Here is a 242,576-nt window from a genome sequence, read left to right on the forward strand (position 1 = left end):
TGCTGCCTCCCACAGACATGAAAGGAACTACAAACTTGATTCATAATTAACAAGGTTGTATATTCTAAAAATGGAATTATGGTCAGGTGTTCACAAGCATGCAAAATCGATTCTCTTCAGGTTATCTATTCTTTATGCCTACTGTTGCCAAACACTACTTTATAATATAGGAACTAATTTTCCTCCCTAATTTTAGTAAGGCATGAAAGGGTGATGACTTATCCTGCTTGCCAAATGCCACTCACCCATGTCCTCTGTCATTGTTTCATTCTGCTCATTTCTAAACACGCTGCTTGCTTTCTAGCTCTGAATTAGATTCCTCTGGCTGGGTGGAGTCTATTATTGTGGCCTGTGTTATGTCACACATCGACAACTATATATAGTTGAGGGAGAGAAAAAAGCTGAAACACATTTTTACACACTACTAATAAATCTTGTTAAGGCAGGCAGACAAGTCGCTATGTCTCCAAACCTCCCCACCCTTCCAACCCCCCTCCTCACCAAATGGCACTTTGAGCTGGCTCATTAGTCCAAAGCAAGCCATTTGCCATAACAGCTTGTATATCTCCATGAAAAAGTGTTCTCAGCAAGTTTAAATACTAAAACTAATGTATTCAGATGGTTCCGCCAATAAAATGGTCACAAATAGGAAAAAAGGTTATGCTTTCCAAAGTATCCATTACACATTAATAAATAATGCTGTTCATTCACATGCCAATTAAAACAAACTCGGGCTGTCAAATGAAGTTAGAAGTAAGGAGCTCAATGCTGTAATTGTTTTTCCAGGAAAGCTCCCAATGTCATCAGATTAAGTGAGACAGGCCGGGTTGCCCCTATTCTCTTTTTAAGCTAGCAGCCAAATTTTCTCCCCTCCAGTCTAGTTCCCTGGATTCTCTTTCCTCTTTGATTCTTTGTTTTTCTTGCAGGTATTCCGGAAGCAGTTGAAAGTAATCGCCCACTGCTCCCTTCTGTTGCCAACAGAATCTCACTTCCCCCTACTGTTTTGATTTTTCTTTCCCTTTCTTTTTAAAGCAGGTGCTGGTACTTTTTCCTCCACTAGTGCTATTTCATTATCTCCTTTCTAATGTTGTTCAGCCCTAGTTGGTTCTTTTGCTTTCCCTGGATATGCCTATCTTCTCAGAAAAACTGTTAATTGACACTCAGAAAGTGTACCACTAAAGATGGGGTGGACCTGCTGCCTGGATGATCTGGAGTGTAAGATAAAGTTGCCAGCATGGAAAAGAGTCTTGGCTGAATATATTACAGTGGTGTAACTTATGCTTGAAGATCTTTCCTGGGCAGAGCCAAAACATGTCCCTCATATCATAGTCTGATGCTTTGCCCTTAGGCAGAACAGCTCCTAACAGCACCCCCACCAAAGTCTGAGCATCATTCTACAAATGCCTTGTCCAGCGGTGAATATTCTATTGCAGCCAAGCAACGTAAGGAGCATTAGTTGCACATTTAGCCATCAAGCAAAGCAACAAAATGATGCCTTGCCACTTTTATGGCCAAACAAACACAAATGATGTAATTGGGAAAAGCTGTCTCCGAATAGGAGGAAAAAAGTAAAGGGCAATCCTTTGAGTTGGAGTGATGACCACCATTCGAGGGTCTGGGATCAAAGCCCCAGCCAGACATCAAAGCCCATTTGGGTCTAATGCCAAAAAAGCCACAGTGAATTAAACTTCATATATAAACTAATTATAGCTTGACCCCACAATCAGGCTTCAGTGAGCACACAGGGAAAAGAAAGCAGACATTGAAACAAAAGATCAAGAAAAAAGAAGCTTGGTAGCAAAACAGGGCAACATCATGGCCCTGAAAATTTTAAACATCTTTTGAGGGCAGAAGGGAATAGGGGAATAGCAGAAGCAGCAGCAAATGTTTGACAATGCCGGTCTTGTTTGAAAGGCGATGAAACAACTCCTTCCATCCTCTCTGGTGCACAACCAAACACTACCAAAGAAACCATCCTAGAAGAAAAGGTTACCTTTTAGCTGTGTTTTAGTGCTGTTAAAGAGGTTTTTGTTGAAGAAGGCCAGGGTGATTCCATGAAGTTTGGTGGTAATTTCTTCAGGAAGCTCCGGCTTCCTTGTGCAGAGCACTGTGGATTCCAAAGATTCTAGAATGTCTGGAAGTGAGTTGCATTCCCCACCGTCGTAATCACTGATTAAGGTGATTAAGGCTCCACCAGCCTCAGACTTTAGTCCCTTAGCTCTGCCGTTTCTACCGGTCATCTTTTTTTTTTTTTTTTTTTTTTGAGACGGAGTCTCGCTCTGTCGCCCAGGCTGGAGTGCAGTGGCCAGATCTCAGCTCACTGCAAGCTCCGCCTCCCGGGTTCCCGCCATTCTCCTGCCTCAGCCTCCCGAGTAGCTGGGACTACAGGCGCCGCCACCTCGCCCGGCTAATTTTTTGTGTTTTTAGTAGAGACGGGGTTTCGCCGTGTTAGCCAGGATGGTCTCGATCTCCTGACCTTGTGATCCGCCCGTCTCGGCCTCCCAAAGTGCTGGGATTACAGGCTTGAGCCACCGCGCCCGGCCTTCTACCGGTCATCTTTACAGATGGAAGGTACAGAGTTCCACGTGTGCAAATACCTAGAGCTACATACTGTGGTACTAACACAATGAAAGGATTTCATTTCAAAGCAAAATTTAAAAGTGTTTCAGAGACAAGTGGCTTTTTTTTCCAGACACGGTTTTACTCTGTCACGTAGGCTGGAGTGCAGTGGCACGGATCTCAGATCACTGCAGCCATGACTTCCCGGGTCCAAGTGATCCTCCTTCCTCAGCCTCTCAAGTTGCTAGGACTACAGGCTAATTTTTATGTTTTTTGTAGAGATGGGATTTTGCCATGTTGGCCAGGCTGGCCTTGAACTCCTGAGCTCAGGCATTCCACCTGCCTTGGCTTCCCAGAGTGCTAGGATTACACAAGTGGCTTCTTTAACCAATTGTATTAGGTGGATTTTGCTCTTACTCTGCTTTATTGGGACTACTTCTCCGATTATTTAAAAATTTTAATTTCAGGCCAGGTGCAGTGGCTCATGTCTGTAATCCCAGCACTTTGGGAGGCTGAGGGGGGCAGATGACTTGAGTCTGGAAGTTCAGGGCCAGGCTGGCCAACATGGCAAAACCCCGACTCTACTAAAAAATACAAAAATTACCCAGGCGTGGTGGTGGGTGCCTGTGATCCCAACTACAGAGGAGGCTGAGGCAGGAGAATTGCTTGAACCCGGGAGGTGGAGGTTGCAATGAGCCGAAATCGTGCCACTGCACTCCAGCCTGGGTGACAAAGTAAGACTCTGTCTCCAAAAAAAAAAAAAAAAAAAAAAAGATTTAATTTCACAAACTGGCAAACAATTGCATATATGATTTCATAATTCATAGAATCTTTTCAATCACATTTTTGTATATAGACATTAGTGCTTTCTTACAACAACGTCTAAATTTATAACCTGAATACTTAATAACTGAAATATTAATTATTTTTAAAAAGACATTTTCCTGGGATAAAAACACATATGTACCATCATAATTACACTGCACCTCTTTGAATATTCACTCACAGATATTTATTGAGTACCTAATATATATAACAGGCACTGGGGATACAGTGGGTGAACAAGTCAGATATAGTCCCTATGTTCACGGAGCTTATGGTCTAGAAAGTAAACTGGCACTAATTATATAACCACATACATAAGTGTGTATGTGTGCATTTACAAATTGTGAAACTATCACAATTTGCAAAATAATATTTTAAAAGCAGATATATTCTATGATTATATCCAAAAAGTCATACTCAAATGAAATCACAAAAATATATTACTGACCTTTATAATCCTTAAGTTTTTTCCGGGGAAGGAGAGCTTATATTTGATTTTGTATTATCTTATTTTAAAAAATACTTCTTAAAGCCACATTTGAAATTTCTTTAGGAAGATACTTGCTGTATAGCAAAACGGTTCAATATTTCATCTAAATATCTTCCACTGAAAGGGAGTCACTAGTACATGTAAATAAGGTTTAAGATAACTTACTACCACACTGATCTAGCACTACCTTTTCCTCAGAATAATCCCAGAAAGGCGAAAGAGAAAGCGTCACTCCAACCCACTGTACTATGAGCAGTTTCCAGTATGGTTTTCTGATCGTTTCTACATAGCATACAGAAATGATCAATAAGGTGACATTTTGTGGAAGAGCCCTAGATTATTAACATGAAATAATCTGATTTAGGATTCTGATTTAGGATATAGATACTTGGTCCCACTTTTCCATCTCCTTTGCTCCTGTGAACCAGCCTCTCTGAGGCCAGGCAAGAACTCTAAACAAGCTCCCATACGGATTTCCTGGCCCGTGTTTGCCTCCAAGACCCGCACAGCCTCTTTAATTAAGACCCCTCCGGGGCTTAGGGATCCCTGTGGAAAAGCCTGGAATGCCATTATCACCCCGGGAGAGGCTGAAAGCGCACGCTGCTGGCCCAGCTCGGGTCGCCTTGCCCCACGGGGCGCCGCCTCCTCTAATCCCGTGGCACCTCTGCAGGGCGCAGTGTGAAGAGCAGCACATCCACTTCAAACAGAAGTCGGGCCCAGAGTGTATGTTTGGGCTAAGGGGAAGGATGGGGGTCGTGAAGAGCCTCAGATTCAAAGAGAAGTCGGCTGGGATGACAGTCAGTGGCTGCGTGCGGCTCAGAGACCTGAAGGGACTGATAGTAAGCCTGTGGGCTCCATTTCCATCTCCCTCTGGCCGCCCCCGCCCAGGGACTTCTCCCTCCTAAGCCGAGATGCTTTGAAGTCCGGGAGGGTGGTTTTGACAACAGATGGGACAATTCGCTTCTGTTCAGTTTGGTTCTATAGAGGAATTTGGTTGACCCACTGTTGGCTTTAATAGAAGCTGTTTTCTTAGGAGAAAGAATCGGATTCTAACATGGCACTTACTGAGGTGGTGGAAAGATAGAGATTTTGGAATTTCGCCAGTTTGGATTAACTCCTGCTGCACCACATTCTGCCACTCCATTATGTTCACCATACACTGGTTTTGCCAACTTCGACCTCTCTCAGTCTTGTTTTTCTCATCAGTAAAATGGTGCCTAAATCACCACCAACCTAAGAGGGAGATGGACCCCAAAGTTCCAAATGTTATACACACACGTGCACAAACACACTCACACATACTATATACAATTAAGGACATTCTTTTTTTTTTTTTTTTTTTTTTTTTTTTGAGACGGAGTCTCACTCTGTCGCCCAGGCTGGAGTGCAGTGGCGTGATCTCCGCTCACTGCAAGCTCCGCCTTCCGGGTTCACGCCATTCTCCTGCCTCAGCCCCTGAGTAGCTGGGACTGCAGGCGTCCGCCACCAAGCCCAGCTAATTTTTTGTATTTTTAGTGGAGACGGGGTTTCACCGTGTTAGCCAGGATGGTCTCGATCTCCTGACCTCGTGATCCGCCTCGGCCTTCCAAAGTGCTGGGATTACAGGCGTGAGCCACTGCGCCCAGCAAGGACATTCTTATGAGATAAAAATTATCATTAGCCACCATAATTGTCTTGACAGTTTTCATGTACATTACATTGTTTAAAAAATAAATAAATAAATAAATAAATAAACCTTTATTTTGAGCTATAAGTAGATCCATCCACTCAAGGGCAGAAATGTGGGTAACTGCATTGCTGCCAGATAAAACACAGGGGTCCTGTTCTTTGAAACCATATTGCCCAGTAGAACAGCAGCAGGGTATATGGGGAAGAATGTAAATTTTGGCCAGGGTTCAACTCTTTGAACAAGTAATTTAACCTGAACCTCAGCTGCCTCATTTGTAAAATGGGCTTGCTCTTAATTCACAGACAGCTATGTGAAGGGTTTGGCACAGAGTAGATCCTGGAATATGGTTTATGAAGTTTAGCCTCTTCCTTTTTGGCATAGCCTGTTATTATGGAAAATTTCAAAACACCAAAGTAGGGAAATTGGTATAATTACTCACCATGAACCCATCACCCAAATTAACAATTACAGATTATAAACAGGCCCCACTTAGAAATGAATATTTTGACAATTTTGGTACTACCAGATATAGCTACAGATTAAAAATGTATTTTCATCATTAATTTAGTACCAGACATATAATAAGCACTCAGTGAATGCTAGATGGCATTATTATCATCATTATCATTTTTTTTCTAGAATTTATCCAAAACCTTTTTATGGACTTAATATAACACACCTTTCATCCAAAGAGCACAAGAAGATTTCCCACAATCCTTGCAATATATCATGGTGTGGGGAGACAAAGATACCCTAAAGTATAAAGCAGTGAAGTGATTCTCTCAGCCACTCAGGACAAGACTCCAGTTACTGCCCCTCTGCTTTTCATTGTTCTGTAGACAGTGAGCTCCTCTTGAGAGCTGGACCCACTGCTAATGCAGCTTTACTGTCCAAGGTGAGTGGCAGGACTGGGTGAATGCTTCATGTCTAAAATCATAGAGTCTGGGCTGGGCGCGGTGACTCATGCCTGTAACCCCAGCACTTTGAAAGGCGGAGGTGGGCAGATTGCTTGAGGCTAGGAGTTCGAGACCAGCCTGGCCAACATGGTGAAACCTCATCTCTACTAAAAATACAAAAATTAGCTGGCATTATGGCCCATGCCTGTAATCCCAGCTACTTGGGAGGCGGAGGCAGGAGAACCGCTTGAACCCAGGAGGTGGATGTTTCGGTGAGCCACTGAGATTGCGCCATTGCACTCCAGCCTGGGCAACAGGGGGAAACTCTGTCTCAAAAAAAATAAAATAAAATAAAAAGTAAAAAATAAAAATAAAAATAAATTGTAAAATGTGGAACAAAGTACTTTGAGGAAAAGAACTCATTAAGCCAAATTAGCTTGCCAATTAGTTAAAGCATCCCTAATGTCTAGATCGGGTTTCCTTTATTTGGGTGTTTCAGAGCCATTTTTCATGAACAACTAAATTTACTATTGTTAAAAGAAAAACTTTGGACAAATTAAATTTAACAGAGTGTGTTTTTTTGTTTGTTTTGTTTTGTGTGTGTGTGTGTTTTTGTTTTTGTTTTTGTTTTTGTTTTTTTGCAGGGGGGAATGGGGATGGAGTCTCGCTCAGCCTCTGGGTAGCTGCGACTATAGACACGTGCCATCATGCTTGGCTAATTTTTGTATTTTAAGTAGAGATGGGGTTTCACCATGTTGGCCAGGCTGGTCTCAAACTCCTGACCTCAGGTGATCCACCCACCTGGGCCTCCCAAAGTGCTAGGATTACAGGCATGAGCGACTGAGCCTGGCATAACAGAGTTTTATTGAGCAAAGAACGATCCTGAATCAGGCAGCACCCCTCCCCACTCCATCAACACTGCCCCAACAAGAATAGGTTTAGAGGAACTCCTGGGGCTGCCACACGGTCAGATAACATTTATGGACAGAAAAAGGAAAGTGCCATACAGAAAAGAGAAGTGAGGTACAGAAACAGGGGGATTGGTTACAGCTTTGCTTTTGCCTTTCTGAACAGGATTTAAACTGTTGGCTGCCTGTGATTGACTAAAACTGATCTGCTATGATTTACAAGTCTGCTTGGACATCCAGTTAGGTTAAGATTCACTATGTAAGGAGAAACCTTTAGGCTGAACGTAAAATATGTAAGGAGGTTAAAACTCTGCTGCTAATCAGAAGTGAGATTGTACCTGTGAGTAGCCACTACACTGCAGCCTAGGCAACATAGTGAGACCCATCTCTATTTATTTAAAAATGCAAGGAGTCGGCTTTAGGCTAAAGGTAATTTAACACTATGTTACATAAATTAAAATTACGGCCATTATGCATAGAAACACTGAAGCCAAGAATGTGACTTCAAAAACTCAGAAGTGAATTCTTAGCTTAATTAATGTGGCCTCTCTTATTCAGTTAAACTCCTCAAGGGCAGGGATACATTCTGTATCATCTCTAACTCTCTCAGAATGAAGCCCAAAACAAAGCAGATACTCAACAAAACCTTATTTAATGTAATCAAGTAGATTGAGATAGAATCCCCTGTGACACACCAGAAGGACTGACCTTGGAAAATTCTAGAAATAGACATTTAGAAACAAACCAAAATGGGTGCTTTTCCTGTCTGCTCCACTTTCAGGCATGTCTCTTGTGAGTTTGTGCCTCATAGGAAAATGTGAGGAAACACGAAAAAGAGAAACAGTTCCATTTCTGAAAAGATAAGAATAAAGTCTGATAAAGACAAAAGGCATTTGGGCTCAGTGGAGTTAAAACAAACTCAGACGGCTCAGCCCCGTTTGAAGTTGAGGAGAAACAGAACGACCCATCAGTCCATTGTGGAGCACAAAGCAGCTTAATCAGCATTTCATCATGGGTAGCCCAGGCAAGGTCTACAGGCGCTGTGCAAAAAGCCCTGCCTATTTTTACCTAGAGGGCATTTCTACCTGAAAATATCTGTGTGTTGCGTGTGCGTGTGAGGATGGGGAGTGACCTTCTTATTGCTCCCAGTAATGGAATTAATTCCTAAGAACATTCTTGAACAACTGGTTCACTTTGGTTTGTCATTAATTCAAGTTTACCTCTTTGTTATAATTCCAAGCACCTCACAGAGTCCTAAGCACCTCCGAGAAGTTTAATAAATGCTTGTTGAATTGGAGGAAGGGGTAGAAATCACTAGCATAATATGAAATAAATACCATGTCCACTAAGGCGAGGGCTTTTCTAACTGTGCAAGCCCACCTGTCTGAGCACAGAAATATTTACATTAAAAAGTGTTCAAACTCCAAGCCCTCCTGTTCTGCTGAACAGGTACCCAGCAGACCCAAATATATTCTGACTGATACTGGGGTCTTCCCAGGATTTTTCCAGGAAGGCTAGATCATACCTTGTCAACTGCCAGCAGCTGCTTCAGTCAGAACAGAGGGAGGAAAACTTGGTTCTGCTGCGCCACGGGGGGTGTGCCTGTATGCATCACGCTGCACCATGCACCTGGAGGATTTCACTGGCTTAGAAAAACCAATGCAGAAAAGGAGGCCCGAGCTTCCATGCACACCTTTTCCTTCCCTTTTTAGCTCATTTCTATGTGAAGGAATTCAGTTTGTTTTTGGATCTTTTTTTTTTTTTTTTTTTTTTTTTTTTTCAGAAGGAGTCTCACTCTGTCACCCAGGCTAGAGTACAGTGGCTCAATCTCGGCTCACTGCAACCTCTGCTTCCCAGGTTCAAGCGATTCTCCTGCCTCAGGCTCCCCAGTAGCTGGGATTACAGGCACGTGCCACCACGCCTGGCTAATTTTTTGTATTTTAGTGGAGATGGGGTTTCACCGTGTTGGCTAGAATGGTCTCGATCTCCTGACCTCATGATCTGCCCGCCTCGGCCTCCCAAAATGCTCAGATTAAAGGAGTGAGCCACCGCGCCCAGCCTCAGTTTCTGTTTTTAATAGAGCTGAGCCCAATTTAGAATTACAGCACATACCACTCTTGTATCTATACCAGTTGTGTCTTCTGACATCCAAACCATATCACCCAACCTGTTCCTCCCTCCTTCCCTTTGGAGTATCCCCCCTCCTTTGAAGACCCCCAATAAGCATCTTGGCGATGGAAGGCAATTGCGAAATGAAAGAGGATCCTTGGCACACCAGCTCCTGTTAAAGAAACACAGAAAACTGAGAGCAGTTTAGCATGTGACCCACGTAAGGACTTTATTTGTGAATAACTCAATCAGGGAAGAATGCGGATACAAACAGTCTTTCTTCCTGTATATCACCAGGTAATTGCCCCAGGTTTCGGTCTTTACCAAAAGTCATCATCCTGTCCAATTTATTTTCTAAAAGAACATAAAATTAGCTCTTTTTTTTGAGACAGAGTTTTGGTCTTGTTGCCCAGGCTGGAGTGCAGTGGTGCCATCTCGGGTCGCTGCAACCTCCGCCTCCTGGGCTCAAGCGATTCTCCTGCCTCAGCCTCCTGGGTAGCCAGGATTACAGGCGCCCGCCACCATGCCCTGCTAATATTTTGTATTTTTAGTAGAGACAGGGTTTCACCGTGTTGATCAGGCTGGTCTTGAACTCCTGACCTGAGGTGATCCACCCGCCTCGGCCTCCCAAAGTACTGGAATTACAGGCGTGAGTCACTGCACCCAGCCTCTAAAATTAATTGTTTTACCTTTCCCCCAGGTTATCAGAAAGAACAAAAGTCCAGAGCTAGGTGATGATGTTTCAGTCTTCTATGTATCCCTTCTACTCTGCATTCAGGCTGGAATCCTGTTAGAAGAATGTGAGTAATGAGGCTACATTTCCTATTGACCCAGCTGTTTATAAACAAAGCTCTTCCTTCTAGGAAAGGCAGTGACATTTAAATTGCTGCAAATTATCAGCCTCGACTCATCTGAATTTCTCTCATCTGAATTTCATCTGAGCACTGTGCTACTCTTTCAGGAAATGGGAACCACAAGAAGTTTCCCTTTTTTTCAAATTGCCTCCAGATGTGGCATACAGAGGAATCTTTATTAAAATATCACACAGTAGCCAGGGCTCCATAATTTCTTCTGTCACCTTGGTCAGAAGATGAATAACAAACCAGTGATTGTAGAAAAAAGCTCTGGGTGTTGTCTGCAAAGGCCTCACCCAGCTCCAGCCACCTTATCTCAACTTGTCTTTTTTCCATAGTGCCTTATTACACTATATGATTTACTTATTTATTATACTGGTTGTTAATTGCCTGTCTCATCTGCTAGAATGCAAACTCCCCAAAGGCAGGGATCTTGTTTCGTTCACTAATATACCTCAAGGGCCTAGAACAGTGCCTCGCACACTTCGCTTGCTCAAATAAGTGTTTATTGAGTGAATGAATTAAAAAGCCAATCTCATTAGAGCAAGATCTCTAGTCCTGACCTCAAAATTGACATGAATGCCACATGTCCTATTCTATATAGGCCCCTAGGTCTCATAGGAGCTCATAGTGTCATAGGATAATCCCAATATTATTTCCAAATATCCTTCACTTTCTCTCACCCCCTATCCTGCTTCTCTTCCCAAAGCACCTATTTTTATCAATGATAACACAATCTGTTAGTCCTTACACTAAAATTCTTGTTCTTTCTGTTCCTTTTACCTCTTTTTTAATGCCCCAGGTCACTAATTTATCAAATTCCTGAAGATGCTTCCTTTCAAATATCTCCAATTTGTCCCTTCCTCTCTATTCTCATTGCCCTTGTCTACACAATTATCACCTCAAATAGACTCTTAATTGGCCTCCTAACTCCTAGTCTCTCCCTCCTACAGGTTCTTTTGCATATCATAAGCATTGTTTTGATCACAGCTGTTCCCTTCCAAAGCCGTCTGTGATCCAGCCCACCTAGCAAACCCTACCTCCCTGAGTGGTCAAATGGTCAGGAGTTAAGTCTTGAAAAAATAGAAGGTGTTGCTTAGGCAAATGAGCTCCTGTGTGTAGGGTGAAGAAAAGGGGCCAGAGACAAGACCATAACTACCAGGCAAAAACATTATTTGAACTCCGTCCTGGGAGACATGAAGGACAAACTGTTGGAAGAGGTCTAGATCAAGGGAACAACGGATGAAAAGGGTGATTTAGGAAGCATAATCTGGTGAATGGGTTAGAGATGCCATTTGAGGGAAGACTGACTGGAGGCAGAATTCATAGATGAATCATCAAAAATCAAAGATATTTGATTATTAATTCAACAGTTACCTACTCAGTGCCCATGATATCTCAGGCAGTGTTCAAGGTCCTGGGGATACAGCAGGGAACAGTAATTTCTTGGGAGTCCAGGAAGAGATACAGACAGCACTGAAGAAGCCACCCACGGCCCTCTCTCCTTGTGCTCGCCTGGCTACTTTTCCTGGTCCCAGACAATCTCTCAGATTTAAAATAAGCTGCTAGCCAGGCTAGTCATCACTACACCAATTCTCTTGCTCAAAGATGTTGCTCTTGAAGAACTGGACCACAGGTTAGCGAGGAAAAATGAAGGAAATGTTTCCTCTCAGTCAAGAGTCAACAAACTTTTTCTGTAAATGGCTAAATAGTAAATATTTTAGGTTTGTGTACCCTACAGTCTTGGTCACAACCACTCAACTCTGTCGTTGTAGCACAAAAGTAGCTACAGACAAGTAACAAGAGAACATGAGTGTGTTCCAATAAAAGTTTATTTATAAAAATAGGTAGAAGGGGCTGGACACGGTGGCTCACACCTGTAATCCTAGCACTTTGGGAGGCCGAGGTGGGCGGATCACTAGGTCAGGAGTTCGAGACCAGCCTGGCCAACATGGTGAAACTCTGTCTCTACTAAAAATACAAAAATTAGCCAGGCGTGGTGGCGTGCACCTATAATCCCAGCTACTCAGGAGGCTGAGGCAGGAGAATCACTTGACCATGGAAGGCGGAGGTTGCAGTGAGCCGAGATTACGCCACTGCCCTCCAGCCTGGGCAACAGAGTCAGACTCCGTCTCAAAAAAAAAAAAATAGGTAGAGGGCAGTTCACTGACCTCTGCCCTAAGATACCATATTTGAATGCTCAGTTATAATTAAGAGAGGCAGCATTTGGTAGGACATAAAAAGAATCAGTTTGGGAGCCCAGAAAGCTGGAATAGAATCCTAACTTTACAACACACTATGTGGCATTAAGAAACTAAACCTGTATCTTAATGACTAAAATGAGAAATAGCATAGCAAAGTGGCCTACACAGAGAACCTGGGTTCAAATTCCAGCTCTGCCACTTTCTACCTTTGTAATACTGGGGTTCAGAAAACAATGCTCCAAAATGAAGGCCTCAGCAGCAGCTTCAGAAGCAAAAGGTTTTTTCTGACCACCTTCTCCCGTTCTCCTGTCTCTTAGTCCCATTCTCCCCCTAGCCCAGCCATAGAAACCAGAATCCCTTTTCCCCAAGGTGGGTCATACAAACCAAAACAGATTTTCCCCAAAACTAGCCATAAAACCTAAAGAGATTTTATGTAAAAACTGGCTGTAAAGAAATTATCTGACCTACTTTGTTTGACTGTAGGTCATAAGACCCCCATTCCAGGGAGGGCCCTACCCACACCCAGAAATCTCGACAGACAGGCCTTGCTGGCTTTCCCTATGCATTTTATTAACATAAGATCATACACTTAATTTTTTTATTTAACTGTTTGTTTATTTTTTGAGACAGGGTCTCACTCTGTAGCCCAGGCTGGAGTGCAGTGGTGTAATTTCAGCTCACTGCAGCCTCGACCTCCTGGGCTCGGGTGATCTTCCCCACTCCACCTCCCAAGTAGGTGGGACTACAGGCATGCACCATCATCCCCAGCTAAATTTTTTTGTATTTGTAGAGATGGGGTTTCTCCATGTTGCCCAGGCTGGTCTCAAACTCCTAAGCTCAAGCAATCCACCTGCCTCAGCCTCCCAAACTGTTGGGACTTACAGATGTGTGCCATCATGCCCAGCTTGTCCGATCATATTAGATATTTCTACACAGCTATCCATACTTCATTGAGCCTAAGCATACAAATGGACAATTTCTTCTATATCTTGTCTTCAGTCTTTCTGTTTGTTTTTGTTTGTCTATTTTTAAGACGGGGTCTTGCTCTGTTGCCTAGTCTGGAGTGCTGTGGTGGTCATAGCTCACTATAGCCTCAAACTCCTGAATTCAAATGACCCTCCCCGTTCAGTCCCCCATGCAGCTGGGGCCACAGGTGCATACCACCATGCCAGGCTAATTTTTCTTCTTTTTAATAAAGGCAAGGTCTTACCGTGTTGCCCAGGCTGGTCTCAAACTCCTTGGCCTCAAATGATCCTCCCACCTCAGCCTCCCAAAATGCTAGCATTGCAGGCATGAGCCACAGTACCTGGCTGGATCTTCATCCTGAAGGCTCCCGTGTAAACACATTAAATAAATTTGTATGTCTTTTCTCCAATTAATCAATCTGCCTCATGTCAGTGATTTCTCAGTGAACCCTTAAGGGGCTAAAGGCCATGTCCCCCACTGTGGTCTTGGGCAGACTTCTTAGTCTCTCTGAGCTCCTCTACTGTTTTTCATGGGCATAAAAGATATCAGCTTCCTCACTGAGAGGATTAAATGAGATTGTGTGTATCAAGTGCCTGGCACAAGGTAAGCACTCAATCACTGTTATCTATCATCAGTATTATATTACCATGAAATTTCCCAAGGAGTGGTTATTGAGGCAATATGTGAAAGTATTCATTTTGTTATTTCAGATATTAAAAACGGAGAGGACTTGCTCTGTTTTTACACTCCTGTACTTCCTAAATATTTTTCATACAACCACAGGAAGCTGAAAAGTCACCTTGTAAGCCAGCCACTGCTTTTTCAGATGATTGCCTTTAAGTGGCTTTCAAATTCTGAAGATTATCATGCATAATGTATTATGCTTATGTCAGGATTAAATTTTTTCCATTGATTTTCTTCCTGCCTCCATCAAGGATTTTGTTGGACAAGACTCTGTCTCAGGAGGAGGCTGCTTTTGCTTCTCCAAATTGTGAGTACAAAGAGTTTCTTTTAGGGTTACTGTCCTTAAATCAATTAAGGTGATTTTTTTTGTCTCCAATTACAGACAAGTTAAAATTCTCCAGTACACCCTAGACTTCCCAAGCATCGCAATCAGTCCAACCGTTTTAGGCGGACACTGAGGACTGGGTTATAGGTAGTTCCTTTTAGCATACCCTGTCCTCCCAGGGAAATGGTGCCAGGTCTCAGGAAAGAAAGCAGGTTCATGACCCTTAGGAAATGCTTCTGTTCTAAGGCACTGTGACCAGTTTAATTTGAATACATGCATAACCTACCCTAAAGCAAAGGCGGTCTTCTTTGAGTGAGAATCTCTAGGACTGTCTTTGTTGTCTGTTGTACTTTATTTACTAAAATGTGTCGCAGAAATCTTCATGGCTATTGACGTAGTGATCTTTTGAGCTGTGGGCATAGACTGTTTCCTCTGGTCAGGTCATCATTAGCCCAGTGTCCTTCTCATTGCCAGCTCAGAGAGTAGCAGGCTGCATTACAGGTTGTCTCCTTCTACCAGACAATCGGAGCCCCTGTATAAGTTGTGCTCTTTGATAGTTATGCTCTTAATCAGCTGCAGGGGCAAAGGCAGTAAACAGTAATTAATATGCAAATTTGCAAGTAACCTGCCTCTCTGTGCTGAGGCTTCTTTGTTTGTTTGTACAGTCTTGGACAAACTGCGGTTTGTCTTATTCGTAATTAGCAGGATAAATATAAAATTATGACATTAATTGTTAGCTAGCTTTTTAAAAATGGTAGTATACCCCTGCTGTGCCTGAGATGCTGCAGCTCAGTAGGGGGTTCCTTCAAAAATGAATTTTAAAATGCCGAAATACCCATTTTAATTAAAAGGCAAACACTGAAATGAGTTTGGCACTTCAGAAATCATAGTTACCGGGCAACAAATCATCGATGCATATATTAACAATTAGTATTTCTACGTGAGTTGACCTTATCTCAGTGCAAAAAGAGAGGATCACTCTTTCTAATAATAATAACGAAGAGTAATATTTATTAAGTGCTCTGCACCAGTTAGTGTGCTAAGTAAGCACTTTTCTTGCATTATTTCAGTGAATCTTCACAACCGCTAAGCTAGGTGGTGCTATTAATACCCACATACAGATGTAGAAGTTGAAGTTTTAGATAGGTTTTCTAAAGATAAGCTTTTCTGGTTCTATTCTCTAATTGTGGTATCCTCATGACTACCTACAGCTCCCATTTCTTTTCTAGTTCTCACTTCTCTGAGAAGTCTACCATTTAGCTATTTTCAGCTAATTCTTCATCAGCAAGCTGATGATGACCCAAACCGTATCTCTAGCTCTGACCTGTCTCTTCAATTCTAGTCCACAAAAGATGGTCACTTCTGCTACTGACTAAAGCCCAGATTTCGTAGCCTGACAGTGAAGACTGTCCACAGTCTGGCCCAGCTACTTTCTAACTTGTATTTCCCATTTTACCCTTTCATTATTCATTTCAGCTCCCAAGGCACTAGATTTGTCCCTGTGGGTGAGGTGAGGTGGCAAAAAGGGGCAAGTGAAATTTTAAAAAGCACTTATTGTCAAGGAGTTTGGTGGTGGGGGGTAAGGGGGGAGAATTTGAAGGAAGCAAAGATCAAATTCCAAACTACAGACTCTTGATTGCCCTGAAGGTAGAAAAGTAGAAATAGGAAACCAAGGCCTCTCTCTTGGTAACACAGCCCAGTGCATTAAATATCGCATAATGCCCACAAAACGCTTGATAAGGGTTTCTTCCAACCCGGTCTATATATCCCTAGAAGCAATTTCTTTCCTTCCAAGAAAGCCTTCCCCTGCTTCTCCAGAGCAGACTCAGGCATCCTTCTGCTCCACTAGTACCCTACAGCCTTCCTTTGCCAAGTTCAGGATGTTATCACACCTTGGTGTAACAATGTGTTTGTCGGGACTGTCTCCCTGCTAGACAACAGTGAGCACTCTGAGGTTAGAAAGAGGGTCATTTCCCCTTGTGTCTCATGCCACAGGGCCTGGCACCCAGTTGGCACTCAGGAACTGCTGCTCTTTGCAAGCAGCCAGTGTCAGACCTGCTAACAAAGTTAAAATGCACCTTCCGAGAGGAAATTAACAATGCAAAGCAGAGGACAGTGAAAAGAGACCTGGGGGAGTAGCTGAGTAAAATCGACTCCTAGACTGGCCTTGAGCAAGTGATCTCTAAAAAACTTAGCTGACTGGTGAGGGCTAGGAATTAGAGTGGTTGCGAGATGAAGTGAAATGACTTCAGAAACCGTTTCACTCCAGGACTCTCAAACAAAAAACCCCAGGCACTGCTCTGGATGCCTAGTCGTTGACTCTGGCCACTTTGGACAGGTTTTTTGGGGGAGAGGAGGAGGTGTGTAATTTACTCTGGTTTTTTAGGAGACAAGGAAATAATGGCTGCACTAGAAAGCAATTTCCCCACTGCTGCCTTAGTAGTCATTAGAAATCTGTGGGACCTTGACTTCAATGCATGCTCAAACGGATACATACCATCAGCCTGAGAGCTGTGAGGTTTCTTTCTGGTATTGTCTGTGGCTCCAAATAGTTTGGTCGAGGTGGGAGGCAGGAGGAAGAAGTATGGGGAGATGCAAAGCATCTCCACGTTTTCTTTCTTTTTTTTTTTTTTGAGACGGAGTCTCGCTCTGTCCCAGACTGGAGTGCAGTGGCGTAATCCCAGTTAACTGCAACCTCTGCCTCCTGGGTTCAAGCTATTCTCCTGCCTCAGCATCCCAAGTAGCTGGGATTACAAGCGTGTGCCACCACGCCCCGCTAATTTTTGTATTTTTAGTAGAGATGGGGTTTCATCACACTGGCCAGGCTGGTCTTGAACTCCTGACCTCGTGATCCACCTGCCTCGGCCTCCCAAAGTGCTGGGATTACAGGCGTGAGCCACCGCGCCCCGCCTTTTTGTTTGTTTTTGTTTTTGTTTGTTGTTGTTTTTTTAAGACAGAGTCTCTCTCTGTCGCCCAGGCTGGAATGCAATGGCGTGATCTCCGCTCACTGCAACCTCCACCTCCTGGGTTCAAGAGATTCTCATTCCTCAGCCTCCTGAGTAGCTGGGACTATAGGTGCGTGCCACCATACCCAGCTAATTTTTGTATTATTAATAGAGATAGGGTTTCACCATGATGGCCAGGCTGATCTCAAACTCCTAACCTCAGGTGATCTGCCTGCCTCAGCCTCCCAAAGTGCTGGGATTACAGGTGTACGCCACCACACCTGGCTGCATCTCCATGCTTTCCATATGCCATCAACCTCCCCCACCTCCCTCCATAAGACCCTCCCCAATTAGCCACAGAAGATTGCCACTGCATCAGTTATCAGTTATCAAAGGGTAGGAGATTGTCCCAAAACACACACTTTGGGGCTATAGCTTGAAAGAGTCCTGGGCCATTCTCCTAGGACTCAGCCCTCCTCCCTAGTGCTGACCTAGCCACTTTGTTCTCTAGTTTTCCAAGCTTCTACCCCAGCTCTTTCTAGAACCTTTGCACAGAGTGCAAGGCACAGTGCAGTGGGGACTGAGGAGGAGACGCCAGAGGGTGTATGGGAGCAAGCGTCTATTGATTCAATTTCTGCCACCTCCAGCAGCTACAGTCTGAATTCTCATTCTTCTGCCCTGTCCCCATACTCTTCATCCAGAGCAGGTCTGCTTTTATTATTTTTATTTTTCGGTGTTCCACATAAAAGTTTATTTTTAAAAAGGAGAGTTCTGTTTAAAAAGAGAGAAGGCAGAAAAAAAAAACAAAAAAAGACAAAAAACTATGACTCTAACATCACTCATGAATCAGCAATCAGGCCAGGCGTCGTGGCTCACGCCTATAATCCCAACACTTTGGAAGGCCAAGGCAGATGGATCACATGAGGTCAGGAGTTTGAGACCAGCATGGGCAACATGGTGAAACCCCATCTCTACAGATATAAAAATTTGCCAGGTGTGGTGGCGTATGACTGCAGTCTCAGCTACTCAGGAGGTTGAGGCACGAGAATTGCTTGAACCCAAAAGGTGGAGGTTGCCATGAGCTGAGATCACATCAGTGCACTCAAGCCTGGGCAACAGAGCAAGACTCTGTCTCTAAATAAATAAATATAAAAAATAAAATAATACAATTAAAATATATATTAAAAAATCAGACAATCACGTGTAGTAGATAAGAGGAGGGATTGAAGGCCAAATAGCCAGCCAGGGCTAGATCCTGGTTTGGTTATTTACTTGCTGCATAGCTTTGTGCAAGTTACTTCATTTTTAGTAACTGTTCCTTAGTTTGTGTATCTGAAAAATGTGGCTAATGATCGTGCCTCCCTCACCGGGTTGCTGTGAAACTTTTACTATCACTAGAACCTGTCCTCCACAAGGGCAAGGATTTTTTTTGTTTGTTTTTCTGTTTTGTTCATTTCTGTATCCCAAGCACCTAAAACAGTCTCTGACACATAGAAAGTACTCAATAAATAATCGTCGAATGGCCTGAATGAAGACATTTTGCAACTCTCATTCCTTGTAGCTTTGGAGGTCACAAAATAATATTACTTCCTTTGTTTCTGCTCCTATCAATTGGTCCCTGATCCTCTGTGTCCTGCAGCCTGTAAAAGTGATGCTTCAATAAAGAACATGACCTGGGAGAAAAGGCTCTGCATGAGAAGGATGAGACACGTTCTGGGACAAGCTTGTCTCTGCTTTATCTGTGGCCTCAGTTTCCCCTCACTATAAAATTCTAGGATTGGGCCAGGCTCAGCGGTTCATGCCTGTAGTCCCAGATTTTGGAAGGCCATGACAGGCGGATCACCTGAAGTCAGGAGTTCGAGACCAGCCTGGCCAACATGGTAAACCCGTCTCTGCTAAAAATATAAAAATTAACCAGGTGTGGTGGCGGGCACCTGTAATCCCAGCTACTCTGGAGGCTGAGGCAGGAGAATCACTTGAACCTGAGAAGTGGAGGTTGCAGTGAGCTGAATTTGTGCCATTTCACTCCAGCCTGGGCGACAGAGCAAGACTCCGTCTCAAAAAATAAATAAATAAATAAATAAATAAATAAATAAATAATAATACAATTCTAGGGTTGGAAGCAGAAGATGCAACTATATAACTCAGCTAGGTGACTGACCATAAAAGATTCCTGATCATAGGCTGGAAGTGAAACTACATGGCTAGGCTGGGCACAGTGGCTCACACCTGTAATCCCAGCACTTTGGAAGGCCCAGGCAGGCGGATCACTTGGGGTCATGAGTTTGAGACCAGACTGGCCAACATGGTAAAACCCTGTTTCTACAAAAAAAAAAAAAAAAAAAAAAAATTAGCCGGGAGTGGTGGTGGGCGCCCTGTAATCTCAGCTACTCGGGAGTCTGAGGCAGGAGAATCACTTGAACCCTGGAGGCAGAGGTTTCAGTGAGCTGAGACTGCGCCACTGCATTCCAGTCTGGGTGAAAGAGTGAGACTGTCTCAAAAAAGAAAAGAAAAAAAGGAAGAAAAGAAAAAGAAACTAGATGGCTAATTTGGTAAAAATAGGTAGGCTCACAGAGTCATGGTCCCAGAAAATAATCATAAACATTTCCCAAAAAGCCATAAAAAATTATTTGAAAATCTGAAATTCTTTTCTCAAATCACAGTATGCTGCTTCTCCATTACAACTGATTAAATGTTTTCATATACTTGTCACTCAAAATTCCAGGAAGGAAAGGGGTACTGACCTGAAGATGTAAGAGCTCTTTTAAGGAAAGCCTCCCTCGCCTCTCTGAGAACCTATTAAACCTGTGGATTCCATATGGGCACAGAGTGAGGATGCCCATGAGCGCTGCCCTCACCTAGGAAAGAAGCTCGTCAATGCAACCACACACTCAAGATTCATTACTGTTAGTTCAGGTGAAATTACATGTATTAGTAATTTCAGATTAGATTGTTTACATAATAATAATTACTATTGAAATATGCCTGTGCAGTTGACACCCATGAATAATGGAGAAGCACACACCATACTTGGTACACGTGATAGCCTTTTATCCAGGCATTCATGAAAAGACTGAGGAATGGTACAAATTATTATTGATAGTAGGGTAAACAATAGTGCCTCATTGGACAATTGCATGTTAGTGAAGCCCAGCAAAGAAGCCAGTCTCCATTCTCCCCTTGCAATAAGCTGTACCTGATATTTAGGAGTAATGATTTACTCCAAAACACCCTCAAATCACTTTTGAAACTTGCACAGCTCTGCTCTGTGGGATACAAAATTTCCTTTTTTTGTTTTGTTTTTGTTTTTGTTTACATCAGGAACTTGGTCTTTCCTTTTAATTATGGTACCTATGCTTAGTGGGCTTCAGCATATTATAGACCTTGTCATCTCTTCATAATAGAAGCAACCTTCTTACCTGCCATAATCGGGCTTACCAATTCCATGGATGTAGGTGTGTTAGCGGCCTGAGGCTTATTCCGAGAATGCAGAGAGATCTTGGCATTTAAGTCTAGTGTAACACTTCTGACCTAGGTTTCTCCCACATTTGGAGGTTTATCAGTCCTTTTTTGTCAGATTTGTGATGTGCCCTAGCTGAAGTGGAAGCTCTCCTGTTGCTTTCTAGCCTCTCTCTCTCTTTCCATGTGCTCTGAACTCTATCTAGCATGTTTTGAGCATTCATTCTTTCATTCTTTAAGCAGTCCTTGAGCACCTACTAGGAGTCAGGCATTGTGCACAGCACTGAAAAATGCAGCCCTTCTGGTGGCCACTGCCTCTGTTACTGCTTCTGCCCTCCCTCCATCGACCTGGACATTAGTAGTCCAACCTTTACTTTATTTCTTCATTATTATTATGATGTTAATAACATATGCTCTTTGCATAACAAATAGGACCTACAGATAGAAAAAAAAGATTTTTGAAATTTGAAATCATTTAATCATCACTTTTTCTCTCCAGGAAAGCAGACATCATAATGCAAGATACAACATAAAAGGGGCAAAGAATTCTTTATCTTCTTTAATTTTTTTTTTTTTTTTTTTTGAGACAGTCTCATGCCATCGCCCAGGCTGGGATGCAATGGTACAATCTCGGCTCACTGTAACCTCTGCCTCCAGGGTTCAAGCGATTCTCCTGTATTTTCACTCTGTATTTTCAGCATCTGCCGTGTCACACCTCATAGTATGTGATATGCATGTGAGGTGAACAGAGTTCTCATGTTAATCCGTGATTAAATGTGACAGACGACTGGTGACACTCTCTTTCTTCTCCTAACCCTTTCCATGTGACACAAAACTAACACTTCTCTCTTAAGGACACGTGCTTGGCACTCACTGACAAAACAAAGCACACTGTGACACAGCAAGTAAGGGCTACTGACTCCCCATTTCAGGTGCTGGCAGGGGAAGTATTTGAAACTGCAGTTCTGCTGGCCACTTGATGTGCCAACTATTTGTGCCATGGCCAGTGCCAGAGCCTGGGAGATGCTGGGGTCAATGAAAAATATAGGATGTATGGACCCCACAGTGTAACATATGTGAGAAAGTCTAGAGATTAAGTTCTTTTTTTTTTTTTTGAGATGGAGTCTCCCTCTTATAGCCCAGGCTGGAGTGCAGTGGCAAGATCTCAGCAACCTCCACCTCCCAGATTCAAGTGATTCTCCTGCCTCAGCCTCCCAAGTAGCTGGGACTACAGGCACAGGCCACTATGCCCAGCTAATTTTTGTGTTTTTAGTAGAGACAGGGTTTCACTATGTTGGCCAGGCTGGTCTTGAACTCCTGACCTCAAGTGATCCACCTGCCTCGGCCTCCCAAAGTGCTGGGATTACAGGCGTGAGCCACCATGCCCAGCCAAGATTAAGTCCTTACACAGTGGTTTTGCCATTTATTGTAAATCTACAGCTATTTATTTTATTGATAATGTGTTTATATGCATTAAATCCTTTGACAGCCATGAGAGCTATAGAACAAAATAGAAATCAATAGAGGTGAAATTTAATGAAAAATTAAGTACTAAACATCCAATTTAAGAAAGTTAATAGTGAACATGTTTCTTGGGCAAAAAGTTGGTTGATATTTGTCATTCTCCATGGGGGTCATAATGATACCATTGCCTACATGAGAATCAAAAGATTAAGTCTGCCAAGGAAGCAAAGGTATCAGTGGTTAATAGTTATTTTTAAGAATGTGCTGGCAGAAAAGTTAACCACTAAAGCTTCAGGAGGTCCGTTTACATATCACTCCGAAGCTTGACTTTTTGTTTCAATCAAACGACTGTTCTTCTAGACATATTTTAATGTATTTTTCCATTTTAAGTTTCCTTGTGTACATAGAAAAAGTAAAACAAGAGATGTTATGTATTGTTTCCATTAACAGAATCACAGTTAATTACCACCAGTTTTATGTCAGCGTCATCATTTAGTTTATTTATTTATTTGTTTTTGTTGTTGAGACAAAGTCTCCCTCTGTCGCCCAGGTTGGAGTGCAGTGACACTATCTCAGTTCACTGCAACCTCTGCCTCTCGGTTTCAGGTGATTCTCGTGCCTCAGCCTCCTGAGTAACCGGGAGTACGGCCATGTGTCACCACACCTAGCTAATTTTTCTATTTTTAGTGGAGGCGGAGTTTCGTCATATTGGCCAGAGTGGTCTCGGACTCCTGACCTTAAGTGATCCACCCGCTTGGCCTCCCAAAGTGCTGGGATTACAGTCATGAACCACCACACCCAGCCTATTTATTTTAAATAGAAAATCTTTTAATGGCAATATTGGTTGGATTTTTTAAAATCTAATTCTTGGAATCGAAGTAGAGTTTATTTTGTCACACTGATATCATTGTGAATGAGTTTGACAATTGTATGTAAAAGTAGGAATTTGAAAATAAATTTACTTTTGTGGTGTTAATAATACAAGTTTTGGTAGAGCAGAAAGTCATGATAAAAACAGTGTTTTTCAATTGTGGAGTAGAAATGTACTAAGAATTGCTATTGTTATCCTATAATTTGTAGTCGTATTCAAACAAGTCGTGATATTCTACCAATCAGTGAAGAAGTTGTAGTTGACAGAGTGAACAAATATGATTAAATACACACAGTGTTATGAACTACAAAGCTGATGTTGAACACTCTTAATTATGCCAGCATGGCACTATGTGCTTTCTCTTTTTTCTGTTATTTGTAGAATTTTAGAAATACTTGAGCCTTTGAAGAACTATTTTATATATTAACCTAAGTACCTAGCAGTGACATTGAACCTTTATATAAAACAGTTTTCTGAATTTGGCCTGCATTTTATTCAAAATTAGTTGGAAATATTAAGTCAAAGTATTTATTAAATAAAATGTGAAATATTTCAGGCTGTTGATGCTTTAATAAATTGCAATTACTGAAAACAAAACTTGCAAATGAAAAATATTGAAATGTATTCTGATAAAAGCAAGAGGAAAGTGAATAAACTAGAAAAGAGAGTTCAAACGATCCAATATTATACTTCAGAGTATATCATCTTGTGGGAAATATCTTTTGATAACATTCCTGTTTTAACTGGATAAATTCTTATTCTGTACCAGAATGGGAAAATTATTGAGAACGTCTTCAGTTTGGGGGCACCTACATTTGGTATAATATTCAAGAAAAGATTCGTAAATAGAGACAACTTTATTCAATGAGTTTTTGTTTATAAAATTATTTGCTGAAATATTTATTTTATTTTTCATTTTTTTAGATGAAGTCTCACTCTGTTGCCCACGCTGGAGTGCAGTGGGATGATCTCGGCTCACTGCAACCTCCACCTCCCAGGTTCAAGTGATTCTCCTGCCTCAGACTCCCAAGTAGCTGGGATTACAGGTGCGTGTCACCACGCCCAGCTAATTTTTGTATTTTTAGTAGAGACCGGGTTTCGCCATGTTGGCCAGGCTGGTCTTGAACTCCTGACCTCAAGTGATCCATCTGCCTCGGCCTCCCAAAGTGCTGGGATTACAGGCGTGAGCCACCGCATCCGGCTTGAAATATTTACTTTAAATAGAGACAAGAATATAGCACTTGTGAAAATATTTGTGGTGAACTATTCAATTTGAAAATTAAATATTTCATTTGTGAAAATTGAAATAAAAAATTAAATTGAAAATGTGGCCGGGCGCGGTGGCTCAAGCCTGTAATCCCAGCACTTTGGGAGGCCGAGACGGGCGGATCACGAGGTCAGATCAGACCATCCTGGCTAACCTGATGAGAAACTCCGTCTCTAAAACTCTAAAAACTTAACGAGCGAGGTGGCTGGCGCCTGTAGTCTAGCCGAGGAGAGCTGAAGGCTGGGCTCGCCTTTCGAGGTGAGCTTACCAGTGAGCTGAGATCCGACCACTCCAGTCTGAAGCTAAGAGCTTGATCTCAAAAAAAGAAAATGTGTATGTTTTTAGCAGAATTCGTTCTGAGTTACCAAGTGCCTCAGCACCTGTACAGAGTTATTTTCTCAGACAAGAACCAATTAAAGGTGATAACAATTTCAAAATGTATTATAACCCTAAAATGCAATCTTTAAAATGAGTTGAGCAATTATATGTAAAAAATTAATTTATAGCCTGGGCAACACAGGAAAACCTTGTCTCTACAAAAAATGCAAAAAGTTAGCCTGGCGTGGTGGCGTCCATCTGTAGTCCCAGCTACTCAGGAGGCTGAGGTGGGAGGATCACTGAGCCTGGGAGGTCAAGGCTTCAGTGACTCAAGATCATGCCACTGCACTCCAGCTTGGGCACCCTGTCTCAAAAAAGAAATTTAATTTAATAAGCCCATATTGAAAAAATTTATGTATCAGGAAAATACCAGTAATACATAATATCAGCACTGTGAAATGGACTAATATACCAGAAGTTCAAGACCAGCTTGGGCAACACAGTAAGACCCCGTCTGTATAAAGAAAGAATAAGAAAAAGAAAAATATCAGTGGCATAATATTAGACAGAATACTATAAAACTGATTAAGGCACATTAATATAGCCAGAATAATTATTCTGATTATATCATTTTGAAAGACCAGATAATCAGTATAACTGATTTTTATCTGAGAAGCTCGGACTGCAAGCATGCACTTGGCTAATTTTTAAAAATTATTTGTAGAGATGCCCGGGTGCAGTGGCTCACACCTGTAATCCCAGCACTTTGGGAGGCCGAGGTGGGTAGATCACAAGATCAAGAGATCGAGACCATCCTGACCAACATGGTGAAACCCCGTCTCTACTAAACATACAAAAATTAGCCGGCTGTGGTGGCGTGCATCTATAGTCCCAGCTACTCTGGAGGCTGAGGCAGGAGAATCACTTGAACCTGGAAAGCGGAGGTTGCAGTGAGCCAAGATCATCCCACTGCACTCCAGCCTGGTGACAGAGTGAGACTCCACCTAAAAAAAAAAATATTTGTAGAGATGAGATCTTACTATATTGCCCAGGCTGGTCTCAAAATCCTGGACTCAAACAATCTGCCTGCCTCGGCCTCCCAAAGTGCTGGGACTGTAGATGTGAGCCACCGTGCCTGACCATTCTACTCTCTACCTTCATGAGATCCACTTTTTAGCCCCCACATGAGTGAAAACAGGTGATATTTGTCTTTCTGTGCCTGGATTACTTCACTTAACATAATGGCCTCCAGTTTCATCCATGTTGCTGCAAATGACAGGATTTCATTCTTTTTTGTGGCTAAGTAGTATTTCATTGTGTATATGTACCACACTTTCTTTATCCATTCATCCATGACGGACACTTAGGTTGATTCCATATCTTGGCTATTGTGAATAGTGCTACAATAAACATGGGAGTGCAGATATCCCTTCTAGCTAGTAGAATACAGCAAAGGTGAAGGGGCATCACTCTCACGAGTATGTTACATTATATTGCAAAGATGAAGGGATTTTCCCTATGTAATTAAGGTCCTTAGTCAGTTGAGTTTAAATTAATCTAAGAGAGATTAGTTTGAGTGGGCCTGACCCCATCTGACAAGCCCTTTGAAAGGAGTCTAAAGTTCAGAGATGCTGGATTTGCAGTAGCAAACGGCCATGAATTCTATAGCTGCAAGAAAATGAATCCTGCCAACCACTACATGAAATTGAAGAGGATCTTGAGCCTCAGGTGATACTCTGGCCCAGCTGACACTGTGATTTTAGCCCTGTGAGACTCTGAGCAGAGAAGCCAGCTAAGCAGTGCCCAGATTTCTGACCCATGGAACTGTGAGATCATAAGTGTATGCTATCTTAAGGCACTGTGTTCTTGGTAATTTGCTACAAGCAATAGAAGACTTAATAAAGAAGGCTTGAAAATTAGGGGTGAGGGCCAAATAGGAACCTACCAACCTACCAAAGATAAGATGAGCTTGATGATAATTAAAGCTAACTGGAAAGGTACAGCTGCTAAGAGCCCCAGCATGGCACTGCCACTTGATGGGGAAACAGAAATGAGAAAAGCAGTACCAGATTCCTTTTCAGATCTGAAATAAAAACTATCACTCATTTGATTATTATCTGAAGCACATCCCTAGTCATAGCTGGTTTGCTATTTAATTCAGACTTCTTTTTGCAAAACAAAGAGAAAAAACTTAATCTTAAGGTTACTGATTATCTTCCGAAGTGTGTACATGCATTAGTCAGCAACTCCGGCTCCTTTGCAATGTCTTTGAAAGATAATAGTATTTACACCCTCTGTACTGCTCCCACCCAACTCTCCAACCAGCTAGAAAATGTGAAGATCTTTCAAATGGTTAAAGAAAGCAGTGTGTTAGCCCTGGGGTCACTGAAAAGCATTACCCAATTACTGATTTTTCTATCATTCTGATACTCCATTTTGAAATAGAATGAAAGGGACGGGGAAAGAATTGGGCTCCACTGATGTGTGGATGCCTTGAAAAATCTCTAGTAATTTTTAGTATTGGAGATCCTAGGTTATAGGAAATATAGGAATATATTTAAAATTTTACTTAAAGCAGGCTGTTTATGTTATGCTTTAGCTCTTAAAGGCTGTGAATAAATTTTGTCATCAATTGAACATCACTTTAAATACATCAGGGAGCTCGGCATTTGAAGAAACTCTGCAGTAAATCAGAGTAACACAAATTAGCTTTTTGGAGTGTATATAATTAGGCAACCTAAAGCTTCTGTTATACTGATATGGATTTTTTAATATCAGGATTTCTTAAAGTGGAGAACTGGTAACCAAAAACTACTTTGGATTCATTTTCACCAAGTGCAGCTGTCTGTAGAAACCTCAGCTGATGTGGGATAGTCCCAGATGAGCCTTGGTGGAAGATAGCAGTATGAACACAGATTGATCTAGGACACCAAAAAAGAGAGGCTGAGGGGCCTCTAGAAAGCTATGTCCACCAGGAGGGCTATAGACCCCGGAGGCTTCTGAATAGGATACAGGCCTACCTTCAAGCCAGGCTGTTAAGGAAAGAGAGCTCAAGGTCTTATGAGATAGTATCTTGCATTTTGCAATCAGACTCTATGGGTTAAAGTTCTGGAACCTTGGCATACTACCTGTGTCCCCCAGGGAAAGCTCTTCACCACTCTGGGCCCACCTCTTCTCTGTAAAATTGGAATAATAAAATCCCAGTTTTGTAGGGTTAGCGTGCAGATTAAATGCAAGACTTTGATAAAGTACCCCCATACTTAGCATGTTTTTAACCGTTGCTAGCTATTACTGTCTAGCACAAGATTGTTGTGGAGGCTCCAATTACAGTTATGTACCGCATTACGATGCTTGCCTCGATGACGGATTGTGCATATACAACAGTGTTCCCATAAGATAGTACCATATTTTTACTGTACCTTTTTCTCTGTTTAGATATGTTTAGACATACAAATACTTTCTACTATGTTACAGCTGCCTACAGTATTCGATACAGTAACATGCTGTACAGGTTTGTAGCCGAGGAGCAAAGGCTATACCACATAGCCTAGGTATGTAGTAGGCTGTACCATTTAGGTCTGTGTAAGTACACTCTCTGATGTTTGCATAAAGACAAAATTCCCTAACAACACATTTCTCAGAATGCATCCCTGTTATTAAGTAATGCATGACTGTATTAGAAAGACTGACTCAACCCGGGAGAAGAAAAAAAAAAGGATTTAAGGAAATAAGCATGTCATAGGGGAAGTGTTAGTTTCTCCAGCAGCAAATGCCTTGGGCATTTTTAGTTCAATGACTGCGTACCATTTCTAATCATTATCTCATTTAGAATTATAATGAAGAATGTTGGGAATAATTAACCCTGTTCTATAGTCCCAGGAGCCTGTCACTGCAGTAGGAAGGATTAGGTACCAGCTCTGCGTGTCCTCAGCTGAGCAGACGCACAGGATTTCTGTCAGTCTTGGGCACACAAGCACATTCCCCCAGTGATACGATGTCAGCCAGACTCTCTTTTCAGGCAGTTGTAATAAATTCCCCACCCAGTGCATAGCAGCAGAAATAATATCTTGCATTCATCTCATGCCTTGACTACACTTTTACTGGCATAGAACAGCACCAGCTCCTAAAAACACCTAGCCCTTTAAAAAGCCTGGAAACTACAACAGCAATGAGTTGAGTGTCCCTTTAGAGCCCGATGTGGTAAATCCTCTCTCTGCTGAGCTGCCAGCTTAGAAGCCCACTCCCTCCTTTGTTAGGAATTCTAGTCACAAAAACCTACAATAAAATGCTGCAGGCACATCAATAAAGGATATAATGAAATCAAATGAGTCTTGTTCTCACATTTACATGCAAAGTATATCAAAGGATCATCCAGTGTGTTCCTGAGAGCCGCACAATGGATTCTTTGGTGTGAGGGGCGAGAAGATATATGAAGCTGAATTAGGAAGCAATTCCAATTAAAAGGGCTGTGTTTAAGGCTGCAAAGACAATGCAGCCTTTGCTAGACAGTTAGCTATTAGCAGTGTCTGGCTGCTGAGGTGGTTTTATGGTAATTGTCCCAGAGCTGTGTGGAAGGAGACGCAGCAACATGACCCCCAGTCCCAGGCTCCGAAGTCACACTGCCTTAGTTCCACTGTACTCCTGTGTGACCTTGGGGATGCTAACAGTACCTGCTAATAGGGTTGTTAGGGGAATGATAAGAGCTAAAATAGATAAATGGCTTTGGGCGGTGCCAAGCACATGTTAAGCACTCTAGCTAGGTATTATCTTTGTGACCTTCTTGACTTGCCCCCACACCAGTGCTGGCACCTTGCAAATGTGCATGGGTCAGAATCACCCAGATGACAAGGAAATGGATTCCTGGAAGCATTTCTGGGAGGCCACCTGCTGTGTGGTGAAGGGAAAGTTGTCCTTGGGCCCAAAGGCCCAATTTAAACAAACAGAAGTTCCGGGGTGAAGGGGCCCTGCCCTGAACTTCCCAGCAGCCGCTCAACGCTGAGTTCACTTTTTGTGTCTCCTGATGTCAATGACAAAGTGAAAGTTGAGTCCAGCTTTCTGTCCTACAGAAATGGAGTTCCTTTTGCCAATTTTGGATACCTGGGACACGTATCACTTGAATGAGCTCTTCTGTTTCCTCCACGCTTCTCACATTGTGTTGCTTGGGAATCAGAGTTGGTAGACTGCACCTCAGAGAGAAGTTCTTCCCGGTGGCAGGTGGCCTGCAATTTTCCTCCGGAGTCTTCGTTTATCTTTTTTTTTTTTTTGAGACAGAGTCTTGCGCTCTTGCTCCGTCTCCCAGGCTGAAGTGCCGTGGTGCGATCTTGGCTCACTGCAAACTCCGCCTCCTGGGTTCAAACGATTCTCCTGCCTCAGCCTCCCAAGTAGCTGGGATTACAGGCACGCACCACCACACCCAACTAATTTTTGTATTTTTATTAGAGACAAGGTTTCACCATGTTGGCAGGGCTGGTCTCAAACTCCTGACCTCAGGTGATCCACCTGCCTCGGCCTCCCAAACTGCTGGGATTACAGGCGTGAGTCACCTCGCCCGGCCATCTTCATTCATCTTAAATGAGATTCACCTTCTTGAAATCGAGCATGAGGGCTGCCTGGTGTCAGCCCAGATCTGTAGCGGAGACACAGCAGCGGGTCTGTGTATGCAGAGAATCACACTTCTCAGGGAGTAAGGAGATGGGGCATTTGGCTGTTTCTCCCTCACCCAGATCACCAAAGGGCCTCTGGAGTTTCCTTTGGCACAGGCATATTGAAAATTCTTGGCTTTGTAACTTTTGTGTCACTCTTCATTTACCTTAGTAGAAATGTAATAATTTGCAGTGGGGAACATGGGTCGGGGGAAGTTTGAAGCGTAAATGGAACACGGATGAAATTATGGAATACATGAGAAATTCAGAACCAAGGAAACCATGAAGGCTCTGACAGACATGAGGTGCCTGAGGACCCCCACAAGACACTGGAAACAAAAAGAAGAGCACAGTCCCACGACAATTAGTCCATTTGTAGGAAGTTGCAGTTGTCACTCTGCAAAGCATAGGCTATGTACCTGGATGCTCATTTCAAAAGTGGCTTTTATGATAGTGGAAATGTAAATGGGCCTAAATCATAATGCCTCAGATGTGAGAAAGCCCTGAGGAATAATGACATGAAGCCATCACTCGTGTGGTGACATCTTAAAACCAGTCATGAGGAAGGGAGAGGAATAGCAAAGGGGAGGCTACAAAAGGGGCTTTATTTCCATCTGTAATATTGGGTTTCGATAAGGAAAGGACCTAAAGCCATTATGGCCAAATGTAAATATTTGTTAAACCTGGGTGGTAAGTCATCGGTATGGGTTATGTTGCTCTCTGCACTTGGCTAAAGGCTTGAAAGAATTTTAAAGTATTTTTTTAACAACTATGTAGATTTTGAAGGAAAAGCAACATAGTTTTTGGCAACATAAAAGGGGGGAAGTCTTGGCTAAGAACAGCACAATTCAGAGCAAATACAATCAGTGTGCAAAGGTTCCCTCGAGGTAAGTTTCAGAATGGCCTGGAAGGTGCCATTCAACTGTTCATGTCAAAACCCTTCCCTCTGATGCAGAAAGATCTGTTTCATTTATTTATTTATTTATTTTTATTTTTTTCCAACAAAAACAAGTTTGGTTTATGTGAATGGTTTCATTAAATAAGTCTACAAAGGTAACAAACTGAAGCACAAAGCACAATCTTACAAGAAGCTCAACACCCAGAGTTAGTGCAAAATGTACAATTAACGGCTGCTGAGAAACCCCCGAAGTTTGAATTTGTATTTTTTTTAAGCAGTGTACATTGTTAAATAATGTAGGGAAAACATTTATAATTCAGAAAGTTTTTAATGTGGAAAAAGATACTCAAAGTGTACTATTAACACAAAAATAACTTAAACAAACAGTTCAGTAGCACGAGTTCATTCCCCTAGGCTTCAGTTATTTCATCCACAGGAGGATGAAATCAACAGTAAACAAAACCAGTTCTGACTTTTTGTGAATGAGTGAAAAGTTGTCACAATTATTAAACCCAAATAACAAATGATAATGTGCTGCATTAGGCTCCCTGCTCCTCTGGTATAAAGTATGAAGTATTGTTTCACTTTTAGGTGGCCCTTTTCTCAGCTACTCGGCGCCTTGTTGGTTCTATCCTTACTCTCTCCACAAGAAATATAAGCAGAGAATAAATAAGTAAATCATTTTAAAGTGGGGGTTGAAGCCCCTGCCCTTTTCCTTTCTACTTTTTAAAAACCTTCAGCTCTCATTTGCATACTTAGGGCCGTAGACCAAGGAAATAAGGGAAGCAGGGCCCTTAAGGAATGAACAGGGTAGGAGAGCCTCCAGCCTCTTTCTGTGGTGGTGGTGGTGATTCCCGGCATATGCCACTGACGTGGGTAAGAAAATTCTGTTTTAATTCAAACAAGCCGATGTTCTGGGATGGAGGGGCACTGTCCCAGAACTTCCCAGTCACTTAACACAGAGTTCACTTCTTGTTTTGCTTAATATCAGTGAAGTAGTGAAATATAATTTTAAATAATCTAACAAATATCCAACAGCAACAAAACAAGGATTGGGTTACGAATTGGTTCGGCCGGAATGGTGATCAAATGAGAGGTAACTTCGAAACTCCTTTTTTCTTACAAATGCAGACCGACATAATCAAGAAAAAGTGCAGAATACAAATTTAAAAATGAATTGTTTTGTTTCTTCATGTGGGAAGAAAATAAAAGACGGCAAAACAAAGAGGAAACACCAGGATGGGGGAATGATTTAACCTGATCACGAGTGCCTCCCAACCCTGGCTTACTTGGCAAACAGTGAGACTGCCTGCTCTCCATCATCCCATCTGAGGCCAGGCTGCAAATGCCTTCCCTGCACACGAGAGGGAAATGAAACCTATGGACCCATACAGTATTGATTGTGGGGAGTGTGTGTTGTTTGAGACCTTTAGTTCATTTACTTGTGATAGAAATCTCAGGGTTAAATGGCAAAATTAAGAACAACATCCTAAATCTTTTTTTTTTTTTTTTTTTTTAAAGAAATGGAGTCTCACTCTATGGCCCAGGCTGGAGTGCAGTGGCGTGATCTCGGGTCACTGTAACCTCCGCCTCCTGGGTTCAAGCGATTCTCCTGCCTCAGTCTCCCAAGTAGTTGGGATTACAGGCGTACGCCACTATACCCAGCTAATTTTTGTATTTTTAGTAGAGACGGGGTTTCACTATGTTGGCCAGGCTAGTCTCAAACTCCCGACCTCAGATGATCCACCCGCCTCAGCCTCCCAAAGTGCTGGGATTACCTGCGTGAGCCACTGCACCTGGCTAACATCCTAAATCACAGTTGTTCACGAAAAAGTCCTTTGACCAGTATTTCTTTGACACGTGAGACCATCAGACCTACCCGCCCCCAAATTGACCATATTAAAAGAAAATCTAGTTAAGTAAAATTTCCTCCAATGCAGAACTGCACACCACGTCAATTTTCGGTGTCCTTTCCAGTCATTGCCCTAATAAGAATTTCAAACTTGTAGGCTGGATGTGGTGGCTCACACCTGTAATCCCAGCACTTTGGGAGTCCGAGGTAGGCAGATTGCTTGAGGCCAGGAGTTCGACACCACCCTGGGCAATATGGTGAAACCCTGTCTCCACAAAAAATACAAAAATTAGTCAGGCATGGTGATGCACGCCTGTAGTCCCAGCTACTCGGGAGGCTGAGGCAGGAGAATCGCTTGAACCCAGGAGATGAAAGTTACAGAGCCAAAAACCCACCAGGGAACCCGAGCCGGGGAAAAAAACAACACCCCCAACAAAAAAAAAAAAAAAAAAAAAAAAGAATTGCAAACTTTGAAAAAGAAAATTGTTGCTATTCAAACCCACAGTTGCATTTTAACCTAATTCTTAACAGACTGTGACTTGAGAAAGACCAGAGAAATTACTGGTGCCAACCCTGATGTACATGTTTTTAGACTTGATAGACTGAATATGACTCAGCCTTCTAAACTTGCCCAAAGGATCCATAAGAAACATTTTTGCTAGGTTTTTTTTTTATGATTATAAATAATTTGAGAGACTATATTAAAACAAACGTGGAGGTTATGTTTGTTAGGGCACTTGGAGTTGCAAAAATCAACTCAAGTTAGTGAATATAGGGGAGGAAAATGTATTGTAAAGACACAGTGGAGTCTCACAGAACTAAAGGGCAAAAATCCATGAGACCCAGGAGGGGCAAACACCAGGCAGTCTTCTCCCTTCCTCTGTCTTATCATGGCGTCTATCTGAGAAGTGGATTCATTCTTCTTGCAAGAAGGGCTTTTTAGTTTTACTACTTATTCCTCATGGTGAATTGAAAATGGTTGTCCATAGCTTCCAAATTCACATTTTAAAGTACCAGTCACTCCAGTTGCTAGCTTGTACTCTCGCTGTGTCCCTCTCTCCCTCTCTCCAAACACATTGTCTCACCCAATTCCGTATGTGCAGTTCAGGGATGCTCCCTGGTCCAGCTTGAATCAGGTGTCTGTGGCCAGTGGGGTAGAGTCACACAGCTGCTGAGAAGGAAGCCAGCAGTCTCCAAGAAGAGGGATGTAGCAGATAACAGGAGGAGGATGCCTTCATTCACTTAGTATTTACTGAACACCTCTGTGCCTGGCACTCTTCTAAGTTCTGGGGAGGTAGTGATGAATAAAAAAACAGAAGCTTCTATTCCATTGGCAGGGGTCAGGGGTGTGGAATAAGCAAATAATTAATAAGCATCAATTGTATCAGATGGTTATAAATGCAGTAAACAATGGTAGTGGTGTGCTGGTATAAATGTCTAACAGCCAGTTTTCTGAGAGGGATTGGAAAATTTCTGTGGTGTAAATAGTTCTACCATGATCAATTTCAAGCTACCAATGCAATGTCATTAGACAGGGTGTTGGGAGAGTACACTAGGGCCTGACTGTAGAGTGTTTCCACCACACAAATACCATAGACATTAATAATCTCAAGAGCATAAGTAAGAGAAATACGTAGTAAAAGAACTAGGAAGTGATGAGCTTTGAGAATTTATTAACTTCGCTTTTAATATAGTTAATTTAATTGGAAGTTAAATCATTCAATTCCTGATGGTGGCTGTATTTAATAACTGGCTCATACAATTCTTGAAAATTTAACTTCCTGTGATCCAGTGTGAGCCAGATCCAAGACAGCACTCCTGGTAAAGAAAGCAAAGCAGGTTGAGGGTTCATGTTCCAGTTATCTAGTGCTGTGTAACAAACCACCTCAAGACCTAGTTATTTGAAACAAGAACTGTTCTATGATATCTCACAATTTTATGGGCCAAGTATTCCAGCAGGCTTCAGTTGGGTGGTCCTTCTACTGAGTGGCATCAACTGGCAGATGGACCTATCTTGAGAGTCCAAAGTGGTTTTGCTCATATATCTGATGCCTTGGTGGAAAGCACCAGAAGGTAGGGCTCAGCTGTAACTGTTGACTGGAGCACCTACACTTGGCCGCTTCAGCATGGTGGTCTCAAGTCATCAAATTCAGGGCTCCTGGAGAAACTGTTCCGAGAGGCAGGAAGTGGGAGCTGCCAATCTCTTAAGGCCTGGACCTGAAAACTGGTCCAGCACCATTGCTGCTATATTCCATTGCTCAAACCACTGAACCTGCCTAGATTTAAGTGGACATAGACCTCCCTCTCAACAGGAAGAATATTAAAGAATTTGTGGCCATCTTTAACGTGCCACAGACAGAGAGTGGTCATGGTGAAGGAGCTGTGCTTTTTGAAATACAGTGGTTGAGGAAGACTTTTCTACTAAGGTCATTTTTTCCCCCCCTGGAAACTAAAGGCAATGAGAAGTGAGTCATCTGAACAAATCAAGGGGTTGTGCAGTTTTTTTAAGTCCAGTTCTTGCCAGGCAATCCAGATTAAACCCTCAGACATCACTCTGTTATGCCATCAGGATATCACAACAGAAAAGTTTGAGAAGCACCAATTAGACCAACTTCATTCCCCAGGTAAAGGAAACTGAAGCCCAAAGAACTGAAGTGCCTATTCCCAGCCACCAAATAAGGCCATGCTAGTGTCATGCAGGACATGGCTTGAGTTTGGCTCTTCTACTCAGATCTCCTACTTAAAAGTCCAGTGCTTTTTCTACACCTCCATATTTTTTCTTATTTTTGCCAAATTCTTTGTAAAGTCAGTGTTATTTCATGATTTAGCATTTAAAACTTTTCCATCTTAAACTACACATATTTTAGATCATCAATAAGAATGTAAATTCCTTGAGGACAGAGAGCTTACTTTACACTTCTTCAAGGTTGCTGTATACAATTGTATAGTTCCTGCACTGCACAAGATATTCAGCCAGGCTGGGGACGCAGTGGGATGGGAACCTGCACTTGGCCTGCCAGGCTATGTGTTGTGGGGTAGGGCTGCATTGTCTCAGGGGAATGAGCATCTTTTTCCATTGCTTACAAAGGAGAGGCTGGGGGTAACTGTACCTCTCTTATAAGTTAGACATTGTGCAATACTTTGCTGGACATGCAGAAAAGTGTTCTGGTGTAGGGGAGGGGAAGTGGGGCATTCTGATTAATAGCCTGCTTGCAGATTCCTCCAAAAGTATCTCTTATGCGCATGCTCCGATTATCTATTGCTGTATAACAAACGACCTCAAACTTACATAAAACAGCCATCTTACTGTGCTCAAAGATTCTGTGGGCCAGGAATTTGGATGTTATAGCAGGGATGAATTGTCTCTGCTCCACAATGTCTGGACCCCTGCTAAAAACTCAGTTGGAGCTGGAACTATCTGGAGGCTTCTTCCCTCATATATCCGGTGTCAAGGCTAAAATGACTGAAAGGCCAGATTCTGCTGAGACTGTTGACAGGAGCACCTGCATTTGGCCCTCCATGTGACGTAGATTTCCCACAGCATGACAGCTGGTCCTATAACAGAGCATCTCAGGAGGGAATGTCTGAAAAGCAAACCTTCCAGGACAGCCAGGAGAAAGCTGCATGGCTTTTTCTAGATTAACCTTGGAAGTCACACCACACCACCTCCACAACATTTTATTGGCTGCAGGTGAGCCATTGAGGCCAGCTGAGATTCAAGGGGCGGGAAATAAGACTGCATCTCAATGGGGGAGGAGAAGTCATATTGTAGATGAGCATGTGGGATGAGAGCTATTTTTGTGGCCATTTTTGGAAAATACAACAAGGCACGTGTCTTCAATAATCTTATATCACAAAAGAGATGAAGTAGTAATTGAGGGATCGAGCCCCCAGACCGCCCCACAGTGCTCACGATAAAGAGCCTCTAGGGCAGAGTTCAGATGTACTGCTCTCTGAGGCCAGCGCCTAAGTCTCCATAAGCCTCTGTCTTTTAAGTCTATGGTCAGGGAATAAGCTCAGCACAGGCAAAGTGCGCAGCAGAAAAAGGCACCAGATGCTTTTTACCCTTTGGCTTCGTGGTTATGCCACCAAGAAACTTTGCAGACGAGCCTGATGACTGGAGGGTTTGCCTCCCTTTCAGTCTGTGGGCCACCAATTAACTGCTAAAGTTGCCAGGGCTAACTCCAGAGCCAGATGTTCTTCACAGATGTGCAAAGGAAGCAGTTTCCTTATTACATCTCTTTAAGTTGTTTGATGCTATAAGATGCCTTTTCTAGTCTAATGGTGGGGGTGGAGGGTAGGGTTTGGACACCCCTGGCAAAACAACTGTGGCCATTTCCTCTATTTCAGTGCACATAAAATAACTAGTCATGATCTCCAACCCCTTTTCTTCTTAACTAATTGGGTGGCCTTCCACAGACAGGCTATGAAAACCAAAGGGAAGTTGCAAATTGAATATGTGCATATATATTTTGTTATTGTTAAGTTCTGAAATGTATTCCGCCTACCCTGCTCCATTTCACTATTCCTCTCATTAATGTAAGACTTACCTATTTGGCATAAGAAAGCAAGTAGGAGAATAACTCACCATCTGTAATTGGAAGTACATTATGTTAACCTCTTTATATGTATTAATCAGGTATCAACTCTCCCTGAACTTTATACCCGAAGGATTTCAGGAAAAGTAGAGTAGAGTTGCCATTTAGCTACACAATATCACCAAACACCACATATTCAGTCTACCCCTTCCTCTCCTTTCTTCTGATCTGGGTTGTCTGCAGTTGTGCTGAAATGAGTTGTCACCACATCAAACCAAGGAGAAGTAGGAGGAAGTTGCACACCCACAAAATAAATGTTCCTGGTGAAAACAGGATTTCTTTCCTCTACAGAGAGAGAGCGAGCTATCCAACTGCATATAAACAAACTGCTTTTGTTATTCAACTTACATAACATTTCCGCATGTGTTAGAGATGTGTTTAGCTACAGTGCTCAGTAACATCTGCTAAAATGAGAAAGTCCTCTCACCCATTCCCATTTCTCCTCCCACCCTCGCCCCCCACCTCCAAAATTACAATGTATAGTCAAGGTGACGAAGACCTAAGCCTGAAATCAGGTACATTTAGGAGAAGAAATACTTATGAAAGCACGTGGAACTATAGTCAAATATTTCTAAGGAATTAGAGCTTTTCCACATAGCATTTGTCGGGGACCCAGCCTGTGCCAAGCACTGTGCTGAGGCAGTTCTACGGGACAGAGCTGACTCAGTCCACAACACAGCTCTACAGTGTGCCCGTGTGCAGGCCTTAGGGGCCATAAGAAATAAAACATGGAACTAACTAGGTTTTGTGACCCTGACACAAGAACTACCTTCCAGGAAACAATGTGGCCCCTGAGTGCCATGCAGGCCCACACCCTCCCTCTACACCTCCAGCCTTAGAAGATGCAAAAGGCAACAACCAGGGCTCTGGGCTCTTCTGACCTGGTGAGTTCCTCCTCTGTATAAGCTGGTGAACCCACTGAACTCATCTCCATTGAATCCATTAGAAACAAACAGCCACCAGGCAGCCAGATCTGCTTGCATCTGTAACCATGTGTGATGGTTAATTTTATGTCAGCTTGGCTAGGCCGTGATACCCAAACACCAGTCTAGATGTTGTTGTGAAGCCATTTTTATTTTATTTTTTATTTGTTTATTTCTTTGAGATGGAGTCTCACTCTGTCACCCAGGCTCAAGTGCAGTGGCACAATCTCAGCTCACTGCAAGCTCCACCTCCCGGGTTCATGCCATTCTCCTGCCTCAGCCTCCCGACTAGCTGGGACTACAGGTGCCCGCAACCACGCCTGGCTAATTTTTTTGTATTTTTAGTAGAGTCGGGGTTTCACCATGTTAGTCTGGATGGTCTTGATCTGCTGACCTCATGAGCTGCCCGCCTTGGCCTCCCAAAGTTCTGGGATTACAGGTGTGAGCCACCACGCCGAGCCTGTGAAGCCATTTTTAAATATGATTAGCATGTAAATCTGTAGACCCAGTTAAGCAGATTACCCTCCATAATATGGGCCTCATCCAATCTGTTGAATGCTTTAAAAGACTGAGATCCCCTGAGGAAGAAGGATTCTGTCTCCAGACTAACTTCAGATTTGAGCTGCAAACATCATTTCTTCCCTGGGTCCCCAGTCTGCCAGCCTGTGCTGCAGATTTTGGACTTGTTGGCCAATCACACGAGCCAATTCCTTAAAATCTCTCTTTCTCTCTCTCTCGATATAGATATATAGATCTCTCTCTCTGTGTGTGTGTATATATTTAGAGAAAGAGATAGATACATAGCAAAGATGTATGTATGTGTGTATATATATGTGTATATATATAAAGAGGGAGAGATAGCTTTGCTATGTTGTATATCTGCATGCAAGATAGATAGATAGATAGATAGATAGATAGATAGATAGATAGATAGAACATAGCAAAGATGTCTATAAACTTTGTACTGCTTATTTGCTGATTCAGTCATGTAGGGGGCACTGCAGTTTGCCTGCTCAGTATCCACTCCTTTCTTCTTTCTTGGCATCAGAATCCTAACCTTATCTGGGGTGGTAATGATCTAGCTAAAAGACTGTATTTCCCAGGCCGCCTTATAGCCAAGAATGGCCATGTGGCTCAGCTCTGTCCAGTGACAGGTGAGTGTACATTGTTACATGGGATTGTTACTCACATAACAGATGGATTCAATAGCTTTGCAGGTGACAGTCCAATGATCATAACCAAGAAGGATTTAACAAGGGGATTGTATTACTTAGAACAAGTAAGGAGGATACCGGGGATAGTCCCACAAAGCAGCGCCTTCCCAAACACCGGTGAAAATAGGGCTTTTATTGGACTGGTTAGCTGAGTTTTTGTATGCAGAGGTAGAGTAAAGTCAACACAGTCACCGATCATGCTTCTACACACATCATGCATATAGAAAATGGTGAATAAGCTCCTCCCTGGGCAGGGTTTTTGATATGGTAATGAGGAGATTTCACTAAAGTTCATCTCCAACTCAGGCATCTCTAGATCCAACCAGTTTTTGTCTTTCTGGGGCTGAGCTTCTTCCTGGAACTTCTTGAAACAACAAGAACTCAAGATGGAACAGTTACAAGCAGGTACTTTTTCACAGTACATACCCAAAAAACCGAGGACCTTGGGTTACAGGATTTGTAAGAAAGCTACTTGAATGGAAGACAGGATCTAGCACGCACTCTTTCTGTCCTTTCTCTTTCTTCAGTTTCCTGTCAAGAACGCTGACATGGTGGCTCAGTAGCCATCCTGAGCCACAGAAACCAGAGACTAAAACTGGTGGAGCAGAAAAATGCCATCTCTGGGCAGCCTACTTCCCTTTCCCTAGAAAAAAAAAATCCTAGAGCTGCACAGTGGTGTGCATGCACCTGTAGTCCCAGCTACTCCAGAGGCTGAAGCAGGAGGGTCGCTGGACCTCAGGAGTTCAAGAGCAGCCTGGACAAAAAAATGAGACTGCATCTCTAAAAACTAAACCAAAACAAACAAAAAACCCCTAAATTAGTTTCTGTAAATTACAACTGACCATGTTCCTGATTCAGGCAATACACAAAAGCTAAAGTAATTTTCTTTCCTTTTTTTTCTTTCTAGAGATGTGTTCTTACTATATTGTCCAAGCTGGTCTGGAACTCCTGACCTCAAGTGATTCTTCCGTCTCAGCCTCCTAAGTAGCTGGAACTACAGGCTCAGGCCACTGCACCCCCAGAGAAAGCTAAAGTAAGTCAAGCCAAATCCAAGTCTTTATTCTCACCAGTCCTCAAACCCAAACCAGCACATGTGGTCTGGTCTCGCTTGCCCTACATATTATTATTCTTCCCATTTTATAGAAGATGAAACTGAGGTAAAAGGAAATTAGTTAAGTAATTTGTCCAAGATCACAGTAAGTAAGTGAGCTGAGATTTCACCTCAGATGTCTGCTGCAGAGCCTGCATCTGAGCCACGGTGTCTCTCACAAGTAAAGTTGAGAATAATGGATAGAAGTTTCAGGATGCTGATTTCACTTCAATATAGGGAAGACCCTTCTAAAGACAGCGCCTGTCTAATAATGGCATCACCTGCATTATGAGGTAGTGAATATCCTGTCACTGGAAGTGTTTAATTAAAGACTAGATAGCCATCTATGAGGGATACTTGTTTATGGTCTATTTACTGTCTACTTCAATCAATCCAAGTTTATAGATATACTTTGACTGAACTAATTACTCCACACTAGAAGTTTTTAAAAAGAAAGAAAAAGGGTAAATGTCCTGCTACTGGTAATTTATTTTATTTTATTTTATTTTTTTTGAGATGGAGTTTCGCTTTTGTTGCCCAGGCTGAAGTGCAATGACTCGATCTTGGCTCAACCTCCGCCTCCCAGGTTCAAGTGATTCCCCTGCCTCACCCTCCCAAGTAGCTGGGATTATAGGCATGCACCACCACACCCGGCTAATTTTGTGTTTTTAGTAGATATGCAGTTTCTCCATGTTGGCCAGGTTGGTGCTGAACTCCTGACCTCAGGTGATCTGCCCATCTTGGCCTCCCAAAGTGCCGGGATTACAGGCATGAGCCACCGTGCCTGGCGTTGCTACTGGTAACTTTCTAGTTCTTAGTTTGGGTCATGGGATTGCAGATGTCTATTTTGTCACTGCACTTTCTCATACGTTCCACATGTCTTTTAGTATATAGTAAATATTACACAATAACTTTGTTTTGTTTTTTTTTGAGACTGTTTCACTCTATCGCCCAGGTTGGAGTGCCGTGGCATGATCTCAGCTCACTGCAACCTCCGCCTCCTGGGTTCAAGTGATTCTCGTGCCTCAGCCTCCCAAGTAGCTGGGATTATAGGCACCCCCCACCACACCCATATAATTTTTGTATCTTTAGGAGAGACGGGGTGTCACCACGTTGGCCAGGCGGGCCTCGAACTCCTGACCTCAGGTGATCCGCCTGTCTTGGCCTCCCAAAGTGGATTACAGGCGTGAGCCACCACGCCTGGCCACAATAACTTTCTTTTGAGCAAAGTTAAGGAGGTAAATTTGTTTGGATGTTGTAAACAGAGGAAGCTGCAGCTGGTGCTCGTTCCCACACCTTTGGACCAAGGGTAGAGACTTTGTGGTCTGGGTGGATATGATGGCACCATATTAGTTTTGACTCCTGGACCACAAGGAACTGAACTGGCCACCTGCGACTCATCTGTTTCTAGCAGAGGTGGGTCTCATGCATATGATGGGGACAGAGGCAGTGCAGCTGTATCCAGAGTGCATGTCTTTTACAGCAGCCATCCCGTCCCCAACCTCTTTGGCACCAGGGACCGGTTTCATGGTAGACCATTTTTCCACAGCTGGGGCTGGGGGGATGGTTTTGGGATGAAACCGTTCTACCTCAGATCACCAGGCATTGGTTAGATTCTCATAGGGAGCATGTAACCTAGATCCCTCACATGTGCAGTTCATAACAGGGTCTGCAGTCCTATGAGAATCTACTGCTGCGCGAATCTGACAGGAGGCACAGCTCAGCAGGAATGCTCACTCATCTGCTGCTCACCTCCTGCTGGGTGGCCCAGTTCCTAACAGGCCACAGACCAGTACGGTTTTGTGGCCCAGGGGCTGGAAACCATTGTTTTATAGCACTCCCTGTCTTCTCTTCTCTCCTGCCATGGCATCATCTTCTGTCCTATTAAACCTGACATTTTAGTCATTTCTTTTTCTCTGGAACCAGGAGACTTATCTCTCATTGATTTTTTTTTTTTTTTTTTTTTTTGTTGAGATGGAGTTTTGCTCTTGTCGCCCAGGCTGGAGTGCAATGGTGTGCTTGGCTCACTGCAACCTCCACCTCCCAGGTTCAAGCGATTCTCCTGTCTCAGTCTCCCGAGTAGCTGGGATTACCAGCATGCACCACCACACCCGGCTAATTGTATTTCTGGTAGAGACAGGGTCTCACCATGCTGGCCAGGCTGGTCTTGAACTCCTGACCTCAAGTGATCTGCCCACCTCAGCCTCCCAAAGTGCTGGGATTACAGGTGTAAGCCACCGCACCCGGCCTTACTGACTTCTTTATATGATTCAGTCAGAGTTTGAGGGGCCCATTACTGATCTTCAGTTGCTGCATCTTATTCTGGAAACATGAACAGAAATTAATAAGTAAGGTGCTTAAATCAAGCCAGATAGTTTTGACCAAAATAAGAGGTTTTAAAATACATTATTAGCCAAAAAATATACTTTCTATTTGAATAACAAAGATGTCAGAATAACTTGTTTTTCTTTTCCAAAGGGCAAAAAATCAACAGTATTAAATAGATAAAATTCCTGTACACCAGCTGACACCTACGCATGCTTCTTCATTCCGGTTCTTTGGTTAGATAACACAAAAAGAACATTAAGAAAGGTCCTATAAAAAGACAAATTCCTTGTCGGGAAGGAAGTTGTGCATGTGACCTTCTCTTGCTAATATTCCAGAAGGCTTTTTGTTAAATGAGTGAGGGTTCTTGGATGCAAACTGCAGAAAGTGACTCCAGAATAAGAACTTGTTGGAAAACTACCAGGTGACTCAAAGAATAATCTGGAGGGCTGGAGAATTAGGCTGGGAAAATGGCCAGAAGTCAAGGATAGACATCAGGAACCACAGCCAAAGACATATCATCTCTGGAGCAGATGGTGAAGACATCCCACTGCCCTGCAGCCTCGGTCTCCAAATGCCACCACCATGAACAAATCCTAAACAGTCTTAGATGTTTACATCACCAGCTCAGGATTCAAAGACTTGAGAAATCATATCTGATTGCTAGGCCTTGACCATGTGTCTGCACCCTAGCCTCCAGGGGACTGGAAGAGGAAAATGTGACCTCTTTTCAGCTACCATACTGGGAAGCAAGACTCAATACAATGGGATGATTTGTCAAACAGTAAGGAGTTTTACATGCTGGATGACCAAAAGAATGATAATTATGCATTCCTATATTGCTGCTTTGCACGAAGGCACTGAAATGAGAAAAGAAAAAAAAAAAACTTTTTGAAAGAGTCATGCCCAATTCTAGGTTGCTCCCCACTAAATTCTCTTCTATCTTTTAAAAATATTTCCAGTTTATCTTACCTGCAATCTTGCGACACTTACTCTGTCTCTAGTCTGCTCCCCTCCATGGCCATACCCAAACATACACGCTTCTGGAACATGTTTAGATTTGACTATGGCAGGGGTGTTTGGAGGGTGGGAGGTGTCCAGGCTATAACATCTTCAGCATGGTTTCTAGATTTCATTCAGATCTGCTCAGATTTAAAATTATTACACACACAGTACTCATCATTTTGCCACACACACCCTCTTCCTATTCTCCAGAACCTTACCCACCTGTGACCACAGCTAAATCTCCAGGCATTGTTCAGCCTTGTCAGGCTCCTTCCAACATCCTGATGTTCTGTTCCCCTTGTCTCCATGCTGATCTGTTCTGAACCTCTGGGCTTGGATTCCTGCTCCTGTCCACTATGCATGCATCATAGACTCTTCATAAGGGAGGTATAGTTACATTCTGATATGAGGTGAATGGAGCCTGCAGGCAGAGCCACACATATGGTTACTGAGGGAATGGGCACATAAAAAGAAGCCACTCTTCAACAATCTTTTTCAAATAGTTCACAGTCTCACCACTGGCAATCCAAAAGCACATTTAGCATTGATGTCTTCAACATCTCTCTATCATGGTCTTAACAAGCATACTGTTGGCCAGGCAGGATAGTTCACACCTGTAATCCCAACACTTTGGGAGACCAAGGTGGGCAGATTGCTTGAGCTCAGGAGTTGGAGACCACCCTGGGCAACATGGAGACATCCCGTCTCCACAAAAAAAAAAAAAAAAAAATTAGTCAGTCATGGTGGACGTGCCTGTAGTCCCAGCTACTTGGGAGGCTGAGGCATGAGAATCGCTTGAACCCAGGAGGCAGAGGTTGCAGTGAGCTGAGATCATGCCACTGCACTGCAGCCTGCATGACAGACCGAGACCCTGTCTCAAAAAAAAAAAAAAAAGCCACAGAAAACAAACAAGTGTACTGTCAACTCACTGTTAAAAACCTGCAAAAAAGTCACCCGAAAAAAGTTTCAGAAAATATGTTTCATCCACCCCTTTCCACCTCTACCAAATTCCATTCTTTTTCTGACTTCCTTCCTTCCTGTTTCCCTGGCCTTTTTATTTCTTATTCTTTTCAAGCCTCTCTAACCTACTGCCCTGGGTGCCATGTCCTGGGACCTCTGCCCAGATTTCACCTCCCTTGACTTACTTTTTTCTTACAACTTTATTGATACACAGTTGAAGTACAATAATCTGCACATATTTGAAGTATGCAATTTGCTCTGTTTTGATGTATGTGTTATATTGATTTTCCATTGCCTTATAACAATTTACCACAGACATTGTGGCTTAAAATAACATTTATTATCTCACCTCACAGTTTTGTGGTCCAGCATCCAGGCATGGCCTGACTGGGGCTTCTGTTCAGAATCTCAGGAGGCAGCAGTCAAGATGTTTGCTGGGCTGCACTCTCATCTGGTGGTTGAGTGAAGAAGAATATGCTTCCAAACTCATTCAAGCTGGCAGAAAGCATTTCCTTGTGAATGTATGATTGAAGGCCTTGACTTCTTTCTTTATTTTTTATTTATTTATTTTTTTTTGAGACGGAGTCTCACTCTGTCACCAGGCTGGAGTGCAGGGGCGCAATCTCGGCTCACTGCAGGCTCCGCCTCCCAGGTTCACGCCATTCTCCTGCCCTAGCCTCCCGAGTAGCTGGGACTACAGGCGCCCGCCACCTCACCCGGCTAATTTTTGTATTTTTAGTAGAGACGAGGTTTCACCGTGTTAGCCAGGATGGCCTCGATCTCCTGACCTCGTGATCCACCCACCTTGGCCTCCCGAAGTGCTGGGATTACAGGCGTGAGCCACTGCACCCAGCCTTGAAGGCCCTGACTTCTTGCTAGCTGTTGGCTGGAGGTCACTCTTAGGTTTTAGAGGCCACGCACAGTTCTTAGAGGCCATCCTACTTACTTTCTGGGTTTTCCAACATGATCACTTCATCAGGCACACAAGGAAAGTCTCTAAATGCAGTCCACTAAGATGGAGTTTTAAATACTGTAATATAATTACAACAGTAACAGTTGATCACTTTTGCTATATTGTATTGGTTAGAAGCCAATCAAGGTTCCCATACACAAAGAGGGGATTACCCAAAGGGGTGAACATCAGGAGGCAGAGATCATTGTGTCATTGTAGATTTTGTCTGCCACATATATACAACATGAAACCATCACTACAAAAAAGATAAAAATTTAAATTACCTCCAAAAGTTTTCTTGTGCCCTTTGGCAATCCACCCTTCCTCTACCCTGTCCCTGATCCATTTTTCTATCCCCATAGATTGTTTTTCATTCTCTAGAATTGTGTATAAATACAGTTATACAGTATGTGCCCTTTTTGTCTGACTTCTTTCACTCAGCATAATTATTCTGAGATTCAGTCATGTTGTTGTGTGTATCAATAGTTCATTCCTTTCTGTTGCTGAGCAGCATTCCATTGTATGAATCTATCACAGTTGTTTACCCGTTCATCTGCTGTTGGACATTGGAGTTGTTTCAACTTTGGGATATTACAAGTCAAGCTGCTATGAATATTTATGTGCAAGTTTTCATATGAACATATGTTTTCATTTCTTTTGAATAAATACCTAGGAGTGAAGTGGCTGGTTCCTCTGGTAGGTCTGTATTTAATTTTTAAGTAAACTGCCAGAGTCTTGCATCATTTTACATTTCCACCAGTAGGGTATGGGAGTTCTATGTTTTTGTCAGCATTGGTATGATCAGCCTTTATAATTTTAACTCATGAAATAAGTCTAAAGTGGTATGTCTTTTTTTTTTTTTTTTTTTTTTTTTTTTGAGACGGCGTCTCGCTCTGTCACCCAGGCTGGAGTGCGGTGGCCGGATCTCTGCTCACTGCAAGCTCTGCCTCCCGGGTTTACGCCATTCTCCTGCCTCAGCCTCCCGAGTAGCTGGGACTACAGGCGCCCGCCACCTCGGCCGGCTAGTTTTTTGTATTTTTTTAGTAGAGACAGGGTTTCACCATGTTAGCCAGGATGGTCTTGATCTCCTGACCTCGTGATCCGCCCGTCTCGGCCTCCCAAAGTGCTGGGATTACAGGCTTGAGCCACCGCGCCCGGCCTAAAGTGGTATGTCTTTGTGGTTTTAATTTGCATTTCTCTGATGACTAATGATGCTGAGCATTTTTTCATGTATTTACTGCCCATTAATATATCTTTTCTGAACTGTCTGTTTAATGCTTTTGTCATTTTAAATTGGATTTTGTCTTATTAATATTGAGCTGTAAGAATTCCTTACACATATTGGGTATAAGTCCTCTGTCTGAAATATGACACAATATCGAAGATGGCTCTTCACAATGTCATAGGTGCAAAGCTGGACCATCCAAGGTTGTTTCTTCATTTACAGGTCTGGAATCCAACCTGAGTGGGCTGGAGGAGCTAAGCCTGGACAGGCATCTCTCTCTTCACAGCTTCTGAATTGCAGCTACCACAGGCTTCCTCACTGCACGGTGATCTAAGAGTACTTGGTCTTTTCACACAGTGGTTGAATTAACTTTGAGCAAGTTTTTCAAGAGACCAAAGCAGAAGCTATAGGCTTTTTATGATCTAGCTTTGAGAGTCCCAGACATCACCGCTGTTTCATTCTATTGGTTAAAAGTCAAGGTGAGCACTGCTGGCAAGACGGCAGAATAGGAACAGCTCCGGTCTGCAGCTCCCAGAGAGATCAATGCAGAAGGCAGGTGATTTCTGCATTTCCAACTGAGGTACTCATCTCATCTCATTGGGACTTGCTAGACAGTGGGTGCAACCTATAGAGGGCGAGCTGAAGCAGGATGGGGTGTCACCTTATCTGGGAAGCCCAAGGGGTCTGGGAACTCCCTCCCCTGTCCAAGGGAAGCCCTGAGCGACTGTGCCTTGAGGAACAGTGAATTCTGGCCCAGATACTACACTTTTCCTAATAGACCTATTAGCGGACCTAATAGACATCTACAGAACTCTCCATCCCAAATCAACAGAATGTACATTGTTCTCAGCACCACACCACGCTTATTCTAAAATCGACCATATAATTGGAAGTAAAACACTCCTCAGCAAATGCAAAAGAACAGAAATTGTAATGAACAGTCTCTCAGACCATAGTACAATCAAATTAGAACTCAGGATTAAGAAACTCACTGAAAACCTCACAACTGCATGGAAACTGTACAACCAGCTCCTGAATGACTACTGGGTAAATAACAAAATCAAGGCAGAAATAAATAAGTTCTTTGAAACCAATGAGAACAAAGACACAATGTACCAGAATCTCTGGGACACAGCTAAAGCAGTGTTTAGAGGGAAATTTATAGCATTCAATGCCCACAGGAGAAAGCAGGAAAGATCTAAATTGATACCCTAACATCACAATGAAAAGAATTAGAGAAGCAAGAGTAAACAAATTCAAAAGCTAGCAGAAGACGAGAAATAACTAAGATCAGAGCAGAACTGGAAGAGATGGAGACATGAAAAACCCTTCAAAAAATTAATGAATCCAGAATCTGGTTTTTTAAAAAAGATCAACAAAATAGATAGACTGCAAACCAGACTAATAAAGAAGAAAAGAGAGAAGAATCAAATAGACACAATAAAAAATGATAAAGGGGATATCACCACTGATTCCACAGAAATACAAACTACCCTCAGAGAATACTACAAACACCTCCACACAAATAAACTAGAAAATCTAGAAGAAATGGATAAATTCCTGGAAACATACACCCTCCCAAGACTAAACCAGGAAGAATTCGAATCCCTGAATAGACCAATAACAAGTTCTGAAATTGAGGCTGTAATTAATAGCCTACCAACCAAAAAAAGCCCAGGAACAGATGGATTCACAGCCGAATTCTACCAGAGGTACAAAGGCACCAGAGGTACCAAGAGGAGCTGGTACCACTCCTTCTGAAACTATTCCAAACAATAGAAAAAGTGGGACTCCTCCCTAACTCATTTTATGAGGCCAGCAGCATCCTGATACCAAAAACTGGCAGAGACACAGCAAAAAAGGAAAATTTCAGGCCGATATCCCTGATGAATATTGATGCAAAAATCCTCAATAAAATACTGAAGCACATCAAAAAGCTTATCCACCAGGATCAAGTCAGCTTCATCCCTGGCATTTAAGGCTGGTTTAATATACACAAATTGATAAACATAATCCATCACATAAACAGAACCAATGACAAAAACAAAACAAAACAAAACAAAAAAACAAAAACAAAAAAAAGTGATCATCTCAATAGATGCAGAAAAGGCTTTAAATAAAATTCAATACCCCTTCATGCTAAAAACTATCAATAAACTAGGTATTGATGGAACGTACCTGAAAATAATAAGAGCTATTTATGACAAACCCACAGCCAATATCATAATGAATGGGCGAAAGCTGGAAGCATTCCCTTTGAAAACTGGCACAAGACAAGGATGCCCTCTCTCACCACTCCTATTCAACATACTTTTGGAAGTTCTGGCCAAGGCAATCAGGCAAGAGAAAGAAATAAAGGGTATTTAAATAGGAAGAGAGAAAGTCAAATTGTCTCTGTTTGCAGATGACATGGTTGTATATTTAGAAAACTCCATAGTCTCAGCCCAAAATCTCCTTAAGCTGATAAGCAACTTCAGAAAAGTCTCAGGATACAAAATCAATATGCAAAAATCACAAGCATTGCTACACACCAATAATAGGCAAACAGAGAGCCAAATTGTGAGTGAACTACCATTCACAGTTGCTACAAAGAGAATAAAATACCTAGGAATAAAACTTACAAGGAATGTGAGGGATTTCTTCAAGGAGAACTACACACCACTGCTCAAGGAAATAAGAGAGGACACAAACAAATGGAAAAACATACCATGCTCATGGATAGGAAGAATCAGTATCATGAAAATGGCCATACTATCCAAAGTAATTTATAGATTCAATGCTATCCCCATCAAGCTACCATTGACTTTCTTCACAGAATTAGAAAAAAACTACTTTAAATTTCATATGGAACCAAAAAAGAGCCTGCATAGCCAAGACAATCCTAAGCAAAAAGAACAAAGCTGGAGGCATCACACTACCTGACCTCAAAGTATACTACAGGAATACAGTAACCAAAACAGCATGGTACTGGTACCAAAACAGATATATAGACCAATGGAACAGAACAGAGACCTCAGAAATAATGCCACACATCTACAACCATCTGATCTTTAATAAACCTGATGAAAACAAGTGATGGGGAAAGGATTTCCTATTTAATAAATGGTATTGGGAAAACTGGCTAGCCATATGCAGAAAGCTGAAACTGGACCCCTTCCTCATAACTTATACAAAAACTAACTCAACATGGATTAAAGACTTAACATAAGACCTAAAACCATAAAAACCCTAGAAGAAAACCAAGGCAATACCATTCAGGACATAGGCATGGGCAAAGACTTCATGACTAAAACACCAAAAGCAATGGCAACAAAAGCCAAAATTTACAAATGGGATCTAATTAAACTAAAGAGCTTCTGCACAGCAAAAGAAACTACCATCAGAGTGAACAGGCAACCTACAGAATGGGAGAAAATTTTTGCAATCTATCCATCTGACAAAGGGCTAATATCCAAAATCTACAAAGAACTTAAACAAATTTACAAGAAAAAAAATCCCATCAAAAAGTGGGCAAAGGATAGGAACAGACACTTCTCTAGAGAAGACATTTATGTGGCCACCAAACATATGAAAAAAGCCTCATTACCACTGGTCATTAGAGAAATGCAAATCAAAACCAAAATCAGATACCATCTCATGCCAGTTAGAATGGCAATCATTAAAAAGTCAGGAAACAACAGATGCTGGAGAGGATGTGGAGAAATAGGAATGCTTTTACATTGTTGTTGGGAGTGTAAATTAGTTCAACCATTGTGAAAGACAGTATGAGGATTCCCCAAGGATCTAGAACTAGAAATACCATTTGACCCAGCAATCCCATTACTGGGTATACACCCAAAGGATTATAAGTCATTCTACTATAAAGACAATGCACATATGTTTATTGCAGCACTATTTACAATAGCAAATACTTGGAACCAGCCCAAATGCCCACCAATGATAGACTGGATAAAGAAAATGTGGCACATATAGTGCTACGGAATAGTATGCAGCCATAAAAAAGGATGAGTTCATGTCCTCTGCAGGGACATGGATGAAGCCGGAAACCATCATTCTCAGCAAACTAACACAAAAACAGAAAATCAAATACCTCATATTCTCACTCATCAGTGCGAGTTGAACAATGAGAACACATGGACACAAGGAGGGGAACATCACAACACTGGGGCCTGTTGGTGGGTGAGGGGCTAGGGGAGAGATAGTATTAGGAGAAATACCTAATGTAGATGACGGGTTGATGGGTGCAGAAAACCACCATGGCACATAACAAACCCACATGTTCTGCACATGTATCCCAGAACTTAAAGTATTTAAAAAAAAAAAAAAAAAAAGTAAAGGTGAAAGGAATTATACATCATCCGTCATCTCTCAATGGGAAGTATAACAAAGAACTTAATGACCATTAAATCTCCTACATCTAGTATAATCAGAGATCTCTACATTCGTGCAAGCTGCCAACTTATTCCGAATTCCTCAAACTCATTGACATATTTAAATGACACTTATTTGCAGAACTGATAGTTTTCAAAGTGCTTGCATGTATTTTATTGTATGTAACTCTCATAGAATGTTTGATTTAGGCAGGCAGATATTAATATCCCCCACCCTAAAGAAGTTGCTGAGGCCCAGTGACACTGGTCATTTGTCCAAGAAAAAACTCTAGAACTCAAGATCTTTTGCTACTAGTGCAGTGCTTTCTCCATGATGTCACGCTGTTTTCACTTTAGTACACAAATCCTTTTAATTAAATAAGCCCTTTTTTTCTGAGAAATATACTAGAACCAAAAGTTCTGTGGTTGGAAGGAATGAAAATGAATGAATGAACTTAAAATTTCACCTCTGTTCAATGTCATTATTATTCAGTTGATTAAAATTTTATTTATGGACACATAAATGACAGTCCACTCTTAATGAGAAAATCTTTACAGAACCCTAAGTATGTTAATACACACATATACACAAACATATATATTTTCCACACATACAATTGTTATTATATGCACAAAAAGATCATCTGGGGGTTATATTACTGTTAAGTGTTATATCTTAAAGATTCTGGGCTGGGCGTGGTGACTCATGCCTATAATCCTAGCACTTTGGGAGGCTGAGGCAGGTGGATTGTTTGAGGTGAGGAGTTCAACACCAGCCTCACCAACATGGTGAAACCCCATCTCACAAAAATTAGCCAGGCGGTAATGATCGTGCCTGTAATCCCAGCTATGCGGGAGGCTGAGGCAGGAGAATAGCTTAAGCCCAGGAGGCGGAGGTTGCAGTGAGCCAAGATCATGCCACTGCACTCCAGCCTGGGTGACAGGGTGAGACCCTGTCTCAAACACATTCTGTATTGTTTGAATTTGAGTATATGTTATTCTTGAAATAATAATAAAAATGATTTAAAAACTCTTCAGTCCTTTCAGAAATACATGATAATGATCAGACTTGAAGCATTGTCATGACTTTTATAGTTCTGAGTAGAGTATAAGTACCATTGTCCTTTGGTAATGCAGGAGACTCGTTCCAAGACCCCCAGGGATACCCACACCCACGCATACTCAAGTCCTGCAGTCCACCATTTGGAACTCACAGATATAAAAAGTAGGTCCTCTGCATAAGTGGGTTTCACATCCCATGAATACTGTATTGTTGATGTGCGTTTGATTGAAAAACTCCACATATAAGTGAACCTGTGCAGATCAAAACTGTGTTGTTTAAGGGTCAACTGTATAAACAAATGAACAAACAGAACTTCAGATAGTGTCACAGTAAGGACAGAAACTCTACATTTGATTTGTTCCCCAAAGAGAAGCTACTGTGAAACTACGTTTTCAGTAATCAGCATTGAGAAATTTATCATTTATTTATTGTTTCAAGGCGGCAATATTTGTAATAGTGAGACACTTAAAACAACTTTCTAGCCAGTAGGCAATATATCACTATTATCCCATGATTTATAAGCCAATTAGGTCTATATTAACCATCACAGATAAATCTTTAAAACATGCTAAATGAATAAAGTTCAAAAAGTATAAAACAGAATACTATAACAAATACATTTTTACATAATCTGAAACTAAAATACATATTATAATAAGGCATACATGTAAGTATTAAAAGTAAAGTAGAAACACATTCACAAAAATGATAAATATCAACTTCAGGATAATGTTAAGGGGATTAAGAGATAGGGAAAGCATAGAATATAAAGCTTTATTTTATTTCATTAAAGAAAAGTTCAAGATCTCAAACAAGTACAGCAAGATGTTAACATCTGTTATCTCCATGGTGGATATAGAACTATCTTTTACTTTATGTTTGAAATGTTTCATAGTTTTAATGTTTAAATTTTAAAAAAGTTGATCCTGCCAAGTTGTCTTCCATGAATAGACATTTTTAAACATGGAAGAAGACAGAATACGCAGCACCCATGTGTCTTTGAAAAAGCAGCTATCCCACGATGAAAACAAGACAATTAAAAACTCAATCAGAACAAAAACCGCAGAAATAGAAAAGCCATGGAAAAGATATGATGGGAAGCACTGAATCCATTTAAATATAGAACTAAAGCTAAACACAGAGCTAGACTAACTTCTAGTAAACAGAAAGCAAATATTATATGCCCTGAAAAAGCAAAAATACAAACAACATAAAATTCAGAAGTGAAGAAAGAGATGACAGAACGTATGAATAGCACTCAACTTAATCTTTCACAATAGGGATTTCATATCTAATATCTAAATGTTAAACAAGCAGTTTTTTAAAATACTCCGATTTCCTACTGTTTTTAAAAAACTATTTTCTTAATTTTAGTGAAATCTTACAGAACCTAAGAGTTCTGTGGCAAAGAAACCTTTATCTAGAGTTCAGCATTTACCTAGAGTTTAAGATATTTTTCCCTTGTTATTAAATTCAAACAAAATCATAATTTAAATTTTTAGTTTTTAAAATAGCATAATCCTATAATTATGAAACTATTTCTGTCTGTCTATATGTAAGCATTAATAAGATGATGTTCACCAAATGTTAACATAGGTTATTACTGGTTGGTAGAGAAATTTATTTTTAAATAAAACAACAGGCCAGGCGTGGTGGCTCATGCCTGTAATCCCAGCACTTTGGAAGGCCGAGGCGGGCGGATCACTTAAGGTCAGGAGTTCAAGACCAGTCCGGCCAACATGGTGAAACTCCATCTCTACTAAAAAATACAAAAATTAGCCGGGTGTGGTAGTGCATGCCTGCAATCCTAGCTTACTAGGGAGGTTGAGGCAGGAGAATTGCTTGAACCCGGGGAGCGGAGGTTGCAGTGAGCCAAGATTATATCACTACACTCCAGCCTGGGTGACAGAGTAAGACACCGTCTCAAAAAATAATAATAAAATAAAATAATAAATAAATAAATAAATACAAAATATCCTTTGAGTTAAACATAAAAGACTTCCAGATTTGAAATGCAAATCAAAACCACAATGAGATACCATCTCACACTAGTTAGAATGGCAATCATTAAAAAGTCAGGAAACAACAGGTGCTGGAGAGGATGTGGAGAAATAGGCACACTTTTACTTTGTTGGTGGGATTGTAAACTAGTTCAACCATTATGGAAAACAGTATGGCGATTCCTCAAGAATCTAGAACTAGAAGTACCATATGACCCAGCCATCCCATTACTGGATATATACCCAAAGGGTTATAAATCATGCTGCTATAAAGATACATGCACACGTAAGTTTATTGCGGCACTATTCACAATAGCAAAGACTTGGAATCAACCCAAATGTCCATCAGTGACAGACTGGATTAAGAAAATGTGGCACTTATACACCATGGAATACTATGCAGCCATAAAAAAGGATGAGTTTGTGTCCTTTGTAGGGACATGGATGCAGCTGGAAACCATCATTCTGAGCAAACTATCGCAAGAACAGAAAACCAAACACCGCATGTTCTCACTCATAGGTGGGAACTGAACAATGAGATCACTTGGACTCTGGAAGGGGAACATCACACACCGGGGCCTATCATGGGGAGGGGGGAGTGGGGAGGGATAGCATTGGGAGTTATACCTGATGTAAATGATGAGTTGATGGGTGCAGCACAGCAACATGGCACAAGTATACATATGTAACAAACCTGCATGTTATGCACATGTACCCTAGAACTTAAAGTATAATTAAAAAAAAAAAAAAAAAAAGACTTCCAGAAACTTACTTGTTTGGAACTCAGAAGAGAGAGACAATTCTTTCCAAAACAAGAAGTAACAGTTTCTCGCAGATCTCAAAAGGCCAATAAACAGTCAAGAAAAAAGTGAACCAACTTGAATGAATATACACATGCACACATAAAAATACCACTTATAAGGAAAGCATTCCAGATTGACATTAAGTTACTTAAAAACTCTAAATCAAAAAGGTTGCCTTGCTAGGTCTTAAACTAGTCACAGGAGGATCTGGGGAACTGGCAAAGCTATGAGGTTGAACCAGTGTGAAAAATGCTTTCAGGCCGGGCGCGGTGGCTCAAGCCTGTAATCCCAGCACTTTGGGAGGCCGAGACGGGTGGATCACGAGGTCAGGAGAGGTCGAGACCATCCTGGCTAACTGCGGGTGAAACCCGTCTCTACTAAAATACAAAAATAAGCGAGGCCGAGGTGTGAAGCCTGTAGTCAACTGCTGGGAGGCTGAGGCAGGAGAAATTCTGCTTGAACCGGGCCGGAGCTGAAGTGGAGATCTGGCACTGCACTCCAGCCTGGGCAACAGAAGCGAGACTCCGTCTCAAAAAAAAAAAATGCTTTCAGTATGTGTTCATTTTGAGACTAGAATAAAGATCAAAGAGCAAAAGGCTAAGGTCTGAACAAGAATGCCATTTGCAGGACAGGTGCTCCAGTTGGGAGCATCCTAGATCCAGCCGGGAGCAGGGTTACCCAAATGTCAGTATTTGAAACGTCAATGGCCAGGACTGAGAACTAGTCATTGTGGGGAGGTACCAAAGACAAACTGGAAAGAAGGGCAGAAGACCAAAAATAGTGACAACAGCTGCCATTTGTCAAGTGCTAGCCAGGCTGGACCCTTTTCATACAATATCTCACTCACAGCCCATAGTCTACTTGCAAACAGGATATAATATGCTTTTCAGGTGACAACACAGACTCAGAAGGTTTACATGGCATGCCCAAAGCCACAATGCTAGGAAGTAACAAAACCAAAATTCAAGTCCAGCTCCTTCTCATCACAAAGTCTATGCTCTTTGCAGCATGCCAAGCTATAAAATCCAAAGGAGTAAACAGAAATATATGAGAATAGTAAAGTCAGGGGCCAGGAGACTCAAGAGATGTGAGCCAAGGTGTGAGGTCAGTCATCTCTACCTGCTGTGGACTTCTACCAACAGAGGCTCTCTCCTGGTGTGTCCCTTTTGTGTGCTATCTGGCGAGTGCTGCAAGGTGGCAGCTTCTTCACAGAGTCAGGGGGCAGATAAAATAAAATTAAAATGAACATAATAACTGTTTTAAGGGTGGTCAGGTCAGCTTTGCCAAGGGTCGTGTTTGATGTAAGCAGCAGAGGGAAATGGAAGAGACAGGGTGACAGAGTCAATGACTGAGTAATCACACATTAGTCAGGCTCTGTCTGGATGCTCAGAGAGCCTCTTTCCTAAGAGGAGGATCACTCAGAAAGACATGATGAGAACCCAGGGATCCAGCACCCACCACCGAGCAGGCAAACAGAGAGAGAAATGCATTTCAAGAAGGATGTCATCAGTGGTGTCAAGTGTGAAAGAAAGAATAAGCTAGAGGAAGACTGAGATAAGGCCTGGATTTGGCCTTGAGGAGGACACAGTTGGCTTTTGAGAGGGCAGATCTGGGGCCTTAGGGGAGTGTGAATCAAATGACAGTGGCCTGAGGCAAGCGTGGAAAGTGCTGAAATAGAAGCAGCATGCAGTTTGACTTTGTCAAGAAGCATGGTGGCCAGAAGTAGATGGTGAGCAAGTCAGAGACATGTGGTCAGTTTAGAGAAATTGCAAGGGGAGTCATAGGTTAGGGAGGAAGCACTAGTCACAGGTTAGAGAGGGGTGATTCTAGGATGCAAGAGGGAGAAGTTGATTTGTGGAGTAAGGACCCAGATGGTTGAAGAGGGGACAGGATTCTGCCCATTGACAGAATCTTTTCTTAAAAGGGAAAGAGGAGAAAAGGAAGACTGATGATAATACAGACATTAGCAGGGAGTTTTAGGCATTTCTTCTTGGTGGTTTGCGGATTTAGTTTTTTACTATTCCACATAACATGAAGGATAGACTTACTTCAGCAAGAAAAAGCATGCAATAGCAGGTACAAGTTCAAGTTCCTAGATTTGCCTCTCACTAACTCTGTGACCTGGGACAAAATTTCTGAGCTTCACTTTGCTTGCCTTCAAATCAGGATGATTATACCTGTCCTGCCTCCAAGGGTGTGCTGGAATCCGCTCACACCAGCTCCCCTGAGCCGGTTGTTAAATATCTAGAAATTCAGAGTTGTTAAATCATTGGTGGTATGAAACTGGTACAAACCAGGGATTCCCTCTCCCTTTTGAGTGCTTACCACATCACTGCCTGCTTCTCTTACAAGGTACTGTCAGGCTGAAACGAGATGCTGGTTGTGAAAACGCTTTGCACAAGCCCTGGATAAAGGTAAGGGATTTTTATTATTAATATTAACAAGTGTGACGGCATGGTTTCTTATGTATTAACTTGAGTTTTATTTTCTATTCCCCACTGCCCACCTTTCCCAACAGGTAACTTTAGTATTTCCTGTCTCAGCAGTTTTTGCAGGGCAGAAGGCCGAGTTACTTGAAGGTGATGGCTCCTCTAGTCTTATTGAAGGACTCTACTCACCACAGAGATCGTGTTAAGAGCAGGAGGGAAAATGGGATTATCAAAAAGGCTTCAAGAAGACATTCAGAGGAAGAGATTCCCTCTAGATCTGGAAGGGGAGAGATTTTTTGAGTTCTACAAGAAGGAAAATGGGTCCATGTCTGGCTCCCAACAAGCCTCTGGAAGGGACATTTCTTAGGAAATGGCTGCAGAGTGGATTTGCAAAACCCATCGAGGGGTTTCTTAGACTCAATACATATTCAGATGTACAAGACTGCAGTCAACCACACCTGGTATCAGGATATAAACCAGGATATTCTATTTACTAGCAGTGAAGCATCAGCGCTTGTTTTCCTCGGCAGTAATCTATGCAGCAATCCATACAGTAGGAGATGACCTCTTTGGCTTCCCAGGGTTCTAGTACAAGAAAATGAGACCACATCAAGCACATGTAGAATCCTCCCTAGCCCCGGAGCCTCATGCCCCACAGGAGCCAATATGTCTTTGAACAACTCCACAGTAGCTCTTAGCATCACCCCAAGGGACATACCCTGTATCAAGAGTCACTGTTCTCGGGCAAGCCTAAAGCTATGACTTCCTCTCAGGCATTTAGTTCTCCGAATCCAGGTGCAATTTCCCAGGAAGGAGTCATTTTTGACATCACTATACCTAATAACACAGTTGACATACTACCTTTGTCGGGTTTCTGGGGGAAACAGAGAAAGAAGTTAATTGAAGGTAAAATTCTCACGTAGAAGGGGAAAGGGTTATGTGACAGCCTTTACCCCCCATGGACTCAGGAGCCGGGACTCCCTACTCTCAACCCCCCGACATAGGGACTCCCAGCCTCACCGAAGGTGTCCACACCCCACACATGGCCTAGAAGTGGAGTCCTTGAACACAAAGCATAAAGGACATCATGCTGGTGATGAAACAGAATTTCTTGTCTTCCAGGCCCTCACTATTTCACCAACTGCTAAATCAACCCCCACAAAAATCACAGTGAAAAATACCCCTTGGCCAGGCACGGTGGCTCATGCCTGTAATCCCAGCACTTTGGGAGGCTGAGGCAGGAGAATTGCTTGAATCCAGGAGGCAGAGGTTGCAGTGAGCTGAGATCACGCCACTGCACTCCAGCCTGGGCAACAGAGTGAGACTCTGTCTCAAAAAAAAGAAAAGAAAAGAAAAGAGAAAAGAAAAGAGCCCCCTTAAGCTCTATATATTCCTCAGGTTCCAACTGCAGCACTGCAGCAAAGAACTTCTTCATACCACTTGAGAGTGAACCAGTTAACATTTGTAGAGCAGGCGAAGATGACAGATATATTAATAACAGTACCAGGCGCGCACTGAGGGCTGCTTGGTCTCTGGGCACTTAGCAGTCACAAATCATTCCACCACTGTTTGTGAAGTATTATGGGTCCATTCCCAGTGCAAACAACCTCTGGAGAAGGGAATTCCAATCCCAAACTATCTTGTCATTAGAAACATTTATTTTCAAGACATGACATTATGTTAAATTGTACTTTTAAAAAGAGTAATGAGGTTCCCGTAATTGGAAATAATTGAACTCAAGAACCACTTTTAATACATATTATGGAAAGGATTTTTTCTTTCTAGAAACATTCAACAAATATTGACGTTATAGAAGTAACACATTAGTACAGATTCATTATGAAGAACAATTCGAACAATACACTTAAAGTAAAGGTCTTCCTGACGCCCTTCTCACCCAGCCTCCCTCACCGGAAGTGATGAAGATGTTGATTTGTGGTGCTTCTTTCCTGCCCCTCTTGCTCTACATTTACAGTTAATGTATTTCCTTTGGCTTTCAGTAAAATAATCATAGTGTAGATTCTATATTTCCTTGGAAATCATTAGATACATAGAGAGTCTTTCAGAAAGCTTAACACCAGGAAATGTTAATCATTTCAAAATTAGCTACCCACAGGTTAGAGGAACGAAGACGATGTCATTTTTCCCTTGTCACAGGATATGTCTACAGTATCTGAAACGAACTTGATCCAGACCCAGTAGCTTCACTCTACAAACATCTTGGAATCCCTGAGCAATTCCAGCAACCCAGGTATCCCCCTGTGACTAATCTAAAGAGAGCTGGCATTTCAAAGTGGTGCAGTTCAAGCTCCAGAATATACAGAGTAAGACATTCAGCTAAGTAGGCGCTGTAGGCCCGGCTGCATGGCACCACCCTCTCTATCCCGAGGTTTCCATTACCCGCAGGCTTTGATCTGGTAAACAAATCTGCCTCCAATCATGTGGCAAAGGTTGCCGTTCTCTCTTCTCCTCCCTGCGCTAGGGAAAACTGAACAATTAACACATAGAAAGTGTTCTGTCAGTTCATTATTTTGTACCTGATTTGGAAAGACTGAAAAACGGCCTTTTCAAGCAGTATCTTTTGCCAATTTCCTCTCTTCTCTTCCCCCAGAACCTAAACCCTGGGATTCTCCCTAGGGATTTTATAGAAACCAGCCCATCTGGAATATTCTGCTGACAGAAAGTCAGTAATTGATGCCAGCCGGAGAAAACACAATTTCTGCCACCTCTGTAATTCCAGCAAAGCCTTGCCTTCCCTGCAGCTTTCACCACAGCCAGGCCTTGCCTCACTTGGCTTTGTAGCCCCAGCACCTAACAAAGTATCCAGAACACAGTGCCCAATACATGCTTGTCAAATTGAATTAATCGTATTAAAGTCAGTTGATCTGTCTTAATCTCATTTAAAGATGGGAATTGTCACACATCCCACCAAGGGGGTGGGGAAGGCGCAAGGATAAATGAGTGTTTTCTCTTGGACCAGAAGTGGGCAATGTGGGAGACAGCCCTGCCAGACTGGCCCAGTGGCCAGGTGCCGGGGCTCACGCCTGTAATCCCAGCACTTTGAGAGGCCGAGGTGGGAGGATTGCCTGAGGCCAGGAGTTCCAGAACAGCAGGTGCAACACAGGGAGACCCCTGTCTCTACAAAAATGCTTTAAAACATTATCTAGGTATGCTGGCACACGCCTGTGGTCCCAGCCACTCGGGAGGGTGAGGTGGGAGGATTGCGTGAGCCCAGGGCTCGGGTCGAGGCTGCCCAGCAAACAGAGCGAGATCCTGTCTAAAAAAGAAAATAAATAAAGAAAGAAAAAGAAAATGGGAATAATTACATCTACTTCACAGTGTGATTATAAAGATGGAATTTGATCTTTCTCAAAAACAAAAAAACAAAGAAAAAATCGTATGGGTTCCTATACCCTAAAGAATAAAGTGAAATTTCTTTTTTTTTTTTTTGGTGGGGGGAGACAGAGCCTCGCTCTGTCGCCCAGGCTGGAGTGCAGTGGTGCGACCTCGGCTCACTGCAAGCTCCGCCTCCTGGGTTCATGCCATTCTCCCGCCTCAGCCTCCCGAGTAGCTGGGACTACAGGTGACTGCCACCACGCCCGGCTAATTTTTTTGTATTTTTAGTAGAGACGGGGTTTCACCGTGGTCTTGATCTCCTGACCTCATGATCCTCCCGTCTTGGCCTCCCAAAGTGCTGGGATGACAGGCGTGAGCCCCTGTGCCCGGCCTATAAAGTGAAATTTCTTGCAGTTAAGTGTCAGAGAGGCTTTGGAGATTATTACATGGGTGTTGTTGAGTGGGTTATTTCATCTGAGTTTCAGTTTCTTCATTTGTAAAATTAGGAAAATAATATCTACTTTGGAGGGTTGTGGTGAATACAAAATGAAAAGACATGTAAAGTTCTCGGCATAAGCATCGTATGTAATAAGTATTCCATAAATGCTAGCTATTAGTGTTATGAACATAGTCTGTACATTGCAGGCACATGACTAAAACTAAATAACTGGTGAGTGAATAAATGAACGAATGAACATAGCTGTGTCAGTTGGGAGTGTATGTGGCTACGTGTAATAGAAACCCTACTGCGGTGAGCAAACCAAAAGCTGGTTTTGTTTGTCATGTAATAAGAAGTCCAGGTTTGGGCAGCCCAGGGCTGGCACACTACTCAAGGAAGTCATCGGGGACCCAAGCTCCTTCTTACATGCGGTCCTCATCCTCAGATCTGCAAGACGTTCTGCTTCCTGTGCTCCATTTAGGAGCTTCGATTGCCTCATCTGTAAAATGGGAATAGGCTGAATCCCTTTTCGGTGAACCATTCTATGATTCTCCAATAAACTCACTACCAAATAAGCACTGCTCATTTGGTATCATGCCTTTTGGAGATAGCTTATTTGATATCCCATAAATAAGCCACCTAGGCCTCAATCCCACTCACGCCCGTCATTCAAAAACATTGTAAGAACATTTGGCAACATGAAGAAATACTTAAAAAAATATTAAGTGAAAAAAGGCAGACTATAACATTTGATCTAGGTACTGACATGGAAAGTTCTAAGACATATTAAGTGAATAAAAGGAAGTCACAGACAACACTTGCAGGTGATTTCACTTTGGAAAAAAACAAAATGATAACAAAACTAAAACTGATTTGGATGAGGTAATGAAGACTCACTTTTAGCTCTATAGACTTCTATTGTTTTGAATTTTTACAGGACATATATATTCATACATTGCTTATCTAATAAAATCAATCTAAATATTATAACTATGTAATAATGTAATTATATAAAACCATGAGCAGCATAAATCTTGGGGAAGATTATAGGACAATGAAACTGTGTGTGTCAGGCTGGTGAAATTATAGAAAAATTCCTTATTTGTGCTATTGTTATATTATGTGTGTAAGAAATATAATTCCCCCCCCCCCACAAGATGTTCACATGAGGCACAGGTGGATTTCTGAAACAATCTGAGTGGGACAATTTTTAAAAGGTAACCATGGGTTTTGCTGATTGAGAGATCAGACCAGTAGAGGCTCAGTTAGGACCAAAGTTTGGCGGAGATTATCTGGGATGCTTGAAACCAGATTATTTCAGCTAAGCTTGGTGGAAAGGGCTGTCTCTCCAGTTTCATGTTTTTCTTTCACCTCCAGCACTGACGGCCAAAATCATGGGGCAAGAACCAGAATGCTCAGTTTTTCCTCTCTCTCTGCAATCCCGTCCACATGGCTCCACAGGGTATTCTATGCTCAAATCGCATCACTAAGCTGGTCATTACTGACAGGCAAGGAGCTGGCTCAAGTAAGACAGGGCCTGCTGGGCCAGCTACTTAGCACTGCCCTGCAGCTCTAGTTTATGATTTCCAATTAGGAGGACATTATCTGGATCATCAACCATGACTCCTATATAAACCCAGTCACTCAAAGCAGCTCAAAGTAATTATTTTGGGAAGATTCCAAGTTGGTTGTAGAAATGTTGGTCAGGAGTTCCCCATTGCAACATTTGTAACTAGCTACCATTTATTGGCTCATTAGGGATCAAGGACTAAGTAGTCTACTTTATATGTTCAATCCCAGGTCATCCTTTACAGACGATGGTAGATATCACATACACGAATACTTCCCACTTCACCAAAGGTCTGAGTGACTGACTTGCTTAAGACCACATAGCCCATCAAGCGAGAGAGCTGGCATTCAAACCCAGGTGTCACTCTAAAATCCATGATTTTAACCTGTGTTCAACATTTTTCACATGCATTTGCACTTACGGAGAGTTTTGGTCCTTTGGAACAGAATAATCATGCAAATTGAGAAGTATGTCACTGGCGTTGTGGGGAAAAAAAATCAAAAGTTCTCTGACCATGCTCAAAGTTGCAAACAGATTCCATGGAAAAGCAGCCAGGCTTAATCCTACCCAAGGGCACACAATATGGCCTTTGGGTAGTTGGATATGTTTTTCCCCCAAGTAATATATCACCTGAGCCACAGTAGCCTGTAATGAATGTCTGATATATTACCACGGGGAAGTGTTCTGATGATTTACTGGGGTACACATCATTGGCATTATGAGGCTGCATTAATCAAAGCTATGGGATTGGCTTCTGAAAACCATTAGGTAAATCTGAAGCTCTACTAATATATTCACCTTGGACCACAGTCTGGAAGGAATGGAAAGATTTCATTGCCTTTGCCTTAAAGCTGCCTTTCCATTAGTAAAACTAGTGTATGTGTGTGTGTATGTGTGTGTCTGTACAACACAAGTTACTTGAAATTTTTTAAGTGTGTGTTATAGAACTTTTTTGTTAAAAAGGTCTCTTAATCAAGTGTCTCTCTGAAGGAAGAAAGGCCCTAGTTTTATGCTCCAAGAAGGAAAGCTGTCCTGGCTTTCTAGTTCAGTTGCCAATCATAAGAACCAATGTATAAAATCAGGAGTCATTCACTTTTCAAGAATAGCTTGAAATCACTTGTTGGAGAGAGAGTTGATGAGCACAAAGTTGCTGAAAACAAATTCTGATAGAGGAAGCTGTAAAATGGGAATCCACAGATAACCAGATAAAGAAACAGGATCTTGAACTAGGTGCTCTGCTTCTTTAGGAGTTATGTCTCCTTATTGCCTGCTCCCTCCTTAAAAGGAAAAAAATAGTCTGCTTACTCTTTTTTGTTTTTTGAGACAGGGTCTTGCTGTGTCACCCAAGCTAGAGTGCAGTGGTTCGACTATAGCTCACAGCAGCCTCTGCCTCCTGGGCTCATGTGATTCTCCCACCTCAGCCTCCTAAGTAGCTGGGACTATAGGCATGCACCTCCATGCCCAGCTAATTTTACTTTTATTTTGTAGATGCAGGATCTCACTATGTTGCCCAGGCTGTTCTCAAACTCCTGGCCTCAAGTGATCCTCCTACCTCAGCCTCCCAAAGTACTGGAATTACAGGTATTAGCCACCACTCCTGGCCTTGTTTACTCTTTTTTGAACGGAAGGAAGCCTGGCAGAGTTGTCGGTGCTAACAAGAAGGAGAAGAGCCTCCAGTATAAAGAGCAAATGCTGGTGCTCATTTCTGCATTTGATTTTTTCAGATGTACTAATCAGCCCTGGTACAACGCAAGTGCTATATTTGAACGTTCGCTCCAAAACTCACGTTGAAAATCAATTCTCAACCGTGACAGTATTGAGATCTGGGTGCTCAAGAGGTGATTGGATTAATCCATTTATAGATTAATGGGTTATTTTAGGAGGGGAACTGGTGGCTTTATAAGCAGAGGAAGAGAAACCTGAGCTAGCATTTTCGCACACTCAGTCCCCTGGCAGTGTGACACCGTGTGCCACCTCGGGCCTCTGTGGAGAGTCCCCACCAACCAGAAGGCTCTCACCAGATGTGTCCCCTCTATTTTGGATTTTCCAACCTCCAGAACTGTAGAAATTCTGTTTCTCTTTTTGAGATGGGGTTTTGCTCTTGTTGCCCAGGCTGGAGTGCAATGACACCATCTCGGCTCAATGCAACCTCTGCCTCCCGGGTTCAAGTGATTCTCCTGCCTCAGCCTCCCGAGTAGCTGGGATTACAGGCATCAGCCACCATGCCTGGCTAATTTTGTATTTTTAGTAGAGATGGGGTTTCGTCATGTTGGTCAGGCTGGTTTCGAACTCCTGACCTCAGGTGATCCACCCACCTCGGCCTCCCAAAGTGCTAGGATTACAGGCGTGAGCCACAGTGCCCGGCCTCTGTTTCTTATAAATTATCCAGTTTCGTGTATTCTCTTACAAGCAACAGAAAACTGAATAAGACAGTAAGAATGTTTACATTTGTTTTTAATCTCAAGTATGCCTTTACCAGTAAACATTTATCAACCAAAATTAAAGGGCTATTCCCTGAAGTCCAGTTACCACTTCCGGATTTGCTCAGAGAAGCTAGGCTTTTCCCTGGGCTTGAGAAGACATAGGACCTCCAAGGCTCGAAAGGGCCTGTATTTCCTGACCTCGTTCATCCTGCAGCATGCGTGTATATGCCTAAGCAAGCCTCACTCCCTATGTCCTGAGATAGAAGCTGGCAGTGTGATTAGTCCAGGTGACCAAATGGGAGAAGTTGTTGATGACAGGGAGAAACAGAGAGACAACAGGCAATATTCTTTTCAGGGAAATACTTTTGATAATGAAGGGAAAAGAAAGAAAAGAAATCAGGCCGGGCGCGGTGGCTCAAGCCTGTAATCCCAGCACTTTGGGAGGCCGAGACGGGCGGATCACGAGGTCAGGAGATCGAGACCATCCTGGCTAACACAGTGAAACCCCGTCTCTACTAAAAATACAAAAACTTAGCCGGGCGAGGTGGCGGGCGCCTGTAGTCCCAGCTACTCGGGAGGCTGAGGCAGGAGAATGGCGTAAACCCGGGAGGCGGAGCTTGCAGTGAGCTGAGATCCGGCCACTGCACTCCAGCCTGGGTGACAGAGCGAGACTCCGTCTCAAAAAAATAAAGAAAGAAAGAAAGAAAGAAAAGAAATCAAAGGATTGTAGACTTGAACATCATTTAAAACCTAATAGACAGTGGGTCCTTGCTCTCATGAAGCTGAGTAGATGAGCAGGCATTAATTAAATAAAGACACGAATAAAAATGTGAATTATCAGACACCCTGCAGCGTTTGTGCTAATCACCATTTCCTTAAGGGGACTCCCTAAACTGCAGAGAAATGATGCTTTTCAAGAGCTTCGCAGAGGTTGGTTAGTCTCCTTCCCCCTCCTGCATGAACAACTTTATCTTTACTTACGATTTATTTTACTAGTTTACATTCCTCCAGAACAGATGGTCCACCTGACCTGAGATAGCTCCACTCGCCAGCAGAGTGTCGCTGTTCTGAGCTGATTACCTTGTCATGTTCTAAGGAAAACCACTTCAGAAACAGGTTACTAACGGGATGTTTTAGAACTTAACACATCATTAAAAAAACAAAACAAAACAAAACAAAACTACAAGTGATCTCATAAAGTGCTGGGAAATGTTTGAAATGAGACTTTATTAAAGTAGCAGTATGCCTGCCATCAAGAGCTCTACATACGTGTCTTCTACTGCATAAAAATAGTAATATTAATTTGTACTTCTAGATTCCTACCCTCTGGTAGGATGATTGCTAAGAAACATAACTCCATCCTGGGCAAAGCAACATTTAACATATAGTCTGTGAATCTTAAATAGGCTGCATTGTTTCCCTTCACTTTTGTGTGTGCTACATTCTCTAATTACATTCTCAGCGGCTCCAGAAATCATTTATTTGATCATTTATTTACCCCAATTCACTTCAGGAGCAGCAAACAGGTGGGAAGAGAGACGTCCAATGTCTTTTACAAAATAATTTCTCAAATCTCCCTGGTACATTGATTGAGCAGAACTGACTCAAGGACTGCTACAATCAGAAAACAACTTTATTCCTGTCCAACCCACTGCCCATCCAAGCCCACTGTCTGAGGCTAATTGTTTCTTGACCCCTGGATGAAATCTAAAGCCAATAGCTTATCCACTCCTCTTAGGTAGTAAGTAATATCATAATGACGTTACTAATTATTCAATTCATTCTTAGATGATAGGCAAAATCATAAGCACTGTAGGAAGACCTCACAGGAATCCACTTATTCCTAGTTAACAAAAAGTCCTTTGATCACTTACAATCACACAAAAAACAAATCACAAAACCGGAAATGTCCACTTTTACCTAATAGTGAGAATCTGAGCTGCATTTAAGAGAACTTTCTCCTCGCCTAGAGATCAGGGCTCTGCAGCAGGAAGACCTGCAGTGGAGAAAATCCTTCTCCATTTCTCTGTCTTCTTCTCCTGTTTCTGCTCTCCCCGACTCACTAGTCTGGCTCTGGCTCCCAAAAGGTTGTAAGGTAAGAGAAGTGAAAGAAAAAGGCCATGGAAGATCTTCCTTGACTATCACCGGTTTCACCCGGGGTTGATTTCCTCTGGCTGGATAGGTGCTTTAAGCTGCTCCTCCCTAAACTAGGTGACTGGTTAAAGGTGACCACTTTTCATAGGGTGCATCTTTGGGTTCTTCAGAGATCGTGGTAGGAACATCAGACTATAATTCTCTTTTATTTTTCCAATAAAGGTCTTTTATTGCATCATTAATATATCACGAATAGGTTTTAGGAATTATCTGGCATCTAGTTTCTGTTGGTAGACAACTCTTGGGTCTTACTCGTCAGCCAGCTGAACTGTTTGTTTCCAGAAATATAGATACAATCCAAAAATATTCTGAAAGTCTTGTTTTTAACTGTTGTGGCTTGCCAAATAAAAGCAGCTGAATGTGAAACAAGCTCAATGTTATTTCCTTCAAGGATTAACTTACCTTTCTGGGCGTGAGATACTGAACAAGCAACACCTGGCCTCATCCAAACCCATTGGATGTATTTTTCACCCAATAAATTTCAGATGTCAATAAGAGACCCATTCTTCTGATAACAACTTTGTTGGGGAATTGAGCATACACAGAGCTTGCCTTGTAACGGAAACCCAGTGTAACACCCTTGATCATGTTCTGTGCGTGACTACAAAGAGTGTGAATGACAGCCAGTTCCTATTTTCCTACCATTTGTCAACCGAGCCTCTTCTTTTTCTTTCCAAGAAGACTGAGTTCTACACTTAGATTGTGATTGAAGTCCCTCTGCAGGGTTCCTCTGGAGCTCTTCACAATAACTGTTCATCCCTTTCAGAGTGATGTCAACATTCATTACTGAGAATGGCCTTCATTCTTGCTATAGACGTGGCAAAAAAAAAAAAAAAAAAAAATCATACCATGATTCTCTTAACATGAGTAATGCATTTCCCTCTGGCTGTTTTATTTCTTCCTTCAGCCCCAGGGAATTTAATGGTCCAATCCCTGGTTGGGTTCACATCACCCCTCTAGGCAGTCCTCTTGGGCTGATTTTATTTATTTATTTACACCAGATCTTGATCTGTTGCCCAAGCTGGAGGGCAGTGGCGTGATCACAGCTCACTGCAGCCTCAACCTCCCAGGCTCAGGTGATCCACCTGCCTCAGCATCCATGGTAGTGGGGACCACAGGCACACACTGCCAAACCCAGTTAATTTTTAAATCATTTTGTAGAGATGGAGTGAGGGTGGGGGGAGGGGGGGTCTCCCTATGTTGCCTAAGCTGGTCTCGAACTCCTGGCCTCAAACGATCCCCCCACCTCGGCCTCCTAAAGTGCTGAGATTACAGGCGTGAGCCACTGTGCTGAGCCATTGGGCAGATTTTAAATGTCTCTAGCAGGGCTGCCTCCCACATTGCCCACTTCTGGTCCAAGAAAAAACTCGCACCTATTCTTGCATCTTCTCCTCCCCCTCGGTGGGATGTGTGGCAAATTCCTAAGCTGCATAGATGCTGTCACTCTCTCTACCCTACTGCTTCAGGGGAATAGCCACAGCATCCCATCTTTAGATTCCCGAGACAACAGTCCAGTGGGTCCTCAAACTCCTGGGGCACAAGCTCTCCAAGTGATCTTCTTGCTGTTCCTTCCACTGGGCTCCATCAAACTGGCCACCACAAGCCAACCCTCCTCCAAGAAATTCTCTCTACTATCCAGCAGCAGCCTTTTCTGTGTTTGAGGTGGGTGTCGGGCTTCTGGTCTTCATTATGCCCTTTGTAGGCCCCTGTTAGTTTTCTAGCAACTCACTTTGGAATGGAGGCATACCTACCATCTATTGCCTGGGACTTTGACTAGGAAAGAGTTCATCTTATCTACCTGTGACAGAAAGATTCATTTATTCCACAGTAAGCACCTGGGCCCTCCTAGCCATTATCAGTGCTGCTGCCATACCCAACCTGAGTCCCAGAATGCCTTGCTGCACTGTCTGCACCCTGTGGGCTGAGTGTTGGGAATTCACTTGGACCAGATAAAACAAGAAAAAATCACAGCAAAATTCATTTTCTTTGGAACAAAGTTCACTTTCTTGCCCTTTCTCAAACAGACTCCAAGAGATATCTGAGTTGCCTTAAGAGGCTCACAAACCCAACATTCACACAAGCCGACCCCTATCTCATCCCTGAAATAGACACATAAAAGGGCTCCCCCAGCTGCTCCTCTCTGAGGCCTCCACCACTTGTTTCAATGACTTTTATTTTGAACTACTCTGTACCAATTAAAAGTCACAGCCAATAACCCGGGCCAATCCTGGCCACTGAGTGCCAGCCATTATGGTTTAACTTTTATGGAAAGAAGACCTCTGAGGCCAGGTGAACTTTAATTACACCTCTTTTGTTAGTTCAGAGTTTCATGTTATGCCAAGAAAGCATTAGCCTCATACCTTGTTTATACTAGAGAGGAATGAAGAGGGCAAAATTGCTCCTTTTCCCTTATTTCCAAATCACTCTTTTCTTAATAGGTTAAAGTTAACTTCTTATAAAACCTTCATAATAAAACATCATGCTTAAAAAAAGAGAGTCTCAGGTTCTTGGCACTGAGCATTGCCAGCACTTCACGGTTAGATTTTTCCTCTTAGCTAGCTGTTCTTTTCCTTTCAGCGGAATGCTTTCTGGTTTTTATAGCTAAATGGGATGAGAGAAGCAAAACAGCAAGAGGTATTCATGTAGTCATGTTACATTAAATTTCTCTAACGTACAGTTCCATTAGAGTTTCTTTCTTACTTACAGAATACCATTGTGTATACATTAGGATTTCAGTCCTCCAAAGCAGGCCTGCTTACAAGAAATAGGAGATTAAAGAACTGATGTCTCTATAGAAAGAGAAATAACATGTCAATTGTGTTTATTTGTTAGGTTACATGATTTATGCTTTCTCATGTGAAGATGGAACAAAGAAAAGGAGACACGTGACTTTGTTTAGATAATTCCCAAGGAAAGTTGGAGTCCCTCCTTCATGAAAAGGGTTGCCTTTCATTTAAAATATAAAGGGTACTGACGGCTTCTGGGGAAGAAAAAAGATTTCTTGTCTAATAAATGAATTCAAGATGCACCTAATTTAGTCTCCAGAGGAGAAGGATATTTAACATTCTAAGGGAAAAAGAAAAAAAAAGTGGAATGAAGGAAGACTCCCATAAAACAGGAAATTTAAGGGCCCTTTCATGAAACTTTATGTTCATATAGATGTGAAAAGGAACAATGTAATCTGAGTTTAAAGTATCCATTTAAAATTCTTTGGTTACCCAGGACACATTTCAGCCTCATTCCACTTCTCTATATCTTAATTAATTCTCATCCTAGGTGGATAATTAAATAAAACAATAATACTGGGCAAAAGCTTTAGAAAACTCTAACATGAAAAAAGAAAATATGTTAATAAAGTTTCCAAATAGATGTTCTCTTATCTTGTTTTCCTACTGGAAAAATAGGTGGCAAAGAAGGGCCAATTCTAACTCTACTTATATAATTTGTGATTTCACAAGGCTAGAAATTAGTGCATGCAATTAGCATTAATGAGTATCCAAAAAAAAAAACCCTTCTGTGTATTAAAAGATTACGGCCTTGCACTAGATGTTCACTTTTTCTTTAAAATCATCATCACTGCTTCAGAGAAAGTTGTATTTTAAAAGAGAAAATCCAGATGTAAATGTGTAGCAAGAAAAAGGAAAACTAACTAAAACCAAAACTATGTTTATTGACTGTGCTTCAGAAGAGAAAAATCTCAACACACACACACACACACACACACACACACACACATGCTTTCTCTGTGGATTAATGTGAATGCAATAATCATGCAGTGAAAGTGACGATATAATGATGTACTTTCTAAAACTCTATTAGGGGACAACTTGTCATCTTTAGCGCTTGGAAAATGGGAACCACATTCCATCACCCCCATATAAGCCCTTCTGTGGACAGTCTCCCTGCCCTAACCCACAGGACTTTAATTCAGCCACAGAATGAGGCTGTCAATTCACTGGGAACTATATGCCCCTCTTGTTATTGGGAAGTTTCAAGTCCCTGAAACTTGACGTATGTTCATCTTAAAAGCAAGAGCTTTGTTTACAACATATAATGACAAAAGAATCTTAGTTTAACGCCAAGAACCAGATTATTGCCTCAGAAAATTACCTCCCAAAGGAGAAAGATTCTTATTAAAAGGGGAGGATTTCAAAGTCACTTTAGAACTGTACCTCTGGGTGTTATTTTCAGGTATCATAAAGCATTCGAATTCAGCTGCTTTTTGATCCAAGTAAAACACTTCTAAAGATAAGTGAGATTTGTTTCCTGAGTTGAGGATATTTTAAGTGATAGATGCAAGACAATAAAAGGCCTTTTTCAGGCGCATATAAACTGGAACAACGACAAACAAATTTCAAGACTGTTGAAAGACTGAGAAACCTCACAGACACCTCGCATTTAACACATTCTCAATGGACTTCAGACTTCCTGGCTGTTCCTGAACTATTTCCTGTGAAGAAAGACATCATATATCAGTGTCAAAATGCACTTCAGCTGATACTTTCCACAGCTCTCAGACAAGTCCTCAACAATCCGGCATACATGAGAACCAGCCTGTGAAAGGGGAGGAAATTTTACCATGTGAATGATCTCACCATTGTCCAGTTATGCATATGCATTCACTCATTTGTTCATTCAAGAAACATGTGGGGCTTCCTGTCCTCTAGTAATGGTTCCCAATCTCAGCTAACCATCAGAATCACCTGGGCCCTCCCACCAGCTGTTGGTTTGGTGGGTATGGAGTGGGACCTGTGTATCTTTTTTTTTTTTTTTTGGGATGGAGTCTCGCTGTGTTGCCCAGGCTGGAGTGCAGTGGTACAATCTTGACTCACTGCGACCTCCGCCCCCCAGGTTCAAGTGATTCTCCTGCCTCAGCCTCCTGAGTAGCTGGGATTACAGGTGCACACCATCATGCCTGGCTAATTTTTGTATTTTTAGTAGAGCCGGGGTTTCACCATGTTGGTCAGGCTGGTATCAAACTCCTGACCTCATGATCTGCCCGCCTCAGCCTCCTAAAGTGCTGGAATTACAGGTGTGAGCCACCGTGCCCAGTTGGTGCCTGTGCATCTTAGTTTATAAATGGTCCACAGCCAGATTTGGAACCACTCCTTTTGTATTTCATGATCTCATTGATGAGAGGTTTACAGGCAGTGGGAGACCATCTTTATTCTCTAAATTCTTAAGCTACCTCTTCATCGTGACATCCTATTCTGCTCCTCTCTTGTTACTGAGTTCCCAGGCCTTCTCAGGCCGGGGCCAGTGGTGGAAAGATTGGTGATGGACAGAGGAAACAGAAGAAAGGAGAAGAATGTTTAAAAATGGAAACGTGATTCTCTTTCCCTTACCATTTTACTGCTGCTTCTATTCCAGCTGCCAGGAATGGTGAGATTCCTTATGCCAGACTATCCCTCCTGCCAGTAACAATTATAAGCTCTGGACAAAATATAAAAACCAGTTGTTTGAAGGCACTGGAGAATGACCAAAAGCAAGCAGAAACTGAGAATATTTATACTTTGAAAGGAGGAATACAGTTGGTGAGACCCACATTTATCCAGGGCACTTGCCATTGCCCGCGTGCATGGAGGACACACTCATGCAGTAGTGACAGTGTTGCTGGGCTTGGAGGTCACAAGCAGCATCCAGAGCTCCCAGAAAGGCTGAAAATTGAGCAGGAAAATCACATAAAGAAGGCAGCTACAGATCGGGGGATCCCCAATATCTGCATGCTGACTCTCTCAAATTCTTAGCTACTATGTGAACTGCACATGTGCTGGGTGGAAATCCAGGGAACCCACTGCAAAGCAACACCTGGAAGCCTGAAAGAGATGTCAACAGTTGGCTGATACTGGAAGGACAGAGTTTAGGATTCATGTCTTTCCAATCTAGAGGGGCTTGGTAAACAACTTGAATATTCCACTGAAACCTTAGGACTGTAGCTTAAGAATAAGGACCACATCCAAAGGCTAAGAACTGTGCTTATTTATGCTGACCTACTAAGATTCAGATTGATCCTTACAAACTCCTGTCTAAATTACCCAAGACTTACTCAAACCTAAAGAGATATCAGGGGCCAATCCCATTCTATTGCTGCTGTTGTTGTTGTTAAGAACAAGGACTACTTCTACTTGTACCAGTCCTTGCAATGCTCAGATTTCTGATTAATAAACCTAATGGGAAAGACTATAGATTTGTTTAAAAACTCAGAGCAATCAATAGAATTATGATTCTTAGATTCCCAGTGTTTCCTACCCAAATACTATCTTGTCTTCCATCCCCTCCATGAGTCAATGTTTTATGGCAGTACGTAAACATGCAGCTTTATTTTAGTAACCAGTAGTTAAAGAGAATCAGTGCTTGCTTGTTTCATATGCAAAAATCATCAGACTTGAGGACCTATAAAATCACCTTCATATTTTTCTCAATGTCTAAGTAAATGATCTTAAGGATCTAAATACTCCACGAAGATACACCCTTATACAATTTATTGCTGTGTTCTCCTGCTATAAGACTTCAATTATTTCTTAATGAAATTGGCAGAAAAGGGGCATAAAATGTCAACTGAAAAGTTACAACTCTACCTGAAAATTTCTAACTACATAATTTCAAAAGATCTACAAAATTTGAAATGAAATGATTTTGGTTATGATTGGTCTGTAGGCAGATACTCTCTGTTATCCTCCAGAATGAAAACTATTTCATTTTATCTAAGCTCCCAAAATCAAAGACAATTAAGATTTTCAGGGCCTGGCACAGTGGCTTGCCACTGTAATCTCAGCACTTTGGGAGGCCAAGGAGGGCGGGTCACTTGAGGCCAGGAATTTGAGACCAGCCTGGCCAACATAGTGAAATGCTGTCTGTACTAAAAATACAAAAAATTAGCTGGGCATCGTGGCACGCACCTGTAGTCCCAGCTCCTCAGGAGGCTGAGGTGGGAGAATCGCTTGAATGCGAGAGGTGGAGGTTTTAGTGAACCGAGATCACACCACTGCACTCCAGCCTCGGCAACAGAGCAAACCTTGTCTCAAAAAAAAAAAAAGAAAAAAAAAAGAAAAAAAAAATTTCTCAGGATTGCCCTTATAAGAGCTTCCTAAGACAAGATTACAGACTCCCTTGCATGGGATGAAAAGGCAGAAAAAGTCTACCCCTCTCTGAAGGTCTCCCCCAGCAACTCTATACTTTGTATATCCCTAACTGTGCCAAACAGAGGAAAGACAAAGCTGCCTAATAGGAGCATTAGTTCGGCTGACAGAAGCTTCACACCAGTAGTGTATTGGCTCTCTGAACAAATCTCCCGGTCTGGTGGCTACAATGTACTCTTCCTGCCTACACGGGCGGGGGCAGCAGCTCAGGGGTCACAGCTCCTGCAGCAGGTTGACTAGCACTTACTGCTGCACCAGCTCTTTGCATTCCACATGCTGTGCAGTCTCTGCTACTTCTAGGCAGCACTCAGCATTTCTCTGTCAGCTGCCTCACTGATGATGAAATTCTTCTACTGTCAACCTCACAACTGCACATCATTCAGATTTTAATCTCACCATTGACTCCCTCTTCTATATAAGGAGGAAACCGTGACTTTTGTGGTACCTGGGAGATTAAGAATGCCTAGCTCCTACTAAACACATGCCTACCCTATTACCTAGAAATGCCTCCAAAACAAATCAGCCCATCTGTCTACTAAAATAAATGTACAACAATATTCATAGCAGCTTTATTTATAACAGAAAGTGGTAAGACCCCAAATGTCCATCAACAGTAGAATGAATTAATGAATTTGCTATAGTCACACAATGGAATGCCACACAGCCATAAAAAACAACAAACTGGCTGAGTGTGGTGGCTCACGCCTGTAATCCCAGCACTTTGGGAGGCCAAGGCAGGCAGATCACCTGAGGTCAGGAGTTTGAGACCAGGCTGACCAACATGGAGAAACCCCATCTCTACTAAAAATACAAAAGTAGCTGGGCATGGTGGCGCATACCTGTAATCCCAGCTACTCAGGAGACTGAGGCAGGAGAATCGCTTGAATCCAGGAGGCGGAGGTTGCGGTGAGCCAAGATCAAGCCATTGCACTCTAGCCTGGGCAACAAGAGCCAAACTCCATCTCAAAAAAAAAAAAAAAAAAAAAACTACAAAAATATATATGAACATCACAGATATTATACTTACAAAAGAAACTAGAAAGAAGAGTACATACTCTGTAATTCTACCTACATGAAATTCAAAAATAAACAAAAGTAACTGATGGTGATAGAAGTCAGAAAGGTGGTTACTTCTAGGGGAAAAGGGGTATGTATTGACTAGGAAAGGGGCACAAGGGAACCTTCTGGGTTGCTAGGAAGTGTTCTAGTTCTACTTGGGAGACATTACACAGGTATATATAGACAAAAGTAGAAATTCATTGAGCTCTCCACTTGATTAGTACTTTACTATATAAATTATATTTTCAGTAGAAAGCAAAAACTAAACACACAAGAATGCCCAGATCAAATCTTAGTCAATTCTGACTTAATAGTATTTGTAGATGACTTACCTTAAAATAACAAAGGCATTTTCTGTACAGAATACACTGTCGCTACCTAACATGCAGCTATCAAGGCTGCTCCATGGGCTAATGTTCAGTCTGCCCAAGCGGATGAATGAATTCCTCTGACTTGGTCTTGCACTTTGGCAAAGAAGAAATTGTAAACACTAAATAGATAGTAGATATGCATTTGGAATTGCTCATAACTGTGGGATACTACAGAAACAAAGTGGATATTTTTACTTTTTAAGTTACTCTTATCGAAAATGGTAAAGACACTAAAACTACCAAAAACGGTAAAGACATTGAAAATTCATTATAAGCTATTCAATATGAAAAATGTGTGTCACTTAAGTTAGAAACTCACAAACTACAACACTGAAAACCAATGACAATGCCTTTGCTAACTCAAATGCTAAACAAGTAGCTTTTATTACCCCAACTACAAAGAATTCCATCAAATTGACATCTATCCCCACTTGGAAGGAAAATTGGCTCAATTTAGACAAGCTATAATTGGCTCATAACAATCAATCCAGCCTTCTGAGAAACAATATTGGCAATTACAGGGACATTTTCTTCATAAAGCTGGGTGCTAGCAGTCTCTGACAGCGGCCTGGGAGTGCCATGATCCATCAAATGGATGCTAACTTGACCCATGATTTTTTGCATCATGAAAGAATCAAATTAAGCTCTATGGTAAATAATGAAAAAAATCAAAATTTGATCAGGAAGTGGTAGAATAATATCTCATCTATAACTAACATTACCCAGTTATAACTGAAAAGGCAAAACAAAATACAGAAACTCCTCAAAGCCCTTTCAGCATTTACAAATGAGTTTTATACAACCATCCAGGTCATTAAGCTGTAAATATATATTAGTAATAGTCTGTTATCAGGAGGGATAGAACCTGTTCCTTGATGAAAAGCTACAGATGTGCCAGGTGCGGTGGCTCACGCCTGCAATCCCAGCACTTTGGGAGGCTGAGGCAGGTAGATCACTTGAGGTCAGGAGTTTGAGACCAGCCTGACCAATATGGTGAAACCCCGTCTCTACTGAAAATACAAAAATCAGCCAGGTGTGGTGGTGGGTGCCTGTAATCCCAGTTACTTGGGAGGCTGAGGCAAGAGAATTGCTTGAAACTGGGAGGCGGAGGTTGAAGTGAGCCGAGATTGTGCCACTGCACTCCAGCCTGGGCGACAGAGCAAGACTGTGTCTAAAAAAAAAAAAAAAGAAAAAAAAAATCTACGGATGTTTCAGAAAGAAAACATTGCTAGACTTTGTGTTCCCAATACAGGGAATTCCTACTTCTTTTCAGTGACTGTGGAACTCATTTCACCATAACAGTCCTATAGGACTGCAGAATTTCTCTCCGAATGCAAAAACTGTACTCTCCATTCAGGAAAGATAAAAAAGAACAAATGGAGGCACTGAAACAAAAGCTGTCCCAATCAGGGGCTGGCACACTACACCCCATGGGCCAAATCTGGCCTGAAGTCTTTTCATGCGGTCCATGAGCTAAAAAATGTTTCTTACATATTTTAAAAGTTTGTAGAAAAAACAAAGAGGGATATGGACTATGTGACAGAGACCACATGTGGCCTTCAAAGCCAAGAATATTTACTCTCTGGCCTTTTACTGAGAAAATGTGCTGACTCCAAGTCTAAAGTATCAAAAATCCCTAATCTGCCTTAGCCTGTTTTGCCACTAGTGTTAATGGCCACAAGACTACCTTCTCAGAGCTCATACAGATTTTCTCTCTAGCACATCATTTATAGCATGCCCTATGTGGTTAGGAATAACTCTACCAAGAACTATTTTTTGTCACATGCAGGTTTAGCTAAATACTATCAGAAGTTCATTAGTATATGGTTTTGTGCCCAGTATGTACAAACCGCCTTTCTAAAGGAGACATCATTCAAACCTTTATGAGTTCGAACTTAGTGACCAGTTCCACTAGAAGAGAAATCAATGTTTGTTAAGTTGCAAAAATAGCCACAGATTCTTCCCATCCCATATGCATGCTCCCTAGCATGCGACTTTACAGATCTACCCACCAAGAAATGGAGTCTAATTATCTACTGTTTGAATTTGGACTTGGACACACGACTTAGTTTGGGCAACAAAGCATTAGCAATATGACACAAGCAGAGGCTTGAGGGCTGCTTACATACTGAAGCTTGCCCTCTCTTACTGCTCATAGGAACTCTTAGATCAACATCACATAAATGAGCTTGGGCTAGCCTCTTGGATAATGAGAGACACATGACCCAGTTACCTCCATTTCCCTGCCAACAGCCAGCAACCACTAGATATGTGAGTGAGGCCATCAACTATCAATTGAGTGTAAATGCATGTGTGAGGATCAGACAACATCATGTGGAGCAAAGCAAAGTTGTCCTAGTTGAGCCCAGCCCAAATTGCTCATCCCCAAAATCATAAGTAAATGATTGTTTTATGCTACTTAGTTTGGGGTGGTTTGTCCTACAGAAAATGCTAATTGACACAGACATAAAAATGCATTAGAACGTTATTGGAAGGAGCCACTTCAGGTCCTCTTGACAACAGCTACAACTGACCCACAGTTACATATGTCATATTGAAAATGAACTTTCAACTAAGACGAATGGACTTCTACTCCCATGAGTGACCACAAGTTGAGGCTAACCAACAAGCCTCCAGAAGCTGGTTTCAAGGCACACACAACTTACCTGAGATCTTCAGATCAAGCAGACAACTTTGTAAGTGCAAATTCCACCCAAGACAATGCAAAAACAGAAACAAAAAACAACAAAACCAGATCTTTTTGTTATACCCAATCAAATGAACTGACTCCTGTGTAAAATTGGTATGTGTAACTAAAAGCTATTGCTTTCCTTTTCTATGACTGTACTTTTCTTCATTTTTTCCCCTCCCTTTTTTGAAGCAAAATACGTTTCCACTACCTTGTTTTTAAGAATGAGAGACCATAGCTTCATCTGCTAACCTGCCTCTTGCTGGACCTGTTATCCATTTCTATCTTCAGACAACACTCAAATCATAGGAATACTTCTGCTTAATGCTAGCAAACAATCCCACTAACTTTAAGATCTGAACATCTTCTGTATACTTTAGAGCATACCACAAATATCTCTAGACTCAGCTACTCAGGCTGTTGTTTTAATTACATAGAACTACACACAGTCAATATTTTATCTGGAGAGAAAAGTCAACCCAATCACATTTTTAAATTATCTCGAGTGTCCATGGTACTTTTATAACCTGTCCGACTATTGGGGAATGTGAGCAAAGGAAATAAAAATACTTACCAAGCTTGACAAGCAATCCCATATAACTATCCTGATGATAGAAATACCTCTTATATTACAATTTACATATTTACTCATAATGTAACACCTTGTAAAAAATAGAAAAATGTCCATGCTCAGGAAAAGCAGGATACAAGATGCCAACTCAAATAGTTTGTCATCATAATTCTGGGAAAAAGACATACACTCTTAACTCTTCACATATACAACATATTAATTATGGGGCCAGTGGGCCTGTTCTTTATCTGTGACCTCTATGTATACTGAGAACTACTCCCAGGGAGCATGTATTCCTGGCAGATAGACTCCTTCCCAGCTCCTTTGAAGATTTTAAGTCCTGTTCAGTCTCATCATTTGGGTCTCTTCAGAAGTCTCGTAGGAGTGACCTCCCAGGAGATGGTAGGAGTGTATTGAACTGCTTGAGGATTTTTAACTTTGGTTAGGGGTCCCTGAATTCCAGAGATGTATCAATAACTTATTCCTCACTATGGCTGAAATTATAAATGTGACTATTTATACTATAAAGACTCAGAAAAAGGGCTCCGATTTGCTTGCTGTCTTGGTAATTACTGGGCCATCAAAGCTTTACAATATTTACAGGCCTCATAAAGGGGCATCCGTACTCTGGCTAATATTTCCTATTGTTTCTAGGTAAACACTTCAGGACAAGAAGAAAAAATATTTTAAAAATATTACAGACACAGGCTGATGACTCTCAAAGGTTTGACAGTCTGACACTTGAAATCTACCCCCCATTCTCCTACCTAGGTCAAATAAAAACACTGCCTTCATGAAATTCCCTAAACTATAATGATCAGATTTCGCATTAGAAAGTTTGCTTTTCTCTACTGCATTTCTAATAGTCTTAAAACTACTGTGCAACTGATGTTTAATGATCAAATGATGATTCCATATTCGGGAGAGACAATTTCTTGTGGTTAATCTCTGTCCTCCAGGAGAGGCGTATGACCAAAAGCAGGAATGACATCCTGAGGTGACTGCCCAGCCTCCCCCTGAGGATCCACGCTGCACTGTACACCCCATGTCCTTCATACTTCATGTTTGTTAAACAGATGCACATATGGATGTATGATAGAAAAGAATGCTTCAGTGAGTTTTCTCTTAGTAACAGCACAGAAATATTAAGGACTGTACTCTCCATTATTGTTCAAGTTACTCATACATAAGGAAATACCACAGTATCAGGACATCTTTCAAAAGATAAGTATATTTCAATTATATAATAATAATTTTTTTTTTTTTTTTTTTTTTGAGACAGAGTCTCACTCTGTCACCCAGGCTGGAGTGCAGTGGCGCAGTCTCAGCTCACTGCAACCTCCACCTCCTGGGTTCAAGCAATTCTCCTGTCTCAGCCTCCCAAGTAGCTGGGACTACAGGCACATGCCACAACACCTAGCTAATTTTTGTATTTTTGGTAGAGACGGGGTTTCACCATGTTGGCCAGGTTGGCCTCGAACTCCTGACTTCAGGTGACCCACCCGCCTCGGCCTCCCAAAGTGCTGGGATTACAAACGTGAACCACTGCGCCTAGCAGAAAGGAACATTTTAAATACATGTTAGCCTAGTGTTATAAAAAAAAATAATAAAACCATTATTTTTTTATTGGGGGTGGTAATATACTATGAACTTAAAAATGCTACTTTACTTATTTTTAACATGTTTTGAGTTAATAGAAAAACAATAAAAGATCTAAAGATATATGTTAACATTTTAAAGAGTTATTAAGGAATCAGAAACCTGTAAGTAATAAGAAACATATTGAAATAATCTTCTAAGAATAAAAATATTTATTCAAGATTCTATTAAAGTATACAAAGAGCGAATTTAGGATTTAAACCAAAGGAACATTTTATTTTTTATTTTTTTTTTGAGACAGAGCCTTACTCTGTAGCCCAGGCTGGAGTGAAGTGGTGCAGTCTCAGCTCATTGCCACCTCTGCCTCCTGGGTTGAAGTGATTCTCCTGCCTCAGCCTCCCAAGTAGCTGGGATTACAGGCGCGCACCACCATGCCTGGCTGATTTTTGTATTTTTAGTAGAGACGGCGTTTCACCATGTTGACCAGGCTGGTCTTGAACTCCTGACTTTGGGTGATCTACCTGCCTCAGTCTCCCAAAGTGCTGGGATTACAGGTGTGAGCCACCTGTGCCTAGCAGAAAGGAACATTTTAAACACATGTTAGCCTACTGTTAAGGCATATTAGCTCAGCGTTGGTTTTTGTTGTTGTTGTTGTTGTTTTGAGACACGGTCTCATTCTGTCACCCAGGCTGGAATGCAGGGGCACAACCACGGCTCACTACAGTCTTGACATCCTGGGCTCAAGCAACCCTCTCACCTCACCCTCTTGAGTAGCTAGGGCTACAGGTGTGTGCAACCATGCCCAGCTAATTTTTTGTATTTTTGGTAGAGATGGGTTTCGCCATGTTGCCCAGGCTGGTCTCAAACTCCTGAGCTCAAGTGATCTGCCCTCAGCCTCCCAAAGTCTTGGGATTACAGGCATGAGCCAGTGTGCCCAGTCATAGCCCAGCAATATTAACAGCCTTGATCTTGATAGTCTACCTCTTAATAGCATGCCTCATAAATAGTTTATTCCAGAAGTTGGAAATTGTAAAATTAAATATAAAATAAAAATTTTAAAGCTTATAAAATCAAAAGTGCCATTTAGTTTGTTTTTACATATATAGTCTTATTCCAAAAGGATTTGAAGTGGTTGGCAGAGGAATGTGTACAGGAGTAACCCTGAACAGAAATAATCCTATAAAGCAAAATACTGATGAATGCTGGGCTTGGTGGCTCACGCCTGTAATCCCAGCACTTTGGGAGGCTGAGGCAGGCAGATCACCTGAGGTTGGGAGTTTGAGACCAGCCTGACCAACACGGAGAAACCACGTCTCTACTAAAAATACAAAATTAGCTGGGTGTGGTGGCGCACGCCTGTAATCCCAGCTACTCAGGAGGCGGAAGCAGGAGAATCGCTTGAACCCAGGAGGCAAAGGTTGCGGTGAGCCGAGATTGTGCCATTGCACTCCAGCCTGGGCAACAAGAGCGAAATTCAATCAGACACTAATTTTTTTTTTTTAAAAGCTCAAGTGCACAAGGAGTAGAATAAATCCAAGATTACAATTCTACCCTAAAGTTAGAAAAGGCAGGCTTTCTATGGTTAGAGAGAAAAATCTACCAACACCTTTAAATAAAAAATGCTTTAGCTAAAATAAGATTTTGCTAACATCCTTCCAAGGCAGAAAAAACTATGAAAACCAGAAACCAAGGTTGGGGGTTAGGGTGTCACGTTTAAAATGAAGCAGCACTAGGCAACATTTCACCAGCTTTCACCTTGCCCAGAGACTTGTAGATGAATATCAAAAACAAATTAAAATCCACAGAGCAGCATTTCTTCCACTTGTTTAAAGGAAACTATTATAAGCAGAACTGTCCAAAGGGCCATATCAAAGAAAATGTGTTCTAAAGTGAAACCTAAAACATTCCAGTAACCAAATACCTGAGAGAAGCTGTGAGGAAGTGCATGTAGAAGGCTGACACATTTCTGATTTTCCATAGATTCTTGCGGCTTCTATGTTCAGTGAGAAAAAAAATCCCCAGGCAATGGCCCCTACTAGAAGTTAAAGGAATTCTAAATTGCTCTTCAGTAATTCTCAGCCTTGAGTGCCCATTAAAATTACCTGAAAAGGTCTTTTTTTTAAAAATACCAATGCCTGGACCCCATCCAAGATCAATTAAATTGAAATCCCTTGGTACAAGGCCCAGGCATTAGTATTTTTTAAAGCTCCCAGAGGTTCTAATGTGCTGCCAGTGCTGAGACCCACTTAGCAACCTACAAAAAGGCTGAAAAAGTCAAGGATGACTGTAATTACTGTGTGTTTGAAATTCAGTTGTGACAGAAAATGATTTTTCCGGGAGGTAAATTTTTTTCACTAGTGCTAGGCTGCCTGTCTTTTCATGCGCTTATACCCTGTACTATACAGTACTGAAATCCCTCAAGATAATAAGAACACCACCATCTAGTGAGCACTTACATGGTATCAAGCACTGTGCTGGACACTACCCAACCCCATCTCCACACACAATCACTAATGCCCATTATTCTGCAAAAGTAAGTATTAAACCCATTAACCTGAAACAGCTGATAAGAAGGGGCTTTGTTGGCCCCTATCACAGAGCAAGGAGTTACAGAAATTGGGATTAGAACCTACATGTATCTGATTACGAAGCAATGCTTTTTATTTTCCTTTAATTTTAGGTATTTATGTTGCAAAAGTTAATAGAGTTACATGTTTCACAGGTTTATAAAGATTTATATGGTATACATAAGACATATAAAAATTAATCTCACTGATAATTTTTTTCTATCACAACTGAAGTTCAAATACATAGTAACCGCGATTATCCTTGATTCCTATCACTTAGCCTCTCCTATCACCCAGCCAACAATTCTCCTCCCTGGAGACAAACTTAGCAGTTTCTTGTTTCTATAATACATTTACAAGCAAACACATGTAAGAATATGTGACATACCATACATCTGAATTCCTCCCCACCCCATTTTAAATAATTTCAACAATTGCATAGTTCACACACTATTTTGCACATGGCTTTTTCACTTTAACAGTGCATCTCAGAGATTATTCCATATCAATACATAAACTTTTTAAAGTCTTTTTTTGTAATACATAGTATCCCATTGTACTGATGTACCACCACTTTAAAACCAGTCTATTATTGATAGATATTTAATTTTTTTCTATTTGCTGTTATAAAAATGTCAGAATGAATAACCTTGAACTACCTAATTTTATAAATACATAGATAATTACACCTATAGATTAAATGCCTAGATGTCAAAAGCCATGCCCTCTCCACTACTCTATGCTATCTCAGGATTCTAAGAAACAACTCACAGTCAGACTTATGATGACTTATACTTATTTTATTTAAAAACTTTAAATACCCAAATTATGCTTTTCATTTTATTTAAAAAATTGGAAATTTTTTTTTTTTCAGAATATGCTCAAAAACTGAACAGTCTGAGAGAGGGTTCTAAGCGAAGGTAAAATTACTTTAAAATCAGTGGCATAAACACTGTGCTGGCTGTCTCTTCCCGTTCAGAAGGTATCTGCCCCCGAAGACTCCACGTCCTCCTGCATCGTGCTGATGCTCAGAGACTGAGAGCAATCCTCGAGGTTCACTGAGGGCAGCGTCATGGACACCTTGGCAGGGGGCATCTGTGAAGCGGAGAGTGGCATTGCTTTCCCACCTGCACAAAGGACAAGTTCATTCAGCTCAACATGCATATCCTGAGTATTCACGTGCTTTATACTTTGCGAAATAATATGGCGGGGGGAGGGATGGGGGATGGATTCCAAATAAGTATTGCATATGAGGGAATCTCTTGTCCCAAGGTGCTCGAACTTGTCAGAGAGGTAAAATACACCTTCCTCCTTTCTACCATCACTCCTAATCAGTCAGAGACAACATTTCAAGAGTATATAAACTAAAAGTTGTGATACAAATGATAAATAGTAAGATCAAGTAGGGTTAAGGGCCTAGTCTCTGAAATCCAGAATTAACTTCTTGCTGGCTGTGTGGCTGTCAGCAAGTTATTTTACCATTCAAAAGTTCAGTTTCCCATATGTTAAATGGGATAATAGTACCTACCTTGCACAGTATAGTGAGGATAAAATAGTGTCAGTGAAGAGCTCAACAACAGAGCTTAGCACTCAGTAAGTGGTCAGAAACTAAGCGCTCCCATTACCACTAAAAGATGGCCATTATTACTACTGTTACCATTAAGTAAATAGCTAGGAGAGCAATAAAACACTATAATAGCCAGAAATTAAAGGTTTGTGGTTAGCACAAGAACGTGTTTTTTGTTTTCTTTTGTTTTTGTTTTTAAAGAGGTAAGACATGAGTCATGTAAAAGGCATTTGAAGTCAAAGGTTGCCAAGGCACTTTGCTCTTCCTCCTATTCCTAAAAAATGGACTCAAGAGCATGCCATTAATAATGATTTACTGAGTGCCTAAGGGTGTTATGCTATTAGTTAACAGAAGTGATATAAGATTAGCAATGTCAGAGGAAAAACATACTGCAGTGGTCATCCAAGTATTATTGACACTTGACTTTGGAAAGCGTTTTTCTCTGTAAAATAGACTTCTCTCTCTACTGTAAAGTAGACATTATCTCTACATTTAATGAAATATGAAAAAAAGTTCCCATTCCATGGATTGAGAGTAATATTATAATGTCTAATATGAAAGCTGGCTGGTGGCAGAGGGCAGGCAGTTTGGGATAAATAATTCATTAATATGTAAAAAATTCAAAGTTGACTATGTTAAGTGTATGTATCCGCCTATACCCGAATTCACCCCTGTAAGTTTAAAGCACAATGCCTAAGAATATAAAGACTGTCAACTTGGTATTATTTGAAACAAACAAACAAAAATCCCATTTAAAATTTCATGGATTTACCATAGACATAAGAATAATAAATACCTTAACAATAAATTACCTTAAACAATCTAAAAGACATATTTCAGACAAGAAAGAGTCATAGTAATTTTTCTAAAATCCCTTTATGTTTTTCAAGTAGTTTCTACAGTAATAACATAGAATCTTTGATTAAATTTGTATAGGGGCCACAGTACAATTAGACAGTTCTGGAGATTTTAATGATGACTCAATCACAGCTGTCCAAGATTAGAATACTTATAAAAGGAAAATTCCTTTCATAAAAGGAAATTTAACAAAGACTATTTTAAATACTATACCATTCCTTTTTTGTTACTTGTACCAATTTCATTTTTTTATAAAAAGGGAGAGGAAGATTTGGCATCATTACAGCAATATCACAAACTATAATACCATAGTATTTAAAAAGAAAGCAAGTTTTATGTGAATTTAAATAGAATACATATTTTAAATAGGAAAAGACTTTAGTCTTTTCAGTTTGTCAGGATATAATAAAAATGAAATGAATAGACACTAAAAACTATTTTTTTTAATCTTTTTTTTTTTTTTGAGACAGGTTCTTGCTCTGTCACCTAGGCTGGAGTGCAGTGGCATGATCATGGCTCACTGCAGCTTCAACCTTGCAGGCTCAAGTGATCCTTCCACCTCAGCCTCACAAGTAGTTAGGACCATAGGTATGCACCACCATGCCTGGCTAATTAAAAAAAATTTTTTGTAAAGGGAGGGTCTCCCTATGTTGCCCTGGCTGGTCTTAAACTCCTTTGTCTCAAACTCCTTGGTCTCAAGTGATCCTCCTTCTTCAGCCCCCCAAAGTGCTGACATTACAGATGTGAGTCACCATGCCTGGCCTTAAAAATGTATATAGAACATAAGCATTAATAATATATAATATTTAAATATTCTTATATTTTACAAAGCCATGATGCAGAATACACAAAATAACTCAGGGAAGCAGCCAATATCAGAGCTCACCTCATCAATAAAGTAAAAACTAACACTGGATATAACTAAGTTCTAGAGCAAATTAATTTTCCACTCATACAAACAACTTAATGTTACCTTCTAATTATTATTAAGAAAAACTCCATTCCTTGAGTTATGCATCTGCCAAAAACAACAGTGATACCAAATACTCTTTTCTCTGTTATTTAATTTCACAAAACCACTTTGTATATACCTTCTTTTTCTACTTTGTGCATGAAATTACTGATTAAATTGCTCAATGCTGTAACTAGAGCTATAACTTTTTAGGGTGGGGGGATCTCCTAGAAGTTTCCAAGTCTCAAGGAACATACTGAATTCAATCACTATAAGCATTTCTTGCAATTATTGCCTTATATTTGTATAATAATTCAAATTTTGTAAATACATTTTCCCCATCATATAATCTGATCCTAACAGTAAATCTGGGAAACAGTCAAGGCAACTGAGGCCCAGAGACATTAAGGTGGGCTTCTCCAAAAGCATATATGCACTAACTAAACATCTATATGAATCTTCTGCATGTATGGAGCTAAGAGCATATGCAGATGAAGAAGACAGAGTCCTCATCCTCAAGAAGTTCATCACCTAGTAGGGGAGATAAACATGTATAGGAATCCTTAGTTTAAAGGAAGTGGAAGGTAGCCATTGAGTTGGGACTGAAAAGATGGTGGGAAGGCAATGAAGGAAACAAGAACAACAAAATAAAGTCAAGATAAAGTTAATGTGTTAAGGGAACTCTGAGTATTCTGATATCAAATATTGTTCAGATAGGAGGAATGGTGAGATGAGGCTATAAAGCAAGGCCAGGGCCAAGTCCTGTAAAAGCAGTAAGGAGTCACAAAAGATTTTGAACAGAGGAATAATTTGAGCAAATGTATGGTCTAATATCCACCATCTACCAGGAACTTAAACAAATTTATAAGAGAAAAACAACCCCAAAGGACACGGACACTTTTCAAAAGAAGACATACATGAAGCCAGCAAGCATATGAATAAAAGCTTAATATCACTGCTCATTAGAGAAATGCAAATCAAAACCACAATGAGATGCCATCTCATACCAGTCAGAATGGGTATTATTAAAAGGCCAAAAAATAACAGATGCTGGTGAGATTGCAGAGAAAAGGGAACACTCATTCACTTGGTACGAGTGTAAATTAGTTCAACCATTATGGAAAGTAATATGATGTATTCCTCAAAGAGCTAAAAGCAGAACTACCATTCGACCCAGCAATTCCATTACTGGGTTTATACCCAGAGGAATATAAATCAGTCAAACATAAAGACACACATACGCAAATGTTCACTGCAGCACTATTCACAACAGCAAAGGCATGGAATCAACCTAAATGCCCCTGAATGACAAACTGGATAAAGAAAATGTGGTACATATATACCATGGAATACCATGCAGCCATAAAAAAGAACAAGATCATGTCTTTTGCAGGAACATGGATGAAGCTGGAAGCTATCATCCTTAGCAAACTAATACAGGAATAGAAAACCAAATACTGCACGTTCTCACTCACAAGTGGGAGCTAAATGATGAGAACTCATGAACACAAAGAAGGAAACAACAAACACTGGGATCTACTTGAGGTTGGAGGGTAAGAGGAAGAAGAGGAGCAGAAAAAATAACTATTGGGTACTAAGCTTAATACCTGGGTGATGGAATAATCTGTATGACAAACTCCCGTGGCCCGAGTTTACCTATACAGGAAACCTTCTTCACATGTACCCCCAAACCCAAAATAAAAGTTAAAAAAAAAGGTAAAAAATCATACTAATAGCGTGTGGAAGATAAAGAGAGAGGAGACGGATCTATAAAAATAGTCCATGGAAGAACTAATGGTCCTCAGCAGTGGAAATAGGGTCAAGATATTTTGGATGGAGACTTAGTACTTATAAAGAACCAAGTTTCACTCTGAAATGACAGATTTGGTTGACTGACTAGGCAGTAGTAAGAACGCCAACAAACTTGGGAGCAGGGATGAAGTTTTAAGAACACGTCTCTTTATGACAGGTCAAGAGTAGGGTCCAAATCAGGTCACTTAGGAATGGCCCCACCCAGACTGCTGGTGTGAGGCTTCTGTATGGGAAGGAGTAAAAGGCAGAGGGGATTAAGAGAATGGATTCTGGAACAGGGCAGAGCCGAACTCATTCATCCATCCAACAGATATCAATTGTGCACCTACTATGTGCCTGGTACTGTTCTAGACTCTGGAGAATACAGCAGTGAAGAAAACAAAGGGTCCAACCTCACCGGCTGCACATTCTGTTGGGTTTAGGGGATGAATGACAAGTAAGGAAATAAACATCAAATATAACAGGAAGTGATAAGTACTGTAAAGAAAAATAGCTAAAAGGTAAGAGGGATAGAAAATAATAAGAGACTGAAAAAGTTATGTAACTTCTCTGAACTCCAGTTTTCTCAACTATAAAAAAAAATATGAGTACCAACTTCAGAGGTTTTTATGAGGATTCAGCAAGATAATACGTTACAAAGTGTTTGTATAGTGCTGGAACATAGAAAGCACTCAAACAGATCAGCTCTTACTTTTATGTAATTGGAAGCCACTATCTAAAAGGCAATGAGGCTCAGGGTGGGCTGCAAATGGTACTCTGCTTTAGAAGGAGGAATAAGAATGTTTCATTGAAATACAATTAAGAAAAAAAAAAGGGAGTGGGGAAAGAGAGAGTGCACTCTGGGAGGCCTCCAAATAGTTATGCTACTTTAAACTCTAGTTAACTGTGTTTTAATCAAGAAGTTATAGCAATACAATGTACCGTCTTATATAAAGGTATTTGCTAATGTACATTTTGGGAATTTTTTTTTTTTTGAGATGGAATATCGCTCTGTCACCCAGGCTGGAGTGCAATGGCGTGATCTCGGCTCACTGCAACCTCCACCTCCCAGGTTCAAGCGATTCTTCTGCCTCAGTCTCCTGAGTAACTTGGATTACTGGCATGCGCCACTGCACCCGGCTAATTATTGTATTTTTAGTAGAGACGGGGTTTCACCATGTTGTTCAGGCTGGTGTCAAACTCCTGACCCTGTGATCCACCCACCTCGGCCTCCCAAAGTGCTGGGATTACAGGTGTGAGCCACTGCGCCTGGCCGAAATATTTTTATTTAAAGTATTCATTTACACAAGCTAAATCACAGTTTTAGAACTTTGTAAGAGAACTCTTTAGACTGGGAACATTAAAAAAAGCATCACTTAGATTACTGTGAGCCGGCGAAAAGGTAAATTCATAAAAAAATTTAAATTTTTTTAAAGAAAAGATGTAACATTTTAATAAATCACCATGAAAGCAAATATAAATCTTCTACCTCTATTAAATATAGTTTGATGCTTTTCAAGTTTGACTTTTTAAATTTGCACAGTCAAGTCATTACTCTATGATGTAATTGTTTCAACAGCTGTTTTCAGGTCTATAAAAAAGACTATTCCTTGATTCCATGGGTTTGCAGTATGTCATTTAACCTGGCATGCATTTAAGTGGGGCATGCCATGGAGTCAGACCATGCATTAGAAGCTTCCTGAGACATAATACACGTTTTTGACATTTGAAATTCCATTTTTTTGCTTTAAAAATATTTAAAATTCATAACAAAATTTTATATTTTCTGGTTTTGGATGTCAGATTTATAAAACTAAGTAAAAGAAAAACTATAATTGATTCTAAGTAATAAGTTATGTAATGAATGGTAGGATTCTATTCTCTGAATTGTTTTTCCAGTGATAGTGGTGAAATATTAGTTCCTCTCCTGTTAATTGTGGCTGTCTTATTCTGATTGCAGCACTTACCAGACTGCACTGTAATTATTTATGGATCTGTCATTTCTACCAGACAATGCATTCCTTAAGAGCATGCGAAGTCTCTGGAACTGACAGTCTTTGTGTTCTGAGTGACTAGTACAGCAGGTACACAATAAGTATCTGTGACCTTATCACCTTGTATTATTGTTACTAACTTGTAAGTCTGTTGTTTCTGTTAAAGATGTGCTCCACTAGGACAGTGACTTTGTCTGATTTATCTCTGCATCCTACAAAGCCTCAGCATGATGCTGGGCAAATAGCGGACCCTGAAATCACTGCTGAACCAAATTGATTTGTTTCTACCTAGAGAGTCTGTGGTTTCTCTTTGCTAACAGCTTGCTTAGATTCACGCTGACCAGATCTTGTCTTTAAAATCAGCCCTGAGTTCCAGCAATGCAGTTGCTTCCCAGCTGTCTGTGAAAATGTCATAGTATTTCAGCTGTGTTTTATTGAGTTCTTGAAGCATTTTTCCTGTCCACCCCGGGCTCATCCACTCTTGCTCCAATCCCTGCGTAAGCAGCTGCTAAACTATCCTGCTGTATTCAATTCTTCTCACATACTTAACCCAGTCGTACAGATTTGCAACATCATAGTCCCAGTGTCTGAGAATAAATGAAAGTCTTGATGAAGAAGGTGCCTTATCATTTGATGTTAAGTATAGTATGCAATATTTTATTCACTTCTGCTTTCCAGAATTAGTCACTATTAAACATTTCTTTCCTTACTCATGTTTTAGAAAGGGTAACTTAAAATGTTACAATGATCTTATCCCAAAATATCTTTTAGGCATATGAATCCTATTACTTTTTTTGTTTTTCAAATGAGTTGACAAATGCTTATTTTAAAATTTATAATTTAAGGTAAAAACAAAGCAGTTCTTATAGGAAGAATAAATGTTCCGACACCTGTAAAAACAACTCCAATTCTTTTTCCTCTAAAAAGCAATCGTTAATGTGAAAGGTCTGTTTCTTCTTATGCCAGGTTCCAGCTGCTTCACTTTGTTTAAAATGACTTCAAAGTTTAAACACTGTCCTGTCCCAACAAATAACCTCCCCCAGCTGGAATTATCTCGAGTCCTATCCTTAGTGCGCTGAATACCACACCTGCAGCCTTTTAATTCATCATTTTATAAACTTTCCAAAGCCAAAAGATAGGTTTTTTTTCCTGTCCCCTAACTTACACCTTTTGGAGAGCTGAGTTTATAACCTGGGGTGAATTTACAGATATTACAGAAGAATTAAAAATTGCTATTAGTATTTCTACTGTGTTATTATGAGAGAAAGAATCGTAAGGCAATGAAAAAATCTGAACAGCTCCAAGTTCAAGAACTTTTAAAGTAAAACTCTTACCTGTAAATACACATGTGAGGTACGGATTGAGCTCGTTTTGTGTCTGATCCATATCACCTGGTGAAACTACAGAAAAATTTATTTTTTCAGAAGAAAATCAGTTAAGCATAGAAATAATCATGATTCATTCCTATTCACTAAAAGAACACAAACCAAATGCACTCCCACCGTTATTCTCATAAAACCAGGTAAACAGAAGTTTGATCTAGTGGCCTTAATGTAAAGAAGGAAGTTAAACAGCTGAATTTTAATGACTATCAATAGAAAATACTTTAATGGATTATTGTCTTTATGCATCACAGATGAGAAGGGGGGAAGCAAAGGGTCATGAGAAAATCTGAAATTTGTATTAAACAAAGGAAATTCATGGGCCATTTCTTCCAAGGTGAAAAGTTTTCACAGATTCTCTTACGTAAGAATTTAATAATTACAAAAAGAGGTTTAGAATCTCCCTTCTTCCTAGGCCAGCCTGGAGCATATTACTCAATGCAATCATAGGAAACAACCCATAAAGCTGTCAGGGAGCACAGAAGAGCAATACACTATTATACCAAAGCAAATTGTTAGTACTGAGATAAAATAGGCTGAGGAAAAACTCTTTTTTTATGGCCAGAGAGTCGGAAAGTTAACTGAGCGAAACCTATAGCACATATAAGTCTCAGGCCAAAAAGATACCTGGATACCAAGGGCACGGCTCTGTTCTGAGGCTGTTAATCTGTGCTGTGAAGTTTAGTCAATTAACAACCTTCTATAACTTATTTCAAACAAATTCTTGGGGTAGGGTGATATGAAAAAAATTATAACGTTGTATAATCAGTATTTCTTTTCTAGTTTTCTTTAAGATAAAAATCAGTTATCTCTTAAGCTTCATTTATTTCACAACAATTTCAGGTGGTACATGTACACAATAGAGTGTTATTCAGCCATAAAAAAGGATGAGATCCTGTCTTTTGCAACAATATGGATAGAACCGGAGGTCATTATGTTAGTGAAATAAGCCAGACACAGAAAGACAAACTTTGAAGGTTCTCATTTATTTGTGGGAACTAAAAAATAAAAACAGGCCGGGTGAGGTGGCTCATGCCTGTAATCCAAGCACTTTGGGAGTTTGAGACAGGTGGATCACTTGAGCTTAGGAGTTCAAGACCAGCCTGGGCAACACGGTGAGACCCAGTCTCTACAAAAAATACAAGAAGTAGATAGGTGTGGTGGCTTGCGCCTGTAGACCCAGCTACTTGGGAGGCTGAGGTGGGAGGATGGCTTGAGTCTAGGAGGCAGAGGTTGCAGTGAGCCAAGATGGTGCCACTGCACACCAGCCTGGATGACAGAGCCAGACTGGAAAAAGAAAAGAGAAGAGAGGAGAGGAGAGGAGAGGGGAGGGGAGGGGAGGGGAGGGGAGAAGAGAAGAGGGGAGAAGAGAAGAGAGGAGAGGAGAGGAGAGGAGAGGAGAGGAGAGGAGAGGAGAGGAGAGAAAAGAAGAGAAGAAACAATTTAACTCATGGAGATAGGCAGTAGAAGGATGGTTACCACAGGCTGGGAATGGTAGTGAGAGTGGGAGGGAAGTGGCAATGGTTAATGGGTTTAAAAAAAAAAAAAAGAATGAATTTGGCCCCGTAATTTGCTAGCACAACAGGGTGACTATAATAAAAAATAATTTAATTGCACATTTTAAAATAACTGAGTATAATTGGATTGTTTGTAACACAAAGGAGATGCATACTCCATTTACCCTGATATGATTATTACACACTGCACGCCTGTATCAAAATATCTCATGTAACCCATAAATACATATACCTACTGTGTACTCACAAAAATTAAAAATTAAAAAAAAATTACACTAAAAATTAAAAAAAGATTGGGTGGATTTTCATAAGAAGATATTTAAATGAGTAAATTTATAAGCATTCCACATTCCATTATGCTGGGCCATACATTCTCACTGGAGATAAACATTCATGTTAAACTATTATTGTTATACTGTAGAAAACTTACATAGTTTTATAAGGACAAGAGTGTGGACAAATACAAGTTACATATATTTGATATCCACAAATAGACCAAAATTGAACATACAACCAAAAATACAGGTTTTGTTTGTTTGTTTTTTAAATAAATGAGGTCTCATTCTGTTACCCAGGCTGGAGTGCAATGGTACAATCATAGCTCACCGCAGCCTTGACCTTCTGGGCTCAAGGGATCCTGCCATCCTGCCACCTCAGTCTTCCTAGTAGCTAGAACTACAGGTGTCTGTCACCATGCCCAGCTTAACTGTGATATGATTTTAAAAAATCTTTAAATGTATTAAAAGTGTTCACTATGGGCCGGGAGTGGTGGCTCACAAGGTCAGGAGATCGAGACCACCCTGACTAACATGGTGAAACCCCGTCTTTACTAAAAATACAAAAAATTAGCCGGCCGTGGTGGCGGGTGCCTGTAGTCCCAGCCACTCGGGAGGCTGACGCAGGAGAATGGCGTGAACCTAGGAGGCTTAGCTTGCAGTGAGCCAACATTGCAACCACTGTACTCCAGCATGGGCGACAGAGCGAGACTCCCTCTCAAAAAAAAAAAAAAAAAGTGCTTACTATGATGTTAACATTTAAATGCTATCTGTGTTCACTTCTCACTCTGTTTCTAAATTTCCAAGAGTTAGAGAGGGAGAGAAACTATTACTGCTTGGTCCCTCCAGTTTAATAGAGCTCCCTTTCAAATTCTACAAAGAACAAACAGTATAAACATGAAAACAAAGGTATCAATACCACCTCAGAGATCCCTTCCATTGAAGAACCACTTGTTTATAGAAAGAATATTACCTACCTAATTGCGTTTATAAAGGATTTTAGCAGAGTATGCCACATAAAGGAAGGGTACATAAATGGTAACTATGACATAAACAAACTCTCCTCAGTCAAAACTGGAGGAGAATCTTGACTTCTGCAGTGATAACTCTTAACAGTTAAAAAAAACAAGCCACTATCACAATATCAGAGTTGACCACTTTTATTCTTAGAACAAGTAGTGGCTTCATAATTCTCTCTTGTTGATTTACGGGGTTTACTGGAAGGGTGAGTATTGTGCTCTGCAGTTGATGATTAAAGTAGCAAACATGGTCTACAACTAGATCAATACAACTTGAAAACTGCTTCTCAAGTTTGTTCGTTCTTACAATTCTTTATCCTGCTGATCAAAACTGAAAAAAAAAAAAAACATAATACTGGTATTGAAGTCAAAAGAACAGAAGGAAAATTTTGGAATTATTTGATCTATAAATTTCTATTAACATTTCTATGGAAATTTTGAATGAGCAATGCTGACTAGAAATTGAGTTATATATTAACTATAAATATAATTGATATTTTTATCTTTACCACTAAAAGCTGACTTGTTAACTGTTACTTAAATGTTTGAAGATACTACAAAATAAAGAACAAGTGATCTTAGATTTGGAAATAGAATTCCAGCCTGGAAAAGCAGGAATACTGGCTGAAAAACCTTTAATTGAAGGCACACAGTGGGTACTGGGATTGCACTACTTGTACACACTGTGCCTTTTCCAAATACTCCCCCTTATTTCAATATTTTAGCTTTTTATTTCAAATAATCATTCAAAATATTATTGCTATATCTGGTGCCAATTGAAAGTAAGCCATGTTATAGTTAGTGTAGAAGCTTTCCAAAAATTAGTATTTTTCAAGGAATACTACACAGCCATAAAAAAGAATGAAATAATGTCCTTTCCAGCAACATAGATGGAGCTTGGAGGCCACTAACCTAAGTGAACTAACTGAGAAGCAGAAAATCCATTACCACATATTCTCACTTGTAAGTGGGAGCTAAATAATGGATACACATGGACATATGGATGGAAATAACAGACAATGAAAACTCCAAAAGGTGGGGAAGAGGGGGCAGGGTTGAAAAATAACCTATCAAGTACAATGTTACTATTTGAGTAATGGGTACATTAGAAGCCCAATCCCCACAAGTAAGCAATATACCAATATATCCATGCAATAAACATGCACATGTACCCCCTGAATCTAGAATAAAATAACATTTGTAAAAATTGGTATTTTTAAAAAATAGAAATTTGGGCTTTATAATAGTTATACTCTTATATTAAAAAAAATTATTGTGGGCTTGAAAGCTTACCTTCTGACTCTTTAATGCTATTTTCAGTAAGAGTCACTGGTATAGCAATACTTACATCTGTAAATCTTTATAGTATTATTTTAAACAAATTGTTTATGGATTATCTAAGAAAACAGCATAAAACTATAGGGCTGTTAACAGCAAAACAAGGATATAAAGAAAAAGCCCCCCAAAATGTGAATTTTTTAACCCACAAAACAACACAAATTTTTAAAGGGATGATGTCCAGAATTTAAAACAAAACCTAATAAGGAGACATCTAAAATTAGTAACAGTCAGAATAGCTGCATTTTTATACTAATTTGAGTTCACTAAAAAAAAAATTAAAAATCCAATAAATTATTAGGGTACTTAAAAATATATAAAAAGAAGTTAGTACTTGTTAAATAACCTGGCCATATCCTCCAAATTAAGTTACTCATTGGCTCTAGTAGGTATACCAACTCTCTTAAATAATAGCATTTTCAGAAATAGGATCCTGGCAGCATAAAAGTATATATCCCACTGCCAAGAAGTTGACAGTTAATTCAGAAAATAGATGACCCACCTATCCTGAATGCAAATCACAATTAACTTGAGTAATGTACATTCAATTATTAAAGCTCATTAAAAGGCATTTAAGTACTTGACTGTATTCCTGTTGGTGTTATGACAGAGAGAGTGCCTGCCTTTTAGGGGCAAGAATGTCTAGAGGGACATTCCAGCATTAAAATTTGGTTGAGAACTGAGAGACTCTATGTTTTAATAGACAACTTTATCTACAACTCACTTCCTGTTAGTTGAACAGCCTGTGAAACAGCTACTAAAACAAATTCCTCTCAGATCATTCTTTATAAAAGCATGCCATAATAGTTTAAAAACTAAAAGAACCTTAAAAACTACAATAGGTTTGCCTGGTGAAAGAAGCCATACATACCGTATGATTTCATTTATGTGAAGTGCAAACAAGGAAACTAAGCTAGGTTGTTAGAATAGTGGCTTTACGCTTGTGGGAGTGCAGACTGTGGCTGGGGTGAAAGGGAGCATGAGGGCCTTTGGGGGTTTGGCAGTGTTCAATTTCTTGAGCTGGATACTGCTTGCACAAGTGTACTGTATTTGTGAAAATTCTTTGAGCTGTACACTTATGATATGTATACTTTTCTGAATGTATATTATTCTTCCATAAAAAAGTGAAAATGGAAAAAACCAATAGGGTAGTTTCAGCAATTAAAAGGTGATACCTTTGTAGTTTTAAAACTTTTTTTCCAATGATAAAATTAAGCCAAATTACTGACATTACTAGGTAACCTTTAATATCAAATAGTTACACTAAGTCAGAGGCCGTGCTGCTGACTACAAAGATGAATTCCTTTCTGTTTTTTCTCTGGAAACCTTGAAATACCAGTGCACTGAAATTATTCAGAAGCAGAAGGTGAGATTTTGTGGTTGCTGTAGTTTAACTCTCACAGGGCTTACTATCTAGGATACTTCATGCTCTATGAGAATCAGTCACTTGATTTAATTGAAAGCACAAACTATAATCCAGTTTTAACTAATCTTGACAGCATTTTAAAAATCTTAATACATTGTAAATTCACATTTAATTCCTTTCTTTGGTACAAAAGAAGTTTGCTGTTTCAGTTTATGTCTACTAAGCAATAAATCATAACTACACTTAAACTCGACCATAGCTTTGTCAGTAATAATGCCCATAATTCTAATACATGTATATGACACCAGGCCACAGACTGTTAGAGAAGGCCACTATTGTAACATTCTTATCATGACATCTGGTAATTACCAAAGCTGACGGCAAAGTAACTCCCTAATATTTACTAAACAGTTTGAAGCTAAGTGCCTCTATATCTACACACAGAAAATCTACTTTCTGAGATGGAAACCCTTCCGAAATATGAAGACTTCTCTCAAATTATGGCTTGTGATTATCACTAAAAATACACGGTACTATCTGTGTAGTCTTGACAGTGGGTTTTGACATCTCTAGCCATTCCTAACTAAATATGGAAACAAAAATTAAATGTGACATAGTGACCAGTTCATTTCCCTAAGGCCAGACCTGCTAACTTTTGAAAGAGTGAAAGAATGAAAAATGAGCTTTCAAATACAGGAAGCCACTAGAAAATAGGAACACCACCATTCCACATCCTAAAATAAGAGCTTTAAAGATTTTCTGTTGAATAGCAAGTTTCGGGGCAAGGGGGAGAGAGGGAGAGGGTGGGTTTCTGCTCACTGTACACACGACACCAGTGGGAATAAGGGCCAGTCCAAGTTCTACGTTACCATTACTCTGGGTAATAGTTCCAAGCTGTGAGGCACAGCTGTATAGGCCCTGCCAGCAAGGCCATCGCAGCAGTGCTTTGATAGCGTGGGGCCCCGAAGTGTCAGGATATAGAGAAGGCAGCAGTTGTTGGCTGTGAAAACAGTCTGATACAAACCAGATGGGAACTTACTAGATGGGCAACACAAAGGAAAACAATTGGCTCATTCAACAAAGTCAGGCCCCTGCCCCAGAGAATTCACAGAAGACAATAACAGTCACCCAGAGTTGATGCAAACAAGAAACAGCCATGTGGTTACAGTTTAAAGAACTGTTTTTCCTTAGACTAAACAAAGTTTTGATTTCTAATTCTTGTACTCATTAATTGAAGTTTGGTGTACAGGTCTTTTTGCCAAAGATAAATATTTCATTTCTTTTGTGACACCGATAGAAACTAATTTTGCACTGCTTCCTCTAAAGTGCTATGAACATAAGCTAAGCTATTTCAGGAAACTGGCAAATTTAGAAAATGATTGATCATGCTGACACAATAATTAGAAAATATCCAACATATTATTTCCAGGACTTCCTAAGTCCTAGTTTGTGTAATGTAGGCAGAATGACACAAAAGGCAGTAATTGCAAGGCTCTCAGAACTGTATTTCTATATAAATTGTTTTTTATGACTTCATTAGATGGTACAGTATTACTGCAATTATTATTCCCAAGAAAAAAGTACTCCTATTTTCCATAGCCTCTGTGAGGCTTATCACACAAAAAGGTTCCTGACCATTCTGAGCTGGCAAGTGTAACAAAGACTAACAATTAGATTTTAAGACACATTTTAGCAATAACATTTTACTGAAAGACTTTTGTGGGTATATATTCCATAACAGAGTAACTTGTTTTACCATTTTAACAGATAGCAAATAGCATTTGAGCTTAAAATAATTCACAAGTAATTGCATTTCTTCTTACTAGAAACCCAAGAGTAATTTTGACCTCTGTATTTACTGCAATTAAAAAGTATACCCAAGAAAGTCTTAAATTTGGAATCACCATTTTTAGGTCAAGGATAAGGAGCCCATCAGGGACACTCTGAAAATAATGAGGTGTATTACACAGCATTTGTCATGCATATATTTAAAAAAATTTGTAACTATATAAAACAGTGATCTTGTTTTATTTTGCTTTTATAGTAATAATAATAAATAGATTTCTTAAAAGACATATTTTCTGAAAATGATGGAGTTGGTTTCATTTCATTTTCATCTGTGGAACTGTAAAAATTACTATGGTATATGAGATATAAGACTTGGGTTTCCCAGTCTGCACATGCAGGATTGCCCAGATTATTCCCATTGGCTACTCCCATCCTAAAAGCTGAGCCTGAACACAAGGACCCTTTCCTGTTCCATTAAGTCTTTCATCCTGTGCAAGGTAATTCTGAAGTAAGCCAGAGAAACAGAAGTGAAGTAACAATTTGGTATGTAGTTTGATGCCATCTTAAGTATTATCAGCCATAGGTACTTACCTCCTCTTCTCTGCTGCATACACATACCTGTTCATGCATACTTTTTCTTTTTTTTTTGTATTACACATTAAGTTATGGGATACATATGCAGAACGTGCAGGTTTGTTACATAGGTATACACGTGCCATGGTGGTTTGCTGTACCCATCAACCCATCATCTACATTAGGTATTTCTCCTAATGCTATCACTCCCCTAGCACCCACCACCCAACAGGCCCCGGTGTGATGTTCACTTCCCTGTGTCCAAGTGTTCTCACTGTTCAACTCCCACTTATGAGTGAGAACATGAAGTGTTTGGTTTCCTGTTCCTGTGTTAGTTTGCTGAGAATGATGGTTTCCAGCTTCATTCATGTCCCTGCAAAGCACACATACTCATCCTTTTTTATGGCTGCATAGTATTCCATGGTGTATATGTACCACATTTTCTTTATCCAGTCAATCACTGATGGACATCTGGGTTGGTTCCACGTCTTTACTACGGTGAATAGTGCTGCAATAAACATTCATGTACATATGTCTTTATAGTAGAATGATTTATAATCCTTTGGGTATATACCCAGTAATGGGATTGCTGGGTCAAATGGTATTTCTGGTTCTAGATCCTTGAGGAATTGCCACAATGTCTGTTACAGTGTTCTTCTACAATGTCTTTACATTCCCACCAACAGTGTAAAAGCATTCCCATATCTCCACATCCTCTCCAGCATCTGTTGTTTCCTGACTTTTTAATGATCGCCATTCTAACTGGCGTGAGATGGTATCTCATTGTGGTTTTGATTTGCATTTCTCTAATGACCAGTGATGATGAGCCTTTTTTCATATCTTTGTTGGCCACAAAAATGTCTTCTTTTGAGAAGTGTCTGTTTATATTCTTTGCCCACTTTTTGATGGGGTTTTTTCTTGTAAATTTGTTTAAGTTCCTTGTAGATTATAGATACTAGTCCTTTGTCAGATGGATAGATTGCAAAAATTTTCTCCCATTCTGTACGTTGCCTGTTCACTCTGATGATAGTTTGTTTTGCTATGCAGAAGTTCTTTAGTTTAATTAGATCCCATTTGTCTATTTTGGCTTTTGTTGCCATTGCTTTTGGTGTTTTAGTCATGAAGTCTTTGCCCATGCCTATGTCCTGAATGGTATTGCCTAGGTTTTCTTCTAGGGTTTTTAATGGTTTTAGGTCTTATGTTTAAGTCTTTAATCCATCTTGAGTTAATTTTTGTATAAGGTGTAAGGAAGGGGTTCAGTTTTAGTTTTCTGCATATGGCTAGCCAGTTTTCCCAGCACCATTTATTAAATAGGGAATCCTTTCCCCATTGCTTGTTTTTGTCAGGTTTGTCAAAGATCAGATGGCTGTAGATGTGTGGTGTTATTTCTGAGGCCTCTGTTCTGTTCCATTGGTCTATATATCTGTTTTGGTACCAGTACCATGCTATTTTGGTTACTGTAGCCTTGTAGTACAGTTTGAAGTCAGGTAGCATGATGCCTCCAGCTTTGTTCTTTTTGCTTAGGAGTGTCTTGGCTATAAGGGCTCTTTTTTAGGTTCCATATGAAATTTAAAGTAGTTTTTCTAATTCTGTGAAGAAAGTCAGTGGTAGCTTGATGGGGATAGCACTGAATCTATAAATTACTTTGGGCAGCATGGCCTTTTTCACAATATTGATTCTTCCTATCCATGAGCATGGAATGTTTTTCCATTTGTTTGTGTCCTCTCTCATTTCCTTCAGCAGTGGTTTGTAGTTCTCCTTGAAAAGGTCCTTCAAATCCCTTGTAAGTTGTATTCCTAGGTATCTTATTCTCTTTATAGCAATTGTGAATGGGAGTTCACTCACGATTTGGCTCTCTGTTTGTCTATTATTGGCATATAGGAATGCTTGTGATTTTTGCATATTGATTTTGTATCCTGAGACTTTGCTGAAGTTGCTTATCAGCTTAAGGAGATTTTGGGCTGAGATGACGGGGTTTTCTAAATATACAATCATGTTATCTGCAAACAGAGACAATTAGACTTCCTCCCTTCCTATTTGAATATTCTTTATTTCTCTCTTGCCTGATTGCCTTGGCCAGAACTTCCAATAGTATGTTGAATAGGAGTGGTGAGAGAGGGCATCCTTGTCTTGTGCCAGTTTTCAAAGGGAATGCTTCCAGCTTTTGCCCATACAGTATGATATTGTCTGTGGGTTTGTCATAAATAGCTCTTACTATTTTGAGATATATTTCATCAATACCTAGTTTATTGAGAGTTTTTAGCATGAAGAGGTGAATTTTATCGAAGGCCTTTTCTGCATCTATTGAGATAATCATGTGGTTTTTGTTATTGGTTCTGTTTATGTGATGGATTACGTTTACTGATTTGTGTATGCTGAACCAGCCTTGCACCCCAGGGATGAAGCTGACTTGATCGTGGCAGATAAGCTTTTTGATGTGCTGCTGGATTTGGTTTGCCAGTATTTTATTGAGAATTTTCACATTGATGTTCATCAGGGATGCTGGCCTGAAATTTTCTTTTTTTGTTGTGTCTCTGCCAGGTTTTGGTATCAGGATGATGCTGGCCTCATAAAGTGAGTTAGGGAGCAGTCCCTCTTTTCCTATTCCTTGGAATAGTTTCAGAAGGAATGGCAGCAGCTCCTCTTTGTATCTCTGGTAGAATTTCGCCTGTGAATCCGTCTGGTCCTGGGCTTTTTTTGGTTGTTAGGGCTATTAATTACTGCTTCAATTTCAGAACTTGTTATTGGTCTATTCAGGGATTTGACTTCTTCCTGGTTTAGTCTTGGGAGGGTGTATGTGTCCAGCAGTTTATCCATTTCTTCTAGATTTTCTAGTTTATTTGCATAGAGGTGTTTATAGTATTCTCTGATGGTGGTTTGTATTTTTGTGAAATCAGTGATGATATCCCCTTTATCATTTTTTTATTATGTCTATTTGATTCTTCTCTCTTTTCTTCTTTATTAGTCTAACTAGTGGTCTATCCATTTTGTTGATCTTTTCGAAAAACCAGCTCCTGCATTCATTGATTTTTTGAAGGGTTTTGTGTGTCTCTATTTCCTTCAGTTCTGTTCTGATCTTAGTTATTTCTTGTCTTCTGTTAGCTTTTGAATTTGTCTGCTCTTGCTTCTCTAGTTCTTTTAATTGAGATGTTAGGGTGTCGATTTTAGATCTTTTGTGCTTTCTCCCGTGGGCATTTAGTGCTATAAATTTCCCTCTACATACTGCTTTAACTGTGTCCCAGAGATTCTGGTATGTTGTGTCTTTGTTCTCATTGGTTTCAAAGCACTTATTTATTTCTGCCTTAATTTCATTATTTACCTAGTAGTTATTCAGGAGCAGGTTGTTCAGTTTCCATGTAGTTGTGCAGTTTTGCGTGAGTTTGTTAATCCTGAGTTCTAGTTTGATTGCACTGTGGTCTGAGAGACTGTTATTTCTGTTCTTTTGCATTTGCTGAGGAGTGTTTTACTTCCAATTATGTGGTCAATTTTAGAATAAGTGTGATGTGGTGCTAAGAAGAATGTATATTCTGTTAATTTGGGGTGGAGAGTTCTGTAGATGTCCATTAAGCCTGCTTGGTACAGAGCTGAGTTCAAGTCCTGATCATCCTTGTTAATTTTCTGTCTCATTGTTCTGTCTAATATTGACAGCAGGGAGTTAAAGTCTCCCACTATTATTGTGTGGGAGTCTAAGTCCCTTTGTAGGTCTCTAAGAACTTGCTTTATGAATCTGGGTGCTCCCGTATTGGGTGCATATACATTTAGGATAGTTAGCTCTTCTTGTTGCACTGATCCCTTTACCATTACGTAATGCCCTTCTTTGTCTTTTTTTATCTTTGTTGGTTTAAAGTCTGTTTTATCAGAGACTAGGATTGCATCCCCTGCTTTTTTTGCTTTCCCTTTGCATGGTAAATATTCCTCCATCCCTTTATTTTGAACCTGTGTGTGTCTTTGCTTGTGAGATGGGTCTCCTGAATACAGTACACTGATGGGTCTTGACTCATTATCCTATTTGCCAGTCTTTGTCTTTTAATTGGGGCATTTAGCCCATGTACATTTAAGGTTATTATTGTTATACGTGAATTTGATCCTGTCATCAGGATGTTAGCTGGTTATTCTGCCCATTAGTTGATGCAGTTTCTTCATAGTGCCAATGGTCTTTACAATTTGGTATGTTTTTAGAGTGGCTGGTACCAGTTTTTCCTTTCCATGTTTAGTGCTTCCTTCAGGAGTTCTTGTAAGGCAGGCCTAGTGGTGACAAAATCTTTCAGCATTGGCTTGTCCCTAAAGGATTTTATTTCTCCTTCACTTACGAAGCTTAGTTTGGCTGTATATAAAATTCTGGGTTGAAAATTATTTTCTTTAAGAATGCTGAATATTGGCCCCCCATTCTCTTCTGGCTTGTAGGGTTTCTGCAGACAGAACAGCTATTAGTCTTATGGAATTCCTTTTGTGGGTAACCCAACCTTTCTCTCTGGCTGCCCTTAACATTTTTTCCTTCATTTCAACCTTGGTGAATCTGATGACTATGTGCCTTGAGGTTGCTCTTCTTGAGGAATATCTTTGTGGTGTTCTCTATAAATCCTGAATTTGAATTTTGGCGTGTCTTGCTAGGTTGGGGAAGTTCTCCTGGATAATATCCTGAAGAGTGTTTTCCAACTTGGTTCCATTCTCCTTGTCACTTTCAGGTACACCAATCAAATTTATGTCTTTTCACATAGTCCCATATTTCTTGGAGGCACTGTTCATTCCTTTTTATTCTTTTTTCTCTATTCTTGTCTTCACACTTTATTTCATTAAGTTGATCTTCAATCTCTGATATCCTTTCTTCAGCTTGATCAATTTGGCTATTGATACTTGTATATGCTTCACAAAGTTCTCGAGCTGTGTTTTTCAGCTCCATCAGGTCATTTATGTTCTTCTCTAAACTGGTGATTCTAGTTAGCAATTCATCTAACCTTTTTTCAAGGTTCTTAGTTTCCTTGCATTGGGTTAGAACATGCTCCTTTAGCTCGGAGGAGTTTGTTATTACCTACCTTCTGAAGCCTACTTCTGTCAATTCATCAAATTCATCTGTCCAATTTTGTTCCCTTGCTGGTGAGGAGTTGTGATCCTCTGAAGCAGCAGCATTCTGGTTTTTGGAATTTTCAGCCTTTTTGGGCTGGTTTTTCGTCATCTTCATGGATTTATCTACCTTTGGTATTTGATGTTGGTGACCTTCATAAGGGGTTTCTGCGTGGATGTCCTTTTATGTTGATGTTGATGCTGTTCTTTTCTGTTAGTTTTCCTTCTACTAGTCAGGCCCTTCTGCTGCAGGTCTGCTGGAGTTTGCTGGGGGTCCACTCCACACCCTGTTAGCTTGGCTATCACCAGCAGAGTCTGCCAAACAGCAAAGATTGCTGCCTGTTCCTTCCTCTGGAAGCTTTGTTCCAGAGGGGCACCCGCCAGATGTGCTGCTGCCTTTCTTTCAGAGATGCCCTGCCCAGAGAAGAGGAATCTAGAGAGGCAGTCTGGCTACAGTGGCTTTGATACGGTGGGTTCCACCCACATCCAACTTCCTGGTGGCTTTGTTTACACTGAGGGGAAAACCACCTACTCAAGCCTCAATAATGCCGATGCCCCTCCACCCACCAAGCTTGAGTGTCCCAGGTCAACTTCGGACTGCTGTGCTGGCAGCGAGAATTTGAAGCCAGTGGGTCTTACCTTGCTGGGTTCCATATGGGTGGAATCCGCTGAGGTAGACCCCTTGGCTCCCTGGCTTCAGCCCTGTTTCCAGGGGAGTGAATGGTTCTGTCTTGCTGGTGTTCCAGGCGCCACTGAAGTATGAAAAAAAGCTCCTGCAGCTAGCTCGGTGTCTGCCCAAATGGCCACTCAGTTTTGTGCTTGAAACCCAGGGCCCTTGTGGTGTAGGCACCTGAGGGAATCTCCTGGTCTGCAGGTTGCGAAGACCATGGGAAAAGCATAGTATCTGGGCCAGAACGCACTGTTTCTCACAGCACAGTCCCTCGGGGCCTCCCTTAGCTAGGGAAGGGAGTTCCCCGACCCCTTGTGCTTCATGGGTTAGGCAGCGCCTCACCCTGCTTCTGCTTGCCCTCTGTGGGCTGTACCCACTGTCTAACCAGTCCCAGTGAGATAAGCTGGGTACCTCAGTTGGAAATGCAGATATCACCCACCTTCTGCATTGATCTCGCTGGGAGCTGCACACTGTAGTTGTCCCTATTCAGCCATCTTGCCCAGGTCCCTAAGATATATCTTATACATATAATCTTAAATATATTCACTGAAAAGAAACAATTTTGTTGAAAGTTAATTTATCTCCCTAACACTATATTGAACATGTGCCATCTTTAGCATTTCCTCACCAGCATCCTTTAAAGCTTAGGACAAATATAGGTTCATTTCCTATCTGTTAAAGGAGAGCTGATTATAACATGAGTATTCAAAAAGGAGAGATTTCCTAGAAACAGTCATGCTAATAAAGCTAACACTTTCAGGGCCGGGCATGGTGGCTCACACCTGTAATCCTAGCACTTTGGGAGGCCGAGGTAGGCAGATCACAAGGGCAAGAGATCAAGACCATCCTGGCCAACATTTACTAAAAATACAAAAATTAGCTGGGTGTGGTGACATGAGCCTGCAGTCCCACCTACTTGGGAGGCTGAGGCAGTAGAATCACTTGAACCCGGGAGGCAGAGGTTGCAATGAGCAAAGCTAACACTTTAATAGCTCTTAATATATGTCAGGTTCTAGTATAAGTGTATTTTATGTCTTTAATTACCATGAAGTATCTATACTATATTACAGATAAGAAAAGCACAGAGAGGTTAAGTATTTTGCCCAGGGTCACCAGCTAGTAAACAAATGAGCTAGGATTTGAGCTCATGCAATTTGTCTCCAAAGTGCCTCTAATTCTAAATAGAAGAACAGAATCATCAAAAACAACTGGAGTCCTTAATCAGTGTTTCTCAAAGGGTGGTCCTCCCTCTTCAGCATCCGAATAACCAGGGGTGCTAGTTTAATGTTTACATTCCCAGGCCCCATCACAGGCAAACAATCACTTTAGGATCTACATTTTATTAATAAATAAATACTCCCGGAAAATTCTATGTCTGTTAAAGTTTGAGGAATACAGTATTAGAGACTAACAGTCTAGTAGTGGTTCATCCTACATGTATGATAAGACTATATCACTTCCCTGTTCTAATTTATTAATTTATTTTAGTTTTCAGTCAAGCTTTTAATAAAAAGATCATGAAATAACAGTTTCTCACAGCCATACATTAAGACTGCACACTTCTGAATGGAGAGATCACTCAATGGTGAATTGCTTTTTTATGACACTGGACGGCTGCGTAGCTGCATCTCTGGCCTGAATTTATTTGAGGGTAATGTATTCTGAACTGAAAATAATCAAGCTTCTCTTTTTATTTTCATTATATGAACAAAAAGGGTAGAACCGGTTTAGTGGAATAATTCACTGTTATATGATTGAAATAGTCTGCCTAATTTCTATAAAATTAAAATCACTAAAAAATTTTTAGTAAATGATTACTAGGTTGATTAGAAGGACAGCATTTGTAATATATCAACTTGCAGTTAATTTGGAGGGCACTGTGGTATAATAAAAATAATACTGAGGTTGAGAGTGGTGGCTCATGCCTGTAATCCCAGCCAAGGTGGGAGGATCACTTGAGCCCAAGAGCTCAAGACCAGCCTAGGCAACATAGCAAGACCCATCACAATAATAACAATAATAATAATAATAATAACAACAACAACAACAATAATAATGTTCAACTAGAAGATCAGATGCTACTCCTAAAACAACAACAACAACAATAATAATGTTCAACTAGAAGTAAGATCAGATGCTACTCCTAATTGTGATCGCAACCTTTGGTTCTGTTGAACTGGAGATGGTTCCCCTGCTCCCAAGTCTTAAGTATTTACCTCATTAATATCAAAAGGTAAAGATTTTTATCAACTCTATATTTACCTCTGTGATTATAAGGTTAAATTATTTGTAATAGTTGTTGAATAAAAAGGTTACTGATTGATCTAACAGTTTAAATTATATTTTATATCAATTTGATTTCTATTTTAAAAATTGTAATAAAAACTTTAAAGTCAAGTTTCAGGAAATCTGGTAAAGAACAATGAAAGGGTTGAAGAGGTTTTTGGAATGTTGGCAAGTCTTCAAAACAATCCTTGTGTATGGTTTTGGTGAGATGTGTTTAATGTCAACAAGACGAGAAAAACCCAAGCTCTCCATATACGGTGTATAATTGATTCCACAAAAAGGAAATTAAATAATTTCCACAATTAAAATGCTTCTATATTGAAAAGGAAATTACTTTTAGTACCAATAAGTAAAAATGTTATAGAAATCCTTGCATAATATTCAATGTCTTATTTAACAGATTTTCCATGTCAATCCTTTATGCATTTTGCTCATTGTGAGGGACCATCCTTAATTACACACATTTGTCTATCTGATTTTTTATATATATATATATATATGACATAGATATAGACATTATATATAGAGAGATATGCATATATATATTCTATCTCTTAAATCAAAAGTACAAATCCTTTCACACTGGAACAGTTAAAATAATCACCTATGTTTAAAAATCCATTATTACACCAGGGAAATATTTTTTCTCATATGGATTATGCCTCTCTCATGCAAACATCCTCACATAAAATGTAAGAAATGTATATACATAAAAACAATCTGCAAGTTGACCTAACACACTTGTTGCCACGTTTATTTTTCAACACCATAAGAAAAAAGTGACAAGTTGACAGTATAATTATAGAAAGATGTTTGTCTTTTCATATTTAATAGTATTCTAACAAATTATTTCTGAGGTGCAGTGTTTTAAAGAAATTATCCTTCTCAACTACCCCTTTCTTCTTTTTTTTTTTTTTCCTGGTTTAATTTGGACTTGTTTATTTTGAGAAAAAAAGGTCCCAAACATCAGGGTGTTCACAAAAATAACCAACAGTATCAACTCTAGAAACAAATCTTAAGACTATAACACTAATTATTTTTCTAGAGGATGCATTTGACATGCCAGCTCTCATTCACAAAAATACGTTGTTGCATTTGTGTTGAACTGCCTCACACAGCACACTAATGTGGGGGTATAATACACATACTTCTAACTCAAAGCTACTTTCAGGAGCTACTCAACTAAAGGAGATTGCCTTTGCAGTTAGGGAAGCAACTACTGAACTTATGTATGAATGAAAAGAACCGTACTCCCTGCATAACAAGAGATGATTTTGGAGACAGCTGATAAAAACCATATATCCTTTTTATTGTTAAGTTATAAAGAGGTATCAAAATTAAAAGCAAAATTTACAGGGTAAGACTTAACAAAACTACTAGGAGCATCAAAGGAGGTGAAAATGGAACTAGGCACAGGGCAATATGAATTAATGAACATGGGAAGGACAAGGATTGGGAGAACAGTGAGCATGTGCTGAAGATACTACGGGAGAGGATCTGGTGAAAAATTTGATCTTAGACAAGCACCCATGTAAAGAAATAATGGGGTAAGATTTCTAAACCCCACTATGTGCTTGGTCATCTTCGCCATTGGCACTGTCTCTGTCACCCTCTCCTTCAGCCTCTTTTTCATTATCCTTGGTCAACTCCAGTTGGTCATCTCCCAATCTTCATTGTCATCATCATCCAGTAGGACCCCCTCCTCAGCAAAGGCATCTGCACCCACCTCAGACTCCATCTTCACATTAGTCTCATCGTTCTTCATGGAACTGCTGCTGTGCTCCCCTTCTGATTTATCATTCTTCATCTCTACTGCTTGTTTCCTCTGTTCCTTTTCAATTTTTTTCCAAGTTTTCTAAGAGAGAATCCACTTTTTGTTTTATCTGGGTCAATTCCTTCTTAATGGCCTGAGGGTCATCTCCTTTCAACTTTCCAGACTTGGAAGATACCTGCTGTCCTCTCTTAAAATTGCAGCCACTTTTTCCCCTTCGTGAGGTGTTCCTGATACATGCTGACGTTTCGAGGGCACTACAGTCCGAGCAATAGAAGGAGGAGGAACACGGGCTGGGTAATTGTACACCCTATCATCATAATCCCGCTGAAAGTCACGGTCCAAGTCAAAAGAGGAGCTGTACATCTCCGCCTACAGCAGCCTTGGCATTTCTTTCATTAACACGTAGAACGAAGGCAAAGTCTTTATGAACAGAGCAGCCCACAATTTTGCCATACTTCAAAAAGATTGCCTCCACATCCGATTTCTTGAGCACAAGAGTGTTGAGATTCCCAATGAACACATAGGAGTTCACGGAGTGAGGATCTGTCTTGTCAGTAATGTTGCTGGCCACTGTGTTAGATGATGAGGCTTCTCACAAAGCTGAAAATGTAGCTGAAGATCAAAAAAATCTCACAGAAGTGGGGAGGCAGAAGAGATTCGATTCTGAGACTCCTACTCCCGGGTTCTATGTAGAGAAGCCGACTGCTGCTCGAGGTCGGCAAGGCAGCCACAACCGCTCAGTCTTCATCTCTTCACAAAATGGCCTTTCTTCCTTTTATCCCTGGAGAGCAGATGCTTTGTTTCATCCATCTCTCTAGGGCCGCAGCACTTTCTATGGTACTTTATGTAAAGGGATGCTAAAAAAGATTAACCTAAGAATGAATGCACAATGGAATATTATTCAGCTATAAAAAGGAATAAAGTAATGATATCTGCTACAACATGAATGGACCTTGAAAACATTATGTTGCCAGGTGTGGTGGCTCACACTTGTAATCCCTGCACTTCGGGAGGCTGAGGTGGGCAGATTGCTTGAACTCAGGAGTTCAAGACCAGCCTGGACAACAGAGTGAGACCTTGTCTCTACAAAAAATAAAAACAAAATTAGGTGGGCATGGTGGCACACGCCTGCCATCCCAGCTACTCAGGAGGCTGAGGTGGGAAAATTGCTTGTGCCCGGGAGGTCAGAGGCTGCAGTGGGCCATGATCACACCACTGCACTCCAGCCTGGGTAACAGAACAAAACTCTGTCTCAACAACAACAACAACAAAACCCCCCCAAAACTAAAAGAAAACATTACGTTAAGTGAAAGAAGCCAAAAAGAAAAACCCATCTTGTATATGATTCCACTTATATGAAATGTCCAGCATAGGGAAATCCATAGAGACAGAAAGTAGATTAGTGGTTGCCAGGGATAGGGTTGGGGAGGGCAGAATGGAAAATAATTACTAATAGATATGGAGTTTCTTTTTAGGGTGAAGAAAATGTTCTGGAATTAGAAAGTTATGATAATTCAGCGACTTTTTGAATATACTAAAAACCACTGAGAATTTAAAAGGGAGAATTTTACAGTATGTGAATTATATCTCAATTTAAAAAGAAAGAGTGAATGAATGTCCACACTATTTTTCTCTCTCATCTAAAGTTCAAAAAGATTGCCCATGAACTAATATCTAAGCTGATTTAATTTTCCCCACCCTTGGACATATTCTTGGCTGCCCCTATCCTCTATTCAACTATTATGTCCTCAAACAATAAAAATTTATGTTAATACTATAAAAGAAATCAATCTTTTGGAAAAGCAAATAAAAATCACTTTAGATTAGTCCACTGTGGCTGTCTGCACGACTGTCTACATTAAAAAGAGACAGTAATGGAAAAATGATTGTAATGAAATATTCTCATTTTTCTCTTCCCTTCCTTCTTCCGTCTTATTACTAAATAACAGAATTAAATGTTGTTGGGGGTTAATAGCAAATGATGTAATCATCAAATTCAATTCCATGAGCATTTACTGATCACCACAGTGCTACAATGGGAAACAAGCTCTCTTAAATAACAAACAGATAACATATCTTAAAAACAAATCACAAAACTATCCCATAGATCACTTTCTTTGGAATATTAAATAATCAGTCCGGGGAACACAGAGATGATAAAAGCAGCTCTTGTCAACAAGCTGTTAAGTCACATGATAAATATTTGTTAAATGCATATTCAATAAATAGTATTACATAAGGAAAGGAGCATCAGCTTTGCAATCGAGTCGATCTGGGCTGGAATTCCAGATCTCCATTTTCTAAATTGTGTGCTTTGGGAAAACTAGTCAACCTTCATGAATCTTTTCATTCTCTCTTGTAAAACAGAAATAAAACTACCTGAGCCAGGCATGATGGCACATACCTGTAGTCCTAACTACTTGGAAGTTGAGGCAGGAAGATTGCCTGAGCCCAGGAGGTTGAGGATGCAATGAACTACGATCATACCCCTGCACTCCAGCCTGGGTGACAGTAAGACTCTGCCTCTATAAAACAAACAAACAAAACTACCTGCATGGCATGGTATTGTGATGAATAAATGAAATAATGACATAGAACGCACCTAGCAAATCTCTGGTAAATGTATTCCCCTGTTTTTTGTTTTGTTTTGGTTTTGAGACAGCATCTCACTCTGTCATCCAAGCTGGAGTGCAGTGGTGTGATCTCAGCTCACTGCAACTTCCATCTCCTAGGCTTAAGCAGTTCTCATGTCTCAGCTTCCCAAGTAGCTGGGACCACAGGCATGTGCCACCACGTCCTGCTAATTTTTGTATTTTTAGTAGAGATGGGGTTTCGCCATGTTGGCCAGGCTGGTCTTGAACTCCTGACCTCAAGTGATCCACCTGCCTCAGTCTCTCAAAGTGTTGAGATTATAGGTGTGAGCCACTGTGCCCAGCCAAAAACTATTGTTAAGATTATGATTATGTTCAAGGCAGAAAAGAGCTAGGAAAAGAGAGTGGGTTAAAATGAATAAGATGTTTTCAATTGGAGGTTCAGTAAGGACTCAAAATGATGGAGCTGAATGTGAAGAATAAGTAATTTGTAGGCATATAAAAGTGGGGAGAGAAGGAAACTCTGGGTAGAAAGAAGATAATGCAGAAAGGCATTGAAGCTTAGAAGCGTAGAGTGTGAAGGGCCCTCAATTAATATGTACTGAGTTAAACTGGGTTGATTACACATTATATTGGATGTGCCAGTGAAAAACACAAGTTTTTGAGCTGACAGTTCTTCCCTTTCTGACATCTAAATAAGAAAATTTTAAACAAGAGTATTTCCACTGTAGATTTATTAGCACATACAATTTTTCTTTGTTTCTAGTTAGTAACTATTAATTATACAACATAAATGTTTCAGACTTCTAGTCTAAATGGAATGTATTTTTAAATAAACACCTAAAAATCCAATTTACATTGTATTGAAGATATAATGTATTATAAAATATGTCAAACTATCTCCTCCTAAAGTGTTAACATAAGAAAAAGATGTAAGAGTAAATAAATGTAATACAGTGTCACATTTACACACCTTTTAACAACAAAACCTTTTATGCCTTCCCAAGTGATAAGCTTTTAGTACAAGCTAATTAAGAAAATTCATAATAAGCAAAGGAAGTGTCATAAACTCAGTAATATGTACATCATTTTATTGAAGTATAATTTATAACCAGTAAGACTAACCATTGAAGAATTCATAGTTATATAGACACTACCCCAATCAAGATATATAATATTTCCATCAAAATGGAAAAAAGTTCCCTCTTGCCATTTGTTGTCAAACTCTTCTTCGAGGCAACCTGTTCTCCATATCTACAGTTTTGCCTTTTCCAACAAATTTTGCCTTTTCTATATAAATAGAATCATACAGTATGTAGCCTTTTGAGTTTAACTTCTTTCACTACATTTAATGCAATTGAGATTCATCTGTGCTGTTGTGTGTGTATCAGTAGTTCATGTCTTTTCATTGCTGAGTACTATTCCATTGTATGAATGTATCACACAGATTGTCCATTTACTTGTTGAAGGATATTTTGGTTGATTCCAGTTTGGGGTAATTATAAAGGAAACTGCTAAAAAAAAATTTGAATACAGGTTTTGTGTGAAAATAAGTTTTCATTGCTCTTGAGTGAATACATAGGCAATGGACTGCTGAGTCATATGGTAAATTTATGTTTAATTTTATAAGAAACTGTCAAACAGTTTTCCAAAGTGCATGTTGCATTCTTCATTCCCACCAGCAATGTATCAGAATTAGAATTGATCTATATCCTCACCAACACATGGTAGTATCAGTTTCTTTGCTTTTAGTCAACCTAATGGGTATTCAGCAGTATTTAATCTTTAATTTGCATCTTCCCAATTACTAACGATGTTGAACAATTTTCCATGTGCTTATTTGCCATACAAATATCTTTTTTGGGTGAAGTATCTGTTCAAATCTTTTATCCATTTTAAAAATTGAGTTGTTTGTTTTCCTAGTGTTGAGTTTTGTAAGGTTTAAAAATATATTCTGGACATAACTACTTCATCAGAAAGCAAATTTGCAAATATTTTCTTCCAGTCTGTGATTGGTCCTTTTTCATTCTCTTAACACTGTCTTTTGAAGAACAGAAACTTTTATTTTGATTAAGTCCAGTTATCAATAGTTTCTGCAATATCTTAGAAATCTCTGCCCAACCAAAGGTCACAAAGAAAAATTTTCTCCTATATTTTCTTCTAGAAGTTTTGTAGTTTTAGGCTTTACATTTAGATCTATGATCCATTTTTTAGCTCATTTTTGTATGTTTGTGAAATGCAGATTGAGGTTCATTCTTTTGTATATAGATGAGCTCTGTCCAAATACCATTTGTTGAAAAGATTATCCTTTCTCCATTGAATTGTCTTTCCCATTGGTAAAAATCAATTGATCAACTGATCATAAATGTGTGGACTTTTCTTTGAATTCTCTATTCTATCCCATTGATATTTATGCCAGTACCCCACTGTCTTGATTACTGTAGCTTTATAATAAGTCTTAGAGTTATATAGTATAATCTTCCAACTTTATTTCTCTTTTTAAAAGTTATTTTGGCTATTCTAGGTCCTCTGCATTTTCTTATGAGCTTTAGATTTAGCTTGTCAACTTCTACCCAAAAATCCCTGCAGGAATGTTTTTGAGATTGCACTGAATCTATACATCAATTTAGAGGGAACTGACATTTTAAATTCTGCCTTGTCCCTTTGGCAAATTTTGTGCAGGACAGTTTCCAACCACTCTCCCAACAATAAGAAACTTCTAATAGTGCTGATAAAAGATTGTGGGACAAGACTATTTCCTTCTTCTCCGCCAGGAGTGGATTCTTTTTTTCCTGTACCCTTCCCCCAGCCACAATAGGTTTTCACCTATACCCTAGAAATAACAGATGTGTTGGCCCTTCCTCAGTGGCTTAAGGCTTTTGTTCTTAAAGGAGAAAGGTCAAAGCGGGCATCCTGCCTTTCTGGCAGTGACAGTCACTCCCTTCATTCAGGCCTGCACCAGTGAGGGAGACTCTCTGCCTTTCCCCACAATCTTTCTCTAGAGGTCTGTGCAGAAGATGCCTACAAGTGGGTGTGAACTCCACTTGTATCTGTGACTACCAATGGTTCTATACTTGGCCTTTAGCAACCCACTAAAAAGTTTAACCAAATATTTCTTATCTGCTTGATTGGTGCCTGGTGTCTCTTTCTGTGACCGTGCTCTGTCACAAGTGAGACAGTGCTTGTGTCTCATCTCTTTTTGGAGGAGTCTGTCTTTCCTTGGACTTTAGGCTACTTAGTTGCTCTGCATCAGAAGCTCTCTGATAGGTTCAAGAAATGTTAATGATTTTGAAGTTTATCTGACATTTTATTATAGTTAGGGTGAAAGTGACACTCTTTCCAATTTCCTCATCCTAAGTGGAAACAAAACTACCAAATTCAGCAACATTTCAAAGTGAATTTATTTTCTGTTAATCAATAGGATGGATTTGTGGAAAACACATTTATTCAGACAATGCTTGTTACACATCTGGATTCACATATTTTTGGCACATTTATTAGTCTGTGCCCCAACCCCTCCCTATCAGAGATCTACACAAATAGTTTTGAAATCCCTATCATATCTTAAGATTTTTAAAAATCAACTTAAAACTCTTTTAACTATGGTTTTGAAATTACTAAGGTCAACTATAGTTCTGATCGCTATTGTAATTTAGCTAAATTTCAAATACAAAGGCAAAAAATGCACCATTCTATTAAAAAAGAAAAATTATTTGCACACGTGGTCAAAAATAGCTTCTAAGAATATATGTTTGAATTTTCTACTATTTACACATTTAAAGTCATCATCACAGTTATATGAGTATAAAAGGTGCTAAATTGGCTCGAATTTAACTCAGGACATATTGCCAGAAAGAAACATTTGTGATTCTGTGTTTCCCACAAAAATGTAAACTGATTTTGACAAATAACAGCAATTACACCTATTATTTTTAGCACTTTGATACTTATTTTCTGAGTAACATGTGTAATCTACAAATAAGAAAAACTGAAAACTGCTGTGATTTTTTTCAAGCAAATTTGACAATCCAATCTATCACAGCATTTTATCATAAAACATATGACTTTTTTTTCCCCCCACTGACTGGTAGTAGTATATAGTATGTCTGACTTTGTAATGATAATGTATTATGATGGTCTTAGAATTTAAAGAGAAAAAAAGAAGGAAAATAATTTTTAAAGTATACTATTTTAATATATTACTTCATAGAATTTAATTATTCCTGGGCTCATCACAAATAAATTGACTTATAACTAGCCTCTCATTTGTACTGATGAAAGTTAACTTGTATAGCAAAAGATGAGTAGAAATTAACTTGCACAGGAAAGGGGGAAAAATAGAAATGACTATTCAAATACTTTTTTAAAAAAGCACTTTCACTGTAAAACTGTTAGATACATTAATCAGTACATAGAATTAGATAAGTGGTATCATGTGGTCAAAGATACAACCAATAAATTCAATACCAAATAAAAAGGTTTTACTCTTAAAGGCTTTAAAGATATCGTTTGTCAGAACAATGAATTCCTCTCTTTTATATTAAAATCTGAAAGTAATAGTCAAGGGAGAAAAAAACTAAGTACTTTACTAAGTTCCTAGCAATATGGTGCTGGAATCTGTGTCCTACCATTCTTCAGTTAATTTTTAATGGATGATCATTAAAACAGCTGCTACTGCTTCTTTCTTTGTAGACATATATTAAACTACTACACATTTCAAGTGAAATACATGATACTTCCCCCTGAAATAGCCAAAATTTGGGGTTCTAGTATTCTTGGAAGCATTTATCTGCTAGAAAAGATGTGGTTTTAATTCCCTTGTGATAAGGTGAATTTCCTTCATTATCTTCAAGGTTGCTATGTATGAGAGGATTGAATTCCTTCAAGGTCACCCAAAGTCCTGAGAGCTCCAGAGAATTATTTTGGCACTCTGACTTTTATTTTCTGGAACATCTGGCAATGTCTCAGAGTTTCATCAGAGAAAAAAAAATAAAACCCACAAAATCTATGGGAAAAAATGTCATAACTGACTATATTTGCCAAGTCAATCATATTCATTCAAGAAATTTTCAGTATAAAGATATGTATCATTATAGAGTGAAAGACTTGGCCTGTATTTAAAATGCTCTCTTTATAGCCCACTGCTATTTATTTGTCTTAGTCAAGGCTGGTAGAGGTCTGCTCTCCTAACTTTTGTACTAGATGTAAAATGCAACGCAAAACATTTCAAATGTATTAAATCCAACTGTTGTAAACCCTTTCCACATAAAACTTCCTTCCACCAGCTAACATTTTACCAGAGATATTTTCCTATCAGCTGAGAAAAATAATTATTTCATTACATATAACATCCCCAAGAAAATGAAATTCATTTATAATGTCAAAAATGATTAATTTTTAAAAACATTAAAGAAACTATCATTGACTGTGAAGGATAGTTCATAAATGAAGACTCAGTTGAAGAACAAGAAGTAAATTCTGACATTACCTGAGAAACATTTATCTTTCCATATCGATATACTATCATGATTAATTTTTAAATCACCATAAGAAGAGTTTTATAGGCAATTTTCCACAGTACATTAATATTAACATACTATGATGAGGTTAAAAAAAAAAGGGTCAGGAGGACAAAGTTCTGAAAACTTGGAGCAAGAGGGGAATAGACAACAAATGGAAGACTGAAAACCTAAACCTTAAGTGGCATAATCTTACTATCTTGAGCATATCCTCATTTAGGTCCTTCCCAAAACAACAAATGCATAGTTACATTTGCAAATTATACTGGCATTCAATAATATGCATTTGCTCAATTAAGTATTATTTGAAAATTAAATAAAAATCACAGTTATAAAAGCAAAAAAGAAAAATTCTGCTTCTCAAACTATTCCTAATACTTCTTCCAGGATTGTGGCAGAAAGTTTTTAAACAGAAGATATCTTAATTTCTACTGTAAAATTTCAGATTTTAGGTTATATAAAATGTAAATAACTAAGAAGCAAGATGGCAAACAAAGCACGAGGCCAACAGCCTTGCAGAAACATAGAGACAATATCAAAATGCTTGCATGCTGGAATGAAAGGTAACCACACAAGTTTGATAAACAACAGTTAAGGTCATCCATATCAATAGTACGTAACATGAGAGGCAATTGTTTTTAAGTTATACTTGGTCAACAACACCATGCACTAAATAATGTGCTTTACAAAGCATATTAACAGCCATAATTCCTGTCTTTAACATATTATAATTTCAAACAGACCTATGTACAGATAAAAAGACCTTGGTATTCAATTGAACAAGAACTAAAAGGTAGGGTAAAGGAAAGACACCAGCTACGAGTTTAAAAATCCACTAGAAATAGTGTTTACTGGTAAAAATAACAAACTAATTTACAGTCAAATACAATACCGATTCTTCATCTAAATGGACTAAATGAGAGAAAACTAAAGAAAACAAAAACCTAGAGAGCAGTGGGATGTATACAAAAGTAAAGAATTCTCATATTTGTTCAATATCCAGACAAGTATCAAACTATTATATTACTACATAAAAACAAGTCTTACCTTGTTGCTGTGATGGTGCAATATCAGATTTATTTGCAACATGTAGGTAACTTTGTGATGGTTTGTGTTCAACTTGCTTAACATCCTGATTTCGCTTTTGTTGGTACTAAATAATTTAAGATATGAAGTCATAATATTTTTTAGTTACTTAAAAAATCTGAGAAGTCAAATTATTCAAGTGTTTATAAAATTTTAATAATATGCTTGCTGTCTAGTTGCTTTTTATTGCCATTTATGTATTAGCACTTCTACCGATAAACAGGTGATGAGGTACATACCACAAAAGAAAAGATGTTGCAAAAAAAAACTTTAAAAAGATTTGGATCATATATACAGATTTCAAATATTGAAGTCATTTCTATTTTTATTAGAAAATTCAGAGCTACTTATGAATCAAACTACTTTATATACATATAATGGATTTAGACAGGATAAGAACTTAATTTGGCAGCAAACTCTTCCATATAACCACTTTTTGCATAAAATGAAAATCTGCATAATGCACTGCAATTTTCGAAGAGCTTTTATATATAGTAACATCATTTAATTCTCAGAAGTGTGAGTAGGTATTGTTATGTTCCATTTGCCATTCAAGAAACATACGCTCCATCATAAGCACTATCATCTCTCTCCCTTACCTATAACATAATCAAATTTGAAATTTACATTAGTCACAAATCTCTTCATAATCACACATCACAAATTGTGTGATTTTCTTTCTTCTCTTTCCTGTTTTATGAGCTTAATTATAAAGAGCCCCTGAAAACAGCTATTACAGGAGCCCCTGAAAACAGCTTTAACAGGAACTTAAAAAGAAATCCCTGAACCCTTGTCAATAAATGCAACCATAGAAGAATCTGAAACATCTGTCCACATGGACACAATGTAATCACTGCACCTTTGACAAGCATCCTCTTTATCTAGGGGTAAAAATGAGTAGCTCTAAGCTGCAGTAATAATAACTAGTCTTAACTCTGGTCTTTCAAGTTTAGAGCTGTTAGTCATGTATGTTTCTGCCTCGAAGGAAATATTATCTTGGTGTGTATTTCTAAGATGGGTACTAGGACTACCTCTGGCTCTGGCTGCTGAGACTTTGAACGTTTCTAGTGGTTTCCTTGCTTACTCACAGTGAATAAGAGCTATGAACACAGGAGCTAACCTGCCTGTGTTCAAATCTGTGTAAGGCATTTTCTAGCTTTGACCTTGGGCAAGTTATTTAACTGCTTAATACCTCAATTTCCTCATTCATGAAATAGGGATAATAATAACTACCTCATTAGGCTGTTATAAGGATTAAAGGAGTTAAAATACGCAAAAAACTTAGAACAGCATTTAGCACTATAAATATGTGCCATTATTACTAACCATACGTCCCTGTCAGCTAAAGAAATCTAACAAAGGAATTTTTTGAGGCCCATTCTTCTGGTAACACTTTATAGTTTTATTCTAAAACAAGCCATCAATTAAAAGGAAGTAAACTTTTATTTTGAAAGTTTTATTGAGATATACATAACAGACAATAAACTGCACATATCTACAGTGTCCAATTTGCTGTTTTGACCTACCTATAAACCCATGAAACTATCACCACAATCAAGATAATACAATAAACATATCCATCAATCTCAAAAGTTTTCTCACACCCTTTTATCTTCTCCCTCTTGCCCTTCCCACCTCTACCTCCTACTGTCCCCAAAAAAGAACTGAAATGTTTTCTATTACTATAAATTAGTTTGCATTCTCTAAAATTTTATATAAATAAAATCAGAGTGATTTTTTTGTTTGTTTTTGGTATGGCTTCTTTACTGAACATAACTTTTGTAAGAACCATCCATGTTATTGTTTGTATTCATAGTTCATGCCTTTTGATTGCTAAGTATTCCACTGTACAGCATACACCACAATTTGTCCATTTACCAGTTGATGGACAATGTGTTGTTTCTAGTTTTTGGTTACTACAAATATAAAGTTGTATGAACATTCATGTACATGTCTTTGTGTAAATATATGTTTTAGTTTCTCTTGAGAAACTAGGAGTGAAATGCATGGTTCATATGGTGGGTGTGTATTTTTAAAGAAATGGCCAAGCTCTTTTCCATAGGGGTTGGATCGTTTTACATTCCCAATCAGCAAAGTATGAGAGTTCAGTTGCTCCACATCCTTGCCGACACTTGGCGTGACAGTCTTTTAGATTTTAGATATTCTAATGGATATGTAGTGGTAGCTCATTGTGGTTTTATTTTGCATTTTCCTAATGACTAACTCTGCTGAGAATCTTTTTTTTTTTTTTTCTTTGAGACAGAGTCTTGCTCTGTCACCAGGCTGGAGTGCAGTGGCGCGATCTCGGCTCACTGCAACCTCCACCTCCCGGGTTCAAGGGATTCTCCTGCTTCAGCCTCCTAAGTAGCTGGGACTACAGGTACAAGCCACCACACCCAGCTAAGTTTTGTATTTTTAGTAGAGACAGGGTTTCACCATGTTGGCCAGGATGGTCTCGATCTCTTTACCTCATGATCCACCTTCCTTGGCCTCCCAAAGTGTTGAGCTTACAGGCGTGAGCCACCATGCCCAGCTGAGAATCTTTTTATGTGCTTATTTGCCATTCATATATCTGGGTAAAGTACTAGTCCAAATCTATTGTTCATTTTAAACTGGATTGTTTGTTTTCTTAATACTGAGTTATGCGAGCTCCTTATATATTCTGAACACAAGTCTTTGATCAGATAAGAGATTTGTAAATATTTTCTCCCAGTCAGTGGCTTGCCTTTTAATTCTCTTAACTGTGTTTTGAAGAACAGAAGTTCTTATTTTTGATAAGATCAATTTAAAAAATTATTATTCATAGATAGTACCTTTGGTATCATATCCCAGAAATGTTTGCCTAATCATGGTCACAAAAAATTTTTTCATACTGAAGTTATTAACATGCTTTTTCATTATTAACTAATTTTTCCTAATCATTGCTTGGTCACAGGTTGGTAATACTGAACCCCACATAATCATGTGTTCCACAATCTCTATCTTACATATTTTTTGGTTTCTTCCTTAACACATGTACTGCTGCACAATACCATGAATACTTATTCATAAATTACTTCGAAATGAGTAATAAATTGCCAATACACAAATAAAAAACTAATATTGAACTTTTTTAGATTAACATCTTGGTGAGTAATAAACCTATTTTTTCAGTACATGAGATTGCATGGGCCATTGGCTTCACTCAGTATTAAATTTCTTACGCAATACATTTCTTATGAAACACTTTTTACAAATTTCAATGTAATAAACACTTATCGAGTACTTACTATGTGCAAATTACTAAGCTAGGTAGTGTATGCAGATACAGAGATGTAAATTAAATAGCTACCTTACTTTTATATATATTATTTTTATGTTTTATTTATTTATTCACTTTTTTGAGACAAGAGTCTCACTCTGTCACCCAGCTGGAGTACGGTACAGTGGTGTAATCTGCTCTCTCTGCAACCTCTGCCTCTCGGGCACAAGCAATCTGCTGCCCACATCAGCCTCCCAAGTAGCTGGAACTACAGGAGCCTAGCTAATTTTTTAATTTTTTGTAGAGACGGCATTTTGCCACATTGCCCAGGCTGGTCTCAAACTCCTGGACTCAAGTGATCCGCTGTCTCGGCCTCCTAGAGTTTCTGGGATTACAGGTGTGAGGCATTGCACCTGGCCGTTACTTTTATTCTTTAATTTAAAGATAGGCAATTAAGGCTTAAAAGGGGCTAATATGTTCAAGGGCACAGCTTAGGTGAACTAAGATTTATATCCAGGCTTGAGTTAGGAAATAAAAGAGGCATGATTTGAAGCTATCTGACTTCAGAGGCTTGGATCTTGATGGGGTACCATGCTAAGGCAATATTGTTTCAATTCTCATTTGAAGTAAAATATAAGTGCTATTAATTTGGTACCTGGGAAAAATCTTCAGCGGCTACTGGTAAATTAACATCATTTTCTTGTAATGTCAGAAGTGTTGTGGGAAGAACAAGGTTAGAATTTGGCTCCAACTCCAATTCTCCCAAACTCACTGGACCATGACTAGCACATGAATCTTCATAAATACTACCTGTTATCAAAAATGTAAACAAAAAGTTAAAATAAATTGTTAAATTTATCTTCAAAAATGAACAAGTAGTTGACTAAAACTACCAGTATGTCTCACCTGCTGAATTAGAACTAGCAGTGTACTTCAAACAAAAACACCTGGACCAAGCCTTCACTGCAGTTAAAACCAAAACTCAGAGAGAATGCAAAAAGTACCTATGTTCAAACAAATCCATGCAATATTCTACGTAAAGTTTCAATCAACAAGTTGTCCATGCAGTTCATCTGAAGCCTCCTTCCCACATACGAACTCTTAACACTCCTGCTTACCGTTCCTATCTCTAAGAGTCAAAAGAATACTTTCTATCTAAAAGGTAATCTTAAAGCAAAGGGCAATTTCCTGCCTGGAAAATGTTTGTACTGCCTAGCTCTATTCTGTGAATTTTTTTCTTCAAGTGATCAAGCTCTTCTTTTTTTATCTAAATGGCACCTCTGGCTGGGCGCAATAGCTCATGCCTGTAATCCAGCACTTTGGGAAGCTGAGGCAGGTGGATCGTCTGAGGAGAGGAGTTCGAGACCAGCCTGGTCAACATAATGAAACCTGTCTCTACTAAAAATACAAAAATTAGCTGGGTGTGGTGGCATGTGCCTGTAATCTCAGCTACTCAGGAGGCTGAGGCAGGAGAATCACTTGAACCCGGGAGGTGGAGGTTGCACTGAGCTGATATAGCATCACTGCACTCCAGTCTGGGTGACAAAGTGAGACCTCGTCTCAAAATAAATAAACAAACAAATAAATAAATAAATGGCACCTCAGTCAAATCAGTAAAAAGAAGACAAGAGCAGAGATATCTATGTATCTAATAATAACATCACTGTACCTTTGTATTGCACTATATACTCCAAGCACTTTCATATACAAGTACATGATCTTATTACATTTGAACTTTACAATCATTCTGTAAGACAGACAGGTTACAGTATTGTAACTGTCTCTCACAGACATTACTAAGGTTCAGAGAAGTTAACTAACTGTCCAAAATCAGAGAGCTAGTAAGAAGCACAAAGGAATTAAGTCACTGCTCTCTGTTTCACAGTCTTGCTAATCTTTTAAAATATAATCAATAGAAATAGACCTGGAGTTATATGCAAATTAAGTTGTTTTAAATACATATATTTAAAATTTATATATTTATTTTATTTTATTTTTTTAAAGACAGAGTCTCACTTCTGTTGCCCAGGCTGGAGTGCAATGGCATGATCATGGCTCCCTGCATAATTGACTTCCCAGGCTCAGGTGATTCTTCCACCTCAGCGTCGCGAGTGGGTGGGACTACAGGTGTGCACTACCACACCTGGATAATTTTTTGTATTTTTAATAGAGACAGGGTTTTGCCACGTTGCCAAAGCTGGTCTGAAACCCCTGGGCTCAAGTGATCTTCCTGCCTCAGCCTCCGAAAGTGCTGGGATTACAGGCATGAGCCACTGCACTACACCCAGCCTGAAAAAATATTTTAAACACGCCATAGATATTTTCCATTTAAAGGCATTCTATTGACAATTTCCTAGATATAGCAAATAATCACTCTGATTGATCTTTTATGTTAATCTAGGTTTTCAATAGGGTTTTACATAAAGCAAAATACATCTATTGAGTTCTAATTTTTTTTTTTTTTTTGAGATGGAGACTCACTCACCCAGGCTGGAGTGCAGTAGTGCAATTTCGGCTCACTGCAACCTCCGCCTCCAGGGTTCAAGCGATTCTCCTGCCTCAGCCTCCCGAGGAGCAGAGACTACAGGCATGTGCCACCATACCCATCTAATTTTTGTATTTTTAGTAGAGACAGCGTTTCACCATATTGGCCAGGCTGGTCTTGAACTCCTGACCTCAAGTGCTCAAGTGATCTACTCGCCTTGGCCTCCCAAAGTGCTGGGATTACAGGTGTGAGCCACCATGCCCAGATGCATTGAGTTTTGATTTTTACTATTATAGTATTACATCTGTGTAAAACAATTTATCAAAATTATTACCTGATTAATTTTCATTTAATTATCTAACATGAGATTAATTTAAGTAATGGTAATAATACCTATAATTTAAAGTAACTCATGTTCCAGGCTTTATTTGCCTCTTTATATTCTGTTATGCCTTTTTGTATTCCTATGTGACTTCTTCGACATTTTTCTAAGATAAATTAAGAGAAAATTAAGAATTACATATAATGTTAAAAACGAAGATATTGAAAACTCTTTTGCTGATAATATGGTATATGCCTAGAAAATCCCAGAGACTCTAATGAAAACAAAAGAACTCTATTAGAACTAATACGAGAATGTGGTAATGTGACTGGATATCAGATAAATAGATAAAAATGATTAGCTTTTTTCTATAGTATAGCAACATGATTAAGCCATGAAAGCACAGAAAGTATAAAAGATAGAAATACCTATATATAAATTTTCAAATTATATGGCAAAAAAAGATCAACAATGTCAGTGAACAAAATATAAATTTGGATAAAAATATTTACAATACAAATAGTAGAAAACATCTAAACTATACAAACAGCTTTAAAAATAACAAGAAAAATTGAGAACCTCCCAGATGGGAAAAGAACTTTATAGGAGCACATACAAATGGCCAAAAAACATATGACTGAAAAGACATATAAACTCACCAGGAGTCAGAAATATATCTTCATATTTCTACTGAGGCATATAAAAAAACTATTCAACACAATTTCAGGAGGAGATGTAAGGAAAGGGCATTAATAAATTGCTGATAAAAATACATTGGTTTAAACTTTCAAGAAAGCAACTTGGCATTATTTATTTCCAAACTAAAGATATATTTGCTCATGTATAGAAGAGCTTCCAGGAGTACATACACTGGAGTGAGGAGGAGTATATAAAACACAACAATCTGGTAGGATACGTGTGTGGATACTTACTCTAGCATTGTTTATAGTGCAGGGAAATGGTAATAAACATCCATCAATAGAGAAACAACTAAATAAATTATTGGAAATCAACACTACGAAGTTTTATGCAATCATTAAAATGAACAAATTTAAGTAATACCAATTGACCTGGAATAATCTACAGGGTTTACTGGGTAAAACACAAAATGCAGGCAAGTGTGCAAGATATGATTTCAAGTTGTAAAATAATGGCAATCACACACACTACATATATTGTACATGCATGTGTGCATAAAATTATATGTGTGAGGTAAAAAACAGGAGGGTTATATGCCAGAATCTTAACACGGGTTACTTGGGATAAGGCATACATGGGACAGGAAAAAAGTGGTGGTGGGAAGCACTCAAAAAGTGTGTAATAGCTTTCACATCATATACCATCCTATAATTTAACAGATATTTACTATGATCTGTGTACTACATAACCTGCTAGGTGACAGGGATATGACAGTAAACAAGATAAAGTCCATACCCTCACGTGAGATTACAAATCAGTGTGGTAAGAGCAACATTAGGCAGGTGACATTAGAGAATTATACAGAGTACATATGACAGGTATTTAACCCAGTGATAAGGGTCAGGAAAGGATTCCATGACAACAATCATAACAGTGCTGAATTTGCTGTGTCTTCTAACAAGCAGGCTCACTGAGTGTGGGTGTCTTACCCAATGCAAGTTAGACCTTTAAAAGAGGGATTTTAAAATATTATTTCAATCAAGTCAAATTTAATTTAATTTAATTAATCATAACTAGAAATCCCTAATTTTGCTTTCCTAGGATTTTACTGTAGTGGAGAGCAACCATGGCAGACTTTTAGAGAACACTAAATTTGCCTAAAATTGCCAGTCCAGCAAGAATTTTTGGTCTGGCATATCTAACGGATTTTTTTCATTTGCATGAAAGTCAAAGGCATCACACATTCAGTACGTATAAACCCCACTCCACCTCCTTCCTCCTAATTCTGTCCTTCCTCCATATTCGCTCTCTCTCAGTGACTGAGATGACCATCTATCCAATAATTCTAGCCAGAAACCTAGGTATTTCTTAGACTTTCTGCTACTTTTTTACTGCTCACACTCAAATGAATTCCTGTCCATCTCCTTAATTCTCTCTCAAATCTCCCTTTTTATATATCCTCCCTACTGAATAATATCTCATCAGGTCAACTTTAATGGTTGTCTAATCAGGTTCCTTGCATCCAGTCTTAACTCATCCAATCTACCCATCACATTGCACCTCAGATGAGCTTGCTAAATAAAAGGTAAATATGATCATATCACTCATTTATTTATAATCTTTAGCAGACTGATGAATATCACACAATATTCAGAATTGACAGAAACTTAAGACTGAACTGTTCATGGGAATAAGTATAAAGTAAGACTTACTATTTCCCATTTTGTATACAAAGCGATCCTTACTGCACTCCTTAATAGATCATCCAGGGCTTTTCATGACCTGGTTTCTGCTCCCTGCTGCAATTTCATTGTATCTTAAGCTCTACTTCTTTGACAAAAACACCTCATTTCTGTGATTAACCCTTGTTTTTTTTTGTTTTTTGGGGTTTTTTTTTGCCTTTGTTCCCTGTCTTATTGCATATTCTGCCTGAAAGGTCCCTCCTCACTCACCACATGGCAAGCATTTATTCATCTTTGGGGAGTCACTTCAAGCAAGACTTCCCTCATCTATGAAGTCTTTCCTGAATCCCTTCAACTACAATTGACCTGAACATCCATCCTATATGGACTTCTTCACAATAACTACAGTAATTTATTGCATGTTTTTGCTTTCTTATCTACTATGTCTACTAGAGAAAAAACAATCATTGTGAACAGGGCCTTACCAAGTTTCATATTCATAGAACCTAGCACATGCTCAGCACATAGCAGGCACTCAAAAATGTCTTCTGAATAAGGTAAATGAACAAACTGGAATATTCTTATAATTTACCATCTGGCTAATTCCCTTAAGATTCAATTTCACATTGGCTCTTGCAGAAAACGTTTTCTAAGCCCTCACAAATGAGTTGAATTCCTCCTCTGCACTCCCACAGCCGTATGTTGTACTAGTCATACAATATTATAATTGTTATTTATTTCTCCCACAGTAGTTAGTAAATGTCTTGAGAGCAGACACCTATCATCTTTGAATCTTGAGTGCTTAATGTAGTATTTACACAGCTCTAGGTATACAGTGGGTATTCAATACAGGTTTTTTGAGTAAATAAAAAGCTGTAGTTTGTAGTATATCCCAGGGTCCACATATAATTCATTCAAATTATAGCTTACATTTTAGGGTCCCCAAGACAACTCCTCAAAGCCAATTTTGCATCATTCAGTTACTCAACCCAACCTCAGAGCCTAAGGAATGGAGACAGTGATAGAGAACTACAGGAAATAGGACATTTCCTGAAAATTAGCAGGGGTGGGGAGGGGCGAAGTAAGAATAGATGACCCTCTGTGAGCAACGCTGATGAAAAGCAATACCAATCACTAGCATATATAGTTGATTCTCATCTATGGACCACAGCTATATTCTGTGGTCACCAGGATACAATCTTGAAACAAGAGGAACAAATTAGTTTTCTATAGGCAAAGTCCTTTTAGTCAACTGTTGGTAATTTCTGATTCTATGAAGTACATATAAGATAGTACTTTTCATGCTCCAAGCATTATTAAAGAGAACAACGCCATGTGCCAAGCACTGTGCTTACTACTTCACATGCATTATCAAATACATGTACCTAATAACCGTAATGAGATAGACACCATTACCTCCAAGATAGCCCCCAATGATCCCTGCCCTCTTGGTATTCACACCTTTTTAAACTCATCTGTTAAGTTGTTCCATGATTGGTCTGCGTTATCAATGGAATATGACAGAAGTGATGGCATGTCACTGTGGAGATTAGGTTATAAAAGACATTATCAGCTGGGCGCAGTGGCTCACACCTGTAATCCCAGCACTTTGGGAGGCTGTGGCAGGTGGATCACTTGAGTTCAGAAGTTTGAGACCAGCCTGGCCAACATGGCAAAACCCCATCTCTATAAAAACATACGAAAATCAGCCAGGCATGGTGGTGTGCATCTGTAGTCCCAGCTACTCAGGAGCTACTTTCTCTCAAAAGAAAAAAAAAAAAAAAAGACAGTATTGTTTCCATCTTGATTGCTTACTTTCTCTTGGGAGATGCCTGCTACCACATCATTTATGGCCCTATGGACTGTTTAACATGGTGAGGAAGTGAAGCCTCTTGCTAAAGGCACATGAGTGAGCTTGGAAAGTGGATCCTACAACCCTAGTCAAGCCTTCAGATGACCTCAGTCCAAGCCATCATCTTGACTGCCACGTCAGGAGAGATCCTGACAACCACCCAGGTAAGCCACTACCGGATTTGTGACTTTCAGAGTTCTGTGAGATAATAAATATTTGTTGCCTTCAGCTGTTAAATGTGGGGTAATTTTGTACATAGCAATATTATTCCCACCTGACACATGAAGAAATTTGGGTTCAGGAACATTAAGTTACTTGACCAAAGATATACAGAGCTGGAATTCAAACCCATTTCGGAAACTCTCAAAGCCTAAACTCTTAGCTATTTTGCTATACTGCCTTACATATGTGCTCAGTCTTATGGTATACCGTGTTACTTTTTTTTCCAATCAAACAAATACCTACAATGTATCTAACATTAAAAATGCACTGTCCTATAGGTAATCTGCTAGGGTTACCAGAAATTTAAGAAAGGACCAGAGAGGCTATCTCCTCAGGGAGTTTATTCTGTAACATTTCAACCAAGTGCCTAGTTGCTCTCAGGTACCTAGTAGCTCTTAAGTACCTAGCAGTTCAAGTGATTTGCGAGAGCCACCTAGTGTTAACTCTGTTTAACTGCATTCTGCACATTTAGCTGGACATAAATGTAAGTCACATTTCATGCTATTTGAATCCTACAAATTTTAAAGAATGTAAAACATTTAATACTCTCATTATGTGTACAAAATGAGAAATGAGGCCAATCTTTACATTTATTCACATGGGAAATTCAGTCTTGAACTTCTCCCAATTCTGAACGATACAAGATATTCATTCATTCAATATGAAACTAAATACTCTAAATTCAGGCTTTTCCTTTTCTGATTTTTGGCAAATCTGCATGCCTCCAGAAGTTTCTTTTCACTTAAGAGAAAGAAGCAATGGACATTTAAAAATCAATAATAAGAATATAGCAGATCCTCATTTATTTGTAAATTACATATTTGCAAATTTACCTACTTGCTAAAATGTATTTATAATCCCCAAATCAATACTTGCAGCACCTTTGTGGTCATTTGTGGACACGTACAGAGTGGTGAAAAACTTAAATTGCCTTATATGCATTTTTCCAGTTGATGCTGAACAAGGATACATTCCACCTTATTTCAGCTCTCATACTGTAAACAAGTGACCTTTTCACAGTATACGTAAAGCTGTGTTTTTCACATTTCATGGTTTTTTTTTTGTTTGTTTTTTGTTTGTTTGTTTTTTGGTGATTTCACTGTTTAAAATGGCCCCTTAGCGCTGAGGTACTGTCTAGTGTTTCTTTTTTTTTTTTTTTGAGACAAAGACTCGCTCTTGTTGCCCAGGCTGGAGTGCAGTGGCGCGATTTCAGCTCACGGCAACCTCTGCCCTCTGCACCTCCCGAGTTCAAGCAATTCTCCTGCCTCAGCTTCCCAAGTAGCTGAGATTACAGGCGCCTGCCACTATGCCTGGCTAATTTTTGCATTTTCAGTAGAGATGAGGTTTCACCATGTTGGCCAGGCTGGTCTTAAACTCCTGACCTCAAGTGATCCGCCCACCCTGGCCTCCCAAAGTGCTGGATTACAGGCGTGAGCCACCGCGCCCGGCCTGTCTAGTGTTTCTAAGCACAAAAAGGCTCTTCTGCTGTGTCTTATGGAGAAAATATATGTGTTAGATAGGCCTCCTTCAGGCACAAGTTACACTGCTGGATAGTTCAATGGCTGTGAGTTCAATATTAATGAATCCAAAATATATATTAATAAGATTTCTTTAAACAGAAACATAAATAAAACCAGGTTATATATTGATCAGTTGATAAAAATGTTATGACCAGAGGCTCACAGAAACCTAATCCTGTATTTATCCTAGGAGCAACGGTTCAATATTTGTTAATATGTTTGTGGTGACCACAGAATATAACAGTCCATAAATGAGAGTCAACTATATATGCTAGCGATTGGTATTCTCTACTCTATCCTTATTTCCAACGTGTCACAACAGAAAGTTTATTTAAATTCTAAAATAGTCCTGAATGCACTAAGTGCTACTGAAATCCATATAGTATAAGGAATAAATGTCTACAGTATTATCTAATTTAACCTTGTCCTAAAGATCTGTTATGTCAGTTTTCATGAATTCGTTATATTTTTCTAGTACATATTAAAATAAATGCATCAGCTGGGCACGGTGGCTCACGCCTGTAATCCCAGCACTTTGGGAGGCTGAGGCGGGCAGAATACCTGAGGTCAGGAGTTTGAGACCAGCCCGGCCAACATAGTGAAACCCTGTCTCTATGAAAACACAAAAATTAGCTGGGCATGGTGGCACATGCCTGTAATCCCACCTACTCAGGAGGCTGAGGCAGCAGAATAGCTTGAACCCGGGAGGCAGGGGTTGCAGTGAGCTGAGATCATGCCATTGCATTCCAGCCTGGGCGACAGAGCAAGACTCCATCTCCAAAAATAAATAAATAAATAAATAAATAAAGTAAAATAAAATAAAATAAAATAAAATAGGCCAGATGCGATGGCTCACACCTGTAATCCCAGCATGTTGGGAGGCCGAGACAGGCGGATCACGAGGTCAGGAGATATAGACCATCCTGGCTAACACGGTGAAACCCCGTCTGTACTAAAAATACAAAAAATTAGCCAGGTGTGGTGGTGGGTGCCTGTAGTCCCAGCTACTCGGGAGGTTGAGGCAGGAGAATGGCGTGAACTCGGGAAGTGGAGCTTGCAGTGAGCCGAGATTGCGCCACTGCACTCCAGCCTGGGTGACAGAGTGAGACTCTGTCTCTAAATAAATAAATACGTAAACAAATAAGCAAATAAAATGAAATAAAAGTATCACAGTTAAAAAGTTTTAAGTGTATGTATGTGTATTACCAAAATTAATTCACATACCACCCAATGGTTCAAGTACCAACATTGATATATGAATCACATTTGGGGAAACACTGCTATATATACTATAAAAAAAGTTATCACCAATCTTTTCAATTATTAAAATCCCTTTTAATAAAGAAATTTTGCAAGCCCCCATCTGAAAATAGGTATACTTTTCTCAACTCAGATTAGGGATGCTACTATGACACATCAAGAAAAAATATTTTGGTGTATACCTGAAACTGCGTCAAAGTGCCGAGATAATGGTTTAGGATCACACTGTTGATCCAAAGATTGTGCATTAGTGACAGGTGGCTGCGTATAGAGAGAATGTCCCATTAAGATGTTCTCTGCTGCCGCTGTTAGCTGGGGTCTTTGTCCTTCACTAAGTTCACCCACACTGTTTTCCAAGTCCTTTAAAAAGTAGAAACAATTGTTAAGACCATTATATTAAAATCAAGTCAACACAGGAAATGTTTGCCAAATATCATGAACAATACCCTTTGACTCCTTGGAAGGTATTTTACAAACTGCCTTCTATGCCACATATACGTTACATGCAAGAAAAGTTCAAGAAGTTAGTCTAATAAGCCTAGTGATAGGCTTTGTTTTCAATATAATAATTTCATATATTTTATGAAATTAACCACTATCTATTTTTCAATTCCACTATCTATTTTTCAAGCGCCAATTAAATAGCAATAAAACACAAAAGAAAAATTATATTACAATTTAAAATACTCAGTGGGGCCAGCACGGTGGCTCATGCCTATAATCCTAACACTTTGGGAGGCCGAAGCGGGTGGATCACTTGAGCTCAGGAGTTCAAGACCAGCCTAGGCAACACGGCAAAACTCCATCTCGACAACAAATACAAAAATTAGCTGGGCATCATAGCACACACCTGTAGTCCCAGCTACTTGGGGGGCTGAGGCAGGAGGTTAGCTTGAACCCAGGAGGCAGAAGCTGCAGTGAGTGAGATTGCACCACTGTACTCCAGCCTGGGTGACAGAGTGAGACCGTGTCAAAAAAGACAAAAGATCAAAACCACTAAATGCTGGTATGCATTACACATTGTTCATACAGCTTAAAGGGGGAATAACAGAAAATTTCTCTCATTCTTCATGAATAAAAATTGCCTCAAGTTTGTTAGTGGAAACTTTATAATTAAACAACTGATGAGAATAATATACTTTAAACAGCATAAAGGTCACCCCATATATCAATAATAAGATTTTTATTAAAGTATAGAGGCCTAGCTCACACCATCCAGCACTTTGGGAGGCCGAGGTGGGCAGATCACAAGGTCAGGAGTTTGAGACCAGCCTGGCCAATATGGTGAAAACCTGCCTCTACTAAAAAAAAAAAAAAAAAAAATTAGCCAAGCGTGGTGGCGGGTACCTATAGTCCCAGCTACCCGGGAGGCTGAGGTAGGAAAATCGCTTGAACCCAGGAGGGAGAGGCTGCAGTGAGCCAGGATCAAGCCACCGCACTCCAGCCTGGGCGACAGAGTGACGCTCTGTCTCAAAAAAAAAAAAAAAAAAGTATAGAGATTATAGAAGACTACTTTACTCATATTTAATAATGTTCTTTTTCCTTGGAAAAATAAAAAATACAAAAAGCACAGAAATTGTTGGCCGGGCATGGTGGGTCACGCCTGTAATCTCAGCACTTTGGGAGGCCGCGGCGAGCAGATCATCTGAGGTTAGAAGTTCCAGACAAGACTGACCAATATGGCAAAAACCCGTCTCTACTAAAAATACAAAATTAGCAGGCGTGGTAGTGCATGCCTGTAATCCCAGCTATTCGAGAGGCTGAAACAGGAGAATCGCTTGAACCCAGGAGGCAGAGGTTGCAGTAAGCCGAGATCCCGCCATTGCACTCCAGCCTGGGCAACAAGAGTGAAACTCTGTCTCAAAAACAAAACAAAACAAAACAAAATTGCTTTAAATGAAATCTATGAAATAAATGAACAACTGAAAAAATATAAGACTCCTATTTTCTTTCTGTATTAAAAAATTATAAATCCTAATCACTAGTACATTTTATGACTTGAGATACTCTAATTAATGAATTTACTAATTAAGAACTGAAGAAAAATTCCAATATCTGAAAGCTCCCATGTTTCTCATTTAAAAGGGGTTTAATTTCAACCAACAAGTGGTTTTTTTTACTAGAATATATGAAGAAATCACTGCTGAAACATCTTTGATGATTCCATTGACTATAAAATAAAATCTAAACTTCTTAGCTCAACATTCAAGATTCTCTTCAATTTGTCTTCATTCTCCTATGTACATCTCTATCTCTCCATATTCTCTTAGCCTGACTCTTCTTTAGGAATACTGATTGCCTCAACATCCTTTAAATTAAAAAATACTGTTTCATAATTAATATGAAATCCCTTGGAGACTCTTGGGCAGTGTTTAGAATGACGGCAATTCTGTTTTCTCCAGAAATTGAGAAATATTTCACAATGCCTATATTACTCTGCCAATCTACAGTAACTTCTCTGTTGCGAATCTGTTTTCTAGGATACTTGTAATTGCTGAACTATTTAACACCTTAAGAATACTCTATGACCCTACTGAAGACTTATCTTGCCTATTTACAAAATGCCCTCATACTCACAAGTATCTCTGAGTTTTGGATTATACTCAGTGCTTAAACTCATGTCAATTTAAGTCAGGCTGCCTATAATACAGAGTAATATACCTAGCCCATCTACATATATGTACAAATTACAGTTTCCCATCAGCCAGCTCTCACTGACCTAATGTCCCTCTGAGCAAGAAGTTTCAAGCACAAAGAAAAGCCACTATTTTCTTAGCAAAACAATATTTTAACTTATAATGTATCACTGTTACTAGTTCTTATTACAAACAAATGTAATAGTCCTTTAGACAGGAAAATATGCAAAATGTCACTGTTAATCTGACTGGCAAAAATTTAAGATTAAAAGCATTATGTGTGACATGGGAAAGGGATCTCATACGTTAGGGCAATTTTTCAGTGCCTACTTAAATTATGAATGCTTATATCTTTGAGCCAGCAATGCCATGCCTTAGTATCTAAATCTAGAAAAATAATTTCTCATGAGTTAAAAAAAAGGATTTTATACCTAGTATAGTTTGATTAGGGAATAACTGGAACCAATCTAAAAATCCTTCAATAGGAGAATAATTAAACTATGGTATACTACATGGTAGGTAAAAAGAATATAGATCTTCAGGATTTATGTTAAATTTTAAAAAGCCTTGCAACTGGCTTTTTAAAATTTAAAATTGCACAACAAAATATATGCACACCTCAAAATTACATACTAAGCCAGAAATGGTGGCTCACACCTATAATCCCGGGACTTTGGAAAGCTGAGGTAGGAGGATCACTTGAGGTCAGAAGTTGGAGATCAGCCTAGGCAACAGAGTGAGACCCCATCTCTACAAAAAATAAAAAATTAGCTAGGCATGGTACGTGCCTATAGTCCCAGCTATTCTGGGGGCTGAGGTGGGAGGATTGCTTGAGTCCAAGAGTTCGAGGCTGCAGTGAGCTGACTGAGCCACTGCACTCCAGCATGAACAACAGACTGAAACTCTGTCTCAAAAAAATTCATACATATATATACACACACACATATACATATACACGAATATATTTTTATGCATATACAAATGGTTAATGCTTAGAAAAAGATCTGGAGAAAATAGAATTCTAACTTCTGCATTGCTGGTCTAGCCAGGACAGCACAATAACATAGGCTGACAGCTCTCAAAATCAACACTGGAGTAACTACAGAGATTCTGAGAACTAAAGTAAAAGCTGTGAAAACCCACTGGAAAGACAGTCAGTTAACTTAAACTGGTGTGTGTGGAAAGAAAGGGGCTGCATCCTAGGGAAGAGGCTGTGTGGAGGAGCTTCGTGACAGGAATGACTGGAGAAAAGTGCTTGTTTCTTCCTCCATTAATTTGAGATCACTGCTTGCCCCTCAACCATAAAAGTCTTCTTGTCAACAACCCCAGCTGCAAATGCTGGCGCCCCAGAGTAATATCAGGGAACATGAAGGCCTAGCTATGGTGACAACTATAGATGAAATCTGTCCAGAAGCCCATCCGTGGGCATTCATTCCATCACCTTCTTCCCCTCCAAACCCCAGGACTAGCGGATTATAAACCCTCTCAAAGCAACTTCTTCCTAAGGGCTTAAAGACACAATAATCACCAGAAGAGCTATATAGTGGAGTAACAGCAAACAGCAGGGACAGTGACCAAGGGTGGCTCTGTGCTGCCTGAGGCTCTCTTCCCTAGGGCTCTCTCCTCCCCTCTTCTTCAACTCTCTGAAACAGACCATGGACTGGTTTTATCCTTACCCAAATTCTCAGACAGAATAGTTGATCCCATCAGTGAAATATGAACTCACAGGTCAAAAGAACCAGATACCTGAGAAGTCAATAAGTTTAAAAAAGAAAAAAAAACAGACAACAAAGTGAATGATATTAATCAGACAGACAGACATACAGTAGGCGATAAGAAAATACATTAAAATGCAAAGCAAAAAAAAAAAAGAAAACAAGAATGTCAAGTATGAAAAATACAATAAATGGGATAAACAGTATGGTAGAGAACAAATTAATAATTAGCAGATCAGATTGGGGAGCTCTCCCAGAATGGAGAAGAAAAGAAAGAGATAGAAAATTTAAGGTATAAAAATAGAAACAGAAGTGTCAATATCTAGAAATAAGAGTTTGGGAGGCGGGGGAGGGGTGGAAATGAAAGGGAGAAAGAAATAATGAAGATAAATCTCCCAGCATCTAAAAGATAAAAAGGTCCGATAAAATTGAACAAATAAAACAGATATTAGTGATTTCCAAAAAGAAAACTGGGATTAGTCAGTGGAATTTATAAATTATGCAGACACTTCTGCTATTTGCCACCTCTTTTTGTACAATTTGCTTGTCTCATTCTCTCTCCCTCCTTCCCTCTCCCTCTTTCTCTCTCCTTTCCCCGCATACATGCACTTTCTCTCTCTCCCGTCCCTTCTTTCTCTCTCTCAACTTACTGGTTTCGATACTAAGCACCTTAGTTTCTGCAGCTATGAGAGTACGTTTTTGAATTTAGCAACACAGACATCACAACTAATATTTTTCCGGTGAAATCAATTTTTGGTCTGTTGCTAACTAAAGTTACAGAAAATTTAATTATTTTAAATTTAGAAGGAATATGTTAAGGAATATGTTAAGCTTTCATTTTTTCCCATTACTAAATTCTATATCTTCTCTTATCTTTCCTAATCATTTAAAGTTTTAAGAATAAAAATAGGAAATAAAACCAACCATCTCCTTGGGCCCTATATAGTCTTTAGATCTCCAGCTCATCTAAAGCCAGTTGACATTTGTTCATGCAAAGACAACCAGATATGATAGAAACAGCACTATAGATCAAGAATCCTAGTCCCAGCTCCATCATTAACCAGTCTGAATGACAATGTTGTATATTTCTACCTGGAATTTCCTTAAGCACCTTAAATTTGATGTGTATATCAAACTCATTACTTTCCCCACAAAATCTGGCACTCTTCTCTCTGCACTTCTAAGCCAACAACTCTACAATCACCTACCCAGGCTCCCAAGGTAGGAACTTCAAGATTATCCTTAAAAAAAAGCTTCTTTACCTCTCTCAACCAGTGACCAATTACTGTCAATCCTATGCCCTTAAATTGAAATCTCTCTCCTCACTATTTCTGCTGTAACTGTCTTTGTTCATATTATCATTCTCTCTTGCTGGGTCTACTACAGTGGTGTTCTGACAGATCCCCCATGTCTCCCTCATTTGTTTATGGCTTCATACTCCTTCCTAAGGCAACTCCCTTGCCCAAAAACCTTCATGGGCTCCACAGTGCCCAAGCCTTCACATGGCCTAAATAAAATGTTCTTTATGATCATCTGGTTCAATCTACTTCTCCACACATATCTGATTATTTATCTAAAGTTCTAGCCACACAGAAATTTTCAATACTTTCCAAATATGCTTTAATATTTCTTGGCTCTCATCCCTTAACAAATGATATTTCTGCTTCTGAAATGCCCTTCCCCCCTTTCATTGCTGCCTGCAAAGTCCTACTCCATCTTTAAAGACTGACATCAATGTAATATTGTGTATGAAGTGTCACCTAACTTCAAGCAGAGTCTTTTCTCCTGTGTGTTCATATAGTACTTGTAAATACAGCTGTTTGATCAGTTATTGCACTGTTGAATAATTACTTGTGTAAGCCCTTATCTTCCTTCATGACTGTAAGCTGCTTAAAGGTAGGGGTCATGTCTTATTTATCTTTGCATCTTTTCCCAGGTTGTGTCTGGCATATAACGGATACTCAATAAATAATTGCATAATGAATGAATAATCCTCACAAAGCTTTAGCTTTTTTAGCTGTAGAATAAGGTGGTTGGAACAGATGGTCTAAATTCCTTTCAGTTATAAAACTCTACAGTTCTATGACTCCAAGTTAAAGTTGCTATAACACTGACCCTTGAAAAAAACAAAATACTAGCATGCTTTAACTAGTAGTAAGAATATTTTAATTTTTTTCCTGTATTTATATCTAACCAAAAAAAAAGTCATTAAAGTTAAAAAGTACCTCTGAATGACAGACTGCTTGCTGTGAAACTGCTGACTCCTGGTTTTGTTTAGCAAGAACAGAAAGAATTGCATCTGCATGAAATTTTTTATGGGAAATCCTAATCACTTGCCCTTCACTAGGAGGATCATCCTCCTAAAAGAAACATAAAGACAATTAACAAAAATAAATTATTTCGAACAATTGCATTTTTCTCAATTTAAGATTAATAAAAACTTAGCAGTCATGAAATGACGGTATTAGCATTTTTGGAAAGGAGATGAACTCTTTATTTTCATCCAGTTCTCATTTCCATTTGTCTATAATAAAAGCCCTCTACCTTTGCCTCAAATATAAACCACAGTATAATTCGGTAACACGTAAACTAGAGATTATAAAAACATAAAAATTAAACCGTCTGTCCCATGCAGTTGAGCTACTATGAATCTTAAATGTTTTTTACGATATCACTGTTTTTGGGTCACAGCCTCCTCTTCATATTTCTGCAGTAAAGTAATGCCACAGTGTGGCAATGGGGGCAAAGCGTTGTAATGCTGCAACCTGGACCACAAGCAAAAATGAAAAACTGCAGAAGTATGGTATGGCAGCGATAGACCTCAATGTCCCTTTGCCTTTAGGCTGACATCTGGCTTACTTGGTGAGGGCGTTGGTATTGAAGACCCTCACTGGAGCACCCTGTATAGGCTTCTTCGTGCCTAAAAATAGGCTCGTCTCAACAATGAGGAACAGTGTGGGCCTCAGAGTCCAACAAAGGAGATTATCTTGTAAATACAGGTATTAACATGATTTTAAATTATAAGTACCTATTCCCTAGCTATGTATAGATAAATGCCAACTGGTACATGACTTCAAGTTATTTGGGGTTTTTCCAGATTGTACTTTTGTATTTGACTTTATTATGAATTTGTAGCATATGTGATTTAGGCATAGTAAAAATATCAAAATTAGAATTTACTTTCAAATGTAGAAAAACAGAAACAAGTTATAATTTAGTCTTGGTTCGATTTAGCTATTTACTTTAAATACATTTAAACATGCTTTGCCACTTGAAAAAGTTCAAAGAAGAGAAAAATGCTATCACAGTACACTAAATAGGCCAAATGTTAGTAATGCTTCTCTGAAAATAAAGATATCTCATTTATGCCTTCTTCCCATATTATTTCATAAAAGTGATTGCTGTGCTCTCTTCACAATTAACTCAAGCAATTACTTGCAATAAATAATTACTGTTTAAAAATTGTTTCATTAAAATCTTATCAAAAAACTTATTAATGAAGTATTTTCATAGGCCTATGTGAAATAACTTAAAAAAATAGCAACAACGCTTTAAAAAGATGTAAATAAATATAGATGATAGTTGAGTACAATTATCTTTCCTTGCTTAGGTTGTTTAAATGTATATAAAGTAAAGATTTCTATTCCTTAATGGTTTTTTCGAAAGAAAATTCTTACTATCATTTCTATATATTTATATATAATGTGATATTTTTAAATACCAACTTTTGCTTCTACAGAGATAGACAAAAACTAGAAAGGGTTAGCATCCCAGACCTCATTTTTCTTTTTAAGCTATTAAATTTAAACATTTATTAGCACAAAGAATCATAATCATGGTTAGGGAAAAATAACAAATGTATTATAAGAGAGTTGGTTGAAATAGGTAAGATCCTGCTTAAATATTGTAAAGACAACATACAGAGGTAACAATTTGCAATCAGCTAGATTTCATTACCTAATTACATTAAATGTATTTTTTTTTTCCTAGAGCCACAGGGGTGAATAATAACTTTTTTTCATTCTCACAATTATAAGATTATATAATGAAATGTGCAAGAAGCCCTAAATTATTTCACGGTTATTTTACTAAATTTTGTATCTATAACTCAAAAAATTGAGAAAAAACCTGATCAATGGCAACCAATTCATAAAGATATTCTTCTTATCAGAATTCCGTGTTGGAGTCGATTGTTACTTACCATTTCAACAGCATCATGCAGAGTGCTGGATAAGCTATCATTAAGGTTTGTCAGGTACAGTCCTACATCTTCTAAAACTAGAAATTAAAATATAAAAATTTAGAAAAAAAAAAAGAAACACAAATTTAGTAAATAATCTGACCATAAAGCCATAGCATATTAGATTCAAAATTATACTGCAATGGAAATATTGGCAAAGTTTATAAACAAGTAATTCACAAACTACTCAATCTTACCAGCTTTTTAAAAGTACAACTTATAACAAAGATGAGAATTTTGTTTAACCTACCAGTTTGTTAGAAATTAAAAACTATAAATATCAATTGTAGTTATGAAATTGAGAAACGGGTATTCTCATATACTGTTGATATAATTAAAACAGATTAAGAGCTAAAAATCCTTTCTAGAACTTAAAAGAAAAAAAAATCCTTTCTAGAGAACATGTTGTTGATACATCTTTAAAGTAGACTCAGCAATCTCACTTTAAGGTATGTATTCTAAGGAAGAGACCAGATAAGTGTACCAAAAATATATATACATGAAAGGATGGTAATTAGAGAGTTGTGTATAGACTGAAAGCATTGAAAACAATCTAAATGCCCTCTATTAAGGGAGTAAATAGACTAAACAGCCATAAAAGAAAAATAAGAAAACTATGGAGTCATATTAAAAGATATCCACAATACATTATTAGGAAAAAAAAATTCAGGTTTCAGGCTGTGTGTGGTGGTTCAGGCCTGTAATTCCAGCCCTTTGGGAGGCCAAGGCGGGTGGATCACTTGAGCTCAGATGTCTGAGACCAACCTGGGCAAAATGGCGAAACCTCATCTCTACAAAAAAATATAAAAGTTAGCCGGGCATGGTGGCACATGCCTGTAGTCCCAGTTACTCAGAAGGCTGAGGTGGGAGTATTGCTTGCGCCCGGGAAGTTGAGGCTGCAGTGAACCATGCTCACGCCACTGCACTCTAGCTTGGATGACAGAGTAAGAACCTATCTCAAAAAAAAAAAAAAAAATTCAGGTTTCAAAACAATATGCATAATAAGATCCTATTTTTAAAGGTAAACATACATCCATAGACAAAAAAGACTGGAAAGGTCTACCCAAAACCATTAATAGTGATATTATTTCTGGAGGGTGGGATTATGAGGAAGATTTTACTTTCTGAAGTTAAGACTCAGAAAAGTTAACTAAATTGCATTGAGTCCCCCATTCTTTCTACTGTACCGTGTTAAATCTTGAAAGTTAAGTAAAAATATTTTAAACAGGAAAGTATTACTTAGGGGATTACCATAATCTAACAAGTGAAATCAATTAATACAAATTAACTTACTCTTGGGGGCCAATTTTTGACCACAGCTAAATAAAATCTCTCCTTCAGAGACGGGTTTATCTAAAGTTTCAGTTTCAGTGACAGTAACACTCAGTGTGCTCTCCAGTGTTGATGAATCAGAACCTGGCATCTGTGAGGGGGAAGGGGCCTTGGTGCCAGCAGGAAATGGCATAAAGGAAACTCGCTCTGGAGGTGGAGGCTGAGCAGGGAAATCCATACTCTCTGGTTCTTCATCCTTAGCCACAGACATTACACTAAGAAAATAAACACATATTTTGAGCTTGTTAGGTCACTGAAGGCCTGTATTCATTTTGATATTAAAAATAGACTTGAAGACTATGTCTCCTTTAGCGAAATATTTTCTTAAATCTGCACTACTATAATTAACAAGATTTTAAAAAATTGTTTTCATGCTTTAATCATAGGCCATCTTGACAGCTCTTCCAGACATCAAATAAATCTACATAGAGATATATAAAAATATAAAAGTTAACTGATGATAGTAAATAATGACCCACAATAGTGAGAAATTGTTTTCTATTTTATTAACAATGTAATAGATACCTTTATTTCTATCTGTTTCAAACCTTTTAAGAAAAAAGGTGAAGGTATAATTTGATAATTTTTCAAAACTCAAAATTTATGAAAGTTCTTTCTTTCAAAGTGTAAGGTAGTCTGTGGTTTATAAAGCTTTGTATAGTATTTCTATGTTTTCAATGGATTACATAAGTCAAATGTAAGTTGAAATGTACAGTTACTAGTGAGTATGTTCTCATTTACATAGCTCTTGGATGAAGTTCTTCTTGAGGTGAGTTAGGGTTCTCTTCTTCCAGTGGCAGGTCTCCATCACCCCATGGCTTGGGAAGCTCTGGGCTTGATACCTTCAATTTATCAACGGAAATATCTGACAAAGTTGGGGTAAAAACTGCCACCGCTGGAGGAGGTGTAGTAGTAGGGGTAACCGTTGGAGTTTTAACAAGCATGATGGCAGGCATATCATCTCCTAAAGATTTAAAAAAAAAAAAAAGACAGAAAAAGATAGTAGTCAGTAAAGAACTCCATAGGATGGCACGATACATTGCTTCAGATATCCTTTACCATTTTAGCACACAAATAATGGCAATTATAATTAATAATAATAATGACAATGGTGGTAGCCATTAATGTGAAAATTCCTACATTTAATAAAGCATTAAAAAATACCTTGAGAAGATATCATTTTTAATACTTAAAGTAGTCTAAGCATCTATTCAATTGTATACTTTTTTTTTTTTTTGAGACAGAGCCTCACTCTATCACCCAGGGTGGAGTGCAATGGTGCGATATCGGCTAACTGCAACCTCTGCCTCCTGGGATCAAGCAATTCTCCTGCCTCAGCCTCCTGAGTAGCTGGGATTACAGGCACATGCCACCACGCCTGGCTAATTTTTGTATTTTTAGTAGACAGGGGTTTCACCATGTTGGTCAGGCTGGTCTCAAACTCCTGACCTCGTGATCCACCTGCCTCAGCCTCCCAAACTGCTGGGATTACAGGTGTGAGCCACCATGCCTGGCCTCAATTACGGATTTAAAGAAGTTGCAATCAATTCCTAAATTTCCTTGCGAGAAAAAATGATTTAGTAAAACCTAGTAAGCAACAAGTATATATACAATAATCTCAAAAAGCATCTTATAAGACAATCATGAAACTGTATTTAATAGTTGCTAATATTAAAACTGAGTTATAGAAATAAAGTTTCTACCTTTTTCAGCATATATTTCTTTCACAGGAAAAGCCATATCATGATCTGAATCACAGGGAGAAGAATCTGGAGTCTTTACCAACACACACTCCTTAGTAGGTGATGAAGGTGAGCAAGGAGGCGTAGGCTGTGGAGTAGCCAGTGGGGTACACACTCTTGCCTAAAATAAATTAATACAAGAAGATAAACTGTGTTTATAATCACCCAAATAAAAGTAATTTGAAATAATAACATGAACTCATTCATAGGCTACATATAATTTAAATTGATGGTGGGGTTAAGTACCCTACCTCTTGAACCTCTACCTGTTAGTCTACAACTGGCCTGCAGAAAGTCGCAGGCAATTGAAATAACTCTGCCTCTGAAGTGGTCTCCACAGAATTCTAAGGCACCCTCTTTTAAAATAGAGAAGAGGTAATTTACATTCCTACCAACAGTGTATAAACATTCCCTTTTCTCTGCAGCCTCACTAGCATCTGTTGGTTTGTATTTTGTTGTTATTAGTTTGTTTTTAAAATTTTTAATTTTTAATTTTTGTGGGTACATAGCAAGTGTATATATTTATGGCGATCTGGTTTTTTTTCTGACTTTTTAATAATAGCCATTCTGACTGAAATGGTATCTCACTGTGGTTTTAATTTGCATTTTTCTGATGATTAGTGATGATGAGCATTTTTTCATATGTTTGTTGACGGCTTGTATGTTTTCTTTTGAGACCATACTGGGTATATACCCCAAGGATCATTATACCAAAAAGACACATGCACTCATAAGTTCATTGCCACACTATTCACAACAGCAAAGATGTGGAGTCAACCTAGGAGCCCATCAATGGGGGACTGAATAAAGAAAATGTGGTATACATACATCATGGAATACCACACAGCCATAAAAAAGAACAAAATCACGTTATTTGCAGCAACATGGATGGAGCTGGAGGCCATAATTCTGAACAAACTGAGGAAGAAAAAAAACAAATACCACATGTTTTCACTTATAAGTGAGAGCTAAACCAGCACACATAGACATAAACATGAGAACAGTAGACACTGTGGACTATGATGGCAGGGGGCAGGAGGGAAGAAGGGGGGAATGGGTTGAAAAACTACTTTTGGGTACTATGCTCCCTATCTGGGTCCAATATATCCATATAACAGTCCTACACATGTACCCCCTATACCTAAAATAAAAGCTGAAATTTTAAAAATAAAGAAGACAGAAAGATTAAACAGACAAAGCTGAAGATCAAACCCAATTACAAACATGAAGGAAAGGCATAAAACAGAAAGGAAGCATTTTAACTGATTGACAAGATACCAAACAAAAAATCAGCCTTTTGGAACACACAAAAAACTGAGTATATAAAAAGTAATGGAAGGATAAGAAAAAGTGGGAGTTAGGGAGAAGCGAAGACAGCAGGGAGATGGAAAGTACTGGAGAAGGAAAAATGTAACAATTTAATATTAATTTGTTGAATAGGTAATCATTCAAATGGTTCAAACTTCAAAAGGTACAAAAGGATAGTGAAAATTAAGTGTCTCTCCTGCTCTTGTCCTTTCTACCTAGAGCCCTTCCTCAGAGTTATCAAATAATCTTGACTTCAGTCATTTCATGTGTATGATATATGGATATATCTATGGACTAAGTTCCCAGAAGTGGGACTGCTCAGTTAAAGAACTAATTATGTTTTTAACTTGAATAGATATTGCCAGCTTTCCTGCTACAGGATTTTACTATTTTACACTACCACCAGAAGGTAGGAAAATGACAACTTCCCCCAGAATTATAAAACTTTTAGAGTTTTGCCTATTTGACAAGTAAAAATTGCATTTCAATAACTTGTTTTCTTATTATCTATGAGGTTGATCATCTTCATCTTTTTATATGTACATGGGTGATTTGTATTTCTTCTATGTGTATGAACTGTCTGCTCTTGTCCTCTGACCATTTTAAAAATGCATTATTTGGGCCAGGCACGGTGGCTCACGCCTGTACTTCCAGCACTTTTGGAGGCTGAGACAGGTAGATCATGAGGTCAGGAGTTCGAGACCGCCTGGCTAACATGGTGAACCCTCGCTTCTACTAAAAATGCAAAAATTAGCTGGGTGTGGTGGCGGGCAACCGTAATCCCAGCTACTTAGGAGACTGAGGCGGGAGAATCATTTGAACCTGGGAGGCAGAGGTTGCAGTGAGCCGAGACAGCACCACTGCACTCCAGCCTGGGCGACATGAGCGAAACTCCGTCTTAAAAAAAAAAAAAAAAAATATATATATATATATATAAAAAATATATAATTTGACTTTTTCTTCATTCTAAAAAGTCTTTATATAAGGTGATTATGCTTTATTTATTCTGTATTATGGGTTGCAAATTAAGATGCAATTTAAAACCATGACGCATATTAGAATTTCTATAGCATTGCTTAATAATTAGTGTACTCTTAGCCTTCATTTTAAAATGAAAGAAGTACACTACGTCTTTTTTTCTTCTTGACTGCATAAACATAGAGCATGGAAGTGTTGTTTTCAAATATAACACTATATTTAATATATATAACTCAGCATGATTAAAGAATCCAAAGGTATTCTTCTAGTATTGGTAATGGATAATAAAAATGATAAACTATTAGTAACTGAGTATTTATTTACCAAGTTCTAGGCACTAGATTAAGCTCTGTCCATATATCATCTCACTTAATCTTCCACAAAACTTTGGCTAAGAAAACAGTACCATAAAGATGTCAATCCTTCTTAAATGAAACCAGTCAAAATTGGTTTAATTCCCACTGAAATCTCAACAATATTTTTTATAGAACTTAAGAACTAACTTTAAAATATATGTAAGAGATTAAAAGGCCAAGAAAAGCCATGACAATTCTGAAGATAAGAGTGATAAGTCGCAGGCTGGGAGTAGTGCTTGCCCTACTAGATATTCAGTAAGCAGATTTTGGCAAAGCCATGGTCATTTAAACTAAGTATTCTATCTTTATTACAGAGATAAAACTAAAGTAGTGGAGCTTGGAATTCAAATTCCAAGTTTTACCAACCCCAAAGTCCAAGCTCTTTACCCTGGTTTTCCCACATTTTCTCATCCAATCACCCTCCTGAAAATATATGCAATACATAGGCAAAAAGCAAACCAAAGTAATTGGCATAGAAAAAACCATAACCCTGACCACATCTGTACTGCATATATTCCCAATGAGCTCATAAAGCACAGATCAAAACTACAGATCAAATCTTTGGCACACTAATCACATTATACCACAACAATCTCTACAAAAGTAAAATACAGTATATAACTTTATGTTTATACATAGAATGATGTTTAAATGTTTCACGTATGTAAAATGATGTCCTTGTGATCTATAGGATCAGAAGTAACTACAGTTTTAAATAGCTGGTAATACAGAGTAAATTTTGGCTTCGTATAATAGATTATAAATTCTTTTTAACACAACTAAGGTTGATTAAACAAGCAATAAAAGTTCCTGAAATGTATTTTCTCTTAAAGATTAAAAATATCAGTTTATATAATAACGCAAAGCAATATATGATCCTTGGCTATATCTTGATTTAAAAAAACTATAAAGGATATTTTTGAAACAATTAGGGAAATCTAAATATAGTCTCTATATTCTATATTATTAACATGTCAGTGTTAAATTTGGGGGGTCTGATAATGTTTGGTTATGTAAGAAAGCAACTTGTTCTGTGGTGATACTGCTGATGCTTCTGAGGTAAAGTGTTATGATGTCTGTAACTTTCAAATGGTTTTTAAAGGATATATAATACATAGCAGATATAAAGAGATTTTTATAAGTGTGCCAAAATATTATCAATCAATAAATATGAATGACCCTTGAATAAGTAACTAAATAAAAACATAGGTTTGAACTGCAAGAGGCCAATCATACAAATTTCGTTTTTTCAACCAAATGTGGATCAAAAACAGTATTCATGAGATAAGAAATGCATATATATAGAGGGCTGATGTTTTATATTCTTCAGTTTTACAGGGCCAACTATGAGACTTGAGTATGCAAGGACTGGCCAATTTTCCATGTATACCAATAACTGTATAGGTAAAGGGTGTACAGATGTTCATTGTATCATATTTTCAACTATTGTATAGATTTAAAAGTTTTTAAAATAAAATGCTGGGGGAAATGTTACTTTAATCATAGCAACAAGGAATAAAATTCTACCACAAGTTGGGCATGGTGGCTGGTGCCTGTAATCCCAGCTACTGAGGAGGCTGAGGCAGGAGGATCACTTAAGCCCAGAAGTTCAAGACCAGCCAGGGCAATATATAAAGACCATGTCTCTAAAAATGATAATATTTCTACCACAAACCATGATCTTACAGTATGTGCTTAAAATTCATCTATTTTACTATTCTTCAATAAATGTATCCAAAATTCCCCATACCGGCAAATATGTTTCATTTGTTGAAGCATCCCCAGAAACACCTGTAGCAACAGGACCTTGCTTCTTTGCTTCTCTGTCACCCAGCATGACCTCAATGGTCTCAGCAAGGGCTTCGTTCACAAAATGGTTAATCATGTCTGAGTTCACAGGAACACCAGCATCAACAAAAAGCTGGAGGGCGCCACTGCTTGTTCCTTCCACTAAAAGTAAAAAAAAATCAGAATGAGTGGGCAAGAAACATGCTTGCAATTCAAACTTTCATTATTATTATCATTATTATTATTATTATTACTTTTCTTGAGATGGAGTCTCACTCTGTCACCCAGGATGGAGTGCAGTGACATGATTTTGGCTCACTGCAACCGCCACCTCCCAGGTTCAAGCGATTCTCCTGCCTCAGCCTCCTGAACAGCTGGGACTACAGGCATGTGCTACCATGCCTGGCTAATTTTTGTATTTTTAGTAGAGATGGGGGTTTCGCCATGTTGGCCAGGCTGGTCTTGAACTCCTGACATCAGGTGATCTACCTGCCTCGGCCTCCCAAAGTGCTGGGATTATAGACGACAGCCAACGCCTGGACCAAACTTTCATTCTTAAAAGTTCAGAGATGCCAATATATGTGTATGGAGGTGAGTGGGGGAGGGTGGAAAGAGGAATAAAAATGAAAATACAAACATATCTACTTATTATGAAAAAGACTAAGTGGACAACTTACATAACAAATATTCTCTGTAAATAAAAAAAGGGAGATGAAAATTTACTTAGGTGGCCTCTTCTCCACTACTATAGAATTTAGTGATAAAAATGGGCACATTAAATGCCCTCATCTGAATACAACTCACATTTCTAAGAGTATAACAAGAGGAAACTCTGTGACAGATCTCGACTAAAACAAAAGAATGCACTAAATATGAAGGCAAATCTCCCTTCCTTCTAGTTTCAAATACATCAGTTATTAACATCTACTGCAGTTGAGGTGCTTGTTATCATATGTCCTATAGGTATATTAATTTCTGAATGGGTTGTACTTTCCACTTACATTAATGTACATCAAATTAAGTAAAACTTCCTGAATAGACTTTACTTGACTTAAAGTAGTGATATTTATAAAGCTCCATGTGGAAAATAAGTGGATACTAATCTGTACAACCTGATGGAGATGTGACCTCATCAAAGAGTACTCCTTAAGTAATACAACTATAGTAACAATATCCAGAATTCCCTAAAAAGTGGGTAGAAGTGTAGTGGGATCACTTGTTGATGGGGTAAGTAACAGCAATTTGCTCTTGAGTTACCATAGCAGAGACTATCACGATCCCAAATTTATATTCAACAATATATGTTGATACATCTCCTTTTTAGTTTCCATAATTCACTCTTTGAGCATGGCCAAAAATCAGAACATCTTTTTTATAAGGCCCAAAATCCCTACCCAGACACTGGCAAAACAAAAGCAAACACAAATCTTTTACAGGGAAGAAAACAGGATCTAAATACCCAATTTGTAAATTGTCTGATTTTCACCAGGAAAACAATTTTCTCATAAATTTGTTGTTCATTTTTGTCCTTCCCTCAAAGATGAGATGATAAAGAAAACCAGGATAGTAACAACAGAAGGCATGTGAGCTATGCTAAACAGGACAAATTAACCAAATGCAACAACAAACTCTATGAAGCTGGGATATAGGGTATGGCTGAGTGGGGAATGAAGAAGAATAAAGCAAAGAAAATAGAGCAAATAATAACTCCAAGGCTTTAGAGATTATGCGTGCTGGGAGAATTGTGATATCAAAAATGAGAAGCATTTTAGACATACTAAGGATGAGATGCCAGGGGAGCATCAAGCAGAATATTCACCAACCAGCAGAACTGCAAGTTGTCGGCCCAAATACATGGCTTAGGGTTCATCAACTGACACAGGATAACTAATGTCAGGAGGAAACTGGAAAAAACAGAAAAGAGGGCAAACCATGGGAACTAGTGAAATAAATGTATTCAAGTAGCAGAAAATAAAATGAGAAAATGAAGGTCTTAAAGAAGTTTAAAAAAAAAAAAAACAAGAGGAAGAATAACAGAATGAAGTTTAAGAAGCCAACACCAAGAGAAAAGTTTAAGAATCAGAGATGGTCAATAGTGCCTATGCTTGAGCCATCCACTAAAACAAGGATTTGAAAAAGGATTTGAAGCATTTTTGACAAGCAAATGCTGTGCAAAAGGAGTTTCCTGAAGGAGAGGGCAAAAGAAGGCCAACCCATAAGGACTAAAGAGGAAGTGGGTAATGAGAAATTAAAGTGGTGAATATAGACTCTGAAGTCTAGGATTCGGGCTGTTAAAGGATAGTCTACGAGGGAGAAAGAATAGCTTATCCTGAGGCTGGAAAGAAGAAAAAAAGTAGAGATAATGGTAAACAGGAATGAAAAAAAAAAAAAAACCAACAAAGTTAGAAAAACTTTCACTATCCGATTTCAAGTCTTACTATTAAATTACAGTAATCAATAAGTATGGTATTAGTATAACTTGCAGGTGAATGGGATAGGATACAAAGCCCAAAAACAAGATACACACATACATAACCAACTGATGCTCAACCAAGGTGTTAAGGTAGTTCAATGGAGTAAGGATAATCTTTTCAACAAATGATACTACTACAACAGCTGGAAATCCATATGCCAAAAAACACCCAAACAAAAAAGAACTTGATCCTTACTTCACACCATAAAACTTAACTCAAAATAAACTAAAACCTAAATGTGTAATCTAAAACCATACATCTTCTAGAAGAAAACATAGAAAACTATCTTAGTGATCTTGGGTTAGCAAAGTTTTTTTAAAAACAGCATGCAAAAATCCCTACAAACTACTAGAAAAAAACCTGATAAATTAGTCTTCTTCAAAATCAATCTTTTTGTCTTCAAAATATAATGCTGAGAAAACAAAAAGGCAAAACACAAAGTAGAAGAAAATATTTACAAAACATATCCAATGAAGGACTTGTATCCAGAATAGATAAAAAAACTTCATACTCAGTAATATGAAGACACAACTCAAACTTAAAAATGGTCAAAAGATTTAAAAAGATTTCACCAAAGTAAATATACAGATGGCAAATAAACACATTAAAAAGTTGTACATCATTAGTAATTATACTACTCAGTTATTAGTACAGTTAGGGAAATACCTCCACATATGTTCAGAAATGGCGAGAATTATAAACACTGACAACACCAAGTCACCAAGTGTTGGGGAGGATATGGAGCAACTAAAGTCGCATACACTGCTGGGTGGAATGCAAAATAGTATACTCACTTTTGGAAATGTTTAGCAGTTTCTTATAAAGTTAAACATTTACTTATCATATGACCAAGCAAAATTAAAAGATTTCTACACAAACATTTGCTTACAAATGTTCGTAGCAGCTTTATTCATAATAGCCAAAAACTGAAAAGACTATGAACGTCCATCAACTGGTAAATGGATTGACAAATTATGGTATATCTATACATTATAGTATTACTACATGCAATAGCATGATTGTCAAAATATTGTGCTAATAAAAGAAGCCAGCCAACAACGGGCTACATATTGCATGATTACATATGTATGAAATTCTAGAAAAGGTAAAAATACAGTAATAGAAAGCAGGTCAGTGTTGTTTGAGGCCAGTGGGCATGAGTGAGGTTTAGGAATTGACTGCAAAATAGCATAACGAAGCTTTTGGAGAAGACAGAAATGTTTTTCTATCTCATGATTATGTGGCTAATACATAGCTGTGTGAACTTGTCAAAACTTGTCAAACTGGGCCAGGTGCAGTGACTCACTCTTGTAATCCCAGTGCTTTTGGAGGCTGAGGCAGGAGGACCACTTGAGGCCAGGAGTTTGAGATTAGCCTGGGCAATATAGCAAGACCTCATCTCTACAAAATGTGCTGATTGATTGACTGAGATAGAGTCTCGCTTTATTGCCCAGGCTGGAGTGCAGTGACATGATCTTGGCTCACTGCAACCTCCACCTCCTGGGTTCAATCAATTCTCCTGTCTCAGCTTCCGGAGTAGCTGGAATTATAGGTGTGTGCCACCATACCCAGCTGATTTTTGTATTTTTCATAGAGACAGGGTTTCACCATATTGGCCAGGCTGATCTTGAACTCCTCACCTCAGGTGATCTGCCCTCCTTGGCCTACCAAAGTGCTGGGATTACAGGCGTGAGCCACTGTGCCTGGCCCCAAAATTATTTTTAGCTGGGCATGGTGGTGCATACCTATGGTCCTAATTACTTGGGAGGCTGAGGCAGGAGAGTTGCTTGAGCCCAGGAGTTAGAGGTTACAGTGGGTTATGATCATGTCACTGCAGTCCAGGCTCTAGCCTAGATGACAGAAGGAGACTCTGGCTCTAATTAAAACAAACAAACAAAAAACTTGTCAAACTGTACACTTAGAAGTGGTGACTTTTATGGCAAGTAAACTTACCTCAAAAAAACAACAAGGAGGTGGAAAGGAAGAAAAATATGAGGAAGAGGGAGAAGGAAAAAATGGGGAAGAGAAGGGGGAGAAGAAAAGGAAAAGGGGGAAGGAGAAAAAGAAGAAGAAGAAAAGAAAAAAAATGGAGAAGAGAAAGGGGGAGAAGAGGAGGGAAGGAAGGAAGGAAAAAAAAGAATGGCATAGGCTCCATAAAGAAAGGCTCATTTTAACCATTCAATGAATAATTAAACTCTTGTTGGGTTTCAGGCAAGGACTAGGCACAAAAGGAGAAACATCCTTAAATCCTAAGTAATTTATAATCTAAAGGGTGAGACAGATATGGAAACCAACTTTAATATAATCTGATAATTACTATAACAAAAATATGTACAAAGTACTATGGGGATAACAGAGATTTGGGGTGGGAGGTATGAAGAGTGGTTTAATAATCTGAAAGCTGCAATATGAAATAAGAGGATGAGAGAGAACTAACCATCACCAAAGAAGTACTAGGAAGTAAGGTTAGAAGAACTTACCTTTTGTTACTGGAGAATTTACTTGACCTCTGGAATATATAAATCCACAATGAACTAAAGCTTTTGTCTTTTAATAAAAACAAAAAAGATTCCATTTCACTTACCAAGGTCAGAAGTCAGTGGGTCACTTGTCTCACTGACTGAAACACTGATATTAGGTGCAATCTGTTGCTGGATTGGAAAGAGCCCAGAGATAATTCTTGACATTATTTCTTGCTCTACCCTGAGGGGATGGTGGGGTAGATAAAAGTTAAGATTCCTCAATTTGATTGAAATGTAAAAAATGTCAGACATACCACCCTTAAAAATAACCTTTATCAATGTCACAAACGTGTTGGTGTGAAAGCAGTCATTCTGAAAGTTAAATCTAGAAGAAAAAAAATAAAATGGGCTGGGCATCATGGCGCACACCTGTAATCTCACCACTTTGGGAGGCCACGTTGGGCAGATTGCTTGAGCTCAGGAGTTCAAGATCATCCTGGGAAACAGGGCAAAACACTGTCTCTACAAAAAATACAAAAATTAGCTGGGCATGGTGGTACGTTCCTGTAGTCCCAGCTGCTCAGAAGGCTGAGGTGGGAGGATGGCTTGAGCCCAGGAGGTCGAGGCTGCAGTGAGCCATGATCACACTATGCACTACAGCCTAGGCAATAGAGTGAGACTCTGTCTCAAAAAAAAAAAAGTGCCTCTGAAGAAGATAAACCACAGTAAACAGAATCTCCTTGTGGGAGAGAGTTTATGAAATCAAATTAAAATCTTCCAGATTAGTCTAATGAAAAGCTTAAAAGAACTCCTAAACTCAAAATAAGACTTGGACCAATGACTGTCTGGCATATCATGTACCTAAACTGTTTGATTTCCACTCTGAGCGCACACATAAAAACCATGTAAGATCAGAGCTAGAAAAGAAGTCTAGCTGCCCTCTCTTCAAGGCAATACACATATAGGCTATATTATAGGTAGTTTTCCTCTTAAAATGTAAAGAAAAAATCTATTTCCAAGGTCATCTTCAGGAAGGAAAAGGGGAACAGGAGGCTTCTAGAACATTTCTTTACTGCAACTAATAGACTTCTTAAAAATTATTATATAAATAATATAATAGGCGTTCATTGTAGAAAATTTAGAAAATACCTAAGAGTTTAAAAAATTGATAAAGCTTGCCTATAATCCTAGGTTCAGGGACAAACACAGTCAATTTGGTATACATGCTTTATCAAACTTTCGTTTTATGCACACTTTTTTGTTTTGTTTTGCTTTGTTTTGAGACAGAGTCTCACTCTTTCACCCAGTCTAGAGTACAGTGGCGAAGTCTCAGCTCACTGCAACCTTCACCTCCCAGTCTGGAGGTTCTCCTGTCTCAGTCTCCCGAGTAGCTGAGACCACAGGTGTGCGCCATCGCACCTGTCTAATTTTTGTATTTTTTTTTTTCAGTAGTGACGGGGTTTCACCATGTTTGTCAGGCTGGTCTCGAACTCCTCACTTCAGGTGACCCACTCGCCTTGGCCTCTGGAAGTGCTGGGATTACAGGCGTGAGCCACTGCACCGGCTGTATACTTACTTTTGAGTAAAGTCTTGTAAACTGGGGTTACATTGTTAGTATCCTGCTTCGTTTATATGCCAGTACATTATTAATGTCTTTTTATATCACTAAATTTATTCTAAACCTAATTTTCATAATTATATTAATATTCAGCCGTTTTACTTATTCCATAACTTCCTTAAGGTTTCTTACAAGTAAAAATACAAATAATAGAGTTCATTTCATATTCATATGTAACAAGTTACATTTGTTATTGTAATATGTAACAAGAGTAACATATTACAACTTGTTATCAGAATGTAACAAACCTGAACAGTGCCTTTTTTGTAGTGCTAGGTATTATATGGCCTAGTGTAGCCGTCCCAACCTTTTTGGCATCAGGGATTGGTTTTGTGGAAGACAATTTTTCCACAGACCAGGGCAGGGGTGGTGGGGTGGGGGTGGGGGCATGGATTTGGGATGAAACTGTTTCAGCTCAGATCATCAGGCATTAGATTCTCATAGGGAACATGCAACCTAGATCCCTCGCATGCACAGTTCACAATAGGGTTTGTGCTTCTATGAAATCTAATGCCATGGCTGATCTGACAGGAGGTGGAGCTCAGGTAGTAATGCTCACTCACCCGCTGCTCACCTCCTGCTGTGCAGCTTAGTTCCCTAGTTCCTGACAGGCCACAGACCGGTACTGTTTCGTGGCCCTGGGGTTGGGGATCCCTGGCCTAGTAGCAAACCATAATTACTTCCTTAGGATAAGTTTCTGGAAATGAATCACTGGATTAAAGAAATGTACATTTGTTGGCCGGGCGCGGTGGCTCAAGCCTGTAATCCTAGCACTTTGGGAGGCCGAGACGGGCGGATCACGAGGTCAGGAGATCGAGACCATCCTGGCTAACACGGTGAAATCCCGTCTCTACTAAAAAGTACAAAAAACTAGCCGGGCGAGGTGGCGGGCGCCTGTAGTCCCAGCTACTCGGGAGGCTGAGCCAGGAGAATGGCGTAAACCCGGGAGGCGGAGCTTGCAGTGAGCAGAGATCCGGCCACTGCACTCCAGCCTGGGTGACAGAGCGAGACTCCGTCTCAAAAAAAAAAAAAGGTAAAAAAAAAAAAAAAAAAAAAAAAAAAAAAAAGAAATGTACATTTGTTAAGGTTTCCTAATAGTCTACTTTGCCAGAGTAGACAGACCGAGTACAAATATTCAAGGACAAAAACAATATCTCCAACAATAGTTAAGCCCTCAGCATTGTATCAAACACTTTCCAGTGACTAAAGCAAAGAAAGTTTAATAAACAAAAGAAGACAAGGAATACTTTCAATCACAATTTAATACTTTCCATTTATATTTGCTACTATGTTTCTATTCACACCAAAAACATTGTAAACTTACCATTGAATTAAGCTATTTTCCAATGTTTCTTTTCTCTCAATTACTTTATCCAGAATATTGGCAGTGGGCTGAAAAGTAGAAGCAACTGGCGGAAATGGAGGACCATTATATTTTGTAGAATCAGCTTTAACACTTCTGTTAAACTCCAGAATTGGTTCAGAGTCTGGAATTTCATCACATTTTTCCTCTTCCTGGTAGTAACAAAACCAAAACTATTATATTCATGTATTTGTTCAACACTTACTGAGTACCAACTATAGGCAAGGAACTAGGTGAATTAAGAATCACTTCTAAGTTAATCAACAGCATTTCTAATTAGGTGGTATCACATTAATTATAATATACACATTAGTCATACATATCATATTGAGGAATCCTTAATTACACAATCAGTTTGTCTTTTTAGAACCCAATATTCATTTTACGCAATCATAAAACAAACTAGAAAATATAATTATTCCTGCATAAAACACTATTACTTCTCTCAAGAAATGTATGAACTTAATAATTATCATTAAAAAACTGATGCTTCCTGATATGGTTTGGATATTTGTCCCCTCCAAATCTCATGTTGAAGTGTGATCCCCAGTGTTGGAGATGGGGCCTGGTGGGTGGTGCTTGGGTCATGGGGGCTGATCTCTCATGAATTGCTTGGTGCCCTCCCCATGGTAATAAGTTAGTTTGTGAGAGAGCTGGTTGTTTAAAGGAGACTGGCACATCCTCCCCTCTCTTTTGCTCCCTCTCTTGCTTTGTGACACATCTGGACCCTCACAGCCTTCTACCTGAGTAAAAGCTTCCTGAGGTCCTGACCAGAAGTAGTTGCTGGCACCATGCTTCTTTTACAGCCTGCAGAGCCATGAGCCAATTAAATCTCTTCACTTTTTTTTTTTTTTAAGACATAGTTTCACTCTTGTCACCCAGGCTGGAGTCCAATGGTACCATCTCAGCTCACTGCAACCTCTACCTCCTGGGCTCAAGCAATTCTCCTGTCTTGGCCTCCCGAGATCTGGGATGACAGGCGCCCACCACTATGCCCGGCTAATTTTTGTATTTTTTGGTAGAGACAGGGTTTCACCATGTTGGCCAGGCTGGTCCTGAACTCTTGACCTCAGGTAGTTCACCTGACTCGGCCTTCCAAAGTGCTGGGATTGCAGGCATGAGCCACTGCGCCTGGCCTTAAATCTCTTTTCTTTATAAATTACCCAGTAATTCCTTTACAACAATGCAAAATGGACTAACACACTACCAAAATCACTATTTGCTCTTATATAACTTACAATTTACATTTAAATATGCAATTAGGTCAGTCATCTTACAAATTATTTGCATTACCACATCATAATCAATAGAGTTATTTCTGGAATTGTTAAATTTTTTATTACAAAATATATCATATGTGTTTAAAAGTAAACAGGGTCCATGTACTGTATCTGTTACATAAATAACATGAATTGCATTTATCTGCTCCCCAACTTTAACAATTATCAACTTATGGTCAATCTTGTCTCATCTAGCCACTTTCGCCTTCACATATCATTTTGAAGCAAATCACAGATATCACATCATTTTATCTATAAATAATTCAATCAAAAACACTTTGGGTCTCTCTAAATACTACAACTCAGTAATATTATTCCATTGAAAAATGAAGTCCACAGCTAATAAATGGCAGAGCTACTACAGGAACACTTGTCTTTGAATGCTAAATCCTCTGCTACTTCTATAACCATTTCTTTCACTTGTATATTGCATAAACAATTACCAAGTACCTTTGCTAGGCATTAGGAATATAAAAATGAATAAGGTCCCTGCCTTCAAAATTCTCATATGGCACTCACATAAGAAAAGATACATCGGTGAGCAAATAACATTAATATACTGCACACCTCTGCATATTCTAAAATTGGATTTCATTTTATGATTAACAGAACTGATCTTAGCTCTAAAAGTCAAAGAAACATAATCAAATGTCTTCTTTAAAGTCTACTGACATAATAGTCAAGTAGTTTCAATGTTCTATGATCTTTTCTCCCATCCTTTATAATTTACTTCTGCCTATTTTCCCCTCTATTTCATTATTTCTATCATTTCTATAACTCTTCCTTCCATATGGGATATTCCTTTGGATTGTAGATTCCTCACAACTTTTTTTCTCAATATTAATTAACTGGTCACTTCACCACAAATCCAAAAATCAAAATAGATAAATGTAATAGAATGAGAAAAAAGACAAATTGGAGGAAAAGAAGCCAAAGGAAGTGGAAAGAAAAAGAAAGCAGGAAACTAGATAGACAAAATCTAGGTGGGAAATGGCAGATAATCATGAAGCTTCATGAAGGCAGATAGGTGATACAGACGAAAGACATTCTAGAATAACAACTTTATAATTTTTAAAATAAAAGTATATTTAACTCAAAAGTAAAAGAAAGTATCTCAAAGCACTGTAACATGATATTGATAGTTCAAAGATAAGTCAACAACCTGGAAACATACTGGTAGAAAAATAATTTCTCATGGTTTCTAAGGTTTGTTACCTGTATGACATCGATTATTTCATCAAAGTTAGTTCCTGGAAACTTCACCTCTTCTTCATCTACCTTCATAATTTCTGGAGTCTAAGAAAGCATTTTCAGAAAGTGTTTGTTGTGCTTAACACTTTTAAAATTTATAAGTAATTTATCATATTTCCACCTATAGTATAAGCTTATAATTACATGGTCCTTTTTTATCATTTTAATACCCTATTCAGAATTGATTTAATTAGTAAATGAAATCCAAGCTAGTCCCCAAGCCATTAGGTCAACATTTCAATAGCTTTAAAAAATTAATCAGCTATTTTTCTGTAAAGGACTCCATCAGCAATATCACTTAATTGGTCAACAGGTTGATATAATTGAGACTTCTCTTCTAGAATTAAGATAAAGAAAAGTGTTTACATGTGTAGATATCTAAGTATAAACAAACACAAACTCACACAAAGACAGATACAGAATCAAATAATTCAGGAAAAAAAACCAAAATAGTCATTTTACAAATCTAACCTTTAGGCCTCATTATATAAAATGTAGTCATGCAATAGCCTTTTACTGAGAGCAGAATGATAAACAGTCTAAAAATTTATTACTTGTTATCACAGAAGTTTCAATAAACAGAAGGCTAAAAAAATTACTGATGAAAAAATTCAATTAAGCACAAATGTCACTTAGGGTCAGTTCCATTTCATTACTTGTGATCATGAAAGATTGCTGGTGTTCTCTCTCCTTTTAAAACTGTATCCTCGGCCAAATTTGCTTACAATAAACAAATAAAATAAATAAACTTAACTGGGGTAAGTTACAGTGCTATTTTGCTGTGTAGTAAAGCCATAACTTCATTATTCAAAAGCAAATAAATACCAGAAAGAAATGCATATTTTTGTATCATGTCAACAGTAGGGTAACAAGGTAACATTCCAAAATATAAACTCCACCTGTCACTATAAAATTCACACTTAGAAAATCTATAATTCCCATGTAAATCAAAGATTAATCACCAAAGAGACAGAAATTCTTTCTTCACATGAGAGTTTCACAACTTAAATTACCAAAAAGTTTACACTAAAGATTATCACTTTCCAAATAGTTACAAATATAAGGATCTGAAACAAACAAGTTCATAAACAACTCAAAATTTGTTTTGGGCTGGTGTGGTGGCTCACGCCTGTAATCCCAGAAATTGGGAGGCCGAGGCAGAGGGATCACTTGAAGTCAGGAGTTCAAGACCAGCCTGGCCAACATGGTCAAACCCTGTCTCTACTGAAAATACAAAAATGAGCTGGGTGTGGTGGCAGGCACCTGTAATACCAGCTCTGAGGCAGAAGAATTGGTTGAACCCAGGAGGTGGAGGTTGCAGTGAGCCGAGATCTCACCACTGCACTCTAGACTGGGCGACAGAGCAAGACTCTGTCTAAAAAAAAAAAAAAAAAAATTGTTTTGAATCTTTCCCTCAAAATATAAATTATTATAATAAGTTATCATTATGATAAAAGGCTTTAAACGGAGTAACATTAGCTAAAATCTACAGTCAGACATTACATTACTCAAAATAATATGATAAAATTCTAAAACATACCTTTATCCAAGCTTGCACAGGAGGAAGAGATGCTTCTTTGGGACTAGACAGAGGTGAACCGACATCAGTGCTACCATTTGAAATGCTGTCAATATCTACACTGGGTAATACCTACAACAAAATACAACATTCAGTTTTCTGTTTATCATTTTTACTCAAATACTTTTATAAGTATGTATATATACGTGTACATGTATGTGTGTGTATATATATACATATACATAAAAACAAAGCATGCCCTTTACGTTTTTATTGTGAAGCCAATGGATAACAAAATTTTTAAATTATGAAAGCATATTTTATAAAATATGAAAAAAAGAAAAACACAAAATTCTATCTGAAGATAACTTCATTTTCACTATTCCCTTTGTCTTTTACTATCTACTTATATGTAACTAAAATTTAAAATAGTTTTCATTCTTGATTTTTCATTGTGATTACAACGAAGAACCATAAACACTTATCATGCTTTTGTATAGACTTCATAATTATATTTTTAAATGACTATATAACATTTCAACAAACATGTCTTAATTATTTAATTATGTTTCAATTAGAAAAATTTAGGAAATTTCCAATTTTTCCACTATTATATATATATCACTACAAAAAAAACTTACACACACACAATCTTCTTCCTAAACTCTAAACTCTAAATTAATTCACTATGCTAGATAGCCAGATATTGGATTAACTTTCTGGGCCACAGGACACGAATACTTAAGATTCTTGGAAGTACTGGTGAAATGTAATCCTAACAACCTCTATTTACATCATCAAAAACATAATTAATTCTAAGTTTTACCCAACCCTCACCAAAATTAGATAATATGATTGTTTCAGCAACAACAGTTTTTAAATGGATGCATATTACTGCTATTTTAATTTGTATTATCTTGGTTACTGGAAAAATTTATTTAGTTTGCTTGCTGATAAACTGTACTTCCTCTTTTGTAGAGTCTTATTCATGTCCTTTGAACATTTCTAGACTTGGATCTGTGTTTTCTTATTAATTTAAAATTTAATAATTTAAAATAATTTAATAATTTAAAATAATTTAAAAATTTATTAATTTAAAATTTAAAAATTAATGCTTTACTAGCATCTTCCTTTCTTTTTTTTTTTTTAGACGGAGTCTCGCTCTGTCGCCCAGGCTGGAGTGCAGTGGCCGGATCTCAGCTCACTGCAAGCTCCGCCTCTCCGGTATACGCCATTCTCCTGCCTCAGCCTCCCGAGTAGCTGGGACTACAGGCGCCCGCCACCTCGCCCGGCTAGTTTTTTGTATTTTTTAGTAGAGATGGGGTTTCACCGTGTTAGCCAGGGTGGTCTCGATCTCCTGACCTCGTGATCCGTCCGTCTCAGCCTCCCAAAGTGCTGGGATTACAGGCTTGAGCCACCGCGCCCGGCTGCATCTTCCTTTCATATGTTCTTACTGTGTGTTGTTTGCCTTTTAATTTAGGATTTTTTCCCCCGATCTAGATCCTCTAATTTCCTCCATGAACTGACTGTGCTAGTGATGCTCATTCATTCAATACACATTGACTGGGTTTGCACTTGGCTCAGGTTGCTGTCCAGGTTAAAGTGTCCCCAGGTCTCCCAAAGCCTCCACAGTTGCTGCACGGCTGGGTTAGTGAGCCTACACTGTCAGAAGGATGCCCAAAGACTGCTGTAAGTGAGGAACACATTTGGGTTCATGTTGGGAGTTCCTTGCCCTGCAAAAATGACTGGGAGTTGAAAGGTTCTGCTCCAGGCCAGGGCTTTATTGTGTATTTGCTCCTCTCAAGCACAGGGCCAGGAATCTTCCTGAGACCCACTGGCTGCCTCAGCCCTAACAACTTGGCTGTGAAAACACACTGTCAATTTTAGCTGCAGGGCAGAAGTCACTCTATGAGAATGAAGTGTTTGTGGAGCTACATGGGCGATTTCTAAGTCCCTGGGAATCTCTCAAGCTGGTGGGTTGAGGCTGTTCTGTATAAATTTGTGCAGAAGAAATGGATGGTTCATTTGTTCAGGGAGGAGTGTCCAGTCAAAAAAGTACTAACAGGCTGTTGACTGTTCATGTGGTGGCATCTGACAGCTCCAGGATTATCTTCTCCTCAGCAGTCAGGATCCAAGAATGAGGCAAGTCTTCTCTCTTCCCAGAGGGCATACTAAGTTGCCCAAGAAAACTCATTTGTCCTGGCTCAATCACAAGAGGAACCCAGGAGAAGTCTAAGGACTGGAGTGTTCCAATTATTTGGAAGTAAGCAAGGATGGTAAGATGAACACAGGGGTTAGAGTAAATCAGACAAAAAGTTTACCATAGTTCATGAACACTTTCCTACAGTTGCCTCCTGACTGGTCAATAGAAAGTCACATGTAAACACTCCTGTTCATTTTTGTCCAGACCTGGTGAAGACCTCAGCTTCTACAGCTGGATCCCAGGCTGAAGGGTAGATGTTTGAATGTGAAATGTCAAAGGGTTTCTTCCCACATGAGGCTGTTTAAGTCTTGCATTCATTCAAATCTTCTAACATATGCTAGTGTAAAGTTTGAAGTATTAATTACATAAGTCACATATATTAACTTTTTAAAATTAATTATAATACACGGTTAAATTGTTCCCTTTGGAATATCATCAAGCCACTTGTATATAAGTCATTGGCCTAGAAGAGCAGCTTAAATCATGCAAAACAGGATAGAAACATCACATTAATATTACAGTTTAAAAAATAACAGAGCTGGCTGGGCACAGTGGCTCATGTCTGTAATCCCAGCACTTTGGGAGGCCAAGGCAGGTGGGTCACCTGAGGTCAGGAGTTTGAGACAAGCCTGGCCAACCTGTGAAACCACATCTCTACAGAAAAAAAATACAAAAAAATTAGCCGGGCGTGGTGGCAGGCGCCTGTAATCCCAGCTACTCATGAGGATGAGGCAGGAGAATCACTTGAACCCAGGAGGCAGAGGTTGCAGTGAGCCGAGACTGCACCATTGCCCTCTAGCCTGGGTGACAAGAGCGAAACTCTGTCTAAAAAATAAAAATAAATTTTAAAATAAAAGGAGCCATGATAAAAAGCAATATTTTCATGAAGCAATATAACGGATTTCTGTACTAACATTAAGCAAAAAAATTTTTTCTTCCTTAAAATTTTCTACTCATGCACCCTGGCATACCTGTACAGTAAGCTGAGGAGGATCCTTTTTTTCTGACTTCATTTCTACAACAGCTATGTTAGGTTTCTTTACTCCAGTTTCTACTTTTCGAGATGATGGAGGAATAGAAGTAGTCACAGTTACAGGGTGTGGCTTGCTGACAATCACTCCAGCAGGTGGCATGGTATCACTATTACTTTGGGTTTGTCCTAAGAAGTTTAGGGGAAAAAATAAGTCAACTAGTTCAGAAAAAAAGGGAAAAGTCTAATACACCAGCTGGATCTTAATGGCTATATTCTCATATTAAAAAAAGCCCTATCTGACAATCACCTCTCCCTCCATCATCAGCATTGTCGACATACTCACCATACCCAGTGACTTTTATTAGGCACTTATACGTACGAAACACTTCACATCACTATCTCATTTAATCCTCAAAATAAAGGCTAATAGAAAGCTATTAATATTATCCACATTTTAAAATGTCAACAACTTTCACTTCCAAAGTCCCATTTGTTTTCTACATATCAAAGTAAAGAGGGGTAGTACAGTGTACTTGTTGAAAACACAGACTATAAAGCCAGACTGTCTCTGCCTGGGTTTGAATCCTGGCACCACTCTAGCTGTGTGGCCTTTGACAAAGTATGTAACCCTTTTGTGCTTCAGTTTCCTTAGGTATACAATTTGTATATTACCATGTGCTTTATAGGGTGGATTAAATGAAAGAATATATGTAAAATGCTCAGAACTGTACCTGGCACACAGTAAGGACTTTAAAAGTGTTAGCTATTTTATTACTAGAAGATACGTTTAAACAGAGAGTTATTATGTTGACATGCCATTAACCCATAATATCAAACATAAAAAATTCTCTTATGTTAAAAAATATTCATACTTATTGTTAATCAAAACAAAAGAACAGCAATAACACTAAAGGGCAAAAAGAGCTAATTAGACTTGAAGAGCTGGTGTGAGGACAAAAATGATCTGTTCAATTTTTAACATGATGACTCAGAGAGAAGGCAAGTAAGTAAACAAACAACTACTGGCTTAGATTACACACCCACACAGCTTTCACTTATGATAGCCTAGTTCAAAAGTACCAAAAAAAGTACCTTAATACTTCCCCAAAGACATAATGATATTAACAAGACAATCAAACCTCTTGAATTATTATGAATGTCCATGACATATTTAACTTTTTTTTTTTAAGAGACAGGGTCTTGCTCTGTTGTCCAGGCTGGAGTACAGTGGCATAATCATCACTCACTGCAGCCTCAAACTCCTGGGCTGAAGGGATTCTCCTGCTTCAGCCTCCAGAGTAGCTAGGACTACAGGTGTGAGCCACCAAGCCCAGCTTTTTCTTTTTTTTTTTGAGACAAGGTCTTGCTATGTTGCCCAGGCTGGTCTCAAACTCCTGGTCTCAAGCAGTCCTCCCATCTCGGCTTCCCAAAGTACTGTGATTAAAGGCATGAGCCACTGTGCCCAGCCAAAACATTGTTTAAAATTTCATTTCATCTACAATAATATACTATAACACACCAAAAGAATTTTTCCTGGTGAAACTATAGCAGGAACCCATCATTTCAGAGATTGCTATTACACAGCATAAAACATATTCTGAGGCCCTCCCCCAAAAAACAAATAACATTTACAGGAAAAGGTAGATGACGATCATGTTAGTACCATTTTGTAAGTTCTGCTACTGCTGATAAGAATTTAAAATTCACTGGCTGGGCATGGTGGCTCATGCCTGTAATCCCAGCACTTTGAGAGGTTGAGGTGGGCGGATTGCTTGAGTCCAGGAGTTCCAGACCAGCCTGAGCCACATAGCGAAACCCCGTCTCTAATAAACAAACAAACAAATAAATAAATAAAATAAAATTCATCCCACATATTTTGTTGATTCTTACCTAAAAGAATTGCCATGGGAATCAGATGACCTTCCAGTGTACCTGAAAAAGTAGGCATTTCTCTACTTGGGCTAAACAAATACTGCTGATCGCCATGAGGTAACATAGGAACGGAATGTTTCATTTTAGAATCTATCTTCATAGGTTTTGTTGCATAGGAGTCAGTCTGTGTTCTTATTGACTTTACCTTAGTGCCTAAAATAATCACCAATGGCAGATATTTTAAAATATTGTTAGAATATCTACTATCCAGACATCTAGAAATACAACAGCTCTTCACAGAAAAATCTTAATTCTATATATAAAGTTACAAGGCCCCAAAACAGAAGTAATATATAGACTAGAGGTGGCAAACTTCTTAAATGGCCAGATAGTAAATATCTGTCTGGCAAGCCACGTGATCTCAGCTGTAATGACTCAGTTCTGCTGTTGTATCATGAAAGAAGCCATGGACAATATATACATGAATGAACACAGTTAGAGGCAAATGAAACTTTATAAAAACAGGCAGCTCATGTGTAGGCCACAGTTGCCAGCCCCTGAATAGATATACAACTTGTACAGCTACTATGACAAAACAGATACAATAACTAGAAAAAAATTTTAAAGATTCTGAAGACTATTCCAACGACGTTTGAATTCTTTAAATTTTTTTCCATAGGTACGAAAGAGTTAACGATCATTTTTGGAATTGATGATTTTCATTTTCTCATTACACCTTTACACACAACATAATTCTGAATAACCAGCTTTTATCCTTTTAAAATATGTACAGATAATCGGATTCTATACTTACTTAAACCTTACTAATATCATTATACAGTAGTTTCTCCTTATCTGTGGTTTCTCTTTCCCTGTCTCAGTTACCCAGGGTCAACCTTGGCTGGAAAATATTAAATGGAAAATTCGAGAAATAAACAATTCATAAGTTTTTAAAAATTATTTATTATTTTTTTTTAGATGGAGTCTCACTCCACCCAGGCTGGAGTGCAGTGGTGCGATCTCAGCTCAATGCAACCTCTGCCTCCCAGGCTCAAGTGATCTTGCCACCCTAGCCTCCCGAGTAGCTGAGACCACAGATGCGCGCCACCACGCCTGGCTAAGTCATAAGTTTTACAGTGTACGCTGTTCTGAGTAGCACGATAAAATCTCATGCCATCCTGCTCCATCCTGCCCAGGACATGAATCATCCCTTTGTCCAGGGTCTCTACACTGTAGACACTACCTGCCCATTAATAACTTAGTTGCCATCTCAGTTGTCAGATTAAAAGAACATAGTACATGTTAGAGCTTGGTACTATCCACAGTTTTAGGCATCCATTGAGGGTATTGGAACATATCCCCCATGAATAAGGGGGACTACTGTACATTTTTTTTCTGTCCTATGATGTATACATACACATATAGTCATTATATCCTAAATCTTAAAAAAAATAAAAATTTGATTTTATTTCTCTTTGGAGAAGTGGATAAGTGTCTATGGAACACACACACACACATAAAATAAAGAATAAAGTAAAAGGGCAAAGGAAAAGAGGCTAAAATATTTTCTAAATAATTTCCTAACATTACATTTTTGCTTTTAACATGCGGGTGCTTTTTAAAAAAAAAAAAATGCAGGAACTGCCAAAGTTTTAGTGTTTAATAATTAATAGCACAACTGACCAAGGTCCAAGATGTGAAGATACCATGCTCAAGAAAGTGGTGGGTAAACTGCTCTATAAACTAACTATATAGTATGTGATAAGAATGTATGCTTTATAATATAAAACCTGTCTACACACAGTAGTTAGCTGAAAAAAGTCATTCAATCTTCTCTTGGATCAGAAAAATGATATTCCAGATTCCATTATAAATTATTAGCAACTCTCAACTCTTGTGTGTGGCAGGTATCTTGTTTTTACCTTCCAGTTCTTCCACCCCAGCCTGTGTCATGGGGTCTGTGATGTTCTTCTCCAGATCATCAATGTGACTACTCATATCATCAATTCTCCCAATGATCTGGTCAGACATAGTCTGAAATTTATCTTGCGTCTGCTGCAGCGGTGTCTACACCACCGAGGTGAGGTCCTGCAAGGTCTTGGGGTCAGTCTTCGCCATCTCCCCAGGGCCCAGGTTGGTGGTGATGTCTCAGACCGTCATCTATGCTTCCATTTCACATGTGGGTGTTTTTATGTATCTAATTTTTTTTTAGAGACAGGGTCTTGCTCAGTTGCCCAGGCTGGAGTGCAGTGACACTATCATAGCTCACTGCAAACTTGAACTCCTAAGCTCAAGTGCTGAAGCAATCCTCCCACCTCAGCCTCCCAAGTAGCTGGGACTACAGGCATGCCCGGCTAATTTTTTTAATTTATTGTAGAGACAGGATCTAGCTATGTTGCTGAGGCTGGTCTTGAACACCGGGTCTCAAGCAATCTTCCTGCCTCAGCCTCCCAAAGTGCTGGGAATACAGGCATGAGTCACTGTGCCCAACCTACACACCCAGACTTTTAAATATTGTTTCCTTTTGTTTATGATCCCAGGAAGAAAAATTGTCATACCATGTCTATATTCTTTCATATTGTTCTCTGAGACTCATTCATTCTATTGAATGAATATTTTTCTTAAGTATTTAAAATGTCTGTTCAGCATCTAATATGTGGTAAACATTGTTTTAGGCACAAGGAATACAGAGGTGACTAAACCAACTGTACTCATAGAGCTTATAGTCTAGTAGTGACAAATAAATAATATAAATAATAAATCAAACAAACAAACAAAAATATAACACAGGAAGTGTGAAGTGCTATGAAGAACAATATGGCAGGGTGAGGAGATAAAGAGGAACAGAAGATAATTCTTAGAATAGAATGGTCAGGGTAGAGCTCTCCAAGGAGCTATCATCTAAGAGCAGAGACGGAAGAATTGAGAGGGAGAACCATGCAAGTGCCTGAACGAAGAGCTCTCCAGACGGAGGAAAAAAGAGGGACTGAGGCCTTAGGATGAGCATAAGTCCCTAGGTTCTGATATGGCTTGGCTCTGTGTCCCTACCCAAATCTCATCTCAAATTGATCCCCATGTGTCACGGGAGAGACCTGGTGGGAGACGACTAGATCATGGGGGCAGTTTCCCCTAATTTGTTATTGTGATAGAGAGTGAGTTATCATGAGATCTGATAGTTTAAAAGAGCATGGCTTCCTTTGCTCCCTCTCCCCTGCTGCCATGTAAGATGTGCCTTGCTTCCCTTTGCCATAACTGTAAGTTTCCTGAGGCCTCCCCAGAGATGTGGAACTGTGAGTCAATTCCACCTTCTTGTCTTTATAAATTACCCAGTCTCAGGTAGTTCTTTATAGCTGTATGAAAATGAACTAAATACAGGCACTCAATCACTTCTGATCATTAAAAGGGTTACTGAATAAAGTTATTTTTGGATTTGAAAGCATTTTAAAATCTCAAATTATTTTTTGCAAAGACTTTCAAAACCCCACATATAAATTAATAGCAAAGCTACACTAGGCCGGGCACGGTGGCTCATGCCTGTAATCCCAGCACTCTCGGAGGCTGAGGCAGGTGGATCACCTGAGGTCAGGAGTTCAAGACCAGCCTGGCCAACATGGCGAAATCCTGTCTCTAATAAAAATACAAAAAAAAATTTGCTGGGTGTCATGGCTACTCGGGAGGCTGAGGCAAGAGAATCATCTGAACCTGGGAGGTGGAGGTTGCAGTGAGCCAAGATCGTGCCACTGCACTCCAGCCCGGATGACAGAGCAAGACTGCATCAAAAAAAAAAAAAAAAAAAGCAAAGCTACGCTAAATAAGAGAAAACTTTAGGGTAAATATCATCCATTAGGATAAATATCACCCATAAGCTATATGCTTTCTATTTTAAATTAGTAAAATTTCTATATAACCTAACACTCTATATGATCGCATAACCTTTAGAAAGGAAAGGGAACCAAAGTAACCACCAGAGCTCCAACTTCTAGAAAGGATAAAAGAGGAAAATGGGTTTGTATCTACTAGTTATCACATATTGCCAGCTTTAGTTTACTGATTGCTAAGTAGAAGCTGAGAAACTATAATACATAACCAAAGTCAACAGACTTAGTATATAACCAAGAGTTGTATTTAAATATACAGTACCAGTGAAACAGTAGATGTGACTCAAAACACACAGTGATAAATGAAGATGTTTTCAGTTGTGCACAAAAGCAAAACAGTTTTCACCTTTCTACCTAAGTTTCTTTGAAAACAAACAAAACTGCAAAAATGCTCATCAACACTTTTACGATAATAAACAGTATATGGCTGATCTTTCTGTTCATAATGGACCAAGGTCTTCAGGGAAATGTCTCCTTTCCTAGATTATAATTTAGATGCTCAAGATTCATCATCACCCAGCCCGGGCAATGTGGCAAAACTGTGTCTCTACAAAAAATACAAAAAAATTAGCCAGGCGTGGTAGTGCGCGTCTGTCATCCCAGCTACTTGGGAGGCTGAGGAGGGAGGATCGCTTGACTCCAGTAGGTTGAGGCTGCAGTGAACCATGATTGTGCCACCGCACTCCAGCCTGGGGGATAGAGTGAGACCCTGTCTTTAAAAAAGAAAAAAAAATCATTTTCTCCTAAATAAAAATTGTATGATGCTTTATCTGAAGATGCCATTTAATTCTACATTTCTTCCCAATTATACCTATGCTGTGTCTGATTTTTAAATGTTGGTATATTTCTTCCCACCTCTCCAAAGAGGAACTATTTTTCCATCCCCAAGCATTATATAATTTGAACAGCAAGTATAAGCTATAAATATAAAAAACGAAAAGAAACTTTATATATTAAACTGATACTATTAAGAGATGAGATTAAACATAGAAAATGAGATTCCTTACCTTTAACTCGTTCTATTACTTTTGGTCTCTGTGGTTTGGACTTAGGAGATGGAGAATTAAATCTGAGATATGGTCCTTTTTTAAGAGTGCTTCGATGGCCCTGATAAACTGGCTTTCCATAGACTTGTAACATATAATCTTCATCTTGTATTACTGTGGTTGCTCTCAAAAGCCCCTATGTGTACAAAGTTATTCAACTCACCACGAAAATAGTCATCAAACACTTATCTCATTTTTCTAAAGCCTCCTTTTGCTAGTTTAAGTATTATAATAAGAATGATTAGGTCAAACATAACCTCTATTTTAAACAGCCCTTAAATTCTAGATACAGGTTTCAAGCATTAGTTTGAAAAGCTTTAAATACAAAAATCATCCACCTAAGAAACATGAAAATTTTTACATTACTAAGTATATTTTCAGCACCAACAAGAAACATTTAAACACATTTTACATATTTACTCCAGTACAATAAAAATACAGTAACCTTAACCTTTAAATAATTTTATATATTTCTGAATCCGCCTTCAACCATAATCTAAATGTCACAGAAAGGTAGCATTTACTGAGCATCTACTAAGTACCAAACATTGAATTAGATGCTTTACTGATCTGCTCAACAATCCATGTTTGGCACTTAGAAACATAGCCTAGGGCAGTCAAAAAAATTTCCTCCATACCATCTAGTACCATGCCTTGCATATACTAGGCACTAAACATGCATTTGTTAAACTGAAACATAAACTATACACACACACACACACACACACACACACACACAAATGAAACACAATTTTGGGTACCATAAACTAGAGAATCTACTTTTTGGACTAGATGATCTCTAGATATACCTTTATACTTGCTATAACTACAAAATGATGATGTCAGGGTGTGAGATCTCAGAAGAAAGGAACTATCTATTTTGTTCAGTGCTTTTCACATTATAAATCCAAAACCCTAAATATCAATAGTGTAAAGATACTTATATTTGTATAGTTCTTCATGTTTTTAAAACACCTTTAACATTCGCTTCATTATTTCTCTCTTAAAGGAAATGATCGATTATAACACAACAATTATGTTAAAAGAATAGATTAGGATCTTACTTCCTTTCTCTCTTTCTGTAAACTTGAAGTAGGCATGCCCCTTGTAGGTAGATTTCTAAAATGTTCTTCTATTTGCTTTTGAGAATGTTTTCTTGGAATTACAGATTTGTTTACAGTTTTATCTTGTGTGTTGGTTCTAATATCTTTAGTCATATTCTGACCTTTCTTGGTTCTCTGATTCTTCTGATCAAATCTTTTTTGTTCATAATCTGTTCTTGACAGTTCATCCTTAACATAACCAAAGTTAAAATTACTTAAAATATATACAAATAGTAATGCTTTCACATCAGAAACTATTAGAATTTATTTTTTTGCTGTTATATAAATACAGTTTAGCAGTTTTAAATGTGTTAAAAATAAAGGATATTGGCTTTATTGGATACATAAAAATAAAAATTCTCTGGAAAAATAAACAAAACCCTAAAAATACTAGTATCTTTTGGAGCAGGGAATGGAAATAATAGAAGGGTTGCAGGGGTAGGAGGACAACTTTGCATGACAAACCTTTTTACACTTTTTGATGATTGAACCATATGAATTTTGCTAACAGTTTAAAAAATTAAAAATACGTTTCAAAAAAGGCAAACAATTTTGTAACAAAACTCTGAGATAAATATAAATTAAAATTATGTGAAAGTTTAAACAAATACATTTTACATGGGATTCGTGGCAAAAGAGTAAGATATATTGCCAGTTAGCTGTAGAGTGCAAACTAGACTCCAAATCTTCTGACTCTTAGTTCAACTTTTTTGTGTGTACCACATAGTACCTAAAATAAATTTTTTGTAAGTTCATTAGAAGTAGATATTTTTAAACAACAAAGTTTTAAAATATATTTCTGTGTTTATTGCTGTGGAAACAGTACTGATACTTCACCTTGCTACCTTTGTAAGTAGCACATAAGCTCATCTACAGTCAAAAAAACACATCTTGCACCCCAGGACATAATAACAGCTTAGCCTGTCTAGTTCTGCTCACTCAAATATAAAAAAATTTTAAATTTCCTTTACATTAGGGACCCTCTAAGAAAAATAACTCCCAGACTTTTTCAATGCGGATGTTTGAAGATGTACCATGCCCATTGTGGATGTGAGAAAGAGGCTGTTTTTCCATCTGGTATTGACTTCTGTAAACTTAGTAAATCTAGTTGTTTTTTTCCTCTTTGCATTACTCTGGTATTTTTACTTTGCCAGGCCAATGCTTCTAAATCTGTTGTTTTCAAATACCTTTGAAAGTATAATTCTTTTTCCAAACACTTTTGCTAAATTTTCTTTCAGATTATTCACGTTTTAGTTTTTGTCCAACAATTTGCCAAATAAGAGCCAGAATATAATTGGAGATAATGTACTTGTTAAACAAAGCTAAACTTATTACTAAGTAAATATAAAGAGTGGTAGTGAAATTAAAAATAAGTAGATTTTTATATAAGAAATATTTTGAGAACAAATGTAATGCCTACAAATTGGAATCAATATTATCTTCTCAGAATTCACTTAATTTTCAGTTTTTTTCCAAGACATACCTGAATTTCTGCAGAAATAGTTTTAATCCATTCATCCACTGTCTTTCTGATCCTAATTTTCTCTGACATCTCTCTACGAAAGAGAAAAAGGAATTTTCTTAAATTAGCACTTACTGTCCTGAGCAGGACTTGGACCAGATCTAACTCTTATGTAGTTGTGAACCTGCTATCCTAATATCCTTCATATGAAAAGGAAAGGATATTAGGAGAGTAGGATGGGGGCCGAATATCCTTCATCTGAAAAGGAAAAACCAATGGTATTAGTTTTCATCAAACATTTGAAGGATAAATGTTTGAAAAGCACATGTGGACCCAAGAAGATATGTACCAAAGAAAGAAAAAATTAAAAGAAAAATTTCCACCAGAAAAAAGTAGTACCACCATATATATATCCAAATTCCAACTTTATAATAAGTTCCACATCTTCAAAGGCAATAAAGAACCTTTTAAAAATATTAAAACATATTAAGGAAAATAAAGTGCTTAGAAAAAAATTGTGTAGAAAGCAGAACTGGCAGACTCATAAACAGCCTTGGCTGCCAACATCCTCTTACCTGTTGGTAGATAAAGCATTGATAAGCGAATACATGGCAGCTCCATCTTTTGCACGAATAATAGCTTCCAGGTTTTCTTCAAGTACTTTTTTATTGTTTTGTACTCCTCTCAAAATCTTCTCAGCATCTTTCAATATAGATCGTGTTGTATTGGTTGTGTGAAGCTTAACAGAATTCTGTGGAAGATCTGGAAGCTTCAACATACTCAGAGATTCTTTTGGCTTAAAAGAAAAAAAGACCAGAAAGTTACTAAACTCACATTGATACCTTTAATCAAAACAACAGCTATCACTATTGTTGAGGCCATACATTATACCAATATATATGAAGGACTCAATTTGTCAAACTGAAGACTTACTAAAGAATACTTGGCAATCAAAGTGTTTTTCCTCCATTTAGAAATATTAATATGGGCCAGGTGTGGTGGCTCACGCCTGTAATCCCAACACTTTTGGGAGGCCAAGCCTCCTCAGGTGGATCACCTGAGGTCAGGAGTTTGAGACCAGCCTGGCCAACATGGTGAAACCCTGTCTCTACTAAAAATACAAAAATTAGCCGGGTGTGGTGGCACATGCTTGTAATCCCAGCTGCTCAGGAGGCTGAGGCAGAAGAAGTGCTTGAACCCGGGAGGTGGAGGTTGCAGTAAGCCGAGATTGCACCATTGCACTCCAGTCTGGGCAACAGAGTAAGACTCCGTCTCAACAACAACAACAAACTAATGTGAGTGTTAAGTAAAATAGAGGTGGGAAATCCATAGCAGTGCTAAGCAGTCCAGCGACCAATAATAATTTCACTCTCTGCTGAAGAAAGCTAAAATAAAATAAAAGCAAGTTGGCTCTTTATGTATGGAAGGTAGGGCAGACACTGTGGATTGGATAAATGATGTCCATTCATTCACAGGTCTCTTTTCCCCTTCCTCCCTTTCCAACAGAAGCTGGGAAGCCAGAGGTGGCTATATGACTCAGTCCTGGTCAAGGAGCGATAAGCAGAAATCACTTGGTGAAGGCCTCTGGAAATACTTTATAAATGGAACAGACATGGCTGACATGTCTTTTTCAGTGCTTTTTCTTCATTCTTCCTCCTAATTTCTATCTTTATAACTTTTTTATTCCTTTATAATTTTTATCTTAACTAATCATCAATTTTAAGACCATTCCCATTTTACCTGGACCATGCTATTTGTTTCTTTCTCCTTTTGGCCAAGGTCATGAAGAACATCATCAGATTTCTGCAGAGTCACTTTAGTCGTTCCTAGCTCTTCACAGGAAGGAAATCTTTGAGAAGGTAGAGTTTCAACGCTATAGAAGATTTTTTTAAAAAGTTTCCTAAATTGTTGTAAATTCAGTAAACATTTCATTAAACAAATCTTTGATACAGTCTTAGCTATAGATTACTAAATGGTATCCTATTAAAAAATTGAACCATGGAATTAATCAGTTACGTGATTAAACAAATGAAACAGAAAATCACAAGAGACAAAATGATCTAACCACAAAAGTTTAGACGTAGCAGAAAAGGAACAGGAAAAGGTTATGCTTTCAAGAAGCTAACATCCAGAAGCACTTCCAGATTGGTGAAGAACTTCTGAAAATCTGCTTCTCCATAAGCACAATGAGAACTCTAGCAAAAATCATCGAAATCAAGTTTTTCTAACCTCTGGAAATTAAACACTTACAAGAACCTGAGGAGCATTTATTCAAGAAAAATGTCTGACTCTAGGCAAGAAGAGCAAGTTTTATGGAATTTATTTAACTTGCCTCATCTTCAGGACCCTATTCCCAACTCTGTGGTGGCCTTGAAAACCAACAGCCTCACAACCACTAAAGACAATAGAATGGTTTCAAGCTCTCCTAAAAGTCTCATTCATAGTATTTGTCTTTATTTGACCTGACTCAACTTTAGCGCAGTGAGAAACTATCCCCAGGGCATTTTTCAAAAACAGTGGCAACTGTTTAACATCTCAGCAGCCTGAGGTAGTGATACTAGTTGGGGCAAACAAGACTGTGGTCAACAGATGTTAAAAATCTAGGTAACAAGATGTCCACAGTGGAGTTTTGAAAAGCTCCAACATATTGCTAGGAATCTAGAAAGTCATGCTTTCTAGTCCACATACAGGGCTATGTACATGTCCAAAAGAGACCTGGGAACTTCCTAATCACTCACTTCTGGCTGACCTTGAGGCTCTGTGCAAGTAGGAAGTGAAAGGTTAAAACAGACTCATAATCTGCCAGGCACTGGAGGCATGCTCTAGCACATGTGTGTGCGCACGCATGCATGCATGCATACACACACACACACACACACACACACACACTCCATGGCAAAGAGAGGGAGAGCTATCAGTTCAAGGCAGTTAAGGAAATCTCTTTCCAATCATTAGCAGACTAAGCTAACAAAACAGAGACTTCAGTGGGAGCACATGACAAAGAACACAGACTTCACAGAATTAGTCCAGGAAAGTCACTAAACAAACAGCAACAACAATAAACTCTGGGAGGTGAAAGAATCTAATTTCCAGAGCTGCCACACTGTATTATTTAAAATGCCCAGTTTTCAAGAAAAATTTATGAGACATACAAAGAAACAGGAAAGTAGAGCCAAACACAGAAAAAAGCACAGTCAAAAGAAACCGCTGTTGAGAAATCCCAGATATTAGACTTACTAGGCAAAGACTATAAATCAGCTATTACTAAAAGAAACCAGTTTTAAAATTAAAAGAAAGTATAAGAATGAAGTCTTGCCAAATATGGAATGATCAATAAAGACATAGAAAATATTTTTTAAAAGACAAACAGAAATTCTGCAGTTGAAAAATATAATAACCGAAATGTATAATTCACTAGAGGGGCTCAACACCATATTTGAGTTGGCAGAAGAAAGAATCAACAAACTTTAAGACAGGCTAATTGAGATTATCCAGTCTGAGAAATGGAAAGAAAAATGGATGAAGAAAAATTAACAGTCTTAGAGACCTGTGGGACACCATCAAGCACACCAACATACAACTCCTCATCAGAAACCATAGAGTCCAGAAGGCAGTCAGGTGACATATTCAAAATGCTGAAAGAAAAAAAAACATCTACCAAAAATTCTACATGTAGCAAAACTATCCTTCAAAAGTGAAGGAGGGGACACCAGGGGTGTGTGTGCAGAGAGGGATGACCATGTGAAGAGACAGCAAGCGGGAGGCCACCTGTAAGTCAAGAAGAAAGACCTCAAAAGAAACCAACCCAGCTAGCACCTTGATCTTGAACTTCCAGCTTCCACAACTATGAGAAACCAAATGTCTGTTTAAACAACAAAAAAAAGTGAAAAAGAAATTAAGACAATACCAGATAAACAAAAACTGAGACAATTCACTGCTAACAGACCTACCCTATAAGAAATACTATCAGGAATCCTTCAGGGTGGAATAAAAGGACACCAGGCTAACCTGAATCCATATGAAGAAATAGAGTACTAGTAAAGATGAACTATATAGGTGAATATAAAAGCTAGTACACATATTTTTGTTGGTATCTCTTTTCTTTTCCTATTTGATTTAAAAGACAGCTGCATCAAGTAATAATTATCAGACTACATAGATGAGCTTATAACGTATAAAGATGTAATTTGTATGATAATAATAGAAGAAAGAAAAGGGGAGGGAACGAGGCTTTACTGGAGCAAAGTTTCTGAATAATACTGAAATTAAATCACTATTAATCCAAATTAGATTGCTTTAAGTTAATATGTTAATTGTAATTCCTAGAGTGACCACTAAGAAAATAACTCAAAAAATAATAGTAAATGACAAAAGAATTAAAACGGTGCAACTAAAAAATGTCTAATACAAAAGAAGGCACTAAGGAACAGTGAACCTAAAAGACCTAAGGCATATAGAAAGCAACATGGTAGACATAAATCCTACCTTATCAGTAATTACATTAAATGTAAATAGACTGAAATTATACAATATCTCCATATAAAATTACTCAACATATACTCCTCTAGTTTTTATTACTGTAGTTTTCAAGATGTTGAAGATAAATATAATTATCATGGCCCAGATTTGATTTTTTAAAAACTTTTTATTATGTAAAACTTCAAATATACACAAATATATAGAAAATACTAAAATGAACCTCATATACCCAATATTTAACTACACAAATCATTAACTTTTGGTTGGCCTCATTTTATCTATACTCCCCAACCTACTTGCCCCTACCCTATATTGGATTATTTTTTGAAACAAATCCTAGATATCATTTAATCAGAAATGAATGATCTGCATACATTAGAAATTAATAATCTGCATTTTGAAAAAATGAGATATTCATTTCAAAGCTATATTATAGAAAGGAGGAAGATATATTAACATCAGAAAATAGTAACTAAATCTAAGTTAAATTTAAGAAGCAATGCTATAATTTATTAAAAGTCCCAAAGAAATGTGAAAAATCTGAACAAAGCTCTTTTCAATCTAGTTTTCATTCCAATCTCTTGTTTTCACCTGTTTGTCTTCTCAGGAGTCCATCCTATTTTTGACCTAGTTAGTGAGGTGGTATTTGATGATTCACTTTTTCTTGTCAAAGAATCATTATTATTCAAAATTTGTTCCAATAGTCTTACATTTCCTGAAATAGAAGAGATGTAGTATCATTTTCCAAATACTAATTCATTTATCTTGTATATAACATCTCATATATTCGTATTCTGGCCTAGGTTAGCTTCCTATGATGATTATCTACTCAATTTATAGCCTACAAACCAGGCGTGGTGGCTCACGCCTATAATCACAGCACTTTGGGAGGCTGAGGCGGGTGGATCACCTGAGGTCGGGAGTTTGAGACCAGCCTGACTAACATGGAGAAACCCGTCTCTACTACAAATAGAAAAAATTAGCTGGGCATGGTGGTGCATGCCTGTAATCCCAGCTACTTGGGAGGCTGAGGCATGAGAATCGTTTGAACCTGGGATGCGGAGGTTGCAGTGAGCCGAGATCGCGCCATCACACTCCAGCCTGGGCAACAAGAGCAAAATTCCATCTCAAAAAAAAAGAAAAAAAATTTATAGCCTACAATGTAGCCTACAATTTAGGTTATAAATACACTCATCAAATAAAACTAAATATTTATACCTCATAAAAACTATACCGCAACCAGGTGCAATGGCTCATGCCTGTAATCCCAGCATTCTGGGAGGCCGAGGCAGGAGGATTGCTTGAGGCCAGGTGTTTGAGACCAGCCTGGGCAACAAAGCAAGACCCTGTCTCTATAAAAAAAAAAATACATAAACAAGTAAGTAAAAGTTTGAATTAACAGAAAAACCCCTAAATTTATTTCCATCACAGAAAAAAGGAATTTGAGAGTGTCATCATCACAAAGTCCAGTAAAATAGATGATTTGTACAAATTAGTAAAGAAGAGATTTATCTATTTCTTCAAAGTACCAATTAAGTGGATCTATCCTTTAGCCTTGTTTGTATGTAGTAAGACTACATAGTAATTTTTGGTGTGAGGTTGCCTTCCTTATTAAAGATTTTATTATTTTGTGACTTTCTTAAAACTCTTTAAATGTGCCTAAGATAAGACTTGCATGCATTTAAATTATTCCAAGAATAAAAGTGTTTAGTTTAATATTTCACTTACTTTTGTTAGAAGGGGTACATTTTAAGACTGTAACATACTATTTTCTTTTAATTTATTTCCATAGATTTTTGGGGAACAGGTGGTATTTGGTTACGTAAGTAAGTTCTTTATTGGTGATTTGTGAGATTTTGGTGCACCCATCATCTGAGCAGTATACACTGAACCCAATTTGTAGTCTTTTATCCCTCACCCCCTTCCCACCCTTTCCCCACAAGTCCCCAAAGTCCATTGTATCATTCCTACGGCTCTGCATTCTCATAGCTTAGCTTCCATTTATGAGTGAGAACATATGATGTCTGGTTAATACACGTCCCTTATGAAAGTTCCTGTTCTGTGTTAAAAAGTTCATATATGGCCGGGCACAGTGGCTCATGCCTATAATCCCAGCACTTTGGGAGGCCAAGGCGGGCGGATCACAAGGTCAGGAGATCGAGACCATGCTGGCTAACACAGTGAAACCCCGTCTCTACTAAAAATACAAAAAAATTAGCCTGGTATGGTGACATGCGCCTGTAGTCCCAGCTACTCAGGAGGCTGAGGCAGGAGAATCCCTTGAACCTAGGAGGCGGAGGTTGCAGTGAGCTGAGATCGTGCCACTGCACACCAGGCTGGGTGACAGAGAGAGACTTCGTCTCAAAAAAAGTTCATATATCAGCACTTTTTCCAAGTGAACATGGTGATAAATGTTGTTTCTCTACGTTTTATTATTGAAATTCACACCTAAAAACAATATGAGGAAGCACACTCTAAAAATGATCAGCTTTACCTTCAGCAAAGCATTGTTTTTTGTTTATTAATAACAAAACTTGGCCAAGCGCAATGGCTCACATCTGTAATCCCAGCACTTTGGGAGGCTGAGGTGGGCAGATCGCTTGAGCCCAGGAGTTTGTGACCAGCCTGGGAAACATAGTGAAACCCCATCTCTAAGAAAAATACAAAAATTAGCCTGGTGTGGTGGCGTGTACCTGTAGTCCCAGCTACTCAGGAGGCTGAAGTGGGAAGATCACTTGAGCCTGGGGAGGTAGAGGCTGCAGTGAGCCATGATCACACCATTGTACTCCAGTCTGGGTGACAGAGTGAGACCCTGTCTCACAAAAAATAAATAAAAATTAACAAAACTTGTTCATTAAAAGTTTAAGTAATAACCTGTAAGAGATAGAATAATTAATTATAAATGTATACCTCCAACTCCTTTCACGAGGAATCTAAAGAAGCTTGATTTTCCCAGCAAGTATCATTTAAAGTAAAATATTACAAATACAGATCCCACTTCAGTTTCTACTAGGCACAGAAAATCTCATGACAATTTCCTAATTTGGGATAGGTCTAGTAAAAGTCTCTATTACCTCTGTGACAGGACACTTCCATATTTTCTTTTTCTTCCAAAAGATTTTCCCTCTTTGATAGCTCATCATCCCTTGAAACAGGTACAGGAGCAAATCTGCGAGGTGCTGGTGTCTCCAAAGGAGATTTCTGTTTATCAAAACTCGTATCTTCAACTTCTTTTAAAGATGCTTTAACAGAAACATTTTTAAAAAATTAACTTGCTTTTAAAAAGCTCTAAAAATTATAGCATATTACTCTTCCCTATACTTTAAAAATAAAGCCAAAATTATAAATTATTAACCAGTGTAGAGAAATAACTTCACCCCCATTAAAAATCAAAAGAAATGAAGACTACAAACATTTTACACTTACATCTAGTAAATATGAATCTATATGATAATATTCAGAACTATTGAAGCAGTGATGAAACAGGAAGAGTCAGATACTTTTCATGGCAGTGAAAACTGATAAAGCATCTGGCAACAAGTATAGGAAGAATTAAAGTTTTATATAATTTAACTTAGTAATCTTAATCTTATGAAATTATTATAAGGAAGTAACATAAAAGAAAATGTGCTTAAAATATGATGATGTTTATTACAGTATTATTTATGAAGACGCAAACCTAAAAACTGTCTGAGTATCTGAAACAGGATAACGGTCAAGTAGATTGTGAAACAGTTATTCAATAGGCCACCCTTTAGTCATTACAAGTTAAAATTATGAAGACAACTATATAAAATATGGCAGATGCTTTTATGTGCTAGTAAAAAAGCTATATAAAATGCTACAGTTACAATTATGTAAACACGATATATGCCCAAGAAAAAGCATAGAAAAATTAAGTTTAATTTACTGAATTTTTAATTTACTAATTTCTTTTGTTACTGTAACACATATACAAAGAAACAAATTCAATTTACAATCAATAAAATAGACACCTTTTTCATGAAAACTCAAGTTTAAGAAAAACAAAATTATAAGCAAGAAATTCTCTGGAATTGAGTTATGAAAAAAGTATCCACTACTATTGAAGGCACTCAGCTGGGTCATACTGAAACATGAGTTCTGGCCCTAGCTCTGACATCCTCCCTCTCAAGTCAGGTAACCTTGAGCAGGCAAGTCATACCATTCTATGCTTCATTGTCTTCTCTTCATAACTTAAAAAAGGACTCATATTACTTCACAACAGTTCTTTGTTGTTGTTGTTAACAATGAAGCACAGAATGGTATGACTTACCTTGAGCAGGCAAGTCATACCATTCTGTGCTTCATTGTCCTCTCTTCATAACTTAAAAATGGACTCATTACTTCACAACAGTTCTTTGTTGTTGTTGTTTGCTTTTTTGTTTTTGAAACAGCGTCTTGCTCTGTCACCCAGGCTGGAGTGTAGTTGCATGACCACAGCTCACTGAAGCCTCAACCTCCTGGGCTCAGGCAATCCTCTGACCTCAGCCTCCGAAGTAACTAGGACTACAGGCATGTGCTACCACACCTGGCTAATTTTTTTATTTCTACTTTTAGAGACAGGATCTCACTATATTTCCCAGGTTGGTCTTGAACTCCTGGGCTCAAGTGATCCTCTCATCTTGGCCTCTCAATGTGCTGGGCACAACAGTTTTGTAAGGACCACTCATTTACTGCAAAATGTAAAGCACCTTATAAGCATGAGCAATCTTTAATGACTGTAATACAACAATGTTCTAACAAATCAAGTGTTGAAAATAGTGTACTATATAGAGTTGTATATCATTAAAGGGATAGTCCCTCGATTTTCTTTAGTTCATTATTCAAATATCAATAACTTAGAAACACATTTATTCATTTATTTTAAATACTAAAGTTTTAACAAATAAGCTATGTATTCCTTTGTTAGGTAGTTGCTCTGACAGAATCAAGAAAGAGCAAATATGCAGTTTGTCAGAGAACAGGAGAACTGATTTATTTACAAGCATTTTTGTAGTAAACAAGTACATTTTTCCTAAATTTATAAGTGCTTCTGATAATTTATGAAGGTTATTAATTAAAACCACAGATAAGAACATAATCCATAATTTTAAAAAAATTCAAAATAACCTAAAAATTACTTGACGTAAAAAAAAGAACTCGTTTTATCTAAGACAAGGTAGCCTGAGAAAGAAAATTTAAAAAAAAAGAACATTAAAAAAAAACACCAAATAGTTTTATAAAACAAAAACTCCTATAAATAAATTTTATAAAACAAAAACTCCTACTGCTCAGGAAATATGTTTTCAGTTTATGCAGCACAAAGAAAATTCATAGCTGACATTTTTTATTCAGAGAACTACATATTTTTACCTTGTTTGGAAGCAAATGTGTTATATAAAGATGCATTACAGCTACCAAGATTAGGGTGTTCTGGTTTTACAGAATACTTTTCCACTGCTCTGGAGGAGGGCATACTAACAGGCTGAAAACTACTAGTCTTGAGTGCAGCACTAATAAAATGCGTCTAAAAGAAATAAGATTATTTCATTATTTTCAGATATCATTTGAAAGAGTTAGATGATAAAATACATTGAAACATTAGAGTTAAACATAATTTACTACATGCAATAAACAATGAAAAAATATATATTACATTGCAACTATCCACTATAGTAGCAGCAGCGATGCCATTGGCAAGATGTAGAATCACAAAGATGTGACTAAGCCTGACTCTGCTGTGTGACCTTAATCATTTTCCCTAACCATTCTAAACCTCAGTGTTGTTCTTTCTACCTTAGACATGGCTAAGGGGCCACTACAGCTGGCTAAGAGAAGACCAGGAAGGAGAGGCCCTTGCCCTAAACCTCTACTTGAATCAGAGAATTTTAAACCAAAACATCCTATCTTCTATATCCTAAATGGTAGGATTTTGTTCGAGGTCAAGGTTTGAAAATCATTGATAGTGAGTACTCAAATAAATATCCATGCTTAGCAGCAGCAATAAAATATGTGTTTGTATATTAATGGAAACTACACTGACAACACAGTTTTCAGCACTATTTATTAAAATACCTGAAATGGGGCCAGGCACAGTGGCTCACGCCTGTAATCTCAGCACTTTGGGAGGCCAAGGCAAGTGGATCACCTGAGGTCAGGAGTTCCACCCGTCTCTCCTAAAAATACAAAAATTAGCTGAGCGTGGTGGCGGGAGCCTGTAATCCCAGCTACCCAGGAGGCTGAGGCATGAGAATCACTTGAACCCGGGACACAGAGGTGACAGTGAGCCGAGATGGTGCCACTACACTCCAGCCTGGGTGACAGAGCGGGACTCTATCTCAAAAATAAAATAAAATATCTAAAATAAGCAAGTATCTTAACTAATAAAACTGGTTTCAAAAGAGAGGGTTTTATTGTTTTGTTTTAATTTTTGTGGGTACATAGTAGGTGTATATATTTATGGAGCACATGAAATATTTTGATACAGGCATGCAATGAGTAATAATCAAAACAGAATTTTATGCCAGGCCAAGAAAAACTTAAAAAGATTCATAGTTCTACAGAATTTCTAAAAGTGTGTTGAGATCCCTCTACATAAAACAGATGAAACAGACTCAACTAATTTCATTTCATTAAGCATTTACTGAACAACTAATATATCTAGTATGTAACCAAAACTTCAACTCTCTCTGTAATTATAAGCTTTATAAGTAAGACATCTAAATTAGCAAAGATTCCATTCTTCTAAAATTAGAAAGTCATTAAGTTACAGATTTAGTTATGGAAGGACGGATGATGGCAGATAAGTACTTAGGACCAGTAGGAGTCTCTCCTTAAGGAATAAATGTGCTTTTCAAATGTGTCATCTCGTTTTATCCTGAACAACAGAAAATATTTTCTAGGTAAAGAAATTGAGGCTTAAAATAGTAAAGTTATCTATAAACCAACAGATTTATAGACTCATTCCTGGTCTCTCACTAGATAATTTGCTGCATACTCAATTTTAGTCATGCAGGGAGTACTTACTAAACTTTACTTGGTATGCATATAATCATTCCAATAAAATATTATCTTTGACCACATGAAAAGCTCAAGATAAACCGTGTTAAGTCTTGAAAATTATAGCAAATTAATGTCTACTTTATGATGATATATTAAGTATAATAAACTTATTTTAGTACATTCTTCTGAATTTTTGTCTTAACAAAAAATATGTAATTTAGAAAATCATTAACAGACATATACACATATGTATAGATATACATGTATATAGATATACAATATATATATATTCGTCGCTGTTGTTGTTGTTGTTAAGACAGAGTCTCGCTCTGTCACCCAGGCTGGAGTACAGTGGCACAATCTCAACTCACTGCAACCTCCGCCTTCTGGGTTCAAGTGATTCTCCTGCCTCAGCCTCCTGAGTAGCTGGGACTACAGGCATGTGCCACCATGTCCAGCTAATTTTTTGTATCTTTGGTAGAGACAAGGTTTCACCATGTTGGCCAGGCTGGTCTTGAACTCCTGACCTCAAGTGATCCACCCACCTCAGCCGCCCAAAGTGCTGGGATTATAGGGATGAGCCACCGTGCCCGGCCTGAATGTTATATTTTAATTTTTTAAAGTTTTTAAATTGCACAGTAGGCCAGGCGCGGTGACTCACGCCTGTAATCCCAGCACTTTGGGAGGCCAAGGCAGGCAGATCGCCTGAGGTCAGGAGTTTGAGACCAACCTGGCCAATATGGTGAAACCCCATCTCTACTACAAATATAGAAAGTTAGCTGGGCATGGTGGTGGGCATCTGTAATCCCAGCTATTCAGGAGGCTGAGGCAAGAGAATCGCTTGAATCTGGGAGGTGGAGGTTGCAATGAACTGAGATCTCACCATTGTACTCCAGCTTGGGCGACAAGAGCGAAACTCCGTCTCAAAAAAAAAAAAGAAATTTCATATTAATTAGAAAAAAAAGTAAATTAAAACCAACGCATTTACAATGCTGATCATTCCTTCACTCACTCACTCAAAAAAAAAAAAAAAAAAAAAAAAAAAAGTTTACTGAGTGCTAAGTAGTGTTCTAGGAATTAGAAATTCCAAAATAGGCTGAGCATGGTGGCTCACGTCCGTAATTCCAGCACTATGGGAGGCCAAGATGGGTCAATCACATGAGGCCAGTGGTCTGGCCAACACAGTAAAAACCTGTTTCTACTGAAAATACAAAAATTAGCTGGGTGTGGTGGTGCAGGCCGGCAATCCCAGCTACTCGGGAAGCTGAAACATGAAAAATCACTGAACCTGGGAGGTGGGGGTTGCAGTGAGCCGAAATCACACCACTGCACCCCAGCCTGGGCGACAGAGTTAGACTCCGTCTCAAAAAAAAGAAAAAGAAAAAAAAAGAAATTCCAAAATAAACACGAAAGTATGCTATCAGCTCCTTGTGAGGATAATGCTTTTTATAATAGCCCAGTACCTTATTCTCAAAAGGCATTAAAAAATGTTCATTATTTTAATTAATTAAATGCAAAAGCAAATATGTACACCAGGTAGTTCTTATCCAAGGGTGTGCATCAGAATCATTATGAAGTTTTCAATGATTGCCAGGCACTACCTCAGAATCACTGGCTCAAAATCTCTGAAAGGCCTAAGTGTGTGTGCTTGTGAATGTGTATATGTGTGTGCGCACGTGTGTGTGTCTATGTATGTGTGTATATACACAATTTTTTTTTTTGAAATAGGGTCTCACTCTGTCATCTGGGATGAAGTGCAGGTATATTATCATAGTTCACTGTAACCGCAAACTCCTGGACTCACGGTCTCCTGCAGTCTCAGCCTCTCAAGAATCTGGGACTACAGGCACATGCCACCATGCCAGGCTAAATTTTTTTTTTTTTAAGAGATGAGGTTTTGCTACATTAACCAGGCTGATCTTGGACTCTTGGCCTCAAGCTATCCTCTCAGCTTGGCCTGCCAAGATCCCAAGCACAAATATTTTTATAAAGCTGTTCAAGTAATTCTAGTGCACATTTCCAGACTAAAAACTGCTGATGTAAACCAATAGTTGCAATGTGATATAAGCACTTAAAAATGTGGCTGTGCATGGCAGCTCATGCATGTAACACTAGCACTTTGGGAGGCCGAGGAAGGCAGATCACTTGAGGTCAGAAGTTCGAGACCAGCCTGAACTACATGGTTAAACCCCACCTTTACTAAAAATACAAAAATTAGCTGGGCGTGGTGGTGTGCGCCTGTAATCCCAGCTACATGGGAGGCTGAGGCAGGAGAATCTCTTGAAACCAGTTGAGTGGAGACTGTACCACTGTACTTCAGCCTGGGCAACCATAGCAAGATTCTCTCTCAAAAAATAAATAAAAATAAAAAATAAAAATGATATGAACAAAAATAGTGTAAAAGGAGGAAAAGCCAACTAGAGGGAGAGGTCTCACACAACTAGTAACATTTGAGATATAAAATGCAGAGTTACCCACATTACAGGAGAAGAAAGATAAGCAAATCATGATTTCATAACTAAAACTGTTACAATCTAATGAGCTACTGCAATTATCAATGAATATTAGCTGAGAGAGCCAAATGATAAAAGATTATGGAATCTGTACTGGCTTTATTACAGATACCTGAATATCTATTTGTTGTTGTTGTAATTTTTCAAGATGCCTTATGTGCTGCTCCATAAACACATTCATTTGCTTTTCATGATCATGACAATGTAGTTTCTCTTGTTTACTCTGAATGCTTGTTTGCTGCTCTGTAACACGTTGCAGGTGTTTATCAGTCTCCTGTAATTTACTAAGTAATTCTGTAACAGAATTGACTTTTGCTTCCAAATCACTCTGCACCTAAAACAATAAAAGTATTTTTAAAAATTCACATTATAGGATACCAAAAATATGTCTAATTACTAGAAATGTTATTTAAATCAATTGGCATTGAGAAGTGATCAAATTTGAGCTTATACTCACTAAATGTCTAATGATTTAATGCCTTTATTTTTAGAGTCACAGAAATGAAAAGCAGATGATAGCTATCCTTAGGTAAAAATGTTCCCTCTCAAAAAATAAATAAATAAATAAATAAATAAATAAATAAATAGGCCAGGCGCGGTGGCTCACGCCTGTAATCCCAGCACTTTGGGAGGCTGAGGCGGGTGGATCATGAGGTCAGGAGATCTAGACGATCCTGACCAACACGGTGAAACCCCGTCTCCACTTAAATACAAAATTAGCCAGGCATGGTGGCGCATGCCCTGTAGTCCCAGCTACTCAGGAGGCTGAGGCAGAGGAATCACTTGAACCTGGGAGGCGGAGGTTGCAGTGAGCCGAGATCGCACCACTGCACTTCAGCTTGGGCAACAGAGCGAGACTCTGTCTCAAACAGATCTGCCACAAAGAATTTTATGATGCCTAAAACAAGATACTTAAATGGAAATTAAAAAGAAGAAAACAGAAAAGCAAAGTAGCTTTTGATACTTTACTAACTTAAGGCTGAGTTAGGTCAGCAGCCTTGAGTTCTAGTTTTGGCTCTGTCAGTTACTCGTTCCAGACTTACCTGCCTACTCTGACCTGTTTTTCTGCTTCCCCATTTACAAAGTGACAGCTAAGGCATAGATTATCTCTAAGGTTCCTAAGGTTCCTCTAGCTCTCCAATAAGAATAACCGATTATCCAGGTTGCCAGGACCAAGGTGTTTCCCAGGATGTAGGACTCTCAGTGCTAAAACTGAGGAAGTTCTGAATTCGCTAGTGCCATCACAGTATTAGAGGGTAATTTTCACAATTCCTGAGAAGTAACACACAACCACAAATGGGAAAATGTTTTCAAATTGAGAGCAACAATGTTGCTAGTCTATAATTATATACAACCATTTATATAATCAGTTCTTAATAAGTACTTCTATATTTCACAAAGTAGTTATGAATATCTGGGAAGAAAAATATACCTTTATCAATGGAGCTGCGGTTGCAATGGCAGCAGCAGTTGCTGCAGCCACAGTTGTAGCTGAATCAATTCCACTGGGTGAAATTCTGGTCTCCTGAGTAACAGCATCCTTCTCTATGCCTGCATCTTCTAACAGATGTACCTTTACTTCCTTAACAACAGGCATGCTTTGAGCTCTATAAACAAAAAAGCAATAAAAATGTATTCAGTAAACTACATTGAACCATTTCAAGAAATACTTAACAAATGGTAATCTGCTAAAGGTGGTTTTGATTTTTTTTAAATTAAATCACCTATCAAACAAGGTCATTTGGTTAACAAAATTTATCAAGGTCCAGGTCACTAAGGGCTAAAGAAATAAGAAGATAATTCCTTGAAGGTAGCAATATTATTTTGGAAAATAAGAATTAAACATATGAAAAAGGTATAGCACAATTATAAAGATACATTATCAAGAAGTACAAGTTTAAAACACTCAGAAGGCTGGGCACGGTGGCTCACGCCTGTAATCCCAGGACTTTGGGAGGCCAAGGCGGGAGGATCACCAGGTCAGAAGTTAGAGACCAGCCTGGTTAACATGGTGAAACCCCATCTCTATTAAAAATACAAAAATTAGCCGAGCGAGGTGGCATGTGCCTGAGTCCCAGCCACTCAGGAGGCTGAGGCAGGAGAATTGCTTGAACCCGGGAGGCGAAGGTTGCAGTGAGCCGGGATCGCACCACTGCACTCCAGCCTGGGTGACAGAGCGAGACTCCGTCTCAAAAAAAAAAAAAACAACTCAGAAAAAGCTCCAAGAATTAAAGTACCAAGCTTTACTCCCAAAGGCAGACAACCCAAGAAACACTATGGTTTTCTTTTTTCTTTTATTATTTTTTTAAAGACTAGTCAAGTACAGTAGTGAGAAGGGGAGAAAAAGTGGAATAAGTTTGGTCTGGGCCGGGTGTGGTGGCTCAGGCCTATAATGCTAGCACTTTGGGAGGCCAAGGCAGGTGTATTGCTGGAGCTCAGGAGTTTGAGACTAGCCTAGGCAACATGGTGAAACCCCATCTCTACTAAAATACAAAAAATTGGCTGGGCATGGTGGTACATGCCTGTAATTCCAGCAACTCGGGAGGCTGAGGCAGGAGAATCGCTTGAACCCAGGCAGCGGAGGTTGCAGTGAGCCTAGATGGCACCACTGCACTCTAGCCTGGGTGACACAGCAAGACTCTGTCTCCAGAAAAATAAAATAAAAAGAAAAGTTTGGTCTATAACTTATTGTGAACAATCCATTAAGATAATGTATTACTTCCAGACAAGCTGCTGTGGTTTTTAAATTATTGATAATTTTATCCTCCAAATATTTATATAAGAATTACAAAATTATTGGCCAGGTGCAGTGATTGGCACCTGTTATCCCAGCACTTTGGGAGGCTGAGATGGGCAGACAGCTTAAGGCCAGGAGTTCAAGACCAGCCTGGGCAACATGGCAAAATCCTGTCCCTACAAAAAAATTAGCCAGGCGTGGTGGCACACACCTGTAGTCCCAGTTACTCAGGAGGCTGAGGTGGGAGGATCTCATGAGCCTGAGGTGGTAGAGTGTGCAGTCAGTCGTGATCACTCCACTACACTCCAGCATGTGAGACAAAGTGAGACACTGTCTCAGAAGAAAAAAAAAAAGAATTACAAGAATTATAGCACTATTGATGTACACTTTGTGACTATTTTTTCTCTAATTTATTGAGGTATAATTGAAAAAAATTGTATATATTTACAATGTGATATTTTGATATACGTATACATTGTAAAATGATTACAGTCAAGATACTAGCATATCCATCACCTCATATAATTATCTTTTTATGTGATGAGAACATTTAAGATTTACTGTCTTAGCAATTTTCAAGCATACAATTCATTATTATTAACCATAGTTACATGCTGTACAGTAGATCTCTAGAATGTATTAATCCTGTTTAAGAGAAATTGCACCTTTTGACCTCTATCTCCCACTTCCTCCCCACCCCCAGCCCCTGGCAACTACCATTCTACCTTCTGCTTCCATAAATCTGACTTTTTCAGATTCCACACATAAATGAGAATACATGATATTCATCTTTCTGTGCCTGGCTTATTTCACTTAGCATAGTGTCTCCAAAAGGGATTGTTAACAATGCTGAAGAGAATTTTCTGAATTCTAGCTCATTTAGATTTACTTAATAAATGTCACTCAGGCAGGCCGGGCACTCCCAGCACTTTGGGAGGCCAAGGCGGGTGGATCACCTGAGGTCAGGAGTTTGAGACCAGCCTGACCAACATGGTGAAACACTGTCTCTACTAAAAATACAAAAAATTAGCCAGGCATGATGGCGGGTGCCTGTAATACCAGCTACTCGGGAGGCTGAGGCAGGAGAATCGCTTGAACCCAGGAGACAGAGGTTGCAGTGAGCAGAGATCGCACCATTGCATTCCAGCCTGGACAATAAGAAGCTCAGTCTAAGGAAAGGACAAGACAGGACAGGAAAGAGGGAGGGAGGGAAGGAGGAAGAGAGAGAGAGGGAGACAGAGAGAGAGAGAAAGAAGAGCAGAGCAGAGCAAAGCAAGACAGAAAGAAAGGAAGGTCACTCCATTTATTAAAATGTTCACAAAATACACTATTAAGAAGCCTGAATTAGCTGGGTGTAGTGCTACATGCCTGTAATCCTAGCACTGTGGGAGGCCAAGGCGGGAGGATTGCTTGAGCCCAGGAGTTCAAGACCAGCCTGGGCAATATGGCAAACCCCGTCTCTACCAAAAAAAAAAAAAAATCAAAAATTAAAAATAAAAAAAGACCCTGAAACAAAAACAAGTCCAGTAAATAGATACATATTTGCAATAACGCATTTAATTAAATACTAAAAGAAAAAAGAAGGCTACTCAATTTGCTTGATATGTGGTCTCAAAGACAACAATGAAAGGAACCACTGACAAAACTGAAGAGTCCCTAAGAAAGCCTAAGCAAAATCGTTAGCAGTATGTTCCATCTCCAGCTGCTGGACTTCCCCCTTGACTTTTAAAAGCATTACAGAACTATTAAACTTACTCCTCTTTGATATTTCCCCATTTCTACTAAGAATAACATTTTTCTCTCAGTCTCAAAATGTTGAAGTCACCTTGACTTCTCTACTTGCTTACCTTCTCATATCCAATTGAGTCATAAAGTGTTGTCAATTATTTCATCACAATTGCATGAAGAGTGTCACAGAATTATAGAGCTGGGAGAAACTTATAGGTCAACCATCCTAATTTCCTAATTTTATAGATGAAAAAATTGCAGTCCACAGAGGTCACAGGATATCCTAATTTCCTAATTTTACAGATGAGGAAATGGCAGTCCACAGAGGTAACAGGATTTACTTGATCATTGTCATGGAACTATTTATTAAGTGGTAGAGTTAGGGCCCAATTCCCAGAGGTCTTACCATGACACCAGAGCTTTTTCTCTCAGTTTGGCACTTTTCTCTTCTCACTTTTCTCTCTCAACTGTAAAGTTTCATCATCCATTACTAACTATTCCATTCTTCCAGTTTCTACTTGCTTAGAAGCTTCCTACACATATGTCACCATTCAAAAATCTAAAATTATTCCTTAAAAACAACTGAATTGGCTAATTTCCTCTGTTTAGCTTTCCATACACAAGGCTGTCCTCACTAACTACACATACCATGTCACGCCCACAAGTGACTCCACGCTTGTCCTCACTCTGCTCTCTCACCCTATTACATCCTTCTCCTCCTTTAAGGTGCAATGCAAGTATTACCTTCTTCAAGAAGTCTGTTCTTCTAACACTTCCTCTTGATCCCTCCCTTCATTAACTCCTTTTGCATTTACTACCTATCAATGGAGGCTTGCTACTCAGCCACCCCAGGGTTTACATATCTGTACGGGACAATTTAATAATATATTGAATGTAATTAATCACTAATTCCTCCGGGGTTGGGAATGGTAGCGGGACTTCTTTCATAGCAAACAGCAACTAACAAAGGATTAGGTGTGTAGTAACTGCTCAATATATATATTTAACTGATTGAGGGGTAGAGTATGAAAATATAATTCAGGAATTCCTTATCTTTAAGGTTTCTGCCTGAAGTCTGAAAGTGACTTACCTTTGTCCAACAAGAGAAACAACATTATAAGGCTAGACATAAATTTCTTTATAGGCTTTTAAATTTTATTTTTTCAATTATTAAATTAATAAATGCTCAATGTGGCAAATATAAAGAGCTATGAAATATAAATGTCAAAAAAATGCACATAACCCTACCATTAAGAAGTAATTATTTCATTATAGTCTTCTTTCTTAGCCAGTTTTTCTTTATTCTTAAATCCACTGAATATCCCAGTGCTGTGCTGCAACTATTCTCACCAAGGCCACTAAGAACCCTGCTTGCTCAATTCAGTGTACATTTTTCGGTCCTTACCTTTCATTACCTCGGAGCAGCACATCACACTTGGAACCTAATCCCCCTTGGCTTTGTTAACACCATACCCTTACATCTCTGGCCAAACTTTCTGAGCAGCATTTAGAAGCTAGCTTGCTTTCTCCACATACTCCTTCAATGTTTGGTATTCTCAGAGTCCATCCAGCCCTAGCCATCTTTCTTTTCACTATCTAACCTCATTGAATCACTTCAACTATTCCCAGAGCTTAGACTTAGACTGCCACTTATATAATGATGACTTCTGCATCTTAATTTCCAGCTTAGATCCCTTTTGTGAACTTGGCCTTTTTTATTTTTTCGAGACAGGATCTCACTGTCACCCACGATGTAGTATAGTAGCACAACCACAGCTCACTGCAGCCTTGACCTCCTAGGCTCAACTGATCCTCCTGCCTCAGCCTCCCAAGTAGTGAGGAGTACAAGCACATGCCACCCTAGAGATGGGGTCTTGCTATGTTGCCCAGGGTGATCTCAAACTCCTAGGCTCAAGCCATTCTCCCACCTTGACCTCCCAAAGTGCTGGGATTATAGGCATGAGCCACCGCTTGGCAACTTGACCTTTATATTCCATTTTTTCCTAAACATTTCTTACCCACATTTCTCATAGGAACCTCAAACCCTTGACCATGCCCAGAATAAGCTATTCGCCACAAGAATTTCCTTTCTCAATGAATATACTACTGACCATGTATCTGTGAAAGCCAAAAATCTGGGATTCAACCTTAGTGCCTTCCTTACCTTCGTATCTAATTAACAATTCCTATCAATTCAATCTCCTAATCATCTTCCAAATTTGTCTTTTCCTCTCCAACTGAGCATGATTCCCACTACCATACCACCACTTCCCAGTGTATTCAGGACCAATCTAACTCACTCCTCCCTGAAAACTCCAGAGCCAATTCATTTGCTGGACTATAGTCTAGCCCTCTTCCAATCCATTTTTTCATATGGCTACCGGAGTATTTTAAGAAATATATCTAATTCTTTAAAACTTTTAAATGATTTGCCATTTATCTTACATTAATGACCAAATTCCTTTACAGGAGTTCATAACCTAGTCCCTTGCTTATCTCTCCAGTCACACATAAGGGAGTTCTCCCCTTGTTCTAGACACACTGGCCAGATTCTTCATTCCTCTAAGGCTTTAGAGTACATTATAATATCAATTAAGGCAAGTTCTCCATCATTCCATTTTTGTTTTTGCTTTTCCAAATTCATCTTAGCTATTCCAAACTGAATGTATTCTATATGGATGTATTCTTAATTTTGTGTGTATGTATACACACACATATAGCATAAATATATATACAGTATACACACAGGCACACACATTTTTTTCTCAACAGTATGTTCTTCCAGGTAAGTTTTAGAATTACGTTTCCAATTTACGTCTACCACTTATTCTCAAAATAACAAAAAATTTTAAGACTGACCACAGCAAAACATATGCTAATTTTGTTATAACTTATATTTTTACAGTGCTTAGTCTTCCCATCCAAGACCATGTTGAGTCTCTTAATTTATCTTAGCCTTTGGTTATTTCCCTTGAAAAAATTTCATACTTCTTCAGATAGATTCTATAGACTTCTGGTTACGAGTATTTCCAACTTTTTTGGGGGGGGGGGCATGGGGACATTGCTATGGTAACTGTTATTCCATTTTATGACTGAATAATATGCTGATTATCTGGTCACCTTCCTGAACTTTCATTAGTGTAAAAATTTCTGAGTTAGTGGTCTCTTGGATATTCTGAATACACAATATTTTCTATAAATTATAACTTTGTCTCCTCTTTTTCAATATCCATACCTGATTTCATTTTCTTATCTAACTGCTCCAACTAAGGTTTCCAAATTAAGTTTAAAAAATAATGGACATCTTGTCCTGTTTCCAATTTTACTGTTAAACAGGGTATTGACTATAGGTTTACAATAAACATCGTCCTTCACATTAAGAATGTATCATTCTGGCTGGGCATGATGGGTCAAGCCTGTAATCCCAGCACTTTAGAAGGCCAAGGTGGGCAGATCACCTGAAGTCAGGAGTTTGAGACCAGCCTAGCCAATGTGGTGAAACCCCGTCTCTACTAAAAACACAAAAAATCAGCTGTGCATGGTGACACATGCCTGTAATACCAGTTACTAAGGAGGCTGAGGCAGGAGAATCACTTGAACTCGGGAGGTGGAGGTTGCAGTGAGCCAAGATCACACCATTGCACTCCAGCCTGGGTGACAAGAGCGAAACTCCATCTCAAAAAAAAAAAAAAAAAAAAAAAAAGAATGCATCATTCTATTCTTAAAGAAGTTTGTGGGTATTACGTGTGTGTGTGGTGACTGAGTATAAAATGGGTATGGAAGGGAGGCATATGGAGAGATTTGTGAAAGGATACAAAATTACAGCTACATAGGAGGAATAAGTCAGGAATATGCTACAGCTAGATAGGAGGAATGACTATAGTAAGATGAGTATAGTTAAGGATAATGTGTTACATGGTTTCAAATAGCTAAAAGGAGGATATTGAGGGTTCCTAACACAAAGAAATGATAAATGTTTCAGATGATGGATATGCTAATTACGATGATCTGATCACTATACATTATAAGTACAGCACTATGTACCCTACAAATATGTACAATTATTTGTCAATTTAAAAAATAAAAAAATTAAGAAGATATGGGCATAAAATGTCACTAAATGTGACTGTAGTGCTTGTCACATATACTTTCTTATTTGATCAAATGATATAAATATAGTAATAGATCATGAATTATTATAGTGGTGCAATAGTTAAGAGCACTATCTCTGGAGACAGACTGCATGGGTGACTTAAACCCTTCTATTCCTTATTTGTAAGCTTGAAACGTTATTAGACATGCCAGGTTTTTGTAAAGATTAAGTAGTATGTAAGAAGTGCAGCCAGGTATGTTGGCTCATGCCTGTAATTCAAACACTTTCAAAGGCTGAGGCAGGACTTCTTATGCCCAGGAGTTTGACACTAGCCTGGGCAATATAGTGAGACCCTATATCTAAAAAGTAAAAACTTTAGCTGGATGTGGTGGCAAATGCCTGTAGTCCTAGCTACTCTGGGGTGGGGTTAGGGGGACCTCAGGTGGGAGGATTACTTGAGTCTGGGAGGTCAAGGCTGAAGTGAACTGTGAACCTGCCCCTGAACTCCAGGTTGGGTGACAGAGCGAGATCCTGTCTCAACAAAATAAAAAACAAAAAGTAAAACAAAAATAAACTAAAAAAGTGCAGAGAACAGTGCCTGGTGCATAAGCATTACAACAGAATTTGCTATTACCGTTTTTAAAACATTGCTGCATTCCTGGGCTAAACTCTACTTAATCATTGTGTATTATCTTTTAACATATGATAAGATATAATTTACTCATAACTTATTTATAGTAATGATATATCAATACAATTGTATCTTTTTCTTTAACTACTAGAATAGTATTAGGTTTAGTTATTGTATTTCAAGAACTACGTTTGTTTAAATTACAATAGTATGACGAAAATATCTCTGATGGAACTAATGTTAGGTATGGATACTTGGGCTAAGTTAGCATCATAAAATGACATGAGTGGCATTCTTTGCTTTTCATTGCTCTGGAGCAGAATATATAGCATGATCATAATCTGTTTCTTAAAATTTTTCAAGAACTCAAAGAAAATAATGACTGCTTTGGAGATTGCTCTTTGAAGGTTTTTTTTTTTTTCAATTTATTTCCCAGTAACTGGTCTACTAAAATCTTCTTAGTTATATGGTTATTTTTGGTGAGTTATTTCTTTCATCTAGATTTCTTAATTTGTAGCATTCAAGTACACAGTATTCTTAATACACAGTATTCTTAATACCTTCTATCATTATGCCCTCTTTTTATTTATAACATACATTTTCTCACTAATTTTCTGACTTGTCTAGGATTTGCTTATTACACTGACATACTTCTAGAACTAGTTGAAAACATTCTACTGTGTTTTATGTTTTCTTTTATCTGATATACTTGATTTCTTCTGCTTTCCCTGCTTTTTTTTCCTATCATTCAGCATCTGTCTGACTGTCTGTCTCTCTATTTTTCTGCTGAGACGGGGTCTCATTCTGTCACCCAGGCTGGAGTATAATGGAATGAACATGGCTCACGGCAGCCTCAAACTCCCAGGCCCGAGTGATCCTTCCACCTCAGCCTCCCAAGTACCTGGGACTACAGGCACATGCTACCATACCCAGCTAATTAAAAAAATTTTGCTATATGGCCCAGACTGGTCTCAAACTGCTGGGCTCAAGTAATCCTCCTGTCTTGGACTCCCAAAGTGCTAAGACTACAGGCATGAGACACCATGCCCAGCTTCCTTTAGCTTTTATGAGAAATTATTTTCCTGCTAAATTTCTAAAATTGACTGTTTAGACTCTGTCCTCAAATTTCCATATGCTGTAATCTGATACAAAAAGGTGGTGTATTAACAGATCAATCCTAATTTCACAATAAGACATAATCAGACATCTATGTATCCTGATGTATTACACAGGAAGTATATAACATCACCTATCAAGCATTCTTGCCACTTGACAGAAATTCAAGGTTGAGAGAAACATATTAAAGACAAAAAAAGGATACATTCAGCAAAATCCAGAAGGTAGAAAATTTCTTAAGACAAATAAATTATAAGAAAAACAAAATGAGGATAAATCTGTAAATTAAAACAAACTGAAGGCTCAGCATGGTAGCTCACACCTGTAATCCCAGCACTTTGGGAGGCCGAGGTGGGCGGGATCACCTGAGGTCAGGAGTTTGAGACCAGCCTAATCAACATGGTGAAACCTCGTCTCTATTAAAACTACAAAAAAATAGCTAGGCATGGTAGTGCATGCCTGCAATCCCAGCTACTCAGGAGGCTGAGGCAGGAGAATTGTTTGAACCCAGGAGGTGGAAGTTGCAGTGAGCCAAGATTGCATCACTGCACTCCAGCCTAGGCAACAGAGTGAGACTTTGTCTTAAAAAAACAAAAACAAAAACAAAAAAAACTTAAGAGACATATCATTCAAATGTAAAGTGTGGCTCTTCCTTAGATTCTAATGCAAAATTAAATTAACCACAGGGTGCCGTGGCTCACGCCTGTAATCCCAGCACTTTGGGTGGCCAAGGCTGTGGATCACTTGAGCCCAGCAGTTCCAGACCAGCCTGGGCAACACCGTGAGGCCAGTTTCTACAAAACATTAAAAAAAAAAAAAAAAATTAGCCAGGCATGGTGGTGCATACCTGTAGTCCCAGCTACTCAGGAGGCCGAGGGAGGAAGACTGCCTGAGCCTGAAGTTTGAGGTTGCAGTGAATTACAATCACTGCACTCCACTGTGGGTGATAAGAGTTTGAAACCTTGTCTCAAAAAACAAAAACAAAAACCAATCCCAAAACAAAACAAAAAGTAACCATAAAAAAATTATGAGACAGTGACAGAAACTTGAATACTGACTCAATATTTTATAATATTAAGAAATTATTAATTATTATGTTTCAGTATGATAGTAGCATTATGGCAATACCTTTTTAAAAAATTATCTTTCAGGTACGTATATTAAAATATGTAAAGATAAAATGAAATGACTTCTGGGATTTGTTTTATAATAATTCATGGGTATGCGGGGTGGTTATGAATGAAACAAAATGCTAATAATTGAAGCTAAGCTATGAGAACATGGGAGTTCAAAAAATTATCCTCTCTACTTGTGTAAACATTGAAACTTTATAAAGCAAAAAAGTTTTTTATGTTTATGGCTGTTATATAAATCAATACAGAGTAATTATAATTAGAGAAAGGGAGAAAAAGTAACTTAAGACAGCTAAAGCTTATCATAGTAGAATAAGTGCAGTCTACGTTTATTCGTTGTTGTTGTTTTTTGTATTTTTTCACAACCCAGTATAGACAGATTTTTTTTTTTTAAGAGAAGGGGGTCTCACCATGTTGCCCCAGCTGTATATAAACTCCTGAGCTCGAGCGACCCTCCTGCCTCAGTCTCTCAAGTAGAGAGGATTGCAGGTATGTGCCACTGTGCTTGACTTAAATTTAATAAATCAAAAATAGTACTGTAAGCATATTACTTTGATTTATGAAATCACCTCTCAGAGGAAAGAGGTAAAAGAATTAAAAGCGGCTGCCACTGGGGAATAGGCCTAGTGGTTAAGGAAATAGTGGGGTAGAAGATGGTGGTTTTTCATTATAAGCTTTTCATAGTATTTGATTTTTTAAAACTCTTTACATTTATTATTTATTAAGTTTTCATTTTGTTTTGTTTTGTTTTTGAGACAGAGTCCCACTCTGTCCCCCAAGCTGGAGTACAGTGGCACAATCTCTGCTCACTGCAACCTCTGCCTCCCAGGTTCAAGTGACTCTCCTGCCTCAGCCTCCCGAGTAGTTGGGACTACAGGTATATGCCACCAAGCCCAGCTAGTTTTTTGTATTTTTAGTAGAGACGGGGTTTCGCTGTGTTGGCCAGGCTGATCTCGATCTCCTGAACTGGTGATCTGCCCACCTCAGCCTCCCAAAGTGCTGTGATTACAGGCGTGAGTCACCGCACCTAGCTACATTAAAGATTTTTAAAACTAACTAAAAAATTAACTTTGCCCAAAAAATTGGTCCTATTTAGTCTATTTAGCAGATATGCCTTGAATTTTACTTCAACTAGAATTAATATTGCTAATTCTTATTTCTTTTTATTTGTTTTCTCCTCAAAATACTTTTGTTGTATTTTTATTTTCAGCCTGCTTCATTTTAAAGGTATATCTCTTGGGACATAATTAGACATGAGAGTCATTTCTATAGTTTGATTCAGTTATTATTCTCTACATTGCAATTACTTTCCCATAGAGCCTCCTTAGTTGTTTTGTCTTTTAAAAAATTCTGTTCAGGGCCGGGCACGGTGGCTCACTCCTGTAACCCCAGCACTTTGGGGGGCTGAGGCAGGTGAATCACCTGAGGCCAGGAGTTCAAGACCAGCCTGGCCAACATGGTGAAACCCCATCTCTAGAAATATACAAAAATTAGCTCAGCATAATGGCAGGTGCCTGTAATCCCAGCTACTCGGGAGACTGAGGCAGGAGAATCCCTTGAAGCTGGGAGGCGGAGGTTGCAGTGAGCCGAGATCATGCCACTGCACTCCAGCCTGGGCGATGTGAGACTCCATCTCTAAATAAATAAATAAATAAAAGAAAATGGGGATTCTATAAAATTGGGATAGTAATGAAATCTATTTTATAGGTGTGTTAAATGAGTTAATACCATAGCACTTCCATAATAACAACTGCTAACTGCTACTGAGTATTTTAAATGTGTCTAGCACCATGAGAAACGCTTTATACATATCATCACACAATATATATTTCACATAGTGAAAAGACAGTTTTTCATATGTCCAAAGTACAAATGAAGCTGATTTTAAACATAAGAAATGGTCCAATTATTTTCTGTAAATGAAACTTACTTTTGCTTTAAAACTGTTCTGAGAGCATCTTTCTGTCCCACTGTATACTGAGAAATGAAGATGTCGTTTGCTGCAAAATGAAGACACAAAAATATATATTAAATTCCTGAATATTTGTTAAATTTTAATAAGCTACTAAAAAAATCTTTTTTAACTAAAAGAATGTTTAAGAACTCAGCCATAGCACTCCACAACTGAAAAGGACAAGGAACAAATTAAGTGATTAAGTAATAATATAATCCTCGTAATTCCAAACCCACAGTCAACATCATACTGAATGGGCAAAAGTTGAACACATTCCCCCTAAGAACTAGAACAAGACAAGGATGCCCACTCTCACCACTCTTTTCAGCATAGTAGTGGAAGTCTCAGCCAGAGCAATCAGACAGAGAAAGAAATAAAAGGCATCCAAAAAGTAAAAGAGGAAGTCCAATTATCTCTGTTCACTGATGACATGGTCCTATACCGAGCAAACCCTAAAGATTCCTCCAAAATGCCCCTAGATCTGATAAATGACTTACGTAAAGTTTCAGGATACAAAATCAATGTACAAAAATCAGTAGCGTTTCTATACACTAATAATGTTCAAGCTGAGAATCAAATCAAGAACTCAATGCCATTTACAATAGTGGCACACAAAACATAAAATTCCTAGGAATACATTTAATCAAGAAGGTGAAAGATCTCTACAAGGAGAACTACAAAACACTGATGAAAAAAAATCACAGATGACACAAACAAGTGGAAAACATTCCATGCTCATGAACTGGAAAAATCAATATCATTAAAATGACCATACTGCCCAAAGACATCTACAGATTCAATGTAATTCCTATCGAATTACCAACATCATTTTTCAAAGAATTAGAAAAAACTATTTTAAAATTCATATGGGGTCAGACACGGTGGCCCTGTATTTCCAGCACTTTAGGAGGCTGAGATAGGCAAATCACTTGACGTCAGGAGTTTCAGACCAGCCTGGTCAAGATGGTGAAACCCTGTCTCTACAAAAAAAAAAAAAAAAATACAAAAATTAGCTGGGTGTGGTGGCGTGCACCTGTAATCCCAGCTACTCAGGAGGCTAAGGCAGAAGAATTGCTTGAATCTGGGAGCCGGAGGTTGCAGTGAGCCGAGATCACGCCACTGCACTCCAGCCTGGACAACAGAGGAAGACTCTGTCTCAAAAAAAAAAAAAATTATAAACATACGTAATACTAAACCTATGCAATAGATTGGTAATAACAAGATAACCTTCACCATTGCAAACCTTATTCTGGATTTTACAGATTCTAGGAATAGCTTAATTTGGGAAGAAAAACTAATTTAAAATGAAAATAATAAAAACTGTAAGACTATGTAATAAATGCTTAAAAATAAATTCTACCCTTAAGAAGAAAATTCTGACACATGCTACAACATGGATGAACCTTGAAAACATTATGCTAAGTGAAATAAGCCTGTCACAAAAGGTCAAATACTATATGATTCTACTTATATAAGGTACCTAGGGTAGTCAAATTCATAGAGACAAAAAGTAGGATGCCCAGGGCTGAAGGGACAAAAAATGAGCAGTTAGTGTTTAATGGGTAGAGTCGGGAGAGATGACAAAGCTCTGGATATGAAAGGTGATGATGACTGTACAACAATGTGAATGTACTTACCGTCACAGAACTGTACATTTTAAAATAGCTAAAGTGGTAAACTTTATGTTAAGTATATTTTATAACAACAAAAAAATCAGTATTATTCTTTTACCTTTTTGTTTGTTGTTCTCTTCTATTTTATCCAAAGGCAACACTTGCACTGCAATGTCTTTAGAAAAATCCTTTGGGATATGAAAGGAAGAAATAGAATAAATAAACTTCGGATTTATTATTTATCAAGAACCATTTACTAGCTATGTGACTACTGTGTTCTGGGAGGGCAGGACTGTGTATTTCATATGCTTCATTTCCATCACCACGCAATGCTGATATACCTTAAAGCTACTCAAAGATTTGTTGAATGGGTGAGTAACACACTATCAGACAAGCAAATGAATGAGTAAATGAAGCAGCAAGCAAATGTAGCACTGAGATTCAGACTCAAACCAGTATACCAATTCTAGCAGAGCAAGTCATTTAACATCTCAGTTGCTTCAGTGAAACGTAAAGATCTGACTCACTGTGAGTCAAATGGAGTAGATAAGGATGGCACAATATCATGAAGATCACAGATTTATCCTCAATTATACAATAACAGTGTATCCATCCATTTGAGAAGTTTAGATATCATTAAATAAGGCCTGCTTAAAAGAAAAAAAAAAAGACAAAACAACAAAAACAAAAAACCACTCCAAAGTCTAGGCATTTACATAGGGACCAAGTACAGCACAAAATTATACAAAATGTATAAATTGTGAGCTTTTGACAAAATTGTCATATAGTTTTAACTGAATTATTAGTTTACCTGCTTCAATTTTCAAAATAGTATATTGTGAAACTCTCATTATACAGACTTATTAAACTGACAATACATAGGTCAACACTATGATTAGCTATCAAAGTCTAATTAGATCTCATAACCAAAACATTATATTTATCAAATACGTTCGGCATTATAAAGTTAAGATGATAATTTCATGTTATTCTTAAAGAACCTCTCTTCTAAAAAAAACCAAAACACCTCACAAGTGTTAGAATGACAAGCAAGCACACCTCATGTTAAAGAAAATTGTACTGTTAGTTGTTCCTTTTCTTTTACCTAAAAATATGTTAAGTCTCTGGGCTTAACACCTTTTCCCTGAATAGTAAGAGAGCTTCTTTTCAGTTATCAAATCTCTTTCAGCGGCCATTATTTTAATAAAGGGTATTTTTGATACTAGGGAAGGCCTTTTGTTTAATGTCTCAAACACCATTCAAAGTCACAATTGTAGTATATAAAACATTGGTTTGGTAAGTGATATTTAAATAAAAACAAGGCATGTTGCTAATCAAACATAATTTAAGAATACATTATTTGACAACACTGAAAATTTTAATGTGACCATAATTAAGAATCCTTTTGCTTACACTTTCTGACACCATGGGATTTTCTTTTAGAGGCTGGTGACAATTTCTAGCAGAAGTTAAGTCTGATGAACCTAACAAAACAAAGGAATAGATTTTAGTGATTTTAAAATCAGATCCTTAGCTTTAGAAACTGTATAGGCATGATTCAAGACCTATAAACTCCATATAATGCAGACGTTGGAAGGACAATTTGCGTGCAAAGAAAGTTAAGAAAATGTATTTAAACATATCTGAATGAAGGCTTTTACAGTTGATATTTGGGAAAATAAGGTTCGGCACTGACAATAAAGTGAGATAAGCATGAAATATTTTAAAATATAACCATACACTATTGGATGTGGACAATCTATGGGTAGAAATACGTATACGATGTAAAGGTCTAATTTAACAGCAGGACTATTTGAGTGTCATCGCTGTATCCCCTAAAAAGCAGCATTATAAAAGCATTTTGCTGTTTTTGCTCACATATTCATTAACTTGATCCTCACAATTAGCAGCGAAGTGGGTAAAGCATATGTTATCCTTATTTTCACTGAGGTTTAGACAGATTAAGTGAATTGGAATATAGAAGCCATCAACTGGCAGAAGTCCTGTTTTTCCCACTATTAACAGAAAGTAGTGCATTAGGTAAAAAGTACTACTTTGGGGGAAAACTATAAAAAACACTAGCGGGGAAAATAAAGCACATTATACAAGTTAAGTGTATCCACCATAGATATAAACAAAAACAATATGCAAAAGTCAATGCCAAAAAAAAAAAAAAAAGCACAACAGGAGACGTTAAAGTTTCATTCATTAGATCTATTCAAACATTTTATAGGCTTCCTGGCCATTTTCCCGGGAAACAGGGTCAGTTTTCAAACATCTGTACAAACTAGACTTATATCTTACGTCTGGGAATTTAAACAAATAAGGACTAAAGATTTACTAAACTAAAACTGGTTGAAAAATTACATGGAATCACATACCACATGATGTTCCATTCAAGCTAGTCCCCGTTCCAACAGGAAGACGTTTATTTGCAGACAATGCCGGAGGAACACAGGGCAACTCATCTTTCAGCAAAACCAAATGATCTCCATGATTTTGAGAAACTACCTCACGAAGTCTCTTCGCTGGCATCTTAATCCTTTTTTTCTTCTCCAAGCTGACCTCAGAGCCTTTCATATTGTTGTTCACAAAACAAGTCCCACACTTACGGACGGAAAAACTTTCTCTGTGTCCTTAAGACTTCAGAACAACATTTTCACCTCTTTGCAATGAACTGTTCTCAAAATGTCGAAATAGAACATCCACAAAGCTGAAAATTTAAATTTTGGTATTGAATCCAGGATTAGAGATGACTATAAAGTCCTATTTACCCATTAATCCCACTTAGTCTATTAATACACCACGCCAAAATGTGAAAGTGGGGATGCCAAGAGAATGGCCACAGGAGCAACAATAACCATTAACAGTGCACTCCCCAATCCCAGAGCTGGTAGGGCAAAACCAAACAGATGTAGAGGAGGGCTTAAAATTTGTTAAGAGGCAGTCAAGTAGATAAAACCGAAATGCTATTTTTAAAATAATGACCCACATAAGAAGCGTAATAGCTTTCTTCAGCCACAGAGTCTTACACACTCCTCCAGATGCAATCGTCGGAAACATAAATTCATCCCTACGTGTCTCCAGGACGCCAGAGACCCGCGCAGTCACGGATATAATCCGACAACAACTTCAGTTGCCCGCAGGTCAACACCCACTTCCCTTCAAACCCGCCCTTGAGACACAACACGCATGCGCGCCAACAAACTCACCCAAAACATCCAACCAGAAAGCTAAGCGCTCGCTGGTGCTCTTCCATCCCTCTCCGGGCGGAAACAAACTCCGGACATAACGGAGGCTTATTTATTTATTTATTTATTCATTCATTCATTTATTTATTTATTTAAAGGTAGCACATTGCCGCACAAGACCGCGCTACAGTCTCATCTGAAACTTGAAGAGCTCCCGACTTGTAATACTACTTGTGTTTATCGGGGGCTGTTTACACTGCTTCGCTTCCGAAGACCGTTAGGGACGTGGGATTAGGTAAATTAGGCTTCCAAAGAGTTTCGACAGATTCAGGTCGTTATTGGAGAGGAAGTCGGGAATAGAAAGCATTGTCTAAGCAGACAATCACAGAGATCAATCCTTAGCAGATTTTAGAATTCGCTGATGGTACGTGCATTTTCTTCTAGATTTCCTCTCGTTATAACGAATCGGCGTCTTAGGGTTTAAGTGTCACTTGACATCACTGCTCCCACGTGTTCTTTCCCATCTGGCGGCCGCGGCTCCTGTCCTGACCCTGACCCGCCCTCCCGAGGCTCAGCCGTCCCCCAACGCCCCCCAGCCTTGCACTGATGTCGGATGCGAGAGCCTGTGCTTAAGTATGGTGCCTGTTCTCTGCCGTGAGAATCCGGGGTTCCCGGGCGGGGGGTGGCAGGCTACGCTCCAGAAAATTGGCGGGGTCTCCCGAGGAGGCCGGCGCATGTACTTGGGGCAGTGGGGGGTGCGAAGCGGAACAGCGCTTCGCCAGGTCCGGTGCAGACCTTCCTGGGGATGGTGTCACCTGGGCGAGGGTAGGAACTTTAGGCCCTGAGACACCCCCAACCTGGATCTGGGGAGTCGGGGGTCTTGTTTTGGGACACTGAATTAGACTATAAGATATTTACGCTGTGACCTTGAGCTGCCCGGTGGATGATCCTCCTTTAAATGAAAATCGTCTCTACACATACCAGGTCTAACAGCCCTTACCTGATCTGTTCATTTCCCAGCATGCGCTACTTAGAGTTTTCCCTTTATGCCTTACTAGAGGCTTTAGAATAATCAAAGCAAAAAATGTAATCCGATCTAAAAGCTGAATGACGAATTTTATTTCTGTTACATCTCGGCGATCTAGTTTCATAGAAGTCTAGACTTAAAATGGAATTTCAAGTCCGAGCGCGGTAGCTCACGCCTGTAATCCCAGTACTTTGGGAGGCCAAGGCGGGCGGATCACCTGAGGTCAGGGGTTCGAGACCAGCCTGGCCAGCATGGTGAAACTCCGTTTCTAATGAAAATACAAAAAATTAACTGGGCATGGTGGCGCGCGCCTGTAGTCCCAGCTACTCAGGAGGCTGAGGCAGGAGAATTGCTTGAACCCGGCAGGTGGAGGTTGCAGTGAGCCGAGATCACGCCATTGCGCTCCAGCCTGAGTGAGAGAGCAAGACTGTGTCAAAAAAAACAAAAACAAAAACAAAAACTGTAAGGGCTCAGCGTTAAAGAACCTTTTCATTATTTGTACCTTGCTGAGTTTCTCTAATTAATGAGGGTTTTTTTTTTGGAGACAAAGTCTTGCTCTGTCGCACAGGCTGGATTGCAGTGGCGCGATCTTGGCCCACTGCAACCTCCGCCTCTCAGGTTCAAGAGATTCTTCTGCCTCAGACCTCCTGAGTAGCTGGGATTACAGGCGCCCGCCACCATGCCCAGCTAATTTTTTTTGTATTTTTATCAGAGACGGGGTTTCACCATGGTGGCCAGGCTGGTCTCGAACTCTTGACTTTGTGATCCAACAGCCTCGGCCTCCCAAAGTGCTGGTAATTACAGACGTGAGCCACCGCGCCCGGCCATTACTTTTTATTTTAGTTACATTTTCCCTTCTTAATTGGGCTCATAGCTGGTACCTGTTTGTTCACAATTTATTGCATATTATGAGTGTACTGAAAGAACTACAATGTCACAGCTGCCAGAGACCTTGGAGATAGTTTAACTCTTACTTTCTAGGTGATACTTATTTGAAAGAAACAGTGACCTAAGATCTGAGTGTAGGCACTCTGAATTATTAAAATGACAACTTAATTTGGATCTTACAGCTCTTTGTCATGACTCTTTAGTTCCTCTTCCCCCAACCCCCGCGCTCCCACCCCTCACCCCCCACCCCCACCCCCCGCCCAGAGACTGGGTCTTGCTCTGTCATGATCATAGCTCACTGCAGCCTTGAACTCCTGAGCTCAGGCAATCCTCCTGTCTCAGCCTCCTGAGTACCTAGGACTACAAGCACTTGCTACCACACTGGCTAATTTTTTACTTTTTGGTAGAGACTAGGTCTTGCCTTATTGCCCAGGCTTATTTTCTTTTTTCTTTCCTTTGTGTGTTTGGTTTTTTTTTTGTTTTTTTTTTGAGATGGATCTTTGTTGCAAAGGCTGGAGGGCGGTGGCACAATCTCAGCTCACTGCAACCTCTGCCTCCCGGGTTCAAGCGATTCTTCTGCCTCAGCCTCCCAAATAGCTGGGATTACAGGCACCCGCCACTCCGCCCAGCTAATTTTTGTGTTTTTATTAAGATGGGGTTTCACCATGTTGGCCAGGCTCGTCTGGAACTCCTGACCGCATGTGATCTGCCCACCTCGGCCTCCCAAAGTGCTGGGATTACATGCATGAACCATCGTGCCTGGCTTTATTTTCTTACCCTAAATCAGCCCTCTCAACCCCTTTTCTTTATGACTGATACTTTTCAAAAGACCAGTCAGGTTGTCTTACAAATTGTTCCATGTTGTAGATTTTCCTAATTATTCCCTCATGATTAGAGCGTATCAAACTTTTGGCCAGAATACCACATAGGTGATGCTATCTTACTGCATCTCACCAGGAAACACCTAATGTTGGCACCCATGTTTGTGATGCTAGGTTTTATGACTTAGCTTATACTTTTTTTCTTTGAGACAGGGTCTCTTGATCTGTCACCCAGGCAAGAGAGCAGTGGCTTGATCATGGCTCACTGCAGCCTCGAGCTCCTGGGCTCAAGTGATCCTCCTGCCTCAGCCTCCTGAGTAGCTGGGACTACAGGCACACACCACCATGCTGGCTCATTTTTGTATTTTTGGTAGAGATGGGGTTTTGCCATGTTGCCCAGGCTGGTGTAGAACTTATGGGCTCAAGCTGTCCACCCAACTCAGCCTCCCAAAATGCTGGGATTGAGCCACTGCACCTGGTCAGTCACTTAGCTTATAACATATATTTGGCTATTTGGAAAATATTTTTAGATAGATGATATATGCCATAATAGCTTATAAGACATTTCATAGGTCTTAAATAGGTCATTTTATAGGTGCAATGGGGAAAATACTGGATTTTGAAGTCCAAACACCTTAGTTAGGCTGCAGCTGCCCAGTTACTATCTGTATAAGTGACCTCATGTAAGTTTCTTAAGATTTCTGAACCATCCCTCCCAGAATTAGTAGGAAAATCATAAGGGAAGTGTAATGTATACTTATACCTGGACAAATAAGGATAGCATGACATTAAGTATTTTTTTTAATAGTAACACATATGCCAAAGAATTGTAACCTCAGACTAGAGGAAACTAATTTCACTTACTAAAAAGGAAGAAACTTAAAAAAAAAAAGATTAGCCAATAGAAGTTTACATTTCATTGAAAAGACTATTAGAACTTGAAGGAACCGGGCGTGGTGGCTCACGCCTGTAATCCCAGCTCTCAGGGAGGCAGAGGCGGGAGGATAGCTTGAGCCCAGGAGTTCGAGACCTGCCTGGGTAATATAGCAAAACCCCGTTCTCTACAAAAAGGAAAAAAAAAAAAAAAGGACAAAAAAAAAGAACTTGAAGGGGACTTAGTAATCATATTACCTCATTTTTCAGGTAAGAATCAGGCCTTACTGGAGACATTCAAGCAAAGGTTGGACAACTACTTTTCCAGAACAGAAACGAAACTCATGCATCAGAAAAGGTTTGAGCTTGATGACTGAAAAGATCTCCCATTATTCTTAAGTTCTCTGGTTCTATGATATATTTTGTTTGTCACAAGAATAACAGCATCTGTAGTCATTCCCGAGATCTAAGCCAGTGATTCTTGAATTCGCTTCTTTCTTCTCTCCTCCAGGTTTCAGGGATATAATCAGAAGGTAACCCCTGATGGGTCTTTGCTGCTATAACAGCAAACATTTGCTGTAATATCTGGAAACTAGGATCAAATAAAAGGACAACCACATTACTGCTATCTGTTCTTACCATTAGGTGGTTTATGTGGCTGATGGAATTTGTCAGTCTAAGCTTACTATTAAATAACTGCAAAGTGAATAGTGAAAGATTTAGAAGACCTCAAATTAGCAAGTAACTCTGAAAATCATTTATTTACTCAGTCATCTCCAGTATTTTCTCTGAACCAGTTGCCTACAATTATGTATACCATAATCTTTTTTTTTTTTGAGACAGAGTCTCGCTCTGTCACCCAGGCTGGAGTGCAATGGCACAATCTCGGCTCACTGCAGCCTCTGCCTCCCAGGTTCAAGCAATTCTGCCTCAGCCTCCCGAGTAGCTGGGACTACAGGCGCCCACCACTATGCCCAGCTAACTTTTGTATTTTTAGTAGAGACGGGGTTTCACCATGTTGACGAGGCTGGTCTCGAACTCCTGACCTCGAATGATCCACCCGCCTCAGCCTCCCAATGTGCTGGGATTACAGGTGTGAGCCACTGTGCCTGGCCTATACCGTAATCTTGATAGATACTGGTGACTACAGAGGATAGCTTTAGCGATTTAAGCAGACATAAGAAAACTGCTGATTATTAGCTCTTGAGTTCAACTGTAGGTCTGGAAAAAACAAAAACAACAACAACAACAAAAATGAAATTGGTCTGGGCGCGGTGGCTCATGCCTGTAATCCCAGCACTTTGGGAGGCTGAGGTGGGCGGATGACCTAAGGTCGAGAGTTCAAGACCAACCTGGCCAACATGGTGAAACCCCGTCTCTACTAAACAAAAATTAGCCAGGTGTGGTAGTGCATGCCTGTAATCCCAGCTACTCAGGAGGCAGAAGATGTAGTGAGCTGAGATTGCGCCACTGCACTCCAGCCTGGGTCACAGAATGAGACTCTTGTCTCAAAAATAAATAAATAAATAAATAAATAAATAAATAAATCTCAAAAATAAATAAATAAAATACACAATTGAGTGATTCTAAAGAAAATAAATCATAACGTTAACATAGTGGTCTGTGAACGGTAGAACTATTTATCTTTTGTTTTTCAAATTCTCAATAAATATATTACTTTTATAGTATGATAAACTTTATTTCACTGAAAAGAGGAAACATACACTGTTTAAGTAATATATATTAATACATTATCTAATGAATAAAGAAGATCCATACCAAAAGCACTTGGGCATTCCTCATACATGTCTTTTCAGATTTTTTAGTAACAACCATCATCTGTCACCATGAGGTGTATAATAAGGACAAGATGTGTGTAGAGGCAACACAGGGTTCCAGTCTGAAACTTAGAGAACATTTAAAGATTTCACACTTTCGGCCAGGCATGGTGGCTCATGCCTGTAATCCCAGCACTTTGGGAAGCCAAGGCAGGAGGATCACCTGAGGTCGGGAGTTCGAGACCAGCCTGATCAACATGGAGAAACCCCCGTCTCTACCAAAAATACAAAATTAGCCAGGTGTGGTGGCGCATGCCTGTGATCCCAACTGCTTGGGAGGCTGAGGCAGGAGAATCGCTTGAACCTGGGAGGTGGAGGTTGCAGTGAGCTGAGATTGTGCCATTGCACTCCAGCCTGGGCAACAAGAGTGAAAACTCCATCTCAAAAAAAAAAAAAAAAAAAAATTTCATACTTTGTCTCTCTGACCTCTGGTTGATAACCCAAAGAAATACAAGGATGGAATTTTTTAAAAAAAGAACAACAAATTTTGGCATTCCAGGAAGGAAATCAAATCTCTGTTCTTTTTTGATGTGAACTATAGAAGGGAAAGGGAAGGGAAGGGAAGGGAAAGGGAAGGGAAAGGAAAAGGGAAGGAAAGGGAAAGGGAAAGGGAAAGGGAAGGAAAAGGAAGAAGGGTCTTAAATCAGTAATCCAAGCTACTCCTACCTCAAGCACCTAAAAAAGAAGAGCAAAATGAACCCAATGAAGGAAATAAAGAGCAAAAATCAATTTAAATGAAAAGAGAAAAAAAGAGCTGGTTCTTTGAAAAGATTAATAAAACTGACAAACTTACTAGCAAGAGAGAAGTTACAAATTACACTATCAGGAATGAAATGGTGTACATTATTACAGGTTTTACAGATATCAAAAGGATACAGGAATATTACAAACAACCCCTCCTGGGTTCAAGCAATTCTGCTTTCGCCTCCTGAGTAGCTGGGATTACAGGCACACGCCACCATGCCCAGCTAATTTTTTTGAATTTTTAGTAGAGACGGGGTTTCACCGTGTTGGCCAGGCTGGTCTTGAACTCCTGACCTCAGATTATCCACCCACCTCAGCCTCCCAAAGTGCTGGGATTACAGGCGTGAGCCACAGCACCCGGCAGGATTGAAGAATTCTATTTTCTGGCTTCCAATTCTCTGATTCCTCTGTCCCCTCCATTCTCCTATTGATTTTATTCATTTAGTTTATTTTGGTTATTGTATTTTTCACTTCTTAAACTTTCCATTTGCGTCTTGATATTTCTATTTCTTTGCTGAGACCTTCTATTTTTTCATTTGTTTCAAGCGTGTTCATAATTGCTCACTGAAGTATTGACAAGGTCCTGTTTAAAAATCTTTGTCAGATAATCCTAACACATGTTCCTCAATGTTGAGCATCTGCGGATTGTCTTTTTTTAATTCAGTTTGAGATCTTCCTAGTTCTTGGTATGATGAGTGATTTTTTAATATATTGCAGCCTGGACATCTTGCATATCATGTTATGAGGCTCTAGATTTTATTTAATCCTTTTATCTGGCTCCTTTTGACAATGCTCCATGAGGGGAAGTGGTGGGAGGTACCACTTCATTACTGCCAGATGGAAGTAGAAATTCATGTTCCTCACTCTGACACTTGAGGGGAGGGGCAGGGAGTTTCTTGTTACTGCTGGGTAGAGTGGGCATTCTGGCTCCTCACCAGGCTTCCATTTTCATTACTCTCCCCATGTGGCCTCCACTGACATTAGTAGGGCATGTGGCCTCATTGTCATGAGGCAGTAATGCAAGTCCTGAATGTCAAGTAGGCTTCCTTTGATACCACTCCAGAGTAGATGGAGATGGGCACCTCATTACTGCCAACTGGGGCGGAAACCAGGCTCCCTGTGTGGTTTCCACTGACACTCACTGGGGAGTGGGGAGGCTTTTCAGTGCGTATGAAGGAAATCACATTTTTTTAAATGTCAGTAGTTATCGTGATTTTTTTTTTTTTTTTGAGACAGAGTCTCACTATGTGGCGCAGGCTGGAGTGCAGTGCTGCAATCTCGGCTCACTGCAACCTCCACCCAAGGGCTCAAGCAGTTCTCCTGCCTCAGCCTCCTGAGTAGCTGGGATTACAGGCATGAGCCACCACGCCCGGCTAATTTTTGTGTTTTTAGTAGAGACGGGGTTTCACTATGCTGTCTAGGCTTGTCTCCAACTCTTGACCTCAGGTGATCCACCTGCCCCAGCCTCCCAAAGTGCTGGGATTACAAGCATGAGCCTAGTTACTGTGATTTTATAGGATAAGGAAAAAAGAGGAGGGAAGAATAAATGCAAAAAGGAGGCTAGTATAGGGATGATTGAGACTGGTGGAATGGAATTACTGTTGATTGTATGTGTTAATCAAAAGCTGAATGTTAATTTTTTTCATGATGGTGGCATACACTTTGTCCTAAACTTGAATTTACTACTAGTTTCAACAAAGCTTCATAAAAATTAGTTTCAACAAAGCTTCATAAAAATTTTATGTGTTTCACAGACTTTAATAATTGATAAGCTAATAAAGATTTGCACATCCAGTTTATCATTTTTGTCCTGGTTATCAGAAAACTCTGAACTAAATAAAATGTGTAGCATTTATGTTAGTCTACAGTGTACATGATTCATGTTTTCCTTTTACATGCTGTTTAATTTCTATTTTAAACAGCTTTATTTTATACAAATCTTTTTTTTTTTTTTTTAAGACGGAGTCTGGCTCTGTTGCCCAGGCTGGAGTGCAGTGGTGTGGTCTCAGCTCACTGCAAGCTCTGCCTCCCAGGTTCATGCCATTCTCCTGCCTCAGCCTCCCGAGTAGCTGGGACTACAGGCGCCCGCCACCACTCCCAGCTAATTTTTTGTATTTTTAGTAAAGATGGGGTTTCACTGTGTTAACCAGGATGGTCTCAATCTCCTGACCTCTTGATCTGCCTGCCTCAGCCTCCCAAAGTGCTGGGATTATAGGCGTGAGCCACCACGTCCAGCCTGTACAAATCTTTTATATGAAACGCTCAACCTTTTTAGAACTAGCCAGGATATAGTAAATAAATAATGTGATACAAATTCTTACATCTAGATTAACTGAACCTAAGTCCTACATTTAGGATATGTGAAAATCTCAGTAATTCAGAAAGGCTTTTTTACTTACTTGTCTTCTCTTCCCTGTTGCCGCTAGGTTAGATTATAATTAGAAGTTTCTGATTAGTCTCTGTGATTGCCCTTTCTGAACTATAGAATGTGTAGTAGAATGTATAATTCCTATAACTTTCTTTTAAAACTCTGAATATCTTTCATGAGGGTTGTCTATTTCTAAGCAAATGGTGTTTGTTAACTGGTGTTTGTTAACTATTAATAGAACGTTTGTATTTATATTGTAAAAGGATCATTAGTAGTAAGGGTCAGAGTTAAATTAGCAACTAATTTTAAGTGTATTTGGAGTGGCTCAGATATGTGAATCCACTTTTTCAACTATAGATTTTATTAAACCTAAATATAGGCCAAGTATTTGTGATGAAAATTTAGCATTCAAATTGAGATGTGGTATAAGTGTAAAATGCTCACCAAAATCAAAGACTTACTACAAGAAACGGAATGTAAAATGTCTTATTAATGCTTTTTATGTTGATTGCATGTTGAAATGTGAAAATTTTTGATATTTTTGATATATTCGATTAAGTATAATAGTAAAAAATTTAAAATAAGCAAATTGGTGACTAGTGGAATAGTTAAGTAATTTTATGAAAACAGCAATAATCTTGATTTGCTTTATTTTTCTTTATTATTATTATTATTATTATTATTACTATTTGAGATGGAGTCCTACTTTGTCACCCAGGCTCTATTGCAGTGGCGTGATCTCGGCTCACTGTAACCTCAACATTCTGAGTTCAGGTGATTCTCCTGCCTCAGCTTCCCGAGTAGCTGGGACCACAGGCATATGCCATCACGTCTGGCCAATTTTTGTATTTTTAGTAGAGATAGGGTTTCACTGTGTTGGCCAGGCTGGTTTTGAACTCCTGATCTCAAGTGATCCACTCGCCTCGGCCTCCCAAAGTGCTGGGATTACAGGCGTGAGCCACCACTCCCAGCTTTTTTTATTGTTTTTTTTTAAGCCCAAACCTCACCATCTTGGTTTCCTTTATAATCCTCCTAGGAATGGGGCTTTAAACAAGTAGCTTAGCAAGGTAGCAGAGCAATCTATCTTAAAATTGGAGATTTCGAGAGACAGGGCCTTTGAGTCCCAAACTAGCATTAGAAAATATAATTCTCTGGCCGGGCGCAGTGGCTCACGCCTGTAACCAGCACTTTGGGAAGCCGAGGCGGGCGGATCACGAGGTTAAGAGATCGAGACCATCCTGGCCAACATGGGTGAAACCCCATCTCTACTAAAAATACAAAAATTAGCTGGGTGTGGTGGTGTGCACCTGTAGTCCCAGCTACTTGGGAGGCTGAGGCAGGAGAATTGCTTGAACCCGGAGGTGGAGGTTGCAGTGAGCCGAGATCATGCCACTGTGCTCCAGCCTGGTGACAGAGTGAGACTCTGTCTCAAAAAAAAAAAAAATCTAATTCTCAACTGTAAGGTTCTATGGTCATTAATGATCTGAGAAATTGGGGGTGCCATACAGTTACATACACAGATTTATAAAATATGAGCAGTGATTCCCTAACTTCAGTTAGACTAAAAACATCTGTTTATAGATTGACAAACTTTTTTTTTAATTTTTAAATTAGGTGACTAATAAAGGTACCAGAAGAATATGGCTGCACAAATACCAGAATCTGATCAGATAAAACAGGTAAGGTATTCTTAATAAGGGGAAAATATTTTGCAAAAAAATGTAAGATGCTATTAATGCCACTGTGTCAGGTTGGGTGCAGTGGCTCACATCTGTAATCCCAGCATGTTGGGAGGCCCCAATGGGTGGATCACTTGAAGTCAGGCAAGACCAGCCTGGCCAACGTGGTGAAACTCCCATCTCCTAAAAATACAAAAATTAGCTGGGCGTGCTGGCGCACACCTCTAGTCGCAGCATACTTGGGAGGCTGAGGCACAGGAATTGCTTGACCCAGGAGACAGACGCTGCAGTGAGCCGAGATTGCGCCATTGCACTCCAGCCTGGGCAACAGAGCAAGACTCCATCTCAAAAAAACAAAAACAAAAACATGTCAGTCAGTGGTTTCACAAAACAATTGTTTCTATTTCATTTCCAGAATGGATATTAAATGTTATAAAGTGTGTGTATTTTTCTTTTTCTTTTCTTTTCTTTTTTTTTTTTTTTAAGACAGTCTTGCTCTGTCGGCCAGGCTGGAGTGCAGTGGCACAATCTTGGCTCATGGCAACCTCCATCTCCTGAGCCCAAGCAATTCTCCTGCCTTAGCCTCCCGAGTAGCTGGGATTACAGGCATATGCCACCATGCCCAGCTGATTTTTGTATTTTTATTAGAGACGGGGTTTCACCATATTGGCCAGGCTGGTCTCAAACTCCTGACCTCAGGTAATCCGCCCACCTCAGCCTCCCAAAGTGCTGGGATTACAGGCATGAGCCACTGCGCCCAGGCAAGCATATGTATTTTTCATTTGACTGATAATCAAGAAAAAATTAAATATTCAACTAGAAAATAAAACTGTTCTGTAGATCATATTGTACCCATTTAAGTAGCATAACTATGATTTCAAGTGTTATAGTATATTTTGTCTAAATATAAAATATTAGTAATTGAAGTTTCAAAGCCTCTTTGTTTTAAAAACCAAATAATAAAGAACATTCTGGTTTGTTTGTAGTTTAAGGAATTTCTGGGGACCTACAATAAACTTACAGAGACCTGCTTTTTGGACTGTGTTAAAGACTTCACAACAAGAGAAGTAAAACCTGAAGAGGTATGAAAAGTGTTACTCACTGAAATTCTCCAGGCCTGTCATAAACACTATAAGTAGCATTTCACTTGTTCCTACTTATTACAGGAATTTAGACTACCTTTTATGTTCCATTGCTTAGAAGAACTGAAGCAGCCACTGAACCACGGCATTGAGTTTAACAGTGCCAAATTTAATATGATAGTTACATTGTACCAAGTCAGACCATTTTAGAGAAGATGGCTGCAGCTGCTGAGTTACTGTTTCACAACAAAGATTCTTACTAATTAGCTTTCAGTCAAGATGGCCTACCTAGAGAAACTTGGCACAGCCTTTCTGTATGGCCCTGGGAATTCTGGTTGGCTTTGGAAAAAGCAAAGCTTGACTTTGATGGCTCATATTGAAAGCCTAATCCTATTAGAAGTCTTAACTTTTTTTTTCTAAGACAGGGTCTTGCTCTGTCACCCAGGCTGGAGTGCAGTGGCATAATCATAGCTCCCTGTAACTTTGAACTCCCAGCACTTTGGGAGGCCAAGGCAGGTGGATCACTTGAACCCAGGAGTTCGAAACCAGCCTCAGCAACATGGTGAAACGCTGTCTTTACAAAAAATACAAAAAAAAAAAAAAAATTAGCTGGACATGTTGGCACATGCTTGTGGTCCCAGCTACTCAGGAGCTGAGGTGAGAGGGTCACCTGAGCCTGGGAGGCAGAGGCTGCAGTGAGCTGTGATTGCACCACTGCACTCTAGCCTGGGCGACGGAGCAAGACCCTGTCAACAAAAACAAAAACAAAAAAACCAGTCCTCGTCTCTACTAAAAAATGAAATGAAATACTAGCCAGGCATGGTGGTGTGTGCCTGTGGTCTCAGCTACTCCAGGGACTAAGGTAGGAGGATAACTTAAGTCCAGGAGGTTGAGGCCGCAGTAAGCCACTGCACTCCACCCTGGGCAACAGAGAGAGAACCTGTCTCAAAAAAATAAATAGGCCAGGCACAGTGGCTCATGCCTGTAATCCCAGCACTTTGGGAGGCCGAGGTGGGCGGATCACGAGGTCAGGAGATCAAGACCATCCTGGCTAACACAGTGAAACCCCATCTCTACTAAAAATACAAAAAATTAGCCAGGCATGGTGGCAGGCACCTGTAGTCCCAGCTACTCGGGAGGCTGAGGCAGGAGAATGGCCTGAACCCAGGAGGCAGAGCTTGCAGTGAGCCGAGATCACGCCGCTGCACTCCAGCCTGGGTGACAGAGCGAGACTCCATCTCAAAAAATGAATAAATTAATTAAATAAATAAAAAGTAAAAGGGTGAGAATTAAGAATGTTGTTTCTCATTAAAAAGGAACAAACTTACTACTGGGTCTACATTTTAACAATCGAAACAAGAGGATAGGAATGTGGGCTTTCACTTAATACACTTGCAGAAAATCTAGTCCAGAAGCTTCTTGAAAGCAGAGATTTACCATTGCTCTTAGTGACTACAAACTGGCAGGCATTCGGTATATATTAATGCTTGTCAGTGGATGAAAGTATCAATTAAAAGCTATGGTCAGTTGCTGCCAATTAATACTATTTAATTCTCAGATATAGAAAAGCAAACTACACACTGTTCTTTTAGAATACATGCATTTTTAAAAATTCATATTTTTGTGTTGCCTCTTGGATCTTCCCTTTTCATTCCTAGACCACCTGTTCAGAACATTGCTTACAGAAATATTTAAAAATGACACAAAGAATATCCATGAGATTTCAGGAATATCATATTCAGCAGAATGAAGCCCTGGCAGCCAAAGCAGGACTCCTTGGCCAACCACGATAGAGAAGTCCTGATGGATGAACTTTTGATGAAAGATTGCCAACAGCTGCTTTATTGGAAATGAGGACTCATCTGATAGAATCCCCTGAAAGCAGTAGCCACAATGTTAAACCATCTGTCATGACTTTGGCAAATGGAAACCACTGGAGAAACAAAATTGCTATTTACCAGGAATAATCAAACTAGAAGGTCTTATTGTTCAATGAAATAATAAGATGCAACATTTGTTGAGGCCTTATGATTCAGCAACTTGGTCACTTGATTAGAAAAATAAACCATTGTTTCTTCAATTGTGACTGTTAATTTTAAAGCAACTTATGTGTTCAATCATGTATGAGATAGACAAATTTTTATTACTAAAAGTAAAATAAATGGAAATATCACTGAGCAGTTGTTTATACTGTATGGTACCATAGTATTCTCACTGGACTGTGGATACGTTGAAATGTTTTTCAATCAGGATCATCCTCCAAGCATTCCTGTTCATTCATGTCTGCCTCAAATTGCTGGTGAATACATAAAACAGTTACTTGCTAATCATTTCAATGCACGGTCCTTTTCTTGCCTCCCTTGTGTCAGGGTGGGCATTATTCCTTTTTTTTTTTTTTTTTGAGATGGAGTTTTGCTTTCGTCACCCAGGATGGAGTGCAATGGTGCGATCTTGGCTTACTGCAACCTCCACCTCCCAGGTTCAAGCAATTCTCCTGCCTCAGCCTCCCAAGTAACTGGGATTACAGGTGTGTGCCACCATGCCTGGCTAATTTTTGTATTTTTAGTAGAGATGGGGTTTCACCATGTTGGTCAGGCTGGTGTCAAACTCCTGACCTCCAGTGATCCGCCCACCTCAGCCTCCCAAAGTGCTAGGATTACAGGCATGAGCCACTGTGCCCGGCCACATATTCTTATCTTACCTACATTTTCATATATCTTCAGGAAACCATCCCATCTGCCCTAGTTTGGGAATGTTTAAGAGTTGAATGTTACACTGTAATGGAGTTCATGTTTGTGTTTTTTTCAAAAGCTGACAGTTAAATATGATAGATTCCAAGGCTTGCCAATGATAAAAAGTGAACCAAAGTAATGTCTTATGGCTAATGAATCCTGAAATGAATCCAAGCATTTGCAGGAAATTCTAGTTGATGCATATGTATACCAAGTAGTTTAGTAAAATGCAAGTGGACTAAAACTTACTAATCAACTGGCTTATGAATGGATTTCATTCGATACCATTTTAAACCTATATTTAAGAGAATGCTAATTAGCCTGTATGTTTAAATTTACCAAAGCGATTTTTATGTTTTGTATGTTAATGGAAGTAGAAGTATTGTTCTGCTTTAAAACTGAAGTGTTGAAATACAGATAATACTCAAGAAAATATACAATTTATTATAATCAAAGGAACCTGAAAGAATAGGCTTGCTTCATGTTAAAGCAGCCAAAAAGTCAGAGATTTCACTTATTTAAGATTCTGGGCAATTCACACACATACTTTGATATTTTTGTGTAGTCAAGTATAACATAGCTATTTACTGTGTACATTTCACAAAGATAATTAAATATGTGCTCACCTGGCAAATAAGGGGAATTTTGTGCAACAGCATCTCAAATACCTTGGGAGGGAGTGTGTGTTTGAAAACCTTCAGAAGTTCCTGTGGTTGCCCACACACTAAAAGGGCATTGCTGAGGTGTTGAACCCCCATTCTATGCTCTCCTGAAACAGAATGACAAGTTTTGAGCAAAATTTTAAAGTTCTTTAGACATTCTACAAATCCAAGAAAGCAACAAGCATTAAAAATTAAAAGCATATCAAACTAAAGACTACTTAGACAAGTCTTGTGAAGAGTACAGTACAAATATGAGGGAAGACGTTGAGTTTCTTAGTGGTGAAGCTGCAATATTAATAATTTTGAGCCAAATTACAGCAAGTATACTCTTACTGTTTAGAAGTGCACTTTTGCATTGGAAATGCTCGTGCTCTATAATTTGGGTATGGAGGGAAGAGGATACTGAGGTTTTTTGTAAGCAGTTGTCTGCTTTTATTAATATCTGAAGGTTATCTTTACATGTGTGATTGTTAAAATAGGATAGATTAAACATGTTCCAGCTAAATAGAACTTAAAAAAAAAAGATTTCACTATCAAAGAGTTGAAACAAGATTTAGCGTAACATGAATTACATACCCCAAGGAAAAAAATAAGAGATTTATGAACTCTGATTTTTAAGCACAGTTTTAAAATGAAGTTTAGGATAACTGGCTTTGAAGTAACAAAGAATGAAAATATGTGAAGAGTGAAAATCATAGCATTTCTGTTTAAGTTAGAACATGGAATGACTTTAGTCTCCTTTGTTTTACTTTAAGGAAACTGAGGCAAAGATCAGTGAAATGATATATAGTTTCAATGCTGATTAATGTCAGCATTAGGAATATAATCTAATTTTTTGACCCTTGAGACTAGAGTACTGCCTCTCTTCAGGTATTCGGTAATCACAGGAGTTGAAATCTTGACATACTTAACTAGGTAGAAAATAAAATATGGCCCTACAAGTAAGTATAATAATAGATTTTTATTAGCTGAAACTAGTTTTCCATTTATCGGTTGAAATACATGGTCATATGAAGAGAAGAGTGCATGACAGAAAAAAATGCTTTCCAAAGATTCATATTAAGCTTAAACTAAAAAACAACAGGGATATGTCCTGACTTAAATACATTAATTTTACATTTTCAACATAAGATATAATAGTGCCTGTTCTCAAGATTGGTGGTGCTAACAATACAAAACAATCAATTTGGTCAAATAATTTAACCAACCAATAAATTAAATCATACCAGCTCCTCAGAAATTTCAATAAAAATTATTGGCCCTATGGTCTCATACAGACATAGCCACGATTGAGATGGCTACAGAACTATATTTTACCTGACAGCAAAATGATGAAAATTGTGGGTGATGGCAAATGAGAGTGGAGAAAGTTAAGAAGAATGCAGAAAACTGGGTGAAAAATTGCCACACTGGATAGAATACTGTACTGGTTGGTTCTCAATGTTTTAGAAACCTAGGGAGATTTTTTAAAAAATATTGACATCTGGGTTCCAGCCCCATAGATTCTGATTTAATTGGTTTGGGGTTTGATGAAGAATTAAAGAATAAGCAGCCAAGACCGAGAACTGCAGTGTATGTAAAATATGGAAGTATAAAACTTCTGTAAAGAGCTATTAGGGGGCTGGGCGCGACGGCTCACGCCTGTAATCCCAACACTTTGGGAGGCTGAGGAGGGCGGATCACTTGACGCCAGTTCGAGACCGGCCTGGCCAACATGGCAAAACCCAGTCTCTACTAAAAATGGAAAAATTAGCCAGGCATGGTGGCACACACTTATATAATCCCAGCTACTTGGGAGGCTGAGACATGAGAATTGCTTGAACCCAGAAGGCTGAGCCAAGATCACACCACTGCACTCCAGCTTGGGTGACAGAGTGAGACACTGTCCCCCCAAAATAAAAAAGCTATTAAATAGCAGTTAAAAATTTAAAAACCCAAGTTTGCAACATGTGTTCAGATCACTTCTAAATCTAATTGAACATTACATCATAGCTCTTAAGCATAAAGTGAATAGGAATAAAATGTGATAAAATATGTTATCTTTTTTCTTTTGACTTGTAATTCAGAACTTTCCCACAATTTGAGGGCCCTTGTTTACAAAAAAGAATATAAAATTATGAGTACAAAATTACTAGGGGTGGCTGGGCACGGTGGCTCATGCTTGTAATCCCAGCACTTTGGGAGGCCAAGGCAGTTAGATCACTTGAGGTCAGGAGTTTGAGACCAGCCTGACCCACATGGTGAAACCCTGTGTCTACTAAGAATACAAAATTAGCTGGGTGTGGTGGTGCATTCCTGTAATCCCAGCTACTTGGGAGGCTGAGGCAGGAGCATCGCTTGAACCTGAAAGGCAGAGGTTGCAATGGGCTGAGATTGCGCCATTGCACTCCAGCTTGGGCAACAAGAGTGAAACTCCATCTCAAAAGAAAAAAAAAAAATTGCTAGGGGGCCTTAGAGGCCTATGCATATAAAGGTCTTTAGACATAAGCTTCACTGGTTTATGTAAAGTCACTTCTGTTTATATCATTTAAGTCAGTTCTAACTGTACATTTTGTCATCAATATTTAGCAGGTATTTTTAGTCCATTTCAAAAATTACTCCATCTAAAAGCAAAAATCATTAATATTTAGCAGGTATTTTTAATCTATTTTAAAAATTACTCCATCTGAAAGCAAAGATCAATACTAAATAAAATACTAAACAAATTATAGTGATTAATGTGCAATGATTTTGAATGCCTGCAACTTTTTCATTTCTCAAAACCTTTATAATGGTTTTAAGACACTGAATAAAAATCTTGGCTATTGCTGTGAGTTGCCTAGGATTTTGACTTCCTCTTTGTTTTTATAACTCCTGGAGGAGGCTGCTTACAGATTGAAAAACAAAACCTTTTGGGAAAAAAAAAAAACAGAGGCAAAAACAGGTACAGGCACTGTGATATGCAAGGGAGTTTGCAACACTTAAAAAATATATATACATTGTACTGATGGGTTTGTAATGCTGATTTATCCAGCAACATCAGTCACTTCTTAAATTAAGAAGCCTCAAGACAAATTTTCCTTTCCAGGGTTTAACACCAGAATAAGGACATTATGATTATAGTATTTATACAATAATAATATTATCTACCATCATTTTGCCTAACAATATTATGAAGTTTTCTCAAATCCATCTGGAATTAGGTAGGAATAAATTATAACTCAAAATATGACCATTAAGTGTAAGATAGCCCCGACAGGCATCACTCCATTAAACACAGTAAAAGAATGGACATTCATAGGGAATTTATTTATCAACAAAGTAAATAAGTATTAAGAATATTCTAAGAAAGCAGGAACATTTTTATAAAGCAGTTAGAATTTTTAAAAGCTGTTTTGTTCGTTTTCTTGAGACAGAGTCTCTGTCTCCCAGGCTGGAGTATAGTGGCAAGATGATGGCTCACTGCAACCTCAAACTCCTGGGCTCAAGTGATCCTCTCACCTCAGCCTCCTGAGTAGCTGGGACTACAGGCACATGCCATGGTACCCAACTAATTTTTGAAGTTTTTTGTAGAGACAGGGTCTTGCTTTGTTGCCCAGGCTGTTCTCAAACTGTTGGCCTTAAGCAATCCTCTTGCCTTGGCCTCCCAAAGTGTTGGGATTACTGGTATGAGCCACCACACCTGGCAAAAAGTTTTTATTCTTAACATTTAGTCACTTGGAAAACTCACTGACTTAGAATTTTATATAACCATAAATGAGGTATTTTTGTATTTGGCTTTGCTACTCTGTTTGCCCACTTCCAAGTCTGCAACTTGAACACTAAACTCTAACATAATGCAAGAGTACAGTGTGATGAAGTGAACATGCTGGGATAGTTTTTCTTTAGTGAGGGAAGTTGGCTAACACATCCAGCTAGTTATTGGACATACAAATACTAATCAATAAATATTTCTTAAGAATAAACTGTCGTAAGTAACTCACAAAAGAACATTTACATTCTTACCTCTAGATAACCAAAGTTCTCCCATCCGTACCTCTTGCAAGAAAAGTTCTTGCAATTTTTTATTCTTCGCTGGATCCCACAACTAAAATATTCATAAAATATTTAACAATGAGTAATGAATGTAAGGTATATGGTTACTGATCAAATTATTTTTTATTTATAAAGGACATCTTGGGCTGGATGCGGTGGCTCAAACCTATAATCACAGCACTATGGGAGGCCAAGGCGGGCGGATCACCTGAGGTCGGGAGTTCGAGAACAGCCTGACCAACATGGAGAAACCCCGTCTCTACTAAAAATACAAAATTAGCAGTCATAGTGGCGCAGGCAGGAGAATCGCTTGAACCTGGGAGGCGGAGGTTGCAATTGGCTGAGATCACACTGTTGCACTCTAGCCTGGACAACAAGAGTGAAACTCTGTCATAAAAAAAAAGGAAGAAAAAAAAATGACATCTTGAACCTAGTCTCTAAATCTAAAGTTATGACAAATGTAGTTGTTCTTTATAATATTTAAACCAATTTTCTAAAATGGGATTATTTTAAGTGATTTAAAAAAACATGACATATTTGTTAAGTTGAGATGCTTATAATAAGTAACTCTCATCCCATATTTTACCCACCCACATATAGCAGAAATCCTACTGTAATTAATATAACAAAGGTAGTTTTGTATGTTGCAAAACTATTTTCTTGCCCGGGATATTAACAGTGCCTATTGATTTGGTTGCAATGATTTCTCTGGCTTACAAGGTCATTTTGGTCTTTTTAGTAGTGAAACCTGTTCATGCAACAGTAATTCTCTATTAGGGGAAACAAGAAACTATGCTAAGCCTTCTGTACTCACACCCTCAAAAGGAAAGGGACAAAGGACCTGGTGGGGGGTTGGCAGGGGAGTGAGTGTTCAGAAGGATGCTTTGGTTTACTGCGGTTGGTTCATGAAGGCTACCATGGCCACAAGATGGCATCATCATTGGTACTACATCTAGGGCTAGTCTTTCAAGGTACACTGAGCAAACCCTAGCCCAAAATATCAACTCCACTGCCATTTACTTCAGCTCCAGTGTTTCAAATCTGTAAGGTTTTTGTTTTTGTTTTCCCCCAAGAATTTTCTTTTTAAAATGCAATGAGCCTGGAAAGGGGTCACCTTTTTTTTTTTTTGAGACAGAGTCTCACTCTCTCGCCCAGGCTGGAGTGTAGTGGCGCAATCTCAGCTCACCGCAAGCTCCACCTCCCGGGGTCAGGCCATTCTCCTCCCACAGCCTCCCAAGTAGCTGGGACTATAGGCACCCACCACCACGCCCAGCTAATTTTTGTATTTTTAGTAGAGACAGGGTTTCACCTTGTTAGCCAGGATGGTCTTGATCTCCTGATGTTGTAATCTGCCCGCCTCAACCTCCCAAAGTCCTGGGATTACAGGCATGAGCCACCGCGCCCAGCCAGGGGTCATCTTTTAAGCTTGTATCATCAAATATACTAATAATCAGTAACATCAGAGGTTTTACTCAATGGATGTTTAGTGAGGACTGGCAAGGGCAGGACACTCCAGGAAAAGCTGGAAGGAATTGGAGACCAAGAACCCTGTGCCCATCCCCAGGGACTCACAGTCTAATAAAGGGAAAGGGATCATGTAGGTACAACAAGAAGTCCAATGTCCTCTGGGGCTCAAAGTACAGAGACATTACATCTAGTTGGAGAATTGTCAAAGGCTTCTCAGAAAAGATAGTGTTTGAGATGTGGAGAGGTTCAGTGAAAGTTTGATGAGGAAAGTATAAGCAACGCAAAATTGCAGGGAACATACCAAGTGAACTTAATTAGCTGGATTATGGTAGGGTAAATGTTTGTTTGCTGGAGTACAGTGGCACAATCTCGGCTCACTGCCACCTCCGCCTCCCGGGTTCAAGTGATTCTCCTGCCTCAGCCTCCTGAGTAGTTGGGATTATAGGTACAGACCACCACGCCCAGCTAATTTTTGTATTTTTAGTAGAGATGGGGTTTTACCATGTTGGCAGGCTGGTCTCGAACTCCTGACCTCGTGATCCACCCGCCTTGGCCTCTCAAAGTGCTGGAATTACCTGCGTGAGCCACTGTGCTGGCCATGATAGGGTAAATGTAGCAACAATATAACCATTATTGAAGGCCAGCTATAAACTAGGAACTTTACATATGTTATTTCCAATCCCTAGGAAAATAAGGCAGTCAATTGGAATAGGCACCCATCGAAGGCATAGCACCAAGCTGAGGCTGGTTTTGTTTTTTGTTTTTGTTTTTGTTGTTTTTGAGATGGAGTTTCACTCTGTTGCCCAGGCTGGAGTACAGTGGCATGATCCTGGCTCACTGCAACTTTTGGCTTACTGCAACCTCTGCCTCCCAGGTTCAGGCGATTCCCTTGTCTCAGCCTCCCGGGTAGCTGGGACTATAGGCATGTGCCACCATGCCCGACTAATTTTGTATTTTTAGTAGAGATGGGGTTTCACCATGTTGGCCAGACTGGTCTTGAACTTCTGACCTCAGGTGATCAGACCACCTCGGCCTTGCAAAGTGCTGGGATTACGGGTGTGAGCCACTGCGCCCAGCAAAGCTGGTCTTATCTGCGGAGTAGGGAGCTACTGCAAGGAATTACATATTCAGAGCTGCCATTTAGAAGAAATTTACTCTAACAGCATAAGAATAGAGGCAGGGCGACAAGTTAGGAAACTATTCAATAACCTGGGTAAAAGGTAATAAAAGCCTTTAGTCGCAGGGAAGCAATAGAAATAGACAAGTGGGATATATATATATATATGAAATAGAGCATTTGAAAATAAGAATTGGTCATTGTTTATGATGGATGAAGCTGACAGTTAAACAAGATGAATCAGGGTCATAGCAGGGAGGCTAGTGACACCAGGAGCATCGTAAGGAAACAGGAGTAGGTGCAGTGGCCAGGGGGGAGATGATGAACTTACTTCTGGACACACTAAGGTGAGGTGCCAATAGAACGTCCAGATGGCAGAGTCTGGTAGACAGATGAAACTTGGGACACCAGGTCTAGAGTAGCACATTTGAAATCACTTTTGGAGAAGGCAAGGATCTTCTAGGGAGAGGGGGAAGGGTACAGAACCCAAGGCCCATGTTTCACAAAGCATCACCTGAAGGAGCTGTTAAAACTGCAGTTTCTTGGGCTCCACCCAGACCTACTGAATCAATCTCTGGGAGTAGGGCCCAGGAATTTGCATTTTTAAACAAGCTCTTCAGGTGATTCTTATGGATCCTAAAGTCTGACAGTCACTGTGCCAGTAAGAATTCCCCGGGCTACTGGATCAGAATTGCTGGGATCAGGGTTAAATAATCCATATTTTAACAAATGCTCCAGGTAAATCTAATGCAGCAATGGACCATACTTTGGGAAAGTCCTGGGAAGAAGAGGAAGAAAGACCCTAGAAAAGGTGAGAAGAGACGACTTTCTCTGCTTTGGTTTATTCATCTGTAAAATGAGAATAGAGGCCAGGCACAGTGGCTCCCTCCTGTAATCCCAACACTTCAGAATGCCAAGGTGGGCAGACTGCCTGAGCTCAGGAGTTCAAGACCGGCTTGGGCAATGTTGCGAAACCCGTCACTGTACAAGTACAAAAACTAGCTGGACATGGTGTGCACCTGTAGTCCCAGCTATTTAGGAGACTGAGGTAGGAGAATCACCTAAACCCAAAAGGGTTGAGGCTGCAGTGAGCTGTGATCATGCCACTGTACTCCAGCCTGGGCAACAGAGTGAGACTCCGTGTCAAAAAAAAAAAAAAATTAGAATAGAGTTGTGACAATTACATGAAAGAACATTTGAAAAATCCTGCTTGTGCTGCTTCCTCACTTGAAATAATTTATTTCCTATATGGGAAATAATATAATATTAACAATTTATTATAATTATTGATTTATATCAATAAATTATAGTATGACTTAGTTATGGCTTAATATGAATATAATTAAATTATATTATAATTAAAATATGATATTAATATAAATCATTCATTATTTCCCATATGAACTGTCATTGACTGATTTTCCTGTCTTCAACTTCCTTTCTCCACACTAGAACCAGAATTGTCTTATTTAAAAAATAAAACCAAAATAATTGTGTCTTTTCTCTGAAATAAAGTCACCATCATTAGTTATCCACCACAACAGAAAAATGTCCTGACTTTTCAGTTTGGCATGCAAAGTCCTCCACAATAAGACACTAAACTGACCCTCAGCTATCTCTCTGGCCATAACACTCCTTGAATACTACAATTTCATGTTCTTTGCCTCTGCACAAGGTATTTCCCTCTGCCTACAATGAGTAACAATATTCAACAAACATTTGCTGGGCACCTACCGCACTAGACTCCGTTCTAGGCACTGGAAACAATGGAGAGTAAAAAACAAAAGTCTGCCCTCACAGAGTTTAGTGTAATAAACAGAAAGCATTAATTAAATAATTACATAAATATGCAAGTGAAACCATGGACAATGAAGAGGGACATGCAGCTGTAACAGGCTCTGTCCCAGTCAAGTCAGGGAAGGCATCTCCACTCCCATGTCCAGCTCTTTGGACACTCCCTACCCAGCTAACTATGTCAAATGGGCTTTTATTCTCTATTGTGATTCCATTTTGAAACCCCAGAAGTGTCTTTGACTCTGCCTCTCCATTACCCTTTACTCAGTCGGCATGAACTGTATTCTTCCCAGTTACCACTAACACCACCATAGTTTAGGATTTTTATTACCTCTCATCTAAATCGCTGCAATAGCTTGTTTTCTCTTCTTGTCCATTAAGTACACTCCTGCCTGATCAATCTAAGAATGGTTATCTTCTGCCTTTCTTTCCTTCTTTTTAAAAAATTCCTGCTTAGAAATCTTCAGTAATTCCTCCATTGAATCTCAATTCCTTAACCTGGCCTTCAAAGCAAGCCTTCCTTAATTCAATCCCTACTTTCGCTTTCCAACCTTACCACCCACTATTCCTCAGTATGACTCCTTTGCCAAACTGGTTTACTGAATGTGCTTGGCAGATGCTCCACTTTGCATCTTTATGCACATGCTGTTCCCTCCATCCTGTGTCCTCTCCCCTGAAACCAAGCTACAAATTCATCATCCTTCCAGGCTCAGTTCAACGTCACTTCCGCTACAAAGTCTTCTCCGGAAAAACTGCATGTTTCAAAAATGGCTACCGCAATATTCCCGGTCACACAAGTGCTTTCAGAACCTTGCCATCCCTGTTGAGAGGCAGAATCTATTTCTTCTCCCTTTAAATTGAGGAGGCTTCAATGTTGCCAGAAGTGGTACCATCTGCTCTCCCACATGAGCACATGTTCTAGTTCACATGCATGTGCGTGCTCTCTATACACACACACACACATATATGTGTTTGCTTGCCCCTTGGGACACCGCCCACCACACAAATGAATCTCAGATCACACAAACACGTGTAGGTGCTCTGGTTAACAATCTCAGCGAAGTAAACATCCAGAATCAACTGCGGATTGCTTGTGGCCAGGAGTTCGAGATCAGCCTGGGCAACACAGGAACACCCTTGTGTCTTTCTTTTTTTATAGGCAGTGTCTTGCTCTGTCGCCCAGGCTGCAACTGCCGCCTCCTGGACTCAAGCAATTCTCCTGCCTCAGTCTCCCGAGTAGGTGAGATACAGACACACACCATCACTCCCGGTTAATTTTTGTATTTTTAGTAGAGACAGGCTTTCACCATGTTGGCCAGGCTGGTCTCGCACTCCTGACCTCATGTGATATGCCCGCCTCGCCTCCCAAAGTGCTGGGACTACAGGCCTGCACCACCGCGCCCGGCCCGTCTCTTAAAAACAAAAAAGGGACTAATCAAATTCTGCCGCAGACTTAGAAAACACGAAGATGCCTTCTGCTTCCGAGCTACAAGAAAGGCCCTGCGGGAGAACAATCTAGAAGTTACTGCCAGGTGACCGTGGCCAGTCTGGGTTTCTAAGTGTCCTGCGCGGCTCTGAAAGGGCAAAAGCCTCCTCTTCCTTCTTCCAATTAAAAGAAGTGCCTGTTGTACAATGTTTTGCTTTACAGCTGCCCTTTTACAACTCCAACTTCTCCCTCCTTCCTTCCCTCCCTTTTGTGAGAGGAGAGTGACTGAGCCTGAGGCGGTGCTTGGGGCGCGAGGGCAGGCCTCTTCCCTGGCGCGGGCGGCGGGCGGCTGAGGGAACTACTTGCTGCCGAGCCCGCCAGGAGCCAAGAAACCCGCCAGGAGCCAAGAAACCCAGCGAGCCCGGACCTGCGTCTACTGAGCTACCTGCGTGGATCGAAAGCACTGCACCTGCGTGCCCCGCTCCTCAGGCTTTTGAGGCTCGGCTCTTCTTTCTGCGAACACAACACAGCACGTGCTGGCTGGGAGGCGTGGGCCCAGTGGTCCTGCCCGCCCGGGAGCCGCGGGCCCCTCGGCAGAAGCTGCGGCACTCACGGCCCGGCCTCTCACAGGGGGGCCCTCCCGGCCGGCAGCCCGCCCGCGCTGCCCGACCCGGCCGCGCCTCCGCCTCGGTCCCACTCACTGTCCCGCAGGCGGCGCTTGAACGCGGGGTCCCCGCGCCGCTTCCGGTCGAGGTAAACACAGTAGCCTAGGAAGGCGAAGGCGCCACAGACCGCTGCGGCCGCCAAGAGGCCGAGGAGGGAGCGGACGGAGGGCATCCGGCCGCGGGCGTCCCACAAGCGGAGCGTTGGGCGCGGGCCGGCCGGCAGGGGGCGTCGGCGCGGCGGCCCATCGGGCCTCGCGGCCTCCTGCGCACTCAGCGGCGCGTTGACGCCTCGCACCCAGGCTTGTGGACTGGTGAGGAAGCCGAGCGTTCGGGAGGATGTGTGCGGGAGCCTGCGCAGCCACCGAGTAGCAGAGCTCTGTTCCAACCTACGTCTGTCGCACTCCAAATTCTGAACCCTTTCTCCAAACATGCCTCTGCCCCTGTGTCTACAACACCGATTTGGGCAAAGCACAGTATGCCGCGAATCTGCTTTACTGGGAGCCGGTGGTCGTTTAGGCCTCTGTACCCTCACCTGCAAAATTAAGTTGACTCTAAGGTCAACTTTGGTCACCTCCTAGTTCACATTGTCTAACACCAGCCCGTACTCCCCAACCTATGTTTAGTTTTATAAGAAACTGAAGGCTGGGTGCGGTGGCTCACGCCTGTAAACCCAGCACTTTGGGAGGCTGAGGTGGGCGGATGACGAGGTCAGGAGGTCACGAGGTTGACCATCGTGGCTAACGAGGTGAAACCCCGTCTCCACTAAAAATACGAAAAACTAGCCGTGCGTGGTGGTGGGCACCTGCAGTCCCAGCTACTCGGGAGGCTGAGGCAGGAGAATCGCGTGAACGCGGGAGGCAGAGCTTGTAGTGAGCAGAGATCCCACCAGTGCACTCCAGCCTGGGCGACACAGCGAGAGACTATCTCAAAAAAAAAAAAAGAAAGAAAAGAGAGAAAAGAAAAGAAAGACTGAAGACAGTCACACTGTCTTCCAAAGTGGCTGTAGCATTTTTGCATTCCTACCAGCAATGAGAGTTCCCGTTGCTCCACATCTTCCCCAGCATTTGGTATTGTCAGTGTTTTAGTTTTTTGCATTCTAATAGGTGTGTAGTAGTATCTCAGGGTTTTCATTTGCAGTTCTCAAATGACATATGCATATGATATTGAACATTGTTTCCTATGCTTTTTTGCCATTTGTATATCTTCTTGGGTGAGATGCCTGTTGAGATCTTTTGCCAATTTTTAAATCAGGTTTGTTTTCTTAGTGTTGTGTTTTAAGCTTTGTATATTTTGGATAACAATCCTTTATCAGGTATGTCTTTTACGAATATTTTTTCCCAGTTTGTGGTTTGTCTTCTCATTCTCTTGATGAACATCTTTTTTTTAATGTGCATAATTGCCATCCATATATCTTCTTAGTTGAAGTATATGTTCACATCCTTGGTCTATTTTTTAGCAATTGCATTTTTTCCCTGTTTTGATCGTTCTTTATATATTCTGAAGTCCTTATGTGATGTGTAATATGCAAATAGTTTCTCCCAGTCTGTTTCTTGTGTTTTTATTGTTTTAACAGTGTCTTTTAAAGTACCAAAGTTTTACATTTTGGTAAAGTCCAGTTTATCAATTTGTTACTTTATGCTTTTGATGTTGTATCCGGTAATCTTTGCCTAACCCAGTTAGGCAAAAGGTCACAAATATTTTCTCCTATTTTCTTTTAGACACATTATAGTTTTAGGTTTTCTGATCCATGTTGTGATCTATTTAAGTTTGTGATCCACTTTGTTTTCATATATCTTGCAAGGTAGGGATCCAAATTAATTTTTTTGCATATGAATGTCCAACTGTTTCCCCTCCCTACCTCAATTTTTTTTGCATATGTATGTACAACTGTTTCCCTCCCTCCCTCCCTCCCTCCTTCCCTCCCTCCTTCCCTCTCTCCCTTCCTTCCTTCCTTCCCTCCCTCCCTCTTTCTCTCTTTTTCTTTTTGAGGCGGAGTCTCGCTCTGTTGCACATGCTGGAGTGCAATGGCCTGATCTCAGCTTGCTGCAACCTCAGCCTCCCAGGTTCAAGCGATTCTCCTGCCTCAGCCTCCTGAGTAGCTGGGATAACAGGTGCCCACTACAATGCCCGGCTAATATTTGTGTTTTTTTTTTAGTAGAGACAGGGTTTCACCATGTCGGCCAGGCTGGTTTCTAACTCCTGACCTCAAGTGATCCACCTGCCTTGGGCTCCCAAAGTGTTAGGATTACAGGCGTGAGCCACTGCGCCCGCCCTGTACCATTTCCTTAAAAGTCTGACTTATCTTTACCATATTGCCTGGGCACCTTTGTCAAAAATCACTTATCCATATATATGAGAGCTTATTTTTGGCTATTCGGTTCTATTGCTCTATTTGTCTATCTTATTCCAGTACCACCCTGTTGTTGATTACTATAGCTTGATGATAATTATTGAAATTAGGTAATGCTAGGCTTTCAACTTAGTTCTTATTCAAAGTTCTTTTCGGCTCCTCTAGGTCCTTTGTATTTCCAAAAGAATTTTATAATTAGCTTGTCAATTTCTACAAGATGCCTGCTGGTATTTTTATTGGCATTGCACTGAATTTGAGGAGCAAAGAATCTCAACAATACTAAGTTTTATGATCCATGAACAAGGTATAGTCCCTCATAAAGACTGTCTTTGTCTCAGCAATATCTTGCAGTTTTCAATATAGAGGTCTTTCCCATCCTGTCAGATTTATCCCAATATATTTCGTATTTTTATGGTACTGTAAATGGTATTTTAAAATTTCCAATTATTCACTCTTTATTGCTAGTGCATAGAAATCCAATTGATTTCTGTATATTAAACTTGCATCCCACAATCCTGCTAAACTCGCCAGATACCTATATGGTTTCTTTTTCTTACCTGAATGCTCTGGCTAGAACTCCTAGTACAATGTTGAATGGAAGTGGTGAGAGGCCAGGCGTAGTGGCTCATGCCTGTCATCTCAGCACTTTGGGAGGTCAAGATGGGAGGATTACTTGGGCATAGGAGTTCAAACCCAGCCTGGGCAACGTAGTGGGACCCTATAACTATAAAAACTACAAAAATTAGCCAGGCATGGTGGCGCGGGCCTGTACTCACAGGTACTTGGGAGGCTGAGGCGGGTGGATGGCATCAGCTCAGGAGATGGAGGCTGCAGTGAGCTGTGATCCAACAACTGCACTACAGCCTGGGTAACAGAGTCAGACCCTGTCTCAGGGAAAGAAAAAAAGCAAAAAAAAAAAAAAAGGCAGCAGCCAGTTAGAGTAGGTATCTGTCTCATTCCTAATCTTGAGGAAGGCCTGCATGGTGGCTCATGCCTGTAATCCCAACTCTTTGGGAGGCCAAGACAGGCAGATCACTTGACGTTAGGAGTTCGAGACCAGTCTGACCAACATGGTGGAGCCCCGTCTCTTCTAAAAAAAAAAATACAAAAATTAGCCGTAGTGCTAAAAAATAGGGCGTAGTGGCAGGTACCTGTAATCCCAGCTACTTGGGAGGCCAAGGCAGGAGAATAACTTGAACCAGGGAGGCAGAGGTTGCAGTAAGCCAAGATTGTACCACTGCCCTCCAGCCTGGGCAGCAGAGTGAGACTCCATCTCAATCAATCAATCAATCAATAACTTGAGGAAAAACATTCAGTCTTTCATCATTAAATATAATGTTAACTATAGGTTTTTCATAGGTGTCCTTTATCAGTTGAAGAAGTTCCATTCTATGCTTGCTTACTTTGTTGAGAGTATTTATTGAGAACAGATAGATTTTGTCAAATGTTTTTTCTGCCTCATAAGGTTTTCCTTTTTTAACTTATTAATATGGTAAATTACATTGATTTTTATTTTGTTTTTGAGACAGGGTCTCTGTTGCCCTGGTTGGAATGCAGTGGCATGACCATAGCTCACTGCAGCCTTGAACTCCTGAGCTCAAGCAATCCTCCCACCTCAGGCTCCCAGGTAGCTGGGACCACAGACATGCACCACCACACCTGGCTAATTAAAAAATTTTTTTGTAGAGACTCATTCTCATTATGCTGCCCAGGCTGGCCCTGAACTCCTGGGCTCAAGTGATCCTCCTTCCTCAGCCTCCCAGAATGCTGGAATGCCAGGCATGAACCACTATGCCTCACTGATTTTTAAAAAATATTAAACCAATCCTGTATTCCTGGAATAAATCCCACTTGGCCCATGTTGTATTATCCTTTTAATATGTTGTTGACTTTTATTTACTGAAATTTTGTTTAAAATGTTTGCATGTATTTTCGTGAAAGATATTGGTCTTTAGTTTTCTTCTCTTGAAATGCCTTTGTCTGGCTTTAGTGTCATAGTAATGCTGGTCTTGTAGAGTGACTTAGAAGCAATCTTCTTCAGTTTGAATCACATTATGCCTTCATTAAGTGTTTGGTAGACTTCACTACTGAAGCCAGCTGGATCTGGAGTTATTTTGTGGGAAGTTTTCATTAACATCAATTCCATTTCTTTATAGATATAGGGCTATTCAGGTTATCAACTCCTCGAGTGAGCTTTGGTAATCTGTGTCTTTCAAGGAATTTTTCTATTTCAGCTAAGTTGGCAAATATATTGGCATAAAGATGTTCATGACATGATATTCCCCCTTTTTTTTTTAGACAGAGTCTCACTCTGTTGCCCAGGCTGGAGTGCAATGGGGCCATCTCAGCTTATTGCAACCTCCACCTCTTGTGTTCAAGTGATTCTTGTGCCTCAGCCTCCCAAGTAGCTGGGACTACAGGCACATGCCACCATGCACAGCTAATTTTTGTAATTTTAGTGGAGATGGGGTTTTGCCAGGTTGGCCAGGCTGGTCTCAAACTCTGCTCACCTCAGGTGATCTGCCTGCCTCAGCCTCCCAAAGTGGTGGGATTACAGGCATGAGCCATCATGCCTGGCCGCCCTATCTTTATAATAGCTATAGATACAGTATGTAGTGATCACGACCCTCATTCCTGATACTGGTAGTTTATGTCTTCTTCTTTATTTCCTGATCAGCCTGGATACAGGTTTATCAATTTTATTGATCTCCTCAAAGAACTATGGTTTGTTTTTGAAGTCTATTGTTACTGTTACATTGAGTCCATTGTGCTAAAATGCTACTATGCCAGAGCAGTGTATGTATATAGAAAGCACTCTATCAGTATTCATTGAAGGAGCCAGTGAAAGAAAAAAAAGGAACCACCGATTTCTCCATGTAAAGTCCTTTCTAGGACTGTCTTAGACAACAGCAATTAGTCTTTAGACATGAGACCAATCAGTTTTGAAATCAGCAATTTCCTTATCTCTTATTTATGTCTTTATTACTAGTAAGATAGAGCTCAGTAGAACCTTCAGAGGCCAAGTGAAATGAAAGGTTTGAGGAAGTGCCCCAAGAGAAGACTAAAAGGAGATGAAACTTGCTACGGGCAATGAGGGAGGGAGGGAACCTTGAGAAGAAAACAGATGGGGAGGCTGGAGACACAGTGGATCAGAGAAAGCGTAATAAAACTATGGGATATTAAAGGTATATGAAAGAGTTTAATAACAAATGAAGGTCATACCCAAGAGTGATGACTACCTCAGTCATTACAGTAAAAATTTCAACTTAATAGCATTGGTGTTTCAAAAAGTTACGTGAGAAGTGCTCAGATATTAAAGGAGAAGGGGTACATAAATTGACTTAGGTAAATTGTTAAAAGTAGGATTTCCATTTATATTTAACACTGAAAAGAAATATACTGGGCCTATCTACTTCCTGACCGATGTTAAAGGGAAGATTTTTTCTTTTTTTTTTTTTTTTTTTTGAGACAGAGTCTCGCTCTGTCACCCAGGCTAGAGTCCAGTGGCCGGATCTCAGCTCACTGCAAGCTCCGCCTCCCGGGTTTATACCATTCTCCTGCCGCAGCCTCCTGAGTAGCTGGGACTACAGGCGCCCGCCACCTCGCCCGGCTAGTTTCTTGTATTTTTTAGTAGAGAGGGGGTTTCACCGTGTTAGCCAGGATGGTCTCCATCTCCTGACCTTGTGATTCGCCCGTCTCGGCCTCCCAAAGTGCTGGGATTACAGGCTTGAGCCACCGCGCCTGGCCAAAGGGAAGATTTTAAGATTTCTAGTGAAATGAAGGAAGTGCAAAAGGGCCATGACATACCTAGGTGGCGAAAAGTAGAAATCTCTCATTGTATTCACCAGGCTAAAAAATCACCAACTTGATTAAACTTGAGTTCTAGTCTCAGTACCAGCCAACCACAGTGGCCTTGGGTTTGCATGTCTCCTGTGCTGTTTGTATTTTGGAAGGTTTTTTTCCTTTAATGTTCAAACTGCACACATTTAGAAGTATATACTTTTTTGCCCCCTATCTTCAGGTATTTCTTTATAGAAGTACATACTTTTATTAATTTTCCTATATGTATTCACCTGTGAAACCACATGAATCACCCCCAAGGTTTCCTCAGGCCCCTTTGTAATCTTTCCCTTTCATTCCACCTCCTCCACATACCCCACTCCAAGTTTCCAGGGAACCACTGATTTATTTTTTTACTATACATTAGTTTGTATTTTCTATTTTTGTATACATGGAATCAGAGTGTATACTTTTTGTCTGACTTCTTTCACTCAACATAAGTATTTTGAGATTCATCTATTTTGTTGCTTATGTTATCAATTTGTTCCTTTTGTTGGTGAGTTGTATTCCATTGTATGGCTATGCAACAATTTACTTATCCATTCACTTGTTGATGGAAATTTGGGTTGTTTCAAATTTTTGCCGTGATTTATAAAGCTGCTATATGTAGACATATGCTTTCATTTCTTGGGTAAGTACCCAGAAGTGGAATGACTGGGTCACATGTTTAACTTTTTAAGAAATTGTCAAAAATTTTCCAAAGCGTTAACTCTTCCCTGAATTGAATCAAAAGGAAAACAAAACAACATTTTCCGAAGTAGTTGTACAATTTTGCATTCTCACCAGCAGGCTATGACAGTTCTAGTTCCTCCACAACATCCTCAACCCTTGGTATGGGCAAAGAGAACCTTTGGGATCTGGGATTCTTCTTATTGGAATTTATAAATACAGTCATTTATAACTTAACTATTTGTACATGGACAAATCACTTTACCGCTGTGTCAGTTTTTTTATGTAAAGTGAAAGGTTTAGATTCTAAAATTGTGTTTTTAATTATTGTTTTCATTTCAGTGACATTTAAGTTTCAAATCTGTTTTTGAGTGGATAATACCTTCTTTTGGTTCAAAACATAAAGGACACAAATGACTACAATGAAAATTCTCCCACCTCTGTTCCCCAGTTACAGTTTCCCCTTCCCAAAGGCAACCAGTGTTATCAGTTATCTTTCTACAGATATGGTATGCTTTCTCATTCTTTTTTCAGATACATAGCAATCTGTTTTATCAGTGTGCCACAATTTATTTAGGTATCCTGTAGAGATGCCATTTTGGTTAATTCTAATTTTTATGACAAACAGTCCTGCCACTAATAGCCTTGAACATATATTATTATACACATGGCTGAGAATACCTATAGGATAAATTCCTGGAGGTGGAATTACTGGATCAGATATATGTGCATTCTTAATCTCAGTAAATACTGCCAGAATATCCCCCACAAAGGTATTCTAAATTTATACTCCCATCAGTACTCAAAAAGTTTCAGAAAATACCATTAGAAGTTTGCATACTTTTTGACTTGGTAGTAATTCCACTCCTATGAATTTATTATACAGAATGCTGAAGAATGGATGGTTCAAAGAAATACCTAAAAGTTGGTAACCTAGAATTGATTTTCAGGGAAATGCAAATCAAAACACAATATGATACCACCTCACTCCTGCAAGAATGGTTATAATCAAAAAATTAAAAAAATTAATAGATGTTGGCAAAGATGTGGTGAACAGGGAACACTTTTACACAGCTGATGGGAATGTAAACTAGTACAACCACCATGGAAAACAGTGTGGAGATTCCTTAAAGAACTAAAAGTAGAACTACCATTTGATCCAGTAATCCCAGTACTGGGTATCTACTCACAGTAAAAGAAGTCATTATATGAAAGATACTTGCACACGCATGTTTATAGCAGCACAATGCACAATTGCAAAAAATATGGAACCAGCCCAAATGTCTTATCAGTCAACTAGTGGATAAAGAAACTGTAGTACATACATACTATGGAATACTACTCAGCCATAAAAATGAATGAAATAATGGCATTCGCAGCAACCTGGACGGAATTGGAGACCATTCTTTTTTTATTTTTCCTTTTTGGAGACACAGTCTTGCTCTATTGCCCACGTTTGAGTGTGGTGGTGTGATCTTGGCTCGGTGGAACCTCCGCCTTCCAGGTTCAAGTGATTCTCTCACCTGGGCCTCCCAGGTAGCTGGGATTATAGGTATGCATCGCCAAACCTGGCTAATTTTTATTTTAGTATAGACAAGGTTTCACCATGTTGGCCAGGCTGGTCTCGAACTCCTGACCTCAGGTGATCCACCTGCCTCGGCCTCCCAAAGTGCTGGGATTACAGGCGTACACCACTGCAGCAGTCCTGGAGACTTACTCTAAGTGAAGTAATTCAGGAATGGAAAACCAAACATTGTATTTTCTCACTCGTAAGTGGGAGCTAAGCTATGAGGATGCAAAGGCGTAAGAATGATACATTGGACTTTGGGGACTTGGGGGAAGGGGTGGGATGGGGATGAAGGAAAAAACACTATACAATGGGTACAGTGTACACTGCTCAGGTGATGAGTGCACCAGAATCTCAGAAATCACCACCAAAGAACTTATTCATGTAACCAACCACCACCTGTTCCCCAAAAACTTATTGGATAAAAAGAAATCCGTGATGGGCTGCCCATGCACATTCATTCCTGGAAACCAAGAGAAAACCTGAGCAATTTGTTACCCTCCAACTGGGACCAAAAAAGTTCTTTAAGGATAATAAATGTATGTTTTGTGTTATAGCAGAAGGGCAACTAGTATAGGGTTTACAAATAAAATACAGGATACCCAGTTAAGTCTGAGGTTTTTGTGTTTGTTTTTTGAGACGGAGTCTTGCTCTCTTGCCAGGCTGGGGTGCAGTGGCACGATCTCAGCTCACTGCAACCTCCTAGTTAAAGCGATTCTCCTGCCTCAGCCTCTCAAGTAGCTGGGATTATAGACATGTGCCACCATACCCAACTAATTTTTGTATTTTTAGTAGAGATGGGGTTTCACCATGTTGGCCAGGATGGTCTCAATCTCCTGACCTTGTAATCTGCCCACCTCGGCCTCCCAAAGTGCTGGGATTACCGGCGTGAGCTACTGTGCCCGGCCTTTTGTTTTTTGGAGATGGAGTCTTGCTCTATTGCCCAGGCTGGAATGCAGTGGCACTATCTTGGCTCACTGCAATCTCCGCATCCCAGGTTCACGTGATTCTCCTGCCTTAGCCTCCCAAGTAACTGGGAATACAGGCATGCACCACCACATTCCACTAATTTTTGTATTTTTTGTAGAGATGAGGTTTTGCCGTGTTGGCCAGGCTGGTCTTGAACTGCTAACCTTAGGTGATCCACCCACCTCAGCCTCCCAAAGTGTTGGGATTACAGGCATGAGCCACCATGCACAGCCTAAGTGTGTTTTAATAAATAACCATTTTTACATGGGACATCTTTATATGAGGAAAGTATCTGTTTTCTGAAATTCACATTTAACTGGGTATCCTGTATTTTTATTTGCTCACTCTGGCAACCCTAAAATGATGGGATTCTTGAATCAGATTGTCCTGCTTAATGTAATTTAGCCTCGAGAAGAAATCCAATTACTTGTGCAGAGTAATCATTTATTGTATCTATGTGGAAGTTCCTTAAGCTTTTTACAAAAGAACTTTTCAACATGAATTCTGCATGACACAGATTACAAAATGAAGATAGCTTCATAATTATGTTAAGTACAAATACCAAAATTATAAGCACTGCCCTTGTTCTGTTTAAAGAGATACATAATGGAGCTATATGAATAAAAGAAGTTTTTTGTGCTTGTCAACATGGAAAACATTTGATTTTGTAATAAAATTTAAAGAACTAAAAAAATTTCTACTCTTAAGCATGTATTTGTTACAAATTCCTCATTAGGGCGAACTCCATTCTAAGAGTCAACCAACCTTCACTAATGATGGATGTCATCACTTATTGTACTCTTCCTTTAATGTGATAAAAATCTGTGTGTAACCACATGAAAGTAATGGGAAAAGGAAGAACAAGGAGAGAAGGAAAAAAAGGTCATCAATTTAGGAATATTTTCAGATCAGACTGTTAAACAAATCTACTTTAACACTTTTGAAATGATTTTTTAAAATTACTTTGTGAAAAGAACATTGGCTGGCACAATGGCTCACGCCTATAATCCCAGCACTTTGGAAGGCCGAGGCAGGTGGACCGCTTGAGCCCAGGAATTCGAAGACTAGCCTGGGGAACATGGCGAAACCCCGTCTCTACTAAAAATATAAAAAAATTAACCAGGCAAAGTGGTGAACGCCTGTAGTTCCAGCTACTTGGGAGGCTGAGGTGGGAGAATCACCTGAGCCAGGGAAATAGAGGCTGCAGTGAGCCATGATCACACGCCTTCACTCCAGGCTGGGTGACAGTAGTCAAACGTAAGACCCTGTCTCAAACAAAAAAATTACCCTAAACACCTCTTTTAAATGTCTGGCTTTAGGCAGGGTGTGGTGGCTCACACCTGTAATCCCAGCACTTTGGGTGGCCAAGGCGGGTGGATCATTTGAGGTCAAGAGTTTGAAACCAGCCTGGCCAACGTGGTGAAACCCTGTCTCTACTAAAAAACAAACAAACGTCTGGCTTTAAGAACTCAATCATCTAGTAGGGTAGAAACACACATGCACAAGTAAACATCAGGTAAATTGTCACGTAAAATAACACAGACTGAAGAGGGCACTATTCTGGTGGTAGTGAGAAGTCAGCAAAAGCTTCATGGAAAAGTGGCTCTTGAGACAGCTCCAGACAAGTAGGGCTGAGAGTGGTAGGGAACTGCTCAAATCTTGACCACCTGTCCCTTTGCTCCTGTTCCCCTACCACTCTGAGTCCTACTTGACTGGGATCCTGCATCAGGTCTACTCTTGCCTTGGCTCATTACCTGGACCATTTCTACCAATCTCTCCTCCCCCATGTCCTTGGAACACTATACTCTCCATAGCTCTCCTTCTACTTCCCCAGCCAATTCATAATCTTCACTGGAGTTCAGTTATACTGTTGCTTTCTCTGCAAAGCCTTCCCATACCACCCCTGCCTTCAAACTAGTGGGCTCTGTATCATTATCTCATGGCACACCATAACTTCATATGCTTATTATACCTGCACTTACAATTACATGAGTTTGGATAAGCAGAGACTGTAATAAAAAAAATAATAATTACATGAGTTAACTGTTTACATCTATCATATTATTATACCACGATTATACATTCCATGAAGAGAAGGACTTTATTCTGTCTTGTTCACCGTTGTGGCTCCTGGGCCTTAAGCTTATGCCTGGCACATAGAAGATAATAAATCATCAATGAATGAATTCTGTTAATAGGTTTTATATATGGTTGAATATAGCTTTGAATGCTTTCACAATCTTGATAGCTATGTTAAATTACAGGGCTTAAGGCCGGGTGCGGTGGCTCACTTTGGGAGGCTGAGGCGGGCGGATCACGAGGTCAGGAGATTGAGAACATCCTGGCTAACACGGTGAAACCCCATCTCTACTAAAAATACAAAAAATTAGCCAGGCGTGGTGGTAGGTGCCTGTAGTCCCAGCTACTTGGGAGGCTGAGGCAAGAAAATGGCATGAACCCGGGAGGCGGAGCTTGCAGTGAGTGGA

General features: G+C 39.3%; 3 protein-coding genes and 2 pseudogenes across 12 annotated transcripts; 1 reads left to right on the forward strand and 4 right to left on the reverse strand.

The window, feature by feature from the left end:
- Positions 1-84,863: 84,863 nt before the first annotated feature.
- Positions 84,864-205,478, reverse strand: KIAA0586 (KIAA0586 ortholog). Its single transcript, XM_021941263.2, is given in 34 exon segments — positions 84,864-85,206; positions 92,576-92,641; positions 119,448-119,553; positions 123,383-123,537; positions 132,892-133,069; positions 139,286-139,420; positions 141,262-141,338; positions 142,594-142,847; positions 143,374-143,596; positions 144,336-144,495; positions 148,767-148,966; positions 153,863-153,981; positions 156,683-156,873; positions 159,217-159,297; positions 160,793-160,903; positions 163,946-164,133; positions 165,838-166,032; positions 170,705-170,879; positions 171,808-172,035; positions 173,330-173,402; positions 173,884-174,104; positions 175,049-175,157; positions 178,379-178,502; positions 180,862-181,029; positions 183,161-183,314; positions 187,415-187,636; positions 188,735-188,909; positions 190,251-190,341; positions 190,344-190,369; positions 200,671-200,740; positions 202,426-202,495; positions 203,721-203,791; positions 204,689-205,020; positions 205,300-205,478. Coding segments are annotated over 33 exon segments (4,767 nt in total). The 5' UTR covers positions 204,888-205,020; positions 205,300-205,478; the 3' UTR covers positions 84,864-85,054.
- LOC103886283 lies at positions 109,802-118,408 on the reverse strand (annotated as a pseudogene).
- LOC103886281 lies at positions 166,039-168,093 on the reverse strand (annotated as a pseudogene).
- Positions 205,479-205,619: 141 nt separating the features above from the next.
- On the forward strand, positions 205,620-230,537 carry TIMM9 (translocase of inner mitochondrial membrane 9). 5 transcript variants are annotated; one of them, XM_031668075.1, is made up of 6 exons: positions 205,620-205,922; positions 209,378-209,465; positions 215,672-215,736; positions 216,723-216,818; positions 227,549-227,621; positions 230,056-230,451. In XM_031668075.1, the coding sequence occupies exons 3-6, from the start codon at positions 215,698-215,700 to the stop codon at positions 230,121-230,123; spliced, it is 276 nt and encodes a 91-aa protein (XP_031523935.1). In that variant the 5' UTR covers positions 205,620-205,922; positions 209,378-209,465; positions 215,672-215,697; the 3' UTR covers positions 230,124-230,451. The 5 variants fall into 5 exon arrangements, with proteins under 5 accessions (XP_031523935.1, XP_031523934.1, XP_021796960.1 ...); XM_031668074.1 differs by lacking the exon at positions 205,620-205,922 and adding an exon at positions 205,948-206,131 and having other exon boundaries at positions 230,056-230,450; XM_021941268.2 differs by lacking the exons at positions 205,620-205,922; positions 209,378-209,465 and adding an exon at positions 205,948-206,131 and having other exon boundaries at positions 230,056-230,537.
- Positions 209,511-231,168, reverse strand: TOMM20L (translocase of outer mitochondrial membrane 20 like). Of its 6 annotated transcripts, none has more exons than XM_021941264.2 (5): positions 230,732-231,133; positions 230,476-230,543; positions 224,197-224,278; positions 220,177-220,319; positions 209,511-209,699 (listed from the first exon to the last, which is right to left on the reverse strand). In XM_021941264.2, the coding sequence occupies exons 1-5, from the start codon at positions 231,123-231,125 to the stop codon at positions 209,634-209,636; spliced, it is 753 nt and encodes a 250-aa protein (XP_021796956.2). In that variant the 5' UTR covers positions 231,126-231,133; the 3' UTR covers positions 209,511-209,633. The 6 variants fall into 6 exon arrangements, with proteins under 6 accessions (XP_021796956.2, XP_031523931.1, XP_031523932.1 ...); XM_031668071.1 differs by having other exon boundaries at positions 230,500-230,543; positions 230,732-231,131; XM_009211612.4 differs by lacking the exon at positions 209,511-209,699 and adding an exon at positions 218,941-219,114 and having other exon boundaries at positions 230,732-231,112.
- Positions 231,169-242,576: the final 11,408 nt, after the last annotated feature.

Source organism: Papio anubis, chromosome 7, assembly GCF_008728515.1.
Source record: "Papio anubis isolate 15944 chromosome 7, Panubis1.0, whole genome shotgun sequence".
Taxonomy (NCBI): Eukaryota; Metazoa; Chordata; class Mammalia; order Primates; family Cercopithecidae; genus Papio; species Papio anubis.

Coding starts and splice junctions, on each gene's coding strand:
- TOMM20L (XM_021941264.2), bottom strand. CDS start 231,125: ATGTTTGGAGAAAGGGTTCAGAATTTGGAGTGCGACAGACGTAGGTTG. Junction 224,279..230,475: donor AGTGCTTTCGATCCACGCAG/GTAGCTCAGTAG, acceptor TGAATATTTTAG/TTGTGGGATCCAGCGAAGAA. Junction 209,700..220,176: donor AAATTCCCCTTATTTGCCAG/GTGAGCACATAT, acceptor ATTTGATCCTAG/TTTCCAGATATTACAGCAAA.
- TIMM9 (XM_031668075.1), top strand. CDS start 215,698: ATGGCTGCACAAATACCAGAATCTGATCAGATAAAACAG. Junction 215,737..216,722: donor AATCTGATCAGATAAAACAG/GTAAGGTATTCT, acceptor GTTTGTTTGTAG/TTTAAGGAATTTCTGGGGAC. Junction 227,622..230,055: donor GAAGAAAGACCCTAGAAAAG/GTGAGAAGAGAC, acceptor ATTCTGCCGCAG/ACTTAGAAAACACGAAGATG.